Genomic DNA, 288,358 nt, shown 5'->3' with positions numbered 1-288,358 from the left:
ACTCGATGTGATGTTTCCGCTTGCTCTAAAAAGATGGAGACAAAGTAATGTGTCTGTTGCCCAGTGATTCACACAAGGAGCAATGGGTGCATTTTTAGAGAAGGGAGGGTGAAAGTGCAACAGCGAAGTAAAACAAATATTGGCCTGCTTCTCTCCCTCCCACACAACATTGGTAGCTGGGATTGAATTTAGAAGTTGGTGAGGAGAGCTGCAGAAGGAACGCAAGACAAATTGCTCCAGGTATTTAAGTTAATTTGGTGAAAAAATAATGTTTTATTAAAATATACAACTTTGCATTAGAAAAGTCATCATTATAAAATGTTTTTTCATATCATATTACAATATACCTTAATTTTTTCTGAAAGCATTTATTGAAACCAGAAGCATCTATCAATGAGACAATTTATCTAGTAGAACATGTCATTAAATCTCTTTCATCATAATTTATCACAGAATAAATGATGCATTTTATACGGTAAAGCTTTATGGGGAGCATATTGCATGATACCTTCAGGAGCACCATTGAAAATAACCACATTTTCTTGATTCAAGCTTTGATATAAAGTCATTACAAAAGTCATAATCTTGAAATATAGACACCACAAATGTTCTTAGGATTATCTAGTAGTGGCTGAAATAAATTGATTTACCATAATTTGGTTTGAATGAGACTGTTTTATTTCAATAGCAAAACTGAGATTATTTTACTTATGATTTAGAAATACTAAATAATATGCCGGGCTGAATATGCTTAGCAATGATTTACCAGATTTTACTGGACTGAGTTAAAGTAAACCTAACTGAATTTTAATTAATCTAAACTGAATTAAAATAATCTGAATTGATTAGTTTAATAAATGTGAAGTAAAATTAACTGAATTGACTTAATCTGAACTAAACTTAACTGTGTTAAATTGAACGTAACTGAGCAGCATTGAATTGAATTAAGTTGCCAGGATCTCAATTGAACTGACTAAAGAGAATTGAAGTGGATTATAATAAATTAAATAAAACTGAAGTGAATTAGCCTGAACTGAACCGAAATGAACTGATTTTAAAGGAACTATGAGTCTTACAGCTTGCTGAGTCTCTGTGAATCAAGCAGAGACTGTTTTTAAATTTTTTGTATACTGTATTTTAAAAAATACACACATACACACACACGCTGCAGTGCATTAGTATCAAAATGTTGAAACATGATTGATTATTATTTTTTCTCATGCCTGAATTAAATGAGCAGATTTGAACTGAATTGATGAAATTTTAAATAAACTGTTTCTAAAAGAACTACCCATCTTACTATGTTGATGCCTGGAAGGTTTTTATCTCAATTCACACAGAGATAACTACGGTGAGATAGAGGAAGATCTCCGTCTTTTCCATTTTGTTATGGGTTTCAACTCTGTTCCCCAAACTGTCTTTGTTGAATCTAGTCAGGATAATTGAGGCAGACAGAAAGCCATCCGGGACTCAGAACTGATATTTAGACTTAATGGCTTTCAGAGAATCTGCATCTGCTGCCATCTGCACCCTCGACACATGGCTGGCTGAAGCTACTGCTGCTGAGATAAAGGAATGCATCAGGAGGACGTCTGCCATAGAATCACCTCAGCATTTTTGATTTTTTCTCTCCTGGAAAGTCTGAACAATTTCAGTAAATATTATTTGTCAGAGGCATCAGAAGCATTTGGAGATTGAGGTTAAATTAATCAATAACTGTCCCATAAAAGTCTGCCATTTCAGATCCATGCTTAGGTTAAAGAAATATAGAAATATGGAGGCCTTTTTGCTTGGGATGGAAAGTGATGTATATAACTAAAAGGAAGGTGGGTGTAAAGCATTTACTTGGCACTGTAACTTTTTCTTAGTAGTTAACATTTAACTGATACAAGGAGTTTTGGTAGTTAAATTGAAGGAAACAGATAAATTATTTGCACCAAAGATTGCAAAAAATGGAGGCAGATTCTCTGCAACAGCTCCAGTACACCAGGCTATGTTCAGAAGGTGACGGCTGAGATGGAGGACCGGCGGCCAGTGCTTCAGTCTGTCTGTCTTGCTGCTTGCTTTTCTAACTCCTGCAGGCTGCTATTGTAGCAGCCTCATTAAGTTTTATAGAATCCCTATTATGAGTCTTCAGCTGAGGTTCCAGGGAGTTAATTTAAATTTGGTTTTCTTTCATCAAATGCTTTATGGCTTTGTACAGCTTAAGGCCTGTGGGCTTTCACAGCTAATAATTGCTGCTATAACGATGCTCTGTATGCTATCCAAACAGCCTGACAATCATTCAAACTTGTTTATAACTGGCACATAAGACATGAGTGATTCAATTTAAAAACAACACAACATAAAAGTTGCATATTCTTATATAAATGTAGTTCAGTTTTGTATTTTTAGAAGTCCTGATAGCTTCAGAGAGCACTGAAACAGCATTCAACAGTATTAAATGAGATAATTGGAGGTTAGCAGAGTTCAGTCTTTTATTGTCCCAGTGAGAACAGATACTATCGGACATAAGTTTGCATATTTATGAGAACAAATTTCTTTAGATTCATTCAGTTTTGTTTTATGACATTAAGGTACATCAATTTGTTTCAGAACTGCCTGTCAGAAGTACTTGGATGACATTTATGCACATCAGTTTTAATAGCTCTCTTTTTAAATCCAACACTCTGCTTGAAATGGTGATTATAAAATGACAGGTAGCTTTCTTTCTGGACACATTTTTGCAGTCATCTTTGGATGCCATTTATATTTGACATTTAAAGAAAAATCTTTCACTTTGTTCCCTTGAGGAGAAAGAGACACAAAGAGACGAATGTGGGTTTTTTGCTGCAGAGTAAGAACATATATTTCATATAACCTTCTTATCTAACCAAACCTTGTTGTTCAGTGTATTACATCAATAACAGATGTAATTTAGCTTACTAAATTACTGCGGCAAAATGTTAAAAGGTATTAAAGGGATTTAAATGTGTTGGAGGAAATACATAATTAGTTGCAGAGTGGCCTCAATGTTGCACTATTGACAGGTGCTTCAATCACATATAAAAGGTTTGTTGCTCTGCATGTTGTGACAAACAATACTTCATCAAAATTAAACAACATAAAATAAAGCATAATTGTATCTCCTGGCATTTTTATGCATTCCTACAAATCTCACTCTTTCTTGCCTTGTTAGTATGGTCAAAGGGTTTACTGCTTACATTTCTCTATTAGGTTAGTTCAGCATAATTGGCTAAGCAATGATCCAATCACACAGTGTATACATCAGTCCTCTAGTGAAGGTTCAGAGCTCTTCTTTCTATAGCACTGCTTCATTAAACCTGTGAAAAAATAATGTACAGAGTGACATTATATTAAGTTTTAATAGTCTTTTGTTTTATGTCAAATGAGTGCTGTTTGCTGTCTGTAATTTGTTGAATAAAAACAAATCGACATCTCCCAGGAGTTTGTAAGATTTTGTGACTTGTTTCATAGCTTCAGATTCAGGCAGAATTTAACTCTAGCACCAACATATAGTGACCCAAGTATACACAAGTAACATTTAACCCAAGTTATAAAGTAAAAAGACCACATGCTTTGACTTTTGTTTTAACTTAAATATTTTTGATCAATATAAAACAGAAACTGGATTTTTTGTACAAAAGATATAACTCTACCTTTTTTTTTTACATTGCCTCTAATGGTAATCTTGTCATTCATCTGCTTTATTTTAAAAGAAGAATACAGACGTAAATTTGTTTACTTTTCCCCCAGAGTTTATAGAACCGCTGTTTTGCATCTGGACCTTGAATGAATGGTCAAGAGTCTAATAGACTTTTAATGTTTTTATACGTCTTTGTCTCCAGTGTACTTTCTGATGTTATGTGTGCACATTTACATAATGCACAACTGTTTGTAAGGAATTTTACAGTATATGCATGTATAATGATAGGAAAGGAAGGAGAGCAGGTGTCAGCAATCTCGCCATGCTTTCCCACTTATCCCCTATTCACCCAGGCCGTTTCTATGGAAACGAATGAATGGCTTGCCACATGGATGATTGGTGCCAATTCACCAGTCATTGGTCCCATAATGGACACCCACTCAAGAAAATAATAGTAAATTAACACTAAGAAAAGCTTTTTATGAAATACATTACTGTGTGGATTCTTTCCTCAGTTTTTCTTTGTTTTTTAAAACTTTTATTCAAATACAATAATTTCCTGAATTTTGATAGGTAGTCACCGACTTTTCAAAAAGATGCCAAGTTATTAGTACATTTTTTTAATCTCAGCTCAAAAGTTCAATTATAACAAAATGTATCTTGTTAATATTGACCTTTTGGTCAGTTTATGCTATGTCAGATATTTTATATATATCTGTTCTTTGCCTCTGATAAAAAAAAAGCCACTTCTGTGTAGAGAACAGGGAATTGTAGGTCTACATTTACATTTCTGGAGAAAATCACTGTCCTTACTGTGACAACTGCAAACTGTCAACATATGTGACAATTAGAGTGAAAACTCGAGACACTCCCAGGACTGATAACCATGTAAAGATGTCCATTAGAGCAGAACATGCAATCTCGACGATCCATCAGCAGCACAAAACTTGGACTATAAACAAGTAACCAGCAAAGAAAACCACTCTTATATAAAAAAGAGGAAAACTTAGTACTTCTAAAAAAAAGAATATTAAGTAGGAAATATGAAAATCAATCTCAACAAAGCCTAACAACTATGTGGATTTCATCAGATTGGATTTTTAAATATCTTGTGGTGTGAAAGACTATTGATTTTCTGTGTGAAATATTCATTAGTTCAGAGGTCAATGCTCCTTATATAAGTTCAGAGGTTAATAGCTGCTGAGAATCTATAAACATCCCTATTTTATTGGGCATTTTAATTGAAAACTGTAAAGTGAGGACATGACAACTAAAATCTTTCCTACTTAAAATGTTGACTCTTTATTGAGTCAATAAAGAGTGACTCAATAAAGTCACTCTTTATTGAGTGACTTTATTGACTCTTTATTGAATCAATAAAGACTCAATAAAGAGTCTTTATTGAGTCTTATTGAGTCCTCAGTGACTATGAGGACTATTAACCTCATAGTCACTGGCATCTTTCAGTCTTAAAAGCCATTTCTAAGCCTTTAGGACACCAGTAAACTACGTACAGTGAGAGTCATTATCTACAAATGGAGAAACCATGGACTAGTGACCTTATCTGGGATTTCATAAAAATTAAATATCATGAGGAGGTCAGGTGGTGCACCATGTGTAGTCCTCAACTTGGTCATCCTGAGTTTGATTCTCAGTCTTGGGCCATATCTGCATGTCTTCCCTTTCCTGTCTATTCAAACTCTGAACACTGAACCAACAATTATAACAGCTGCTCCACTGTGCAGCTCGTTAGCAAATAGTTTTAGCTGAAAGGGTGAAAGTGGCATTCTTTCAATTTAGCTCTTTGAATCAGAGCATATTCATGCAGGCAAAACTGCATCCAAGTGCAGTTTGTCTGTTTATTGAGTCAGAAAAAGATTTAAGGTGAATTATTTCCTTAGATATGTTTAGAAGATAAACTATCAATGGTGCAGTTTGTTCGTTTACTTAGTAGAAAGTATTTAGATATGAAAAGAGTAAATCAGTATTGCAGGTTCTCCTAAGTAAATGTGCATGTAGGAAAATAGATGGCTCAAACTGGATTCATGTTTAAAGAAAAAAACAAACAAAAAAATTTAATAATAAATAAAGTTTAAAAAGGATTAGTTTTAAGTGAAAGAACAATCTTGGTGTTTTCCAGTAGCTTCAGTCACATGAACTGATAGGTTGATATATCCCACATAGTTACCAAACAGGAAATATAATAGCAATGTCATAAACTGAAACTGTCTATTCTTGCTTGTTTTTTCCTGAAATGACTGAGTTTCATATTATTCTTTTGATTGATTTGCTTATATATTATTATGTTGATGCAAAATAAAGTTAAACAATAATAAAGGTCTAACCGATTCCTTTCTGCTTGTCTGCATCTCTGTCAGATATTAATGGCATGAAAGTGTTTTGGTCAGACTCAATTTCCCTGCAGAGTAGCTTAGTGTGAGGAAATAAAATAAAATAAAACAGAAACTGATGTTTGGATCTTGAGGCAAAATTTTAAGATTTCCTTTTGGGTGATTCTGGTAGGCTGCTTGTATTTTTTGTTTTTTATAAATATACATCTGGATATCCAGGGTGCTTTGAACTTTTCATACTTTTGGCTTTACATCCAAATGTTTTTTGGGTTGTTTAAAATGATGACTTTTGCTGAATTTAGAAATAGTTCAAGAAACATAAATGTTCATTTGTAGTTGTCTGATTAATGGCAGCACGAATTAAGACTCATTGCAGCCCTATGGCTACGGACGCTGTCCTCATCAAGATCTCTTCCAAAACACGATCACAGATCTGCGTCAGTGGCTGTAAAATTTGTTTCCCTCCGCTGTGGTATCTTTGAGCCGTCCTGAAGAACAGGCGGGCATTTCGTCATCTCAGAGCTTCTAAAAGGACATTTAGTATGAAGAGCAGATGGATTATGACATGGCTCTGTCACGGGTATCTATTTAGCTAACTTGTGATGCAGACCAACCATGACAAGTGCAAAGGTTCCAGTGGCTGTTTTTTTTGGCTGAGCCACCCGCTGAAGGACAACAGAAATGGAGCAGGAATAACCTTGCCTTGAGAAACTACAAGCTTTTGAAGTGCTTTCAAATTATTGTAATAAAACATTTTATTAATATGGATTTGGTAACTGAGCAACTATACCTTGTTTGGGCTAATTATAAATTATATATATATATATATATATATATATATATATATATATATATATATATAACAGACAGAAAGATCATTAATGAGCATCTGAGAGTGCTAAGAAAATACACCAGAGTTTTTAGACTTTTGAAAAATAAATTTCTACAAAATCCTGAAAGATAACTAAAAGTTCAAATGACCAACACTGCTGTTCCACAAAAACAGCTGATAGAAGCAGAATGGAGTCAAAGGGGAACAAACATGTCAGGGTTGGGCATGTTGAAGAACTGGACAGTAGGGAAGTGATGAAGGAAATGAGGCATAAAAGATGAAGACAAGCTGGCTCAGAGCAGGATTAAGGTTGGGAAGGAAAGGAGCCAGTTTAAAAATCATCAAGAGCCAGGCACCGCTGCTGGCTCAACTATTACAGTCTTCATCAGTGAAAGGTTATCATGAACAGTAGTGACAGATCTGCCTACCAGCCTCAAACTGGCCTCCTCTGCACGAAGAAGGAGAAGAGAGGCACTCAAAATAAGGAATAATCTATGCAATGAAGACAAGATGAAGAGACTGAAAAGGCAAAAAAGACCATAAGTGACAGAGTGGAAAGACGCAATGGAAAGAAAGCAGGAAGACGGGAGTAGGGGATTGAAGTGGGAAGATTAGAGAAAGAAAAGAAAGTCAAAGAGTAAGAAACAGCAGAGACCTTAAATAGGCATGGAGAAATGCGTCATGCTGAATCATTGGTCCTGGAGGAAAATCTGTCTTCAAGGAAACTTTGGGGAAAGATGATGGCAGTTTGGCCATCCTACAAACACACAAGACTCATCTGCATGCAGAATCCCCCCTTTTATACTTAAAGTTTGACATTTCAGTTTGACATTGAATGTAACCTGTGGGAACAATATTTCTAGATGGCTCATTTTAATCTAAATTAGCTCCAGCCAGATTTCTGTACTTGACATTCAACCTTTTTGTTAGCAAAAATATGTTTTTTTGTGTGATAATTTTTCCATAATCCATAATCCAACAAGTACTTAGATAGATAAATAGTTTATCCAGTCTAAACACACAGGCGCACACAAAAATAATTAGAATAGTTGCTAGAGTCAATCAAGACTCCAACTGCAGTCAATGGGATTCAAAAATAGACATTATTCTTAAGTGTTATATATTTGTAGTGGTTTATTTGTAGCTAGTTTATGGAAAACGTCTGAGTCCTTTTTATGACACATTATGTTATGTTTCGGGGATTTCAAGGCTAATGGTTACCAACTTTATTCTTTGCCAACTAGCATCTTTAAATGTAGGAATGTAGGTTTACTACTTTGGGGTCTTTTTTGCTGTTTATTTTGTTTGTGTTTTACAACTCAACTTAGTCTGGTTGTGATTCAGCAGCACAAAATGCAAACACTTTTCATTTTTGCCTCAGTCTTAAAATTTTGATCAGGGGTGTGTGTGTGCGTGTGTGTAAAATGCAAGGAGAGCAAATACACTCTCAGTAGCAGCAGCTTGCATGCAAGATATGCCAGAACAACTAACTCTGACAACTGACTGAAGTGTAAGGATTTGAGTGAGATGGACAAATTGTGAAAGTTAAATAACTGGGTCAGAGCATCTCCGAACTTCAGATCTTGTGGGCTGTACCCAGATCAATTTATCAAAACTGGTTTCAGCAGAAAACAGGGTCAGTGATACATGTGGGGAGTGCAGGTTTACCTGTGTGGTCTGGTCTAGCCTATGACTTTACCTCAAATTATTGATAAAGTTCATGTTGTTTCTTAGAATAATGCCAGAATACACAGCTAATCTAAAAATGCTATTCCCAGATGGCTGAATAATGAGTTCAGGATTGGTTTGAGGGATTGACTTACCTTCCAAATTGTCCAGATCTCAGTCCAACTGAGCATGTGTGGGATTTGCAGGACAGACAACTTTGATCCAGGGATCTGCTGGTAACAACCTGATGACAGATTCCATTGCACACCTTTAAGGATCTAGTGGAGTTTTAAAAATCAATTAAAAACTTTGCAGTATTTCTGATTTAAAATCTACATCCAGATCAGTGTTCAGGAAGACATAAACTGACGTAGATTCAGATAAGACTTTATTTATGTCCAGATTCAAATTACGGTCTGTCTTTCAGACGGTCTCTGGTCTGGATGATAAAATGATTTTATAAAACAAGCATGTTTCACTGAAAAGGACTTGGAACCATTAACATATTATTATGAATATTTTGAATTACACATCTGTTCCTCTATATTGTGAATTAGGCTTCTGTTTTAATAGTTTATTTGATGATTGGGATAATATACATAGATTTGTGTCTATGTTTACAAAGTTTGTTCAACAAAATAAACCATGAAACTAAAACTGATTGAAAGGTCTAAAGATTTGGAGATTGAATAGAAACTCAACTAAGTATTTAAGTGTACTTCTGCTGAATACAAAGACTGTAGATGTGAAATAACTTAATTTGCCACTTAATATTGTGATTTGAAAACTCAGATTTGTATTCTGATATTATCTTTGTTGGCTGAGAAAAATGATGGGTGGAAATTTTTCATGCACCTAATAAATTATATTTTTCTTGTATCAACCTATTTATGATTTTTAGACATCTGTTGGTAAGGAAATTTGTGTCGTTATTAAAAAGGTGGTATAAGGTTATATCCAGCGCATAGGTTGATCAGAGGAACATCCTTTCTTCCAGTGAGATGTAATGAAAAATAATCACAGGGAAAGATATTTCCTGACCTTTTGTCACTGAAATCTTCAGCTAGATTACAATATTGGAGCTTGGAGCAATAAGATAATGAACTTTTTTCTTACTTGCTCCTGAAATTGGAGAAGGCTAAAATCACATCTTACGCTCTCTGCTTTGACAGTTTATCAATTCCTTTCTACTTATTTCTGTTGATTGAAATTGGATTGCTGATGTTTGATCTTATTATGAGGAGGGGTGTATTTTCACTTTCATTATGAATAAATCTTAAAATAATTATAGAATGTGAAACAGAAAATCAATTTTATGCATGAAAAAGCCATTTGTGATTTAATGCATTTAAAAAACAGATTATAAAACAATTTGTTCACTGATTTTATAAAAATGCATATATTTTTCCTGTAACTATGTTTTATTCTTTGGATAGCAGAAGTTGTTCATTTAGAAATGAATCAAAGTTTTTTTGTAAATTTTTTAAATTACATAGAAGGTCCATGAAATTTAGAAAAAGATGAACTTATAGTTAAAAACCCACAAAGCACAGCACACAACAGTAGGTCTGCATTCCACAGCACCAATTCTTTTGATATTCAAAAAAGCTATTAAACTGATTAAAAATACTCCATAATGTCTCAGGGTATATGTGATGCAAACTCCTTAATTTAAATGATTTTAATAACAAAAAATGTACAGATTCTCCTGCAAAATTACAAATTAAGTGATGAAATGTTATCACTAGTCTAAAATGAATAAACTGGTACTGCAGACACCTTATTTAAATAGGAATTTAACAAATTAGGATCCGACATCCCATAACACAAATAAAGGCCTAAACAGCTAATAATGTGCTCTACAATTGAGCAATCTCTTTTCTACTAGCTGGGTGAATTTGATAGAAAGTGATGCTCACACTGTGTCCACATAATCTAAAATAGCTTACCACCATATGCACTCACAATAGAGGAGAGGCACTTCATAGATACAGCACAAAGAACAAAACGAATAAGATCGCCTTGGGCGTTGAATTATCGGTCTGAATTAGCCTCCTCCTCTTCTCTCCCCTTATGTTATTTCTGTGCAGCGACTCATGGAATGGTAAACCAAATAATCCACTCGTTGTTGCACGCTGCATCATTAAAAGATAATAGCCTGTCCTTGATGACACGCCATCAGGCATAGGGAATTTGGTTAATATACTTCAAGATCGTTTGTGGATTTACAGACTTTTTTTCCCCATCTACTATGTGTACTAAAAAGTATAACGTGAGATGATAAAGACTGATGTTGGACAATATTTGTCATTCTTCTTCTTAAGAAAGGATTTGAATGTATTTTCAAAATTACCATTATGCTTCATCATTCGAGGAAAGTATAGTAGTTGGCTATAACATCCCATGACACTAATAATGAAACATGTTTGATCATAGGATTTTTTTACAGCTTCTTACAGGAATAAAACAAGGAATTAAAGAAAACACAATCAAGGAAAACAGAAAACAGCAGTATGGTTGAGAGTCTGAAGGAGGAAGACTAGAGGTGGGAAGCAAAATAAGAAAATGGGAGATCAACTCTGAGAAGGCTAGCAAAAAAGAGGAAATAAGGAAATGGACTGAAAGTAAAACGAACTTGTAGAGGAATACAAAGAAAGATGTTTGCTTTGAAGCTATCAGTCCTCTGAAGCAGACGATTAAAAGACATTTCTGGGCACTGCTGAGATTGGCGTCACCTTTGACTCTTTTCTTCAGTCTGCATAACTGCACTAAAATGTTTCTTCAGAAAATTGGTGGGGGGAATAAAATTAATCAGAATCTGCTAAAGTTGAAAAAATCAAAGCGGAGGAGATTAAAATGGATTTAAATAACATACTATATGTTTTATTCTAATTTGGCAAACACCCAACCACTTAGAAGCAGAAAGTTTTTAAATTAGCTTTTCTGATGTTTGCAAAACTAATTCCAGTTGTCCTGAATCAAAACTGAGACTTGTCTGTAACTGTAAAGTCTCTCCACATGTGTTGGCATAGATGGATGCCTCAGCTATTGGCCACTAACAGATCTTATAAAATAAATATAACTTAAACAGTCTTTAATGGGATGGCCAATCATAGCAACACTCTAGGTATGTCTTTGATCAACAACATTATAACATGATGTACAGCTCCCTTTAAGAACTGATGTCCAGCTTTCCAGAACATAAATGTGTTGGGTTTACACGGTGATGCTATCACCACCGTGTAACATCTTATTTCTTACACAAACGGTTGTACCATCACTTCTTGTTGTTTGCCTCTTCTAAAGTGGATGTACAAACCCCAACATTTTCTGCAAGACATAGGTCACCAGAAGGTCAAACATCCTAGACAAAAAGTGCATGCATTCTTTATTTCACCTTTTGTTGTCCTACTATTCCTTACTTTATTATTGTTTCCTGCCATGCAGGTAAACAAGCACTGGGTCATACAATTATGTAAAAACATTTCTATAAATATAAAATCATAAAATTTCACTATTGTTTCAAAAGCGATTGAGACTTTAACAGTGATCCTAAACATACCACCATAGCTATGTTGAGTTGTTTAGGTAAAATCAGTTCAGAGCTAAATCCAATGGACAATTATTGAAAACCAATGATTACACAAGAAATTGAATCATCATTTATTCACAAGAACACATACCAAGTACATATACCAAACCTCAGGCCAAATGTTATTGAAGGAAAAACTCAGTTATGTTTTTCATCGCTGCATCTGCACAGTGACCTTTACAGTTGATGGTGTGGAGCGTGGGGACTGAAGTGGCTCACAGGGAAGTGTTTCCGCCTGCAGCTAAACTTATCGACATGCAAGTTTTTAAGTCTCTTGACTCCAAAGGTGTCCGCTGAGTGAGAGTGACGCTTGAACTTTGTGTAACACAATCATTTCATGATATTTTTTTAACTTCTTCTGGTGAGTTTGAAGGTGTGAACAAGCCCTGATGTTACTTTAGTTCAGATGTGGTGCTGTTGGATCAGTTGTGTTTTAGGCTCCAGTTCCACTGTCCTCTGAATATTATTTGTTGTATTTTTGTGAACAAAGAAAAAACAAAGACTGAGCAGATTTATACATAAAAAATTATGGCAGGGATGATGTGGCTATTGACTGAAATTTATCTTTAAACTGATATTTTATTTGAACCCTCTGGAGATTATAAAATCATAGTTTCTCTTTGCTTCCCTAAATTCCTAGATCTCTTCCAATTCCCCTCATGACATTCATTCACTGCCGTCCTTGGTATGAATAATGTTGTGCTTAGATCTATCTAGGTTTACAGATAAGAATACTTAAGAGGAATAGTTTCTTTATTTCCACAGTTTAACAGGAAGTGTTATAAGTGAACACTGAGGATTCAAAGGTCAAATTAGACTGTTAACCTTAATTACTCCACTCTCTTCAAAATGACCAGGAGGTCATCATTGTGATTAGGAGTTTCATTTTATAATGCTAAGGGATGTTCTTTTACAGATAGCATCTCTCTCATACGTATATAATTTCTTAGGAAGCTACCTAGAGACATGACAAAGGCAGGCTGGTAAAATCATCTCTCAAATTTGGAACTAGTTTTCAAAGTAAAAGCGAGACCAATACATTTAAATGTGCTTTTGTTGCCTTTATCCTCGTTTGTTCAGCTGAACAACCTTTAATTAAATACAAAACCCACAAGATCACTCCAGTCATGTATCAACATAAATGTACTGCAAAATACAAGATGTAGTGGGGTCACAGATTAGCAAGGGCCTGAATCTTCTTCTGCTCTATTTCTTTAAGGGAACAATGATGTGTAACAACCTAATTAAAAAACAAAAACATGAAAAACCATAAAGCTGAGAGTTGATTGTGTAACACCACATCGGAAAATTCCAATTCCTGCTGAGAAAATTGCCCTAAAGCTTGGTGAATGATAACTTGTAACAGCAAAAAGTTGTTTAAATTTGTCCCTAAGCCCGCTGAACATGATTTTGGTGCTCTATATTACAAAATTTTAAATTATGTTTATAAAACCAGACACTTATTAATAAACATGTCTAGAATTTCTTTGATAAAGTGTAAATATTTTTGGCATAAAATATGATTAAAAACTGAAATTTACATATACAATGTGTTTCCTCACACATGATCACCCCTACATGCTGTAAAGTGGTAGCTGTAACTTTTCTTTAAACAAAGGCAGTTGAAATATTGTTTTAATTTATTTTGCATGTGAGAAGAAAGACAGATTGGAATAGGAACATCCTGGCCTGTGTCTGACTAACCAGACTTACAACCAAGTTTTATACAGTCATACCTGCACATACCACAGTAGATGCTGTATTTTCCACCGACACCCACTATGTTTTAGAACTAAAACAGTTCTAAGATCATTTTTTTATACCTTGTGATTGAAGCAAAAACTGATCTACTCTCTTAAACTTTTCTTTCATCTTCAACATTCATCTCAGTAAAATTCAAGGCTGCTCTCTTCACCACAAGGTTTCCACACAGACAAATGAAACTCAGAATTTCTACCATAAACACAAGATTATGTTTCTACTAATCTAGCACTTTTTACATTGTAAATAAATAATGATTAGCTTTTCAGGTAGACATGTTTGAGCAAAATATTACTGTAGCTGCACTTTGGCTGTCATTCCTAATTGCAGCAGTCATTGGTTCAACTTCTGGCCCTGGCTATTTACTGCGTGTCTTGTGCTTCACTTTTAAAAAATGAAAAAACTAACATTTGTCTACTGATGATTTGATACTGACTACTCATAATTACTCCACAGATTCTCTTTTCAAATACAAAAGACATCTTCAGAAGTCCAGGAATCTAACAGTCATAAGTTCTCTTTGGTGTTTTTTTTAATACCTCAGAGCTGATGTGCTAACCCATTGCACCACATTACTCAGTGGGGAAATTGGGAGCACTGTCTTTTTCTGGTCTTTGAATGGCGATGTGACCCAGCTCTATCTAACGCAATGTGCATGCATGTGTTTGTATGGATGGAATATGGTGTGCTGTTGATGCTGAAATGTGCGGTACAGCTTAAATGTTGGAGAAATTCCCGTGCTTTGTTCCCTGCATTGCTGTTTTCTGTGTGAATCTGTGTGTTGCGAAGCCTCCTGCGTTGAAGATTAAGATTTTTCCAAGGTCAGTAGGAAATAAGCAGAAATTACACAGCTGCCAGAATCCATTACAGTAGAATCACAGAGCACAGAGCCTGTCCAATGAGCAAACACCATCCAGTGAATCTGCTAAGTAAGTCCACATGAACGCTGCACATATTCACGAGCATGTACACAGTGTTCCTACACGAATGCACATGATTATGAGACATACAGAGTAAAGTAAAAATGTTCTCACCCGCATGTGTCACGTTGTATCTGTGTGAATGTCATCATTTGTGGTCTTCACACACCGCTGTGTGATTTAATGTAAAGCAGACATATCAAAGAACAAACAGGACCACCCTAGCAAATTACACTGATCCAACCTTGGTTCTTGATGTATGCCTTTCACTCGAAAGTAAAATTAAATTAACTTTAAGCAGGTTTTAAGCAGGTATGAAAATGCAGAGCCTTTGAGATTTGTGCCGTTGAGTCATGCTTCAGCTGAACAGCTGTGTTTGACCTTTTACTCTCTTGGCCATTTTCACACTAATTAAACAGGATAAAGGTAAGAAACCCTGCCTGGATATTTGGAGCAGAGGTTCCTATAGAATTGTTAAAATACTGACTTTAACAAGATTGCTTAACTATTGATTTCTACCATGTGTAATTAACATCTTGGTGATAATGACTGTAGATTGGAGCAATGTGCACCCTTATCAATGTTTTGGATTACTATTTATTTTCTGGCTACTGCAGAGGATGGGGAGGGTGGCAGAGAGGAGGCAGATATTCTGGAGTGTCCCCAGATGTCTCCATTTATGAACCATTAGCTTTGTACTTCTGTAACTCTCTCTTCTGTAACTTTTAAGTCAGTCTTTGATATTCAAAGTCTGCCTTAAACACATTAAAATTATTATTAGTAAATTATGGCATGATTTGTGGTGTTTATAGATATGAAACACTGAAAAGTACAAGGAATCAACTACAAAGCGTAATAGTGGCTATTATTGCTGTCAGTAAGAATCGTTTTATGGATATGGGCAGGCTGGGTTTTGTGGGAGTTACAGCTGTTTGCATGTCAAATCTAAGGTTATTATGTTTACAACATATAATAACATGAAAAAAGTCTTTAAATTATATAGTTTTATATATATTTAAATACAAAAATGTTTTACACTTGGTTTTACATGTAGTTGTTTAAAATGTCATATTTTTAAAATTCCTTTTAGTAGTGTCTCCAGTTGAATCCTGTCTGCACAGGTCTTTCTGGAGTTTGCTTGTACAGTTTTGTTCAAACATTTATATTTGATTAGTTGGTGTTTTCTAAATGAGCTTATGCCTGAGTTGGAGCATAGATGGTGTTTATCTGTGTATTGTGTCCCCACTGAATGTTTAACCAAGAAAAAAAAATCTTGTTTGCAGGAACTTCTAGTTCTAAGGGTGTTTGGTAAATGGCTTGGTAAATCTTACATTTTTTGGAAAGCTGTTAAGGAAAACCAATATCTCTATGGTTTGTCAGCTACACTTACTTTTTATTATTATTAACAATCCTGAGAAACAGACTTTCACAGACACTTCTATATAAAAGATAGGTACCTTTTGACCTAACAATTTCTTGTCCAGCTCTGACCTCTCTCCCCTCATCAGCAACAAGAAAGCTTTATATCACCAAATCAGTCAGATCCTCAACCTCCCCATTTCTATTTCTGTGCCACTCTTTTTATTTGTTGCTGATCCCAAAATCCTTTGACCTGACTTTTGATACAGAAACCCGATAGGTCATAATTCCAACGTGGCAGAAAAGGATCCACTAAAAACACATAGCGTGTATACAAGTAAAACATGTTATTTATGCTACATTGTTTTACTCTTGTTTCTATTGTTTGTTCTTGAGGAGAAATACTTCTTGCATTCAGCATTTAAACACGAGACTTGAATTAATAATTTCTCTTGCATGTCAAAATGCATTTCTGTGGTAGATCAGAGAGTAGAGACACTATTTTTACTGCTGTCTTTCACCTTTTCAGCAAAGGACAGAATGTACAATAATTTTACCTGAAGGTGAAGCCTCTTCAGGCAGGTAGTTTGGAATTTGCTGCCCCCTACTGAAAAATAACCTCATGTGTCAGATCATCTTTGAAGCTTTTTGTGAAGGTTTTTTACACCAAAGAAGCAAAAAAATTTGACTGATGAGCCAAGAAGGCATATATTAAATGTTCTTTATTACATTGTCAGCCAATGTTTGAAACCTTCATGTAAAGGATGATTAAAACATAATATTGATCTAAAATGAATAAAATTAGCATAGCACATTGTAGTGCACTGTGGATCTAATAAAGGGGTGTAATGCCACACAGGAACAGGATTATTTTTTTTTGCACATTCATTCTTCTTCCTCATTCTATTTTTAACGACTAGGGCGAAAACATGGGCTTGCTAAGATCTTTGGGCAAGAGTGACTTTTGGCCGCTGCATGTTGAATTTTTCTGTGGCAGCTTTGTCCTGAAGCGCTGCCCCAGAACACTGTGCATGACTCAACTAATCTGCTCTGCATAAGAATAATGAGAGCAAGAAAGCTCCATCTCTGCAGTCTCTAGTTATAGGCCTTTCTGTCTGATCTCTAACATCTCCAACCTTCATCTAGACTGTAAAATTGTATCTGTTATTACAGCATCATTGCTGTGGAAATGTCATGGAATGTGTCTAGCTGTCTTTCATCTTATCTGCTTTCTTCTTTCTTTCTGTTTTGCTCCCCTAGTGTCATTAAAGCACATTATTCACTCTCCTTCATGCATAAGAACATGTGTTTGTGTGTCAGTCTATCGTAATCAGCCTATTTGTGGAAGATTACAAGTTGAAACCGACCCTTTGGATTCCCTAAATATGAAGCTTTGGAGAGATACTTATTATTTTTTTCTGTTTGGTGTTTTGTTTTCAATGTCTACCTGTTTAAATTTTATTTCTGTATCTTGTAACTTAATTGAACTGTTCTCATAATGAATGCAACCGATTGCAAAGTTTTCTGTTAATTGGCAAAAGGACAATAATACTGTGAGAAAGACCCGGACTTGGAGAGAAAACTTTGACAGAGATAAAAAGTAAATGAAGAAGATTTTAAGAAATGCGCTCAACTTCACTTTCCCTCTTATTCTGCTTTCTATCAGATGTGAGCACACGTCTTAAAATTGCACAAAATCCTGATTTAATATGACAAATATCCTGTAAAATTCAAAGCAAATACATTGAGAAGTCAAAAAAAGGCTAGTTGATATTGTAATTGTTAGGTCCTCATGCACATCAGAAAGGGAAAGTGTTCTGTGTCCTAAATAAATGTCATTTTTGCTTATTAGCAACTGCAAAAAAACCTTGTGTCAAGATGCCGGTTGGAGTTTTTAAGTGAGTGTCATGGTCCAAAGTGATTTCTTCTCTGAGGTGAACTTGCTGGCATACTTTGTAAGTAAGCTACAGCTAAAGGTCACAAACATATAGACATTATCCTTCTGGATTTACAGAAGGATAATGTGATTGATGGTTCCATCAATCAAGCCAAGTCAACCAGGCCTGAAGCAGCCAAACAACTACACCATCATATGACCACAAACAAAATGATACATAGATGGGATGTTTTGTTTCTGAAATGGCATGCTAGCTTTATGCTACATGTGAGAGGATGTACACCTTCCGCTCGTGCCTCACCGGTAAGAAGAGTGTTGTCCCCAGAGTTTTCCGTTATGTTTTCTGGGGAAAATATGAAAAAACAATCAATTGTGAGGTTTTTCTTTTTTTGTCAGCAGTAATTTCTGCCTTATATTTCCCCACATTGTTTCCTTTGCTTGGCAGAAAGTTCCATTTTGGCCTCATCTGTCCCCTACATGGATTGTGGGAGACTGAATTAGGACTTCTTGTGGTTTTCTGAAAACAATGGCTTTTTTCTTGCTGCTTTTCCATTAAGACCATATGTGCAGAGTGCAAATAGTTGTCCAGTCCAAAATTACCAAAGGCTTTTTGGCTGCTTCTGTGTTTGCCAGTGTAGGTGGGTGAATTATTCTTGATAGGTCTTCATTTGTGGTGCAATCTTTCTTTTTTTGGATAATGGGTTCAACTGTGGTTTAGGGGATGTTCAAAGTGTGGAATATAATCAAATCATGCTTTAAAGCTTTCCACAGTTTTATACCCTACCTGCCTGACGTGTTCTTTGTTTTATTTAAGCTTCTTGGTTATCAATGTTTTCTAACCAAACAGTTCAATTTATTCTGAGATTAAGTTACACAGAGGTGGTCTCTGTTTACTAATTGGGCTAGTTTTGAAATGATCTGGTCGAAGTGGATTTTATTCAGGGGTGTAACATTAAAAGAAAGAAAAGTTGAATACAAGTGGACATCATTCTTTTTCAGATTTTTGTTGTAGAGAAAAACAATCAAAACAAGGCATCCATTTTGTACCATCTCATAATTGCATACAGCTTTATGTTAGTGTATGATATAAAATTCTAATTAAAGATATATTTAAGTTTTTGTTTGTAGTTGGAATCAATCCAAGATATAAATGCTTTTCCAAGGCAGTTCAGTTTTTTACTAGGCACAAAGTCTCTTAGAAGAACAATTTTAGCTTCAATGCCAATGACAGCTGATCAACACTGTAATTATTTTCTAAATCCCTACTTCCCTTCACAATTTTTGCTCAGCTTTGAACACTGTCACATTCCTAATCACTACACTAACAGGGAGGAAAATGAAGGCTACTTGTGATTTTTCTTGCAGCAGTTTCCATCACGTTTCTCAGTCTGCTTATCTTTTGGGGAGGGGATCCGTTTGAGCTCCTTATTGGACCCCGTATTTTCAGCACTTGAGAGAAACAGATTTACAGTTTAAAAAGCAATGTGGAGACATTCAAAATTATTTTTATTTAAATGCAATTTCCTTTGATGATACACCCAGAAAGGTCACAATGTGTTCGTAGAAGTTATAAAACCACAATGTGACAACAACAAAATATGTCCAACATATTGTGTGTTGGATCAGCTGCAGATGGCAACTCCAGATAAACTAAACTAATGCCTTTTTCTCAAGAGCTAAGGTGACGTGCAGGCATAACTGCAGACACTGCTTCACTTAAATACTACATACATCTTATGCACCCAAAAGAACAATGATAAATTCATGACCATATTTTGATTCCAAACTTTGCTGCTTTGGATTCCATAAAATCTTGTTTCTAGCAATAAAAAATTCCCTCAAACTGAATTGACAATGACAAATCAGTCATTGTCGGTTTTTGTCCCATCTCTCAAAAGCAAAAGTCTAAACAATAGAAATAGTCAGTAGAAGTGTTGATATGAACATTATTTTTGTAAACTCCTCTCTCATCAACAAGGTCATCTTTTTAGAAACATTAGCTTTGTAAAAGCAGTAGCATCAGATTTTATGAAAAAGTCAGGATTTGGTGTTTTGAGACCAGAAAAAAGTAATTGAGAGAAAACAATAATCTGTCAATAACATCAAAAATACTTTCTTAATCCTAAAGGGAAGTTAAATATTGTTGTGACACATATTATTCAAGGTTATTCAAAGAGTTATTGTAGATGCTAATGTCTGTGGGCAGAAAGAATCTCCTGTAGCAGTCTGTATTACTGCAGTTCTGAAGAAGCCTCTGACTGAAACCAATCTGCTGTTGTCAAGCAATCTCATGAAGAAGATGCTCAGGCTTATGTGTAATTTCATAGCTTTTATAAATAATCCTTCTTTGCATTTGATTCTGCAGATTTTCCACATTTGTACACAGAACAGAACCACAAAGAAAGAGAAGAGATATCGCAAACATTGAAGGACCGAATCTTCCACAAGAAGTACAATCAGCTCTGTCCCTTCCAGATTTTAGTTGAACTGTAAACAAAACTCATGAAGGCGAGTGGCTGACATTTTAACATACAAAAACAGTTATGAAACAAAGTCCTTTTGACAATTTTGACATTTGCAAGAGACTTTGATTTGAGCACATAATCAAAATCCAGAGAATCCTAAAAGGTAGCTGAGACTGCAGCATTTCTTGTTGCTTAATAATAAATTAATAACATCCATCTATGCACGTATAAGATAACCAACAGAGACTTACCTGAAACTACTTGTTATAAAGTTCATTAAGAACAAAAGATTAGAATGCTAGTCAGGAAGACTTCTAACTTCAAACTTTTTTCCCAAAGATAAATTCCCAAAATACCAGTGGAAACATGTAAATAGATGGTCAGCAATTATAAGAAGAGTTTTATGGCGCTAGCATCGTAGGGAAGGGTATAAATTATTTTTGATGTGCCATTTTTCTCAATAAAATGTAAAAAAAAATATTTTGTCTAAAATTGATAATCCTTTTATATTTATTTTTGAAAAATACTTAATTTGCTTAGAAAAATAAACATCTTGGTTGAATAAAAATTCATTTAAATCAAATAGTTATGGACTTAAGTCTACATGCCAAAATGGGTCTCATGTCCTACCAACACAAATGTTGACATGCTAAATGCTCCTGGAACATTTTGGCAACAAACAATAATCATGTAAATAATGACAATTTAAAACATTGAAAAACAGTTTTTGTACACTGTTCAGTAAGGCAGATGATCTGTGATGCTGTGGGCTTTTTTATCCAAAAGCCCAGGAGCCTTGCCAGAGTGCAGGACAATTATTCTCCTTGAAATATCAGAGAACATTTTAAGTAAAAATATTTCAGAATACTGAACAGTAGTCATCACGGGCTCACAGAAACAGACAAAAACTCATATTTTATTAAAGTTTTTTTTTTGATTGTTAGATTTTTTTGCCTTACAGTTATCTAAAACAGATTTTGGATAACACTGAAAAAAAGTAGTCAAAGACAAATAAAAAGCAGCAATCAGGAATCAATTTTTTTCATATTTATTTTTAAAAATGAGTAAGCAGACAGTTTGTGTGTCCAATGAATACCAAAAGGTGTAGAACAGTGCTGAACAGTATTTAACCCTTTTTTAATATATCTCTATTACAGATTCTTTTGAGCATATCAAAAGTTGAAATATTGTCTTTCTATTACAGCAATTCATTTTAAACACTTTTCAACAGACAGGAAGTAAACCAATGACTACAGCAGTGTGATCAGTGTTAAACAGCATGCTAGGATTTTGGATGCACACATCTAATACCTTACAGAAACATGAGTGAAGAGGCGATAACGTTAAAATGTACCAGCACCTAGAGGGCTGATTAGTTGCTAGGGAGAATGTGACTGCTAAGAGGAGGCGCTTCAAACATTTAACACTTCCTCTGCTTCTTTTATGTTCTTCTCGATCACAAACTTCCTCCTCTTGAAAACTCCTGAATTCTTCACCTACGTTTTTGCCTCCCCCTAAACATTATGAGAATTTGCTTTAATTTTCCTCAGATGCTCTCCTCTGGTAGCATTTTCATCAGAAAGCACAAGAAAGACAGAAAGTGAAAGAAATTTAAGTGCGTGTAGGACATTTGATTGATTTAAACAATGAGACCAGCTCATTGTCACCCACCACAGATCATTGCTTTCACCTTCACTGTGGCTCAGACAGAAACAAAAAATAAACCATGAGGTTCTCTGTTTCAAACAAAAGGTCAGAGAATTGCAACAGAATCAATAGAAATAATATTGCTGAGGCATAAATGTGTAATAAAATGCAGAGTATTATATTTCATTCATACGAGACTGGTGTAATTATTCAAGCCAGCCATGCGATGAAAGGGAGCGGAAAATAAGCAGAATAAATGAAAAAAGAAAACACTGAAAGAGGCAGAAAGGAAGAGGCAGGGGCTGAAAAGGGAGAACAGTGAAAAAAAAAGAGCAAAAAGATATGAGGAGACTGAAAATAAAGGGGACAGATGAGGTCTGAAATGCTCATGTGATGCGTGTCCATCCTCTTCTCTACAGGCAGAGCAGGAAATAAAAATGCAGGATTGAAGGCATATCTATCTGTCAGTCTCTGTTAGTCTCAGCATAATTACTGTGAAACGACAGATATCTATGACTTTAAGGACGATGGCTAGAGGAGAAAGAGGTGTGTTTCTGACTCAGCCTGCGAGTCACAAACATCTATTTGTAGCCATGTGAACAAATGTAGTGTAAACCTCAAAATAAAAGATTTTTAAACCAAGGAAATTGTTTTTGTCTTTCTGTAATACTGTAACGCTCTAAATGGATATTTATGTAGAAATTTAGTTTCTTCTTTGTTTTCATGCTGGTCTACAACACCTAAAGTTTTAAAAATATCCTCACAGTCTTAGATCTTATATTTCAATGGTAAATTACAACTTACAGGGGTATGGTGCCCCCCTCATGTAGCTTGAGCATGAATATGCATTCAGAATGCCCCTCCAGCTGCTACATCTCAGTCTCATTTGGGTGCCTTTTACCTAATAGGATCTCAGCAATTTGCCAATGATTGTAGAGAGCAAGCCTTATAGAACATGCTGTTATCGTCCTAAAGGCACAGACACAAGTGAGACCATTACTGACAAGTTACCAGGACAGGATTTCACCATTTAGCACACAAAATCAACACGTCTTTAAATATTAATGGCTAAAAGTGAGGAAACAGCTGCTTAAGCTTGAAAGTTAAGACAATAATTGTGTTATTTAAAAGCTGTGCAAAACAGAAGCAGACTACATATGAGCATCGACATTTTTAGACTCGTTTCTTTACAAAACAAAAACAGCACTCTGAGTCGTTTGTTTCCATTTTTTGTCTTGTGTGGTGGCCTGTAATGCTGTGACGGTTTTCATTTTTATTTGACTGGTCCTTTAAGACAGCTGGCAGCTCGGTCAGTCACCGGGTTAATTAGAAATGCGTCTCCTTCTCTGAGATGGTGGATATTTTGCCATCTGCTTTAAGTTTGGCATCATTGACAGCGTAAGGACTGAGGGCAGCAAGTTTGCCTCTCATTTTTAGGTCAGGGCTGGGAGTGGTCAGCTTCTTCATTCTCTGCAAAGAATCAGAAAAAAAGAATACGTAGATGTGTTAATTTTATACGCCACAATGATCACGGCATAAAGTGTTGCTCTGATGGAAGTTACAAATATATAGGAGTTCCTCTGGACTTTTAGGGTATTTTTAGGGTTTTCACACCCAGCTTAACAACATGGCAGCTTTTGAACTTTACTCCAAGAATACCCATGTTTGGCTCACAGATGCTGCAGAAGTGTGGAAGTCTACTGAGCTAATATCAACGATTACTCTCAATAGACTTGGTTTGATTACGGACCAAAATTGCAACATTTATTTACCGTAATAACATTTTTTGCTGGTGTGGTTTGCTTTCACTCTGGAATGTGTGAAACAATCCAGAGTAATTGAAAAACTTGTAATCCCCCTTCGCCTGTGGTGGCGCTGCACAAGGAACTACTGAAGAAAATGACACAAAAACCTCAGAAGAAGATGGAGTAAAATGGAGTCGTTTCAGATTTTAGAGGATGTAGGACTTCTCTTTAGTCTTTAGTAAAAGACCACAAGCCATTTCTCTCTCTTGCATTATATTCTTCCATTTGTTTTGGTTGTATTTACCCAGAATTCCCTGCATTCTAGTCCACTTCCTGCTTTTGGAAGGATCTCGGGTCTGCATGGCATCGACATGCATGTGCAACCGAACTGAGACTATAGGTTTTTAGTTGGATCAGAGTTTGCTTTTTTGGTCCATGTTGGAGTTGAATTATATATTCACCTCCCCAAGCAAACCAGACTTTCAAGGCAAACACACTAAAATTCAATTAAAGAGGACTAAATGGGACTGGTGTGAATACACCCTTAAAGTGCTTTGATTATATTAGATTACAGTACCTATTTCATTTTGAAAGAACAACAGGTTTAGCTGTTATTCCGACACAAATTTATATACTTATTAAGAAAAGCACCTTGTGAAAAAGTTTTAAATTTCTATGACATAGTCAATGTATTGGAAGCCACCTAGATAAGGCAAATATCTACAAATTTGTCTTAATAAATTAATCTTTTACTGTAGTAGCAAGATTTTCCACATAAGAAAATAAGAAAAATCCATCCCCTTTTAGAGCACATTTATTCAGGATGGAAGAATTTTACTTATTTGATTTTTTAAGTTGAACAGATCTTCCAGGGATATCTCCTACAGTGTAAATATGACATGAAACAAAAATCCACTGTAAGTCACTGACTACTAAACTAGAAGAAAATCCAAGTACGTTTTGCCTATGCTCAATGAGCAGTAGGTTAGTAGATAGGTAACAAAAAATTCACCAAAGCTCATAGTCAGAGTACAGTATCATCAAGTCTCCAAAAGAGTCATTAGACCCCATCTACATACCAACCAGCTGTTCAGAATAATCTGCCAAAAACATTTTGGAAGATTATTTTGATGCTCTAACATCAGTCTATCAAAACAATCTTAGTCCTCTGACTAATCTCCTATGAAAACCCAAATGTGTTCAAAGAGTTGAAGATTGTACTATAGAGGACATATAACAATGGACAACTCTAAAGAGATTGTTAAAAAATAAACTATCATGGATCCCTTATCTCCAGCCTTATAGTGTGAGATGTTTCAGGAAAAAGCAAAGTCCATTGGCCGTAAAAGGTTTTATGAAGTATCAACAGCATGTGTAACAACAGCAGTGCTATAAGTGATTTTATTATAAACAGTCACTGCAATAAAATATTATTTCATTTTAGGGGTTTTACACATCTCAATCAGTGGTGCCAATAAATAGGGTCAACGTGACAAATGTAATAATAATTAAGGACAACAGTGATTGTCCTTTCTTGTTAAGATTTCTTTACCTCAGAAAAGGTCCCAGGAGTTTTCCAGATCATCCAGATAATGCCCAGTGGGATACACACCATGGAGGACATAGCCATGAACCAGCCGATTCCGTAGCCCCAATCAGGATAGGTGTACACGTTGTTGTACTTCAAAGGCTTGTATTTAATCAGGAAGAACAGGAAAATTCCCTGCATCAAAAAGAAACACATTGTTTGCAAATCATGGTGAAAACATGGTTTTAAATAACAAGGAACTACCTTCTGGGTTTATATACTTTTAATGTAATAGCACACGTGGTTCTTGGTTAGTCACTGGTGGATTTGGTTATAGATTAATAGGAGACAAGCAGAAAAAAGATATCAGACTATTGATAATAATAGACAAAATGCAAACTGTTTAAATATTTTTAATCATTCTTTTGGAAGCTACTGGTGTATTTATTTTTTTTAAAATTTGATTATTATTTTTATTTTAAAAATAACTGTATGCCTTTTGAAACTAATACTCCATGCAAACCAAGCTATGAAAAAACAAATCTAAGTCATTTGAATTAGTTTGTCGCTTGCCACTTGTGTGCTCATCTATGTGTTGTCTGCTCTTATTCATGCGCTTACTCACAGCACAGATGCCCGGGGTCAGGATCATCCAGCACCATTTGATCAAGACGAAAGGTTTGTATCCAATCATGTCCTCAATATTTAGGTAGAATCTGTCGCCTCCTGCAAGAAAACAAGTTTCACTCGGGAGATTCTGCATGCATCATCAAAATAACAACATGACTGATGCCTGTTGACAGCTCAAAAGTTGTGTAAGGCTACATTTCTGACTTGATGTGAACAAAATGTTTTTTGAAAGTTAACATCAAGAGAGCCAGAGGCGTTTTGTGTAACAGCAGACTATTTAGCTGAATTTTTGTCATGAATTATACAAGCCAACAACAATGTTCATGTACCAAAGAATTTCTACATGCATACTTTCTTTTTAGTCATTACTTAATGTCTATACAGTAGTCGACACACTTTAAGAACAAGTCAAAATACAAATGTGTATTTTTCTTACATCCTAATAACCTGATTTGTAATTTTATCATAATAAATGAATGCTGCATGCGTTTCTGTGCATTCTCCAGCAGAGGGCAGAAAAACAATATTCTTCCAGTAAGGAGAGTGAAACTTGCTTTGCTCAAGTCTGTAACAACCATCAAAAACCCAAACTCGACAACATGAGTCAGTGGTAATACAAATAAAAAACTATGTATTATGTAAACTATGTATTTCAGCTTTAAAATCTCATCTTACCATACACCCAGCCGATACATATGGACTCAAATATGGCCACAAACAGCAAACACATCCCGCTGGCTGCATATGCATCAAACAGCTGGAAGACGTACATTCCTCCCTAATGGAAGGAGACAGGTGTCAGCTTTTCACATGAACATCAGCTAGGTGAAACACATAAAGGGATTCAGAGGCTTCTGAGGACATAGCTTTAGACTAAACATATTTATACTTTATACTGGTTTAACATCTGTAGGGTCAGCGTCTACAGATGTTAAAGTTAGTCCACAAAAGAAAAATTGTGATCAATTTCAAGCCTAACCTGCTTTTATTTAAAACAACAAAGCAACACTATTCATACTGCTGCTAAATTGTATAATAATTTGTATAATAATTATTATAATTTTATAAGGCCATATATAACATTTATTGATTGTTATTTTATGCTTGAAACCAAGATACTTTTACTAAATAAGAAAATAAACATTTTAAATGCAATAATCCAGCATTTCTTAAGTGAAGAATAAGTGTATATATATATATATATATATATATATATATATATATATATATATATATATATATATATATATATATATATATATATATATATATATATATATTGCAGCAGTTTTATCATAATCATTGCTTTGAATATGTTGTTTTCACTTCAGCCATAGAAAACAATGTGCTCTACCAGTATTTTCTCTGGCATCTTTTTGCAAAGCGTGTAAATCATAGCAATTGTGTGAAAACCTTCTGTGCTTTGAGACAGAAATATATTAAAACATTGATTTATGACTTATATCTACCATCACAGAGAGCTACACTCCTGGAAACCCTTTGACCTCTATCAGATTTTACACCTGGTTTCTTGTAATACTTTACTTACAGTAGGTTCATGGAAGCTGCGGAGAACGAATTGTCTAAAGAGTGGAGGTATTAATAAAAAGGTCAGACTTCTTAAACCTGCAGCTCCATAACACCAAACACAGAAAACATACTAAACTTTAACATTGTATTGAATTCCTGAGTTTCCTGGCTGAAATGGATCAACAACTAAGAAATAAGCTTATGTTGAGATTGCCTTAAATTATTTTTTAGAATATGCACTTCTATCTATCTATCTATCTATCTATCTATCTATCTATCTATCTATCTATCTATCTATCTATCTATCTATCTATCTATCTATCTATCTATCTATCTATCTATCTATCTATATTTTTCTCTCTCTCTCTATGGTAACCTGTTTTGACATGGTTTACTTGGTTGAATGAAAAGAATTTAAAATCTAAATCTGAATCAATTTGAGCTTGACTATGTAAAGATTGCACAAAGAGGTATCTTAACAAATCTTACCTGTGAATGATGATGATATTGAAGATGATGATGATAATGATGATGATGATGATGATGATGATACAGATTATGATTATAATGTTGATAGTGCACATATTTTACAATAAATATCACAACCAAAAAAAACACAGAAAAAACAACAAGATCCAAACAAAAACTTAAAATTTAGTATCAGACAAGTTCTACTGATGCACCCATCATGTGATGTAACTTTATAAAAAAGGAAATGAAACAGAAAAGAAAGGCAGGTATGTAAAACAATGGCTCACTGTAAAATAATTTTTGAGGTTAACTTTAAACTCTAGAGTTTTTAAGGTTTAAAAAGTTTAAGCTGATAACTACTCTAAAGATACCAGTAAGAAATATATTGGTGTCTTACCTCTGTACACATGATGAGTCCTATGAGGAAAGAGACTATGGACATGCAGAGAATCAGCAGCTCTCTGCGGTAACCCTTTCTGAAGGTCTCTGGGTACATGTCCACAACAGCTGTCACTAAACTCTCCACACACACAAACTGAAAAACAAGCAAATCAACAAATACAATCACAGACACAGTTGATTTAACTCACAGTTTATTTTGTGGCACAATATATATTGTGTTAAGTATATAATAATGTAAGGGCATTAATAAGTAATACCATAAAAACACGTTCTTTCATTAAATATAATTTGAATTTAAAACTGACATCAGTTAATTAAATTAAAATGGAAAAGGAGAAACAATTTGCCTCCAGGCTTTCAACGTTTATTTTCTCCAGTCAGATGGAGCCACCAGTTATTGATGCTCCTCCCTAAAAGCCTAATTATACTGAAAAAAGATTCATGATGTCAAAATTAGCCTGAAAGTTTGGCAGACGTGGCAGCATTGTTTTTCCTCAGAGTTCAAGTTTTAAACTACGTATAATAATCTCTATGATTATTATCACAGTTTAAGACAATGTCTAATAATCTCGACGATTATTATACATTGTCTTATTTGTTTAAATATTTATTCTCACCTGACTGTCCAAGCCAAGGAAGATTAGCATCATGAAGAAGAGACAAGCCCAAAGTGGAGACAGAGGCATCATAGTCACAGCTTTGGGGTACGCAATGAAAGCAAGACCAGGACCTGAAAGAAAAAAAAGATCAAAAAATAATTCACTGTTACTTGGTTTCAGGACACGATGAAAGTTTTGCTTATGTTTTGTTTCTTTTGTATTTGATTTTGTTTGTAGGTTTGACAGCCTTTCTCACTTTTGATTGAGACATTGGAGTTCGATGTCATTTACCATGACTTTACTGCATTCATTTATCCATTCTGCATCTATTTTTTACTTTAAATTTGAGTATCAATTGACTGTCAATGCTCACTGAGTGTGCCTCTGACTATTATTTAATAAATTAACCAAAAAACAAGCCATCAGCTGAAACATCTGGGAAGTTGAATCTTTATTAGTGGGATTTTGCATTAGGCACTGTTGACATTCAAATCCTATGATTGAGAGTGAAAGGGAGACACTGAAGAGAGAAGCAATTGGAGGACACGGGAGTGGGGTGGGGTGGGGGGGTGCTTATGCCACCCCCCACAAGTTGCTGCCCTGGGCTTTTGCCCATGTTGCCCATATGAGAAACCACAACTGATTCCTTCTATGACCTCAGGAAATTAAGGGTGTCTTCACATCTGAAAGTCCGGTAGACAGTTCCTTTAGTGACCAAAGTTTCAACATTAGTTACATTTTCGGCTGGTGCAGTTTGCTTTCACACTGCGCTGTGAAACGAACCAAGCCCTTTGAGCAACTTGTTTCCCCTCTCTCCTGTTGTGGCACTGCACCAAGAATGACTTAAGTTAGTGACACAAAAGCATCAGAAGATATGAAGTCAAATTCTTTTTTCCCAAAATGTAAACAAAAATTGAGTGGCATCAGATTTTAGAGGTTGTAGGATTTCTCTTTTGTGTTTAGCAAACGATCATGAGCCATTTCTCCAGCTAGCGCTAGAGTCCCACATATGCTTTGGTTGTATTTACCCAGCATGCACTGTGCAGTAGTCTGTTTGCTGTTTTTGGTGTAGTCTGTGGTCTGTTTAGTGTTCACATATGCATTCAAATCCCGTCAGCGTTCATTTCAACCAAACTGAGACAGACCAGAATTTGCTTTTTTGGCTCGCATCAGGGCTCAATTACACATTCACCCCACCTCATATGAACCAGATTTTCTAGGCACTTAAGATTAAAGTGGACAAACAGGCCTGGTGTAAATGCACCCTAAGTCAGAAGTGCATAATGTGTCTCCTTTTAAAAGCCTAATTCATTGGTTGAGTGACAGAAATAGGAGGATCAACATTATGTTGTTTGGGAATTATTTTCTGACAGTTCTGTAAATAAAGTATCTGAAGCATTAAGTTCATTCTAGATGTATTTTAAGACAAACATTTCAATTCTTCTCTGCTCTGTCACATTCTCTAAATTATTCATGATGAGTTGAATAAACCATAAAGCAGCATTTTAAACACTTAAGTGAGGAGTAGTGAGTTATATAACCATGGAAGAGTTAATCTAGTTTAGCACAATATCATATGTGGGCATCAAGACTCACTTTGAGGTTTAACCATATCTACAGATTCGCATCATTTTTCTGAAAGTTTGTTATCCTGTTGTTATTTTGAAGCATTATATTACTTTATGTTCTCTCACCAGATTCAGCCACAGCCTCGATGGGAACATTTTGTTCATAGGCCATGAAACCCAAAACAGAGAAGATGGCGAAACCTGCCACAAAGCTGGTACCGCTGTTCAGACAGCACAGCATGATGCAATCCCTGAGGAGTAGGGAAAAGACAGACAGAAGAGGTGATAAAACAATTAGCAAAATAAGTACACATTTTTTTCCATTCAGTCCCTTTTACTCTATATTATTACCTGTAGCAGTTGTTGTTATAGGAATTGTAACTTCCAAGAGCAGTGAGACAGCCCAGGCAGATGGCATAGGAGAAGAAAATTTGGGTTCCTGCGTCCACCCACACCTATTAGTAATATCAAAGGTAAAGAAACAGCATAAATGTAAAATGAACACATTGAGAAGTGTTTCACTCGGGTAAAAATATAGTCCTCTTAACACCTGATGCCTAATACAGAGAGATATAAATCCACCTGGAATTCTGCAAAAATGCTAGACATAACTGAGGAAAATAATAAATAGGAAAAATAGCTAGGTACACCTGCAGTATACAAGAAAGAATCAAATAATTTATTGCTGAGTCTAAAAATTGATTATAGAATCAACCCTCAAGCTTCTCTGATTTCAATATTGTACATTAATCTACCCAAATGACAGGTGCAATCTGAAAGACAGTGAGGATAAATTCAAGACCAATATATAATCTGCAAACACAGATTATATATTCTGCTTGGAGAGAATGAAGGGAGGAGGCTAAGAGGGTTGGATACACCTCTTTATTCACATTTTTTTGGTTCTATAACAAACATATCGTTCTATTGCTCTTAACCTATTTATATTGAAAGTCCAAGTTTTCACCATCAGAATTAAAACTTCATATGATATTCTACTTTACATTCTAGATTCTGCATCCACCTTGTACAGCAGATGCATCCTCCAGACATGCAATGAGTCAAAACATAACCATTCAAGTCCAGCACTCAAAAGAAAGAACATTACATTTATGACACTGCAAACTTTTCTCTCAGCTTTGTATATGAAAGTGTTATTGATATCATATAATGTTTGCTACAGATACCACAGATCAAGATTTTTATATAGAAGAGCTTTGATGTGAATTTAGCAACAATATAATGGAGAAGAGGAAAGAAGCAAGCACATGTAAATAAGTAGCCATAGACCAGACTGCAAATAGTACGAAATGATCAACAATATTCTCAAGTAACGTTTAATATGATTCACAGTGATTTAACAACTTATTTTAAATAACTTTTATTTACTAAAAAATTAATATGAATTTGGTTATATTGGAACAGTATATTTAGCTCAGAGCGCTGAACAATGAAGCGATTAATTCAGTTTTAATAGGTGTGACCTGCCACAATTATGTCACGTCTTGTCTGAATATAAACAGCATAACAGATTTAAACTTTCAGAATCCACTGCTTTCATTACCTGTTATTTTACTAGTCTATTGCATAGTTTAATGACAACAATATTAAAGTTCCTCAGGACACAAAGGACAACCACGTTTCTTTCTATGATCTATTTATAAATTATTAAACTACAAAATTAAAACCTTATTGTATTACTCCCTAAGAAAAGATTTTAATTAAATAGTTTCTAGAAATATTTGACAGCTCTTTTACCCTTCCTTTTTGTCGCAGCAGTGACTATACTGAAATATTTTTTTTCTTTCTTTTTAATGGACACATGAATCATGGATTAAGATTCTGAAGGAAGTCAAAATCTTTCAGTGGCTAAAAATACACAAGTCACTTAATTATAATCCTCTTCCATTGTTCTCTATGGGGAGCCTGAAGTTGAAGAGCAACAGTGAAAGCTTAATATTGTATTAAATATGTTTCATATCTGGATGAAATCTTACTATGTAAAGCTAAGTGGATGATGGAGGAATAGAATGTTTTTGTTAAGACTTTAAAATGTTATTTTGACATGTCTTTATTGCCCAATTCCATCGTAAAAGTAAAAAAGAAAAAAGAAATTAACTTTTTGATAATAAGTTTTATTTTGGCTAAAATAAAAGTAAATGTTGTCTTAATAAAATGTAACTGACCACCTGAAGTGAGCAGGAGATGAAAAATCATTTTTGGAGAATGAAAAGTCAAAATCAAAGGCTGGTTCACGCACCAACAACTAATTTTGAATTTGGTAAATTGTCCTTTTTCTAAATATTTGAAATTTAAATCGTAAGCTGATATAAACTGAGTCATACAGATCTATATATTCACATAATTGTTACACGATGTTCAAATATCAGATTCATAAAAATATTAATTGTAACCTGTCTTAAAAGCTTTAATATGATGCACATCATTTTTTCTACATTGGCACTACAGTTTGCTTTTAATGCTTGTGTGGACATTAAATTTGATCTATCAAAAACACAGAAATGTACATAAGTAAAATAGTTTGGTAAATCTAAACATTTGCGTTGGTGAAACTCATTCTCGGAGCAGCGCGGGACCCAGAACCCACAGGATAGCATGGGGTGCTAGCAAATTCAAACTTAATGCAGCATGACTCTTTGAAAACTCTCTCACATCACCATTCAGCGACTAATCTCATTTCCCCACAGAAAAACAATTAACAAACGCAAGGTCTTTGCTCCCTCCTGGGAGTAACCAGGGTAACTTCTGTGACCTCACAAACACAGGACTGTTCCTGTGGAAGAACGGGCTTTTCTCTCCTAATGTTCATTAATGTTCCCTTTAGTTCACCCTCGGCTGATGGCTGCACAGCGAAGGGAAACCTTAAAGGCCCAGGCTCAGAGCGGATCACTTGTTGATGTTGTGCCTAATTTGGCATTCTTGTGTTTGGTTATGTTGAGACTACGGCTCCAGGAAACTATTCCTGATGGTTCAATGGTGCATAGTAAAGAATGAAATATAAGAAAGATGATCAATGAATGAACTGGAGAGGTCTTAAAGTATATCTAAGAAAACACTTCTAAAGTTAAGCAAAATGTTGGTTGAGATCCTCAGTAATGCATTTTGAGATAATCCAGCTTTATGTTTGTGTAACTGGTTGAGAACAAAACATCTGGACCAATGGCGGTCAGTCCTGCTCCCCTCTGTTAAGCAAATTCACAATTCATGCTCTTCTGCATTCATTGCTTTTAAGCAGTCAGTCGCTCAGTATTACTGACCGCTGAGTAACCTCTACTATCAGGCTGTTCTTTGCAGACACAGTTCCCTTTTCCAATATTGGCATCACTGGTAAAGATTTATCAAATTCTTTCTAAATTGAGTTTCTACTTAAACAGCATTATCTAGAACTTAAACATTTCTTATTCTTTAACAGGGAGTTAAGGAGATTTTATCATCTCCACTCCCAGTATGCAAGATAAATACAACTCCAGTTTTAAACTTTCTAAGTATTACCTTGACTGTAGATATGGGTGAGTTAAGGCGAGTATTTATTTCCTTTAAACAATTTACTGATCGATAAAGCTTAGCACGCCTGCCATATTTAAACAGCATGTTTTCTTTGTTTTTCCCCAGTTTGAAGACCAGTTGATATAAATAGATCTCTGTGTCACATCACATTCATACCACGGAGAAAAAAGGAAGTTATGGTTTAATAATTCAAATTTTTTGACAATCAACTTAAACAAGTATAGTATAAATTGCTAATTTAATTCAGTTACACCATAATTTGTATGATATTTACACAATGGATATGGAAATATTACAAACCACTGCTAAAATGTCAGCTTCATTATGCATATTTATGACGACAAAACAATCAATAACCTGGTTGTAAAAGTACTTAACTCTCATGTTGATGTAAGAGAAAAAATAGATATACATTCGCAAGATCTGGCAATAGTACTAATTTTATTTTTTAACTATCCTTTGGAGACTCTAATACTTTGAAGAAACTCCTTTTGTTTTGCATTTCAGCATTGAATAAAATCTTTTGCAGAAGCCTTTCAGCATCCCACATTAGATGGTCAACATTTGCTTACTTTGAGCTCTTAAAGCTCCCCAAATCTGTTTGATTACGAGGGTGTTTCTTTTCCAACACCCTCTGTAATATTATGGCAACTAAATTCTGGCAACTAAATTTGAAAATGTTAACTTTCTTCTCATAAAGTCCTTTGTTACTTTTTAATGCAAACTTGGACTCACAGTGACAGTGCAGAGCAAAATACCCTTCAGGTTAGCTTTCTGATTTGAACTGTTCATGATTTCCTCCACTGACAAACACTGATTTTCCAACTAGAGATAATTATGCCAAAACATGATGGTACCCTAACACTAGCCTTGTCAGAGCAGTCAGGCAAAAGCTACTCCTTAATAAAAAACACTGGAGTTTGCCAAAATTCACCTGAACAACTCTCATTTTGTTGTTTTTAAGTTGAATTGTGTTGTGTATCTGCCACATTAGATGTGGAAAATTATGCAGAAGTGACTGAGACAAAAAACAAACGGTATGAAATGTGTAGAGAAGATGCTAAAGGTCTGAAAGGAAGGGACATTGGATAGAATAGATTAGAGGAAGCGACACCCATCCACACCCACATTTCAGGTTGCCTTGTAAACAGAACAGAGCACTGATTGTCCCACAGGAAGCTAATATAACTTAAGGTCAAAACTAATGTCCTCCACCCATCGCTCTTAATAGGTGTTGAATTCTCTCTTTTTTCCTCCAGCACCATTCATCTACGTATATCACTTTTTATATGTAGATATGTCCCTCAAATTGTACAAAATCTGGACATCTCTAAAAAAAGAATGACTTAGTAAGTCAAATTGATCTAAATACATTTATATCTTTACTACGTTAAATTATCTAAAGGGTTTTGTTTTTGCTTCCTTGTGTTTTGCTTTCTGTTGCATTTTATATTTTTGTTTATCCAAAGTCAATGACAGTGTTCCAATGTAAGAACTTTGGATGTTGTGCCTGTATTAGCAAAAGCACAACATAAATAAACACAAACAATATTTCAGTGTTTATAAAGTACAACAACATGGTGCAGCATAACATCCAAATCTAGAATTGCGCCTTGAAAGAAAATGTTCATAACACCTTTTCTTGGCAGGAAGTTGTGGTGGAACAGATGGGTTTATCTGATAGCACATTTTCACGTCGACTGAATACTCTGGTAATTATCAGGCAGAAACTTTTCCTCGTTATCACATAAATTTAACTCTCCACATGATGTGTCTGCCAGAGTGCAGAGTGGAAAACAAGTGCTTGGATGAAATCAAGTCTAAAACTAAAAATGAAAATTGCTAAATTAGAGCCTTGAAGTTTCCTGCTATGCTGTGATTTGTCAACTTGTTCTCACTCTCAAATCAACATAAGAGGGCTTGGTGAGGATTTTTATGAAACCGCTTTAATGCCACAGACTTTACTTAACTTCTTAAAGTTTTTTTTTTTTTTACTTTGGATAAATTAAGTAAGTATGACCTACCTAACATTTAATGCTTAATTTAATTACAACTGATGTTAGTTTTATCCCAGAAGAAATAAGATTAATGAAATATCCCCACAATGATCAGGATTTGCATGATTGTTCCAACATGCCTGGATTGTAGGAAACTGGGAAAACCTTGCTACACATGTTTTGTCATGGCACTTTCCTGGGTATCTTAGTGTTAACAGGTTAAGTTAATTTTACAGAACATATAGAAATTATTTATATTTTGTTATGTTACAGCCTTAATCCAATTTTTATTAAATTAGTCTGTTTTCTCAAAATGTTCCAAAATTTTCTCAGAGAGATCAGAAAATGACTGACAGACGTCTCCCGTCTGGAGAAGAAATGCAGAGAAGAACGGGTCAAACTACCTAAATATAGGTGACCTAGGCTTTTGGCATCATACTTTCCACAGATTTGAGGTTGTAATTGCTGCAAAAGGTTGATCAATAAAATATCAAGTAAAAGTGGTGAATATTTATATAGTTCTTTACATAGTAATTTCTTGGTTTTCTTCACTGCAAAAAAACAAAAATATTAGTATTTCTGGTCTACTTCCTAGTGCAAATATCTTTGTACACTTCAAATAAGACAAAATTAATTAACAAATAACTTTACAGTTTGTGAAGCCATACAGTGAAAACTAAAAGGACATTTTCCATTCTTAAGGTAATGGTTTTTGAAAGTTTGGCATATTAAGAGGATAGAAAACAGAAAATGGTAGAGACGCTACCATTAATTATCACTTTAATATTCATAGAACTGCTTGGGATTTGTTAATTTATTTTAAAAATGTGTTTAATTTAATTGCTAATTATTGTGGTTAGCGTGTTTTCTAGCTTTAAGTACTGCTGTTGGTTATGATTATTAGACAGGGGTTGTAAACTGGGAATGCTAAGATCTACTTCTCTAATCGACAGTTGTCAAGATTCACATCATCAGCCAGAATTAATGCAGTTTGCAATCAGACAGTAGTAGAAATGCTTCAGGGAGCTGTAATTCTCAGTTAAATGGGTCTGTAAGTTAAATTATTGCTGAGCAGCTGGCAGAATGTAGACTCCAACAAGGTGTAATCAGGTAAAACTCCTTAAAAGTACAACAATCTTATTCATCTCCCTGTACTAATGTCTTTCCACTAGAACCTACTTTGTTTTTGACGTTGTCATGACTCACTATCCTGTTCCTGAGTACTCTGTTTCTAAGGAAACAAAACTATCTGCCTTGTCAAACAAGGTCAAGGAGACTGAGACTGCGTGCATCATTCGGTGTCTCCTTGAATCATTTATTATTTATCAACACCATGAAATTTCAGACCAACATATCCCATAAAACTCTCACAGAAACTGGTAGCACAAATATCAACAAATGTTTCCTAAGATATTGGGACATTATTGTGGCTACTGCTGTCAAATCGTTTAACTAATCATCTTTGGGATAAGGTTATTAACATTTAAAAGTCAAGACAATTGATTTAAACTATCAAAGTTTAAGAGATTTTGCTTTTCCAGGCTTTTCCAGTGATGTCAATTAATCTAAAACCTTGAACACTGGTTTCTATGAGGATCAGACACTAATACTGATTGGCTGCTTTCTTCTAAACATAAGCATATATATCTGATTGACCTGAGTATCATGAGAGCTGACATTAACACAAAGTTCAATATATTAAATATGAAAAAGAATCTCTACATGTACAGTCATACTCACTAAATTTGAATATTATTGAAAATTTAATTCATTTTAGTAACTCAGTTCACTAAGTGAAATATTGTTTACTCCAAGACTGATGTCTTCAAGCCTTTATTTCTTTAAATTCTGATAATTTTCTGCTTTAAGCTAAAAAAAACAAAACATTTAAGATTAGTATATAACATCAGACCAATAAAATAATATTTTAACACATAATTGTGGGATTAATGTATAGAATGCTGATATATACTTTCAATCTCATAAAAGAGCCTCAGCAGAACACACATTCAAGCTTATTGAAAATTACTGTAGTTTAGTTATATTCTTGCAAGTTTTTGTGAGTTTAAAAATAAAACCAAAGCAAATTATCAAATTATCAAATAGGAACACACCACGCCACATTTAGTATATCTTTTCCTGTAAGATTAGCTTGGTGTAAATGTTCTAGTACAAACTTTTGCTAGGATTATTTTCTGAGAAGGCAGATGAGTGGAGAGAATCGACACCTACCTGAGGGTCAGAGAGACGTGAAATGTCCGGGTAGAGGTAGAACTTGATGCCATCAAAAGCTCCAGGCAGTGTGACTCCCCTGATCAGTAGAACCAGCAGCATGACATACGGAAACGTAGCTGTTACATACACAACCTGCAGAATCACACATGCACATCTGTTAACTGGGTATGTCAGATTACAGAGGGGAACAATAAGTACAGACCAGTGTAATAGTTTACAACAAAACTTTACATGGTTTGCACACTTTGTCATGTAGGGCTGGACAATATGTCCTATATCTCTTATTCTTTGTGGCAAATGCAACTGAGTAGAGATTTCTATAGCAACAATGGTTATCTACAACTAATTCACAATCAAAAGTGACTGAGATTTCAGTTGTAGAAGTTGGATTAATCCGCTCCAAATAAAGAATCAATGATAAGGTCTGCATGGTCTGATCATTGGTCAATGAAATTATTTTAAACATCATGATATATATACTGTGCATCTTAAAAAATCCACACCATGAATTATGTTAGGTCATATTGTCCGTAAGTGTGCCCTTACTGATACACACTTCAAATTAAACTGAAGCCAAACAAAACAATTGGCCTGCTTCATGCAAAACATCAGAATGATGTTCTGGAGATTATTGCTGTGCTGCAAGATCATAGAATAGAATAGAAGTACTTTATTCATCCCAGCAGGGAAATTACTTCGCAGTTACAGCATAGAGACAAGACACAATAACAACTACCACTGAGTAGTAGTTGTAGATAAAATAAAAAAATAAAAAATATATATAAAATGCTGTTAATATAAAAAGCAACTTAGAGCATCTTTGAAATGACAAAATGACTTTTTAGATATACCATAACAACTGCAAATGCACAATACTATAATATAATATGCATTCATCAGTAGTGAAACTTAGGTTGGATACACAGTGCTCTCATCATCACTCCTTAAACTCACTCCACTCTCTATCTGCCCGGTTTCAAAAAACAATGACACATACATCTAGTGACACCATTCATACAGTAGCAAGTCCTTGCTCACCCTAAACCCAGCTCTGTTTTTTAATCAAACCATTCAGGTTTTGCAGAACTGTGCTCAACATCTCAAGACTCTCCCCAACAAAGACTCCGGGCTCTTGGGAGGCAGAGGCAAGCAACATACATCCCCTGGCTTCCTGGCACTGAGTCAAAGTCCAATTGAGGACAGAACAGGACAGAGCAGAGCTGGGCCAGGATCCTTGAAAGAAAAGAGGGCTCCTCTGGCCCCCATCTCTTTAACAGGAGGAGCCCAGAGGAGTGATCCTGGCAGTGTGGGAAAATGTGCAGCTCTTTGAAGCTTGTGCAGAAGTGCATGAGTGCTCACACACAAATGGATATTCATTCATTTAAAAAAAAGGAAAGGAAGAAGAGTGAACATACTACAAACATGCACTAATGTGCACAGCAGCTACTGGACACTGTGGACACATCGCTCTTCTGTACTGGGTGCAGCATTTTCATGAATGACTACTCCTTTTTTTAGGCTTCAGGGAGGAGGAAATGGACTTCATTCATTGAGTAAAGCTCTTAACCAACTCCACAGAAGTTCAGTCCACTTTACCAGCATGAGGCTGTGATTTACTCACTTGTTCAGAAAGACAGGAGACAAGGCATTCTACTTCACTGAATATCCTGAACATCCTTAACTCTAAAAAATTATTTAAATCTTTTAAATAAACCTGATCAAAGCTCAGTTTGAACAGTGAGCATACTTGAGGATTAATCCAAGAGATGCCAGCAGGGAGGGTGTGGGAAAATTTGTCCCCCTTTGGAGCATTACCTTCCTTTAATTTGTCACATAAAATGATTACACATCCTAAACCTTCTCCCCCTGGTTGTCTTTATCTCTCTGGCGATGAAAAGGACAATATTCAGTCTCTCCATGAACTTTTGACGCACTGCTTGCTCTCTCCAGGCCACCACGGGTAAACATCTAAGCCACCACAAATTTCCTGGTCAAACCTCGCTGTAAATCTAACAGCAGGGCTTAAATGTGAGAATGGCTGGCAAATGCGACTAACAAAAGCAAACAGCTTGGCAGAGTGTTGAGTGAATGAGTTGGAGGGTCCGTAGAAAAGAAAGCGACTCTCTCTCTCTTTCTCTCTTGCAACAAGCGAGTTGTGGTTAATTTCTCATTGCTCGAGAGGGAGATAGAGAGAGGCTGAGGATGCACTCTACATGCTCCTCATGAACGATCCCTTCTCCTCTAGTAAATACAGGAATCAATCTTGGACCGCCTGCTAAAGCCTGGCCATGAAGAAGCATTCCCCCCTCTTACTTCACAGCCAACAAAAGACACTTTATGGAAATATAGGCATCGCAACTTAGTTGTCTTTTTTTACCCCCCATCATGTATTATGTGAACCCATTAATTTTTCTGGACACACCTCTCCTCTTTTCGTCTGGCTCTATCTTCATCCTCATTCTGGCTCATTGAATCTCTGAAGACGTATTAAGGGCCGCTAAGCTCTCATAGGAGGGTGTAGAGTCCTTACTGTCCCTCAACAAAGCTGCCAGAAGAGACTCAAAAAAATTTTAATGGAAATTACGACGGGAGGAAAAGAAGTAGGTCTAGCACACACGCCTTTTTGTCTTCCGTTTGCAGAAGTAAAACCCATCTGGCTTCCTGTTGGAGACTTGTTTTTAAGAACAAAAGAGAAAAACCCTTCTGTGCATCATACCAACACCATCAGAATAAAAATGATGAATTTATTTTAGAAGTTACGATATGAACTGTCTTTTTTTAACATTTTATGTAACAAACCAATTGGAAGGGAAATGATTAAAGCTATTTACTTTAATTCAAAAGTATAATTTCAGCACCCTTGATATTCCAAATAAAATTCATTACCACCAACTGCATTCAGAAGCCACTTAAGTAGTAAATAAAGTCCAACTCTGTGCCCAGTCTTTCCCCTGCTAGAAATAATCATCATGGATGGATGGATGGATGGATGAATGAACAAATGGACGGATGGATGGATGAATGAACAAATGGACGGATGGATGGGTAGATAACAGAATTTTGTTTAAAGCAAACAGCAAACAATCAGAGAAGCAGTCAAGAGGTCCATGGTAACTGAGAGGGAGCTGCATGGACCCACAATTCAAAGTGAGGAAATCAGTCACCATGGTAACTATTAGTCCTGCACGTTGCACATCTGGCCTCAATGGAAGAGTAGCAAGAGAGCCTTGTGACTTTTCAGAAGGACAATGATCCAAACCTACAGTCGGAGCTAATACACGAGTATGCCTCATAGTCATGTCAAAGTCTGGATCAGAATCCCACTCAGAATATGTTGTGAGACTTATAATATTCAAAAATGCTCTTCATCCACCCTGGGGGAACAAAGAAGAATAAATAATGCTCTGTGATCTGTAATTGGTCTCAGACTGGAGATAAGCGAGACTGTTTTGGAGGGAAGGACACTGAAGAAACATGATGGTCAAACTGGACCTGCCCCTCCACCACACTGGACAGACAGCAGCGCAACCTTCTCCAAAATACTTTTACAGCTCTGCTGTCAAACAGACAAATCTTTTCTCCACATGTTCTAATTATGGCTTCAAATTGCCCATCATCATGGCTCCATCTGCACAAATGTATGTATTAAAAATATAGATCTTTTGGATAACATTATTTTACCATATAGACATTTATATTTTATTATGTATTTCAGTCTTTCTTACGTTGAGTAAATTGATTGTTTCCTGCATGTCATGTTGCTGCTCAAAAATTGCCCAATTCTGTGATCAATAAATTACATCTCATCTTGTCCTAACGTTACAAAAGTCATGTGCTATGAATACTTTTGCAATGCACTGAAGGAAAGTCCTTTCCAACCAACTTCCCAATTCTCACAATAAGGCACAACAGTAAACATGCAATGCTTAATCCTACCTTGCCAGTTGACTTGGGTCCCTTCCAGATGCAGAAGTAGCAGATGAACCAGGCCAGAGCCAGACACATGGCCAGCTCCCAGCGCATCCCTCCCATGTGCTCAATACCATCTGATATCTTCAGGACTCTCCGTCTGATTTAGCCCAAATATACACAGAAAATTATTAGTTTACAACAAATATTTGTTATCATTTGTAAGGAGTGAAAATTAGTAACACACCTTTATTTAATGTAATTCAGTTTAGAAACCCACTGCATTTATTGCGTTTATAGAATGACCACTTTACACACACATTGGATTATTTGCATACAGCAATGCAAATTCTGATATTTTGTTTGTATTATGCAAAAAAAAGTGTGAGAACTGGGTTCAGTGTGAGAACTGAACCCAGAAAGAAAAGTCACCAACAACATTTCAGAGATTAGTCTTGAAGCATTTAGCTGTGCTAAATAAGTAAGAACTCCGAAGGAAGATGATGAAAAATAAATAAATGCGAGCAGCAGCAGAGTAAAAATAGCAAAACCATTTCTTCTGCTGGCCAGCCACATTCCCTGGGCACATAAGTGTGTGAATCTATAACCACGTTTGCTTTAAGGTCGACAACACCAAGGCTTGTGTTTGAAAATATGAAGGCAAATCTGGAAGGACTGACTTGTTTATCTTCAGAAAAAACAAATCTTGTACATAAAATTAAATAATGTGTGACTGTTTTAAAGATTTATACTGTTTTTTACAGTTCTTCCACTCCCACAGCTCCTTCTAAACACATCTCATCTCTGTCTGTCGCTAAGAGACAGTGCATGAAATAAACATTTCTTTGCTTGAATAAGCTTGTTAAGAATTCAGACTCCAACTCTGAAGGGATTTACCTGCAGTAAAGAAGCCCTATCTTTGCTTTGAGAACAGAAACACCAGGAAAAACATCAGTGGACTGCAATTGTACTGCTACCACTGCAATCTTGGCAATTTCAGGACAATCTAGGAACTATTTTCCTCATAATTGGTATCCTATTTCACTTGATGATAAAGATCAAGAGGTGACAAGTAGCTATTCTCCCAACAAAAAACACCTTAACCTATCTGTGGCTCCTTGGCGCAGCAAAGAGTGTTTCTAGTTTCTAGTGTTTTTATTTTTATTTTGTTTTTTACTGTTGGTAGAAAAAAAACAACACCCTGACTGTGATGCAGGAAAATCACTAAAATCTGTTGATAAACACGATATTTGCCAGAGTTTATAAAACCTACATTTCTTGATAAAAACTCCATTGTGGAGACGATGCTGATCTCAGCATCCTTTAGCACTTAGCAGAAGATTAAGAATACATAAATGGGACAAGATAAAGGGAAAAACAAAATCAACTTAGTTCAGGATTTTTAAGGTAATTCCAGCAGTATTTAATTATTAGGTCTTCATTTATTACAAATCCAGATTATTTTGACCCCTAAAGCTGAAGCTAACATATAATCAGAGAGCAGCCAAGACCAAAGTGGACTTCCACCATGTAAACAACTTTAATCCTGAGAAAAACTCACAGCATTTCATCCGAATAGTCCTTCATGAACCTTTAAACCATTGTCACATCTACATTGGCCTTTTTAAAAACCCGAAGACAACAACTATTTACATGGGAAAGGAAGTAGAAGGGGTTAACCATCGGTAGCTTTTCTCTGTGAAGCAGATTGACAGTAGATGTTATAACAAGCTTCCAATCATAGTTGTTTATATAAAAATCACTAAATAACATCCATTTAGATTTCTTTTTATTAACAACCACTCTGATGCTTGCAAATGTAGTGCATTGCGCTACTTAACCTGTTCAGTTTAACACAACTACTGATAAAAAATATGTTACATGAGCCCTTGGTTCATCTGAGGCGGGTTACTCTAATGAGATGGAAGCTAAAGGTCTAAAATCCAAGCATGTGTCACATCATCAAGATCACCGCGCCAAATAGTGGCCTGGCATGACAACTACAGCAGATTCAATGTGTCGTTGCAGTCTCCTCGAACTTGCAATTTTTCCACAATCAACATCCAAAAATACCGGCAGTTTCCAGACAATGGTCTCAGGTAAACTTCAGCTAAATTAAATGACTAAAGGGCAGCACAAATCTTTGTTGATGCAGGGCATGAAATAAGTGTAATGTCATATATCAAGAAGCCGGCACCTTTCACGCCTTCAGTAGAGAATGAAAGAAAAAATTTTAAGAGAGAAAACATAATAACTCTGTTTACAGCACCTATCTCTAGCCAGCCAGCTGCTATGGACAAGGCTATGACTCCATGAGTCTTTCACTGATGCTTCTTCATGGCATCAGTCATGAGCTGACATTTATGCTTTTCCTATCAACATCCGGCCTGCTGGGCGTCACTGATGAATTTGAACCAAACTTGATAAACTATAAAGAAAAAAAAATTAATAATTGTTGTCGAAATATGCCAAATGATGTGGGTGCAAAAGAGTGCGCATGCCATCTCCAACAACATGTTTGCGGTGGTGAGTCAAGAGTGTGTTTCCTGTTTGCTGAAGCTCAACCCGGCAACCGCACTGACGGAGGATGAGAAGCAGGAGTTTGTGCCACAAAGCCACACGTTCCTGCCAAAATCTGTGCCACCAAGTTCACCCTCAGGGCTTCTTTACCAGCCATTGATCATCCTGACATGTTCTTGGTGGAAACCCATAAAACTGATCCAACACCCTCAGCCCCCCCCCCACCACCCTCTGTTCTGGTCAGTCAACAGGATAAGATTTGTGTAAATTTGCTAAAGTGGGTGCTTGAATGTATATTAATGACTTTATAGTTTTTTATCTCAATGATGATAGCTGGCTGCTGTAGATGTTCAACAAGATAGAAAAAAAATCTAAGTAAATGTATAAACACTGCTTTCTTTAATAACAACCTAAGAAATTTCATTGGTATACTTAGAAATCTAACACTAATTTTGTATTTATGAGCACAGAGGCTACATAAATACAACAATAATGAGCTAAAACTAAACTGAAAACATTTATGCTAATAAACAAAATGCTAGTCCATTTTGACACAGTTTTAATAAAATTTGACAACTTCTATCAACATGACGGTTTACTCTGTGGGCTCTTATTTCTAGGATTAACTTAAAGCTACTAGATGTCATAATTGTTGTGAAACTCAGTTTTCTTTTGTTTGAGTGACAATCATCCAAATATGTTTTTTACATATTGATTTTTAAAAGCTTTTGTGACTTGGCATCAGAATAAATCCGACCTAGTCATGTGTACAAAGCTGCTGGCAGTGGTACAGGAAATGTGGTCAAATCTACGCACTAACAAACCATGATCTGCTGCCACACTCATGGCTCTAACTGGGAGACAGCTGGCCCACCATAGCCTGCTGACACAGAAATATGAAAAAGGCTGACTAATTATTGGGGGTGAGGTTAGGGAGGGAGGGGGTCAATGACACAACTTGGAGCTGTCAGTATCTCAGTTTTTTAACAATATGGCAGACCAAAGAAAAACATGACCTAGTGAGCATTTCTCATCCAGATAGAAGCATTTTATTCAACAAATGGTGAAAATCTCTGTGTATAATCCGTGCTGTGATGTAATTCTGTACATATAAGCAGGAGGAAAATGAAAAATAAAGTCTACTCACTCCCAAAACTCAATGACTGGAGACGTTGCATTGGGGTTGGTGATGTTGGTGGCGTTTTCCCCGTAATAATCAACACAGTTTTCTGCAGACACAGTGACATGTTTTCATTTCAATGGCATCAAGTGTACATGCACAGCAGAATTTAACACAAAGGTCTTTTCTGTTTAAAATTAGAAGAGATTTATTTGTTGTTATAAGAAAATGTTTTCCCCTAACCACCTACCTGTATTCCAGTAATGGCCACAGCCAGCCCACGGCAGCTCAGTCGTGAAACAGTTAAAGAGGTAGAAAATGGCCCAGGCTAGGATTACTATGTAGTACACGTTGAGATGGGCTTCAATCACCTGTGTTGCATAGCCGATACCTGGAAAAGCAAAAGTAATTCAATAAACTTGGTGAAACACTTTCTCTCCTACGTTATCTTTAATAATTAAATCTCAGTGTATCAACTAAAAACAAACAAATCCAGGGTTTTCTTACCCTCAAACAACGGGCAAACTTTCCTCCAGCATGTGATACCACCTTCGCTTGTGAACTGACCCAAGGCCGTCTCCAGGAAAAATACAGGAATACCGCAGCACACGAAGAAGATGACGTATGGCACAAAGAAGGCACCTTCATGCATACAAATAAATGTACCTTATGATTTCAGGAGATGCAAAAGTATTATACAACATAAGTCTAAAGGTTAATTCTCAAATCCTATACTGAATTATGTGAAGGGTTTAATGCAGGGATCTATTCCTATTCAAATAAAATGAGATGAAAGTACTCATTACGATGCCACGCTTGGAATGCATGGTGACCTTTTCAGACATGAAGTTGCAGCCTGCTGTTCAGTCTAATGAGGCAACCTGCCTCTTTTATTGATATATGTGTGCAAAAATAACTGCAGTGCCTTACAAAAGTAGTCAGACAAGCAATATGACGCTTAACATACAACGTATCAACCAAAAACTTAAATCTGTTTTATTAGAACTTTATGAAGAGCAACAAGTGCCATAACTGTGAAGTGAAGGAAATATAAGACATGGCTTTTTATGGCTTTTGTTCTACGCTTTGCTTCATACAAAGGGTCAGGACCCTCAGCTATTGACAAGTGATTGCTTGGTGAAGGCATGCACTCTAAGTTTTAATTTTACCTTTTGCCAGTGATGTATGTAATGAACCAATTCAAAGCTAAGAAGTCTGCTGGAAATTGTAAAGAACTATCCCCAAATGTGACGAGGGAAGAGTTGCTCTGAATAAGGCGACTGTTAATGTTTCTTCAATATTTTTAAGCGTGACCAACACGCCCTGAACAGCTTTGTTCACTTCCTCATGTGTTATTCCTAAAACTGCAGGCAGACTACAATTCTAAAACTGCTCAGAAAATCAATGTCATCGTTCCCACAACTTCTCATTCTATTCGCTGATCAGCCTGGTAGAAAATCTGCCGGAGACATACAGTTCAAAGGGAGAAAGTCCAGATGAAGCGCTGAGAGGAAATTACAATCGAGCCGAGTAGCACAGGAAGGCAGTATCCGGGCTAGCTATTAGTAGTACTCTTCACCAAGCTACCGTTTACGGAAGGGACAATGCATTAAATGTCCAGATTGGCATTTGCAACATGACACTCAGTAAACATGTAGAAGAAAATGCTTTTTTCAGACGACCAACTATCGTCCTAGAATATGGTGGTGGCAGTATCATGCTGTGGGGATGCTTTTCTTCAGTAGGGTTAGAGAAGCTGGTCAGAGTTAAATATATGTGAATACTGGAAGAAAACTTGTTGAAGGACACAAAACACTGCCGAATGTTAAGGAGGCTTACTCTCCAATCATAAACATTAAGCAGCAACTGGACGTAGATCAAAGAATATTGATATTTTAGAACGACACAGTCAAAGTCTAGGTCTGAAAATAACTGACAATCTATAGCAAGCCTTGACATTTGCTGTCCACAGATGAGATCTATCCAATTTGACTAAGCTGGAGCTACATTACAAAGAAGAATAGTGATACTCCACAGACTTACTGTAACTAAAGCAAAAAACAGAGTTTTAAATCAACTCAGGAGTGCTAAATATAAGGACACGCCATACTTCTTGAATTTAAAAATATCTGAAAAACTTTTTGTCCTTTTTGCAAACCACTTTTTGTGCTCAACTTTCTGTTGGTCTGTTATTTAAAATAAAGATAAAACACATTAAAGTTTAAGGTTGCAAGAGGTATGAATAGTTTTGCAAGGCATCTCACTGTATCTAACAGTTTCACCACTTTGTAGAATCAAAAGCCAGCTTTTCATTCTACAAGCTTTTCTGTAGCTCTTCATCCAAGTGTGTAGAGAGATAAAGCAATGCTTTTATCGCTTGCCTCCTCCATTCTTGTAGCAGAGGTAAGGGAACCTCCAAACGTTGCCCAACCCAATGATCTCTCCAGCCACAGACAGGATGAACTCGATCTTGTTGTTCCACATGCCCCTCTCGTTGTACTCGTCATTGTCGAGGCTAGAGCTGGACCCGTCCGGGTCTCTGCCATCCTCTGGTTTACCGTTTATAACAGGCCCACTCTTCTCAGCTGTCATGACGCTCGGGCAGCCTGCTGTGAAGTGAAACCAGCAAGGACTAAAGGTGATGTAAGAACGTTAACAGGAGTTTGAATGAGAACGGGAAATTGCTTGAAAGTGTGTATGAAGCAAAACTGTAAATATGATGCAGAGACATTTTAGTAAAAGTTTGAACCAAGTCACAGCAGCCTATTTATCATAATGCGCAAATTTAAGAATATATAAAACTCTGACTGCAGAGTCACACATAATAGAAATGTTAAAATATCAAATATAAAAAAAAAAACAACAGGATACAACCATGTACTAACCCTCTTGCTTTTATGACACTTTTTTAGTCACAAAAAATGAATAAAGTGTGTAAAACAAGCTATAGGTGTGGAGAAATCAGCTAAAAACATTTCAGTATCTCCAGACTTGCAGCCTGGAGGTGTTAAAATATTAAAACATGCAGAGAGAGAAGAAATACTCACCAATCTCCTATAGAACAGTGGCAAACCTTTTGGCTCCCTCGATGATGAGCACTAACAATCACCTTTACAAACACGCAGAATGAATAAAGCCCAATCAGGGGGGTGCAGAGTGGAGAGAGGGCACAAAAGAATAAAAAGGAAAACAATCTGCACCCGCAGCTGAATGAGATGGGTTTGTTAAGTCTCACGTCTATATAAAGGAAGATCCCAGAGGCAGCGGAGTGACGGTACACAACTTGCACAAGGCGATGGATAACCTGCGACTGCGCTCCCACTCAGCGGGCTGTGCGCTCTCAGGCGCCTCTACTTGGATAAAAGCCATTTGGTAACGAGTCCAGCTCTCACAGCGGAGTTACCACAGCGCAGGGAGAGCAGGATGCAAGGAGGCAGACAGAACGTGGAGACAAAAGTTTAGAGGCATCTTCTTTATGACAGCTACATCACAGAAAGAGCCATTAAATAATTAATGCCAACATGTATTTTACAAAATAAAAAGCATAAGATGAAGGGGTCTCAGGTTGGGAGAGGCAGACCAGCTCTCAGCCAATCAAGTGTGTGGAACAATCTGGGACCTGAGTCAAATGCTGAAATATAACCAAACTTCACAAGTATTGTGTAAAATAAGGATTTCACTTAATAAAAAGAGCAATGTTTTGTCTGAGTGTGTTGTTTGTTGTCCAATAAGCACATTACAACTGTTTAAAATGCATTCAAGCCTTAAGGGAAGGGAATTTGTTTTCCAGTAATTGTTTTTTTTAAATCTGGTAAAATAAGTTAGCACACAGTGGCCACAATGTGTTTTTTTTGGTTTCAGTGAGAAACCCTCTTTGCCCTTCTTGCCTTTAGTATCAGTAATTTTAAAAATAAATGCACGTTTTGTCTAGCAAAGTTTCATACTTAGAGAAGAGTTTTCCTCAGTTTCTTAATTTAGATATAAAGGAAATTCAGTTCCCCAATTTTATCAGGGGGAGGTGTTCTGTCCTCTGCTTACAAAATACAACCATAGAAATGAATAAATCAGCTCTGTTTGATCAGTCCTTCAGTGCTTTATGTGTACGCTCCTCCCTCCTGGGCCCAGCTGGTAGCAGTAGGTGGTTATCCTTACTAAGCCTGTTTCTCCTGACAGTTTCATACTGTTAGGAGGGAGTTGTTCCTCTTCACTGTCTCCACAGGCTTCCTCAGTAAGAGGGACTGCTGCAAAGACAAAAACCTAATGCAATGAAACAAGCTATCTTAGCTCTTTGTCAAATGATATTTAATGATTCAGTAATTTTGACTATATTGTTCTAATATTAGGATCAAGCTGGATTGTATGTAGTTGGAAAATTCTAGACACACCCCTGCACTTCCAGTCTATGCGTTTGTTATTCTCTCATAGCAATAAAAAAGACATGTAAATATTTCCTTCTGCTTGATTTTTAGCTATTTAATGCTGGAAATCTTCAGTAAAATCTGAACTGAATTAAACTGACTGCACAGTTCATAGCACTGTTGTTGCCTTGCAGCAGAAAGATCCCAGGTTTGAATCTGAGCCTTTCTGCATATCACATGCATGTTATCCATTAGAAGTTACTGTGTGTGTTGGTCCTGTGTTACAACCTGCACCCCCCAAAATCACTCACTGAGCTCCATAGATACCAGTTTGCAAGAATAAAAAATGGATGAATGCCACTTTTCTCTTGGACAATAAAAACTATTGGTAGACTTTCAATTTCAGATGAGTCTGATTTTCTTTTTTTTTACATCTTCTTCCATCTGATCAAATGACCTGTTAAGATTGTTTTGCATTATGGGTTCCATTTATTTATATTATAGTATATGACAAGGAACTATGCTGCAATCAAACCAATACCAAGCCTGCATCATGAATATGTTTGGGTTAAATTTGGATTTACATTTGCTCAGTTAAAGTTACACATGTTGCTTTCTTGGTGTAAGCGCACTACCAACAAAATAAATTTATGCTTAATAAACACCTACTGAAATTGACACATTTCATCTAATGGATGCAATTAGAATTAATTTTTTACTTCTCTGGACCACTTTGGTAACACAAGGCGGGTTTTTATGAAACATGAAATTGCAGAAACAATAAATAATACTGAAAGAATGTTCATATATAGCTTTCTTTTTAATTTGAGGTGATTGTTGGTGTAAGTCTGGTGGGAAGTCACCTCCTGATCTTCAAAGAAGCAATGACCTTGTTTGATTTATGGATTGTTGTCAACAGTCTGGTTTTCTTTGTCAGAGTGGTTGCTCCTCAGGTTTTGCTCCCAGCATACCAACTCAGGACTCTTTGTCTTCTCCTGAAGTCACTCTGCACACAAACGCTCAATTTAAAGAGAGTTCTGCAAAAACATTGTCGTCAGTCGGTAATGATGAATGATTCACCCGTCATAAAGGCCTAAAAACCCATGCTGTTGGAAATAATAACTTCCTTTTGGGCTTAAAATGGAAGGCTACAGAGTTTGTTCATACACAAGTTGACTGCTTGGTTTCCAGGCGTGATAGACGGTTGCAGTAGGAACTCCCCTGAATCTAAAAGCCTGACCTAGTCTCTAAGAATTTGTTCATGCAAGGGTCACTCGTCATTAGAAGCTTTAAAGAAGTGCCCTGCATAAGAAGTATGGCCACCCAAAGTGGCTGGCAAGTACTCACTAAGCTTTTCAACCAGACCCATGTCAAAGCTCACAACATTATCAGAAGGTGAGTTCTTAAGAATGACAGCTAACTATGTGCAGGTACACTGCTACAAGAAGTAGTGTTCTGATTTGTGAAATTATTCAAATAAAATCAACACAGAACAGCAAACTGTGACACTATAGTCCAGAACATAACGTCTGTATTTTCCTGAAATAATAATAATAATTTAATGGGACAATCAAAAGAAAAAGAAAACTGTGAATCTTCACATGTCTGGTTCATTCTTGGGTACAATTTCAAGATAAGTGGAGGTGCAATGTCATCTGTTCAAATAATTACGTGCGATAATAAGCATTATGGAAATGTCCAGTCATCATGCTCTTTAGGAGGGAGATTAGTGTTGTGTCCCAGATTAATGTATTTAGTTTTGAAATTTTAATTTTAACCCCTAAAAGGACGTTTTGTAGATTGGGGCTGAAGCTGGTAAGAATCCTGTACAAGAATGGGTCGAAAGGCCACTCAGCAAAGAATTCATCACAGCAAATCATAAAAAAAACACATTACCATTTGGAAATGGGACAAAAACCTACATTTTTGAAGACACATCTTGTCTGATGAAACTAAAATTCAAGTATTTAGTGGAAATGACCGTCATTACATCTGGAGGAAGAACAGATGAAGCTTACAAAGCGGAGAACACCATTCCAACATCATGCTGTGTGGGTGCTTTGTAGCAGGAGGGACTGGTGCACTTCACAAAATACAGTAGATGGCATCATAATGAAAGAACATCATGTGGGAATATTGTCTGGAAGTTAAAAACTGGGCACAAATGGGTCTTCTATATGGACAACTCCAAGCTTGCAGCCAAATTAGTTAAAAAGTGCCTGAAGAAAAACAAACACAGTGTTTTGTAGCGGTCATCAAAAAGCCATGGTCTTAGTGCCGCAGAAAACCTAGAACTGAAAAACGGCAGTCTGCAAACTCAACTGATCTACTGCCAGGTGGAATAAATTTATCTCCAAGCAAACTATCATGAGAGAATTGAGGAGAGCTAATTGGATAACTGGATAACAAGAATAACTGCATTAATCCTAACTGACCTCTAACAGAAAGTGTTAACTCTGATTTAATGTTTGTCAGTGAGTAAAAAAAGCTTTGTGACTTTCATGCAGAGTATGGGAATACATCCTGCACCTTTTCTAGTGAGGCACCTCCAACAGGCAGCAGCTGGCAGAACCTGAGCTCATCGTGTTGGCTACCCGACAGACTCCCTTCCCCTCCAGTAGCAGTTTCAAGCCAGTTCCCCTTGTGTACTACATTTCATCATGTTCTACTTTGTTTTTCCCAGGTAAACTGCTTCAAGTTTCTCCTTAAACTCCTGAAGAAAGAAAAATTCTCTGTGCCAAGCCAACCACATGCTTGGCACAGAGGTTAGTTACCTGGAACCTTACCCATTTTTTGGCAGTTCCTTCTTTCTGGACAAAATCCTCTACACCTGTCTGTACGCCCACCTTTGCTCCCCTGTGGTACATCTGAAACCTCTCAAATCCTTGATCTTAATCCAGCTTCTTCTCAGCCTCCGATGCCATTCTGAAACCAGAGACGAAGAACAATCAAAAAGCTATTATTTAGTTGTAAAGTTTATTAAATCATTTGCTTAGTGAAAAAAGTGATTGCAAACATAATTGTATCTTGCAAGTCCTTTGCAAAACTTGAACTACAACCACAAAACACAACATTTATTCTATTAGAATTCATCTGATAAACAAAAAGTGGAAGAACAATGAAAGGAAGATCTAACATGTGGGGTGCATATCTACTCTGATAATTCAAAATAAAATCTTGCGTTGAAAGAGAAAACGCTATTTATGACAGTGATATAAATCATGCAGCATGAATTCAGGCGATGTCGGCAATTTGATCAATACATCAGGAGGGAGGAGGCATGGGTCGGTTTCTAAGCTAGCTACTTCCAACTTTTGTAAATACTGCCATATGTGATCCCCAAACAGGTGTGTTACATTCACAGACAAATTAGCTTCACTCAAACAAGTAGAAGCCATGAAAAAACTGGCAAAAACTACTTGTGAAAATTATTTCAGTTGCTCTGTTCAATCCTCCCGACCTTCACTTCCGAAGTCTGTTATAGTGCCTCGAATTATGCAAATGGTCAATATCCGGTAATTTCGCGCATGCACACAATGCAGGAGGGCAAAAAGACTATTCTTTTACATGCCATTCATAGCCACAATTCCTTTCACTAAATGGAACCTGGAGATGGATGTAGCCACAGCAAATGCAAAAATAGCACAAAATATCATTAAAGACCAACTCAAAACCATTTTTTCTTATTCTCTGTGTGGGCTACTCCGTGGACTCGTCGCCTTAGCAACTGACAAAAACTCACATGTTATATGTTTCAGGTTTCAACACCCACACTCAAGCATTTCCCACACAAATAACAGAACATTCAGTCTGTTACTGTATTAAGTTTTAAAGCTTGATGTTTATTTTGCTGTTATCAATAAGTGATCGCTGTGGTAGATTTTCTATGGCTGCCACTACTAGCTAATATAACACAGCTGTGGTTGATTAGCATAAACACTTGATCTACTGATGATCTATCAGAGTTGGTGAGTAGGTCTGATTTTTTTATTTTGTAATTGAACCGAATTCTACATCGCATCTACATGTTATGGTTGTCAAAGTTGAGCAAGAATAACTGAACTATTTCCCTCTCCCTCACTATTTTTTTCTTAATTAAAACGTTTTAATTAAGAAAAAACCTTGCTATTTACTGTAGTTGTCACAGTGTAGCAAAGCACTGCGAGCATTTAAGATTTAGATATTTTATTGACAACCTAACAGATAAAACCAATGTCGGGGAGCGAGATGTGGGCGTGACGTCACGCTCAAGGGGTCCATATCATCCAAGTACCTTCTGAATGGTGATGTTGTGGACAGCATGGATCGCTGATAGCAGTCTTTTAAATTTGAAGAGTCCTCTGACTGAAGACTGCTGCTGTATGATAGCTTTACGACTGTCATACCATGCTAACAGCTCAATATGTCCTCGTTGATACCATTCGTTACTGAAAAGCTGTACTAATCCTCCTCATTTGCTTTAGCCGCTCCTCTTTAAATTCCTGTGTCGTCGTATGGTTAGAAAGCTGAGCAGAGAGATGGTTTGAACTTCCTGATATGTCCTGCTCTGCATCCATGAAGCCTCCATTTCAACACCTCTGGGATTTTGGGACATTGTTCAGGTATTTGAGCTTTTGAGGTGCAAATCAGCTGCTGCCAGTTGTAAAAACAATGCTTTGTTCCCTTGGTGATGCATCACAGCATCTTGGTATCTGTACATAGCATTTTATACCAGTCAATGGAGTGCACAATAACTTCAGTGCGCTCCACTATGTTTCCTTCTAACACTTGGTCAGTGATGGCTCTGAGATCATGGATTCCACTGGGGTGAAAACCACAGAAACAACAACAAGAACAAGCAGATTGACAAGACCTGGTCAGCTCTGTAGATTGGAGCAATGTAGAAAAAGGTTCAGATTCAACATGTAGATGCACTTTTCATTGAACATCATTCTATTGGACAACAATGAACCGGATAGCTTGGTAAATTTCCATTTGGTGTATTTGTTTAAAAGTGAAGTCACTTCTACAAAAAAACACAAACTGACTGATAAAAGACAAAGTCAAAAACGCAGCCATTTAACATGCTGCGACGCCAACCGTCTGCTGCCAAGTGTATGAACCTCAGTCTCAACAGAGACCCCCACATCTTCATATCAACAGCAATTTGTTTGAGCAATTCAACTGGACGCCCCCAGAACATTTCAACATGGGTCACTTCACTGAGAAGGCTTTGGACTGCATTCGTGCAAAGTTTTAGCGAACAAAAAGATTCAGTGAGGGAAAGTGAGGAGAAAAGGAACGAGGGGAAATACCAGACAAAGAGCTCACTGCAAAAGATCCCAAACACAGGTTCAACAAACTGCCTGCAGCTGCAACCATTCACCTCCCTGTCTCTTTCATCTGCACGTGACGGTGTGCAACAAAACTTATCCCACAGAAGCAGTAGAGGGACAACAGGAAGAGTTTAAAGCAATAACCGTAATTTAGCAAAAGTTATAAACATATCAGCAGACCCTCCCTGTGAGAGTCTTTGCTTGGCAACAGAAGAGTGTTGAGCGGTGACCAACCAGGCCACCCAGTAGTGAGCGAGTCTTATTAACAGAACACCTGGCCACACGCCAACAGAGTTGAGGGGGATCGTTTTACTATGCTCAATATTAAAAGTGCTGGCAATATGTGCAGTTTAATAAAGCAGCCTCATACTTTGTACAAGAACAGAATCTGACAAAGCAAAGCAAGAACTTCAGACGCCCACTGTGCCTGGCTTTAGCTGTGGAACAAGAAGTTCTAGTAACAGCCCACTGTAAGCTTGGAAGATAAGTTTTGATTCCTTAAAAGTCTTGTGCACTTCTAAGCCAAGCCTTTTTTCTGGAGCCATTTTAACCCATTTGTTGCCAGACATGGGCCAGCTTTGGGTACCAACAGGTAAACAAGTTTTAAACAGAGATTACTTTGAACTATTTTCTATCAAAACTCAGAAAATAAGAGGCTAGAGAAGCTACAATTTGCCCTTTGCATGTTGTAATGAAGAGATCTTCATTACTGGGACTATTTTACTGAAATCACTGTATTGCATTTTTAAAGTACTTTTTGCACTTTATTAACAAGCACTTTATTTAGCACTGCACTTTAAGCATAGATTTGCACATCAGTAACAATTTGCACACAAGAAGTTTTAATTGTATTTATTGAGTATTTTTAGAGATTAGCATGTAGCCTTTTGTTCTGGGCTCTGCACAGCTGCTCCTCATTGACGAGTGAGGTGGTTGCCTGTGGAGGGAGGATAATTGTTACTCAGAGCAATGAGCTACTGGTGGGTAAAACTCAGCAAATGTTTGTGCATAATCTGTTAGGTGTGGAGTGCTAATGTAGAGTGACTCACCTGTCTTTTCTGCGTCCTCTCCAAGGTGTTTGGACAAATACTGCACCAGGGGTCCAGACACCATATATAGTCTCTGGGAGAGGCCATTGAAAAGTGTGGGGGGGGGAATTGTTTATGGGTTTTGTGGTGTTTCATATGGTGTAATGATAAAACATAAAATATTTATAAAAAATAAATGGAAATGTTTGTATTTAGTAAAAGGTATTTTAATTAAATAAATGGATATTGATGAATTGAGATTGCCCTGTGAATTAAAGGTGGTTTGATCCGTCACAGCTGGGACTATTTAAGACTGCAGTTTCACCTGTGAAGTGTTGTTGATTTTGTGTGAAGAATAAACCACTGCTGTTTTCCACCCGACTGTGCCTCAAAGCTTCATCCTCACTGTAAAATCCAACCGCGAAAGGCTACCTTGTTACACATGTGACGTCACACTCTTCAGAAAGTGGCCCACATCGCTATGATGGAAGTCAAAACAACTGTATGCATCAACTTTGTAAAGCTTGTCACAAAAACATACAGTTGGTAGCCTAAAATTGCTTTTACTTAGTTGATTTCACAGGAAAAATGGTCATAAAGTGTTGTGTGATCGGCTGCACAAACAGACAACGATGCAAGAAAGTGGCCTACTATCATGTAGCCACTTAAATCTTCTCCAGCACAGGGGAAATTGCTGTTTATGCTATTGTGGTATAAATCACGTAGTGTGAATTCAGACAAAGTTGGTGATTTGAACAAATCAACAAACAGGAGGGAGAAAGTATGGGTCGGTTTCTAAGCTAGCTTATTCCAACTTTTGCAGATAGGGTCTACTTGTTTGTCACAGAAGCTTTCCTTCGAGTCCCAACCAGGTGTGCTACTTCTACAGATAAATTATCTTGACTTGAATAAGTAGAACCTGTGGCTATACTGACAAAAACAACTTGGGAAAACAATAGCAATCGCTCTATTTGATACTCCCATCTCTCACTTCAGACGGCCGTTGGATACTCTAACACTACACACCACATATTTATGGGAAAGTTTTTTTTGTAGTGCATGTTGTGCCTTATTGACACATTTGCACTAGTAAAGCTCCTCCAAAGCAGAATAAATGTGATCCCCATATTCCAAAGCCTGATCAGCATCAAGGCAATTATTTCAGTCTGATCCTGCACATTCCTGAGTGATGGATGGTAATAAACCAGATGTGCAATTATATGTTCAGCCATTCCTGTTTCTGTCTGCCTCCCCGCTCACCTGCCAGGCGACCATGTGATGCATGAAGCCGTTTGCACATCTCTGACAGCAGTGGACCATGGGTAATGAAGACAAACTGCACATATCAAATCAATAATGGCAGCTGGTGGTCTCTTTCTTTCTGTTCTGGTTTTCTCTTTCATCTATCACTCTCCTCCTCCTCTTCAACTCATTCTTACCTCAAGATGAGATGTTGATCAGTCTCCCCCGTCATTGTGTGAATTTGCCATTTCACTTATCGCCCCCTGACATCTCGGTATTGACAGAATGAACAGGAGAATGGAGCAATTGTACCAGTGAGGTTTGGAGGTGGAGCAATAATCACAGACCTGTCCAGCTGCTGTCATTGAGGAGCTGAGTAAGATTATGGGTCTGAGAGAGAGGAAGATGACATTGTCTGTCATCAGGTTGTATCAGGATTTGTGTGTTAACATCACCAGCCCAGGCATCTTGTGTCATAGACAAAAATGACCTGTAAACTTTGAAAATATAACAAAAATGATTTACAAAACATCATTAATAGTCTGTGATTGTAGCCCAGGAGGTTTATATTCCAACCAAACTCATTTGTCAGTGATTAAACTACGGTATCATGATCTGGTCAGAAGACTGAATTTGTCAGATTATGGAGCAATGTAGTAACATTATAAACACTATAAAATAAACTACTGGCATGCTAAGAGTGGTTTAGGGTAGAGTCTGCAACCTGTGGACCTTCTACAGTTTTAATAATTTTGTCAAACCCCTCCCCTCAAAAAACAAGTAATGCATTTAAATAAAGACTTAAAAACAAATGTTTTAGAAGTTCTTCAGATTTTTCAGATGGAATAATTGCTCTAAATATCCCCAAAAGAATGATTCCAAAACAACTTTCTAGTGTCATGAGGCTGGACACTATGCGTTTCTTTGGAATAAAATTTGTAGGGCAAGATCGTGTAATAAAATCAAAATTTTGATTTTTATTTCAAGTGCTCCCAGTGTACCAACATTAGGAATAAAAATATATACTTTAGCAGAAATAAAGGATTTTTTTACAGCAGATCCTGGCTTAGAGTCAGAGTAAGATGAATGCTCAGAATTCTGTTTTCAAGTTTCTTTTTAAATCTAAGCGGTTGCCTTCATGCTGACATTCATTAGGAATGTGGTAAGACCTTTCTTTAATTAGGATCAGTTTTATCTTAGTCCAAGAGTCTGCAACTCCAGCATTCAAGTGCCCCTGTCCTGCAACTTTTGGATGCATTCCTGCTGCAATACACCTTATCAATTTTTTTTTTTTAAATGATATCACCAGACTTTTGCAAAACTTGCTGACATGCCAAAGAGGTAATTCAGCCTTTGATTCAGGTGTGTTGGAGCATGGATGCATCCAAATGTTGCAGGACACTTGAGACTGGAAGGCTGGAGTTACAGATCCATTAATCTAATCTCTCTCTCACACACATACACACACACACACACACACACACACACACACGCACACACACACACACACACACACACACACACACACACACACACCACAACTGACAGCTTTGCTTAATATGTTCCTACAACTTGTTTGACACAAAAGTTTTTCAATTCACAAATACAAAAGTTGGCTCAATATTTTGCCACAGACGACCCCTACTGGCCAAGACATTTATTGCAACCCACTGCAGATTCAACTAATTACAGCGAAACTTTGTTCCCTCAAATGGTACGTTATGTTCGGTTAATATGAATCAATAATCATAAATAATATAAGTTTACAAATACAATTTACAGTTGAATTTGTTTAAATTTTTGATGGTTAAGGTTCAGTCATGCTTGGATGTTTGGAAAGATTTGAGAATATATGCAGCCCTGAGGCCTGTTTTGAAGACACCAAGTCACCACATATCACCTTTTTTGTGAATCAACCAACAACATAGCCACTGGTGCGATGAATGCAACGTGTGTGTGTTTTCCCATGTCAATCCCACAGTCCTGTTCCCTTCAACAGGAACCATAGTCTTCCCTTATCCCATTAAGACAATTGCCAGCACTGGCATTCAAACGTGCACGTGTGTGTCCTTGTGGGTGTCTGCGTGTGTGCATGAAACCACACACATATGGACCAATGCACACAACTATACCAACCCGTACACACACCAGGCAGCACACGAGTAATTTCAAAATCAGTCCTTTCGGAGAAAAACAGAGTAAAAGAGGGGGGAAAAAAAAAAGAAGAAGAAACGAGATCCTCCAAAACCTCCACCAGTGTTGGCGGATTGTAAAGGACTGTCAGTTACTGCAGCCTTCTATTAGGCCAAAGGGAAGCAGCAGGATTCAACTGGGGGCCCAACGAAGGGCTTTTCTTCCTGGAAATCGGCCCTCGCACATGGACCTGAATGCACTGTGTCGCTAATCTTCTGAGCTGTGGGAGCCCACTCTATATTCACAGACTGTGCCGCCCCAGTAGGGACTGCCACGCATGCTGATACAACTACACCTACTGTGAAGCTGATGCTCAGATGAACACAGGGTTAATGTCAGGGTACAAAAACCCTCAACGTTTTAGGAGAAAGGAAAACAGGTTTATTTAAAAATTAATTTTAAAAACACAAATTTTAATCCTAATAACTGGATACAGGTAACCGAGTGAAGTTTTGATCGGTTTCTTTAAATTATTTCTTGCAGTCAACAAGTTCAAGTGCAAGTTCAATTGAAACTTTAATGGATTCCATTGAAAAAGTTGTTTAGCTTACATTCAGACTGATGTATATCAAGCATTTATTTCTGTTCCTTTTGCAATTTCTGTTTACAGCTATTCAAAACAAAATTCAGTTTCTTTGAATTAAAAATTGTACATTAAAACAACAAGAGAAAAATGGATTCTTAGTAAAGAAATGTGCTATGGTGTAGTAACCCACAAAAGATGATTGCTAAAAGAGCTGGTTGTTCACAACAATGTATCCAATTATAATAACAGGAGGTTGAGTGGAAGAAAAAACTGTTTGAAAGGGTGCTGCAGAACAGGAAAAACTACAGTCTTTGGAAGATTATCAGCCAAAATACATTCAAGAGTTTGGGACAGAGCCACAAGATGCGAACTGCAGTTGGAGTCTGAGCTTTTAGAGTCAGCACACCCAAATGTTTCAAGCCAAGGACTAAAAGTGTCCCAATTCTTATGTCAAACCATTCCGAAACCAGAGACAATGACAGAATTGTCTACTTTGGTACACTGAGAGATGACTCGGTGGTCCAGAGTCATCCTTCAAGATTAAAGTAAATGTTGTATTTGATTTTGAATATAACTTAAACTGCTTGAGGTTCACTGTGAAGTTTCTATAATCCTTCGCTGATCAGTTTTTAGCTGATTTAATTTTTCTACAGGACTTGGCAATCTTTTTGCTAGTGTGTGTATTTTAGGAACTCAAGATACTAAAAATACATCCTGCTGTCAATGTTATAAATGCTGACTGGTCATATGCTTTTAAGGTAAACCAAACATTAAAACAGCATGGAAGCAGTTCAGTTTAAGGTTAATTCAACATCTCTGTCAGCCACAGTGGATAGGAATACACAAAGTGGAACAACTTCAAGAATCGAGATTACAAGTAATGCAAGACAGTGATAAACATGGCTGATGAAGTGCTGCCCTCCAGTGGACATATAGTGACATAGGCGTCATTAACGGATTTCAAGTATACAGGGGCTTCCTTTGGTACAATTTGTGAAACTATATTTTCTTTAGTCACATTAACACGAGGCTAAGTGAATAAGAATATAGCCAAAAGGTTAAAAAAAATTAGAAATGTTTTTTTTTTACTGAATTTGAATCTGAATAAAGAGTGACACTCATGTCATGTCCATTAATTACACAAATAAGTGGTACTTTCCAAGAGTTTTTACAGCAAATAAGAATTCACTTATAGAAATGGACTTTTAGTACAAAAAATGTCAGCCTAGTGAAAGGTTTAAAGGGATGTCCCTGAACTGAACTGTACAGTATGTAGACTCCTCTTTCACACAAAATAATTTCCTTCACTGTCCATGAACCTTATTTAATCTTCCTTTTTAAAGCTCTTATTTTTTGTCTCCACTGTCCTTTTGAAACAATTTAAGTTTTGCTTCTGTAATGAAGCACCCACATAAAGCATTTTATTAGCGGAATATCGACAAAGTAACATTTGTAATGGAAACACAGCTGGTGTTACTCTAAGTTTGTGTTTGACTAGCTGGCCAATTTCTAACATGTTCTTCCTGGAAATGGGACTGAGATGGAGTCAGTGAATAACTCTCAGGAAAGCTTTCTCACTGGATCCAGGAAAAGAGTTGATTGCACACTTTACCAGGTTCAGATGGTTTATGTACTCCATTTGTCAGCATCAGAATTTTATTCATTTATTTTTATCAACAGTTTACCTCTCAGATCATTAAACACATCCAAATGCTGTATTGATGGCTCATCTAAACATGGCTGACTTGTTGAAGAATGTGAGTGTATTAACTACATATATGCTGCTAAGCGGGAACAGTGTTTCTGCAAAAGTGCAATGAGTTGGACCTTAAGTTTTTCTCTGGATTGTGGCAGTTGTCTATTGCTGGCAAAGCTAACTGGAGACAAAAGTAATTCAAGAACTGACGACTTTCACATTCCCAACTTTTCCCCTTTGGTCAAAGTTAGGTTTCATTCTTAATCAAGGCATAAAACCCTTTCGTTGGCCTCTCAGAAAGTGATTAGATCTTGGTAATCATGTTTTTAGTTATAATTATTGCTTCAGGTGCATGTTTTATAGTTGAGTTTTTATCCATAGTGTGGATTACAATTAATATTGTTTTTATTAGTTTCTGTTAGTGTTTCTTTTATGTGTTTTTTGTTTTGTTGGTATTGAACAGATGTTTACCTGGCAATAAAAAACAAATCTTGATCTTACCGTTTTATCAAATTTGTTTCTAATGTAAAATTCAAAATGTTGAGAAACAAACAGAAATCTCCTTGTTCTCAGTAAAATGTATGCAGCTCCCAGGAAAAGAAAAGTATTCAATTTTCAGATTAAATATGATGTCATGACTGAATTTATAGGACTCCTAATATAATCTAATACAGATATAAATTCATCACACCTCTCTAATTTATGATGCACATCTGATGTACTAATTTCTAATCTTGCCCATTCTGAGCACTTAAACTACTGTATGTGTGATCTGCAAAGTAACACAAGCAGGGGAGGCGAGGAGAACAGATAAAATTTCAGACGACACTTTTTTGTTCCTTCAGATGCTGCTACGCTGCCTCATCGTGATTAGAGTTTCACAAATTATAAACTTGCAACCGTAAAACATCTGAGATGTTTTTAACTTAAATCAGTAAACAGCAAAAACAAAGTCAAAGTGAGGCACGACAAAATCAGAACAGCACATGTGACACGGGGCGAGGACACACCATGCTAGTCATGCTGCTCTGGGAAATTTATTAAATGAGTTTTCTTTTTATTACCGTTATTAGTAATACGATGATTATGTTTTCACTGGTGCTCCTGTAAGTAGAGTGATAAATGGGTCAGTCAAGCAGCAGGAGTCACAGTCCATCATCATAGTCATCACCACTATAAAATCCGTTTCACCGTATTCTAAGAATTCTCAGCATCATTTTTACTTTTTGTCAGGCTAAAAAATAATTTACATCACATTATTTTTTACTGATTTTTGAAACCACAAACATTCCAGCAACACACTCTACAACTGAGGGGATTAACAATCAGAAAAGCATGACTTTTTGCATAGTATTAAATGAACAAAGACATTGAGTTCTTTATTTACAATTATTGTATAGATAAAAAAAATATCATAAAAACAAGATGAACACTTAATTCACTTACCCATGAATGGCTAAGTATGCCAAAAAGCTATCTGTTGGCATTTCTCTTTTTCTTTGTTCCACAAACTGCATGCTGCTAAATACAGTACATCGAGGCAGGTGAGTATATTGCAAAAAAAGTATCATTGATATCATCATCATGATGGGTGTCATCATAAACATAATGGCAGGTCGTTACAACACATTATGATTTGGATGTGTCTCTGACAGGAGCGGTGATTGATTACAAACAGCCAAAGTGCCGCGTCATCAGTATGACTCATTGAGTTGCATGACGTAATCAGGAGGAGTTCATGTTTTCAACATTTCTGTCCTCAGTGGACCCATAACTCTATTTACAAGAATCAGTTTAACTTCAGTTTCTTAAAGCTGAAAGTCCTCCTCGATGTAAAAATGGTTCGAGAATGTTGGCTTAAGTCTTTTTTTATATACGGAAAATGCCATATCTATGTGTTTTTTTATTTGTTTCATTTATCGTTTTTAATTTTACAGACAAACAAAAAAGGCAAACACCAGAAAAAATAGCAAAATAAATTAAGAACTTCTAAGGTAAATATCAGAACCCAGACTGTTTTCTTTCAAATTAAATAAGACAGACTTTATTCAGATGTTTTTCGACATGCCTGAGCTGACCAGTAAAGCTTGTGCACCCTCTTCAGATAAACGGATTGGCTGAACAATGACAGAGGAGGAGGAGGAGGATGCAAAAACAAACAAAAAAGGATAAAGCTGCTCAGAGAAATGATTGTTTACATCGTCTACAGAATAGTTTTTAATTTATGTTAAAAACGAAAAAAAAAAATTCTTCAAGTTGCATAATGAGCCTACTTTATGACATCATGCTTGCCACTGACTTCGGTTAGGTAGAGTAATAATACTAGAGGCTAGTTAAGTGGCCTTGTCCTTCTGAGTGCAAAAAATGGATACATGTGCCTTCTGTATGCGACTTCTGATAATGTCTGATTGGTCAAAGTACAATAAATAGTTTACAACTAGTGAGTACAGTTGAGATGCTAAGAGTACTGTATATTCTGTGACGGCAGGAAGACAAGCTTGGTTAAAACACACAAAAGCACATCTAGAGTTACACCACAGAAGTTTTCATTCATAACCAGATAGTGCAGGAAATCGTTTATGTATATATATAGAAAAAGAGTCAAAGCAACATTCCATTTTTGTTGTTATTAGTTTTGTTTGTTTTTTTTAAATCAGTTTTTCCTTTTTCTTTAGATGTTAAAAATGCCAACAGCATTTAGGGGCTGCTTGTGTCTAGATGAAAAGAAGCTTTAAAAAAAAAAAAAAAATCAAAAATAAATTAGAAAATATCAGCACAATATATTGCAAGTTTGAAACAAATTTCTAAAAATGACTGGATTGCAGCCTTTTGATGGTCACATACATCTTTAAAACATCAAGTCCTTTGAACAAGCAGGTTTACCTAGACGACAGTTAAATAAAAAGGTCCTGATATCAACCTTTTATACAAGCACTGACTCCAGGTCAGCATTAAAGCAAAGCAAAAATAAACCATAATTAATAAAAAAAAAATCTAATCAAATCAAATATCCTCCTCTCTCATAAAAAGGAGGCCTTCGTTAGGAAAAACCAAAGGCAAGCCGCTCTTATTAGATCCCAACAATCATAAAGAGTAATACTAAGATTCCACATGTACTGTACTATGCATCCCATTATATTTTGGTTTCTTCTCGTTTATCCTCTAAAAATATCTACATTATTTGACAATATAGCAGGCAAGTTTCAGCACATGGTTTTTCCCGTAATAACACAGCAACAAAATTCTGAGCTCACCTCCTCTAAGAAACCAGGAAATTCATCTCTACGAGGTTGTAAACAATTACATTCTGTTTAAGACATAAATAAGTCAAAGTAATTTAAGCCATTGAAGCGGAAACAAGGCAACATGCCAACAAACAAAGATAAACTCTCTCTAAATAGATTTTATGAATTTATATGTATAGAATATATCCCATAAATGCTATCGTCATCATTATTATTATTAATATTTTGCATTTCTCTTTTTCCATCAGGTGCAAAACTACTGTGCAAGTTCAGCCCTACCACCTCGATACACATTTCTGCTTATGGAGTATGTCATTTTTTTAAAAATTATTTAAGAGTCCGGTACATGTTCATGCCACACAGAGGAGGGAGGGAGGACTCAGAGAAGCTTTCTTTACATGTGTAGTCCGCTGCGATGCTCAGCCCATCAGAACCAAACAACTCCAATAAAATTAAAACCCTTTTTAAATAAAACTTGGGTAATGTACATTCATGCAGGATCAATAAGAATAATAACAAGAATAATCAGACTCAGAATAATAACAATGGTTTTTAATTTAATTTAAACTATTACTGTATCTCTGTTAACAATGTTATTATTGAAGAGAAGGAGTTTAAGGAGAGTATAAAGTCTGTTTGCACTCTGCACTCCTCGGCAGTCTCCCTCCTCCTCGTCCTCCTCCAGGTGTCGCTGCGGACACAGTTCATACGCAACGTGCAGACAGCTGCACGTTTATACAGTACATGCTAACCGGTACAAGCATAGTGTCATACACACCATCAAGGCTGCCACCATACACATGCAACCACAAAAGCAGGATGGCTGTGTAGGTCGTGTAGCTTTGCGGAGCTTTTTGGATTGTGTTTTTCTTTTTATTCTTGTCATTTCACAAGGATTCGCTCGATGATGAACGGAAGCGAGAGCATTATTGGCTTTAGCTTACAAGAGGGAGATGGACGAGATCTGTGTCAGTGGTGAAACATGGTGCGCTGGGTGGAGGGGAAGGCGAGAACTGAGTGGCCATGTGTCAAGTAGTGGTAGAAGTAACAAATTACGGTATGGGAGAGCTGGACGAGGCGCTCCCGGACCATGAGGGAACAACGTGAGTGGTCACTGCGGCGTTCAGGACGGGGGTTAGAGGCTGGTCTCCAGGCTGTGGAGAGGGCTGGCGGGGCTGGAGGAGGCGGCAGATTTACTGATGTCGATGGTAAGGTTGATGCCACTATCAATGGCGTTGTTGTTCTTGTTAGGAGACGAAGGCTGGCTGGAGTACTTCGTCCTCCTCCGGGCCGAATCATCATCTGTGTCGTCGATGAGGGGGATGCTAGGCGTGGAGTCGTCTATCCTAAACTCAGGGTGTGTCATGAAGTTGTGTATGGATGTTCTGGAGTCGGGTTTTTCCAGGCCTTCATAGAGGGAGCTACGGAATGCATTCACAACTCGAATCTGTTGTGTGAGAAGATCAAAAAAAGGAAGGGGGAAAAAACCATGAGCGGTGATGCTACAGATCAAATAAAAAGAGCTGCAGGGAACCTCGTAATGGGAGAGTAGGTGAAAAAAACAGACAAAGAAGAAGAAAAAAAATATTTATTTTTAAGAATATAAGGTGGAAGAGAAAAAGTGAAAGAGAAACAAGAGAGAAGGTAACTGGAGTCTGTTTTCTGCTTGCACAAGATGACTACAGGTCACAAGTCACTTAATTTTGGCGTGCACTAAGAAAAACTGTGAGGAACATAATCATAAAGAACACAAGGAAATCAGACATTTCCAGAAAAACAAAAGCAACACAAACGCTCGTTGTAAGTATACGCTTTAGTCCAATGTGCTGTATACCTAGAAACAAGCCACATTAATAAATGGAATGCTTACAGAAAAAATTGAAGGACAATACCACATGCAGTTTTGAAGAAATCTGGTGGACGAGGTCAGTAAGAAAGAAGTTGGTTATATCAGAGAAATCCAATGAGGCGGTTTAAAAACTTCTTGAAGGGTAGGGGGTAGGGGGCACCAGACCGCTGTCTGGCTGAATATCCACACAGACTCTGAATGAGACACACAAAACACTCAAATATAGCACAGTGTAGCAGAGGCATTGTCCCAAATGGAGTCAAATCTGCATGAGGTTGGCTCAACCTAAGCATTGCAGTGAAAATAAAACTCACACCAACAAAACACATCCCAGAAATAAAATAGTGGCATTTAGACAACAAGCAAACACCGTAGGTTAAAATATTATGGACACACACAAGATGTAAACACAAAGTACATGCAACAGTGACAAACTGGACACTGGCACAAGAAAAGCCGACATCAAACGAAAGGAGGTGAATAATGAAAATAAGTTTCATTGTCAGGTGTCTGACGGTTGAAGCATGTTTCTCACTCCATGCATATCTGAGTAAACACTCAAGTATAAGCCCAGCTGTGTGTGAGTGTTTAATGAATCACATGTTCTTGTTTTCGGGAAACAACTTACAACATGGCGACCTTGAAACCATATAGAAACTGAGGTTTGAAGAATCAGAAAAGGTAACATGTCCACTTAATTAGATCAGGCTTTTTTGCATTGGTATAAAACAAACGGAATAACTGATTGTAAATTATTATTGATAAGTAAGCAATTTCTAAAATTTAAACAAGTTTCTTATGTTGAAATTTAAAATCCCCTTCAGATCAGGTGCTTTTAACCAATTCATCTTTTTGTCAATCTTAGGCTGATATGACATATAGTTGCAGGTACAGTCCCAGCAGGATTTAGAATAAAACAGAAACATGGAGGTGTTTGCTGGCAGGGCAGAAGGCCTTTCTGCTGGATTGCTAGACTCAAACTTTAAAATCATCCAACGGTGCCAAGTTGCCAGTAGGCAGAGTTGAACCTATTTGCTGCGCTTTTGCGATGAGCTCTGGAGGTGTCAAGATTTTTTTTTTTGGCATTTTCACAGTTATTTTAAGGTTTTTTAAATGTTCCTCTGAACATCATGGAGTTTACTAACGCAATTGTTTTCTTACATATTATCTGGTTACTACCTACACTGCATGTTTTATTTTAAATTTTGACTATGAGTGTCACTCAAAATTTGAGCCACAGGGCCAGGAGGATGTTGTGAATTACTAATTAAAAGTTCTTGTTCCATCTAAAAAGTGAATTATAAAAATCCTTAGCTGTACCAGTAGGTGTGACCAAAGTCATTTTGTTATCAGAGATTTTCGAAGTGAGACTTTTTCAAAGTGACAAATGAAAATGATTCTATACAACCAGGGATAACAATAAATGTAGGATCCTTCATGTGGATTTAAGCTGTGATCCAAAGGAAAAACTAACTTCACTGAGGAATTTAAAAATATTTTAACATGAAATGCAAAAGACATGATATGTAGAAGATGTGTTGCAACCTTTACATAAAAAATTGAAAAGAGAGTTCAGGTTTGTGCCATTTCTCCTTTAGCATATTAGACCTGCAAATGACCGCACAGTGATAGTAACTTCTTTCCTTGAAGTTTGAGAGTCATATGGGTTCTGGAAATTATAGCTATTACATGTAATATACAATAACACTGCTGTAATTATGGCTTAGTGGGTGCAAGAAGATGCAAAAGCTAAAATAAAAAATAATAAGAGGGATTTTTTTTTTATAAGTTTGTGACAGGGCAAGCTCTGACAAAAATGGAGGGTTGGAGGTTTATCTATTTTGATGCTTCTGCTGGGAACCTGTCTAATATGGCAACATGATAATCAACCACAGCAGCATTATTAAGCGACCGAAAGAGAAGAACAAACTGGCTTACTGACAAAATCTGCAAGCAGCTTTCTGTTTTATCTAGCAAATGAGGAATAGAAATATTGAAATATTTTCTCATTCTGGTGGTTTTACGTTAAACCTTTGTTTTATATTCTCTCTCTCTCCCTCTCTCTCTCTCTCTCTCTAGTGATATATATACTGTATATATAGGTTCACTTTAAGGTGTCGATTACGTTCAGACTCAACGCTGAAAATAGAGATGATCACAGATCTTAGTATCTTATATCTTGAGCTAAGAAGAAACATTTCTCTGAAAGCATTCGAGGTAATAAAAAGGACGTCCTTAACCACACATACAGCCGCTTCCTCAGTGTTTATTGAGTTAATAAAATATATAATACACAATAAAATTTTGATTTGTCTCAAGTCGTTATTATCTGCCACTTATGTGGCAGATAAAACAACATTGCCACTTATACTTGAATGTTCCCCCAGTCCCTTTTGAGAGTTGATTGGAATTAGTTAATATTAACATCCGTCGAGACATAAAAACGAGAGGAGTGACAGATGTGATGACGTATGGAGGATGAGCAGAGGGAGACAAACTCACAACCTGAAATGTCACGCCGTGGGTATCACTCTTAGTCCTGTGCTCCTAGCACTCTGGGGAAACAAACACACATTGACCAATGAGAGGACAGTACAGCCAACCATGGGAGGAGATATCAAGATGAATTTGAAATCCAGTGTGAACATAAAAAAGACAGAATAATAGAGAAAATGAAAAAAAGCAGCAAGAGAGAAAAGGACAAATCTTCAGAGATGCCAACGTCACAATGGAGGCATTGGTGGCATAATATCTAGTAATTTAAGTTTAAAAATAAGAGCTTGATGAGGACTGGATGGCACCCCTGAAGCAAAGAGAGCAGACAAGCAGACTGACAGAGTTCTGACTCACGGCCAGTAGTGGAAGGAGCAGTAGCAGCAGTAGTGCTTGTAGGAGAGGAAAGGGCATTGGACAAGGACACGTGACTAGGACTAGAAACATTGGTTACATCCTGGTTCTGGCTGGTGGTGGATGACTGGCGTCTCAGAGCCCCAGCCCCCTGAAAGGAGGTGCCGCTCTTGAAGGTGTTGACTACTTCAATCTGTGGAAGAAGAGCGGGACAGGAGAGGACAAATGGCTGCTCAGAGTGACACAAACTAAATGGTAACACATGCTGGCTGGTTGGGTAAAGGGAGTACAACTTCGCAGTCATGACACATAAGGGTGGGGGGAGGTAAAGGTCAGGGTGGAGTATCCCCACAACCAAGTGGTGAATAGGAATAAAAGGCCACCTTACAGATAGAACAACATGTACCTGTCATGGTGGTCATGAACATACAGGACTGTAGAAGTTGTGATTCATCCAACATCTGCTGCCAGAACCAGACTGTGTTATGACCTTTAAAATGGTCTGGATTAACAGTTCTCCAGGCTTTATGAAGACTTAAGTTGCTTTTTCACACATTTGTCAGTCTTTGTAACATTTTAATTTGTTTATTTGTTCACCTAACAGTGATCTATTAATCACCGAGGCAGAATAAGGCTCCAAAGCTATGAACATGTATTGTGTCTAGACATTTTGATCAATTTAGTAAAAATGGGATTTTAGGTGGGAAGGTAAAGGACTGTGTGAAAAGTAGTTGAACTAATGCCACACTTTGTTCCCAGTTCTTTAGCTGAATCTATGAAAGATATAAAAAATAACTCAGTTGTAAAATATAATAAAAAGTAGTTTTTTGCACCAAAAAGGTGATTTCAGAACAGCTATGAAAAAGAAACTTCGCTTAAAGTAGATGATCAATTGAAGGATTATGCATACTGTAGCTCCTGTGTCCGAATGTTTAGTTTAATTTCAGATTCAGATTTAAGATTTCAGATACTGGACATTAGCTGTAGATCCTTTTAAAAGCCTGACATGTCTTTTGTCTTTCGCTTGCCCACTTTGTAGGTTATGAACACGTACAAAGGCTGCAAACAAAATAAGTGAAAAAGCAGTCAAGTCTAAAACAACTGTGAAAGAACAACATAAAAACAGCATGAACTATTGATTTTGATTAAATAAAATTTAGACAAGTCAAGTGCAATTTGATCTATAGATTTTTGTAAAAACAAAAGTTTGCCTCAAGTGAACATGCTTTGGGATAACTTCACACAGCACCACTAGTGATACATCAGTGAGATGAAATCAAGTGCAACACAAAACCAGAATAGAGTTAACTATCACAGTGAAACCGGTGTTAGAGCGCATCACAATGACAACAGTTCCATGATTATTTTCTGTTCCTTCGATGGTCCAAAGTGCTTCCATCCACCCAGGAAAAGTTGGATCTTCATGTTCCTAAATTTGTTATCTTGAGACAAAATGACTTTAACGTTGTGCCATTTATGTCTTAAATATTATGCAAAAATATAAAAGGAACTGGATCTTTGATGCTGACCAATAAAGCATCTAGAATCATGCTGTTCTGCTATTATCCCCTTGAAAACAAAAACTATTGGCACATTTGTTTCTGAAAATAAGTGCCAAAGGGAAGGATGAATAAAGTAAACGCAAATTTATTTTGTCTTTTCAGGTATCAGTCACACGAAATCCTGAAATGAAATGAAAATCTTACCTGAGTCTGGATGCGGTTTAAACCTCTGAACCAAAGTATTTGACCTCTCCGTAATTCCCTCTCTGCATGGTCAATCTCCTCGTTCTCTTCGTTTACGTCTTCCTCTGGTAGTTCATCTTTGTGAGTCAACTGGCCCGCCCGACGCAGGAAGCGCAGGTGGCTGTTGGGTATGGTGACAATCACCTACACAACAAAATAAGAGAGCATTTTTTTTAGTTAAATTCAAAAACTGAAGCAAAAGCCAAAGAATAAGCAGTGCATGAACAATAGGCAATAATTCATTTTAGTTACCTGTCCCCAGACCAGTTCTCCCAGCCCCAGAAAAACACACCACAACCATTTTTCCAGGCTCAGAGGTTGACAGCTGAATGGCTTCCCTCCAAACTGCACAATCACAATCTGCACAAAATAGTGCACAGTACGAAAAATAAAAATGACTTCCCAGACACCTCAATATGTGAAAAATCCTTAGATGATAAATAAAACACATTCACCAATAGAATAAAAAATATATTGTAGCTGTTTACCTGTATGGCAAATGTGCCAAAAACGATGGAGCAGAAAATTGGGTTTCTGAAGATTCCGTCAAAGACATTCCTCTCTCCGTGTATTTTCCGAGCATTTATCTCATTAAACAGCTGCATCATTACAAACGTGTTGAATATGATGGTGTAGTGCTCGGATGGAGGAGAATGGAGAGGAGCGTTACGACCACTGTCGATGTCAAAGATTTTCTCACCTGGTGGAAACAGAGAAGTAAAATAACTTCTTTAATTCTGAACAGGTATTTTAGCACGCTGTATTTTAACTGTGCGTACCAGCAAACAGCAGTGTAAAGATGAGAATGAGCTGATAGACGGCATGTCCCAGGATATTCTTGGTCATTGTGCTGGAGATAAGAGGCTTATTGCGACCATACGGTTTTCTCCTCAACAGGGCCTCTGTGGGGGGCTCCGTCGCCAAGGCCAGAGATGCAAAAGTGTCCATAATCAGGTTAACCCACAACATCTGCACTGCTTTAAGTGGAGAGTCCTGTGGAAATCAAACGCAAACTCCCACTGAGAAAACAAAAACTCCAATACAACTGGAAACATACAGTGGAAACTGAACCTTTACAAACAACACAATGATGTTTTTGTGTCATCATTCTAACACAAAAACATCATTTTGCTCATTTTGTAGGACATTTGATTACTCCAGTCACCTTATTTAAAACTACAGATTAGAAAACAGTAACACAATTCTAACCCAACCAGGAGAATGCCAACACTTGCTACACTATTGCCAAAAAAGGAGATTGATACCCAATTAATGCCTCTTACCTGTGTGATGCAGGCTCCAGTGAAAGCAACAATGACAGCCACAACATTGACAGTAAGCTGGAACTGAAGAAACTTGGAAATGCTGTCATACACATTCCTGCCCCACATCACTGCCTTGACGATGCTGCTGAAGTTATCATCAGTGAGAATAATGTCTGAAGCTTCTTTAGCCACATCTGTACCAGCGATACCCTGAAAGAGCAAAAATGACCAACAATGAAGAAAACCATTTTTAATTTTTCTTTTCTTGTTCTGGGAACATGGATTGGTTTTAGGAAGAAATTTGATTAACAATATGTAAATAATAAGTAATAGGACAAAGACATCGTAATTTTTTATTTTATTTTACAAATGCTGATTAAAATAAATGTTATTTTGAAGTTTAGGATTTATTTTGTAATTAAAAGATCAAAAAGGGTAAGTAGTAAAAATCCAGAAATGCATGTGTCGTCTTTGAGCTCATTTTCTTTAAATACCAAGCGTGGCAAAATGAAAAACAGTTCTTAAGAATTATTATTAAAAGAATAAAATCTTATTAAGAAGTAATTAATGGGACTCAGGAGCCCTAAAAGTAGCAAAGTAAAAAACTAAGTACTCAGTTTAAGGGACAGCAAAAATGAACCAGAAACACGTATTTTAATAATTTTTTTTATTCTCTGTATTTCAATTAAAAAATAAACTGGCTGTTCACAGACAGCTCTAGCCAAGCATATTGATAGAAAATTGAATGGAAAGAAAAACTGTGGCAGAAGCTAAAAGTGTGGAGATTCACAGAATCCAAGTGCCATGTCATATGCTTTTGTTGGTCCACTTTGTTTCATCAAGTCATAATTTAGCACAGGAAATATTAGAGCCCTTCATGCTTCCCTCTGGTGCAAAGTTTTATGGAGATACTGATTTCATTGGCTCTGGTTCACACTGGAAAAAGTCCCAGTATTTGTTTAATGACTATAGAATCAATATCAGCCTACTAAAAGTATGTCTATGCACAGGACAGAATGTGCACATGGGTTTTTTGTTGGGGCTTGCTTTGCATAAATTACTGTATCAGAGTGACATAGCATTATAGCCAGGTGAGATTGCTGGTCAGCCATACACAGTGATTCTATAGTCATTAAACAAATACTGGGACTTTTTCCAGTCCCTTTTTGTCATTAGCTTTATGTCATATTCAAGCTTTCTAAGAAATTGAATAGAATTTTTGGTTTTTATCAACTCTAAGCCATAATTAGCATGAACAGAAACACACACTAGAAACAGATTATTCTGTGTTTAATAGTGCTACATAAATTATATTTTCTTTTTGAATTGAATTGCAGAAAAACTTTTTAATTAATTTGATGCACCTGGAGGATATGATGGAAGAAACTAACAAAATTTAAGCTGTGTGTACTGTAACCAACAGCTAGGGGGCACACTAAAGCAGCAAATATAAAGGCATACTTCTTGAGAAAATTCTAAATAATGCAGCAGTGGAAAAGACTGCAAATCAGGCTCAAATTAATATATATAATTAAAGCGAAAACACTCAAGCATGGGAGTGTTTAAAACATTCTCATGCTAGTTTTATTACCATTGCAAACCCGACATCAGCTTTCTTTAAGGCCGGTCCATCGTTGGTGCCATCTCCTGTCACAGCAACCACCTGCCTCTGATCTGCCATAGTGCTGTCAATAATTCCTGTCAAAACACGCAGAGCAGAGCATGCAGAACAGTTCATACGATACAGCCAATCAGATTATTAGTTCTTGGGTCTTATTTAGCAAAAAAAAAAAGAAAACACACACCCAACATCACAAAATGTAAGTTTGAAGTAAATTCAGACACAATTCAATTTCCTAAAAACTATGCCACAAACTTACCTTTGACAAGTGTGTGTTTATCTGTTGGGGATGATCTGGCCAGGACTCGGAGTTTAGGCCACACCTTGTCAATACGCTCCTGTTCCACCTACACAAGTTTCATGATACACACAAACATTTGAAAATGAAGATAGAAAGTGGTTGCAGTTTAGATATTTTTCCATCATTTTCTAGGCTCTCATTTTTTTCTCCCTGTTATTTTAGCGATATCCTCTGTACCTCGCCTTTCTCATTACGGATCCTCCGGTTGAACTCTTTGCCATCAATGCAGAGGAAATCCTCTCCTGGATGGATGATGCCACACTTGATGGCTATGGCTCTGGCTGTGTTTATGTTGTCACCTGTCACCATGCGTACAGTGATGCCTGCACGCTGACACTTCTGAATAGCATCGGGAACCTAAAGGGCAGAGATATGTAGCTTGTGATGCATGCACCAATTGTTAAAAATTGTCATTTTATTAAAGCATCAAAATTATTGTTTTATTTCAGTCACAAAACATTTTTGTAGTTGTGCTTCTGACAACTTATATAATTTTTGATCATGCTATAGTGTTGCTATATCCAGAAGGATATGTTGACTCTGACCCTTACAGCTTCAATCCTGAAATGAGCGCACTGCAAAATAGTAAAGCTGCAAGCTGGTGAGGAAAACATACCATGTGGACCTAAAGGAAACTACAAACTATTTTCTGAAAATTAAAATAAGAATAAAGGTATGTAAGCATACCTGATATATTCGATTATATCAGACTAGAACTATTTTCTTCAACTATTTTTTTATGAGATCTGTGTGCAGTGAAGTTTATTGTTTCCTGTAAACAGGAGTTTAAATGGTTAAATGTTATAAGATATTGTGCACACAGGGCACAGAGAAAAATCTGTGTTATCAACAGCTTGCAAAACAGTATTAATTCAGAAATACATCTTCTTCTTGGCAAAGGTCAGTGTGGGAGAGTGCTGCTCTCCAAACCCACACATAAACAAATGTGTGCACATAAAGTAATGAGAGCCCACATTGATTTTTACAAACATGGAAGACTCTATTTCTATGTTCTTTTCTGTTTTAGGCACAACTACACACATATTAAAATGTGCAACTACACATTCAAAAGATTATATGTACAGTGGAGTGAGGAAGGTTATCCACAATAAGGAGGTTGACCAAACAACAACATATTTCTGTTTTGACTAATGTGTAGCAAATAAGTAAAACGTCCTAAATAGTAAAACCTACAGGATTGGAAAATATGAAGAAGATCCTGTTGCATTCAATGATGCATTCATTGTCCATTTCGTCTTTCAGAAACAAACACAGAAGGTTAAGTGCGCCTCACTGCTTACCCATGAAAAACTTCTCTCAAGGTTGAAGGCCCTTTTTCTAATTTTTAAGCAGCTTTGGCTGTATTGAATAAATGTAGTTAAACTAAGCTACTCAAAACTAGACAAATTCCCTTAAAAGGACAAAAACATATATACAGTATATATATAATTATTTAGATTTGGTAGAAAATATAACCATTGTAGATTATAGTTTTTATTATTGCAAATAGGGAAAATATTAATTTTCTTGACATCTTAAGTGTTAATAAATGTAAAATACAAAATGGATGACAGGTACTTTTATTTTAAAATACAAATTAATTCTGTTTGTGGCAAGTACATTATTTACAAATAAAATAGCATAGGTATTCCAGTTGAATTTCTTTTTTTAATATTATGAATGTGTAGTTGCTGTCAAGGTGTTAGGCTGCCGTTTGTCATTTTATTACTCTTGAAGTTTTTTCCCTACAGCTCTATTGGACTTGGCATCTGAGAGAGGAGAGAAAGGAAAGAGTAAAACGCAGTCTGACCCGACAAAGGAGGAAGGCAGGAGTCTAGATGTTATACGGAAAAACAAGCCTCTTGAGTACCTGATATGGATCTGGTTACAGTCTCGTTCTCCTCCATTTCTCTTTACCCACCTTCCCCCACCTCCATCATTCTTACATCAATCTTATTTCTAATCTATTTATCTGTCTCAGTCTCTGTTTCTCTTTATATTCCTGTTTCTCTCAAAGTACTTCCTCCCAGGAGCACCCATATACAAAAGCCAGGGTTTATAACAACAACAATTGAAATTCAGAAGGAAGAGATTTGCTGCTAATAGAGAAATAATAATGTTTACAAAGTTGTTTTACCTTTTATTCAGGAGGATTAAATCTTGAAAAGTCTAGACAGAAAAAGTGTACTGTAGTGCAACATTTCTTTGAACTGCTTAATTTTTAAAAAATGTCATATAGTGTACAACTTCAATACTAGTAAAATTGTACAAATGTTGGGGATTTATAACTTTGATAACTTGAAAGGAAGAATACGAATAATTGTAGCCAAGCAATTCTCCTTCTTGACAAGAAATAATTGTTTTCCTTTCTGTGCAATTTTTGTTTCAATTACACAAAGATACAAATACACAAATCCCTGCAAAACAACTAGGTTGATGCATAAAGTTGTTTATTTTTCACAAAGTGTGTTTATATTTGTTTGTGTTATTACAGATTTTTTTCTCGTTGGTCCTAAATTGACTCAGATACTTACTTAAATGAAAAAGAAAGGCTAATGACAAAGAAAAAGGGCACAATCAGATGAAAAAGACCAAGAGCAATCAGAAGAATTTGAAATTCAGAAAATAATGGAAGAAAACATGGTGGGGCGAGGTTGAGTAAGAGCCGTTGCTTCTGAGTGACGAGAGGGTGGAAAAAAAGATAAAAGGAAAGGGTTTAATAATGCAGTAGTCAGCTAGTATCCTACGTTTGTACTATCACTGGAGCTCTGTAAAGGACGGCCAGCTAATCCATTACACAAAAATACAGCACTCTAATAAAACATTACACATTTTCTTTAAGAAAAGCCTATGAGAAAATATTTTAGTGATAACCATAATCTGAATTCTTTAAGAGTGATATTTTCATAGTCCCTCCACACAGTAAAAGTTGGAAAACAAAGTCCATCCACTCATGAAGTCTCGCAAGATACAAGTTAGCAGCAAAATATTCCCGAGGTACCTCTCAGTTCCATCTAGCAGTGTGGAAAGTGTCTACCATTGTAGATGAAAACCAAAACCAATCACATATTTTTCATACAGAAAAAGAATGCCCCTCACTTTTTTTAAAAATAGGCTTCACAGACAGACTTTACTGATTAAAATATAATCAGTAGCTGAACAAATAGCTTTATTTCCATATTGTGCCTATTAAAATTTATTCATTCTTTTGGATGTTTTACCTTTTTATTGCTTTTACAAATTAATCATAATGAACTAAATTAAGGTTTTTTTTGACACAACATATGGCAAAAGAAAACTTTTTTTGTATTACCAAGGGACAACTGATTTCTACAAAATAATAACAAATAAAATAACATAAGATATGTGACGCAAAAATATTTACTACCTTCAAGGCAATATTTACTAAATGCACATTTGGCTGCAATCAGCACGGAGTTTGTGTGGATGGGTCTCAATCAGACCTGCACATCTCGATGCAGACGTTTTACTCCATTCTTTCATGAAAAACACTAAAAGCTCGACTTTTGTGTGGCTCCGCTATAAATGACACTTTTCAAATTTTTTCACAAATTCTCTATGGAATTAAGGTCTGGGCTTTGACTGGGGCACTCCAGAACATACACTGTGCTGTCTTCAAACCATTTTGGTGTAGCTTTAGCTGAATGCTTCAAGTCTATCATTGGCTTTTGAACCAGCATGAAAGAAGTCAACTTATTTGTTCGAGTGATTTTATGACATAATTTATATTCCTGTGTTTATGTTTAATGCTTTTCTACAATATCGATTAAGTCCTTCAGTCAGTTGCTCTGTCTTTAGAGTGCTTAAATAAAGTAGTCCTGGCTTAGAGAAAGTATTAAAAAGTACAATGTGCACCTAAGACCTTACCTTTAACCATTATTTCATATAAACAATTTAAGCCCTCATAAAAGGTGGCACATCTGGGATCAACCTGCTAATTTCTGATGCATAGACACATTTTTTAACATCTACTTCACCAATATATGTGATATGCTCCTACCTCTGGTCTGACAGGATCCTCGATTCCCACAACGCAGATGGCTGTAAGGTCAGTGAGGATGTTGTTTTCATCATCCCATTTGGGCTCAGGATCACTGGCAAAGTCACGGTACGCCACACAGATGGTCCTCAGACCGTCACAGGCCATGGGCTCAATCACCTTCTTCACCATCTCATCCTTGTCTCTAGGCCGGAAAACTCTGGCCTCACCAACTTCATTCAGAATGTGACTGCATCTGAAACAAACCAGTAAAACCTGATAAAAGCCTGAAAAGTGTCTTTAATTTGTAAAATGATAGAACTATAGAGAAAAGATCTTCACTAAACCTCAATAAACAAGCCATCCATTCAAACATCATATCCATATAAAAAGTACTTTGATTCAGTGAAAAGCCACAAGAAAAATAACCAAACTTAACCAGCAAGCAATGCAAAATGCAGACAGATGCAGTGTAATGAAGAAATGTAGCCAATAAAGTATAAACATAGAGAGTAAAAACAACCCAAGATAGTGCCAGGATTAAACTTCGTATGGGTTACATATCATCACACATCATATCGCTATTATTTTTGATTAATATTAAGTGTAAATGAGCTATTAAGGGGGACAAATATCCTCCCTCCCCATCAAGTAATGTCATGTAGTATACTGTAAAAACACAATTTTGAAATTCCACTGAAAATTCAGCCTACATAAAAAGTCAAAAAACTTTACCTAAAGTTTTAGCAGCATGTCTTCTTTAAACTCAGTTAGTCTAAATAAACAGTACCAAACTGCACTATAACTAAAATATCAGCGGTACCTTATTATATCCAATAAATTAAGAACGTAGTTGTTCAGTCAACTATTTACTTGTTGTAACAATGCTTCTGGACAAAAAAATTTTACAAAACATATTTCCCCTTAAACTGTGACGTGGCAGTTGACCATATGAGCTGTACCCATGAAAAATAATTAACTGTCTTTACAAATGTCCACCATTTAAAGAGAAACAAACAGGCCTTTTCAACAGGCTTAATTTTTGCACCAAGTACCCAGAATACTGGACTCACTTCTTGAGAACAATTTCAGAGGCTCCCTTGCTGTACATTCGGAAGCTCCCTTCAGGAAGTTTGATTACAGTGCTCATTGATTTTCTGACAGAGTTGAAGGTGTAGACTTTATAAAGCTTCTCCTCTGGGATCTGGTTTCTTATTGGCTGGTAGTCCCGTTTCAGATCCAGGACCAATCCCAAGAGTCCGCATTCTGTCTTGTTTCCAACTTGCTTGGGTAGACCACCTTCCTTATCTGGAGGCTGAAGAAAAACAGAAGTAAAACACATGCAACTCTCTTTAAGTGAACTAAATCAAAACCCCAGACAAGGCATAAGAACCGTTTTGTTCAATTTCATTCAGTTCGTTGAGATTCTCTTTCCCTTCAGTGAAATGAGACATGCCCAATGCAACACTTGAAATAGCTGCCGGTGATAACTGACTAGCAAGCAGGTGACAGGATTAGTGTGTGGGAGAGCAAGCGATGAGATGAGAATCAAATTTGGACGTTCTTATTTCAGGCAAGCAGCTCAACCCTTCATGTAATTACATGTTTAGAAACATACAATTACTGTATAGGACTCAGTAAACATTCAAATGTATAACCAACAAAATAAAGCAGCATATTAGCCATCTTCTTCCTTTGCCTTTTCTGCTTATTGCTGTGCAACATCCTAGATTCAACACCATTCGCTTTCATAAACAACACAATGTAAACACAACATTATTTCTTCAATTACTTATTCACTCAAATACTTCTCTCATATCCATTTCTTTTTTACTTTGTTAGTCAATCACTTCCTTGACAAAAACAGAAAGCCACTGCCTTGTAGACCACCAGCAGAGTAGATAGTTTAAACTGAGCTAAACAGAAATAAAAGTGAGATCAAAAACATAAAATATTAGTATTAACAGTAACAATGTAAGTGTGTTTGCACAGAACAAGAGTCTTTTCTGACATGTTGAGACATCATCAGCTGTAAACGTTGTCACAAGCGTATGGGGCAACAATGTAAAATGCATTTTTAAATGACTGTAATTGCAATAAAGAAACACAGATCAATAACTGCTTGCAAGAAATATAGCAAATAAAGTTATTGCAGCATAAGGAGTCTAAGGTAAGCAGTTAATAATCACCTCATAAAGGGTTTTCAGTACAAGTAGAACAACTTACGTAGCTTTTTTTGTCAATACAATTATTTAATATGGTTTATTTTCCATTTTATGATATTTAAATTGTCCCATATTAGGAAGTCTAACATAAAAAATAATAATTGTTGCTATATTTCTTAATGATTTTTGGTTCTTTCAATTTGTGCCTATATAAAAAATAGAAACGTGAAGAAACTTGGTGCTATGATGTAGTGCTTTCTTTCAGCTCTAAAGCTGGAAGGGGACTTTGTCCATAGTTTTACAGTAAAAGATGCATGATGTTTCACTGACCAGTTCAAATCACGTGTGCATGTGGCCTGTGAGGTTTTACAGTACATGATGGACTGCTGTGTGCTCACTGTATGTGCAAGCGAGTGAGTGTGGTCAGCTTGTGTGAGGCGCAGCGTTCCTATGGTAACGCTGGGCAAAGAACACTTGGCAGTTGAGACTTGAGAATAGAGCGACTGAGATTTCCACCACTTGGGGATTCTTACTCGCTGGCTCCGATTCTCTTAAAACATTCTCTCTCATTTCACTTCACACATGTCCTCAAATCTTTTCTGCTTTGCTCTTTATGTTTTTCCAACTTTGCTTTATTAGTATTTCCTGAGCCTTACTCTATTTGGAAGCTATCTGGATCCAGATATCTGCTGCTGTGACAGAAAACTAAATGTATTATCAATATTTCAGACAAACTTGAGCTTTAGTGACACTGATGCCCACACGTCTGGCCTCACAAGACACACTGATGAGCATGCAATTCACTCTGTCGTTTTTCATAACACTTCTACACACAATCACACATTCTGAAGCTGATTTAAATCACAGCCTTACTGTTCCTTGTCAACACAAATAATTAGGCAAGTTTAGATGTAATTTATTTATTTGAAAATGGTTTTTATATATATTATTAACACACTATGAGGTTTCTATTTTAATTTATTTCACTGCAAAAAATATGTATTTTTTTCAGTTTCATTAATCTTTTATGATAATACTATGATTTTAAATGCTATTTAAAATCATAGGTGACACGTTTAGTGAACATTTCAAATCGCCTTGAGGCTTCTTATGTCACTAAGTGTACAGTAACACATGCTGAAAATGTGGCCAAAATCCAGCCTTCCAGAAAGGAATTGTCACTTCCTGTTTTATGGTGAAGGATTGGTGAGGACTTCCTATAGGTTTTGGAACATGTGATGTATTGATATTAACTGTGAGTGACTGCAGTTTTAATCTTAAACACAGGATGAAGCTGGAGGAGTCACCAAAAGAACATATGACCATGGACTATAAGTGTGCGGGGCTAAAGTGATGTCATCAAACTACCTCACCAGTATGTTGAGCAGTTATCATTGATGATGCACAGAAAATTTGGTGCAGATCGGATGACGTATCATGAAAACATAGCTGTTGAAATAGTCTGGAGGAATAAAACTATGTAAAAACAACAAAAAATACCCTCAGTTTCTTTAAGATGTAGGAATACTTTAGCAAGACCTCGTTGAAAACACAGTAAGTTAAACATCAGTGAGCCAGTCAGCTTTTCCATTTCTCCAGCTGAGAACCTGCATGTACAAGCGTGGAGTTAAAAAGTCCTCTGAAATCACATTAATCATTAAAACCTAAACACCAAACACATCAACAAATTTAATGTATCTGGTTATTTTTTAGCTGTGTGTCATAAACACAGACAAGAAAATAAATATGTTATACTGAGTTTGTGTTAAATAACAGAATTAATGCCTCTTCCTAATGACCAGTGATTACATCAGGAAGACACTGCCTGTCATTGGATAATGACAGGATGGAATAAATGGCCTCATGAACATTGTCTGGTGTGGTTTCGAGGAATCAGCTCTCTGCTGAAACATCCAGTTAAACAACTAAACCATAAATAACCACACAGTCTATCTTGAAGCTCTAAACAAGCAAGAGAAACATAGTTGATACAGATACAGAGAATCTAGTCATTGCTGAGTGACGACTGAGGAAAGAGAAACATATTCAAATAGCGATAATAAATATGGGACACAAACAAACATTGCTTTAGGTTTCCAAAGACCTCGTTGAGATTTTTTTCTTTATGCTAGTTTTACGCATGAGGATAGTAGCTGGCAGGAAACGCCAAGTGTTGGCATGACAGAGCTACTGCTGGCATGTCCTGGCCTGGATGTGGCTTAGGACCAGCTGCCCTCTCCCTGGTCCTCGGGTGATCGTGCAGGCAAGGACATATGCCAGAGGGAGAGCTGGCAACTTTACTTCCTATTCCACCCAGGGCTCTCCTTAATCCATACTTCATGTTCCTTCCTTCTCTCTTGTCATTTTCTTCACAGACCACCCGGCGATTTACTGCCTTCCTTGTGCCTCAATGTACATTTTGTCCTCTTTCTCAGTCTTTCACAACATCTCATTCCTCTTCTCTTGCTTTGGGTGACTTTCTCCTCAACCTTATCAATTTCCCCTGTCTTACAAGGTCCCCCAATCCCTTAGCCTCCACTTCTATCTTGGTTTTGTATTGCATGAAGGACAGAATACACTGTAGCTTTCCATACAGTTAGACCAGCCAACCAGGCTAAATCCTTGGGCATGCTGGGAGCAGAAATAAAGCCTAACAGTCTATTATAAGAATGCTTGTCATGCAGTTTCTCTCTTTTTTACTGTTTTTCTTTATCTAAATCTTGCTGTGCTTCCCAATGCATCATCACATTACTGTCTTTTTCAAGGCACTTCTATATCCATTTATTACAATTTATTTTGTCTTAACATTACTCACTCTACAACTAAAGTATAAAAGTTCCGATAAATTGTATTTAAAAACAATTTCTGGTAAGAAAAAAAAAACACATTGACACTCACTACATTAGTATTTCCAAATACTAATTTGGTGTACTCTATCACTAATAACAAAATTAAAGTTACTAAAGAAAATATTCATACTATGCTTCAGGCTGTCTGAACATCCTATGTTTCCACTGCTCTACAAAATTCACCATAGAAATTCTGCAGACGTTTAACTAAATCACCTATCAGCCTTCATACTGAAATTGGACACATTTTTTGCTATCATATTGCAAAGTCTAACACTGCATACTTACACTGCTCTGTGTTGACTAAATGGTAATAGTTACCAAGGTCAATGAATGTGGATCAATTGTAGCAAGAAAATTAAGATGTAGAAAAAGAGAGAGAAAGTCCATCAAAGTTATGCAGCTATTGAAACTGGAGCTTCATGGTGGTGCAGATGGTAGAACTGTTGCAAGAAAGTCATGCGTTTGAATCCCGACCTGCGGCATTTCTGCATGTTTTCAGTGCGAATGTTCTCTCTGGGTTCTCCAGGTTCTTCTCACAGTCAGAAACATCAAAGTTAGGTTAAATTATACTATAAATTATATCCTTAGGTATGTATGGTATTCTTGATTGTTTCTTTTGTTTTGTTTTCTTTGTCCCATGACTCCCTATGTTGCCTAGTGATGGACTGGCAATCTGTCCCCACCTCTCACCCTCGTTGGGTGAGAGGTGGCTCCCACCTCTTGTGGCTCCCACTCTATTTTATAGTCAAATTTAGGCTTTTATTATTGATCTTTAAAGTTTTACATGGCCTTGCGTCCTCATATTAATGTGGCCTACTTAGAAGTTACACTTCAGTCAGAGCACTACAGTCAACCAACCAGTTTCTATTAACTGCTCCAAGATCTGAGCTGAATTATAGAGGTGATCAAGCTTTTGCAGTGCTTGTACCAAATCTCTGACCAGGCTGCAACCCAATATTAGAATGACTGAGAGTATTGAATCTTTTATATCAATGTGTATTATTTACTTTTGTTTATGGGCTTTTAACATTTGTTTTAATGACATATGCTACAGTACTAATAGCCAAACAACAAGCTGGAGCCTATTTTAATTACAAACTTTAAATTGCTATTTGAAGAAAGACCTTATCAATTGTTTTATAATAGTTCTACTTCTATCTACATGGCACAACGTTGTTGTTTTTTTTTTACAAAACACTTAGCTATTCCTTTATAAAAAAAACACAATGGAAATGTATGGGGAGCGTTTCCACCTTTCTCTTCTGTGACCAAAAAAATGACCCGAGCAGGTGGCTAAATCTACGTGAAACTGAGCTCGGAGGACATTCACCCAGCCGTGCTAAACATACCACTGTGCTGCAGGAACACACACCTGTGGTCTGAGTGCTTACAGCAGAGATATGACAGATGTGTGGATGAGTGATTGGTTCATATCACTGCAAAATACACTCTGTTTTCCACAAACTATTTTAATGTCAATAAAGTAACCACTGGATGTGGTGTGCTACTATGTGAAATTAACTGATTCCACTGAAAGCTGTTCATCTTTGTGTACCTTGAATGAATGAAATACTGTAGGGAAATGTGTGTTCCTAGAGTGACTGTAGAGTGTGATCACCTATTCAGATTGCATAGATAAGGGTAAACTTCAAAATAAACAATATCCGTTACAAAATCTTAACGTGACTATAGAATTTTGTGCATGTGAAGCTTTTTTATGTGTACATTTTTCCCCAGACAACAAGGCCTTCTCCGCTTATTATAGCACCATGCATGTGCTGATTGAAGGGACAGTGATATAGGAGGAGCTATATTATGATACCATAGAGCACTGGAGGCATTGATATGGTATCAAAGCCTGCCTCTTTTGCCTTTGTGCCTTTATGTGGTGGCCATCAAAGGCTCCCATAGCCATTCTTGCATCCCACAGGACTGGCCTCTTATATAAGAACACACCAGCAAGCATACTGCAGAGCTGGAGTGGCACTGAGGGAGTGGAGGCGGCTGATGGAGGCAAAAAGGAACAACCTGCATATTATTCAGAAATCTCTCTTCTGAATCTTACTTTTTGTCTGTTTGCCCCCTAATTAAGCTGTCATTTCTCATCATACTTTTCTTTTGCTCCTGTGCTTCACTATACTTTAAGTAAAGTAATATGATGGATCCTAAATGACAAACTGATAGTTGCCTACTACTGTCAATTCCTGGCAGTAATTCCTTCAAAAACAAACAGACGTAGCATACTTCTGGAAATAATTATGCAGGCCAATTTTGTATTTTTATGTTGCTTTGTCAAGTCACTGTGTAAATGCAAGACTAATGGAATACAAAGAATAAAGGCAGTATTTTATGAAATTATTATTGGTACAAAATTATCTTCCTCGGCGTCAAAGGCAATTTACCAGACATTACTGTGAAAGAATTGCATAAATAAAAGCAGTTTTGGGATCCAATACCACTGACTTAAAACATTTGTCTGACTCAGATTTAACTCACAAATCATTTCTATTTGTTACTTTTGTAATTCTGTAGAGGGCAGGAAAACCCTAAAAACCCCCACTAAATGTGAAGCAGCAAAGTAACAAAACTTAACAGGCTGTTCACTTTGATTATACTAATAATGAAATACAGGTAACAAAATAGCAATAACATTCCTGTTTATTATAACTCCATGTTTCACATAACACGAGTTTTTGGTAATTCCTGCTTCACAGCATCGCTCTGCTCTGGGACATCTCCACACTTCCATGCGTAGCTGTGTAATGCTTAAGGCAGGGTAGACGGCACCAAAGACCACTTAGTGTACAGATCAGAGCTACTTCTATGATAGACATGAAATTGATTAGGCCTGACAAAGTTTAGGGATCGAACTGGAGGGCGAGGGCAAGGAAGCTAGCTAAAGAAGCTGTATATGCAGGCCAAACTGATTGATCAGCTTCTGGGCACTAACGCTAAAATCAGACTCACATAAAAGCTAGGCTTGACTGCTTATGGTTTAAGTTGGATTAATAATGTCTGTAACAAAGACTCTTCCTTGCTAACTCCATGGGTTTTAAGGTTACCCCAAGGTTGTTCTTTGCTTTGTTAAAAGTAAGCTTTTTCAAGAACGAAAAGATTAAAATAAAACTCTTTTCAATATCTAATTGTGCAGCGCTGCAATATAGCTAAAAAAGTCTGATGAAATGCTGAAAAAATACTGACAGGTTTCTCAAAGAATCATATGTGTGGTCATATGTGTTGTCTTACACAACAAGATTTAGAAGATAAAAGTCTAAGGGAACCACAATCATAAAATTATTCAGTATTTTCAACCATTCTGTACACAAAGTATTTAATTTGACTCTCATTTTCTTATTTAAAGAATATCTGTTGACAGCATCTCATCACAAATGACTCACTACAAACTGTTGTTTATCAAACTATATACAATATTTTCCATTCAATGATTCTGCACTCAAACAAGCCGTAATCTGTCAATCTGTTATTTTAAATGTGAAAGATTCTGTCATATTCTTGAAACATAATATAAAGATTATAGAATAATAGAATAAGATCACAAAATAATTCAACTGATTTTGTTTTTTTAAAACTTATGTACTTGGTGTGAATATATGTGCTTCCATGCCGTGTAACTTTGCTGCTGCTACACCTGAATTTTCTCACTGTGGGACTATAAAGAATATTTCTATTCTATTATTTTTACTCTATTTTATTTCAGCTTTGGCAGTTAAGATATTTCAGATTCTGAACAGAACAAATCCCTTAAAGCATAAACAGCCTTTCCTTAAGCTAACTATGAGAGTTGTCTCACTGTCTAATAAATCTTTGTTCACCAAGTCTTTGTTTTGAGTACTCTGTAGATATTGAACCACATAAGAGTTTTAATCATTGCCTTAATTGTTTAACATTGTTGAGATTATTTAGAGTTATTCTTTAGAGTCTGTTTCTTCTTACATGCAGGTCCAGTGAGCTTAAACAAAATCTCTGCCTACTGCTCTCACTGTAAACAAGAGACCATCTCCAGCACTTAGACAGATTGGATTCAATTACAGTCTGCTACGCTCTGAATATCAGATAAGACAAAATTACACAACTGTTCTCAAGGTGACAAGTTGAGTGAATGCCTGGTGAATCTAAAGCAGCAGCCAAGGACAATGACTGCATACTTTTCCAAGATGAGAACACTACAGACCTGGTCTCATCTTAAGGCCTCAGAACTGAGACTGAAGCACTTTTCCCAGGACATTCAATTCTTACACATCAGAACAGCAGAATATCAATTGTTTGTAACAAATATTTAAATTATGGGACAACCTGATAACTGGGTAACAGAAACTATTAATATATAAGCTTACCAGTATCTTCGTGGTATAGGCGCTGTTGATAGAAATGGCATTGATCAGTAAATCCAGGGATCTGGGTGGGATTACACCAGGGTCTGGAATTTCTTTGTAGTGCACATCTCCTATATAACACTGCACGGCTGTCATGCGGTTGGTGGTTAGCGTGCCTGTCTTGTCGGAGCAGATGGCGGTTGCATTGCCCATTGTTTCACAAGCATCCAGGTGACGCACAAGATTGTTGTCTTTCATCATTTTCTGTTGGCAGGATAAATAGACGCATCTCAAAACAGTTGAAAAGACAAACCAAACTGATGCTTAAAATAACCCATCTGGCACGTGCAATACTTGGTATTCATTGGTGACAGTTGTAAGATGATCACGTCTGTATTTTGATGAATATTCAGACATGTAATTGCACAGTAAAATAGAAAAAAAAATCCTCACATATTTAAAGTATTTTGAAGCTGTGAATTGGTGTTTTAGTATCAGAATGCAAAAAATAACATGTTGAAATTTCCGCACATAAAAATAATAATGGGACATGTATACGACTTTTAACAAGATAATTTAAATTTGTATAACTAAAAATAGAAATTTAGAAAACAAAAATTCAAACTGTCTGAACTACAAAATATTTTAATAGTCAATTGCATGCAGTACTCTGTGTTTGTTTTTCCTTACCTTGACTGAGTATGCCAAGGATATGGTCACAGCCAGTGGGAGGCCCTCTGGAACAGCCACCACCAACACAGTCACACCAATGATGAAAAACTTCACAAAATACTGGATGTAGATGGGAGTACACTCTGTCATCCAAGGACGCTTTTCCATCACAAAGTTGTTGATGGCAAAATACAGGACCAAGATGATTACAGTAATGGCTGACATGAGCAAACCTGGAAGACATGAAGAAGGGGTCCAATGAGAAAAGGCATAATAAAGACATAGAAGATTGTAAAGTCCCTTGATTAATAATCCAGGCGATGAGGCTGGTTGTTTGTTCTGTGAATTATTTGTAAGGCAAACTCTTTATAACTATGGAAGTTGATGCCTTTGTGTTTGCACTGGTTGAAACATTGGGGCATGATAACATCTGTACACATTATGCCACATTGCAGAACACATTCACCCAGCATCATAAGAAATGTGTGGCGCATTAGTAATGAGGTCTAGTACATAAACCTTTAGTGTCTGGTAACATTCAGTGATTGTTTTAATTGAATGTTAGATCTAGATGCTCAGCTCTGCTGAGATAATCCTGTTCTGCAAACACCTCTTTTTCAATCCACCTAAATAAAACACCTAAATTATTTCCTCACAATGTAATTAAGAATTAAAGAGGCCTGATATTAAACCATCCTTTCTTTCGTATTTGAACAGGGATGAACTTAAAAGCTGCAGGACAGTAACTCTCATTTGCACCAATCATTTATGGTAAACTATTTAAAAAGGAACCACTTTCTTATTGCTGGTCTGGACATGCACCAAATTACAACCATACAGTGTACAATCCCATCTGGGTGCCATCAGATTTTTACATCCTTTCTATTACAATGACCAATTAATGAGGAGAACTTTGGTAATTTCAGTAAATCTAGATCTTCTCACTGGTTTTAATATAAGAGATCCCTGCAGCCTGTTTTGATAGGAAAATAATCAGCCACTGACTTGTATAATTCTGCAGCTCAAGCCACAACACTGTGTCCCATTATTGGTGTGTGGTAACTGTAGTAATAAAGTATTCAAAGTATTTGTCCCCTTATCAATTTCCTTATGCTTTGTTTTGTTTCAATACGTAAAACCATTGTAAACAATTTCAATACCAGAAAAATACGACTCTAAGAAAAATAAAATGAGAGGGAAAAAGATATCTAAACAAGACTGGCCCTATGTGGAAAAAGTAATTGCCATCTAAAAAATAAAAACTGAGTTGTGCAACATTTGGTGGCAACAACAACCTTAGAATGTTTGCACAAATTGACATTCAGTCTTTCACATCACATTCAGTGATGTGAAAGACTTTGCACAGTTGTTTTAATTGAGCAACAGTGGAATGTTTTCAAACATGAACAGTCAGTTTAAGGTCAGGTCATGTCATCTTATTTCTACTGAAGTCTGAACTTTGAGTAGGCCACTCCAGAATCTTCATTTGTTAGCCATTTACAAGTGGACTTGCAGGTGTTTATTACCTGCTGCATAACCAGCTGTGATTGAACTGAAGGTCACGACCTGATGGTTGGACATTCATGTTTCTATCAATTATGTTGCCTAGGCCCATGAGGAAGCAAACCAGCCTAAAACCATCAATGTGACCATATACGGACAATTATGTTCCAGGAGGGTAAGATCTGTTTTCCTAACTCAAAGGTGTACAAAAGGGTTTCAATTGCAGAAACATGCTAAAATGTTGTGCTACCAAGTTGTTTGTCAAAACTTGAAAGAGTAGTGTAAATATACATGAACCAACGAGAATATGTCCCCTCTCCTAATATTGACACATTCCTCCACCTCTTGTGACAATCGTGGTTTTAGCTTGGCGATGCTCCACTAATGCAAGGTAAGCTGTAAATGACCAGTGAGCACACCAGCAGATGTTAATAATCCACTATGTTATCCTCCAAATGAACATTAGGCACGAGGAGAGGGGCAAGTTGACACAGAGCCAGAAGAAAAGCAGTGCTGCGCCAGCTATCGGCCATGTACATGAGTGAATTCTTTACTATCACTTCATTCAGTCCAAAGAAACGCTGACGGACAATAATCATTCTCAGTCTACTCCTGTATTTGTAATTAGAAAGAAAACAGTTTAAGATCCTACTTTAAATACATTGTTGACCCAGACGACTGAACTATGTTGTTTATTTACTTTAACATGTGGCAATAATACAGTGGACTAAAAAAAAAAAGTCTCTAAATATAAAGATATCAGAGAAGAAAAGTACTTCTCAACTAAATATCAACAAAATGCTCATCTCATCTCACATGACAGCAAAAATTACAGTAAATGGCAGAAGACCAATAATCAAGAGGCAGCTGCTTAATTGGCTGCTCAGTCAGCTCAGACTCACTGGCTTTGTGGCTAAAACGTCCTCATGTGCCCAGACAACAGCAACACCCTCTCAATCGCTCTTTGTCGATCTTCACAAAAATCTTTGCAGTATTCTGAAGTTTTCTTTTTGTTTTATGTTATTTTCTGGTCAAAAAACAAAAGGTTAAAATAACTTAAATATGGTGAGATAAGGCTGTTATGTCCTTATATTCAGTAGAAACCCTGTATGAGGCAAAAGCATAATTTCTATGCTAATCCATTCATGGTATTTCATTGTGCTGACACCATGTCCCCATTCTATCAGTCAGGGAAACACTAATATCACAAGATATTCTAAAAGCAAGTCCTACTTTAAGGAACTCTCTAAAAAAATTAAATAAATCATGACATTTTTTGGGACATTGTTCAGCTATAATCCTACTGCATTGCTGCTTCAAAGACGACACCAAGTCAGATACATTAGGAATACTTGCAGTTGTAAACTTTTACTTCACATCAACATCTCCACATCACTGTTAAATTACACAAAAAACAACAGATGAGAATAAAAGAAAGAAAATTAGATCTAAAACAGTCACAGTCACTGTTCAAAATTAAGTTCCTTAAGGGCAGCTCTCTCAAAAAAGTAACAAATAGGCTTTCAGAGTTCAATAATGTAGACACTTTAGTCTTCTTCTGCAAAGCCTTAATTATTTCAAGCAACTGCAAACTACACCCATTTTGTACAACATATTTTCTTGACAGACAGGATGATGGTTCTGCACCTTGTTGTGACTGAATTTCTGCCTGAATGACTGATGGATATGTCTGGGTGCAATTTGCTGTACCTGCTTTGCCGATCTGGACAGCTAGTTTGGTCAGCTTCCCCTGGAGCACAGACTTCTCTTTCTTTGGAGCTGACACCTTTTTCCGCTCCTTCTCATCGGCCTCCCCGCCTTCAGCACTCTTCAGAGGTTGCATTTCCATGGCAGCTGCTCCATCCGGCTTCTTCACTGTAAACAGCGTAAAAAAAAATAATAAAAAGAAATCCATTGTTAGTGACTGAATGAAGAAAAATGACACGATTAGAAGGATTTACACTTAAGTGTGATACTTTCTATGGAACAGTCAGTACTGACATGAAATTTGTAATTCAAACCATCAAAGAATAGAATAGTCCCAGAAAGGAGTGTGAAATCCACCCAGCATCTAGAGACTTGTTAAATAGTGAAGGAGGATCATTTAAAAGAACATATTTTACATAATTAATAATATGCACAGAAAGATGTGTTTTACACAGAAATGCCAATTAACCCAAAAAATAATAAGTTAAACAGGAATACACTCAGAAAGAAAAAAAAACAAAACAAATATGATCATGGTTTTAATTGTAACATACAGTAACTTGTATTTACTTATGTTTTCTTCTTGCTGTGTACATTTCTGCAAGTCATTATTTTATTTATTTATTTTTATTTAAGGAAAGGATTACTACTAAAACTATTCATGCCCTCAGGACTTTATCAGATTTTCTAACATTACCCCCACACACTTCAGGGATTTTTAGTCATCCATCTCATTTATGTAAAAAGCCAACATAATGTAGTGCATAACTGAGAAGTGGAAAAATACTTAAACATGATTGTCAACATTACAAATAAACCTCTCAAATGTGCGGAGTGCAATTGAATTCAACCACAACGAGTTTATAGTATTTACATCTACATTTCGGTGCAATTCCAACTTACCTAGCTGTGCAATGGCTAAATGTTTTGCCTTTTCTTCTTTACAGACTAGTTTGAGCTCAAACTGAATGGAGAGTGCCTATGAATATGAACAGGAGTTTTCAAGTCCTACCACAGGTCTAGACTTAAACTGGGTCATTTTAACACGTCATTATGCTGTGATATAAACAATTCCATTGTAGTTCTGGTTGTACATTTAGCTTGGACCTCCACCCCTACTTTTCCAGTTGTAAGTGCATAAACTAATTAGTCACTAACCAATCAAAAGGCACCATGTCATAAGCTCAAACACAATACAATTACAGACACTTATCTTTTTCAAATAACAGAGTAAATAATTTAACTCACATAAACACAAAATGACATTTTGCATTAAGCTCCGAAAATGTATAAATGGCTCCTACACCAGTCCTTTCAGAAGAAAGCATCCCCACTGCTTTTATACCATAGACATTGTGTGATGGGTGACAGGCAGTTTTACTTGTACTTTTTTACTGTGCAAAGCATATTGCATCAGGCCTAAACTGGTCTTTAGTTTAGCACCTTCTTCCATGTCTTTGCTGACTTGTGGCATCCAGCAAACAGGCTTTCTTCTTACCACTTTCTTCAGGACAGATTGTTGTAGTTTATGGCTGTAATTCTGTCAAGAGATTCTTCTACCTGAGATGTGGATCTTTACAGCTTCTCCATAGGGCTCTTGGCTGCTACTTTAATTAATGCCATCCTTTCCCAGGATGTCTGTTTAGTTGGATAGGAATACCTTATTAGTTTTGCAGCTGTCTTCTATTTTGCCTTTTTAGATAATGGACTAAATGGTGATCTGTGAGATGTCCAAAGCTTTGGATTTTCATAAACTTAACAGGCTTTAAACGTCTCCACACATTCCTTGGTGTTTGTAATGCTGTTTGTTCACCAATATTTTCTAACAACGTTAGAAAATGAGACCTTCTGAAAACCTTCAAAGAACAAATGCACTTCTTTGTATTGATCTATCACACATGTACGATACCGATACATTATTGTAACTTGACAAAATTCACATGGTCATCTTCTACACTGCTAATATGCAGTTTGTCCTGTGCACAATCACCACCGTATGGTTTGTCTCATCCACAGAACAGGAAGGTCCAGATTGCAACCAACAATTATGTCTGCAGAGAGGATCATCAGGACTGACCTATCCTCCATCCAGGACATGCACAGGTCTATGGTCAGGAAAAGGGCAGCTGACAGCTCTGCAGACCCCACATATCTCAGGCACAAACTATTTAAACTTTTACCTTCAGGTCAGTGCCACGGAGAACCAGCAATCAAGGAGACAGTTTATGTCCCCAGGTTGACTTTCTGAACACACTAAATACCTTGCAACCACAGTAGTCAGCTTTCCCGTTGTAAGCATATTGTACTATGACAAACTGCCTTTTTTAAACTTTCTATATCAAAATGCCTGTACATACTGCTCTTTTCATATATATACTGTATACTCTTACTCTGTATGTCGTAACCATATGAATTGAATACCAAAGTCAAATTGCTTGTTTGTGCACACAATCCTGGCCAATAAAGCAGATTTTGATTTGAAAAGGTTCAAGAAAAATTAATACTTTTGGAAACCATTTCAAAATCATACAAAAAATATGTCTTTGCCTTAGATCTTTGACCACGAGATACACATGTCTGAATATAACAATGGCTTTTACACACCAGGTCATTAAATCTACAGAAATGAAATCCTTTTCCACAGCACTATTATCACTGACCTATGTTCAGAATTGCATTTGTTGGTAGAGATGTTTAAAAGATTCTCTTTTCAAATTGTATAACGTCATTATAGGAATATCATCACCTGCTTTAATAAATTGAAGCTTTTTAACAAAGGGAATATGCTGGAAACCAATAGCCATACAAAAAATATCCAGATCATTTTGGCATCAAAAACCATATTCTGAAACACATGATGATACATGTACAGACCCATTCAACAAATTAGAATAATACCGAAAAGTCAATTTACTTTAGGAGCTTTATCACCAGGTGAAACCTCATATAGATTAACTACACACAGATGGATGTTTAAAAGCATTTATTAGTTAGCTTTGATGATTTTCCACTTACAGGTAATAAAAACATTACATTTAAAATTCGAATATTACATCAGACCAAAAAAAACTATTTTTAAAAACAGAAATATGAGCTTAGTGAAACATACGTATGTTTCATACCTGTTTAAAAGTTATTTTCAAAATGGTACAAATGGGCCTCATCTTAAAATCTAAAAATAGAATTGCTATTCTGATTTACTGAATATGACTGAATATGATTTACTGAATATGACTGTACATTACAAGCAGAATATATCGTCTCTGCGGTCAGCTAAGAAGCAATTGATTTTCTATCAACCTTAATCAACCATATAAAATATTTAATGGTGTGGAAAGGATGAGGTGCTCTGTGAAAAAGAAATTATGAATGACAAAAAAATATTGCTGATAGTAAAAGAAGGTGGAGACGAAGTAGCAGAATTCTGCCGTTACCCTGTTTTCATCTCCATTTCCCTCCGACACACACATCCTCTCCTTCTCTGTTAATGCAATCTATTACCAAGAATCATTACAGCTTAATTCTTCTACCACAATGAGGCATGCATTGATGGTCATAAAAACACAAATTTAATGTGGCACATTTGCCTCAGTCAGTAGTTGTGCATTTTATTTTTCTGCATACGTGATTCTCTTTATCTAACTTTGATTAGGCAAATGAGAGATTGCCTAAACCTATAAGAATGTACTATAACACGCTTGTACTTACAGGTTGAACATACTGAAGTTACTAGTACTGCTGGAGTAGTACTTTTTAAAGATGCTGTATAATTGAAACCAGATATGCACAGAGACTATGTAAAAGGATACACCACATTTTCTCCACACTGTATGATGTTAAATCAGACTAAACTTTTCGCCTTTTAGGTAAAAATTCTCAAAATTTTATGGCTACTGGAGAAGACAGATTTTTTTTGTTTTAGAAAAAACATGTACTATATTGGTTTTAAACGAATTTTTAACTAATGAGGCTTTATGGTTAGGGTAGTGGTTCCTAACCATGGGACTCAAGCCCCCTGCATGTTTTAGGTGTCTCCTGTCACACACCTGACTTAAGTAACTGGGTGAATAAGAGGCTCCAGCAGGACTCGCTGGCTAGGTCATCATTTGAATCCGGTGTGCTAGAAAAGAGACACAAACACGTAGGAATGGGGGGGCTGAGGACCAGGGTTGGGAACCAATGTATGCCCATACAGTTTAGCTTTACTTCTATAAAACCACAGGACATGTTTCTTAAAGAAAAAAAGATATTTGTATTTGAGTGCATTTCCAAACTGTAATTTTTTTTATGTTACTTTCAGAACAACTGCTTCAACTTCACTGTGCAGCATTTCAGCTTGTGTCAGTACAGGTTAGGACATATTTTCTCGGTATAATAACAGCACTTACTAGCTTCAGCCAGTATCTAGAACAAAGTAAGTCTTTTAAGTCTTTTTTGTACTAGAGTTTATGCACCAAAACAAGTTCATCTCTGAGCTACAGAACTAGTGTCCTTCCTGCACAGTATGATGGCTAGACATCGTCATTAAGTTTGTTCTTGTATAATACTATTTAATAGATGAAATACCTTGTTTAAATAGATGAAATACCTTCAGGTATATGAAAATTTTACCCAATTATAAACCGGACTGATTTATTATTACTTTTTCATGATATCACCAGGAAGCGGTGCATTTGAAATGCTGCTTTTTTACCATAATTTCTGGACTTTTGAGCATACCTGAAAATAATTTTGCCGCATTGCAGTGTTCAAAGTGTGTGAAATAGTGCAGCTTATAGTCCAAGAATTACAGTACATGCACAAGTGTGCTTCTACAAAAGAACCTTACAAAGCCACATCATCATCATGTAGGCCTTCAGAATTGTTTAAAGGCATAATAATTTTAGGCAACAACAACTTTCAATGAAGAAGAAAACAAGTAAAAAAATTCTCATTCTGGCTGACCTAAAACAGGAAAGGTTTAATCTGATTCAGACAGACAGTGAAAAGAAATGTGCTTCTACACAGTGCAAGTAACTAGTTTTAAATCTATATCCAAAGGAATGCACACAAAAAACCCAAAATCAATGTGTGTACATCTGGTTACAGGATTTAAAATAATGAGATTTTCTCTTTCAGGGAAATTATGACGTATTTTTAATTTCATCTTACATTAAAAGGAAAAAAATCTAATCCCATTACAACAAAAATGGAGGATAATTTTCTTTAATGCCAAACCAAACTATGTCAAATTATACATGAACAGATATAAAGCAGTTAAAAGAGTATTTATTCCAAAATCGATGCCAACTGAAAGTTTTTTTTTATGTTTTCGGGGTAAAATAAAGTAGTTTGAGTGAACTTGACACAGGATTGCAAGGCGACAGGCTGCTATTCTACCAGAAAGAACAAGACAAGCCGACAACAAAATGAGAACGAGGGAACATTAGACCACAGACAACACATCAGTGACAGGTAATGAGGGAGTTAAAAGAAGGGTATTTTGTAACCTAAAGTGATTGTGGGTAATAAACCTTGGTCAAATAATGTTTCTGATCTCATCTCAGAGTCTAAAACTGGGCACAATCAGTGATAGACTCCAATCTCTTCGGGTTATATACTGAATTAGAACTGCCTAAATCTATTTCTAAGAAGAACGTATATGAAAATGAACGCAGAAATGCAGAGATTTCCACCTGCTTTGACCCAGGGCTTACACCACACACCATAAACGAGGACAACAGATGAGTGGAAAGAAGTAGAAGGAAGAAGGAGAGGGTTAAACATATGATTTAGTTACCTTTAATCTGGTTGCTCTCCATATTGCCATCTTGCATTTTACCTATGATGAAGACATATAGGACAACAACAACAAAAATAACCAAGACAGACAGGTCAACAAACCGTCACCACAGAGATGAAACAGTGAGACAGGATAATGACTTTTAATAACATCTTTGTGACAGTCACATAAAAAAGCTTGTGATACATAAGTGATGCTATTTAACAGTTTGTTACAGTCTCTCAGAAGTAGGTCAGTAAGAAAAAAATATATTTATTCAGTAAGAGCTGTATTATCTATCAATACATTAGAAATGAATTAAGAACAAAAGTTTCTTTGGCTACTCAAAGGGTCAATTTGTCTAATTTGGGGAAAAATACTAGAATATTGTTAGAATACTATTGAATTTATTTTTATCTTGGTAATTCAAATAAAAAAGTGAAACTCATTATGTTAAAACCAGATATTCAGATACACTATAAGAATACATATCAAATTATTTTCTTAACATCACACCAGATTAAATTATTCCTGTTTTTCCTGTCAGTTTTATTATAAATCTTTTTCCAATGAGATAGATTTTTTTAACTCTTTCCAGAGTCAGATGTCTAAATACATTTTCTTAGTATTTTGCTTAAACATTTGCTTGGCATGTGCTTTTTGCAGTAGTTGCTGAAATTTTGACCCATTCCTCTAGAACCAGTGTAACAGAATGATGTTTATAAGCCCCTTTATAATTCATAAACCTTTTCACACTAACTTTCTATGCAACTCTAATACAATTACGTTTTGTCCTTATCCTCCTTTTTAACAATTTATGTGTATGTTTTGGGTCATTGTCCTTTAGGAAGACCTATTTGCAGGCAAGTATTAATTTCTTGACTGATGTCTTGAGGAGATGTGCCAATATTTTCATATAATTCTCTTTTCTGAACAACTACACCAACTGATGCTGCCATACACTGTACTTAACAGTCAGAATCATGTTCTTAAGCAAATTATCTCCTTTTTTATTCTTCCACCATGTCACACAATGAGCCAATGTGTTTGAGATGACACCTTCACATACATCTACAGGTGTTCCTCAAATGCTGTGAATTAAGCTATTAGGGAAAACTTTTGAAGCACAACACATCTTCCAGCAAAGAGTGGCTCAATCAGGTGCTTTACGGCTGAAATATATAAACTTACATAAAGCAGAAAAGGCTAGAGTTCACCGATCAGTTATCAGTTTCATTGTGCTGCATGGTGACTAATGTTTCAACACAGTCTGTGTCTTTACCAGAGTCACAAATGAACACAGCAACAGGGCAATTACAAACTCCAACTTGTTTACAAATACAGAGAACCGTCATCTGGGGATTGGCAAGTTGTTTAGAGGGAAAGAACTCTTGTAAATTTCCGAATTTGAAAAAAGTTAATTAAAAACCCCTCTAATTTTGGCTTTCAGCAAATAAAAATAATTCCAGAATCATAACTGATGTAAAAGCAGAAATCTGATTAAATGTCAGAAAGTTATTAAAAATTTGTAAACATCCATCTTCTTTAGCAACAAGCTAACATAGTATTACCCTGATTTTGGATCACTGCCAAATCAAGTGATGGGTGATAATAGTACATTTGTGTTTTAAAATATCTTTTTTATGCAATATTATAATTCTATAAGAACCTAAACTTTGGGGTTTAATCAGCTCCAAGTCACATTCATTTAAATTAATAGACAAAATACTAAAATTATATTACTCTGTGTGTAATGGATCTATAGAATAAGTGTTTCACTTTTTTAATTGAATTACTAAAATAATACTATTTTGTGGGATATTCTTTTTTATTGAGATGTACTTGCATATTAAAAGCAGCAAAATGGAATAGTAAAAAAAACCTGAGTTTTAATATAAATAGTTTTAAACATTATAACCCATATGAGTCAAAGTATATATTACATGATGTTTACGACAACCAGCAGAAAGAGCATTGCACTGAAGACGGTGAGGGAATGTACAGCACAAACATAAGTACACCATATACAAACAGCAGACAGCATGCAAAGGAAAGTTCAGAAAACACATGCAAATCACATTCAGTGGTAGGCAAACTGGAGATGTGAACACAAAGAGAGAAAAAGAGCCTGAAGTAAAAGCCTCCCACATGATGAAGTTATGCAACAACAACTGGGGGCATTTCAGAAGCTACATTTGGGGACACGAGTTTATTATGCCTTTGGAGTCTACTCGATAGGAGGGAATTTAATTACAGTTAAATTAAAAACCAAAGATGCAAAGATATGATAACTAATTTTAGTCTATAATGTTTACATGTTTTTATAGGAAGACAATCAGAGGTCTAACTACATCTATTTTACAATGTCTTTCAACGCAAATGTCGAAGAAGATAATGCAACTAGAACTGAGGGTTAGAATACCATGGCGAGCCCATTATGGTCAAAACTTGCACATTAAGCCAGCTTCCTAGAGTAACAATAAAGCTGAAAATAAAAAAAAATGTTGCATTTCATTCCAGGACAGAACACGGTCACCCCTCCCATCTTTACCATAAACATCTTTTAGAACCACTCCAAGAAGCCAGAAAGGAGAAACATCAACGCAACACTAAATGACAATAATGCTTCTGCATCTTATCCTGGTGAAAATAGAGGATCAGTGCTACATGACCTCCAAGTTCACCAAACAAAATGAGATGACCCTACCAAAGAACTTTGAAACTGCTTATTGCCTTGTCATACTAATATCTAAATTAATGTATTTATTTGTATCTCAGTCTTATTATGAATTGTCAGCATTAAAGGCCTAAAATGCTTTCATTACTTGTGATGGATGAGGCAATCTTTTACCGGTGTCATACATAGAAACTGAAGGCACACGGGGACAATAACAAGAACACAACACTAATTTCTACAACTAAATCAAGCATGCATGGACAGCATGGACACAAAAAGGTCCCAAATAACTAAGGGCAGAAATCAGCAGAAGGTAGGCATCCGTGATAGGAGGCAGTCGGAGAATGAAGAAGGACAGAGGACAAGTCAAAAGTCACAACAGAGAGAGGTCAGAGATCAGACATTGTGTCAACCTACCATTAATTAGGCTGGCAGTGCCAGGGGCATTAATGCCTGCAGCCCCATCCGTGGCTATAGTTGCAATGGGGTGGTTTGGGGGATGGGAGCAGTCTAGCCAGTAACAATGAAATTTCAACGTGAATGAACCAAAACACAAAGATACACACACGCCCCCACAAACACGCCCCACCATGTGCACACACAAGACAGTGAACAGAAATAACATGGTTATAGCAGAATACAGAGATTCAGCATAATATGCAGACTTAGTGATTAGTGTGAAGCATAAACATTTACTTGTAAATGCATTATTTAATCTTTTTATCCAACAGCTATGATCTTGTACAGGAATTATTTTTAGGTATCTAAACAGTAACAACAGTAAACAGACGTGAAGCATGAGATCTAAATATGTCGAAAACTATATCCACTAAGATAAAAATATATATCGCAACATTAACTGTAAAGGTTAACACTGATTTATGTAGTAAATAATATAATTATACTGAATGTGTCCAATTAGGTTTACATGATTACATAGTCATTTTTATTTAGGTTTTAGATAAAATGAGCTTTTTCAAACCATGTTATTCATGTAATGTCAATAAGCATCACAAATCATAATTCCATTTGTTGCATAACCAACAAATAACCAGATTAAAAATTAAAATCTTCAATGTAAAGTAAATAAAACAAGGAAAAATAGCATAACCAACAAATTAACAGACAATGCTTTATTTGGCAATAAAGAATGAACTAGAATTTATCCTGGTAAAAAATAAAATAAATAAATAAAAAAGAATAGAGGACATTCAGTAACTCATTTGTAACTGTGCTTTTCTAAACGCATTCTATTACTTATGTCAACACTGCACTGTAGACAGAAAAATGCTGAACTAAAATATTTTTTGGTCTGAGTTTGTTTATAATCAAAAGTAACAATTAATTAAACAATTTTAAGACTACTGGGATCTTTCAATCTAAAACAATATTTCCTGGATGAAAGCTACAAGGCTGTCTAAATTAAAATAAAATGTTGCCAATTAATTTTAATGAAACTTCAAGTGAAACAAAGACACAGAATTTGTTTGTTTTCAGATCTGAGAAAATCTCCAGAGATATTAGGTTTTAAATTTACTGACTCATTTAGTCTGAGAAAGCAAAAAAGCTTCAAAGCAGAAAGTCTTAATGGCTTGTGCTAAACAAGAATAGAGGCGATAATGTTTAAATCTGCTTCTGCTGCCGGTACATGTTCTGTACACCTGCAAGGCTGTCACACTCATGTCATTGTTCTATAACAAAGCACTGAAATGAGTCTGACAGTCTGTTCAAAGAGGACCGATGTGAGCTAGTTAGTTTGACAATTGCAAAGCTTGTTATATAGCAGCAAAGGATTATGCACTATGAAATATGTTAACTGTTAGCATTTAAAAGGATGCAGTGTTGTGATTATAAAATATCTCTTTTTAAATTGGAGGAGTGGCACTTGGCTCCAGGAAAGGAGTGAATTATCAGTGGGATTTATAGGGAATTACATGTCAGAATAACTAGGTACAACTCCCAGGGGTCAGAGAAAGGTGATACTCTACCTGTGTTCTGATGTCCATCCTCCACTGCCTCTCCTTTGAGGAAAATTTGGAACAATAAGAGAGTAAGGACAATGATGCACCTGAACCCACAGAACCTGGCTACTGCCTCAGTACCACCAATACTCATCTCATACAGCATGAGTACACATTCATCTGACTGTAATGCAGTGTATCACACAAATACCTCTGGTTATACCTTAGTGCTTAAAATGCATCATATACTTAAAAACACTTATATAACACAATGGGCTACACAGACTTTCCATACATAAGGTAATGAAATGACAAAAGCTGGTTTGAAGGATATGCTGCAGAGTAACACTGTTATAAATTAAAAACACAAACAAAGCCTCAGAATGATTAATATTTAGGAATATAATGATTTTACCTTTCTTCTCTTTCTTCTCCTCTTCCTCAACACCAGCCCCAAGAAGGGTAAATATGATTCCAGTCTGTGAGTTGACACCAACTGCAGTCACCACCATACGTCCTGACCCCTCCATAACATGGGTCCCTGAAAGAAGGACAGCATGGTAATAAAAACACAACACATACATCTATATTTCAGTGATTATCTACAGTGCTGTGGAAAATATTTGCTCCCTTACAGCCTTCTTGTATTCTTACTTTTGTCTTACTGTAGCGTTTTAAATCATCTCACAATTTTTAAACAAAGATAACCTGAATAAACAGAAAGTGAAAGTTTTTTTCTAAAAAATATTTAAATTTTTAAACTTAACCTGATATAAAGCGCTGTAAGTAATTGCATTGTTGATGTTAAATCGTAAAGTGTATTTACATTCTATCTCACCAACCACACCCAGGTCTAATTACTTCCAGAGTTGTAGGTTTAAGAAATCATTTAGATATAACCTACTTCATATAAAGCAGATGAAAAAATTACATCATGCTTTGATTGAAACATTAAATAAACAACTAGTCTGGAAAGGATTACAAGGACAGTGCTAAAGGGCAAGAAAAGCAATAAATACACACTCCTATTATTTTGTATGAAATAACTCATGTTTGTTGCTTCTGGTCGTTGTACAAATACAAGTAAACTTGGTGCAAAGTGCAGGTTTTTTTTTTTTTTTTTAAAGGACATCATATACATTAGACAGTGAAATATGGGGTGGTGGAAGTGTGATGGTCTCCGGCTGCTTTATTGCTTCAGGACACAGACAGCTGGTGTTATCATGATTACTCGTCTCTAGCAGAAAATCTTAAAAGAGAATTTCCAGCAATAAAAAAAAGAAAGATAATGAAGAATTTGGAGTGGCCTACTTAAATCTGAATGAGATACTTTTGCTTAACCTTAAACAGGGCATTCACGTTCAAAAACCCTCTGATGTCAGAGTTAAAAATAATTATGCTAAAAAGAGGGGACTGAAATTCATCCCAGCAGCATAACAACTAATTTCTAGTTACTGCAAATGATTCATGGCAGTTGTTGTGATTAAAGGTGGAACAACCAGCTATTAGGTTTAAGGGGAATTATTTTTCCCACACAGGCCAAAGTTGGTTTGGATAGGTTTTTTTCTGAAAAAAATGGGTTTTGTTCAAAATTCTAATTTGTATAATGATCTAAAACATTTAAGTTTGACAAAACATAAATAAAAATGGGAATATTTAAGGGAGGATACACTTATTCACAGTATGTTCTTAAACTTTGAATCCCTTAAGCGTTAGGATATATTTAAAATTTCAAAATAAAAAATAAAGAAAACACTCAAATCAGTAAAAGTCCTATAGTTTAAATCCAAATCTAACAGTTTTCAGCACTACCAATAATTGAACATTTAAAGGTTTTGAAATATGCCTTTTTGACATCATTACAAAGTGATTGTGTTTTAAAAGCTTCTTGGAAATAAAAAAAAAACACCTTTTAGAGATTTGTTTTTTTACAAATATTTAAATCAGTGCTGTCACAGTAAACTATTAAATTATGTGAAGCAGAAAGATATTAAATTCACAGAAAGATATGAAGCAGAAAAATGTTAAATCTCCTTATCAAAGAAGCTAATCTACATTAAATATTTTAAAGCAAGAGTGAAGAAATGTGCCAGATACAGATATGTGTCGACTGCAAACTACATTAGCTTCTGTGGAGTGGTGGCACCTTTACACACACTGTACATACACACACAAATCCATTAACCTTCGTGAGACAAAGTTGATGTGGGTGAGTCTGAGGCTAATTAAAGCAGCCAGCAAAAAGGCACACAGCTAATTAACCAAAGAAAAAAGGTTTAACGTGATATCAGATCAGCCCACATTTTTGTTGTCCGTGATATTCTTGGTTTCATATTATTTATCTAATTTTCTTATTATTTAGAATACTTATGCACCAACGAGAAAGTTACCAATGCCGCTGCACATCTTCTGTACAGTGATAATTAAGGCTAATGAACTGTAAAAAAAAACATACATCCGTAAATTATGGTGAGGGCTGCTTGAAGTATTATAATACTAAGTTAGAGGTAAAGAATAACAAAACAATATTTTGTATGATATTTCTACCATAATCTTCTATGGATTTTTATTTTAGGGTGGACAAAAAAAGAAAAAGAAAAACATTAATTACCTACTAATCCATAAAGAAACTTAATGGATCAGGCCTGACGGTGATTTAAATTAACTTTCACATTAGGAAAAAATTTGCATCATTTTAAACCCAATAAATACTTGAATAATTAAAAAAGGGAAATCATTATTTGATAATCTGATGAATTGTCAGTTCTTTCACATGAAAATAAATAAAACTGCCCCAAATGTTATAGTAGTTTAATTAAAAAGGAGAGACGCCGTACATAAACCAGAATATAACTATTTATCAAAATATGAAAAACACAAATTTGATTGCATGTCTTTGAGTGAAATAAGGCTTACAACATAGCCAGAAAATACTGATTGTATCTTTTTCTACTTCTGGCTCTGCACCATCATGAGAGAGAGCAAAGAGCTGTAAAGAGATCTTAGCAGCAAGACAGACAAATCACCACAAGAATGCAATGGTCTATTGGGTTAAGCAAGAAGATTAGTGAGACAGTGACGCCTCTTGGTAGTTTTTAAGACAGTTATATGGTTTGAAATCAGATATTATACCTTAAAATCAACTATACAAGAGGAGCTTGTCAATCATACAAAGACAGGTTGATCTAAACCTCACCAAGTACATCATTGGTAAAACACTGCAGGAGCCACATGTCCAGGTCTGTTTTAAGACTCATTTGCAGTATCTGATTGATTTAAAGTAGTGTTTTCATCAGACCAACATCAACAGAGTAAAGTATGGGGGTGGAAACATTATGATTTAAGCTGATTAGAAAATAATTTAATGTAAAATATTTTCTCTCAGAAAGCAAACTGAAGACGAGTCATATGTCTTTTTAAATAACACTGACCTAAAACACACCATCAATGCAACAAAATGAAAACTCCAGAATGAACAATAAATCAAGGTCTCTGGGTAACTTAGACAGCTTTTAGAGTTCTTTTCTACATAAATAACTTTGGATAAACATAGAGCTTTAAGCTGCCAAGCAATAGCGAGGTAACCAAAATAACTTTGGACAATTCCTTCAGAGGAGAGGACCAAAATTCTTATAAACCTAGAGAGCAACAACTAGAAACATTTTACAGTAGTACTGCACAATGACGATATCATCAAGAAATATCAGCATGGCCAATATTCATACCGCAAAGTACATCTATATTCCAAGTGTTAGACGCTTGCATTTTACACTCTAATGTAAATAGTACTGAGCCGGTTTGGCAGAGTCTCACAGCAGCAGATCTTCATGCCAGACACAAAGGCATCGCTCAAAATGCTAAAGGTCACACAGTGATGAAAGAAGAGATGAGGAAAAAGAGAAAAGAAGAATACAGGCATATTTCACACTGGATATCATCATTCCAATATAATATAGATTTCTCCACCAAGTATTAATAAATGTTTGGCTTTTGGAATAAAATTAAAATGTCATTCAATGACATGCAAACAGATGAAATATTAGTGAATGCTCACTTCCTTGAAACTAAGTAAGTCTGCAGGTGATCATATAATTATTCCTCCAATATATCTATGATGCACATATAAAAAGGGTTCCTACAAACAGAAAAAATGCTTAAACACAATCCTTATCTTTTGATTTAGTCTGGAAAGATCAAGTTTAGTTATTTGTTTTTGCTTTGTTTGAAGGTAATATTGAACCACAAACTAATTTCACAGCAGCTTGGCCTATACCTTTCATTAAGGCGTGACAGTCTTCCTGACAGGACTAGGTTTCTTGATCAGTCTATTAGATTTAGTGAAGTAACTGACTTCATATGACATCACTTTATAGACCAATTCCCCTTCAATAAACTCTTTTTGACAGCTGGAAACATGGAGGTACTGAAAAACCCCTCCAACAAAGTAAGGAGGCCCTTTTCAAAGGATCAAGATCTGTCTAATTTTTTTAGAGTGTAATTTCTCAGTGTTAGATTAGTCTATAACCCAATCTATTTTATGTGTATGTTTGGCTCCTGTGATGAGAGGCAAATTTACACAGGCCTACTGACTGAAAATTACAAAACCATTGTACATTTTTCAGAATAAATATTTGTCAAGTGTAGTGTATGTTCTGCCTGATACTATCTAGTAAAAGTTACTAACATACCAGATAACAACATGGGGTCCTTGTCTGCGGACTTCTTGACGTGATCGGATTCTCCAGTCAGCGATGACTCATCAATTTTTAAGTCATTGCCCTGGATCAACACTCCATCAGCAGGAAGCAGATCACCTGCAAAGCAAAAAATGTTTTAAAGTATTAAATATTGTTTGTATACAATGGAACTAGAGATGAAGTAATATTATTTTTGCTTTCTCTATATATCTATCTGCTATTAAGTCATTATTCAATTCAAGACTAAATCTGTAAATCTGTCGACGTGAAAAACACTTTATGGCTTTAATCCTGTTCTAGAAATGAGATAAACTCTATTTTAGTTTTTAAAACAAGAGGCAGCAGGTGGGAAAATTAGATAATTTTCAAACATATTTAAGGTGTTAAATGGCTAAAGCTGAGGACCATCTCACCGTATTTAATCTGTGCAATGTCCCCAACTACAATGTCGGCAACAGGCAGCTGTATGACCTGGCTTCCACGGACCACCTGAAACTTCTGCTCCTGCTCGATGCGGCTCTGCAGTCCACGGAACTGCTTCTCCTTCGACCAGTCGTTGAAGGCTGTCACCAGAACTACACACACTACGGACAAGAGGATGGCAGCACCCTCGATCCAGCCTGCATCTGCCTCACCCTCATCCTCCACTCCACCGGCTGCTGCACCGCATGCTGAAAAACAAAAAAGAAGCAAGACATAAATAACATATTCATCTTGGGCATTCATCAACAATCGGATTTGACCTGCTTGTTCAGATTGTTACTATAGCTGAAAGGGTTTATATTGATTATTTCTGTTACCTGTCAAAGTGTGCAAATCCTACATTTAAGAACTGTGCTACACAATAGGCAAGTATGGAATTAAAACAAACTCTGGCTTAAATAGCCCCATGAGAATCATCATCTCATTGCCTCATATGCCCTACTTCAAATGAGGCTCTGCATTCTACTGGCTGCACACTGGTAGACGAGGGGAATGAAACAAAGCCTATTCCCAGTACTCTTTGTACTTGTTCATGTAATATTCAAGGAGCCATTGTACTCTGGACCAAAAGAAACAAACAAAAAACAACAAAAAAATAAATCCCTTAAGACTCTGCTGGAATATATATTTTTTCTTTTCTTCAAACTAGATGAATTCATTCTGTCTAGCTTGATCACTGCACTATAGTCAGCAGAACAATGGGTGATCTTTATGCACAGTCCTGAATACAGTTATCAAAAGCTAGCATACTGTAGATCATAATGGACATTAGCGTTTCTGGTTAATGCTGCTCTATATGCCTTCAAATAAAATTAAACACTCAACATTAGCTTTTTTAAATATTTTGAACAGTTTAAAAAAATAGGTCAAAAGAAACACAAAGAAGCAAGAAACCATTTAGATGGAGACTAAGGATATGATTGTCCTGTGTCTTTTTGTGTTACCTTGTGATGGATTGGCAACCTGTTGGCATCAGTCCAATTTATGTAATTTGTTGATGGTTTGCTAGTTTATTGTGATGTTTTTAATTAGTTTGTTCAGCATCCTTTAGTTTTGAAAAAGAAAATGTTAATATAATTATTGTTACTAAAAAACTAATTGGTACAGATCTAGTTTTCTTTTAAGAGATTGAAAGTACCTGGTTAAGTCACAACATTTGTGTTCTATTCTACTATTATAACTATATGTAATACTTAGAAATGTAGAAATATTAGAAATGTGATGTCTTCAGCAGTTCTCTGTGGAGCAGTGAACCAATACACAATCCAATATACTAAACCAAGATATTTACTTCAGTTTTCTTTTTTTAGGTATTTTATGGGATTTAAAAATGCTATTTTTCCATCTTTTACTTGATACTCACAATTACAAAGAAACTAAACAGCATCCTCTCAAAAAATATTCAAATTACTTGAGATAATTTGAAAAAATGTGTACAAAACAAATACAGATGGAAAAACATTTGTAATAGAACATTTCCAGCAAAATATTCTGTAAATCAAGGTGTTTCCAAAGGGAGCAGGAAGAAGAAATGGCTTATCCAGTTCTGTCTTCATACAAGTTCTTAATCAAACTAGTGATTCAATAAACAGAAATGTTTGTCATGAACTTAAGACCTACCACAAAGGCTGAGGTAATAACATATCTTCTCTTTGGCATTTTCAGCTTCATCTAAGCTTGTAAATCCCTTAAAATGATGACTGAACCCCTGGGTAGGGAAATGAAGTCCATTACTGTGATAACGAAAGAGGCGATGACTGATGCAGCTGACTCAGCAACTCTTTACTGTCTCTGTCTTCATTTCCTGTTTCATGGCTCACAGAGCTGATGTATGGGTCCTGGGAGCTCAAGGTTATTTCTCCACTCAAAACTTCATTAACCTTTCCAGTACCTTTCTAACATGCATTTAATACAGTCATAATGTGCACAAATGCTCACACTTGTGGGCAGAAAAATTAGATGTGTGCTTGATGAGTCACTTGACCTCTTAAGGCAGGTGACAAACAAACTAGGACCTGCCTCGCCTGTTAAAAAGAGAGCTTACACAAATGTGGTTGAGACTGTATCAGTCATGATTACTGGTAGTGAGTCATCGGTTAAATTCCCTGCAACACTGAGAGCATCAGAACTAATGATGTGTGTTTCTCTAATTTTAAACCAACTGGGAGCAAGCCTCACAGGAGGAGATGCCACAGCAGCTGGGTAACTCACCATCTCCACCGGTCTGCCCGGGAGGGTGGTAGAAGGAGAGGCCCAGGGATATTAGAGCAGCAATCTCCAGGATGATGAGGGTGACATCCTGCAGTGCTTCCCATACCAGCTGTAGAAATGTTTTTGGCTTTTTTGGAGGTATCAGGTTTTTACCAAATAGTTCTCTTCTTTTGTCCAGGTCCGTTTGAACACCTGCAAGACCTGAAAAGGGAACACAATGGCTGTGAGCATAGGTGGGGACATTCATTTAATGAAAAAAGAAACATAATAAATATCTAAATGCTTAGCTGTAATTTAATTTCCTGACACTGTCGCTGGTAAACATGTTGATCCCAGACAAATGTACTCTCAATCATTTCTCTTGATTTTAATTTCCAGGCATTATTCTTTTGCACTCTCTTACCCCTTTCCAGCCCCTCCCCTGCCACAAACACACCAACTCTAATTACCAGATTGAGTCATGGTGGGCCACGGATTTCTGCATTCCTTATATAATTCAGCTCAAGCGATAAGGGCCTTTATGCTTTGACCTTATCCACCTCCTCATACACTGTGATCTATTGTGCATAAATATCTTTAGTACGTTAATGTGAAGCGCTTCATGCTGGCTTAAGGCACAATTTATGTCTAGAAAGCAGTTCAGGGATTTTCTTTTCATATGAGCTCAGCATTGACTTAAAAGTATAGTTTGGCAGGACCAGTGACTGGTTTTTACAGTTGAGAATTTATGGACAAGTTAATATAATCAAACACTGTTTTAATGAAAAATTGTATCTACCTTTAACATAATCTGGACAGTTATCAGTTATTTGGAGTAATTTTATAATAGTAATCTATTGGTGCACATAATTGACATTCTCATTCTGAACGTCCTTTGTTACTAGTTGAGCATGTCTTTAATTGGTTGCCATTAATCATAAAACCTTGAAGTGCAGTCTTTATATACAGTACAGTAATGGTTTTCATTTCTTTAACCTGTAAAGTCAACTGTGGTTGAATAAACTATAGTGCAAGAATTTGGTGATAGTTCTGAAAAAGGTTCCATGTGTTGGCTGTATGACTTTACTAAGCAGTTTGAGCAAAAGGAGTAGATTTGTGATGCAAATTTAACACTGGAAAAATAATCCAGAGGGTGAACATCTTTACCAACAAACTTTAACCAGTATTAACAGACTAACGAATGTCCACTGCAACAGCATTCAAGAAAGAACTCAACAGTAATCAACAGAGAAAATAAAGCTGGTTTTAGGCAAATACAAGACTGACTGCTGTGTCCTGTTTGATCAGTAGTTTTTGCCTGGGAACTTTTCTAAAGATACAATCTTTCATATTGTTGAATAATGAACTCCGGCCTTAACTGAGGCAAATGAGTTCTACGCTCCTGGTATGGAGCGTAGAACTCACACTCCAAATGGAGAAAATGTGGAACATTTTCTCCATTTGTTCCACATTGGCTCAGATGTTATCATGTGATAGCATGATATCCACATTTTCTCCACAAATGGAGAAATGGAGAAAATGTAGAACATGTAGAATGTGGAACAATGTAGAACATTTTCTCCATTTGTGGATAAAGGCTCTAATTGATGGTTCACTAGAGTCCTTTAGATAAGGGCATAGCGTATTGCTTTTGAATTTTTTTCTATTCAAATGATTTCTTGAATATATGTCAATTGTAAAAAACAATTCACATCACTTCATGCCATTAGTCTGATGGATTTATAGTTTGAAAATGGTTTTTGCACTTGGGTTGTTTAGTTTGTTTAAAATAAATTCTGGCGCATTGTCCCACTTGGTGTGATCCATTTCTGTGTGTGAACACAATAATTGCACTAGAACCCACATCAAAACAATTTTGGTTCCAAAACTCTAAAGCCAATGCAATTGTTACATTGTTACATGGTGTACATTGTTTCACTCATATTTGGGCAGATGACTACATCTGTCAACTCCTACAAACACCTCATGAAAACATTGAAGTGTTCAAATTGTTCAGTAAGCAAATAAGACAGATGGGGTTTGAGCAGATGACTGAGCAGTGCTATGTTAACGTAACAACATAAATATGGCTAAACACAGTTTGTCCTGGCATAAAGGATATATTGGTTGAGACAAAATTACCAAATGATGACAGAAAGACCCACGACTGTTCAGTTAGTTATTAAAACACATAAGAAATAATCAGATATAAGAGCTATTTTATTTAACAACTGGACATTCTGGCCTTACAGAATACAAGAAAAAATATTGAAGGACTGAAGGTTAAAACATATTGTACAGTCTATCACTGCAAACTATATTTACATCACATTTTAAGAAATCTCTGAATATTATATTAAGTTGCAATACCAAGTTGGACTCTTATCTGAAGCTAACATAATTAATGTTGTTTTTCAGTGCTAAATCATTGTCTTGCTGCTGACTCCACACAAAAGCATGGCAAGTATTCACAGGAGCTCTCTCTCTCTTTCTCCCACACAACAATGCATGTTACGGCTGCCTTATGTCATGCATAGTGCGTCACAGGGTCTCCCAGGATTGGCCCGGGATTGCACCTGATAACATCGCTGCTGCTTGACAACGTTCACATCTAAATGCATACGACAGGTGAGAAAATGACCGGTGCAGAAAATAACCGGTGCTTCAGTAAATCAAACGTGGAAAAGGATGTTGAAAAAGAACAGAAACATTAAAGAAAGAAATGTTAACATGGCTCACAGTAGACAGAAAGAAGGATATTTCCTCCTATGTTGTGCTAATTACAAATAGATCAGTCAATAAATAGGATCATTAGCTATTCACTTGTAATTATTTTTATGAGACGACCTGGCATGCTCTTCCATTGATCTCCACAGAAGCCTTCTTTACATAACATGTAAACATCTCTGTGTGAATGCATGTGCGTGTATGGCCGGGTCTGTGAGTCGTGACTAGCTACTTGAGCTGTTTTGTGTGTAAGAGAGCTGCGCCAGCATGCCTGTGGTTGCTTACACTATCACATGATAACATCTGAGCTCTTATATTTGCCAATTACCATTGGTCAGATACACACACATAGTGCATGCATACACAGTGCATGCACAGAAACGCATAGATGACAGACAAGTAATGTTTGTGAATATCCGTGCACAGGCACATATAATGATTACAGATATTAGGGTGCATTTTTTCAAAGCCCCTGCCATTTTTTAGTTCTGTCTAGAAGACATCAAATACAACTTCTAGATAGATTTCTTTCCTTTTCTGCCACATTCACAAACATTCACTCTTTAGTGGTAAAGAGTGATAGAAATATCAGTATTTAACTAAACCTTAATTGAAGGGTAACTTTGAATTAAAATACATATATACTGAAATATATAGTTGATGCTGTCGCTTTATAAAGCAATCTATGTTGTAATCATTCATCATATATTATGCTTGACTGTGTTGCAGTTTGGAGCTTCTTACCAATATTCGAACTACATACAACAAAGAAAAAAACTTTTTTGCTCTAAAACAATAGCAATAAATAATAAAATACAAGTGCTGTACTTGTGTAACTTTCTTCAATCAGCAATGCATTTCTCCATATTTGAGTACTGTACACTTGTAGGCTTGTGGATTTAAGCACATTTTAAGAAAATCAAATTCCACAAGCAATTGGATTTTGAATTCAGTTTTCTACTTTTCCTTTAATTATTACTGTGTGATGTTTGACTCTGAAATATTGTTCAGTAATGCTTAATTAAAAAAAATTATGTTTTACTGATGTCCACTAAAACTGTTAGAATAAAGAAAATACAACTACAAATACAACTATAGATGCTTAAATGCTACTAACAGTAACTACAAAACACATAAAATGCATGATTAAAATGCATGACTAATATGTAACATATTAGTCAGGGACATAGTACCCTGCTACTTTTAGAACTGCCTTCATTCTGTCTGGTATAGATTTTAAACAAGATGTCTGAAACATGCCTCAAAGATTTACATCATAAAATTGCATTTCTGAAATACTTTTTATTATTTATTTTTTTCAATAATTATTTTTGTTCATTATTGACTTTTTGTTCCAGTGTTGCATAAAATATGGCCTAACATCATGTAACGGAGAAGAGCACACTTAAATCCTTTAACTAATTTTCTTACACAACACTTATTGGTCTTTATTCTCGCCCATTTTGGTAAGATTTCTGTCTAGCTACAAAATTGTTCTTGAAAACCCAGCAGAGTATTATCTAAATCTGCTTTGACAAAGGCAGCCTCCCTAGTATCCTATTTTCAGACAAAACTTTATGCCTTCATGCTTGCATGAGGCAAAATGGGATCTTTTTTAATTCAGAGGGAATATGATGGCATATTTTAACAGTTGCCCTTTTTTTGTCAGGGGCTAAAAATAGATCTCCATGGAAACACTACGCATCCCACTCAGAGAACAGAAATACCCACGACTCTGAACCTTGGAGAATGTGTGAATATGTAAGTAAGTGCCGGTTTTGTGTGTCCATTTTTGGTGAAAGGGAATGTGTGGGCACATGTGCACATGCAGAAAAACACAGAAAAGACTGAAGTGATGTGGTGATATTTCAATTTCCATCATCAGCACGGTTATCAGGAAAAATATACAAAATATTTAATTTAGCAAATAAATAAAATAATACAAATTAGGAACTGCTCATAAATATTTCTGAAATGTCTTGTTAACTCCAAAATACACCAAAAAAATTCTCACTTCCGTGTCTCAACTAATTCTGATCTTTCAGATTTGGGAATGGTCTTAGTTTTTTTTTTTTATTGTTATTTTTTGGCCAAGTCTAGGGTCTGTTTGATTCTCTTGGTTACATAAAAATGATCAGCTCAGGCACTCTACAACAAGCCATTACATTAGTCTTGATCTTATTATACTAATTTATTGAATTTTATCCTGGCTATTTGTGTTCTTGAGTCAGCTTATTCTTGTTTTATTTCTTCCTCTAGCCATATTTTTTTGTTGTTTTTACTTAATTTCCTGGTCACATTTATATTCCCTGCAAGAAATTGGCAGTCAAAATCTCTGTTCCTTGGATTAAAATTTTATTTCTGATTTCATTACTTCATGAATATTTGTTATAAAATTATCATTTTTCACTGTAACATCATTAAGGTTTATATTTACTCTTGCCTTGTCTGTCTAGCATTTTTAAATGTATTTTTTGCATTTCCTGTATTTTGAATTTCAGGCATCCCATTTAAAAAAGCTAGTTTAGATGCGCTAGGATATTTCAAGACATAATTCAAATTGCATGGTTGACTACTATATCAAGTATGGATCCAGCAGGCCAGACTGATGTAATAGAAACATGTGCTTGTATGACCTTCACCCACTTGGATTATTTGTGAGTCGGTGCATGGGTGTGTAGGCCTGGGTGGATGAGTGTATGTGTAAAAATAAGTGTTTATTTTGTGTGGGTATATGTGAGCCAGTTTGTCACCTGGAGGTGCACAATAGTGAGAATGGTATAAAGCCTGCAAGACTCAGAACCCAAAAGCCACAAGTGACAGGTGAATCTGGCTCTAAAGGTAACAGGAGCCTCAGGCAGACAGACAAGGTATCAACCCAAGAGCAGCCACACCACTACATCCCACTGTGCAGGTCAAACTTAGGACCCAGTACCTTCAGGGGCCCAGGACCTCTGGCTACAAGGCAGCACAGCACAAAGCAGGGAAAACCCCCCACAAAGAGCCCCCAGCACATTGGTCAGGTACCAGCCCACAACAGCAGCAGGACCCCAAAAGAGCCAGATCATGGAGGGTACCTGCTTGGTGCTCCACAATCCCCACAAGGTCCTTCGTCCTACACATCAATGTGTGGTGTTACAGTTGGTGATTGTCTGAATATGTGATCACTAAAGTGCACACTGTAACTGTGTTTTCAGATGAATACTGATGCTTTAATTGAATAAACAGTGGAGGAAAATAGTCCAACTATTGACTGTGACAATGAAAAGTCTCGTCATGATAAGAAGTTTAACGCAATAAACAATATGATAAATGCCCACCCCTACATACTTCACAAGAAAAGAGACAATAGTTCCTTTACTGAAGGTGGAAAGAACAAGATCAAAGTTTTGTGTCTTGCCATAAGTTTTCGCAGTTTTCAAGAACTCCAGTGCAGAACTTTCGGGAAGTAATCCCACAATAAAATTTGTACTCGGGACCACACAGGAAAAAAGTTCTGTTTAGAATGTGTGTCAAGAAGAACCTGCAAGAACCCCCAAACAAGGAATCCTAGTAAAATGACAACCTTATGTTCTGGCAATGTATAAGAAAGAGAACAAATTTCTCTGTTTTTGAGGACTATGCATGGGTATTTATGTAAAGAATTTTCTTGCCAATTTTTGCTTTATTTTAATGATTAAGGATAAACTTCAGCACAATCCTCCACTCTGTGGCAGAAGGTCATTTCTCTTTGGGACGAGTTGATGTCAGTTGTTGTCACCACACCAACTCATGCGGTATTTGACCGCTGGGCATTGAGCGGTCACAGTCACAAAGGCCAAAGATTCAAGCAAATATACCGTATTGTATGGAAACAAACAAGTAGTTTCATGATGAGTCACTGAGTCACTTGGACACATGAACTCATATGAACACAACATACATGAATAAATCATTTCTCTGCCAGAGGGCAGTCCTTTTTGAACGTTAATGGAGAGCAAAGTGACAGTGTGGTTTGTGACACAGAGTCACATTATAAATGTACTGTGGGTGGTAACACTTAGGGTTTTGCTATAGAATGTTTAAAATATTTTTTTAAATAGAGGACAAACAGATGTGAAAGTGTAACTAACACCCCTTGGGAAACTAAACCCCGACCCCGGCAAATTAAGAAAAAAATTTCAGAAGAGAAGGCTTAGCCAAGAGACATAAACGAGAGTGGGGATGAGTGGATGAGCTGAGTGGGGCTATGATCAGGACAAAAGAAGTACTTTTGTCAACTTATCTACTTTGTTGCTATATTTATTGATTTTTTCCAGATTCCTCTAGTGACTGGTTTTCAAAACAACTAGTAATAAATCTAGCAACTCTTTTTCTGTGTTGTTGGAAACTTTTATGGCGACAACGCTCTTCAGCTCAGCTGCAAGAGCTGGCTTTAGCCTCTCCTGCTTCCTCTGTACTGCAGGCGGTCTGACACAGTCATCCGTTCAACACCATACCTTCACCAATGGTCAGAAAATATCAAGATTTGCACAGAAACATAAAAATAGAACCCTAAATAATTTCTTTAGACAATGTTGATTTGGGGGTTAGTTTCACTATAAATATGCACTGTTCTGAACCTTATAAACTAAAATCACACATTCTGACAATCACCAACTGACCTATAAGACTTTTTACATGTGGAATAATAGACCAATTAACAGCTTCATTTGAACATTTGAACCAAATACTGAACCAACTAAATAAAACTTTCCTTCTTTGCTTTTTCTGCAAGAGAACACAAATAAGGACAGTCTTCATCTGTCTTCCAAAAACCAAATTAAATGTATGTTGCAATCCAGAAAATAATGTGAGTTTGTGTATTTGAGCCTGTGGGGGCAGCTGCACAAGTGGGTGAGTTTTGCTGTCAGGTACTGTGGTCCAAGAGCCTGACTCATGTGAGACATGGTGGAGTGGACTGAAAAGAAAAAATATATGGCCATCTCACTCTCTCACACACATACACACACACACACACACACAGGTATTTCTACAAGATATACTTATTAACAGGTATAGGAGCATTATTATTGGGGGAAACCTATAGTGTGATAACTAACTGAAAATTAATATTTCACTCCATATTAATTTTAAAGTTATTAACTGATCAAAACTACATAGTTCTACAAATTATTTGTATGACAGCAACATGTGTAATTAATTCACTCTACACTGTGTAAGTCTGGGAATTTGATTGCTGATAGAAATCATTTCCACTTCTTAGGAAACCCTTTCAAGTAAATCTCAAGAGCAGCACAGAGAAAGAAAAAACTGAAACAAACTGCGTATCACTCAGACAGCATGAAGATGTCAGTGCCTATGATCCTTTTAGAAATTCATTATACATCTGCTTTACTGGGGAAAATCTAAGGGCTTTGTTTAAGGTCAGAAGATGTATAATATTCATTGTTTAAAAGGATGTAAAAGATTTCTGCACTCTCTGATTTAAAACATAAAAGGTTTAATCTGATTTACCATCAATCGGGATTACCAAACTTAGTTCAGTTCATAAAATATCACAATAATAAGGACAATATGCTTACTTCAAATCCAAAGTTTACATAATTTTTTTTAGTATTTAATAGAATTGCTCTTAAACTGTATGACTCAGGGGAAATGTTTTAATAAGATTAAATTTTGTCTATGAAAAAGAAAATTTAATTTACAATTAGTCGGATGCTTCCCATCTAACAATATCACACATTGTTATTTAAACCATTTAAACAATAATGGGCGTACTTCCACAGGCTTCTCAGTTTGTTACCATTTTGGCCCACTTCTCCAGACAGAACAGGTGTGACTTTATTCAGGTTAGCAGGCCTCCTTGCTCACACACACATTTTCATCTCTGCCTGCAAAAATTATAGGACTGAAATCAGGGCTTGTGAAGGCCATTTAAAAACACTGAACTTGTTGTCTTTAAGTCACTTTGTAAGTAATTTTGTGTTATGCTTAGGGTCACTGTCCTTTAAAAAGACCCATCTGTGCCAAGGATTAAACTTTATGGCTGATGTCTGAAGATGTTACTTTAATATTTCCATAATGGTCTTTCTTTATGATGGTATCTATTTTGTGCATTATGGTATTGTCAGGCTTGTAGGTGCCCCCTTTTCCTCTATTCATCTATTACCAGGTTGACCCTTACATATCACCACCAAAATGGATACAAGAAAGACACCAGTGTCCTTATGACACCCCCCTTTTTGTACCAAAATACCAAGATTTACAAAGGTGCATAAGGGTGTTCCTGATAACTTGTGTGATTTCTTTTAAATTTTCCAATATATAAGAAAGGAAGCAGTTTGAGAGATGTTGCTTCCAAATATCTCAGATTTTGTGAAGTAACCAATGAGAATCATGTAAGGGCATGACAACATCATTGCAGCTCCTCCTGATAGTTTAAAGGAAGTATAAAAAAAAGAAAATCTTTGGGAACAAAAAGTCTGTTAATTGTTCAGGTATTTAGCAGAAATAATTTTGGTTACCTTTACTAACCTAAAATAAGTTCAGTTTATCCTGATTTCATGTCCATCACACAAAAAAGGTGATGTGTTTTTTATACAGTTTGTGTTTATTTGCAAGTATCAACTGTAAATGTTTTTACTCAAGCCTCTGTGATCAAAATACAAAGAGTAATAAAATCCTTCTTACTGCCTGCTTATTGACTTTAATAGTCATTTGTTTCTTTTTTTCCCCATCTGAGCTTCAAACACTGTTACTCTAACCAGACTGACTGCCCTACATGTGGACAAAACTTTAATGAGACATCTGTTTACTGGCAGTCTGAGGGCACCAGAGGTGTGTTTGTGCGTGGTAAAGAAAAGAAAAAAGATAGTCAGGGTTTGTTTGGACACGACTGCTTGGTGATAAAGACAAAGTGTAATGGGGTCAGTAACATCATCCTGTAATTCCAGACTGGTCAACCATGTAGTCAGCATAGGCTATTCAAGGACTCCTTAGTTTTCACCCAGCCATTATCACCATCTTTCGTTCATTTATTCATCCATGTTATCCAGCTAAATTCTCAATCCGAGTAGAAAAAGTCTCCAGGCATTGAACCTGACCTGCCCTCTCCTAAGTGAACAGCAGATGCGCAGGGGGGCCCAATCTAATTTTTTGTCAGGGGGCCCAAGATTCCTGGCGGTGCCCCTGTCTGCACACAAATAAATTTCATACAAACACAGGCACATATCAGCAAGCCTTCCCCCAGGGAGTGAAAAGAGAGAGCATCCGAGGCCAAGAGGCTGAAAGGGAGAGTGACAGTGGTCTATCTGCGGTCTCCCATCTGGGTGTCAGTCTCTGGTTTCGCCCAGGGGCTCAGATAAGCACAACACAATAGGGACAGCTATTAAAATTCAAACTACCAGAGAGAGTAATGAAATAGTCATGACAGGTAAGGGAAATCAACACACTCTGAGATGCACACCTTATATGTGTGGCCAGTAGTGTAGCAGAAGTAGTAAAAATAAAATGTTTCTGTTTGTCCTCAGAACAAGGAAAACAAAAGGAAATCTAAAAAAAAAAAGAAAATAAAGTAAAATGGACGACAACAATAATAATATATCCTTGGGTGATAATTAATAGACAATTGAAAATTGCAAATACTCTCACTACTATTGGCTCAGAACTATATTACATTCTCAGGGTAATACATTTTCCAAACTAAAAAAAAAGAAAGAAAAAAATCCTAATTTCACCAGACTCAGATTAGGCACATCTGCCTTTGGGTGTTTTTCACTTCTTTTCTCTGCAGCTCATCTAAGCTGGTTCGGCAACATTGGTACAGATTCATTTCGAGTCTTTCCAGGAATAATTGGATTGAAGTCTGAACTCTAGCTGGGCAATTCAGGGACATTCATAGACTGTCCTGAAACAACTCTGGTTACCGTCATGCTGAAGCATAAATTGTTTACATAGTCTCAGGTTCAGAGGACTCTGACGCAAGAATTCATCAAAACTTTCTCCATGTTCGGCTGCTTTCATCTTCCCCAGAAAGTGGGACTAGCACCCCCTTTCTGTCATAAAATAAATGTCCACAACATGATGCTGCCACCACCAAGCTTGAGAGTAGGTGATGAGCAGAGCATGCTTTTTTTAGACATGACACTTGGATTTCAAACCAAAGAGTTACATTTGGTTTCATCAGATCAGAGAATATGGGTTCTCTTGATCTGACAATCACTAAGGAGAGTTTTGATTCAACTCAAGCTGACTGCCATGTCTGTCCGACTCCAATCCATCCGTCTGATGGATTGGGCAATAAATCCATTGCATATAAAAAATGTAATTTTTGGAAAACCTTGCTTTTCTTTCACCTATGCACTCCTTGGGATTTTGTAGTTTAGCGTGATGTCAGCTTTCCCACGGCCAACCACATTGTTTTTAAAACATGTTTTACAGCTTGTATTTAGTTGGACTTTGACTTCAGGCCAACTTTCAGGAGGGATAATTGACATAAGAACTGAACAACTTATTGAGGTTGTCTCAGTCGGTTTTCAAACAAACTCAGGTCTGTGTTCTGGAATCTCTGCCTTAACTCAAACCAACTAAAGGAAATTTAGGTTGTAACGTCAAAAAAAAAAAAAAAAAGCTGACCAAGGGACTTTTGCAGTGAGAATAAATTTTTAAGTAGAACTTTGTTTTTTTCTTTCCAAATATTTTTGACTAATGGGCTTTGACTAACAGCAAACAAAACAGTTCTTCCTTCATAAACTGAACTGATATTTAATGCCAACAGACAGTATAAGAAATTATTATAAAGTAAAATGACTTTTTATGAACTGCAAGCATTAGAAAAGGAGTTAACCTTCTTTTAAATTACCCTTTTAAGACTGCCTGGATTTCCAAACTGTATTTAATTGAGAGAATAGATTATGACAAAAGTCAAAATTATGTGTTTTTGTACATCAGACAGGTTTTGATTTTTGCTCTTTGATTCTGTGCCTTTGGCTAAGTGTGGTTATCACTGTAGCAATAACCCTTTTCTCCCAGGAAAGAATGAAAATGCTTAGTTTTAGATGCCATTATGCCAATCGTCACGGCACAACACAAACAACACAAAGCATACTTGATTGTTCTTTTGACTGATTTTTTTTTTTCCCAACAAACTCAAAGTAGTATTTGCTATGCTTAAGCAAATGAGCACCACATCTGGTGTAACAGTTTCTGTTTAAGAAATAGTGACGATTTGTTTAGGATAAAACTGTATCTTGGTTGTTCTGTACCACAAGTGGAAAAAAATGTTTTGTTAAAAAAAACAGAGTAAGAAAAGAACAAAATATAGTCTTTACTCTCAAATCTGCAGATCCAGCTGAAATGTGAGCAATGCTACTAATTTCTAATTCCTTTGTTTTGCACAGTCTCAGATCAGATTGAGGATGGCAAAAAGTGGAATCTATCTAGGCAACAAGTAATTTCAACAATTTGTGTTATATTTAATAAATTCAGTAATAAACTGTGCAGCCACAAATACTATACAATCAGACTGTTGTAATTCAGAGACCAGGCACTATAAGTACAGGCTAGTGAAGTCTGGCTTTACCCCCGTCAATGATCTATGGGGCAGCTGACTTCACTGATGGCCGACATCGCAGTGTGACTGTTTATACTCCTCTGTCCCTAAAAATATGTCTGTCTGCATATTCTGCCTTGATTTAGACCAGACATGATGCTTAATAGATATCTGCGGGTAATAAATGTCTTTGTCTAACACTATGCTTAATCACTGTCAGCTAAACTAGCCCCCAATGTAGCTCTCAAGAGACAATCATCAAACCCTTATATGGAAATCCAGATTTATTGCACATCATAACACATCTCAGAGGAAACATTCTGAAAGTCATTATTTCTTTTTAACTGGGTGTATTCAGCATTTGGGGAAAAATATTTGCCGCTGTTAAATAAGGCATGACAATATAGTCAACTGTCAGCAACAACTTTATTAATATATTCTTGCACCCACTGATTCCACTGACTAGACTTTAGACAACAAATGTAATTTGTAAATATACTTCTCCTATTTGCTATAAGCTATGAAGTAACTTATTCACTATTAAAGTGATCATTTTTACTAAAGTGAAACCTTGCTGGAATCTGTTTTAAATTTTACTGAAATGTATCACAATGAATACACAACAAAATAAATATCAAATAAACTGCAAGCAATGTGATTCATATTTGAATCTATTTAATCTTCAGAAGGCTAAGTGTGACCTACCTAACAGATAAGGACAGATATGCAGTTGCAAGTGATTCTCTGCTTCATTCAACTTTTTCCATTATCAGACCATTGAAAAATTAAGTTAATTTGTTCAAACTGGATTAGAAGTTTCTTTTTAGTCACATCTGGGAAATGAGCAAAAGGAATATTTACAAAAGAAAGTCTTAAATACTTTATTTTAATCCAGTGTTTATGTATGAATTCATACCTAAACCCTTTGGCACGGGCCTTTCAGTTATCATTAAATGAAACCAACTTTATGCAGAAAGTTGCATATAAAAAGTGCAGAACCCAGTCTCCTGGCTGTCTTTTTAAAGTGGCACCAAAACAAAGCAGAGTTCAAGGGCTCCTAGTCGTCAGTGAAGTCCGCATCGGAGAACATCATCGCTTCTCCGATGACTACATAGAGGATGGAGAAAAAAAGATGGAGTGAGCGAAGGTTTCATGTCAATAATCTTTAACAGAGAATGAAAGAGCTGAACTTCATTCCTCACTTGAAATGACAAGTCGAATGTCAACATCACTGGCCCCAAGGAAATAAAAGTGAAGGGCCAATCCAGCTGGCCCTACCACATTTAGTCACCAAATACAATTTGAGTTTTTTTTGCAGACGTTATAGCCGACATATGAATATAGTCTGTCAAAAACACAAGTATGTGTTTATTAATTTATCGAGAACTAACTCCCAGCTAGGTGTGTCGTGCATTTTAACTTCATGCTGTGCAAGTACAACCTCTACACATCAAAGTGTTTATCAAAATTATTTACGATTTTTTTAAACCAACTGACAACATAATATTGTGTACTAACAATTAAGCTATTTTATTGGTATGTAATAAATGTATTAACTGATCAAATAGTTCTAAAACTCATCCATATTTGCAATGAGCATTGTTTAATATGATGAAACATATTAAATAAAACATTTCAGAAAACCTTGACTTATTTGTTCCATGTAATTAAAAAAATCCCATAAAAACCAAAATATTTGTTTCTCTTGACTTAAGCTAGAGCTTGGGCTTTCACACATTAATTTTTATAATTACAGAAATAAAGCTTAAATTAACAGTGAGTAGTGCTCACCTACACACTGATGGTAATTGCAATTTAATTCCCACCATAAAATACTACTGGATGATGGGAATAAGAGTATGTTGAACACTACTTTTGCAAGTAAATTTCACATATCCTAACTGTGATTCTATTTTACACAGTAATCATGTCAAAATTACATGTAATTGAATAAAAAATTACTTTAAAACTAGTTGCTATAATTTACTTCTGAATTAACATAGGCAAAACACTCGGACAAAATGTATTTAATTTCTTTGCTGTGTATTTATAAATTGTCTGCTGTGCTTGTGAAATGTTTGGAAAACTGAGCAAATTAATTGTTCTTGTTCTTTAAAATCTACATTTTATTTAGGGATATCATGATAAACTCAAAATTGTGATATTGCCACATAATGTTTGGAGTTTTGGAAGACATTGAAATTCAGTTCGACTTTAAAGGGTCTTTAAGACATCTCATCTCATTTCTTACATTGATACATTTTGTATTGCAGTGTTGACTGCTGTGCCAAAATACTACAAATCTCCCTCAAGGTCATTGCTTTTACACTGCAGAGATCACCTGTGTGATGTATTTATATGTGTACGCACACTCTGTGCCGACTGTGGTTTGGCTCAGAGGAAAATGGCTGTGTATCATTTATAATTGTCCTCTGAGAGCCATTTCTTTCTTCTTTTCTCACTGCATCCTATTTCACTCTACAGGGTTTTTTTTCTACTTCCTCCAGCCCCTTTACAGAGTCACAAGGGGAAAGAAGGAAAGGGAAGGGCAGACACCAGAGAGGAGAGAAGAGGAAAGGAGAAGCATAGGAGTTGAAGAGCGGGAGAAATTGTCCTTATTAAGGAGACTGCAGTTCCATGTCAGAGATCCCTTGTGGGACAGAGATTAAATAGACTGCGTCAGAGGGGAACATGCGTGAGGTGCCACAACTGGAGGACGCGATTAGTATGATCATTGGGAAAGGATAGATGAGGATGGATGAGAGGGGATAAAAAGAGGTAAAGACAGAAAGGTGGGATAAAAATGGATAAGAATGGACAAGGACAAAAAACAGAATATAATAAAGAATAGCTAAATGTGTGTGAAACATTGACAGGAAGGAGGAGTGTGAAGATAAAAAGGAAGGACAGAAGGTGGCAAAGGAAAGGGACAAAGTTTTCTGAGCTGTGTACATAATTCAGATGCAAAACATGAAGTAAAAAAAAACACCATTTAACCACTGTGTAGTGAAGTCTGTGTCATCACAGCAACACGGCACTAGCACGATAATACAAAAGGAAACAATAACAGAAAGCATGTCCAATCTTCTGAATTATTAAATATCCTTTGATCCAACTCTGCAAGAAAACCCTTTTTTATTCTTTGATATCCAATTTATTTGTAAATGCTCAAACTGACCTGCACATGCTTCTAGTCTATGGGAATGACATTGGAAAAATACAACCAATTGAAAACAAGTGTAAAACCCCAATCACTGTCTTTTGTGTAACACTTCAGACTTAGCATCTTTATCAAGAACGTGACCAAAATAATACATTTTAATCCCATAGCAAAAATGAAGCCAGGGAAAATAAAGTTTTATAAAGATAAAAACAACACGACCACATGGCGTAGGAATCAGTCGCACAGAAAGCTACGAAGCATTTGTAAATCAGACATTGATTGATACATTCTGAACTAACATATACCTGACCTTGTTAAAATAAGTTGATGAGGCCAAGATCTCTCACTTCACCAACAACTGAAACTAAATCTTACTTAGCAATCAGCCATTTCTCTGATACATTTAAAAAGCCAATTTAACCCTCTGATGCATAAGTGGGTCCTTTTTGACCCGGTAAGGTCATCTTTTTGCAATATCTTTGTAATGAAAAATGTTCATCACTTCATATTCCAGGTATTCCTCAAAAATATGTTTCTGATATCATGCAATTAAAATTTTTAATTTACCTTTTATACATTTTAAGACATATCATGTTTTATATTACTACCCCATTCTTCCATGAGTGGGTCCAAAATGACCCACATTCATTTCCTATGGAATTTAATGGGAATCTTTGTTTCTTACCAACTGTGGCTGTCAGGAAAAAAAAAATTCTGAACCATACACACTGAGTCCTAAGTGTTACCCCTGAATAATAATATTTTACACAGCAAGAACTTTTACAAATAATTATTTAATTTTTTTACCTCACAAATGACTGTGTGTGTCAATCATGAGTACTGTGACAGCATTATTGTCACGAATAAACATATTAGCCTTCTTCAAAGTTAGCCAACACTAGTTATCTAACCAACTAACTATCATTACTGCCTATACTTTATTGTGCATGTGTATTATTTGTGTGTGTGTGTTTCTGTGTGTGTCTGACACCCTGGATAAGAAAACCAAGAGTGAGAGAGTGTGTTGAATGACATGCAAAACCTGATGATCCTTTCTTTTATCATCTCAATAAATAAATAAAAAAAATCATATCTATATAAATAAATGCATAAATAAATGAGCTGGAAAAGGGTAGTGTGCCTTCTCCAGGTCAGGGAGAATGTCCTGCCCCAATTGGAAGAGTTCAAGTATCTCTGGATCTTGTTCACCAATGAGAGAAAAATGGAGCGGGAGATCGACAGGCGGATTGGTGCAGCGTCTGCAGTGAACCGGTCTGTCGTGGTGAAGAGAGATCGAAGTTAAAAAGCGAAGCTCTTGATTAACCAGTTGATCTAAGTTCTTACCCTCATCTATGGTCATGAGCTTTGAGTCATGTCCGAAAGAACAAGGTCACGGATACAAGTGGCCGAAATGAGTTTTCCCCGTAGGGTGTCTGGGCTCTCCCTTAGAGATAGGGTGAGAAGCTCAGATATCCAGGAGGGACTCAGAGTAAAGCCACTGCTCCTTCATGTCGAGAGGAGTCAGTTGAGGTGGCTCGGGCAACCGGTTTGGATGCCTCCCTGGTGAGGTGTTCCGGGCATGACCCACCGAGAGGAGGCCCCAGGGAAGACCCAGAGACTATATTTCTCAGCTGGCCTGGGAACGCCTTGGGATTCCCAAGGAGGAGCTGGAACAAGTGGCTGGGGAGAGAGAAGTCTGGGCCTCCTTACTTAGGCTGCTATCCCCATTACCTGACCCCGGATAAACAGAAGAAGATGGATGGATAAATAAATGAACACACATACACACCCCCACATTCGTGACACATATAGCATAATAGAATACAGACAGTAGGGTTAGCTAGCTTCGTTAGCTAGCTAGTTTCAAGAAACATGCTCTTTTGCACCCCCACCCCCATGCCCACACACACACCCACACACACATAATGGATGTTGACATTGTCCATTATTGACATTTCATCATTGCTGTTGTAACATTGCTGTTGTCATTTTGTTTTAAAAATGTTCTGCAAATTGTCACAAATGTTCATCAAATTGTTCTAAAAACGTATAAAAAAGTGAAAAATTAAAATATTTCAAACATGAAATAATTCTTGTGTGAAATAAAACACAGTAGAAAGTATTATACAAAACATTATTTTGAATCAAAATGACAAATGTAGCATAAAAACACATTGATTGTAACCCGGGTCAAAAAAGATCCACTCACGGAAGACTGTATAGTCAGTCACTCACACATCAGAGGGTTAAATGTTTGTCTTTCGCTGGCCTCGTTTAGCAAAACCATGCATCAGAAAATTTAGTTAGGATGACGTACAAAAACTCTGTGGCACGTATCACAAGTTAGAGTTACCTAACCTCAAATTAAAAAAAAAAAAGAGTCTTGATGGTCACAGATCCTTTGCAAAAAATTATGTTATGAACTTTGTAATTAGCTTTGCCCTCTGAGTTATAGAGACCTTTGCTCAATGGTGCTCAGTTTACAGTGGAGTTTTAGATAAGCCATTTTAATTTGGCCTCCAGATGGAATCATTAAATATTGCTCCTCATGCTTGTTTTAATATGTTTTTCCTCAAGTTTTACAGAGGATCCTATTCAAGTCATTTTTGCTTTGATGCAAAGGATAACTTTTTATGATCACCAAATGCCACACTTATCCCAAGTTTTGTTTTTGTTTTTGCTCTTCTTGAAATTAGGTCATAAATCCCTATTATGAAAATCAAGTTTTGACATCTGTTGATAAAATCCAATTCATCCATGTCAATGTCTCAAAGCATCAGAAAAAAAATGTGTACAAAAATAATTATGCAGAATCATAATTCATGTTCCATGTCAATTACATAAAAGTCCGATAAAATGCAACACGACTTAGACTGTAAACTCTTTGAAAACTATTGGATATCTATACAAATTAGCAGGACACATGGAATTGGCACAAACGGCATTTGTTGGTTTTTTTGTTGGAAAAAAAAAATGAATAAGGACATTCAAACTCTCATGAAAAAGTCGGATTTAGGTCAGATATGGACGAAAAACAAAATATTTGAGTTGTATTTGCCTGTTGTGAATGTAGCCTAGGAATCCTAACATCTCTAAATGGGGCCTGTGCCATCCATGTGTCACAAAATACCCCCAGTAGCAACTTTAAAATTCTGTCATTACATTCTGAAGTCTGTTGTGAATCTCTCTACATCATCTAAGCACTCTGCATGCTTATTTAACAACTATATAACATAATACTAAAACAGACATAAACAATCTGAAGTGTACCATTTAACTGGTTTTATTTGAGGGTGTGTGCACAAAATTGGTCAGAGTGGTTTATTCATATTAGCTTATAAAATACCATAGCAAAAATCAGCAGAAAATATAATAATGCTCTAGATTTAAACATATTCATATGGTCCAGCATGGAGAAGGAACTCAATATCCAAGGAACCTAAAAACCCTGGGTAAAATCATCTCTGGTGAGTTAAATTAAGTGTTGCCAAACAAGATTTCTGAAGCGTTATTGCAGGAATCATAAAAAGTCTGTTTTTTTAAAAAAGAGGTATTGAGTATTATGCTAGTCACACCACGTTTATTTGCATTGCACATTTCAGCAACAAGGCAATTCAAAGTACTTTACATCATAAAGCATCAAATAGTCACTGTGTAAAACAAGAAAATAGTACATTTTTGTCAAATGCCATTATCAAAATCAAACAAATACACATCAAATACGTTGATAAATGTTCAACTTCCTACTAATCAAAGGCAATTCTAATGCCTCAATTTATTAAAGGAACTCAGTGTTTCAGCTGTTTTGTAGTTTTCTGGAAGTTTGTTACAGATTTGTGTTGGATAAAAGCTGAATGCCGTTTCTCCATGTTTGGTTCTGGCTCCAGGGACGTAAAGCAGACTAGAAACAGAAGACCACAGTGGTTTGGAAGGTAGACATAACAACAGGGGTTTAATGTAGCCATTCAGTGATTTATAAACTAACAGAAGTGTTCTAGGGATCAATGATTACTGTCATTACTAACACACAATGCAGGGCATTAGCAATTCCATTCTTATCACTTGCTAGATAAATGACAAAGGAATACTTCAGATTCAATCTAAATTTAGTGCAGTCTTTATTTCACTAAACACAGATTAACATCAGTCAACAGTCAAGGTCACATGAAAACAATGTGCTACTTTTTCAGCTCGATGTGCTACTTTCCCAGCATTTCTTCACATTACAACTAACTCTGTGAAAGATGTGAGAGTAGAAGGGAGACATGATGAAGGTTATTGATGTAGAGCAGGTCTATTTAGGCTACACTGCACACTGGCCCATTGGGATACCAGCGACCGACCAGCTCACGGAAATAGAAATGGGAGCGAAGGAGAAAAGGAAAGGAAAGAGACGTAAGGTGTTGCAAGTTTAGAGTTATGGGAGGTAGAAGCATATAAAGGGCAAGTCAAAAGGTTGATGGGGAGAAGGCCTGGGGGAACCAAAGGGAGAGGTTGGGAAGTACAGAGGATTTAGGTAAGTAGATATGAATACTAAAATATTCTAATGAAGAGAAAAATTTGTTGCTTTTCTAAACCAGACATACTGTGACTTATTTTTCACTTCTCTAACCAGTAATCACTGTCCATGGTAGAACATTGACACAACTCATCAGATCAAATGGTTCATGGCCTTAGTCTGTGTATTACATACATATGTGACAGACCAGGTTTTAGTTAATTTAAAAGCCAGTGCTGGTTGGCCTGTCTAAAATCTGACATGATCAATTGTGACTGTTAGCACTGATAAATTCCTGTTTGGAGTGAAAACAATAGATTTGTCAAATCATTTTCTGTCAAATCCAGAAAAGAAAATCTAGGTCGTAATCTGACACCAAAACATATTGCCACCAGGGGACAGTGGTAGATTATATTTCACATATCTTCAGTATGTGAAATGGATAAACTCATTTATCCATTCCAATAATTAACAAGTTCTTTCTAAGCAACTAAATCCCAAAAAAGTAAAACTTTATATGTCCCTAAGAAAAATTAGTTGTCAGATATTTTGTTAAAGAATTTTGTCATTTTGACAGATTACATCACAAAAGTTAAAATAGCATATTGAAATAAACAACACCGTCAGTACCCACGCAGGGAGTACTTGTGTTCAGAATGGCTATTGTTCAGACAAGCCTTTAAATGCCTGTTCAGTACTTCAGTAACTACTATGCTTTAGCCACTGCATTGTGAGGAGGAACCTATTTTAACCACAACAAAATGTCACAGAAGCTCAGTGTCCAAATCGGCTGCCATTATTATGGGACTGACTGGCTGAAAGATGCAAAAGGACAGTGTAAGACAAGCCTTCTGAAGCAGAGAAAAGGAAATGGATAAATATGGCAAAATCTACAGTAAGATAATGTAAGCACAGCAATGTAAATATTAATCTCTGCTTTGGATGAGCAGTGTACATGGATGAGCAGTGTACAAAAATATTCACATCACTTAAACTTGTTTGAAATTTGTCACAATAAAACAACAAACTTCAGTATATTTTATTTCTTCAAACCAGGGATTGGAATTGACAACTACAAAATTCCCACATAATCTATGCCAAACAACTGCTTCTCCATGGTCAAGTCTCACTCTAACTGGTTAATGTCTGGTTCGGTTCTACCCCAGTTTGCAGCATCTCCGTTATGGTCTGTTCCTCATGATCATGGACGTGAATATGGGCGGTAATGTGGGTGGGCCATGAGCAGGAGTTGTGGTTAGCTCTCCTATGATGTTAGCAACGACACTCAGCAATAGAGAACCTTGAGGTTGTGGTTTTAATCGATTCAAATAAACCCAGATATTTCAATTTGTCTTCTGGAAATCCCTTGCTGGCCCAAACATAATTAAACGCTTCAAATTAGCTGATTGTTTTGCCATTTGTAAAAATAACTATATTGTAGAATTTTATTTTTTAAACATATGCCTTAAACATATACACATCATGTCAAACTAATATTATGTAGTTATGGATTTTTATACCGGGCAGCACAAAGCCATTGTTCCAACAGAACGTTGACCAGAGCTGCACCGTTTCTCACTTCTTCATTGCGTGCCTGTTCTTCAGAGAACTATGCTGCTTGCAAGCCTGCAAATTCACTGCCATTCCGCTCCAAAAGTCGACACGTGTTCCTGGTGCGGCTCATTATTAAACTCACAATTACGTTCCTCGACACTGTGTCTCTCTCTGACAGACATTATGTCTGCATTTGTTGATTGCAGTGACGTAAATCACAGGAAAACATTTCAACCACCACAGTGTTCACAATTAGAACCTCTGTTTTAAGACTTTAAGATTATTTCACTTACAAAGTCTTGTTATAAGTGAAATAATATGCCCATAGAACTTTTATTTTTCTCCACTAGGAACTAGACCAGAAATACTTTTGTGTTTTGCAGTGTAAGAAGGGCTATATAAAATATTGAAAGATAATAGGTTAAGGTACAGATCTTAATTTGTTGCATATCTTGTGATTGGAATAAAACAGTTTTTATCCAGATGGGGAAAAAAAACATCTGGAAGTGTTTGATCCAAACCTTATTCTGTTCACAAAACAGAGTAAGGTTCGCAAACAGAACGAAAATTACAAAGCTATACATAGAAGTATTTGACACAAACTTATAAAAATATTTGGTGAGTTATGTGACAAAGGTGTTTTTGTCTTGTATGCAGATTTTTGTTTGTTTGAAGAAAAGATTTTTGCATAATCACATATTCCTTCTATTCCTTTTTGGCAAAGATCTTGATGAGTATGTTCTTAGTCTCTACCACAACATCAAATAGTATTGATGACTTAAGTGCTTTTTCTTCATCCTGGTTCAGCAAAAATAGAAGTACTTTAATATCTATTATAAATTTAATGTGCCCTACCCAAATCTGCCCTTCCAATGTATTACTGCGTTAAATATTTGCTGGTGAAATAGTTGTACTGTTGGTACCAAGCAGTTCACTCTTATCAAAGCATCAGGTCACATTCACAACACGTTCTAGGAAACTAAAATCTAAGTCGGCAGCTTAGCTTCCAACCTAAGGCAGAATCATGTCATTAACCTGTTGGCTGTCTGACAGCAAAGCCAAGACATCACCTCACCATTACCTACAAGGTGACATGTGCGTAACTACATCCTGCCTGCAGGTATAGGGTACAAGGAAGGGGAATACTAAGAAGCGCAAAGAAACACAGCCAGAGAAACCATTGTCCATTCCACATTTTCCCTGAATTGTGGTTCTTGAATGTCTGTTTTTTTCATAACAGTCAAGCATAACATGTACAAGAGATATTTAAGTATTCTCTTCAGCAGCTCGAGATACATTTAACCTCTTGTTGTGACAAAGATATGGTAGGTTTATCATTTTTGTCAGTTCAGATGCTTTATGTTTTCATGCCTCATAGTATAATAAATTAACCTCAGTGAGTTCATTTTATATAGGGTCAACTGCAGAATCCTGAGACACAAATTACAAATACATGATGACAGCAAGCATGATCATGATCAGATTTCAGGTCATAGCATATGTTCTGCAGAGTAAGTATAAAGCGGTATAGAGGACAGTTTTGAATTGGAAATCAGTTTTCAGACAAAAATCAAACATGGCACAGATGCATCCCATCTTGATAATGTATGATCTCAGAAAGAGACATTAAGAAGGTACCACAGAAGAGAAAGTCTGTGTGTCCATTAAATACATCACAGAATATGAATGGAGAAGTTCTGCCATTTCCGTCATGGTCTTCTTTGCTTCTTTTGCTCATTCAATGGGGGGTCTTATACTGCTCGTACATGTGCCCACATGTTCAACTTTTGTCACTGTTTGCGTTTCGTGTGCTGTGTTCACCCAGAGTGGCAGAAAACGTTCGCTTGTTGCTGTTGCTTGTCTCTTCCCTTGTGTCGAGATCAACAGGAAGCTTCCTGAAGACTGACTAAAATTTGTTGTCTTTGTTTTGGTCTACGCACAACACATTGAGTTGGAGATCTCAAAAAACTGATCAGGAAGTTGAAAATGCATCATGAAGAGAAGAAAACATATCTAAGTCGCCTGATCACAAGTCCTAGAACCACCAAAACTACGAAAAATAGTGTGACTTATAGTCCAGAAAATACAGTGGGGGTAATTTGGGTTTGAAATTGTGATTGGGAGAATAATTTTTGATCAAAGCAAAACATTTTTGTGTTGATTTGGTCACATGTGTTGTATCATTACCTTGTTGTAAAAGCTATACTAAAAATCTCCAAGGTATTTCAAAGAACTTCAATACCATGCACTTTATCAAGCATCACAGATTCCCCACCTTACTTAATATTGGGTATTAGGCTCTTCAGCAAATACTCATCCTTTCACTTCACAGCAGACCAATCTGAAGTGTTTGTGTTACAGATATCTCAATCTTACTTCATCTGATCAAAGCACATGGTTCCAATTAAAGTTCTAGTAAAGAATGGTGAATGTCACACATTTACATGTGTGACTGTAATTGAAAACTATTCTTCTGGCATCACTTCTGGTTGGCATCTATATCTGTCAAATGATCATTATGGAGACTCACACAAGAAACATCACAGTCTGTGCTGCAGATTTCCAACACTGTGTTTTGGAGATTTTTCACTTCTCTAACCAGTAATCACTGTCCATGGTAGAACATTGACACGACTCATCAGATCAAATGGTTCATGGCCTTAGTCTGTGTATTACATACATATTTATGTTCCAGGTAAACAAAAGGTCAAAACAAAAGGATAATTTGTTCCTAGTTCATATGGCCTAAATAGAATTTCTTATGCACTCTATTTTTGTAAAATTACTTTAATTAAATTGTTGTTAATAGCTTTTGGTTACCAATGATTGTGTCCTCAGAGATTGTGATGAAAAATACTTTGGTTCTTTGCTTTTTACAATTTTTGCAAAGATGACCCCGAACTTCTCTGCATTTTTTTTATCCTTAAGCTTAATTGAATCCCAAGCTTTGTTTCCTTTTAGAACAGCTCAGAACAACTTTTTCACCAGTCTCTAAAAAGAAGCAGATTTCTAACCAAGGATCCCGATGTCTCCATTCTTAGAAAACTGAGCAGTAGCCCGACAACCCATCCAGCCCCTAAATGATTAAAAGGAATCACCAGATGGCCTTGTGCCGTTATCAGCATTACCTTCAAAGAAACCCATCAATAAATATATTCTGGGTATCCGTTACAAGAAACCGGACTGCTGTGTAAGTTCAAGATTAAGAATTGATCATTTACTTGAGTCAAAGTTCAAAGCCATTTTTTCCTTTTCAGTTAAATGTTGGTTATTTATGTAATGAATCCTTTGTAACTAGAACAGTTTTTTGACATTTCATAGCAGCATATTTCAAAAACTAAATGGATGTGCAAAAATGCTAATAAAACAAAAAGTAGTATTAATTAAAATGGAGACCTGACTAGGGAATAACTGTTCAACCCGTAATATTTTAATTAGTTAATAATTTCTGAATATATTTGTTCTCCTCTGTTGTGTCTATATAATGATGTTGCATGACTGGAGTTAGAAAGTCAGATTTCAAAGTAAGATGAGTAGTTCAACTATCACACAGTTATGGCGATTACATAAGAAAATGAATAGTAAAGAGAATTTGGCTAGAGGTAACCAAACATATGGGATTATAACCTCAATATGCCAAAATACATTTATACATCACATAAAATAATATATTTTTTTGCAGAACATTAAATAAAAAAGAAAAATTATGTTTCTTGCTCTTTTGATTCCAAACACATTCAGTTCAGATTGGCAAACCCTCCAGTCCACCCCACGTGGAGCAGTACCTTTACTTTAATAAATCTGCACCTGATTGGCTGAAAAGGAAGATGACAAGAGATGGTGGGATGTTTCTGGTGGGGAGGGGAGCAATGTGGGCTAAACTGTCCAGAGATATTTCTGTGCATACTAAACAGATTTCTCACTCACTGCACAGTGCAAATTTTTTATATGCACCTAAAATGGGATCCCCCAACCTCATGTGTTATTCTGATGCTGTGCTTACGTATTCTCCAAATGCTTCATGAACATTTCTGTAGTTATGTACCTCTATCACAGGTTGCATTTTTAAAAACAAGTGTATACTAATGTAAGGAATTAATTTGCATAACCACATACTACACAGTAATGCACGAACAGTATTCTCTCTAAATTAAACATAAGATGTTTAATTTAACACACCACCACCACACCACCACACCACCACTACTCATTTCATGTGCATGAGTAGAAAATATAGATTTACCTTCAGTGGGTGAGGTTTTCAATCGCTTGCACAGTCCTTCCACTGCCCCATAGTCCTCTTGGAGCTTGACCACTGCCTCTGTGCCACGAAGCTCCATCAACGATCGCAGCTCCATAACAGAGCAGCCAAAGCCAGCCGCATGGTTGTCCTCATTTCTTTGGTTCTTGGCATAAAAATCGCTATTGGACATGTCCCCCATTGTGTCAGCTTTCAAGTCAGTTGGATTAGTGTTTGTTATTGCTTATTGAAGAAAAATTGCACAACAGAGCTCAGTCTGATTTAAAAAAAAAATCTAAAAATAATTTCAAGAAGGCAATGATGACTAAAAAAAGAAGAAAATGCAAGTAATTCTTGGGGATAAAGATTATTACAAAAAGAAAAAAAAAATCCAAGTATGAGACGCCTCTGTTTTTTATTTTAACAGACCAAAAATGACACTAAAAAAAAGAAAACTAAAGTCCAGGAAAGAGAGCAACGGTACAGGGGAAGGAAAGGGGGTGGCAAATCACAAATGGGGAGCATCCAGGTGCTGGACAGCCCAAGTGGTTAGGTCCTGAGGAGGGCAATGATGATGGTCTCAGGTCCTGTAGCTCTCAGGCTCACCACGGCTGCAGTCCAGACCCGCTCCATGTGTGGCTTCCCATTACTGCTCTTCTGCTTTTGCCTTTGTTGCCTCTCGGTCTCTACGTGGTGGTCCTCCCCATCACTGCTACAGAGAAAGAGGAAGAAAAGAGAGGGTGTCGAATTCCAGAAATGAATTCAGAGAGGTGAGAGAAGGAGCAGGAAGAAACAGAGAGAGAGAGCAGAGGAATGAGCGTTGTGTTCTCAGGGCAGGGGTGAATGCAGCAGTAGATGGTGCACAGCTGAAGGACAGCCTCTCCTGGCTGCTGCAGTAACTGTGCCTCTGCTGTCTCTATCTACTGCTGCTGCTGGTGCTGCTAACCTCATTCTGAGTACACACACTAACTGACAGAGAGTGAGCGAGGACATAAAAGACAAGGAGAGATGAGATTGCTCCTTTCTGGTGCAGAGAGGAGAGGAGTTGTGCGCGGGTGGGAGGCTGGGGCTTCTCTGACGACAGAGCAGAGATGCAGAACGTAACGCTGCGCTGTCACAGGGAGGATGGGCTGAGCCATGAACCCGCTGCTGCTGTCTCACCAGTAAGTAAACTGCTACTGCACTCTGCAGTGACTGACCTCTTCTGTGCAGTCACTCTCAATGACACATTCCCCAACATTGTCGTCTAGTAGTTATTGGCAATAATCAATCTAGACCAGTTATCCTGTCTTGCAACTACAATGCTATTAGAAAAGCTAAGGAGGCAGCATGTACTTAACTGAAAAGGTTAGCTCAAAGCCATAAGCAGTTTAGATACATTTATAGAACAAGCTATAGATAGATCTATAAGATAGATCCATCTCAAATACCAGAATAATTTTAAATATTTGTAGATTAAACTTAAGTCTACCTTTTCACAATAAAGCTACAATACTCTAATACTAGAGATTCAACAAGATGTTATCTTGTGACCATAATTGTAGGATTTTAAGCTTCTCTTACTCATGTTGTGATCAGCTATGTAACTAAATATCTGATCTTTTTTGGATTCAAAGCTAGCTATGTTTAGTATCACTGGAGTTTTAAAAAAAGAACCCAAAAAGGTCATAGAAGCTACTAGAAAAGAAATTAAGGGACCTATCAAGTCATTTCAAGGAGTTTGTCACAACTGGAATTAGACAAAAGATTCAGGAAGTTAATTGAATAACAGAAAAGTTGGTTTATTTTATCTTTCAGAAGAATTTAAGAGGGTGTATTATGTAACATCAACTACATATCAATGTGACTTTAATAATGTCACTGTCTCATCAAAAACATACCTGGAGAAGTGGTTTTGATTCATTCATGCATGTGAGAAATCCTTGAATCTCATGGCATTTTGAATTTATGAGTTTTTAAGTATCACGATCAAAAACTTTTATGTTAACAGAAAAATTACAACATATTTAGAGCAACATGTTAAACTAGTTGTTGATAGTTACTAAAGGTATTATTAAAAATAACAGAACTGAGTATTGCAAGTCAGTGCTTAAAATTTGTGATCAGCCACAAAACCTCTGATCAGTGTGTTTTTATGTAGTTTGTAAGAATGGCATCAGTGACTCAGCATTTGCCACACTAATCAAGTCTTCACCAGATTATTTAAAGGTTCATCATTAGTAATATTATTCAAAGTGAACCTTTACCTCACCGGTGCCCTTTATCACCACCCACCCACACAGAGGGGGGCCTGGAATCAAAGCTTCCAGTTTTGTACTCTGCAGAACCCTGCAGTGACTGGAGTGTCTCTCCATCATCTGTAAATAACTTTGCTTTGAGGTTCTCTAGAAGCCACAATGTTGCAACACCAACATACACTTGACCTTTTTAGATAACAGATCCGACAAAAGAGCAGAGAAACCAAACACAGGCTGACTAGTGTGAGCTCGCAAATATGAAATATCACAATCAATGGAAACAAAAGTGACCACTCTAGAACATACTGCAGATTTGGTTTAATTTTACTTTTTATTATTAAAGGATGAGTAGATACAGATACAGCCACTATCTGAATGGAAGGACGGATTATACAACCTTTAAAAACTACAAATGGTTAATCTGGAGTCTAATATGTTTTCAATAAAACTGTGCTGATATTTGAGAATAAAAAAAACGCAATATTTTCATACTTAGTCTATTGAGGCATTTTTACATGAATACACCATAAAAGCACAGCTATTGGGAAAACCCCTCTGGATGTTTACATTCAGCTTGACTTTGTTTCAGGTTGAGTATTCAGCAACATCCAGAGTGAGCTATGTATCACACAGCTGTTGAAAAACTCATAAAAAGCTCCGATAAAGCTTTGATTTAGTCCATCTTCCATTCTCCACTGTAGCTGCATGAGAAATCTTAATGTTTACCAGTTTTTTATGTATTGGTGCTGTTTTTTTTCCCCATTGTGGGACAATAAAGGACACCTCTATTTCTATTTAAAGTTGCTCAAGTTTAAACTCCAGTCTCAACCAAGTACTCACTAGTTTATGTTATAACAATTAACATAATATTCAAAACCTTTACACTTTTCTGTTTTATGTTGAATACACATTCCTTTAAAAGCAACAAAACACTACAGATCTCAGGGTAATCTGATGACAGTGAAACCATCTTCAACTTTTGACAGAGGCTCAAAGACCTCCAGGTTATGTTATAAAACAGATAGACCAAACTGCAGCAATTTATGACCTTGACACAGTAGGACGGTCAGAGTTTGCCATCATGTGGATAAACATCTGTGGAACGAAGGCACAGATCCACAAAGATGCATTATTGCCCATTAATGTCTGACCCATTTTAAAGTCAAAATGTCAGAGAAGATTGACGATAATAAGCCAAATCAGCATTTTGTAAAGACGAAAGCTAATGTTTTGCACACGTCCTCATTACTTTTTCATCATATTATAATTTTAGTTATATATTCTAACTCCAAGCTAGATAAAGCAGAATGTTTTGTGGATTTAAGCATAGCATGTGTCTACATGTATAATGAGGGGCGGTGTGGCCTAAGCAGGTCAAGACCTATATCGAGATGTGGATAATTAGTAAGTAGCTTCTTTGGCCCATCTTAGGCAAGATGGGCCAAAAAAGATTTTGCTGATTCTGATGGTTTTGTGGTCATGCCCTAATATCTTAGCAAGTTCAAGAGTGCTGAATCAGTAGTTTTTGACTTTTCAAATATTTTGTTGCAAAAACATCAACAGGATCACAAGAGACTTTTTTAGAGAAAAATATGTTAATTATCTGTAAAGGATTCGAGAAGAATCAAGCGTGAAGCTACCAGTCATCTTCCATTTCTGTTATATTCAATTCTTCCAACTTACCTGGAGTATCTAAAAGCACAATATGTTCAGGGTTCAGAGACATTGGTCCTTACCACCAAGGTAAGGACGGTTGAAACACGACCTCCAACAAACAAGATACATAAGCTGAAGTGCCAAGACTGGGCTAAGAAATATCTGAAAACAGATTTTTTTTAAAGGTTTAATGGACTGATGAAATGAGAGTGACTTAACGGACCAGATGGATAGACCCGTGGGTGGATCAGTAATAGCCACAGAACTCCACTTGGAGTCAGACGCCAGCAAGGGGAGGTGAGGTACTGGTATGGACTGGCATGATCAAAGAGATGCTGGATGGATTTCTTTGGGTTGAAAATGGGTTTAAAATCAAACCAACTGCCAGTTTTTTGAAGGTGTTTTCTTCAAGCACTGATACAGGATGTCTGCATCTTTCATAAAAACAATTGTTTTATGCAGGACAATGCTCCATTACGTGCATCCAACTACTCCTCTGCCTGGCTAACCAGTAAAAATGTCTTTCCTCAGCTGACCTGAACCGAACTGAGAACTTGTGTGCATCTTAAATGGAAGATTTACAGTGACGGAAAACAGTCTACCTTTGAAATAACAAGTACAATTCCCATAAATAAAATAATAATTGCAAATAATAATGTATCATATGTGCATGAGCAAAATGGTTACTAATTACTCATTCATTTATTTTTGGAGAAGTAAGACAGTACAGAACTGTACTGCTCAGATTTTTCTTGAATTTTTAGTGTTGTATCTAAACAGCCTCAGACAAGGTAGAGGGTCATTCTGGATAACAAGTCTGACCCTTATGCCAAACAAGCATGTGATCTCCAACAGGTGATTAGTGACAATTGACAATTATATCATTCCAGGCCATTAGAAAAACTGACTCAACAACAAGTACAGTGCCATGTTTTCTGTAGATGCAGGATATGTTCACATATGTGCAGTTGCTAAAAATATGCTTCCATTGACAGATTACCTGAAAACAGACAAGGTTTAAATCACAAAAAATAAAGGAGAGAAGGATGACAAGAGCCTTTACTTTAGTATTAATCTCCAGAAATCTGGAGATTAGTATTAATCTGGAATGAGTTATTTTCAGATTGAATATAAGAAAAATGTGGAAGAAGGTTTAAAAGAACTGTGCAGGTTATGCCACGACATCTGCTCAGTAAAATATAAGTATGGTTGTTTACAGTAGAGCTTTGCTTTATCAAAATGAAAATAGATAAATAGTGATGATACCTGCATTTGTTTGACTTACAATGATTTGTAGAGGTAAGATTGCAAAAATTGTACAAAAAGAGAAATGGTTGACTGTGGGGACATTTAAAGAAAAGGTGGCAAAAGTTTAAAAGCAGAGAAGAATGATTTAAAATTTTCACATTTTACAAGTTAAAATCCATCAGTGTTCTGTGGTTATTCACCAGATCAAAAAACGCTTGTACAGGGATGGATTAGCCTGTAGAAAGGAGTCCAAGATATCATATCCTTAAGACTGTCACTAAAGAATGTTCTGAGTCAGCGGACTCTAGAATTTAACTTTCTCATAACATTTTTGCTCTATAACCAATATTGTACATCGGGTTGAAACCACAATTTCTAGCTAGCTTTGATAACTAGCTCACCTAGTAACTAGCGCACATGACTAACAATATCATTCTAAGCCCAGTCAATTCAATCACTAAAGATTTGCCTTGTGACACAGTGAATTTCTCTTGACAATGCAGCTCCTACAACTGTTTCTGTAATTCAACCCCATCCACCATGACAAATAATAATGTGACTACAAATATGCCAGTCACAAAATATTGAAAAAGTGATATAGAATTATAAAAGAAAGGAACTCAAAGAACAGGCCAAAGCAGAGGCTAGGTGCAGTGTTAGTTCCTGAATGTAGGTCCTGTCTAAAGAAAGACAGTATATTTTCTATAAATGATTAAAAAATGTTGTCCACACCACAGAAAATAATGTACTTGGTATGCCGGGCCACTTGGTTGCACTGTGTTTCTTATCTGTAAAAGTGAGGTATATGCGGGTTTGAGACAGACAGAGCTTTAATATCATTGTTTAAAAAACAAAAAACTTTGCTGATATGTACACACCAAAACATGAAACTGGCGTTCTGATCCACTCTAGAATGGTTTAAAAATGTATTATTTTTAGCCTCCTAAGACAACAAATTCATGGGGATGTACAGCCTAAACGACAAAAAACATATATGGATACACCTAAAATCGTCTCCGAGTGGAGAAAGACAGAGATATTGCTTTGTATGTCTTTGGAGTGAAGATATCATCATGAACGTTTACACACACACACACAGTTTAGGTATTTGTAAGTAAAGCTATTGGTGATGTTTTGTGTGCTTCGTCTGATGACACAGACGTAAATATGATGTCTATTATCTATATCTAATTATATATTCAGAGACTGATATAAATTGATTTATGTAGCAACAAACGGTCACCTTAGAAAAACAGGGTGCTAAAGTATATTATGATAATTTTATAAATCGAAATAGGATACAACAGAAACCTACTGTTTTGGTGTTCATATAAATTCATCCTTTGATCTTGTACATGATATTGTTAACATGATGCCAAACCATTCTCTGTACCATCTTTCTTGTCAGTATCTAACAAAAATTTCACATGCTGTGCTATCCTTCTGTCTGCCTACCTGCATATATGCCAGTTCATCTCCATAATTGTTGGCATCATCCCCATCATTTGACAGTGAGTAATAAGCAACACCTGAGCAAACATTCAAGGACAAAGTACACATTTTGAAATAATTAACAGCTTTTCATCCAACAAGCAATACATACTGTATTTATTAGGACTTGTCAAACTAAACAACAAATGGGATACCCATTAAGTAAAGAGCTCTGTGGCCAGACGTTGACACCATATGACTGCAACACATAATATGTATGCTTTTTTAAATGTTAAAAGAATGACCTTGATAATTGAAGGAAAAATAAGTTTACTATTCTGCCCAAAGAATTTATTTACACCGGAAGTTTTTGAGGTAAACTTTATAATGTTAACTAGATAAGCAAATAAACTAATTTCTATACATAAAACTAATTAAAAATCTGGTTCTTTGTAGAAATAACTGCTGTCCTAGAAAGCATTTTTGTTTTGGTTGAAAATGTATCTAATTAATACAGACATCTCAACTAAAATCGGTACATTCGATTTAAGTTTTTATTTTAGAGGTGTTTAAATGAATATTTCAAGTCTAAATGTGTATCTGTTTTAGCCAAGTTTGACAAGCATAAAAGGAAAGTAGTGGAATAAACTGATCTCAACCTCTCTGTTGTTTACCCTGCCTTCAACTAGGTGAGCCATGTGTCATTACTTGTACGTACATGGAAGTAATATCGAAGACGGAGATTTTTATAAGTACCAATCCTGGTTTTACCTTTGTTGCTTATGAATTAATAAACTTCCTGGATTATTACAAACAATACTTCATTCCTCATCATTTCTGCAATATTCTGTGTAAGGCTGTAACTGAAAATTTCAATTTATGCTAAAGAAACTTTTTTTTTTTAACAGAAAAACTTTGGCAGGTTTGGAAGTGTGGGCAGGTTCAAAGGCCTGTCAGTATATCTGAAAAGATTGTCAGCAGAAGAAAGCATAAAATGCACTAAAATGTTCTGGCAGATGGTTGTGTTGACTGTGGACATCAGAAAACACAGTGGACCAACACCGGTAGATAACTAGAGTTTTCACACTGGACTTCAAGCAACATCGATTCTGTTCCTTCCCACTCTTACTCCAAACTCTGGCACTTGGTTTCCAAATGAAATGCAAACTTTAGCAACAGGTCAGTTCTTTCACTCTTACGCCCAAATAAGTCACATTTGACTTCATCTCTACTTCTGGAGTGCTCTGACAATCTGACCTTTGTAGCCCATGTGCTGTTTCCTACTCTACCACACTTTTTCCTTCCACTCAACTTTCTATGAATATGACTAGACAACACAAAATGAACAACCTGCTTTTTTTTTTCTTTAGCACTGACCCTATGTGGCTCACTTGCCTTTTGAAGGGTGTCAATGATAATCTTCTGGACATTTGTCCAGTCAGCAGTCTTCCCCATGATTTTGTAGCCTACTTACTCAGACTGAGAAACCGTTTAAATGCTCAGGAAACCTTTTGTATGCGTTTCAACTCAATTACCTGATTAGGGTGTGACACCACGAGTTTCCAGGGTTTAACTCAAAATTCTACTTTTCTGAGACAATGAATTTGGAGTTTTTATTATTTATAAGCCATAATCAACAAAATTACAAGATACACTTGGAATATTTCACTCTGCCTGATGAATCAATATGGGTTTTACTTTCTGAAATGACTAATCAAAATATTATACTTAACTACAATATTCTCTCTTTTTTTTTAGAGATGTACCTGTACGCCAAACCTAGACATATGATGTAGTCACAACACTGTCACTGCATTGCTTCCCTTGTGTTTTATGTACAGTCCAAGTTTGCTGTTCTAAATAAGCCTTATGTAGTCTTTAACAGTCTCACTGTACCTGTCTCTTAATGTCCTTGAACACAGTGAGAGGGGGCTCAGGAATAAACTGTGCCAACACTACCACAGCATACAGGCACACAGCTCCCTCTGCTTGTGACAATGAACAGTGCAGATTTGTCTGCACAGCTGCATGCTTATCTCACCTTTTTTATATGGTTTTGATTTCACAGTGCGACATTTGAGGGTACAACATGACAGATTTGATTTCAATGTGAATCTAGAAGCAGTGAACATCTTTTAAAGTAGGCACAATTTATGATGCTATAATTCTGATTCCATATAAATACTAAGTCAACATCTTAAGCGTTCAGTGTCTAATATGCTGCAAAGCTTTTTAATGAGACTGTAATATATATTAAAACATGCTAGCATTACTGCGAGGGTGACTCCTTGTGTACTACTTCAAAGTCAGTTATTTCTTCATGGCCATGATTTGTACATGTTTAAAGAATGTAATAATTTTAATTTTAACTAAGTGAAGAAGAAATTTAAAAAAAAATGCCCATGACCTCTGGAAATGTTACATAAGAATTTTACAATCAGGGTTATACATGCAGTATCAACAGGAAAATATTAAAATATGTTAAGAAATAAAACAGTGGAAGGGAAAAAAACACTTATACCATATTAAGGGAATTCCCTGATACGTAGTAGGTTAGATAGCAGCTGCAATGCAGTACAGTACTGAAAAAAAGAGAACGATGTTAACTGAGGTAAGCTGTTACATAACAACCACATGGAGAATCTTCTCTCAGCCACCATCGCTGCTATCTATTTGGGTTTAAACAAGCTGTCATGTTAACTAAGAGTAGCATGGACACTGGTGAGGAGAAGGTTTATTTTACACCACAGCTCTGCAAAACAGAAAGGTGGAGAAGTCGGTCAGATAAATGTTCATACAAACATTTATCCCTCTGCTTGTGTTTTGAAAGGCTTCTGATAAATTGGATAAAGCAGCCTGCCCACTTTCAAGGCTCGTTTTGTGTCAGAGGAAAGAGAGAACTGAGAAGCTTAAGTGAGATCTGATAAAGATTTGCCATAGGTGACTGATTGGCTTTTAATATTTAGTAGCACTTTGGTGCTCTGATCCAGCTTACATGTTCTGACTTGTAAAGTTTTTGACTTCTGTATTCTAATTTTAAATTTTTTTTTCACAGAAAAGTACAATGGTCACCCTTTGATTTTTGTACAGTACTATATAACTAAATGTTTAATGATTGCTTGATTGCTTGATGGATTGATTGGGGGACAGATACTAGGGTACAAATAGGTCTTTTCTACCAAAGATCTTGGGTTCTTAACCCAGAGTCATGCTAGAGCCTTTATTTAACTGGATCTGTGAAAGAAATGGGATACGTTGTTCGATAATCTCAACATCTCATTCATCTATAGTTTGAGGCTTCCCCTGTTGTATTCTGTTTTTGAGAAAGATTATAGTGCATGGATTCAGTTTAAATAAAAACACAATATATACCCCTGTGTCCCTTCAGTAGATATATCAGTCCTACATTGCTTTATTACTGCTGTTTTAATCAGTGGTGCTTGTGAACCAGTCAGTTGAACTGTCATCTGCACCAGCAGAAGGAAACGGTTGTAAAACACAGCAATATTTATTAAAACCATCTGAGTGTTAAAGAACTATGTTTGAAATATTGTTTTTGGATTCACTGAAAAATAAGTGCCTGTGAGAGTAGCCGCAAGAGGTGAAATGATTAGCCAAAACATTGGAAGATGTTTTGGCTGATCATTTCACCTCTTGCTCACAGACAGTCACCTTGTTGTGGTAGAATGAGTGTTTTTTTTTCTATGGAAACACAAAGAACTGATGTTTACCAAGTACCAGCACCAGTTAAGCACAAGATCCAGGTTGGTTGACATCTCTGAGTGACATAAAGCAGGTATTGTTCAACAGATGCAACTCTTAGTTTTGAATAAATAAGATCCATCTGATAACATGAAGTAAATAAAAAAGCTCAAAAAGCCAAATATGATGCCATAAACTAAAAGAAAATCAAGAATAGGCTGAAAAGGATTACAAAGGCATTTCTAAAGCTTAGGAAATTCAACTTTAGATAACTTCCCAGGAATGGCTGACCTACTAAACTTATTTAAATAGAGTACACAGACACCCCTTCAGGAGGACACAAAAGAAACCAGAAAATAATCTAAAAACTGAGGACACACCCAATTTTACCCCCTATCCAGTTAGGGAAAGTCTGTACCAGTTTGCCCTACTTGCAGTCAAACTGCAGGTTGAGTTGCATCAAAACTATGTTAATGTGAAATGCAGTGATATCTCGAGTATTAGTAGGTGTGTGAACCCCAGTCTTTTAGTCATGAAACAGAATCCAATCTGGTAGTTTGAACTCGTAGTCTTAAAAATCTGTCAAGACTGTGAAAGTTGGGAAGTGTGTCCTCAACTTAAAGGTCTGCAGACCTCACTTGCATAAGTTGGGTTAGTGTCTATGATTCACAAATAAAAGACTAAATAAAATTGGATCCACGGCCAAAGCCAAAAGGACAGCTTACCAAACAGAACACAAAGGGCCCATCATTTACCATTTGTTAAACCAAATTATTATTTTATGGAGTGGAAAGGCACAACTGGAACTTTTTGAAAAGTGGATGTCTGGCAAAATCTGGCATAAACACATACAACGATTCAGAAAATCAAGACTCTTTGTGTATATATATATATATATATATATATATATATATATATATACATATATATATATATATATATATATATATATATATATATTCCAACAGTGGTCTTATCATAATTGAAGGAAACTATAAATTCTGCTGTCCGACATAAAATTATGAAGGAGAAGGCCCCACCATCAGCTTGTGACCTTAATCTCAAGTGCCCTTGGGTTATGCAGCAAGACAATGATCTAAAGCATTCCACTAAGTTCACCTCTCAATGGCTTATAAATAAAATGTGAAGGGGTCTAAGCAAAGTCTGGACCTAAATCACCATTTGCACTTTACAAACGATTAATATGGCTGATTTAAAACAAATTTGCAAATAAGGCGCCCTACATTTCACTACAGTGAGGTACAAGACTCAAATTATTATGAGCGCTAGATGAAAGCTTCTGCGAGGGATATTAGTTTATGGGGCAAATATTTTTCTGCACATGGTCAAGTTTGCTAGCATTTAACCCTCTGATGTGTGAGTGAAGTGAGTGGGTCTTTTTTGACCCAGGTTACAATCAATGTGTCTTTATGCTACTTTTGTCATTTTGATTCAAAATAATGTATTGTATAATACTTTCTACTGTGTTTTATTTCACAGAAAATTATTTCATGTTTGAAATATTTTAATTTTCACTTTTTTAAATGTTTTTAGAACAATTTGTAGAACATTTGTGACAATTTGTAGAAAATTTTTAAAACAAAATGAAAACAGCAATGATAAAATATCAATAATTGACAATGTCAACATCCATTATGTGTGTGTGTGGGATTGGGGGCCGAGTGTGAAAGAGCATGTTTCTTGAAACTAGCTAGCTAGCTAACGAAGCTAGCTAACACTACTATCTGTATTCTATTATGCTATATGTGTCACACATGTGAGTGTATGTATGTGTGTGCATTTATTCATCCATCCATCCATCCATCCATCCACCTTCTTCCGTTTATCCGGGGTCAGGTCGTGGGGGTAGCAGCCTAAGTAAGGTGGCCCAGACTTCTCTCTCCCCAGCCATTTGTTCCATCTCCTCCAGGGAAATCCCAGGGCATTCCCAGGCCAGTCATTTCTGCTGGGTCTTACCCAGGGTCTCGTCCCGGTGGGACATGTCCAGAACACCTCACAAGAGAGGCATCTAGGAGGCATTTTAACCAGATGTTCCTCTCAGCGTGAAGGAGCAGCGGCTCCACTCTGAGTCCCTCCTGGATATCTGAGCTTCTCACAATATCTCTAAGGGAGAGCCCAGATACCCTACGGGGAAAACTAATTTTGGCCACTTGTATCCGTGATCTCGTTCTTTTGGACATGACCCAAAGCTTATGACCACAGATGAGGGTAGGAACTTAGATCGACCGGTAAATCAAGAGCTTCGCTTTTTGGCTCAGCTCTCTCTTCACAATGGATGGGTACAGCAGCCGCTTCACTACAGATGCTGCAGATGCACCAATCCGCCTTTCGATCTCCCGCTCCATTTTTCCCTCATTCGTGAACAAGATCCTGAGATATTTGAACTACTTCACTTGGGGTAGGACATCCACCCCGACCCGGGGAAGGCACTCTATTCTTTTCTGGCTCATTTATTTATGCATATATTTATATAAATATGAATTTATCTATTTTTATTGAGAAGATAAAAGAAAGAACCTTGAACACATTGATCAACAGGTTTTGCATGTCATTCAACACATTCTCGCTTTCTTTTGATTTTCTCATCCAGGGTGTCAAGACACACACAGACACACACACACACACACACACAAATAATACACATGCACAATAAAGTATAGGTGGTAATGTTAGCTAGTTGGTTAGATAACTAGTGTTAGCTAACTTTGAAGAAGGTTAATAGATTGATTTGTGACAACACTGCCACAGTACTCATGATTGACACACACACCCCTGCACACGCCCATTTGTGAGGTAAAAATAAAGATAATACTTGTATGTAAGAGTTCTTCCTGTGTAAAATATTATTATTCAGGTGTGACATTTAGGACTCAGTGTGTGGTTCACAAAAAAAATGTTTTCCTGACAGTCACAGTTGGTAAGAAACAAAGATTCCCATTAAATTCCATAGGAAATGAATGCGGGTTATTTTTTACCCACTCACGGAAGAATGGGGTAGTAATATAAAACATGCCATTTCTTAAAATGTATAAAAGGTCAATTAAAATTTTTAATTCCATGATATCAGTAACATATTTTTGAGGAATACCTGGAATATGAAGTGATGAAAATTTTCATTACAAAGATATTGCAAAAAGATGACCTTTTTGACCTTGACCTTTTTGACCCGGTCAAGTCCTAACCCTCTCACTTATGCATGAGAGGGTTAAACAAAATGCTATTTCACTTTAATAATAGGAAACATTTAATTATGACAACAAACTAAAAACAAACAAATCTGTAAGAGGTCAAATACTTTTTTATGACTTTGTATGTACATAACATTTCTCTGACTTTGCTCAACGTTAAGGGTCTGCTGCCTTTTTTTCCACAAAAATATATAAATAAAAACAAAAAAAGGATGTCTTAAATTTTGATGACTTTGATCACAATAGATCAAAAACGCATTTTGAAATGCGTATTAAGCTGCATGGTAAAAATTCTCATCCTTGCTGGAAAATGAGGGGAAACAAAACGTAGGTTACAACTATAATGAGATCTATGCTGGGGTTAGGATTTTTCACTAAATTATACTATTTCTAGTTTGCTTGCTTGTTTTGTTGCGCTGCTGGAATTTTGTCAGAACATTAAAGAATTGTATGAATATACATCAACTAACACCAAATCAGCAACCATCTGCTTACCATGTCGAGTCTGGTTTTGGTACAGAGTTGCCCCATGAATCCAAGTTGGGCAGAACAGCATGGTGCAAACACATTTCTAGATGCAAATACTCCATCATGTCATCTTTGAAATGAACATTAGGCAGGAAGGGACAAAGGGGCGTGTGACATGGAGCCACTTTAACAAGAATAAAAGCAGTGCTGTGTTCTGACCTGGCTTTGCTAACAGCTGTGTTTGAGTAAATTTGTTTATAGTCACTTTGTTTAATCTCGTTAAGTGGTAACAGACAATCGATTTTATCCCATTGCAGTTAGGGTTGTACTAGGAAAGCAAAGAGTTTTGAATCATGTCATAAAGGCCACTGATGCTCTGAGTTTCTATGTTGTATGTTTACATTAGCATACAATGGTCAGACTGTCCAGGTAAAATATCTCTACACATAAAATAACTTATATGCCAAACACCTGCCCCATGTTTGTGAAATGTTTTAGATTAAAATAAAGAGAAAAGTTTTAAATACATGTTGTTGTTTTTTTGTTTAGTCCTGACAGAGCAAGTGTGCATAGGATGCTTGGAATCAAATACAGACTACACAAAAGCTCTAGGTTTATGGATATCAACAAAGGCAGTTGCTATGCAAAGACTCTTTGTAGAAAGTGAATTTAATTCAGCAGCACAAAAAAAGGCCAGAAGAACAAATAGAGGCATATAGCGTCCTTCCAGCAGTTCAACAAAACACATCTGACTGCTGATGTAATATCAACACCAGCATGACAGTAAATAAAAAAAGCTGCTAATCTGGCTGCAGATTCTGGGTGTTAATAATTCATTGGTTAATTTAAAATGCCTTAACATTAGAATCAGGACAATGAGACATACATTGCTGCTCAATAAAATAAAGATTTGGCATCTTTTGCAAAAGTTTACTACTTTCCAAAGAGGTTACCAACAGTATGAACTTATCAAAGAGAAAACTTGAGGAAAGCAAATGTCACAGAAAAGAAAAACTGCATATTCACACAAGCCACAGTTCAAGTCACAGAAATGCAGTCTGAGTTTCCATCAATGTTCTAAAAATGTACACGTTTTTGTAACACAAACGTAAAGTTTTCAGAATTATCCACAAACTATTTAATTTTGAATTCTCTGAAAAATTTTCTTTCCCACCAGTTAACATCCTCCCAACTTTAAATTATGTCAGGGAGAAGTGCTCTGACATACATTTCAAGATCTTTTTGACTTTTTTACTAATAAAACATGATACCCTCTTTAGGCATCCAGCCAGTAAAGATAAATGAGAACACCTATTCCAAGAAGACCAGAGCAACCTTTGCAGGAAACATTGGATGGCATTCTTGGATTTCACGAGTTGGACAGCATTGACAGCACACAGACATACTGAGTACTTCATTAAAAATGTGATGTAGAGAGTCTTTAGGTAATAATAGGAAATAAAAATTTACAATAGTTGAATTATTACCCTTTAAGTATGGAATAAATATAAAATACTTCTGGTTGAAAGGTAATGAGTAAGCTTTTTGTCTTCGTTAGCACACAGTCAGCTGTCTCTTAGAGGTTCGATTTTAAAAATGCTCCTTGTAAAAATGAGTACACTATAATAGTTTTCACAAAAAAAAAAACTTGGGGAAAAAAAAGCCTTTGAAGTTGAAAAGGACAATATGCAAAGACAGCAGAATTCATCTGATTAAAACACTAAGCAAAAGTGCTGCTAAGCATAACAGCATAGAAGTCAACTATCAAAGTCAACATGAGTCCATTAATTATAAGGCAGGGAAGAAAGCAAGTGTCAGGACAAATACATCAAAATAATTTGGCAACAAACAAAAGAAGAAAGGTCAAATGAATATTTACAGCTCCAATATGTAACTTTTAACAAAGCTGTTTTTTACATATTTGTTAAAATTATCATGATGTGATAAGATAGATAACATGTGAATAAAAATCAACCTCCTCTGCCTTCCTCCTAGGTCCAGCTGTCATATGAACAAATTAACTGCTCTGTCTGATTCAACCAATTAGAGCCAGGTGGAGGGTCTTAGTGTTTTAAATCACCCTCTAACACCGCAATATGTAATAATGTAATAAAATTGAGCTTCATAAATGTAATAAAACAGTATTAAAACCACATTACGTAATAATTGACACAAAATGTAATAAAATCCTGCAACACATTTTGTAATATGTTCACACTTTATGTAACATTACATAATGTGCCAATTATTACAAAATGCTGAGGTAGCTTTTCTTTAGAAAGAATTCCAGTGTGCTTTTTAAAAACATACCGTATATTTAAGAAATAAAATTCTGCTATATTAAAGTGATCATCAACACTATCAATAACATTGAACCAATTTCTCTATTATGATGACAAATATGAACTTGCCCACAATAAGAATGCTACACAAGGTCAATAAATGATGAACAGCAGGGGGCATTTCTTTAATGAAGAGTGGCATTAGAGAAAGGTATGTCTCTTGCACCCCAAAATATCCATTACTATATGGATATTGTAATGGATACTCTGTCATACTATGACATGACATTAACATTACAGTTAATGTCATGTCAGAGGCGTGAGCTGCAGCCTCACCTGTACGTTTCACATGTTTCATAAAAATAAGACTTGTAGATGTTTTCTGTGAGTGAGCTATAAAGAGGAATAATTGGTCATATATGACAGGGATATGGAGAGTGAAGCTGGCATTTATTGTCCAAAAATTTCAAAGATTTAAATGTGTATAGGATCGACAACCTGAGTTATTAAAGGTATAATAAATAATATGTACACAAACAGTGGTTTGTGATTGATTATTACATAATGTGCCACATTATTACATTGTCATTTCTAAAAAAAATGACAATGTAATTTCATCCAAATTGTATAACAACCGGCACAAAATGTAATAATAATGCAGCCGAAAGTATTACAAATTGTGTTCAAATATTTTATTATATTTTGCATTGATTACATAATGTGGTCTCAATGGTGTTTTACTACATTTTGAAGCCCAACTTTATTACATTATCACATATTGTGGCATTACAACATAACGCGACATTACTAAGGCTTTCCAAGCCGCCCTTTGCTATCTGCTACACTATAGCTCCTTCCCAACAGGTAGCCTGCCATGAATGCTCAGGGTAGCCAAGAAAGCCATTGATGATGGCAGATAAATGGTTATCCCGCAACGGAAAGTTGTTTCTCTTCCATTAGCACATTGAGTGACAAGGAGACAAGCATGGTTGACAGTACTGAGTCACTCCTCCATGCTCTGACTGGTTTTTTTGAGCGGGAGGAGCTTGGTCTTTTCAAACTGTCTCATTACATACTGTCCCGAAAAATACACTTTTGTAAAAATTGCATACTGCAGCTTTAAGAACTGGCGACAAATTAAGAACAAGTAAGAGGTGACTGGAAGTACTGTGAAAAACGGACAGACAAAAGAAAGGACAAAAAAAAGAAATAGAAAAAAAAGGAACTAGAAAGATCCTTTTATGTGTCCCTCTAGGCGGGCAAGGGTCTCATACTGCATTCTTCGAGGGCCACAGTCCTGCAACTTTTAGATCTCTATGTGCTTCAATGCACCTGGCTCCAATATTAGCTAATTAACAGAATTCTGTAGAGCTTGACTCCATGGTACTGAGGCAGATTTATTTAATTTATTTCAAGAGATTCATCTAAAAGTTGCAGTACTCTCGCCCTTGAGGAATGCAATTTGAGACCATTGCTCTGGTGTCTAGTGAGCCACATTAACAGCTATGGTGGGATGGAATTGGCCCCCCAAGCCCAACACATGTGTGCTCACATGTGTAGAGCACACAACATGTGCTCTACATGGTTGTGAAAGTGGAATTCAGAAATGGTAAGAACCACTTTTTACTCTTTAAGTATCCAATCTGGGCCACTATCTTTATTCTGGGTTGATGAGAGTCGAGGTCACAAAGTCAGCTTTATGTTTGAAGATCAAACATGCATTTAGTTGTGAAACATAAAAGCTGCCATGCGTAGCTGAAATTTTATACTTCAGAGGGCAGTTTATTGTCTCGACCATAAATACAATGCAGCAGAGTTCCATGTGAGCACAGGGGACCACTTTACCCTTTGTAAAAATACTAGGACAGCTTCCAGTGCTGTAGAAGAATTCTTTTGAAAGAATTCACATTTTTTGTAAGCTTTAAAGAGAACAAGGTGGTCTTTAATTTAAGAACATGAACTGAGTGCTGCTTAATCTTGGAACATTGAGCAAAGCTCTTTTCAAAAATGAATGACTGCCATGAACAGAGACTGTTGAAAGTGGTTTCTACAAGAGAGAGTCAACAATGTATCCCCTCAAGGAAGGTATACATTTTTTTCCTTGCTTTATATTAAACAATAAAAATGGGAAGCTGCTGTTAAAAGTCATCATAACTGACAACTTATGAGGATTTTCTCATAAGTTGTAAGATTCAGCAAGCACCCTGAGCGAGTGAGTGTGTTCAAGTCTCAGGTGTAACTACGCCCTTTGAGGTTTGCCTTGGATGTAATGTGAAATCAATTAAAGTTCATGATTTTTTCCAAAACTGCAAGACAGACAATATTCTAAGATGACCTGAAGAGGATTTTTGTAGGAAAATCCCCTTTGGGATCTCATTTATGCACTAAACAGAAACATCTTTCACCTACAGCAGGTAAAATAAGAACCAAACTCACAGACGTTTTTCTTTGTTTAAATATTTTGAATGGGGTCACTGATATTAAATTTGCCACAAATGTAGGCAACAGCTCAAGTAATCCAAAACATTTCTCCTGGCTCTGATCAGTTGTTTCCGACAGGGAGAAGTATATTTCTGCACATGGCGGTAGGACCACAAGAAGGAGGCAGAGAAGCTTGATTTTTTTCACAGATTATCTCTCACAATCTTAGGACACGTTTAAATTTTTGACAAATATACAAAAAAAATTATAAAAGTTACCTGCTTAATAAGAAGTTTATATGGATATTAAATTGAGAAATGTGCTCAGTGCCTATTTTACTTGCTCACAGCTCAAAACAAATTGACAAACGGAAAAAAAAAGGTGTTTAGAAATGTTAACATGAAAGCAAAAGATATTTTATTGTATGTAGCAAACTAGAATCATTCTAATCTCAGTCTTGTGATGCAGAAAGGTGAATGTATCAATGGATTTATAGATTTGATTAATGACTGACTGATTGATAAATTAGATGAATGATGTGAAAGTCCTAAGCCATACACACACACACACCATACTGCAAGGTCAGTGAAAGGTGGAAAAAAAAGTACTGTGGCCCTCTCCCTGCTCCAGATTAGCCCAGAGAAATCATGAGGGAGTTATTGCTCTAATTAAATTTAAAAGTCAAGTCAAGTGTTCAAGAGGGAGACCACAGACAAGAAATACAAAAAAAAGGGTTTTAGAATGTCTTAGTGTACCAGAAGATGCTAACAGAGTCATACATGTGATGACTTCTAGCCAAGTTTAAATTAATTTACATGTAACAGATATAAATTAAAAGAGACGGTTTCCTACTACTTGGATGTGAAGTAGATTTGGATCATAAACTGGAATTCAATCAAAAATACGTCAGAATTCTCCATAATATCACTGAACTGTGATCCAGAACCGCAGAGCATTCTGGGGAATGTAGGCAGAGGAAAGGCTTTGGTTGATCAATTTTTCACAGCCAACCAAACAAGGTTGGTGGCATCAACTCACTCACTCATTGGCTAGCTAAGCAACAACTAAAAAACATGTGCAGGTTTCAGATTTTGGTACCATGCCTCATAACCGCTTAAAAAAAACAAAAAAAACAATGACATCGATTGAAAGGAGTCACTGCAGAATTTTGTTTACAATTATGCAGTCCTAGATCCAGAACCTGTGGTGCTTATCTTAGCCAAACCCCTACAGCATTAACATAAGTTGTTGTGACTGATGCCACCACCACCTAGTAGCCGATGGTTATCTTGAACACTTTGGATGTATGCTGTTGAGGAGACATATGTGATCAAAGAGTCACTGATTGCTAAGGAAACTCTCCTTACTCCTTGTACATCAAAAGATGTGCTAGGTGGTATTCCTATTCCAAATGCTATTTAATGCCCTACATTAAACCAGTCTAGACAAGGGAAACACAATTTTATTTTATTATGCATCTTATTATTATTATGCATATGACGGGACAAATACTGGTTACTTCATCAATCAAGGGTTAGACAAGTCACAGTTTGTCATTCAACTATTTTTGAAAAGGTGGTCATGGTGAAGCAGATTTCTCTGTCAAGCAGACATTCACAAATCACTAAACCAATCTCTGACATTTATGCAGCTTAGTACCTTAGACACCCTGACCTGTCGACTGAAAATATAAGAGATCAACTAACAAGTTTCAAATTTATAGATGACCTGCACTCCTTCTTGAGTCACTACCTCGCAAAAGTAAAATAGTAAATGTCACCAATCATCCTCCATCAATCTGTGTGCACTTCAAACTAGAAGAAAAGGAGCAGACAAAGGCAGTCAGTGATTGTCCTTGACATATGTAGCCTCATAAAGAGTTCTTCATGATAAAAGTCTTCTTTGTCTGTCAATATGCCGCACAGAGGCAGTGATGACACAGCAAAAATTTATGCTGTGCACCACTCTTCACAAAGATATAAGGGAGCAGAGAACGGCAGATTTTCTCTTCAAGTAATATCTGTTAGCAAATATCAGATTATCTTAACACCTAAATAATGTATAATATGATAACTAATACAATAAAACATTTAAATGAAAGCTTTCATTTAAAATAAAAGAAAAGCTCAGTTAAGGATAAAGTTAATTGCACTTTATGTCAATATATAAGGTTTATTCTTATTGAACAAGAATTTCATATAATGGAATAACTTTGTTCTCACAAGGACAGTCACAGAACAGTCAAATCTTTAGACGGCTATCTTATCTTAGTTCTGAAAAAATATATGTATATTTTTTTTATTCAATTCCCCCAAGAAATGACACTACTTCTGAGCCATCCCACCATTGTGGTGCAGAGGAGCTGATGTTGGAGGTCACACGTCTCTATTCCCAATAGGCAATACATTTCTTCTGACAGTTTGTCTAAAGTGTGGCAGGATGACTGACCACTTCACTGTCTGAATGAGGGCACAACTTGGAGGGGATCTAGAAGACCGAATAGTTGTCTGACAAACAAACTTTACTGCATTCTAAATGTCTTTTTGCTTCAGTAGACTGCACAAATATCAATAAGACAATTAGCAAAATGCTTAGCTAAGTACTATGACCATGTGTAAATCCATCAGTCGAGCGCAAAAACAGCTAACCAGTCAAGGACATGACCAGTTCATTAGCCACAGATAAGGGGAGCCAGACAAGAAAATCAGACAGCAAGCACATCAGGAAGGAGAGGTGATAATGTTCCCAATTGATTCAGTCACCATGCCAGATTAATGCAGAGGAGACAATGAACATACATGATAAGCTACGGCAGTGAAACCTGCTGCTGTGCCAGAACCAGTCAGTAAGTGTGACACAGAGCAGAGACTGCACCCTTCATGCTGCCAACAGATGGCCTGAATAAAACATCTCCATCTAGAGGAATGAAGAGTCAAGGGCATTTGATCTTTTTACAATGAAAACAAAAATTAGGTTTGTCCTCAAGAGAGAATGTAAGGAAGAGGTGTTATCTGCTCCTGCTCTGTACTGCCATGCATAAGCAGACAGGTCATGCACACAGATCAAACATGTTGCCCAACAGGATTTCTCATCCCTCCACTGTGTTGGCTACGTATCACCTGCTCCTCTACCATATAAGGTGCATTTACCCAACTACGCTGTTATCCGTGTTTTACCTACCATCACACAAACAGAGGGAACAATCTGTACAATTCAGATTCTTCCGACAGCCAGGTGATTTATGCCAGCAGAATCAACAGCAACAAATGACACCAGCAGACGCACGCAAGCTGCTGATTGAGATTTTACACAAAGAATAGGCATACTCACACAGCTGAAAGGTTACCGCCACCAGCACTGTGATGTGAAAATCCTCCCACCTTAAAATGATGTTGCAATGGCACATGCGGTGGGGCACTGGCCACCACAACAGCGTGCTTTATGTGTATGAGTGTGTGTGTGTGAATGGGTGTAGGGGTGCATGTGTGTGGGGAGACAAGCTAAGCTGCACTCTCACTGCTTCTGCCTCAGCTGGGGCTGTCTCAATGCACAGCCTGTACCATGTCGGCAGCCAGCAGGGGTGGGCATGAGTATCAGTAGAGGTGCGTGTGCGTGTGTGTGTGTGTGAATAAGACTGCATAGAGAGAGGCTGTTTATTACGTGACAAAGCTTTTTACTGACTGGATAAAGGAATAAAGATTGACAGATGGAAGGATAAATTGATTGATACATTGGTTAGTATGGAAGAAAGGAGCATCAACAGCACAGAGAAGCAAAGACAGGAAAACAATCACAAATCCGATTCTCCAGAGTTTAAAACTACTATTTACATACACTGTAGAAAAAGACACAAGACCTTTTATTTTGCTGTCTGATATTAAATCAGACTGAACTTTTCCCGTTTTAGAATAACAAGCAATTTTTGTTTGCCAAATGCCATAAACATTCATTGTTTTTATTTATTCACTTCATTCCTCTTTTGGGCATCCTTCCACATGGTTCTTTGAAGAGTTTGTTGGAATTTTGACCCATTCCTGGTGGAGGTGGTACATGGAACTAATATGGTTGAACTTGTAAACCTTTATTTTACAGTGCCCTAATTATAATTTTAACTACCTGGTTAAAGTCTTTAGATGTTAATTTATTATTTTCACATGATGCTCTTTCCTCATGATGTCATCTATTTTATGAAGTCCACCAGTCCCTCCTGAGGCAAGAAAACTTCATAGTTAAAATTGTAGGATGGTCTGATGTGCCCATGCTCCTTATATACCATTTGTTTGAAAAGATGAGTACAGTTCTGTCAGGCATCTGGAAATTGTCCAACGGTGAACCAGATTTGCAGAGGTCACATTTCTCTTACAGATGTCTTGCCTGATTTCTTTCTATTTACTTTTGATGCTAATTAAGGGGCAGGTGGGTCGAGTTGTTGTCTTGAACTAAATTCAGAACTTAGTCCCCAATTAACTGGAATTTTGAAAAAAATAAAATATCCTAGATTTTAAAAAAATAAAAACATAACCCCTCCTTCCGTACAGAGTGCCTATGTGTTGGTGTCATGTCACTATAACACGTGGCATTGCATCACTTACAGGAAAAGAAGGATAGGAGGAGAGGAGCGAGATTCTCACTGTCTCAAAATGTTCCCTTTCTAAACTGTGCCTACATTTTTCTAATTATTCATTTATCCTCCCTTCCCCTCTCCCACGTCTATTCTTCTCTCCTTTGGTATCACATATGTATTATGCAAATATCAAATGCTGGACATCACCAGAATCACAAACACCTTCTTGCCATGTCAGGGTGTTCCCACTAGAATATATACACGTTAAACAGGGCTTAGCTTGGCATACAGCGGCTTGTGCTACAGAGGACAGGACAGAGCAATGCAGAGCTCTCAGATTTGTTTGTCAGTCATGCACTTGCACAATCTTTGCTGTTAAAAAGAATTGCCTGTCTGGTTACATGACAGGTTTTGAATAAAAATAAATAAATAAAAGGAAAGTACTGTTCAGCATAATATTTTCACTAGAGAATGGTGGAAAAGCAGATGCTTTCTCAAAGAAATAACAGATTATGCTATGATGGCTGTCACGATGCTTGATTTGGAAGCCTAAACATTTGCAAATATTCTGAATAATACAAATTTACCTAATCTTGTGTCAGGCCTTTTTCGAGATAGAAACAATTTAAGAAAATTAAATATTAGCTTAATAATTAAAACTGTGAATTATCTTATGATGTGTAAAATCTAATTTACTGATGGGATTTGCTGAATGTAGGTTGATTCTTCAATATCTACTGAACTTATTACCAGCCACTTATTTAGACACATTTGTTTAACTGTTGCTATGAATTGCAAAGCAGAGAATCATATGGCAGAAACTCGGTGCTATTAATCTTCTACATGTGGTGAAGTATCCTAGTAAAAACCAGCCTACACTTTGCTTCATACAGAGGGTCTGGAACCATGGCTACCGAAAAAAAGATTGCTTGCTGGGGATGTGGACTATGTTGGAAGGTTTAAATTTTACTCAATCGCAGGAATTCACACATGTTCAAAGAGAGTCAATAACAGATTGAGAAAACCTTCATTCGGATGTGACATTCAGATGGTAGGGTGAGTAATCTATTATAAACAACATGGAAGCACACATCCATGCCTTCTATATTCCAGGCTGCTGGTGCTGCAAAAGTACTGGAGGTATCTTCTTGGCATATTACGGCCCACTTTTGATGGCTAGAGCCTCCTTACAGCAGGCATACAGCCCATCACCCTTCTCTCCCCTGTGGGGGATCAGATCACAACCTGGTTTATCTCCAGCCTCTATCTAAACCCTCAGTAAGCAGAGAACTAGCTGTGATGGTCTGAGGAACTGTTTCAGCTCCACTGAGTGGCTCCTCTTTGGCAAGACATTGGCAGCATCACAAACTACATCAACGTCTGTGTAAACAACATTGTGCCCATTATGAAGGTATAGTGCTTCTCCAAAAACAAGCTTTGGATAAACCCTGAAGCCCTCATCAAGGAAAAGAAGAGAGCCTTAATATTAGAAAGCAAGTCTGATCTGACAGCTGTAAAGAAAGAACTGTGAAGGACGCTTAGAAATTGAAATAACATCTACAGAAATATGATGGAGGATCAGCAGAATGCTATGAGAATGTATTGGAAGAGTCTGAAGACAACGTCAGGTCACAAATCAAATTCCCAGGCATTATGGGGACTTAGCATTTGCACACATTGAACCGCTCTTAAGTGAAACCTCTGCATGTGTGAAAGTGAACATGTGCAGAATCCACGGCTACAAGATTTGTTATGTGCAGGCACGGACAGATTAAAAACAACGGTGGATAGCATCATCTTGCTGGTGGTGGTCAAAAAGGCCGATGGCATGATGCGAGAACCTTGCTTCTGTTGGACTGCCCCAGGGCAGCTGTGGCTACAATCCAGTAGCTTGCCATCATCAGAGTGTGAATTTGTGAAAGGGTGGGAATGACAGCACCATACAGTGGCATGACAACTACAACGGAGTCAAGGCATCTTTGGAGTCTTAACGTGGAACTTTGCCTCAATTAACATACTAAAATACTTGCAGTTTACAGACAGTTGCATGGTCTAAACGTAGCCTTGAGATAGATGAGCAACCTGAACCAGTTCTATACCTGGTTTGACCCATCCCTCTCTCAGTCCAGCCTCCCCTGCTGTTGCCCCCCCTTCCACCTACATCTTTAACAATTGCTTGCTTTTTTTTCCCCAGGACTTGACAGACCTCTCAGCCATCACCCACCCCTTTTTTGTCTGGGACTCCATAGCAGAGCATCCCTTCACCATCACCATCCTCTCCCTTTCAACACTTCAGCTGAGAAATGAACTACAGAAAATCAAGTTGGGAAAAGCAAGGTACATTTTTCTGCCATTTATATGATTTTTAGGAAAGCATACCTAAAAGAGTACTTTTTCTTTGTCTCTGTGTGGACATTTGTTTGGTGACAAGCATATTGTGGGTTTAAATCATTGAGTGTACAGTATAGTTTAATATTGCCTAATTTTTGTATTAATTAATCAGGTTGAAAAATTAGATTTTTCTAATCAATTGCAACAGTAGTTTCACTGAATGCAGCAAAAGAGACACAGAATAGGCTAGAATAAAAATATAATAGAATGGAATACTTGCAAGACATTATTGCAGTGCCTCAGTAACTCACTGTTGAGTTCGGTTGAGGTCTTGGTTCCTCTATAGTAATTTAGCTTAGTCAAGAAGCATATGGTGGAGTAAGGAGAGAGAGGAGAAGAGAAACTGGAAGCAGTGATGGGGATCAGAAACAGTCCCTGAATATCAATGCACCATGTCTAAGAGAATTCAGGGCTGCAGTGCACCAAAAACAGGGAACCTGGGAAACAGAGCAGAGTAGGATCACAGGCAGCTGGAACTCAAGTACCAGTTTTACATACATCTCCAGGATGACCTGTGACTAATTTTCAGAAATCACAGTACACCATACATAGTCACTTCTCTGGATTTCCTGTTTGAATTTATTTGTCAAATTGTTTACTTGTTATTAAATATGAAAAGAAAAGGTTTGTAAGTAAGAAATCATGTAACAATGAACTTGTCCCACACACCTTTTAATTATAATTTGCGCATGCCTCATTAACATGACGGACGTGTTGCTTCCCAATCAAGTACCTCAGGGGGATGACTTTCAAGGAAGCACTGCAGGGGTGCCTTTACACTAAAATAAGCACACATTTATTTATATTGAGAGGAAAAAATATGTAATTCAGCTTAATTAAAATAAAACTATTAAATAAAGACACATAACCTCAACAATACCACCATTTCCTTTCAAAGAGAATCTGATAACCAACACAATTCCATGGTTACCTCAGGTCAATCCCATAAACTCATTAGTAGCCACCAGCCAACAACCATTAGCCTCATTAATTGCGGAAGCCTCCTAGTGCCTGAGTGCGGTGGTAAAATGAGGCTGCAACGTACTTGTGTGTGGGCATGTACAGAAGCATGCAGATAATGAGCTCACTCCCAAAGGTATGTAACCTTTCTCTTTATGAGGTCAACATCACTAGTTGCTGTTACACTATCAGGCCAAAAGTGGGCGAGTGAGAGTTTGCCAAGGCCTAAAGCGCTTGATGTTAAAATGGGGCTCCCTAGGTACTGGGCTTGTGACCACACAAATATGATTGAGCCATTGACGGATAACTGTATAATGAGGTGATATTATATAAATAGATTTGTGTCATTTTCATAGTTGACTTTTGTAGTAAGTGTTGTAATAGCATATCTGGAGCTGTATGGGTGGATGAATCACTGGATGGATTGGAAGCAAAGCAACAACATTCCAGTTTCCACTGTATCAAGCTAGATGTGCGCCATCATAATGTCAAAAATATCTGTTTCTTCAGTCATTAATCAACATTTTCTCAAATTATCACATTTATTATTAGATAATAAATGTATTATTAGGTAAGAAATATGATCAAGATAATTATCGGAATTTGTTTTAGGGAAGATAAGCTCAACTGTTGAGATATGTTAACTCCATTTCCCTAAAATCCATGGATGAGCCAAGTAACAGCCCCTAGTTGGACAAGCATACTGTGACTCATACAGTCATAACCAGCATTACAAGCAATGATATGAGGGACCATCATTCTGTTCTATTTTCCTCTCTTGTACCTCTCTCTCCAACACTGTTTCCTTTGCTCTCTTCTCAGTCCTTGTTCTGAGAATGATGGAGAGCTTCATACCTCTCCCCAAGGACAGCCATGAGCAAAAGACTAATGGGAACACACACACACACACCCACAAGCCTGATAGCTGCGCAAAAGCCCAAGACACCTCCACATACACACATACTTCCAGAAAGCCAGGAGAAACTCTCTGACATTTGGGGTGAACTGTAGTGCAGCTCATTGCATACCAAACCCACAGAGGCAAGGGTACACACTGGAGAGTGGGACATTATATAATGACATTGACAGGACATAAAACAGCTGCAAATAGCTACTGTGCTTTTTTATTTTATGAAACTAAGAATGCATATATAGAGAATTACAAAAGGTTGCCCAATTTTGCTGTGACTATATTGCAGAAAAACTAGTAACTTCAACTACAGTTGAAGTTACATGTTACAAACATGTATAAACATACACACACAGTGGTCTGGAAAAGGGTTTGTTCCCTTTCTGATTTCCTAAGTTTGTCACACTTTAGTGTTTCAAAACATCATTAAATATTATCCAAAGACAACAATAGTAAACATAAAAAGTACTTTTTAATATTAAGAATTTTTTTTAAAAGGAAAAAAAAACCATCCACGACTAAGTGGCAAAAGTAACTGTTAATTTTGATGATTTAAATCATTCAATAAACGTAAGTCTAAAATTATAATGATAATAATTTAGTTTTTATCCCCCAGCTTAATGCATCCCATCAGCTTAATTATTCTGAATGAAGTATGACATATGCATGAGACTCAGAAAATATTAAATGTAGTCCACATAAATGCAAGAAAATACCTTGTAATTATACAAGAACAAAAGAAAAAAAAAAACACACACACACACAATTACATGCTAATGGTGGTGGGTTCAAGCGCGACACCTAGACTCAGCACCCCATCTTGCGCATGCAGCCAGTCTACAAGATGCCTCTTAATTAGCCTGAGTTATAAAGGTCCACTCTAATACTGGTCACCACAGGAGATCTTTCCTGCTCACATCCATCCCATCAACAACTCTTTAATGAAACTTATATAAATTACAAAAACATGTCAATTTCCTCTGAGACTAATAAAGAATTTTATAGCTGAACTGAATTGTTCTGTACAGAGTTAATTACTTTGAGTTGTTTTCATTATTTTCTGGAAATGAGGCATCTCTTGGAATATCACAAAACCATACGATTTGGATTATGTATTTAAAAAACATGGGATAATGTGATCTTACCAACAATTTTTACAATTGCTTGAGAAGAAAAATTATCAAAAATACTCGGCAGAGGATGAATTTCAAAATCAAATTCATCATTTTCCCTTTCCATTGGCTGCATTATAAATTCCTATCAAAATATTAAAGAATGAGAGCACAAACAAGTCTTTGAGATGTTGTCAAGCCAACATAAAAGCAGATGAGACAAGCATTTATGTACAAACCCAAAGTTTTTTACAAATGAGATAAACCTATGTCCCTTTAATTAATTGGTTAGTGAACAAAAGCCAAAGAAAACCCACACAGGGAAAGATAGAACATGGAAGTTAAAGCAGAAAGGCAAAACAGAATTTAAGCCAGGATCAAGGGATACTGATTGACAAAAAATATTGCAGAAAAAATACCAAGGAACAATCAGTGTTTACCCCCGACCACACCAAAAAAAAAAAAAAAACGTACATACTTTACCATGCCTAATTTGAAAAGTATGACCTTATTTGCTTATTTAAACCTTTAAACAACCTTTAATATTTGCCACATAACAAGCAACCAAAAAAACTAACAAAAAAACACATTGTGATATCACATAATATCTTCTATTTTTCACACCCTGTAAGCAAACACAGTAACATGGAGATGGGTTTTTCAAAACCATCACTTACTTTAAATATGATTTTTAGTCCTTTAAGCCTGATTTCAGTTCACTTTTTTTCCCCTACGGAATCTACAGTATATGCCTTGTTTATTTGTATTCCTTTGCCAGACACAGAATTGTATCTGGAACTTGTTCAGCCTGAAAGAAATTTGTTGACAAAATCAACCAAGCTAGATGTCCGTCATTAATCTAGCAAAGACGCTTGTCTTTTTTAACAGCCCTCTCTTCTTTCGTCACCCTCCAGAGACACAATCCCTGCTAAATAGCTATATATCCTGCCTGCATGATTTTTTTTTTGTTAGAAAGAATTAATCTCTTGTTTAGATGATTGGGCCTTATCAAAAACTATAATCAGTCTTTTATGCTTACTAGTTACCAAAATATGCTCAGAAGCAAATACAGTTAAAGTTATTGAAAATACTATTGTGTATCTAAAAAAATACACAGACTTTAGTTTAACAGAGCGCTAGAGAACACTAATGCTGCAGTTTCCACAGCTTAAGTGTAATAATTTTACAGGAATAATATGGAGTAAGAGTATGGCATAAAAGTCTTTGGAAAAACTACTGTTCATTTTATTAAAAATGATCAACTAAATCTTGCTAAATAGAGTTCACAACTGTCAAACACTTGTATTCACTGATTTTTGTCTGATTTTTATTAGAAGGAAGAATATGTGTACGTTAAGCACCAATCATCAGTTAGTGTGGCAACAGATGACTGACACTTTAAACAGAGGACTCTCTTCCACATGTAAAATAAATAATCTGCAATGGTAATATGCATAAAACATAAAACTGCATGAAAGAATCTTGTTTAAAAGCCATGTAAAAAAAAAAGACTATAATAAAAACACAAACACCTAAATTCTACTTTTTGGTTTAAAGAGATTCCATTTGACATTAAAACTGTGAAGCATGACAGAATCAAAAACAATACAATTCAACATGCATAGAAGCTGTGAACCTCAGCCACAAATGTCTGTTTTTACAGTACAATGTCCTTTTTGCCCAAAGGTTGATGTCTGTGACCAAGACCGGTCTTGAACCCTTCATCCCTGCAGTTCAGTCCCATTTTCCTACACACATTGACATGTTTCACAGAGTACAGTCACTGCAGTCACATAACATATTCCTGTTTTCGTCGACTGTGGTGGTAAATGATTAAAGGCAATCGAAGAAAAGCCTAAAATTCCATAGGTGCATCAATCAAACAAACAAACAAAAAAGCAAAGACACCACAGTAAACTCAGCTTGGCAAAATCTCAACAATAAGCTTTACAGATGAGTCTCTCTCCTGGAACTGTATTACCAGCAGACACAATTCATCTTCATCATTAAAGCAACACACAGATGCAGCATTCTAAAATATGACGAACAAACTAGAAGGGACTAATAAAAATGATCAGACGGGACTCTAATAATGCACCAGACAAATTAAAAAGTCAGGTGGATCTGAGTTGCTTTACATACAAATTTTCAACATTGTCAGAGGCAAAGTTGTCCCATTTTATCAGCACGTTCTTACTGTATAGAAGGAAACAAGGCGAATCTCTATATGTCCATATTGGAATATCTATGAGAGCTTCGGTCGAAAACTGATAAATATTTTATAAAGAACAGACAGAACATTTAGATTGCCAATGGCATACTGCTGCAGGAGGCAGGACAAACTAGTTTTAGGCTATTCTTTCTCTTCTAATTTAAAGTCATATTTAGACCACTTTAGTTTTTCAAAGAACTATATAATTTGATAGTTTATGTTACATGTAGTATAAAAGTCCATCCAATTTCCCTTCAGAGCTCTTGAAGGAGGTGGAGAGATGAGTGACCTCATTGTGGCCAAACAACACAACCCTCCATGCAGTGGAGACACCACCACCTGCTGCTTCATTTTCCCAAATGCACAACCACCAACATAATAAAAATGTTTTAGAATTTGACATGTTGTAGTGTATCATGTCTTTGTTCTTTTTTATGTCTAACTGGCAATGAGTCTGATGAATAAATCAACATCACAACGAGTGATTTACAAAGCATAGAGAAGCAACTGAACCACTGCAAAAATGCCAGGCTCCAGTAACAGTACAGTGTTTTGTTTAAGATATTGTTTAAGATGCCAACGAATTGGGATAGTTGTGTATGTAGCTATTAATCATATTGCATTTCCTATCCTATCAGCATTTCAGTGAAAGACGATGTTGTCGTTATTTTCTTCTTCAGAACTTCCTGTCCGAGCAGCAGATTCTCACTCTGTGTGACCAGTTCAAATGGGTATGGCGAGACGGTTGTTATATTTAGTTCTGTAGCAAAATCTGATTCACTGTCAGAGACGGATACGCTAGCAGTCAGATAGTTTGTTCACAATAACATCACATAGCCATATGTCTTTTTTGGCAATGCTTCATAGCTACGTCTAGCAGATGAAAAGTCGTAGCTTTTAATATTTTTTCATTAAAGTTGTGAATAACTCAAATCAGCATTTTAAAACATTGCATAAATCCAAAATACAATTTATCACTTTATTTGACCTTTACTGTAAACTTCAACTCTTGAGGATGAAGAAAACCTTTTAAGCTCATGCTACAAATCTTGATGACTAATCTCTAGACATAGGCAAGAACAACAATGTAACACTAACAATTTAAATTCATGATAAGTGTAAGAGAGTGAAACCGATCAATACTGATTTAGAAAAAGGGGATGGGCACAAAGCTGTTAGAGGAAAATGATTGGGAGTGGGAAGCATAACAGATCAATACCCTGCACTGTACTATTCTGTGAATTAGTTGATACATCTCTAATTATGCCAATATGTTTTCTGTCATGTTATGATAAAAATTTCCATGGTTTCCCTGTATTAATGAATTATTTAGACATTTAAAACTGAAATGTTGCGCCCTTTAGTTTCTACTACATAACTTCCCAATGAATGGTCTATATTTTTATCTGCGGTGAGAAATAAGTGACAGCTGCAGAAGGGCATCAATATAGGAAAGGAGGACTCAATCACATATTCTGCCTATTCCAGGACTTTAAGGCATTTTGCTAAAGGGACTTTAAATCTCAGGTATGATGGAAAATTGGAAAGTTTTAACATTTAGACTTTGAGTCCTGAAACTAACCCATGCCTAATTTGAACTATTCAAAGATGAAGAAGTGTAGGAATACCCAAAGATTACATCATTAACAAAGTTTCTTTAAGACAGTATGGTGGATCACATTTTAGTATTCATTTGCAATGTCTGGTTGGGCTTTCAATAACAGTTGCGCAAGTGGCCCTTTGGGAAAAGAATTGCCCACCACTGATCTATAGTAATGTATTAGCTTTCAGGGTGCAGTGTGGTGGAGTAAATACCATTAGCTACTGTATGTGTTCACATAAATAAAAAGGTCTTCTCTAGTAAATGTATGGGGAAAAAAATGCCAAGTTTTAATTTCCTAATCTATTCATTTATTTCAAATATCTTCATCTTAAATATGGTTGAGGATTAATTACACATACATGATACATTACAGATATTAGATTATAATACAGATTGTCAGTTCTACTAATAACTAATAATCATCAGAAATGAGCAGAAGAAAGATGGTGATGAGCATGTAAGCACTTAGCAAGGTTGTTTAACATGATTTGACTTTAACCTCTGGCATCATTCAGCACACACACACACACACGCACACACACGCACACGCACACACACACACACACACACACACACACAAACACACAAACACCCCTCCTTACTTCTGCTGAGTAAGGGTTTTCTCTGGTCATTAATACCACTTCCTACTGCAGCCACTTTGGCAACTGTACTATAAAACATTACTTTAGAGCAACCCCTTAGTGGATAATCATGTAATCATCTACATTTTTCATCATCAATTTGATGTCTTGCAATGTTCATCGTTCAAATACATTGCTGTGGACATGGCAATTAAAGATAAACAGTGATGAAGAGAAATTTATAATATAAGACAAGAACAACATTATAGGGAACAGTTGAGTTGTACATTGATAAATCCCACTTTTGGATTTAATTTGAATGAAGGCTGCTTCATAAAACTTATCATTGGTAAAAAGATAAATCTGTGTCTAACAATAGTATAAATGCATCTCAATGCCTGTGTACATTATCAAATGCACACAGGCATTTGATAATTCAGATTTGAGACTTTAACTACAACAAAAGTTTTGCTAAAACAAAACCCTCTTATTTCACAGGCCTTCTCAAGTGTCAGATATCTTTAATAAATGTGTTTCAACCCTGGTTTATTCTGTTAATTCCTTTTGTGTTTTGTAATAATCTAAATATTTAATAAGAATTTTAGGGAAAGAACTGTGTGTGTTGCTCTCTTTTCATTTTTTTTGTTATTGTGCTAGAAGCATTCCACTGGTAAAAGATTTCCTGCCCTCAAAAAGTTCTTGTTGCTATGCAACTGATCTGCTTTGCACAGAGAGTAATGCTAGCTCACATGGTCTACAAAGAGCTCAAACACAAACAGACATACACAGACAAAGTAGCTCTTAGCCTACATTCTGTATTTTTCTTTTTTTCTTCTTCTTTTAAAGAAAGTTTGTGCTATTGTTAGTAAGGAAACATATCTGCTTTTGTGCATTAAATTGGCACATTTTAGTAATGCTTCACTGAACACAAAATTAGTGAGAACAGTGAAGACAAAATTAAGTGTTATCATTTCCAAATGAGAATGAGCATTTAAACATGTCTCATTTGAATATACTATGTATTGGGAAAAAAATTCAGAAACACAGTCCCCGTTGTTTTTTTAGAGCAATTTGAGTTTAAATAACCCACAGGTACACAAGTATTAACTACATCTGAGCACAAACCACTCCTCACCACAACTCAAACTCTGACAAAACGTGACAGAATGAGAGGTGAATGACAGGTGTGTGTTTTATAATAGACACAACTCTTTCTTCAAATTAACACAATAAAACAATTGCCAGGTATTTAGAAACATGAAAATATATTTTTCCTCTTAATCAGACTCACTTATATTTTTCACCCTCTTGATGCCCAAACAGGCACAAGTTGAATTATTTTAACATTAAATTAATGTGGACTTAAGTGTGAACTCTTTCACACAGAAGTAAGTCTGCCACTGGTAAAAATGAAAATGATGGCGCACAAGTTTAAATTATTGGAAATGGACACTAAAGATTAAGCTTTCTTGCCTTCTCTCTTATCTGTTACAATCTCAGAAATATTTTATAACAATCTGTTTCTCACAGTCTCAATGTTATTGGAAAAATATACATTTGAATGAAATGATAAAATACCTTATTTTTTGCCTCAATTTAAATAGTTTCAGATAAACTTATTGGATGACCCTTTCATTGCTGGTAAGAAAGAAAGTTTCTCTAAATGTTTCAACTCCCTTGTTGTCAGGTTAAATGCACTTTGTGGATGGAGTCCATAGTACAGATATGCTGTTGTGTGTAGAGAGTCTAATTTTCTCAGGCAAAATAAGTTAAAATAAAGCAAAGTTGCCCGATAGTGCTATGCTGCACTTTCCGACTGGAAAAGGTTTTCTGCAATATGTAGGCGCAGATTTATACAGGTGTATGCATTCACCAAAGCTGGTGCTAGTGTGTAGTAATATTTAGTTTAGTTCAAAGACAGCAAGGTGGCAAAGAGCCCTTCTAACCTCAGAGACTTGGAGTTCATCTTGAAATATAGATCAAACAAACAAAAAAAAGATCAGTGGCAACATGCAAAAAGATTGGGCAGAAGTTCAATGAAGGGTTCGACTGTTGTTGTGCCATTGTTATGACTATTCCATTGATTAATGACAAAAGGTGTATAATACTGACATTTGATAACTTAAAAAAAACTTTAAGACAAAACTTTTATATTATATTATTTTATTAAAGCTCGTCTTAAAACCCATCTATTTTATTTGGCTTTCAACTCTAGCGGGATCTAGTTTTAAATTGTATGTTTTTGTTTTTAAACTGTAAGTTTTTATTTTATGTTTTTTTTATTGTTATGTTGTGTTTTGATGTACAGCACTTTGTATCAGCTGTGGTTGTTTTAAAGTGCTTTATAAATAAAGTTGGTATGGTATGGTATGGTATTATCTTTTGAGAGATGCATGTCTCCTGTCGTATCAGAAACAAACTTTGGTTAAATTTTATTTTAAATGAAAAAATAAAAATCAGCCAATGGAATGAATAATTCTTATTTAATTATGGGATAATTGGTTGCCAAATTGTGCTATGTTGGCTAACTGGCTAATTATGTTTGTTTCAATTAGGCAGGCATTTAAGCAGCAAGTCTCCTGCCATACAAGATTTTGATGAGCATCTGGCCGGTTACTGAGAAGCCAGCAGGAAGTTACCCAGGAGCAACGAGGCTTATTTCTAAATTTGGGACACAGGAGACTGAGATTGGTTGGGAAACCAATCATAATTTTCCTAGTAAAAATAAATAATACTAATACTAACAACTGATTCTGAGAGCAAATGCATATCCAGGAGTTTACCGAGTAAGATTACCTCTTACAGTACCCTCCACACACAAAAAGCCACAGATACAGAAACTTGTTAGCGCTCACTGGCTTGCTACTGCAGAGTTTTTGCCCATCTCCCTCACGGTCACATCAAGGGCATCCACTCTTGAAACGCTACAGTACAGCTTGTCACAGAGGAGAGGAGAGAGAAGGAAAGGAGAGAAGAAGAGAGGACCCATTAAATGACGATGATCACAGTCACAGAAAAAAAAAACCCTTCAAAAGAGATGTTGGGAACTTATATGTAAAGTAAGCAGGGAAAGTATGAAAAAGTGTGATATTGTTGAAAACAGAATACAGGAATGGATGATACAAATGGCAATAAAAGGTTAAAAAAAGAGCATAGAACCCAGAGTGTTGCTGGGTAATGGAGATGAGATGTTAATGTGTTTGCCAGTGATGCACTGCAGCAAAATGAAGGAAGATGGAGAAAATGAAGTAACAGGAAGGGAGGTGGAAGGGGACACGAGAAGACAGGCTGATGAGAGTAAAATGACAAGGAAAAGAGGAGAATGATTGGAATAAGGAAGAGGAAAAGATGGCAAAAAGGACTAAAAAGAAGAGGATGGTTTACGAGACTTAAGCTTTGATGAAGCTGATGATACAGCAACATGGCACTTAATTAAAGTGACACTAAAGTCTCTGAGGAATCCTTAAAAATGCAAACAGGTACATCTTAAAGTTAAATATTTTTTGTTGCTCATTTCAGAAAGTAAAACAGATTTGTATACAGTTGAATATTTCGAGCCTTTATTTCTTGTAATTTTTAATTTTCCTTTGGTATAGTGCCATTTTATAACACAATCAAGTAACTGTAACCTTCACTTGTGGTAAAAAAATACTTTACATATCAAACATAACTTAAAAGTGAAATAAAAACTACTTCAAGGCATCAAAATGAAAAGCCAAATGTTTTAACATTATCACAATAGCACCATAAACTAGCATGATAATACTTTGTCCATGTTGACCACTCATAATGCACAGAAATGGGTATCTTTCAATTTCCTTATGTTTTAGTAAGGATGCACAATGTATTGGCACTAACAATGATACTGGGAAGCTAATAACAACTTACATTAATCTTTTTTATCTTTTTTCCATTCGTTTCTGAAGATGAGGGGATTGGTCATTCACTATTTGGTCATGTGACAGAGACAGTGATGCAGAACAAGATTGTGGAGAGATTACATAAAGCATAGAAGCAGTTGAGTAGTGAGTGGTGTGGTGGTATCTTTTTCAAGGTGTCAAAAGAGTAGTGAAATATACATAAGTACATAAGATTGGTTTTTAGCCATAACAGCAATATTTATATTGGATATTAGGCATTTTCTTTTTACATTGATGCATCCCTATTTTTTAGCATTTACAATGAATGTGTTAAAGCTTAAGATGTTGTTCAACATCTTACAAAGAGTTAAACTAGGAAAACATAAAATCACTTGGTGGTGTAAAAGCATTTAATTGTACAACAATGTTTTTGCCAAAGGAAAGCCAATCATTTGAAAGAAAACACTGATGTTTAAATTTGTGCATTGAATCATGTGTCAGTCAAATTAATTTATGTATGCTGCTTTGTGTCTGATACTAAATCTCTACCTTTAGAAATAAAACCCTAAGACAATAAACAATAAAATGTATGTATGCCCTCAAGGACATTAAAGTTTGCTAAGAAGAAAAAAACAAAAAAACAAAAGAAAACAACCAAGCTTCAGAAAGCTTTGAGAGCTCGTGCTCAAACTAGACAAGTTGGAAGCAGTACATATAAATGTTTGGACCAAAAGGCATAATGCAGTGCAGTTCATTAGAATTTGTTTCTCTTTCTGTTTTTACAGAAATGCATGGAAATCATGTAGAATGGCAGTCAGCTATCCGTCATTGAAATCGTGGAATAAAGGTGCAGGAAAGCACAAGCTAACCACAACTGGTTGGCATTTTGAGGTAATATGATGTCACAGTGATGCACTGAAGAAGTCCCATTCCATAAATCCTCTCTAGATTTAGATATCACTAAATTTAGAAGCAAATTAAAGCATGAAACATACTCAGAAAAAAAATGAATAAAAATATCCTAATATTGATTTGTTTTAATGTCAATATAAAATTTTCTTTGCTGGAGAAGAAAACGTCCACAGGAGTCCTGCACAATAAATTCAGGTTCAATATTCAAAACATGTCAGGTTCCAATTAATTGCAGGAGACTTGTGGGAATATGGACTCAGGTTCTCTAAAAGGCCTTTGGCTGCACACACAAAACAGTACTGTACTGAATCAGCTGCACTTCCAAAAACAGTGTTTTCAAAAGGCCTCCCTCTTGCTACCACCCCAACACCATCTGCAGCCATTATTTCAAAGCTTTTAAAAGTTGTTTGAGACTGAAAAGACTAACAGATTTGTATCATTACCGTGGCAGGAGAGAAAACACACCAAACACATATTTTTAAATTGAAAAATACATCAAATCTCTGCCTTCGTCACAATGTTAATATGTGGACAATTGCTATCATAAAGGGCAGCTCAGATCCAAAATGTGGTATTTTATTTCACGTCAACCATCCCCACCCATACATTAGTTGAAAATATATTTGGCAGTTGGGGGCAATAACTGCTTTTAAGGCCCACACCTGATGTGTATTTATTAGAGGCTGAGATACAAAATCTTGCACACAGTGGTGAAGAGATTTTATAGTACAGAATTTTTTTTTATTAATTTCATTGACTTTTTTAAGGATTACTACTCAATTACATATTTTCCTGATATTGTGTAAATTATTATTACATGTTCAAGTAATAATTCGTACACCAGACTAGCACAACGTTACTGCTGGGATGAAATCATAGCATGAAGTAAACATGGCCAAGGCGGAAGATCCACTTGGAGGAAGAGCTCCGAGTAAAAAGCCGCGTTCGATGTGACTACGTGTTTCCACACCCAGAATGTCGGCCAGGGGAGATTAAAGGATTTCTTAAACATGGGTGAAAGAATCAAAGCAACACTCCAGGAATAACATAACATGATGTAAAGTTCAAAAAGGTCAATTTTACATAACACTGTCCTTAGGAAAATTTTTATTTGTAATTCATTAGGACAGTTTCTAGCAGGTTTTCAGGAAGATACTTTACTCCTCCGGACTAGTTTGGTATTAACACTTTCAAGAGTCCCAAATTCATTTTCTATTTTGGGAGCATTGCACCTCACCTTCACCCCCTGCATGTCTGCTAAGACATGCAGGGGGTGAAAGTGAAGGTAACAGTATACAGCAGTAACTGTACTGTTTGTTTTTCTCTCCATCTCTCTATCTCTATAGAAACTGACTCTGAACACTAAAGCTGAACAGTGAACACATTTAGACAATAGAGGTGTTCGATCATTCCATCTCTACATCCATCTCATTTAGAAGTATGAGGAAAACCTTTAAATCACATCTGATTTGACTTACTTGGATTGCTGCCTGTTGTAAGACAAGACAAAAGAATTTCAGTTGATTAATAGCTTGAGTGGGAAAAGATGGGTCTCAAAGCAGACTTTGCTAGATTGAAGATGACATCTTCAAAGAAATAGGAAAGTAGTTTTATGTGTTCTACTGTGGCATTTATTTACTACTGTTTTTGATATCTTAATTGGACACTTAATTGGAGTTGCTAGCAACATTGATATTTAGGTATTTAGAAAGGGTTTTGAAAAAGAGCTTACTAATGTCAAGGCCTCTTATTGACAAGATGTTTTCTGCAGTTTAAACCAAAATTTTGTTTTGGAAACAGATCTTGAGCTTTTTCTTCACCAGCTCAACTTTGTACCATGTCATCTGTGGAACCTACGTTCTAACTGTACCTGCAATCACTAAAAAAAATAAAAACGGGCAGAAACTGTTAGATGACATAAGAAAATTAATTCAAATATGTTTTTCAGAAAGGTTTCTGCCAGTGTATGATAACCATGGTGGGCTGCCAGGCTTTATTTGCCATCCCCACCAGAGTAACCATCGCTTGTTTATTTATTTCAAATTGGGTTTTTTTGTTTGTTTTGTTATGCACGAGTAACAGCAAAAACAAGTTTATAGTTGATGCATTGAACTGGGCAGGATTCAACTATAAAGGCTGAGTCATACTCGCGATATAACAGGTTCACGATTAAGACTGATGTGATCACATATATTGTTGTGAATAAAGAATAATGTTTGCATTCCACAAACACTCTTTTTCACCCAGTGTTCCTTGCAAGTACATTTGCTTGGATGAATACCGACTGATCACAAAAACACGAGAAGAGAAAAAATATGCAATATAGTAGATGTGTGTAGTGAACAGCACACATCATGAATATCAGGCTCCACAAATATCACAGACAGGGTGTGTGTGTGTGTGTGTGTGTGTAACACCTGAACCACACCAGTGCCCACATAGATAGACAGTAGACACAAAGATCTCGTCTACGAGTGTAAATCTTGCAGCTCTTTTCTGTCAAGTACAAAAAGTACCAACGTTTGCCCCCACTAAAAAGAAAAAAATACAAAAAATAGAATTTAGTCTCAAAAATGTGAATGCTACTGAAGAACACACAACACATAACTAAGTGCATTTGATTAGCACCAATTGGCTGCTATTTACAATCCTAAATGCTATGGAAGCAATGCAGATTTTCGTTTTCTGCACCCAGCTTATACATTTTGTCTTAGTTTTTTTGTTCATCAAATAATTGCCATTTAAATGTCAATGTTGAATTCACCCCATGTTAGTGATTTCTGTTTTGTCCAAATGAAGTAAAACATAAGAACAAAAAAAAGCTAAATTTTAATGTCACTGCATATGCAGCAGCTCTGTGTGAGCACCTGCACTTAGGTAGCTCCTCACTAGGCTGTCCAGCAGTAGTGCACTCAGTGCGTGGGTTCATTGATTGTATCTCTCCTCTGGCACTTTAATGGTTGAGGTACACTTGTAGCTGAACTCGACATTAGCATTGTCAAGTTATTTCCTCTCAGGGGCTATTTCCACTAACCAATAAGGGATTTTTCCGTTCACTACTTCAAACTTGTGTAAGAAAGTGGCAAGTGGGTTTTTCCACTATTCACTTTGTAGTGATGCAGGGATCGAGACGTTGCTTTAACTGTACCTTAAAAGAACTATTTTAGGAGCAGTTTTTAACGGTTTTCTGTCACGGGATACAGATAGATATTTCTGTCTTGTAACCTTATCAGAACTGAAGAACAACATGCCTTCTCAACATACCTTCTCAAATGTGTTGTTAGCATTCTAGCTAACATTAAAACACAGAACATGTCCCCTGCACATCAGAAATCACATCAAATATAATCTAAAAATGTAATAAAACAAAATTAAATCAAGCAGCTATGTTCAAGAAAAAACACATTGTTTGTGACTTCTTTTTTTGCCACAATACAATCATATTTACACAATGTTCACATCTATTTTCAAGAACACAGAATTGTTAGCTCAGGAAGGGCAAAGCAAAAGAATTCTGAGATGAGGAGAACTTGTTGTTAAAGAGGGAATTGAGAGAAAAAGGCAAAGAAAATTCATGAGAGGGAGAGAAAGCTCAATCAGGGACTGTTTTCACCAGCACTAAGGGACAACATTTACCTACTCATTGTGAAGTCAATCCATATACACCAACTCCACTGCAAATAATTGGTGTCAAAAAACTTGCCTGTCAGTCCACAAGTAGGTAGCAGTGCTCCTTTACTCCAAGACCCCATACTTCACCCACTCTCGACCCTCCACCCACTTTCTCCAAGAAGTACTCCGTGTTGCACTCAGAACCTCCTGATGTCTTATGCAATTTTCACTTTCAGCAACCAGCAGGAAATTTAAGCAGGATCAGAAACATTTCTGTGTCAAACTACACGATTTCACTGAATTGCCAAGTTTATACACAAAATCCATGATTCATCCTTAAAGGTCACAGTACAACAAGTAAGAATGTGTTGACTGGCACCACCCTCTAAATAACATCCATCCATGAAAAGAAAGTATTTCAATACAAACTATTTGTGTGTCCAATCAGTTCAAATAAACTGTGTCAAGATGTTTGATGTCATTAAAATAATTATTTCTACTACTAAATCCTGTGATGATTTCTAATCGAGGACAACTGTCATTTAAATTTTTCTCCAAACTCTTACTCATCCTCACACTTAACTAAGGAATATTTCGAATGTTATTCCACAAAAAATATATGTTAATAACTTCAACATTTTTCTACTTAAAGAAGTTGCCTTTTTTTTTCCAAGAATACTTAAAGGCAAAAGTGCCACTGAATTCCAACCTAGCTGAGTTCCCCCCGAAAACAGAGCACATTAATTGTGTTGACATTTGTTTTTCAACTTAAAACAAATTGTCACACAGAGAAAAGGGGTTCCAAAAATTGTTCCACATATATTGTCACATATTCTCTTAGGAGGCATTCTGTTTTCAGCGCAACAGCAGCAGAAAACACAAATTCACAAATCAACCACTCCTTTTACCTCCGAGTAGTGTCTTTCTGTGGTGAGAGCAGACTTCTAAGCCTGTTTCACTGACATACACTGAGATATAAATTCAACTTTAACATCTCAAAAGCAAAGTAAACTCGTGTCAAGTGAAGTCTTTCCTTTGTATTCTCCCTACAATGGCAAAATCCATCATCAAAATTGAAAAGCAACAGCAGTATTTTAAAATGATTTACTTACAGTGAAGGAGAAAACGAAGAAAAATAAGTTAGTGGCACTTGTGATTTTCCAAAGTATCCCTTTTGGTGCTGATGGCAGTTGTAGCAGAATGTTTATCTGTCCAACACTAAATATAATCAAGGGAGCTTGCAGCAGACGTACATAGCAGGCTGAACCAGGTTTTTCCATGTGGCATGGGCATTGTAATTGCTATAAACAAACTCATTCTGAAAGGCTAAAAAGTTGTAAAGCCCATTAAAGTACAAAATAGATTTGAGCTCTGTCTCGAAATCAAATGAAGGGAGGGAGGGAGAGCTGTAGAGTAGGAGAGATGGAGGAAGAGAGAGAGGGGAGCAGGGAGGAAGACATGGGCGTTGTGCATTTACGACTCACTTGTAACTATAACCAGGACCTAGGTAAAAAAAAATATAACAAATCTAAAAAAATAATAATAATGATAAAAAAAAATAGAAAAACATTCTGTGTATCTAAAAAGGATTATTTTTCTCACAAAGCAAATCAAGTTCTTGCACACAACATTGGATCAAAGCTTCTTTAAGATGTTATAAATACTGAAAATGGTTAATACTGAGTCACTGGGACAAAGCCATCACTAAATAAAGTCCTTTTAGATTTAGCATTTTGTCACGCATACTAAACAAAAATCAAACAGTGATAACATGAGTAAATAGAAAAGGCAGTTTTCAAATGATGTCACCATCATTTGCCCTGAGTGAAACACTAATCCTCAAATCATGAATCAAATGAATGACCATTTTTTTATTTTTTAAAGTGAGATCAAATTCATGGGACACATTGAGGTCTAGTTATTGACACACCTGTAGACTCAATATATCACTTAAACAGAGTCTGTCTGACAATATGAAGTTTAAAAAGCAATACATCATGTCCCAGAAAAGATGGGTGACAAAATCAATATCAATCAGGCTAAAGATTTTTGAAGCTGTTTTGACTCCAGTGAACCTCAGCAGTATCTAAATGCTTAAGATGTAGAAAACAGTGGTAAACCTTCTGAGGGATAGCTGGCCTGATGGGCCTATTCCATCAGACAAATTATCTGAGAGGTGTAAAAAATAAAGAGACCCGCCAAAATTGGCAGCTATGGGGAACTACCAAGGCCAAAACCCCGCCTGAATAAAAGCGGAATAAAAACACTCCTTACAAGTCTCATGATCCGCAAGACTTTTGGTGAAATATTTTAACTGTTGCTCAAAACACACACAAAAAAATTTATGCAAAGCTTGATATGTTGTTTGAAAGGCCTATCTATGCTAATACTTATAATTCAGCCTCAGACAGTCATTACTTGAAAACAATACTAAACTGTACTTGCTCAATAAAAAAAAATAGCACAGAAAATTCCACAAACAGCAAGCTGTCAAGATTTAAACCTTGGATCTCTGGACTGAAAGGAACAGCGCTAGGAGAAATTATTATCCTCTACTGAATTTAATATCACATGAAAACTTGGGTAAATGCAGTTTCCAAATGATAATTTTGTTTTTAAGGAAAAAGCAGTGCAAAGCAACTAGTCGCTACATAAAAAATTATTTTTGCCATGAAATAATATTTCAGATATTATATTCAACTTTGCAGAGTTGTTTTAATCCAGCCACAATTGACTGTTTTTATGCATAACAGCCTTGTTAAGCCAAGGTCACTGCATCTCAATCAGATTTGAATCTTGACTATGACTAGGCTACTACAAAACCCCCATTTGAGCCACCGATAAGTGGACATGTTTGTGTGCTTTACATAAATATTTGACTTTAGTTTAAAAAATCTGAATAATCACAATTACATCATGATTTAATGAGAGACACTTTTTAAAAAGAGCCTGGTTAGTTTGGAGATTTTTTCTTTAATAAATAAAGTTAGTCAGGAAGAACAGAAAAATCTGTTGGGAGGCAAATACTTTTTCCACACTGACATTCCTTAGCACACACGGCAGCGCACTTTCATACTTTCTCAGTTATTCTTCAGTAAAAGTAAAAAAAGAATAAAAGTTTGTGTCTTAGCCATTTCTTCTCTTGTCCTTTGCCGTCCCTGACAACCATGAGTCACCATGAGATGAAGAAAAAGTATTTGGCCTTGTAAACAAGCAGGAACTACAAGGAAAATTCAAGTCTTGTTAAACAAATTCCCCAGATCTAAGTATGCCTACGCACTCATGAGTTTCGTATTATTTTACTTCTGCACTGAGACTATTCTTAAAAACCTTGACACAACACAGCATGTGTGCACTAATGAATACACAATGTGCACAGACACACAGTGCTTAAAGTCTTAACAGAATAGGATGACACATGAGACAGAGTGGAGGTCTTCCCATGCCCCCCTGCCCTTTCTGTTGGACTTGGACGTCTCCCACAGGCTGAGCTGTAAATAGACAATACCCCCAAAATCTACAAACACACACAAGCAACCACACAACATAAGTAAACATAAGTGCACACACAAAACTATACTTAGATGCCTACTCCAGCCTGCCACAATGTCCTCAAATTGTTTCCTCCCACAGTGAAATGGGGCACATCAGTTTGACTCTTTCAATAAAGAAACAAAAAAACACACTTCTTCCCTTTGGCTTTCAAAGCCTAACAGAACAGACACTCATATGCTACGCTTTATTAGATATTATATAGCTCAACATCGCCATCAAAAATCTAAAAAAAGACTGTGACCATTAAGATAGCTTGGAAAGATGCGTACACCCATGCATATAGAAAATGGGAATCTTTGACATATGATTGAATCCCTGTAGCCATATAGCATGCTAAAATACATACTTCATTATTTATGCAGAAATGAGCAACGGAAATAAGGCAGAAGCATGTTTAGGAGATCTAGTGCCCTATTGAAATGCTTTATTCTTACATTTTTATCTGGCACTTTATAACTAATTGTCCCCTTTATCCCCCTTATTTTTCTTAACAGTTGTCCCATAGCACCTTTGAAGGAAAACCTTTTAGAAGAATATTATTAGCTTGCAATTGAAATAATACAGATAACATAATTTAAAGATGTTTAATAAATTAAGTAATTGCAATCAGAGAAAATTCAAGACATAATCTTTGAGGTGGCTACAATTTAATCCAAATGTTTCCATTACTAATTAGCTTTAGGAGCCAAAAATGTGCAGCTTTTATGATCTAAATTTGCAGTATGATGGCTCTACACTTCCTGCTCATAACAGTCTCTTTGCACTTCCACACACTTAGTTTAATACAGCATTATTGTGACTCCCTAGCAAGTCACTGACCTAACTATTACCATGTACTGTAGATTATCATTACCTACAAAAATTTGTCAATGCCACCTTAGATTCTCATCTCCTAGATAATACCCATGCTCATCTTCAGCTTAAAGGTATTTTACAGACAGATCCAAACCAGCTTCACATTTCAAATACTACACAAAATGATACAACAGATGATAGTAGAAAAAGTCTAGATAATTCGTAAAGAGATTTTAGAATGGTGATAAGACCTTGAAAAGCATTTATATTCTAAACTAAATCCTTGTAGGGTTTTGTGTAATATTAAACACAATATGAAAGAGTTTAATAGTATAAGTGGCTTCCTATTGCATAAACATATTTCCCTTCAAACTTGTTCTATGTCTATGTATTACTCTTTGATGATACATGCATCTAGATGCTAATTAGTAGCATTCCTATTCTGTTATATGCTAAGCTTTAAAGTTTTATTAAGCACAACTATCCTAGGAAGAAAAATGTACTCCCACAGAAATCATTAATTACTCTAAACAAAACAAACATGAGTCAATCTCACTCCTTCTCAAAATAAATCAGTGACTAATAGAAATGACCTGTCTTTCCATTACAGCTATAAAGAAATGATTTTGATCTATTTTAGTTTTGATTGATCATTTATTCAGAATCAAACATTTTAGTTGATAATCATTTTTTAAGAAAAATTACATTATGTAAAGATTTGCATGATTAAATTTGTTTGTCACAAAACTGTCAAAACCATGACAGCCCTTTCCACTATGAAACCTTACAAAAACACCCACTCTTCTGACACCCAAAAGAGAAACAACAAATTCTTAGAAAAAGTAAAAACAGCATGCCAGCAGGAGAGAACTAAGTACCTGCTGTGTCTCACACATGGCAGGAATTTTAAGCCTAAAGCTATGAAAGTAAATCCAACCAACATACAAAAGATAACATTCATTAAATAAACATTCATAGGAAAGTGCAAAACAAAACAAAAAGGTTTGTCACTTACATTACTGCTGGATATAATTCCTCTAAAATATAACGTTCAGAGCTCCTTTGGTTCTACCAAGGGTTTTGTTGAGAGCAAGGTTTGACCTGGATACTCCAAATACAAACAGCTCTCTGTAAGCCCATTAATGTGTGTTTATCCTACAAGAGTAAAGAGTCCACTTTCAGTAAAATTCACAAATCAGCAAAGTTAACACAGCATTGCTAAAGGCAGCAGGGGAATGTTAAATATGTAAAAAAAAAAAGTCTACATGTTTAAAATTACCACAGCAGGTGTGTACGTAAACAATATAGCGGACATAAACTAGTACGACCTGAGAGTTTTCATAAAAGAAACTTTTATTATAGTCTTATATTCTATTTTTCCATTTTCTTGAAAATTCAGATCAGATCAAATTAAAAACATTTAAAAATAGGTTTAGACAGAGGTAGTCTTTTTTTTTATAATTATGCCACCATAGACCTATGATGCTTTTATTCAAGCAGCTGAGTGAAATAAAACAAGAAAGAGAAAGCACACAAGAAGTAATTACTGCATGATTTTTCATCCATCTGGCAAGGGAATCTGTAAGGAGCATAATGCATGTGGTGTCGCTTCTGATTGTTGCAGTGAGAATTGGTCATATGAAATTAACTCCGACACTGCCACAATATGAGAATGACAGAGGAAGCATTAAGGGTGTAGTGGTAATTAATGGTTCTGAATTGCTCACAATTGCATAAACTATTTTATACAACAATCCTAAGGTAATTAGGTTTCTCTAGAGTCTACCTGAATAAAATGATTGGTTACCAGTTGTTTTCAGTTCTTAGTGTTATAAACCTGGCACATAACACTTTCAACATTTACTGACAGAAATTACGCTTACTGAGATATGTTGTGGTGGCCCAGGGGTTAACTGCCACTTTCCTGTCAATTAACTATCAAATAAAGGCCACTAGAGCCAATAAAAAAAAGAAATTATGCTTACTATGTGACACTTAAGGTTATTTTGGCCACATTTAACTAAAATAATAGAAAATATAACCCTCAAGGTTTACGAAGTAACCAAAATATAAGGCATTACAAATTATTTCTATTTAAGAGAATTTTTCTATTGGATTAGCAGATCCCTAATGGAAAACTTGCACCTTTCGCTGTCGATCATTGTTCCTTGTGTGTCGCGTCCATAACGTGCTGCTGTGAACCAAGTAACCCTATGTGGGAAAGGTTTCTACGTCAAAAAGGTAATTTGATTAATCTGCAGTATGTAGTAATGCACTACATTTTTCAGATTGATTGCATCAGTTAATCCCTTATCACTGACAGTCCTTTGTTATAGCTCAACAGAATAGCCCACAGGGGAAGTAGATACAATAGAACTAACAGAACCCCTCAAACACAACCTGGGGGTACACCAAAATTTACTGAATAAAGAGGATGTACTTAATCAGAAGTGACTAGAAAAAACTTAGCATACATAGATATGTATGACCAGAACAACTTCAAGCCACATCCTAAGCAATTTGATTAAGCAAAAAATAATGCATGATAAAAGTAAGCTTCCACCTAACTCAAGAGAAACTTAAGAATATTTTCCACAAGGAGCATCTGTAAAGAAATGTGTTGCAATATGAATTTAAAACTATTTAAAGTTTTTAAATCCATAAGTATTTCCTCATTTTATGCCACATTTATATACTGCTCAAAAAAATAAAGGGAACACTTTAAGTGTTAAACACCTGTTTAAGTGTTCCCTTTATTTTTTTGAGCAGTGTATATATATAGTTGTTTCCTCCCATTATTAACAGTGAGGAGAGCAACTCGTCTCCCTTTTAGTAATGATTTCTTTGACCAGTATTCATAAGATAATGAGATCCTTATTTATTTTCTCTATAATTTAAGTCAATTTTATCTTCTTTTTGAATACAAGGTCAAGAATAAGGATCATGACTACACAAAATGTGTGTGTAAATGGGAAACTAATAAGTCGAATTCATCTCCTCTGCTCCACTGCATACCTGCAGCAAATTACACGTATCTGTGGCAACCGTAGCAGACAGAAAGGGTATAGCAACAGCGTGTCACTCCCGCATCTCACTACCAATCTCCAAATATGTCCAAGCTCTCTTACCAACCCCGCCATGTATATGCAAAAAATGAGCATTTATATTTGAGAGACGATCTGCAAATCTTAAGCGTTTCATACCTTTCTGTTGTGGGCACCGGAAGAGAAGCAGGTGGATCATGATGAATGCATTTGGAGGATCGGGGGATGAATCGTAGCAGAAATCGAGACGGAGCGCTGAATTGGAGCTCCCCTGTGAAGTCACGACGCGCGTTGCCGAGCTGTCTGCCACTTTACAGCTCCTTTTAATGTACAGATGTTCTCTACGTCTACATGTGGAATACGAGCACAGTATCATTAGAGCCTATCTGAAAAACTTACTGGACCATGTGCGCTATGTCTTTACTAAGTTTAACCGAGAGAAAAAAAACTGAGGGAACATTTCCTAAAATCTTGTGCGAAAAAACTCAAAAGCTCAAATAACTGACACAGTTGACTAGTAGTTTAAAGACACGAAAGATATGCACATCTGCAAATGAATACATAAATGCTTAAGTTTGAGCAGATAAGAACTGTCAAGTTTTTCCTTTATTTATGGCTGTTTGATTTTTAAACAGTGCTGCATTTTTGCTGATTTGGCCAGGTTTAAGGAAAGACATATTCTTTTTGCCATGTGAAACGCTCTGTAAAATGTTTTACTTATCAGTTAATTTATTGTAGTTTTGAAACTGACCTGGATATAGAGTAAAATTATTCTGATAGTGGTTTTTGTAACCTGTCCAAAGCCACATGTGTGTCCCTCTTAAAAATGGCCACCTGATGTCGTCACAACGATCACCGCGACGCACACTGTTGTGAAACACCATTCTAAGTTATGTGAACAACATTTTAAACTAAATACTCAAAAGCGGTCAAACAATAGCAGCTCGGATGTACTCTTCTCCTTTACCGTGCTGTTTATTTAATTCTGAGTTTGGTTTAACAACACTGCTGTCTCTTAACGGATTTGGTCGTTTTAAACAAGGCATAAATTTAATAGCGTTAATGTCATGCGAAAACATTTGACTCCTTACCTTGGCAGTTTTTACACCTACTTGGCCTGTATGGAGTGAATTTGGGTCGTTAGCGGTAACTTTCCGTCAACTGTTCATAGTTTTACGTCATTCTACGGAGTTTGTTTTCTGTTTTTTTCGAATGAAATTGAACCCCAACTACTAAGTTCCAAAAATAAATTGTCGTTCGTTCTTCTTTACTTAATATTGCGTTTGTTTGCTTTTATAAACCCTGCCGCCTCCAACTTGATCTAGCTAACAAAATTATTGGACCGCCTTATATGAACAAACATGGTACTATTGTTTATAAGTTGACCTGAGTTTTGAGGAGAAACAGCTTGAAAATATTCCTCAAAAGCTGCCCAGTGTTACTGACAGGGCTACCCGGCAATCCAAACACACAAATTACTTCACAGGTGGCTCACATTTTTAAAGATGGCTGCCAACAGTGTTGAAACGAACTACCACCTAACAGTCATGGGCGTAGGTTTGGGTATGGACGGTCGTGACATGTCACGACCAATATTCAAGGGATATAAAATAGTCCCGACCAATTTTTGCCATATTAATTAAAAAAAATGTATTTTTTAACAAAAATAAATAAACGAAAATCTAAACTGATTAGTTTAATATTTCAATATACTACGCAGTGGTAGCATTCATTTTAAAATTCGCTGTTATGAACTATGACGACCCGCTATTGGCTCACAGAACGTGGATCTACGTTCTTTGATTAGCTGCAACAGGCGGCGGCCAGCTGGCCACACGCGGAACGGAAGCTTGGTCCATGGTGCTGAAAGTGAACGCGTCTCCTTCTGAGTTTGACATTTATTGTGAGTCTCCGAGACCATGTCGCCACCAAAAAAGAAAAGGACGACAGACATTAGAAGTTATTTCGCTACCTCGGCTGTAAGTACAGTGAGTGGACCCATAAGTTAGATATCTATCACGCAACGCATTTGTTGTAAAGTCCGGTGTTTAGTAAGGTCAGCACTGAATGTGAGGTAGAATAGGTCTGTTAATTATGTAATACTTTTTCACATAGGATGCTCAGACAGCAGAGCAAGGGGCAGAGCAGAACGATGGAGAGGTGGCTGGAGCTTCAGGGCTCCAGGTGAGGTGTTAGTTATACTGTGAAATTATCTCAGTAAATATGGCATTTGAGGTGTTAGTCTTAAATTAAGTTAAGCTAGTGTAAATACAAACCAGGTTACGCTGCTGAATTTTGAAAAGGAAAAAGTAAAGTGTTCTTGAACTGATCTGCTGAGTTTACACAAGATGTATGTATGATCAAGTTATGGTTATGGTTGTGGGGAGGGGTTATTAAGCCGATGTGGTGTCCATTCCCCCCCAGTGGTCAAAAATGGTCGGTGCGCGCGGGGGGGCGGGGGGGGGGGGGGGGTCAGTAAGTTGTAAGGTCCCACCAAAACTTAGACTAAACCTACGCCCTTGCTAACAGTTATATGTTAGAGTAGACAAAAAAAAATTTGCCATGCTAAATATTATATGAAAACATTTTATTTATCGCTTCCTGAGCTCTATTTGGAGGAACAACGTGAATATGACACTTCACCAGCTGTAAGTGTCCCTGCATGATATGGAGAGTGAAGAATGCCAAATTACATTAAACTTAGGAAATTTAAGTGTCATTACTTCAGTGTTTTCTTTACAACTGAAAATAAAAAATTAGTAAAGAATTAAATGTTCCTCAATTAAATGATTTCATTTTTAAAAGTGCATACAGTTATTTCATAAATAATAATATATTCCTGTGCTGAAGCACATCATGAATTATTTAAATTGTCAACTTGACCCATTAAACTCAACCTCCCAATGGCTAAGGAGTTCAAACAGCAAATCAACAGCAAGAGACATAACAACTTTCACGTTTGTTATGTCTCCAAGGTCAATATCTTTGCTGAAAAGTGCAGAAATAACTGGTTTTTATTTGAAGTTTAGTTTATAAACTTCAAATATTCACAAATTTTATAAAAATAAAATGTGTGGAAAAAATCATTTTATTTTTTAGAAAAATTACATTATTGAATCACACTAAACTTCTGTTTTAAGTCAATTAGAAAAACCAAAATACTTTTTATTTGTTAAATTACAAGATTTTTAAGCAAATTTGCATTACTTTTAATAAATTTTTAAGTTTATGTAAGATTACTATGCCTTTTAATAATTTTAGAAAATTCAGATAACGAGGACGTAATGTTTTGTAAGTTTCTGATAGGCAACATTTGAGTTAAATGAAAGAACAAGTGATCGTATTTTAATGCAACAGCTCAAATATACTTTTTCTTTGTGTGACATCTAACAGAATCAAGCAACATTTTATGGAGGGACTTGTGAAGCTCAGCACAACTTACTTATACTGGGTTAATTTCCTGATGGCTGAATGCGCCACAATCATCTGTTCCAACATACACATATAAAAATCATAAAAATGTTAAGGCGTCATAACATTTAGGAAAGAAACAAGTTCTATGTGCCAGAAATCAACATAGGAAATCTGTGTAAACCATGGAATACAAGCCAAAAAATATTAAGATGCTGACTGGGTTTAACCCATTAAATAGTTTTTCTGTTGGTTTTTTTTCATTTTTCAATGATCCAGCAAGCCTGTTGCTTGTAACTTAAATAAGTTTTGCATTCTTTTATTAACCCTGAGGTCACACTATTTGCATCTGAAATTACTACTGCTATACGTCTACTTTGATCCGCTTATCCACCTATTTTAGGGTACATTTTCAGCTGTCATATTGTAGTAGGCAACATGCAGGGAGTTGAAAATTGATTTAGTTTTCCATTACGCAGCACATATTTCTTCAACACAGATTAGCCGCAAACATGCCTTACTGGCCTACATCTTTAAGAAAACACCGCTGCTTTTGTGAGCTCCAGCTAAACTTTGTTTTTTGGCAGTCACTGTTCACTGAAGTTTAGCAAAGGGATGCTTAAGGGATGCTGATTGTACTAAAGAGTCAGAAAGAGATGGCAAACAAAAAATGCATGTTTCTGCTGTCCAACTGTGGATGCTGTGATACATCATAAACTGCATCAGTTTATGATACAATGCTGGTGGTGATGCAGGCTGCAGGAGATGAATGGCTATGAGATTTAGCAGAATAGACGATTAATACTGTACTGAGTTTTAATTTGGATGTAAATTATCAATTTGTAGTCGGCTATTGCACAGATAATTACAAGCAGCAGAGCAGCAGTGCCCTCAGCAGTTACCTCCACCTCTACTCTGTTAATCAAAATCAAAGATGCTGGATCTCTACATATGCAAAATATCAGTAAGACACTGACTGGTCTTACTGTGGTAGCTATTACCACTTTAGCATTTTGTGAAAAAAAAAATATGGATATCAAAGTATTTGTTTGTTTTTTTTAATTACTGGTCATATATATATATATATTTTTTTTGCAGAACCATTTAGTAGAACATAATGATGTCTTAAATGAACAATCCTTTTTTTGATAAGGTGGAAGTGAACTAAAGAAAAAAAGTCAGGGTATCAAACAGAACCTGCAGGATGACCTAGTGGAACAAGTATACATCAAAATTACCATCCCACGCAGAAAAGCTATACAGCTTTCTAAAATTTTAATTGATTATATTAAATGTAAAATTTTACTAGGAAAATTACAATAGATTCAATGGTTGGTGCAAAGGGTGCTTTGTCTAAACCAGTGAAAATATGCTGTACAATTATTTGACTCATTGAAAGCACATATTAAGTGCATATACATTTCATATTGTGATACATGGTAGTGGCAGCATCATGCCATAGGTATGCATCTTTTTAAGTGCAGGGAAGATGGACTGAGGTGTTGAAAGATTTGAGACGAGGGTGGAGGAAAATTGGGCAAAAATGTCATCCTCTAGATCTGTAAGGAGGATAGAGAGAGATACACTGAAAAAACAGTTTCACCAAATATTGAATCAGGCAAACTTTTCAGATTCTGTGGGGGTAGAATGTTAAACCATGAATTATTTGCCTTCCATTCCTAATTGTGCACTACTCTGTATTTGTCTACTGCAGGGTTGATCCAGTCAAGGCCTATCTTACAATTTTTAGATGCATCCTCTTTCCCAACTACCTGGATGAAAGGAATGGCTTGCTACCATGCCTCTGCACAGCTGAAGGCTATGCTGATAATTCAGTCCCTTATTTCAGGTGTTGGAAAAGAGATGCAACTGAAAGTTGCAGGTCAGCAGAACTCGAGGGATGGATTTGGGCACCCTTGGTATGTTAGAAAAAGTCTGAATAAAATACAAAAAAATGAAAAGTTTTTAACTTGCTACTCTAAGAAGTTGTCTTACAAATGTTAACATTAGATATGCTGTGATGGTTGGAAAGTCTTGGTATATTTATACAGCACCAGGTTAGAAGCATTCTTCACTTTAAGCAATGTGGTTGCAAGCTGTAGTTTCATTACTGGGGAATAAATGTGAGCATTTTCCCATTTAATTCAAGTCAAGAAAGCAAAGTACTTCCCCAAATCTCATATTCATATTTGTCTGTACTGCTGTGAGCTTCTATAATCTACTTTATTGTATTTGTTCTCTGACCTTGCTGCTAAAATAAATCGAAGTTGGTCAAAACATCTCAGCCTAAATAATAAAAGTGAGGCCCATTTTTATAATACTGCAATGAAGTCAGACTGCATAGTCCCACACACATTGTGTCTCCCTCTGCCATTGGAAAGTCTGAGAACAGAAAGAAAAGAACATGTAGATTCTTAGTCACCTTTGATTTATTCTTCTTGTCGCTTAAAATATTACATTATCCATTCGTTGCTTTTTTTTTTTTAAATGACAGAACCCTTTGTGTCCTTGAAGTACAGCAGCCCCCAAAATCCATTTCACCCTTTAAATACCTCCTCCATTGTCTGAGAACTCCCTCTGTAACGAGCACAATAGGTTTATCTGTTAAATTCACAATGGCCCAAATTCCTTTTGCAATTATGTGCCAAAATATAATTACTGTGGACTAAGCACACTGCAAATAAGCCATGAAGCAAAGTAACCTGCATCATTACCATAATAAAGAAAATCAGCCATCGGTAACAGTGACAGTTAATCGAGTTAGACCATTTCCTGGAACCTTTCCTCAAATGAGTTACTGGGAAAAAAAAATAGTCTAATATGCCATGAATGAACCTTTGACATTAATTTCAGAGTTTCTCACTTTGCTCCAAACTGTTTCCAGTCTGGAGTTGGTGATGACAGCTTCTGTCAGCAGCAGAGGATCTATCCAAGGTTTATTCCCCTGTAAGTAGGAACAGTCATGCAGACGTGGTGGGTAGATCCTCAAGTGAAGCGTGTAAACTGTTAGCCCACCAGAAGCAGATCCAGCATCTGTGAGTCACTCAGCTGACGGATGAATGTGAGAGTCTACTAAGATGTAGTCAGGGACAAAAATCTACACCCGAATGGTTCATTAACACATATATATGGGACGCCGTTTAACACATTTAATTTAAACATCTTTTAAAACATGGACGTGTTTTTGAAGTCAAGCTGTTGAGTGAATTTGACAGATAAACCTCGTTTGAATCAAGTTTTTCAAAGCAATAAAAAAATGATTTACACATTTTAAACTGTAATTTACTTCTTTTGCATCATTGGCGGGGGAGGGTGAGGGGGGTAGAAAACTCAGCTAAAGGGATCGCTTCAAAGACAAATGTTCTTTAAGTGGCTTGGGTTGATCTAAGCTTCAGCGGTGGTTGGAAAAACTCTCACATACAGAGTTTTGGTGTGGAGAGATTTTACCGATGATTCAGCTGGCAGTTCTGAAAAAAAAGACCAAATATTCATAAATTACATTCATACTTGGAAACATTGTTGTTTTTGTAGGACTTGGCGATATGGATCAAAAATAAAATCTCAGATCTTTCTTCCATACAAAATCCAATTTTTAATATTAATATTTCTAAAAAAAAAAATTTACAAATGAAATATTTCAGTCATTCCTTCTGGCAAATGACCTGAATTCAAAGTTTGAATAAATGAGAAAAAAAATAATAAAAAATTCAGATTTTCAAAAATAATTTTAAAAAAAGGTAAACTCTTTACAAACAGAAAATTAGATTAATTGATTAAAACTGATTTATCACTCAGCCCTATTTTCAAGACAATGTAAGTAAACATGATGCATCTCTTAAAAATGCTTTACAATTTCCAAAGCTTAAATTGAAAAATAGCTCAAGATCATGCATTAGCGAGTACTGCTGCACAATACGTTTGGAAAATATGAGCAGCATTTGTTGAAAGTAAGCCTTAAATTTGTTGGCCATTATGTTCCAAGTATCATGAAAACACACTTTACTTGGCAATGTAACATTCAGCTTTATGGGTAGAGTTTCTCCTGACAGGTAAAAATCTAAAAAGTCACATTTAGCGACTGAAGTGAGGTAAATGTTGATTATAAAAAGGTGATTGCCTTCAATCTTTACTTAGTACAAATGTGCAGCTCCTGCTAAGATGTTTTAAATAAATGTATTCAACTAACTTTAATAATGCAGAAGAAGATGTTGGAACTTTAGTCCACTAGACATAATTCAGACTCCGTGGTCCTGGATGGCCGCAGGTCCTTTTCTTTTGCTGATTTTAATTTGGAAGTGAAGTTTAAGCTCACAGACAAAAAAGTTGTTGCAGCCTAAAATAATGCAGCATAATCAGAATATGAGCAAAACTTAAAGTTTAAAAGTACAGGCTGTTGAAAATGGCTGTGCCCACTGGACTGTGAGCATTATGCTGCTCAACTGAGATATTTTAGAGCTAAGAAAAACAAAATGCATGATATGCATTTCAGTATTTTGTGCAAGACCATTACAAGTTGTGTTGCTCTTCTACTGAGGAATATTTACAATCTAGAAAATGCACCAAAAAACTGCTGCTATAGCTAACTCCACATAAAACAGCTGCAGTCACCATTGAATATTGTTGACTTGGTTTCCCTAAAATAGTAGAGTTTTGTTTTATGGTTATTGTTAATTTTGCTTTGAACAGGATCTTACCACTGGTAAAATCCTGGTCCAGGTAGAGTTTGAGGCGTCTGCTGCGGAGGCCGAAAACCTTGGCAGCCTCAGAGAGCAGACCGGAGTGGTCGAGCTCATTCTGACCAACTGGGTTCACCAGCAAGAGGGTGCCAACATCTCCAGCCTGGCACTCTAAACCAGAGAGAATGAGAGATGTGAGTAACATAGATCACAGACACAAATTTGCCACCAAATGTCATTTTGACACATAATGAATGGTAAAGAAATACCAAGAGAAACAATGACAGGGACTAAACCTGGAGAAAAGAATGAAAACTTGCATATTTACATTCAAAGATTGTGCTTTATTAGCTGAAAAGTAACTGGACACATTTCTTTGACAGCTATACCTTTTGTAAAAACCTGTCCATAGGTACAGTTTATTAATAAACTGAAATGAATAACTGGAGGATTTTGGGGTGATAAATCAAAACATGATTGATGCCACTGATGTATTTACACAGTTTTAGCTTTCTAACGTTACTTTGCCAACAGCTCTGACAGAACTGTGCAGGGATAAAAATATAGATTTGTTTTAGCTGCTTCTCCAACTGAAATCAAAGAGGATCAATCTTCCAAAGTTCCTGAGATCCAGAGCAAGTCAGAAGACCAAAAACTGTCAAAGTATCATTTTAAAGTCAGGAGTCGTTTAAAATATGAATGTGGTACCTTTAATAAAACATGTCAACTTTGCCAAAGCTTTCCCAAGAAGAAGAGCTTACATTAAAGTGTTGAGTCACTGGGAAAATGAATCAGGTAGAAACTATCAGCTCTTATTCAGCCGTAAGTTATGTAATATAATAAATAAATAAAAGCTCTAATGGCTTCTGATTATAATAACACATTTAGCAAATAATCGCACAGATTTGTTGATTATAATTACAAAACGCATGCCTTATTCATCAACAAAAGCAAACCCAACGTGTTTCTCACCAGCCGGCTGTGCGTTGCACAGTAACAGGTTTACATAGGGACACAGCAGGGTGTCGGCGGTGGGCACAGCGCCGGGAGAGGAGGGGCCTGAAGTCACTAACAAAGTTTTGCCACTGTGAGCCTGGAGGTCCGCTCTGCTGGTCAATTCTGCAAAATACAGAAAAGGAAATATCAGCAAACACCAATACACAGGAATATCCCAGTGGGACTGATTTTATCTGAATTGGAAAAGACGAATCGATCTACAGCTTTTATATGCATCCTTGTTTACTTATATACATATAAATATAAATTTAGTTGGTGAATATTAGCTGTACTTATACACCACCTAGTACACCTGCTTTACTAATACTAAGTTAAAAATACAATTGGTTGCACTTCCTTTTATTTTGCCATACAAGAATAACTTAAAATTGTGTTCAATAAGTAGGAAACATTTTCTGTTGGTCTAACACATAAAATCTCAAAAAACACACGTTTGCAGGGTTTTTTTAAAAAAAAAAAAAAAAGGTTTTGTGGGCTCTAGTGGCCTCTATTTGACAGTTATAATACATGAAAATGGGTTGTGAGAAAGGGGGGAGACATGTAGCAAAGCCAGGATGGGACTCAAACCTCCAGCAGGCACATCGAGGGCTGAGTAAATGTCTGATTTTCTCAGTGGTTTAATTTGGATTATATGATCACCTAACCTAACCCAGCCTTATTTCTAATCTGAAATGTGTCATTTTCTCGACATTCATTGTACCATTGTGTTCATTAGGCATTTTCTGAAATTTTTTGTATAATTTTTTACGGTATTTTAAGTTATACAGGGCAACAATTCCTGGGTTTAAATGTATTTATAAATTTATTTGGACTTTGATCACTATAGATTCCGATGGTTAATGAATAAAGATAAATGACGGGAGTGTTAAAAGGAGATGGTAATGGAAGAAAGGCTGTTCATAACCCTAGTGGTTTGAATTTATAATGTTTTTATTCTTTGTTATAGTTGTATTTCTTGTTTTTACTATTTTTTTTAACCAAGGTTTGAAACTTGTGTTTGTATACTTTTTATTCTCTGGCCAGTGTTTATTTCACATTAAATTTTATTGTACAGCACTGTGGCCAGCCCTGTTATTTTTCAAAGTGCTTTTTAAATAAAGAGGTATGGTATGGGAAATACAGGTAGGATATATAATGTGTTTGAGTATCTGAAACATTTCTCACCACTTTGATCGCTGAAGAATCTGAGCTGGGTGTTATTGATTCCAAAGATGCTGCTGCACACTTTCCTCAGTTTGTCCAAGTCTAGTCTGTTATCCCCTTTGGGATTCTCCAGCAACACTACGCCCTCTGAAGAACAAAAGCACAGCCACGCTGGATTATCAAACACAGGCACTATACTGAAATTGTGCCATACATGCAAGGCCGCTGAAAATCAGAGGAATGTTAAATATTCAAAAGCGAAGAGAAGCTTGTTTGGAATCATCAGCCGTTTTGTTTGCTTTATGCTACCTTGTTCTGTGTTGTTGACTTTCACTCTGAGGTTAACGTACGCACAAGCTGGTCCGTTTGGTGGCGTTTGTGAGAGCGAAGATCCTTTTACTATTGTGAACGCCAAGTCTGAGCCCTTCAGCTGCAAAATCCAAATAAAATAGTTTAATTAAAGCAACAAAAACGACATAATGTTTTCAACTATAATTCATCACCAATATAAAAATTGCAATAAAATGTTGAGAGATGTGTAACATAATAAAAGGTTTTATTTATTCAAGATTAAATGAATGATTTGATTCCTAAATCAAAGGAATCAAATCAGTCACTTAAAAAAACAGCAATTAAACAGGAAAATGTTGCCATACTTAAGGATTTTCAGCACAGGTCCTGTTTAAAGTATGAATCCATACCTGAGTCTTCTCCTCAATGATGACACTGGCAGTTTTTGGGACAGGGAAGGGCAGGAGAGGAGCCTTGGTGGTAGCCAGAATGAAGTCAGTGTGAGCCTCAATCACAGATCCCAAGTACTCCCCCTCTGGCTGGCAGCGGTAGTACACCGATATCTCATCTGATGGCACCAAATGTGCCTAATGCAGGACAGTGAGGAAAATTACAAAGTGTTTAAGTAAGAACACACTTAAACACTGTGTGATTAAGTTTTTAAATTGTTACCACCGAGCTTAGAAACATGAGAGAAGGCAATTATAAGGACATATGTCTGCTAAAAGCACCATCTGAACAGCACTTCAACTAACCGTACTAAAAACAAATCCATTTTTTATGCAGAAAACATTTTCCTGAAAGGAAAGGAGGCCAGGGTAAACAAAATGGATGGCCAACAAGATAAATACACGAAGGTTTGGGAATACAAAGGAGAAAACAATGCAGGAACAAATCAAGACAGAAAGGAACACCGGGGCATTTTGCTGGATGAAAGCCCATCTGCTTTGGCATCACTTGCTGCCAGCTCCCGCTAACCTTGACATATTCAAACACATTGATCCCATTCTAATCTACAGTATGCAGCTGTGCACATCTGCACGCCAGCGTACACACTGACTGACGGAAGCGAATGCACGCGCTTGGAAACACACCTCTGCTGTAGTGTGCAGCTCAAGGGCAGGAGAAGCAAGATACAAAGCAGCAGTCAATCAATGGGGGAAAAGTTTTATAGGTTTTCCCCGGACAAGGTCCTCCATCTGATTAAGTTCGTACTCGGAGTGCATCAGATCAAGGAAACGTTGACCCCTGTTTCACCGTCCAATCGCACCAACAAACTACAACATGTACCAGAACTGCTAAAAAATTAATTCCCATCCACAGGGTGGAAAATTCCTGACAGGTCTCTGTTTGAAATAACTAGAGGAATTTAGGCTGGCCGGGCGCCAGCGCACAACGCTACTATAGTGGGACGGAAAAAACTGCTCGTTTCTTGTAGCGCTGTTGGCTAATCCGTCTTTACTCCCCACACCACTTCAAAAGCCCCAATGTGAGAATCTGAAAGGGGCCAGACTGTAATTAAGCTTCTATTAAGCCTGCCTTATGATGGAGAAACCTCTAACTGTGACGCTGTAGTGGAAAGATTTCCAAACCGCCCTGACAATAGAGTGGGACATAAAGAGGAAGGGAGGGGTGATTAAAGGTGGAGAAAAACTTAGATAAAGTGTTTCAGCGATGTTATTACAGTATAGCTGCAGGCGTAACCTCTAAATAAAATGAAGTAGTAAGGATTAGAATGGCAAGTTCTTTGGAAAAACAAGATGTCATGTTCTGAATAAATATTTTTATTTAAAGACCTAATGAAAAAAAAAAAACCAAAACCTCCAGAGTCCTATGATTTACTCAGCCTCCAAAGAAACACAGTGACCCTTCCAACTGTGACCCCAGCTAACAAACACTGGATCGCAGAATTCAGTACTAGTTTGTTATGTGTCAGCCCGGTTCGAGGAGCTGGTGGTGCTCCTGAAATAAACGCCCCACCTTTTTGCGTAGCTTCTGAATGCGGTTGATGACCTCTCTGGCAACGCCCTCGTCCACCATGGACTGGTCTGGGGTCACGTCCAACAGCACAAGCACCTAAAAGGGAGGAAGAGAAACACACGATCACAACCAATCACAAACTTTAAAGCAAACCCAACTGATGACAGAGAGATGCTGGAAACAAAAAGCACTATTCATGATTTTTTTTTCCCACTTTCACTCTTTTTCTATAAGAAACTTTAATTAAATTGATAATTAGCAAAAAAAATACATTCTAAAAACAGAATTTATTGCTAAGTCAATCAATTTAAATTTCTAAAAGTTTCATTTTACAATGGAAAGTGAAATGAAAAACAAAAAAAATCAACATATTAACTATGTATATAGACATTACTATGATGGTTCCTAGTAGATACCTGAAAATGAACCGTTGTGTTCCTGACAGACATAACAATACAAAAAGAGTGCAGCATTCGTACAGCAGCTGTGATCAAATGCAAGTGTTTTTGGAGCAAATCTGGTTGTATCAGTCTGTAAAGCTATGAATCAACACCTTCTGCTGCCATTTCTGCTGTGGAGTTATTTTATTTTCCAACATACTGGCTTTAACTGTTTGGGAAGATAACTGCTGCTTCTGCACCAAAATAAACTGAAAGGTTTTTATAATTTTCACCGGGAGAGTACAGTTTATTTCCCTGCGATCTAGTCGACAAATACCGACTACAACGTCAAGTAAAAGAATTCAAAGACACAATTAAATATTCAGTTACTTATAAATACATATTTAAGCACAAATTATCTTGTTTCACTCAAAAGTAAATTACTCAGTCTGCCCAAACAATATTAAAACCAACCAGCCTTCTTCGACCTCATCTCTGGCTAACTTCCAGGTCTCCATCTTCACATTTTCCATAAAGTAAAAAATGATTTAAAATTTGTTTGAGACTTCTCTGAAACCTGACTACTTCTATAGAGGGGAAACCATTCCCTTTAAGATGCTGAGTAGTGATTTTCTAATTGTGTGTACCTGACTTGTTGATATGAGCCAAGCATTCTTTTGCCGCATCATCCCAAATTATCTTATAACAAATCATTTTCTGTTGTATTTGGTTGATAAATATATAGATTCAATTTAAATTGTGGTGAATGCCTTTAAAGTGTCAGATCCTTGGCCGTGGATCAAGATAAATATTGAATTGTCATAAACCAGGGATACTCAACACTAGCTGCTAGAGTATGATGATTGGAAACATTTAGTTTCTGCATTCAGAATGTTTTAATTTTTATGCAAATGACATATCAATTAAACTATTTTTTAATGTGTTGCAATCTGTAATTTCTCCTAAAGATTCAAGAAAGGATGAGAAGGTTATTTAACACTGACACAAAACCTATTGTGCTGACCTTTAAATGCTGACTTTAAGAGTTATGAATTTTTGCTCTTTCTGTAACAAGCAGAAATTGGTGCAGAGGCGGAATTTAAATTTTAGTTTCTGAATTAATTATATTCATGCACAAACTGCAGGAACTCACAGTTTTAGTCGGAAAAGTGGCAAAAACTTATTATTCACCTTGTGATTTGAGTTTATTTTAGTAACAGCTCCCCAGGCTGCTTTTTATTCAGCGATTGAAAGGTTTTCATGTCAGGAGGTTAGAAAGGAGACACAACAAGAGGAAGCTTTAATCTATACGAGACTTGAGACTTGAAGCAGTCTCAATATGGAAACTAAATTAAAGCAAAGAAAGCAAATGTTGGAGCTTATATGGTTCAATGAGTCATGTCGACTCCTTATCATAGGAAGGAAGGAGAAATATAGGAGAGAAAAAGACACACAGATGAGAGCGGGATAGTTTGTGTGAATGAGTGAATAAAGAGGAGAATTAAAAAGTCAGTTCAGCACACTGGTGTTAAGGTGCATCTGTGTGCTGTGTATACGGCTGGAGGAGCACTGATTAGAAAGGCCCTGTGGAAAAAGGCGCACTGCATGTCTCCATTTAGCCATGAAATGATTTCATACGTCGCAAGCGGCAAAGAGACTTGAAGCCGTTTACAGAAACGGCAGATGGGTGCAACAGCAGAGAAGCAGCATCGCCTTTTAGATGAGTTACATTATGAGTCACAATACAAGACGACACTTCAGGAGTGCAAGAGTATAAAGATGACACTCTGATCAACTCTGAAAATGAATACCGTGTTTTAATCAGAAGCCTACCTGAGCATCAGAGTGAGCTTCATACTGTGCAGCAGAGCCAGAAGTCTGATCAAAAGTGTACATCAGCCGCAGGTCTTCCTCATGGAGCTCATGGCCGTCCACCACAATGGACCCTTCAAATTCAACCAGACAAAATAAACGCTGAGCAAAAGCCAATAATATACACAACACCATCCTGAATCCATTATGTTTGAAAGAAATCTTTAGTTAGATGCAGAATGAAATGTGCATGAAGTGTTGTAAGATGCATTTCCCCCTTTTTGAGATTCATTCAGTCTTTTGCATGTTTTGGTTTTTTTTTTTTTTTGCCACATTGGTAAAATGATTAAATTAACTCTAGTTAATCACACAAAACCAACTCGAGTAAATACAGTATGCATTTTTTTTTTTAAAGAGAGAAAACCATAAAACCTAAAGTAATCCTACATGAAAATATAATTGTCTCTTACAACCTTAAGTTTTGTTTATGCTTGACTAATCTGTGAGATCTGCACAGTGCCACGCAGCCAAATTACGTAATTTGAGCAAATACGCCTCTGTGAACGGCCCAGAGACTCGTTGGCAGTGATCACAAATGCAGATGTTGGTGAAATTCCTGCCATAGAGGCACTTGTTCCCCAATGCCTTTCCAATAAAAAATATTATCTTAAAATTTTAGATCTGCTCATTAATTTCAGTAAGTACATTAATTATTTTCATTTGCACTAGATTATGAATTCACAGTGTTTTTAGTTTGAAACTGAAAAGCAGTAGGATTCTTTTCACTTACGAGTCTGGGATTTAAAACAATGCAGAAAACTGTCTACCTGTAACACATCTCCATTTTGCCCATGGCAGCAATTGGCCATGTCTGTGTTCTCCCTTTAAAGCGTGACCACGATTCTCTGTCCTTTTTACTTGTTAACCCCTGGAGGCTGGATGAAACAGTCTCCCAGTTTCTCTCTAATCGGAGATTTCCACACTTTGGTTTCCTGTGTCGCTTGCTGCTTCTTTGCCTTTTCAATCTTCTGCACTGACCCCTTTTCTTCTATCTTATCAGACATAATGGGATCAAAAGTACAGGTAAGGCAATAATAGCTACCAAGCGACCGTTATTCCTGTGAAACTGCTTCCTAAATCTAAACTGGAACAAGTTTTAGAGTCATGAAACGTGAAATTAATGTTCTTTAAAAAGTTGAATGCAGGTTACCTTCAACAGTTTTATTATTCAGTTTTTCTACATGAACTGTAAAGCTAAAAAAAAAAATCTTTCTTGAGCTTTGACTTGGTGGAACTACAAATATTTCCATCTTTAGGTTTCCTCCTGCCAACATTTTCTTCCATGCCGTATGAGGTCCATCTCTTCCTTTTTTTCCCTCCAATTGGCCTGACTTCAAACATGCAAGTGATTGGAAATCTGAAGTTCCCACAGCCCAGCTGACCTCTGCTGTTTCGCTCCCCAGAGACTCTGGGGGCTCTCCTCGTCTTTCTATAATTGGAGAGACAAGATACCTTGACCTGCTTTGATCCCAACTCGGGTTCTGATTGCATTCTAGGGATAAACCGGCTGTGTGTGTCTGCGTGTGTGCAGGTTGCAGACATTTACTGCAAGAATCTATTGTTTACACTGACTGCTTTGTTGCTATTAAAACACTCGTTATTTGATAAGCAACTGATTAAGAAGAAAATTTGGCATCTGCCCATCTGTTTTTGGTCTGAAAATATCAACAAGAAAAATCCTTTTCGAATGTAAAAGTGAGGAATGTTATCCCTGGAAACCACAAAATGGCCATAAGCCCCCCTCCCCACCCCTCCCATTAGCAACTATCTCTATCAAAACGCTTTAACTCATTATCTGTATTAATAAAAATAATAAACAGGCTTTACTACTGAGGTACCTGACATGTAATACGACTAACAGCCCTCATTTGTTTTTGTTTTTTTATCTCCATTCATTTTATTAATGGATGACAACATGATGTAGACTAAAGTTTTCACTGCAATGTTTATATTTAAAAATATATATACATAACATAGCACTAGTTTGGGAAAAGATGGTAAACTCTACTGGGTCCCTGGACATTTTCTTTTGTTTCATTATTTTAGCTATGTTATTTTATTTTATTTTAGCCAAGATATGTATTTTGGGGACTTAGTTTTTTGTTTCTTTATTTTTGTTGTTGCTTTGAGTCCGATGTGAACAGACAATCTTTTCACATAAGTCAGATCTGAAAAAACTGGGGAAGCTTGAGCTTAAAACAATCAAATCTTCATCACGCTGCTTGGGAAAGAGAAGTGTGAAAGGATTACAAAACTGAGAAGCATTCAAACTGTTTAAATATTTATGGCGTTAAAAGTCAGTGGCGTTTCTGCCCAGTTGTACCTGTTTTCTGGAAGGCCTCTAGCTGTTCGCTGGTGAGCTCCTTGATAGAAGCAGTCACAGCTTTGAAGGCCCCCTTTAATCTCTTGCCCAACACCATGTGGTCAGGCTCGGCTCGCAGACGGATCCCGTACTTGTTCTTGTCTGTTGAAAGTGTCAACTGTCGCACATTAAGTTCCTGCAGGAATAAGAGAAAGGCTATGTCTTCCCAAAATGTACAGTCGGTGTGTCCTGGATGCCAGCAGAGATAACTAAAACTAAATAGGAAACTGGGGGAGAAAAAAGGTTTTCTATCAAATAAAAGCAACTAAATTTAACAGAAAACATGAGAAAACTGAACTGAAGATGAAAATCTCAATAATCTATCTTGCCCTGGGCCTAAAAGTAAAACTTGAGCCAAAATTGATCAAGACAGGCCATTAAGTCAAACAGTAAATAAGCCATAAAACTCCAATAAGCCAATCCTCTTCAGTCAATATTTTATCTTTTAGCCAAAAGGAAGCGAAATCTGTGATCCAATTGTATCCAGGGGCGCAGCAGAGATACTAAATATAACCAGACTGACAGGCCTTCATCCCCTCCTCCTTTCAGTCAATCACCCTGTTCGGGTTGAGCCTGAGCTCTGGCATTGTTAACTTTCTGACAGTGAGCACAGAGAGTACTGCAGTTGTCTGAGTGGAAACATTAAAGGCAGTGTGGGTTTAAAAACCTGGGCAGGATTCAGTCTATGCACCCATTTCACAAAAATAACACATTTTTATTTAGGGGATAAATATGGATTTGTGTGTGTGATGGTGACGGTGGCAGTTTACAGTATACTGGTGCATCACAATGAGCCGAGGCTCCTGTCAGCACAAATGGTGACTCGTCTGATATTCGAAAGAGCATCTCCAGCTCACTAGAGACTGGAGCCATCAGTGGAGACACCAACAGGCATGTCAGAGAAGGAAAGCTGAGTCAAGCTAAAATTCAGATGCAAGAACAGCAAGTGCCATTTTGTGCCTGACCTCTTCCTTCACAAAGCTGGCACACTGCAACAAATGTGTTTTTGGACAGAGGATAAAACGAAAATGCAATAATTGCCATGGAGAATTTCAAAGAGCAACATTATGTCTTGCCTTTTGCAGCCAACGAAATGTGCAAAGTTTCAAAACAAAATGTATCTACTGAGTGCAAGGTCAAAAACCTATAAAATATGGCAGGAAGAGGCATCAAGACATCAAATGGAGTCGCTGAAAACAACACTCTTCAATATGGACACTGATAACGAGTGAAGATGATTAAAATACTACTTTTCCTAATAGCTACTTTCAGCATCCATGAATGGTTTGAAAATTAAATAGGAAATTACCTTTTGCAATGTAATTTACATTGCATTATTTAAAAAGAAAAATTGTTTGAAGGCATTTGCATTTTTTGGGACATCTACAGTTCATTAAGGCTGTTAAAAAGCAAGAGTTTCATCAGATAAACCTAGAGGCAGAACTTTGATCAGCAAAGTTGCTCTGTTGCACTTTTTTAATGTTTCTGCCTCTGTCTGTCATGGGACATACAGGTAAGGATCTAAGCTTAGAGCAAAAAGCACAAAAACACTGATTCACTTTGTTGCAGCAATGCTTTTTTGCAATCAATTTTAAAATTTAAACCACTGGAAACTTACAGTCAACATAGCTTCTTTATTTGTCTTCAAAGAGAACAAAGCAATTTAAAAAGCTCTGACCCAAACTATTAAAAATCTGCACTATTTTCTCACAAACAACTTAGTTTGCTTGTAGATGACAGGTGCGAACAAGTTAGAGTAGACGGGCCTAATAAACAAACACAACCAACATAATGGTCATGGACGCTGTTGCTGCCCTTGTGTCTTTTTGTTAAAGGTCTTAATTATCAGGATTTTTAAAGTTTAACCAGAAATATTTGGCATTAAAAGTGTCTTCCGCAGTTATTTTGAAGGGTGATGCAGATGTGCAGGTTTGGAAAATCCTGATAAAACAGATGAGTATCAGTTCTTAGAGTCAGCTTATCTGACATCTAAATAAAAAGCCTTTTAATTAAATTCAGTTTACTCCAGAGTCTACACATAGTGACTCTACAACCAGCATGTGTGACAAGCACTAAAGATGAGACAGTTAGCGATGCTGCTGAATACAGTGAACACATTAACAGTCACATTACCTCAAATGTTTTAATAAAAAACTGCTTAGTGTGTGTGTCAGCACTAAGTATTTAAATAACTATTTTCCAAGACATCTCCTTTGTCCTCCCTTCTCCACTCAACACACTACAAATTTCAGTGATGGCAGAGTGCAGACACAGCATGTAAAGTTACGCTCCCTCTGATGTTCATCATTACTGCACCGCTTCTGGAAAGTGAACATGGTTCTCAGGATGTTTTCTTCAAACTGTATGTTTAAGAGTGCTGATGAAAGAGATGTAATTCATTGAGGTGCTCAAAGTTTACAGTGTTTACTCACTTCGAGGATGTATTTCTCCAAAGACTGGATGTCTTTTAGAGCCTCTGGGTCCTGGTGGATAACTACCACCTCCTTCAATGGGTACTGAAACGCACAAAGGAAAAGCAGATAAAGTATGTATATCAATGGCTGATGAACCAGCTTAACCAAATATATTTTACTAGGATTTAATGCAATAAAGTAATGTAAAGTGGTGATTAATTATAAAGTGGAAGCAGAATTATACATACATTTAATCTATACTTAGATAAATATCTGACTGTGACATTTATTTGTATTCATTCCCCATAAACAATGAACCAAGATGGTTCTTTTATCTTTAACCGCTTGATTACAGGAGTTTGACTACATCTCCATTAGTGGTGTGTAAAATGCAAGTGAATGGTGCTGTACCTTGACAGGAAGGGTCTTTCTATCTCTAATCACTCTTCCCAGCTCAATCACAGACTGCATCTGAGAGACGGCGCTCTCAATGCGCTTGTCAATTAAATTATCCCTGAAAACAGAGGCATAAGTAAAGAAAATCCTGATTATCATCATATTACAAACAACAATATAATATCTACCCAATCTTAGCAATAACGACGAGTGACTGCATTAAAAAACCTAAATCATTTCACAAAATGTAATGCCTTTTTTTAGAGCAAACCAGCGGTAAAGTAAAAATGCCTTATTTACCCCCAAAGGGAAATGAATTATAATTATAATTGATGTCATTCAAGTATTTTCAAAGAGTTGTTGAGGATGGTGATGCTGTGGACAGAAAGGATATTCAGCAGAAGTCAGTCTTGCAACGTCTCTGGTCTATACCTCTGACTCAAGGTTGTTGTTGGATGACAGTTTCATAACTGTCAAGCTTATGATATTTTACAGTAAAATGTCCTGGATTAAACCATCAGTAGTTGGTAAGTACTGCTAATCCATCCCATTTACTTTTGTCTTTAAATGTCTGCCATGCTGAATGGGTAGAGATGAAGAAATGGCTTAAACTTCCTCATTTTCTCTCTGTTTTTCGGTTCTGCTCTGGACCCAGGAAACCTTTTCAATTCCTCTGGGATTTTTGGGTTGGAGTTCAGGTATTTTTTTGAGCTTTTGAGAGGCTAATCAGCTGTAAAACCAAAACCTTGTTGCAACTGTCACCCATCACAGCAACTGTATGAAAGTAAAAAAGAGCAAAAATCCTTCGATCTGCACAGCATCCAAAACCAGAGGTAATAATTGTTCAAAGGTGAAAATGCCTCAACTGACAAAAAAAAAAAAAAAAAGATGAACAAAAGACTACAAAAAAAAATCAGAATGGATGTAACAGAGGTACTTCAACATGCTACTACAATGAGTGGTCCTTATAACAGAAATACCAACTAATTAGGCCCTCTTGTAGTGCATCTTAGCTCCAATTAAAGCAAACAGTAACTAATAAGCATAATAACACAATATTAAAATATAACCTAGTCATATAATCTTTCACAAGCAAGGACAAGAAAGTATTAAAGAAAAAACAGATTGACTAAAAATAGCCAATCATTTAATGAGATGACTAAGGAGTCATAGTTTCCCAACACCTGATTGGTAGCTGGGCCTTTAGAGGCGGGTCAAAATGTACCCATTTAGTACAACCAAGGACAAGAGGCTTTAATAGAGCTGCAGCATTAGAGGCTGTCCAAGTGACAGACGAGATTATATGAACCATTACACAAACTACTTTCCTTATGCAAAATCAAATAGATTTTTAATCATGCCAGAACTTTTTCTTTATAGTTCCAGATGATGTAATTAAATTTGGGTGATTAGAAATTCCTCCCAGGCATTTCAGAAAGGATCTGCCGCCAAGACATGCACTTCACTAAAGTAAATGAAGTAAAGGGAACAAAATCATATTTCATCAGTAAGATCCATTCTGTAGAGCAAACAGTCAGGACAACGTCAGTGTGGGATAGTGCGGGTGTTCCTTGGTCTTTGCTGTGGGTGAACACAGAAGACCTGACTGATGGCAGCAGTGAAGGACCACTGAGATCAAAGAACTTGCAAAAATCAATTTACAGAAAAAAAAATGAAAGTTATTTTCACTGATTCAGACCTTAAACCTTGAAATAAGGTAGGTAACAGCATCATAAGGTTCAAAAGCTCATAATTCAGCAAATTTAATGGTTATTTAGTGGCAGAAAAGCAAGGCTGGTGGCTCTGGCAGAACCTGATTAGGCTGTAAATAAGCAGAGGATATGTCCTCTGAGAACAGGGTCACACACAGGATAAAGGTGGTGTTTCCTGCACAGGGTTGTGTGGTGGAGGACTTCTTATTTATGTATTTTCCAGGCTCATAGAGCCTTTTTGTAGCACATTGAAGTGACTATGTTAGATTCAGTCATTCAAAAAATGCTGCATATATCAAACATAACTTATAAGACATTTGACTTTGCCCCAGCTTGTAATTGGGCACCCATCTCTTTAAGAAGCTTCTCTGTACAACAGTTCACTTTCAGTGCTTCTCATTATGCCATTTACAATCATTTTAGGAGCATTACACTGAGAAGTAATTTGTATGATAAGCTCAGCAAACACACAGTTCCACCAGGTGTTTGCTAATTGCTGCTGGCTAGTCTGAAGGAGCTGAGTGGAAGGGTTGAGGGGGAGAGATGCTCTGAAGCTCAAAGGAGGAGCTTTGTGGGAGCCAGCGTTTAGCCACCCCGAATGGCTGGCAACTAAACGACTGCGTCTGGTAAACTATTTCTGAATTGTGTCATGTTTTGGATCATCATCTTTTTGAGAGACCCACTGTCGACCCATTTCCATATTTCCTGCTTTTCAAAATGTTCTGGAATTTCAATTAGGTCATGAAGTAATACATTCCAACAAGTTTCCCAAGGCCTGTGTAAGAGAAATGAGCCCACAGCATCACAGATCCTACAACATACTTAACAGTGGGCATGAGAAACCAGATCCAGCTGTAGTTTTTATTGCTGAAAAAGCTCATCAAATCAAGTCAAATCACATTATTCCAGGTAAAGCAAAAGTAAACTCTACACGTTTAAATTTGTGATGGCGAGACATAAATGACCTCTTTTTGCTACAGTTCTCTAACAGTGAGTTTCTTTGTTATTTATTTTTTTTACATTCTATGATCCTGCTCGCTGTAGGTGGAAGAAAAATAAATTGATTCTTGTCCAGTTTTGTGGAAAGGAGGATAAAAAAAATTTGACTCAGTGATATTTTATGTTTATAATACAAAGTACAAAAAGTCATAGAGTAGAAAGTAATGTTTCTTAGAAACTCTGTTTCATTTACATTTTTGTCCAGCTATTATTGCTTAAAGCAAGAAACTATCTTTTTTTCTAATTATTACAATGAAATAATACTGATTGTCCTCCTTAATAGATTCAAAGTAGGAGTTTAATGATGCATTCCTTTCATGAGAAGTTACCCAGTACTGGGCTAAGAAGAATGAAACATCAGCTCAAGATCAACTTCTTTTCTTACAACAATATCCTGTTTCACCAATAGTTCTAAGAAAAGCTTGCCTGCAGGGAAAACTCTGGCCTGATGCTTTACTAAATGAATTTGGCTGACCTGACTTGTGGCAGCATGAGATAGTGGATGCTGTTTGAGTCCTTTTCTTCAACAGCGGCAGGGTCAATGAGGTGACGCAGATTTTGGTACATCATTTCTGTGATGAAGGGTGTGAAGGGGGCCTGAGGAAGAAGAGGGATGAAAGCAAGCAGACACGAGCATGAGGAGGAATAGATGAAGAAATGATTAAATTGTCTGAACTGTGGTTAATTTACACTCGCTGAGACAAAAGGTCTGAAAGTCTGAACCAAGTTCTTTCTGCAGTCCGTTTTTTTTTTCAATCCTTTGGAGCAAATGTTCAAACAGAACTGAGCTATTGTGAGCAATCCTCTAATGTGATTCTCCTACATTTAAACCACGGCTAATTAATTTGTAAGCTCTGAGCTGATCTGTATTGATTTGAGTTAGGCTGACTGGCTTTTAGCTTGCCTCATAGCCCACATGCAAACGCTTTGTGTGTTAAAAAAAAACTATTCATCCATTTTGCATAACCATACAAAAATCACACATACACTTTATTCATTGCAGATTTTCCTTTTGGTTTCCAGCAAACATAAAAGAAAACCCTTCAAACATTAAAAGTTCTCCCTGCAATCACCTTTCTTTCTTTCTTGGTCTGAGTTGCTTTTATATAGAAACCAAATGACTCACCATCAACCTGCACATGGAGAACAGAACACTGAAGAGTGTTTCCAGCGCCCACAGGCAGTCCTCAGTGCCACTCTCGCCCTACAAAGTTCACAAACACATCAATGATTTTTTTTTTCTCCCCCTTAGAGAAGCAGAAATATGATGATCATCACACAAGAATCAACATTATCCCCCCAATCACAACCAAGATTAGATATTTGAATCACAGGTTTAAGTTTACTTTCTTCCAGTGGCCAAATGTATCTTACTGTAGCCCTGCGGAACATGTTAATATTGATGTCCTTAAATTACAGAATCATCAGGTACAAAGAATTTCAAACACATTAGTTTTTGAGTTGAGATGTTTTAACTTCAGAGCTGGATTCTCACCTTCAGGCGGCGCCTGTTAGTCCTGACGTACCAGTTGGTGAGCATGTCCACAAACTTGACCAGGCGAGGGACCACCGTGTACAACCGGTACGCTGCAACCAGAGGCAGCCGCTTACTTATTTATACTTCAGAGGAATGCCACGAGTTGTCAACTCCCCAAAAATTATGTTTTTATTCAAGAATAAAGTGATATAAAGATGGAAAATCTGACTCACCGTCCATCTCAGCTTTAAAGAATTGGATGAGAGACTGTGTGAACGACTGGATCCATTTGTCCATGATGTTGTCACTCTGCTTCACTGTGTTTTCATTGTACAGGAACTGAATCTCCTCCTCCTAATGCATGAATACAAACAGTTTCAGTTTCAGTTTGGACCTGCAATAACCAATGCAAGTTGGACTGAAGTTTGTACTCTGAAAGATGTACTCATCAGCCACAGTGACAAGGTCAAAAAACTCTCATTTTTCTGTTGTGCCACCAACTGGCACTGTATCTGCACTGAAAGAGATTTCTTTTATTCTCAGCTTAAAGTTTATGCAACACGTGAAGAAAGAGGTATGCAAATTTGACAAGAAAACAAGTAAAGATGGACACATGGTTTTGTAAATATTTCCTTTACGTGTTGTATTCAGTCTACAGTGGACAGGGTTTGCTGTTTAATGAAAGACATTCATGTTTGTAATTTGGAAATTCCTTAGCACTCTTGATATAATTTGGACGGTGCAGCCTAACTGAAGATCATGTTTCAGCTACATTTTTTGTGATGTTATAACAGGGCTGCAGCATGTTTCATGTCAAAAAATGTTCCAGTCCTGCATGAGCTCAATTTAAATTACAAAGAGATGGATTCCCAAAATGTATATGTGACAGATATTTCTGCAGTTGCCACAAGTTTGAAAATGGATAGAAATAAAGCAAAGAGATGGAAGGAAGAATAGACCAATGAACAATAAACAGATGGATGGATGATTGGGAAACAGGTGCAAGATTGGGAAAAGAATGGATGAAAAATTGGAAAACTGAGGGATGTAAAGAGGGATGAAACTTTTAGGCAACAGAAAAGGAAATTAAGTCTGAGAATAAAAATCAGAGAGTCATAATATTTTTACATCTCAACCTAGAAAACACCCAAATCAAATTCTTTACTTTTGCTGAATTTTCCAGCCGATAGGAACCAAAACAACAGATACAAAGATTTTAATCTATTGAACCAAGTTACAAAAAGTTACAACCATGCTGATCATGTGTTAATAAACCCATTCTATCTCAAATTTTCATTAAAAATCAACTGACTCAGTGCATTATTGGGTACTTATAGTGGAATATTAGTGCATTTACAGAGAAGGCTTATTTGATTCCTGACAGCATGATGTAAGCCTTTCAAAACCACCTGTTGACTCTGGAAAGTCGATTTATTTAACCATTACTGGTGACGTCTTGTTGATATAGTTAATAAGCAGCAGCTGTTAATATTCACTGTGGGATCACACTGATTGATTTCTCGCAGCTTGGTGATTCTCAATACAATTTCAATTAATATTTTAATAGCAAATTAACACAATTAAATTGTGCAAAATGTTTTTTTTTAATGTATGCATCAACGCAATCAGAGACAATTAATCAAAAACATTGCGAGAAGGAAAAATAAGAAAAAAAAATAACATACCTTTTGTAATCTTTGTACGTTTTGCACCAGGAAGCGATAGGCGTTGTACCACGGCAAGAAGACATCCTTCAGCACGTCTCGCACGCCGTCCTCTTTGAATCGCAGGTTCTCCGCTCTCACCACAGGGGAGTTGATGAGGTACAGCCTGCACACAGATAGAACATAAGTGATTCTGCGGGCTCAGACTGATGGAGCAAGCAGGGAAAAAAATGCATACTGGATATTATTCTGAAACATAACCAGTGATATCTTAGAGTTGTTCAAATAAAGCAGGAAAATGCTAATGACCCACCACCACCAATAGTATAGTGGTGTCTCCAAGTCCTTTACTTTTGCTCAGTAACTTTGAACGTGCTGCGCAAAAAATTACAATCCATGAAATACATACAAGTGATTTGGAAAGAAATGTTTCAGAGCTGAAGCCGATTTAACAAACAGAAATCATTCTAGGGAATACAGCATGTTTTATCCTGAAAATAAAACCTGCAGTAAAGATATAATTATGCATTTCACTGACAATGTAATTGTAACAAACAGCAAACACAGGCCTTGGTTTATTAGCTTGCCTAGTAGCCAAAGCAGATGTAGGGGAGGTGGAGTACTACTTTGAGCAAATTAGCTCAAACTGTGTCATTTATTGTTATGAAACACGAATAATTAGAATGCAAAAAACATAAGCAATGTAAAATAGGAAACAATGAAATTAATACATCTGAGGAAGTAAGGGGTAAGAAAATGAAAGGAGGAGATAAAACGCATATACAAAAAAATACATGTAAACAACTGAAAGAATAACTAAAAAGGAACATATAAACAAAAAATAAATGACAAATAAATATTTTAATATAATTCAATGAGATAAGAACGGTGAATATATTTAATGTTAAACCATCTTCAAGTGTAACGGTTCGTAGTACTTTAAGTAGTTTTTCATCAAAAGTAAAAAGAACGTGAAGCCTGGAATAGAACCAGACTGCTGGTTTCTTCTCTTTAATTTAGTAGTTTGCTAATTTATGGTCTATATGTGAGCATATGGTGCAACTGCAGAGTGGTTTATTCATAACACCATATGGCCGTAGCACTCTTACTGCTCAGGGCAAATGAGACGATGTACAAAGGGGGACAAGTGTTTGAATTCGCATCTACAGCATGCATGAGTGTGCAAATATTCCACCCGGACATGCAGACATCCAACTAAGAGTTTTAAACAGAGTGTTTCTAGTGATTTTAACATTCTGAAGTCATTATTGCAAACAACACACAGTAGCCTCAGACCTTGCATGTGCTCATATTCAAACACCAAGCTGACCTGAGGGCATCGGCTCCATAGTTTTGCACAATCAGTCCTGGATCTGGGTAGTTCTTCTTGCGCTTGCTCATCTTCTGCCCATCGCTGCAGGAAGAAAACAGGCAGGCATTAATGCACATACACACGTGTATGCGTGCACAGCAGAGCATGTTGGAAACCATGAAGTTGGTATTCAAATTAATCAAGTTCTTCCAGGTCAGCGGGCCTGTGTGCACACAGCTACATATAAACCTCAAGACTGAGACGAAGCACCCAGGATGCAGAGAAGCTTCGAGCCTAGATGCTGCAGCTCCAACATTATAAATAAACAAACTCTAAAAAGTGACAGAAACAAAATAAAGTGGCAATAAAGACGCTTTTGGTTGGTTTAATGTGAAGATGAGGCTGTGATCACTAGCAGAAAAGGCAGCAGTTCAAAACAGCACAGAACAACCAGAAACAACCATTTTACTGTCACATCAGCCTCTTCCACAACATTAAGCTGTAATGTTAACATTAAGTGCTCATAAAACCATATTCAATTTTTAACAATAAAATTTAGCCAAGCAAATATTCCAAATTATATGATGACATGTAGTCATTATATAACACATAGAGGCAATGATTCTTAACAGGTTAATGCTGAATGCCTTCCTAGTTTGACATGTTAATTTATGGAATTATTCTTAAAGAACCTTCATTCTCTTGAAATACTGTGAATGTTTTTACACACAACATCTAATAGTAGTAATAAATCTTACTACTTTGGGAGAGATTCCCTTTTGCCAAGTTGTGCCAATTAGTGCTGCTGCATGAGTCATTTCAGTTATACTGTTTTTTTCATTTTTGATGTTTGAAATTTAATTTGCACCCTCAGAATTAGGGCTCACTGATTTCTGCGTTGTAAAAAATTAGGGCAGAATCATAAAAAACTTGACGAGCACAAGGAATACGCTGTAAAACACAGAATATTGTGGAATTAGTGACTCTGCTTTTAATGTTTTTAGATAATTTGACAGATAATTGGCCGGCTGTTTCATGTGTTGTGAGTCAGTGGACTGACCTAGCGAGTACGAGCCCATTAACAATGACGTTCTTGAAGGGTGGTTTCCCAAACAGCGCTGTGGAGAGCACCAGTAGGGTGTAGAACCTAAAGAGACAGAAAACAAGGTCAGTATGACTGAGATCTTTGGTTCTCATCTTCTCCTCTGTCAATCATTCACTCTCCTCCTATCCTCAGTCTCTCCTCTGTCTCTCCGTCTCAATCTAACCCAACTGAACAGCTCCATTCATTCTCAGCATACCATCCTCTGGTCTGGTCAATGCCCTCGGCGATGAAGTCTGCTGGAAAGGTGTCCTCAAACTCCTTCCTGTTCTCGAACGGGTAGTGAACCTGGGCATACGGCATGCTGCCACTCTCAAACCAGCAGTCAAACACCTCTGTAACCCTTCGCAGGACGCCTTTACCGCACCGTGACGGGATTGTCAGGCTGTCAATGCTGGACAGAGAAAGTTAAGAAAGAAGGAAGGAAAAAATGATGAAGTTCAGTAGCTTGAAGCTCCAAAAGTTTGACTTCTGTTTTTATTCAGAGTCTTAAAAACACCAGAACTTTAAAACTATTCACTAGGATATGTTTTTATTAGGCTTACCATAAAGAATTGGATGAACATTAAAAGATGGTTTGTTATTTTAAAGTAAATGAAAAAAAAAGGCTGATTAGTTTTAGGCCACAGGATATTACAATTGAATCATCCTGAATTCACATTAAGAAGAAATATGATTCTTCAATTTACTCTTGTTGCTCCAGATAAGCATTACATTGAGATGATTTATCAGTGTCTTATGTTTTTTAGCATTTTTAACAGACATTTAAACTGATATCACAGTGATCTGCAACTCCAATCCTTCAACGCACTTGAGTCGAAGGGTTGAATTACCTCCTTGGCAAATCAGTAAGTTTTTCAAATGCCAAGTCATTAACAATTTATTTGACTCAGGTGTGTTGGAGAAGGGAAGTAACCTATAGTTACAAGCCAGCAGCACTGGAGGACAGGAGTTGCAGACTCCTGTCTTAATGGATTATCTATGAGTTGTAGATGCCACTTACTTTTCCCGATGCAAATCTGTAACTTTGACTCCAGTCAGCTCCTCCAGTTCAGCCATGGACCCTACACAGACCACCTGATAAATCCATAAAAACACTAAATAAATTTATGCATGTGCAAAACCATTCAAAACTAACCAGAACTTAATTATAATGTGCTGTTCATTCATAATTCACCTTAGTAGTTTATTGCAACTCCAACAATTTGAAGTAGATTCCATTTATTAGTGATTTAATAATTTAGCAGCAATAAGGGGTTTTGAATTGAAAATGTTGCATATTTTGAAGGTATGTAGTTTTTGATTAAAATGCAATTTATTCTGAGTAATTAATTACAGATCCTGCAATTAAATATAAAATTTTTTAATTGAGTTCCACCACTAAATTAGAGTTACTGCTACTCAAACCTCAGCACAAATTTTGGTTACCCTATCAACTTCTGGTCCAGTCACTGAGTAAGGAAATGAAGGAAGAAATACAGAAACTATGAACTCTTCCTCAACTTCTTTTCTTCATCCTCTAGACTCTGATTCTTGTATTGTACAGTGAGACACAGGTTGTACTATCAAGCGCACACAATTGGACTTGTAGAAAACCTTCTTGATTTCTGAAAGCAGACAGTGTGTGCTGGTGTTTAGACACAGAAGTTTAAAGTAGGCCTTCTCCTGAGTAACTTCACCTTACGCAGTAAGACAAAGTGTGTTATCTGGTCTCTCCAGAGAGGTAACCTGTAGGCTCTGCTCTAGTTTTACCACAGCACCAGGTAACGTGGCCCACATACAGCCTGGTGCCCCACCATATAAAAATTAGACACAGTTAAAAAAAAAAGAAAATACCCGGAAACCAAGAGCTCAGAGAGAAATCCGACAAAAAGGAAGATGCTGAGAGGAGGAAACATTCAACAGCAATCAGAAAACGCAGACATGCAGATCCTTGTAGGTTGGGATGAAAGTGAGTGGTTTGCTGCTGAGGAGTGTGTGAGGGTGGCACCAGGGAGTGTGAATGTTCTGGAAACAGTCAGAAAGCTATTTCCAGCAAGCAGGTCGCTTGCTGTCCCTCTTTCAGCCAGGGGACCGCCGCTTCATTTTTCAAATGCTCAAATAACCCAGTTCTGACATCTCTATTCAGTTCAGTCTAATTCACACAGTCAGCCAAGTTTAGCAGCAAATATTCACGACAGAAGCAACAATTAAAGTTTGGCATCCTTCTCATTTTACATTTCTCTCCACATGCATTACTTTTCCTCATTTTCTAAACCAGTTAATTTATTCTGCCCCCTCCTCCTCTTCCTTCTTCTCGCCATTAAAACCCCCAACAGCTGTTTGTCTTGGACACCTTTGAAGCTGCATTAACTCAAGTGAAACCAAACACATTTGATTCATATTTATTTCCTGTTTACATTAATGAATCATTCATGCGTTTAGTTTATGGAGGTACTGCATGTTGGTGCCTGAAGGGAGGAGTCTGACTGCAGCAGAGTCAAGCTTCATGTTTCTGTTTCAACACCGTGGTCACCCTCATTCTGCCATGCCAGAAAGTTTCTCCTACATCAGCATCCACAAGCAGAAAGGAGCCAGAACTGGTCAAATCATTAAAAAAGGGTTAGAAGGATCAATTTTTACATTGCAGATTTATGAAAACAACTGGGTTCTTGTGCTTTTTTCCCCCCACAAAAATCATTCTTGATGATAAATAAAACTCAGAGTAGCAAAGTTCAACTTTTCAATTGAGCCCTCTCAAGCTGAACCTTGATTGAACTTGGAGTGCCACAAACACTACAATCAGCCTCCTTTGAAAAGAAAAGCTATCTTGGTATTTAGTGAAGACAGACAAATTGCACCAAGAAACATTAGAAGCAATAAAGACTCTACTAAAGCACAAAAAGTGCATTTTCTGTGGGTGTTTTTTGTTTTCCTGACCTCCTCGAAGTCATCGCTGACCCACAGAGGGATCGGCGTGCCCCAGTAGCGGTTTCTCGAAATTGCCCAGTCGCGTGCATCTCTGAGCCAGTTCCCAAAACGCTTCTCACGCACAAACTCTGGGACCCTGCAGAAACACAAAGATCATAATGTATTCAGTTGAAGACGAATAAAAATAAATATATATATTTTATTCAGAATCCAATCAACCCTGCACAAGACTAAAGGAAAAGAAATGCTTAATTAGCATTCAGTAGCTAACCTACAACACACAAAAATTCATCAGCATCCTACGTCTAAACACAATGAACTGTTCTTTGACCTAGAAATAAACATTTGCTTTCTTTGCAAACTTTAACAGTAAAGGTGGACATTCCTCCAAGGCATCCTCCTCTTTATGTATTGCTCTTTTTTTCCTTTTCCTGTTTACTTGAGCTGATTTCTGGCTTTAATCTACCATCTTCCCGTCACCTCCTCCTTTTCTGCCGCCCTTTCCTTTCTTGCTGTGCCAGGCTCACGAGAACAGTGCAGTGGGGAGTATAAATTGTCGCCAGGATCCACGCGCTAAGCAAAGAGTTCATCAATTCCCATTTGTACAAGGCATTTCTATTTAGGCCCATAATATATCAATTTAATGATTTTTTTTTCCTGCCAGTGCTGCTCAGCACCGTGCCTCCGTCCTTTACCCTCCTTCTCCCAGTTTGAGCTAAATCAAGAACTTAAAACATGCAGGCCCGTGCTTGAGACACGAGGAGGGTTATTGAGGACCTAGAGGCTTCTATCATTCAAAAAGACTGAAAGTGATTTGTTGGAAAAAATTACGATGACTAAATTTTTTAAAAAGGAGCAAGGTGAATCTGTCTCCAGTCATGAATATTTATCACAGCAGGGAGGCAGAGCTGGTCGGTAAAGATTTGATTCATGATTGTTGAGCAAGACCAGACTGGTGGTTTCAAGTTCCAAAAAACATTAAACTGCAGAAGATATAGGGATGTAAGATATTATCAGCACGGTATCGGTATCAGCCAATATTATCTGTAAAATTTAATATTGGACATCAGCCATTCCGTCAAAATAACTCTTCAATATAAAAGGCGTTTTTATATGAAAGTGACAATGATGCCTGCAGCACAGCACAATGGCAAATTTGAACTGATTGAGTGCTGTTATTGTCTTAGAGCGCAAATGTCATGAAAACATTTTACATTAGTTTTAGTATATTGGCATATCGGACATCAACCAAAAATCCAATATTGTGCATCTCTAGCAGAAACAGCTGTTTTTAAAGTCAGTTTATTGCTTGGTCCATTAAAATCAGTTTAATTAACTGCCAATTAAACTAGTTAAAAGATAAGCTGCAACTAAATACTAATCTTTTAACCAACAGAGGTACTATAAATGTAGTTGAAGATAAATTATACTAAAAGTATACCAAGAAACCCAAGCAATGCTTAGAAATACTGAAACTGAGCAAGTTATCACACCTTGTCTGAATGACATTAATATCTGGAAGAGAACCTAACTTGTAAATAAGTGTAATAAATAACGGTTTTGGTTACTGTGAAAAAGGAGAAAATTTTTAAATGTAAAATGTCTAAAACTGCTTAACATTTAAATTTTCTTCCTGCTTTAGTTACAACTCCAATTAAAAAATAATTTTCCAACATGTAATGGAAACTATGACTCCATGTTGAAGGTTTATGCCTATTTTTTACAACAAATATGTGGGGACATAAAACAAAAATAATGAAAACAAATCAAATCTGTTCAACAGGGGGGGATACATTTACTGAATTTCAAGATTAGGTTTTCTTAATTCTTGACCAAAAACACAAACATGTAAATGATGGTGGGGAAAAAATAACAAAACAATAAAAGCAGAGCAAAAATAAAAAATAACATGCTAAACAAATTTATAAATTGCAAAAACAGTGCTCAGTTAAAAATGTTAAAATAAACTGGTTTCTTAGGTTTAGATGAAGGTCATTAGGACCTGAGAAACCTTATCAGCTGTGGAATAAAGGTGCTGTACTTGCGGGCTGTTCTTGGTTTAATGGAATAACTTTTTCTACCACAAAAAATATATTTAAAAATAAGTTTTATTCTTTTAGAGTCTGTGTTTCCTACCTGGGTTCATTAAGTTTTCTTTTTCCTGAAATAATGATAAAATATTAATTTTCTGGATAAACATTTTTATTCAGAAAAAAAAAAGCAAAAATCTGGGTTGAAACTGTATCTGAAAAAGAGATCATGGTTTAATTGAGTTATATAAAATCAATAAGAATCATGTACAAAATTAGTCCAGACAGACACTTTCTCAACAGTATTTTTTATGCTTACTTAACTATCACCTTTATGTATTTTGTTAACTTTATGTATTATAAATGTGGAGAAATCACTTTAAAGACGAGATGTTCAATTCACCTTCTGGCTCAGAAAATGTCGTCTCCCTTTAGGCGCTCAATAATTCAGTCATTAATTTATTCTGACAGGCAGGTACCTGGAGAGAATCAGCCCGAGTATTGAATGAAACTTCTGAGTAAACGGATAAAAGGAACAAATCCCTTTAAGAGCATTCCAACTAGTCTTTTGTAATAAATTTTCTGAAGTGGTTCAGAGGTTTTTCATGAGCTAATGTAGGCTACATTTAGCTGCACTGAGGATTTATGTTTGTGGAACTGTAAAAAGAAAATTAAATATATATTAAAAGATAACTTTTTTTATTGCATGTTTTATTACATCAAATAACATGCTTTGCATTTTACATCAACATTCATTCAAAGCAATTCAAGGCACAAAAATATGTCCAAAGAGAGAGTAAAACATTCCTAATCATTAACTATTTCTTTCATAGCTTATTTGTAATAGTAAGTTCAAACATTTTGCCAACACTAATTATTTAGCAAACAAAATGACTTCTGGTTGTCTGCTGGTATAGCTAAAAAAATAGAATACTGTACAAAAGTGCAACATTTCTTGCCAATCATTTTAGTTTATTACACAGAGTAAAATATTTCTTTTTTCTTTTTTTGCAGGTACGGGTAAAGGAAATTCAGTGTCTCACACTATTAGAATATCACATCAGACCAATCAAAAATCAATGTTTTAAGCGCAATGTTGAGTTCATTAGCTGATTAGGGTTTGACACCATGAGTTTCCAAAAATGACCTTTTTCAGAGTATTCTAATTCTCTGAAGTGGTGAATTTTAGGTTTTCTTTATTCGTAAGACACAGGGATCAAAATTACATGAAACAAATGCTTGGAATATATGACTATGTGAGATGATTATATAATATTTGGGTTTCGCTTTATTCTATTTTTCTGACATGTACCTGTATGATTTAGTAAGAGTTACTTAATAATTCGGCAGCTTGGTGTATGCAGTACCAACACCCTTTAGATAAGAACCACAGACTTGAATGTGTGTGTGCTTGGCTCCGTCTCTGCATGTGTGCGTCTTCACCTTCCTTGTGGTAAGTCATTCATCTTGGTTTGACAGTCCCATTACCAGAGGCAGCTACTGTGGCTCAGAAAAGAGCGCTGGGAGCACCATGGGTAATACCACTTAGAAAAGCCATCACGCTGAAGCTTATCCTGCTTCAGATTTAGCCACATGCTAATTTTCTCTACATAAAGAAAAAACGCCTTGAGGAGGAATTTTATTCTCATATCAGAAAATTCAGAAAAGTCACTGCAAAGACTTGGATTTTAAATCCATCATGGATGCTTTAAAGACCTCTGCAGCCAGAGAGATGGACCAACAGCTAGCACAGCTGAGCGGCAGATGTAATTGTTTTGAGACTGCATCTGCCGTTTGCTCTGGCTCAAAGCATTTAAGATCAATTGTTTGGTGAAATGCCCATAGTTGACACTTCACGGTCACTTAACTCCAAGATAGATATCGGTTTGTCGCAGCTTACCAGTAGCATTTCCCGTTGCAGTCCAGCAGTTTGTCCACCATGTGCTCCACTCGCACAAACCAGCTGGGGACAGCTTTGTAGATCAGGGGGGTGTCAGACCTGAAAAACGCAAGTCATTTCATAAAGTATAGTACTACTATATTTTACTACTCACTTAAAAACTTGAGGCACCTTTAAAATTCAGTTACGGATTTTACCCTTGGGCCCAAAATGGCCCTGCTCATAAAAGTTTAATGAAATTGTTAGCTTTCAATTTTTCTTCCACTCTCCACACACATTTCTAGCTACCCCAGCTTGATAAACTTTTTTTGTTACAATTTGTTACAATTCAAACACACAATAAAATGTGTGCTTGATTCTGCATGTGGGTAGTTTTCACACTGTGGTTGGTTGTTGACAAAAGATTTTAGGTTTTAATGACATCTGAAGATATTATTTTGAAGCACAGACAAGTTTTAAGTTACTTAAATATGCAACTGAAACAATTTCAAACATCAAGATGGAAATGATGCTACATTAAACAAAGTTATAATCAGGACTCGTCACTGACGTAAGGAAAAAGATGTTAAAATGCTCTTGATAAAATCCCTGTGATTTCTAAAGTTATAACTTTACATTTGGGTAAAGGGGCAAAAGTTTAACACTTAAGAATGTGATGAATGATGAGTAATTTACTGAGAAGGCATAAATGGTGAGCCCATAAAACTAGCAACAAAAATAGCAACTGTCAATTTATCCAGCTGTCATCACTGCCAAGCTTTCTTGTGCAAAATAATTAAGATACAGCTTAATGTCTTCAAACAGAGAATATTTCTATAGGTATTGGAGGAGTAATCATTTGTGACCTTTTCTAGAATGGTGGATTCAGCTGCATGAAGAAAAATAAACTTTTATTTTCAATGGGTGATGAGCACAAAGAACAGTAGGGAAGTTTACAGTAAACATGTCTCACCTCCAGCAGAAAGGGTAGTTATGTTTGAATGTGCTGGCATTGACCAGGCGTCCCTTTTCCTTCAGAAATTTAATGATGTTCTTGTCAGCATCCTACAACAGAACAAAACACAACAATACCTTTAAGGTAAGAGACTCCACTGTGTTGGATGCTGCCACGCATCTGCGGTGTAGCAAGAACAAAGGTCTGAATGGTGGACGCATGAACACATCTTTGCTGAGAGTTAAAACTCACACAAGCCACCAAAAGATTTTGATTTCATGTTAAGTATAATTCAGTCTATTGGCTGTATGGATATATCAAGAAAAATACACAGGGTTTTGCACAGATATGTATTCATATATAAGTAGCAAGCAATTTACTTCAGTAAAAGTTTCAAATGTAAAGATCAAAATAAAATCCCACATACTTTACAAATTGCAGTCATCTAGAATGTCACTGAAACGTTATGGTGCATTCACACCAGCCCTGTTTAGTCCACTTTAATTCAACTCTAGTTTGTTTGTTTAGAAAGTCTGATTTGACTCTCACTGTAGCAATTTTAAATAAGCTTGTTTTTTGGAATTACATTTCTGATGTAAATCAACTTGTTCACAGAGATACAGCTGATGTGCAGTTCACCGAGACACAGCTGTGATTCAATTAATGATTTTAATTTTCTCAATTGTTCAGTGAGAGCGTATGCTATTGCAATTAAAGGTTCATTTTACAGCTTGATACACATAGTTATATTCAATCTGTTACAATATGGGTTTTGATGAGGTTCATTTATCAGCTTAAAACTACCTTTTGAAAAATCACCTTTAAGCATTAAATATACTTTTCATTAAGCCCACGTTTATGTCCTAAAATGTTTTTTATTGGTCTGATGTAATACTTTAACCATAATTGTTCTGTTTTCATTTGCTGCATGCATAAAAACATTATAATTAACATAACTAAAGGCTAAAAACATAACTGTGTGTAAGTGATCCATATGATGTGTTGATTTCGGCTAAAGAAATAAATTAATTTTTCTATAATTTCCTGATTTATTGAATGGGTCTATTTTGACAAGGGGTGCAATAAAAATCTGGATATCAGACATTTGAAATGACCTGCTTTGTAATAAAGTATTTAAAAGAAAGAAAGAATCTTGTTTACTGTAAATAACATTTCAATAAAGTTCTAATTAAATAACATACATAACCCAAAGCAAGACTATTTCAGGTTTATATTTTGAGCTTTCTTCTTTTTTGCATTTTTAAGTGGGTGAACTTAACTAAATGTAAATGAGATGTAACCTTACATATAAAAATGACTAAAATGACATGCAGCCTTAACATATCAGTAAAAATAAGAAGTGTGTATTTTGTTATGCAATTCAGTTTCTGGTCATGTATCCAATCAGCTAAGAAGCTCATCTCACACTCTGCTTCCTGTAACCACGACCACAGTTCAATTCACAGGAAGCTCATAAATACATCTCAAAGTGGTTAATACACTGCTTTTCATCAAAATACTTTCATTTTTTCTTTCTATAAATCCCCACCATAATCCATCAGTTTGAATCCCTAATGAAAAGATTTTGTGGAAACCAACCCTGAGTGAGGGTGAAACTAACTCAACAATATGTCAAATTAATGAACAAACAATGTGGAATAAGGTATTTAAACAACGTTAAAACAGTATTAGTTACACTGAAAGGCCTGATATTCTAAGAAGCCTGATATTCTAAGAAATGTTTTTTCCAAAGAGTTAAGAGGGAAGCTAGAGGAAAGAGACAACAGCATGGTTTTGTATGCACTCAGTTCAGTCTTTATTTAGTAAAAGCTGGTAAACATTACTGTGAAAGGTTAACAGTTGCTCCTTGTCCATTCAGAATTAATAAGGGTGGCCTTCTTCATTTGCTTCGAGTCGAGAGTTTTACTGTGAAGGAAAGTTGGACAGGAGGCAGTAGACTGATGACACAGAGCGAGAGACAGTAGCATAGGGAAGTGACAGAGGTACGACAAGCAGGGCTGACATGGCAGGAAAAAAGGGGGAGGTAAATTTAGCAGGAGCTGGAGTAAAGGAGAGGGGGGACAAGCAGGGAGAGATGAAGCCTGCCAAACCCAGATATTAAATGAGACAAGGAGAGACAGTGAAAATGAGTTTTGAAAATAATGTGAAAATGTTCAGGAAAGACGGAGGACAGCACCGATGGCAGCGAACTAAAGCATAATGGAGTCAAACATGAATTATACAGGAGAAAAAGAGCTTTGTCTTAACACAGACATACATCCAAAACTATGCATAGATGCACGTCACTGCTACATTTGTATTTTTTTTCAGTTACTGAATTTCCACCAGGAACAGTAAGTTAGACTTTTATGTGTTCAGTTAAATAATGAAAGCCGTCTACCACTGTTATTAAAATGTTAAACAATATCAAGTCCTTTGCTTAAGACCTTTGAAGTCTCTAAAACAAGGTGATCTCTGCTCATGTTGTGCACTAACTCTTCACAGCTCCCCATCTGGATTAGGCATCCTTAGCAATTCCCAGCCTCTGCTCTTCTCCTTCCAGTAGCTTCCTGTAGGTGGCGATCTCTGCATCCAGCTTGAGCTTGATGTGCAGCAGTTCCTGGTAGTCTTGAAGGTACTTGGTCATCTCCAGTTTGGTCTCACAGAGCTGCGCCTCCATCTGGGCGATGATGCTCTCCAGACCTTCCACCTTGTCCATGTGGGAGACCTCCATCTCCTCCAGCTGCTGCTCCAGGGCGGCATTGCGAGCTCGCAGGCTGTCAATCTGGTTCTGCAGGTCTGATACCTGGTTGTGGTAGGTTGTGATCTCTTCTTTCATGACTTTCATTTGCTCTTCGTGTTTGCCCGCGTGCTCCTTCAGGGTATCGAATTTGCTCTTGTACCACTTCTCGGCTTCTTGGACATTTCGGGCCGCGACGGATTCTATTTCTGCGCGCATGTTGCGCAGGTAAGCAGCGAGGTCAGGACGGTCGCCGTCCATCTCAGCTGTAACCTTTGAGTCTTCGATCTGCTTCATGAGGTCGGCCACCTCTTCGTCATGGAGCTTCTTGAGAAACTCGATCTCTGCCACTAGTTGTTCTATACGCTTCTCCAGCTCAGCCTTCTGCAGCGTGGCACTGTCAACATCCTGACGAAACTCTGTCAGAATCATCTCTGCTTCTTCTTTGAGCGCGAGCTCCTCCTCCAGCTTTAGTCGCCATACTTCCACCTCCTCCTCAATGTAGCCTCGCTCAATGTCAACTGCTCCCTTCTCGTTGGTAAGGGCTTCAATCAGATCCCGCACCTCTTTGAACTTGAGCTCGTATTCTTCGCTGATGCCACTCGGGCTTCCCTTGTAGCGGTCCTGCAGAGTGGCCAGCTCCGCCTGCAGAGCGGCGTTTCTCTGCTCCAGGGCCTGAACCTTTGAGATGTATCCTGCAAACTTGACGTTGAGCTCCTGCATTTCCTCCTTCTCGTTGGCATGGTGCTGGTGTATCTCTGTCCCGACCTCGACCGCAGTGCCACGGTAACCAGAGCGCCCACGGCTGTCGTACGACGATCCGCGGCACCGGGATGGAGACGGGCTCTGAACTCTTACTCTGCCAGCAGAGCTGCTGACCTGCAAGCTCTTCTGGGTATAAGATGAAGCCCGCATGATGTGAAAGATACCAGATTTCCTTCTGAAATTGGAAAACGAACTACAGTCTGGCTTTCTTGTGTCGCTCAGGATGAGACTGAAGCTTCCCCGGATCACCTCTTCATTTTTATGCAGCGGTAAAGAATGTCTCAGACAGCCATGAAACTACGCTAGGTTTTAACACATCTCAAAAGTGGATTATGACAGACTTTCAGAGAGCTGTTGCTCCATGCTCCTTATTAGCTGTCGCTGTACTGTTAGTGACGATGTCCACTCCCTGAGCTTTGCACCAACTTGTAAAATAGTGACCACATCATTTACAGATGCTATTTTTAACTCATTATCAATTCAGGACGCAAACAATGTTGGGTGTGACCAAATGCAAAGACGTATCTATGTGTTGATGTGCTGGTAGACAAAGCGCCTTAAGCATCTTCTTCAAGAATGTATCAATCTGTTTTCATAAAGATTTCTTTTACTCTCAGTTGCAGAGTTGAAATATAGAGTCATCCCTTGTTTTTATTAGGGCTGTTAACATCTGTCCTGCAACTTCTGGATGCACCCGTTCCAACACAACTTAATAAAATACATACGCACTGTCCTGTATCCAAAAGTTGCAGGACAGAGGCACTTGATTTTGGTTGCAGATCCTAATTCTGAAAAAAGAACAAACAAACAAAAATAAAAAATCACATGTGGGCAAATCACATGTTATTAGACGTCGTTCTTTAGTATTTTGGAGGAGGCTTGCTCTGTTAGATTCTGAGGTATTCCAAACAACAATTGCAGAATTTTATCAGCCAGGAAAAAAGTCAACAAGTAGATGACATTCGCTTGGCCGTCCCAAGCAAGTTTGACCGACGGCAGATCACAAGATGCTAAAAGAAATCTTAAAAATCCCAAAGCATCTTCACTGGAACTCATGTGAGCTGCTGCCGCCTGTTGTATTTTATATTATAGAAAATACATAAAATACATGCTCAGATCTTAATCTCACTGAGATGACTCAGGACTATGTCAGAAACTGGTGGATGATTTCCAGGTAAAACAGAGCTAGTTATTGGTGTCTATCTGAAATCAAGTCAGTTTTTCTTCCAGCTAAATAATGAAAAGATTAGATGTTGATTTGGGAACTGAATAATTCATAAGGTGTTCAAGACCGTAAACCCCACCATGAAGATATTCAAGGTGAGCTGCAATGATGCAAAATATTAATCTTACACAAAAGCTGAAAGAGATTTAATCGTATCTAAAAGGCCTTGCATCTAATAAGAAAATGTTCAAAGAAAATTATTTGGGAGTATCATAGGGATACCAGGCCTCGGAATAAAAGATCAAAATTTTATCAAAGACGCTTTGATAAAAAGAAGCATGTTCAGATAGTCAGGCAATTGAAAATAAATCTATCTTGGAGCCTGAACACTACACCAAGCACACACCTGCAGGTCAATCAAAGCTTAGCTGAGGAAAAAGGATCCTAGAAGATGATTCACAATCAGATGTCACAGGACATTATTCAGATATTGTTCATAAAGTTGTTTTTTTTCTCAGGCTTAATAATTCTTTTATCACTTAAATATTCTTCATTTATTTAATAACTTTCTGATACATCTAAAAACTTGGAAAACAACTGATCAACATCAGTTTAAATAAAATTAAATGTAAGTCTGGCTCCTTACAGTACATCAAGTTCTGAAGTCACCAACTTTAAATCATGTGAATGCTATCTTATATTTCAGCTACAATGCAACTGCAGCATGCACCTTAAGGAACAAATGGCCCTGTGAGGCTCAGAATAAAAATCACATAAGAACCCTGCACAGCTGCAATTAGCTTTACCAGTTAAAGCTAATGTTAACACCATTATGTAAAACATTACATTAGCTGCTCCTAGAGCAGAAAATGTGAAACTTCCCTGAATTTAATCTGCATGTAAATGCATGACGTGCCACTCACTTTGACATACTGTCCTGCAAAGTCAGTGACCTCTGAAGTGAAGCAGCCCGAGGCATCCACAGGGCAGATAGGAGCCTGGTCCCGCTGGATGATGTTGTATTCAGTGCACACCCTGTAATCATCCTGCAGAAACAGTAACATCACTTACAGCTTTTCTTATTACATTTAGACTTTTTTATATTTCCAACTTCAAACTTAACACAAAATGTCAAGGTTAATCATAATTATTTTGTTTTTAAAACAGATATTTCTGGTTTAACCATGTGAATGCACATTAAATTCCTTGTTGAGGCGAACAGCTTTTACAGCAGTGAAACAAGCTCTGCTGGCATGTAGCAGCTTTGCACGAAAGATATGAGCGCTGCCCAGCTCTAGATGTAATTTCTATTCAAACACCCTGTCAGGATCCAAGATGGATGACTCACTGGGTCATTTCACATCTAGTCATAACAAAATAAATTTTGAAAAACGCATTTGGGCAGTGCCTACTTCCCAACCATATATCTTCAGAATAAATGCACTCATATTTCAGATTTGACTCATCAAATAAGTCCAAGCGAATCTCACCACTGAATATAAGGTCCAAATGAAAAGCATAAAAACATGTCAAGTGTCATTCAAATCGTAGATTTTATGTGGTAAATCGACACAAAGTAGTCAAAATACGTGGAAGTAAAAAAGATGATTCTAAGGTCAATTACTTACAGGAGTCTTTCTGTGTAATTTAATCTCAGTATCAATTCAGTTGCTCTGTGACGGCTACAAAGGGTCGCTAGAGAGCTTTAGTTAAGAAACATTTTGATCCAACAGTCATGCTCTGATTTGTTGTCTTTGAACATCTCCAGTTGTTAAAGAAATTCAGAGCCTAATAGCTGTCATAGATGGCAATCCTCCCACACCCACTTAATGACACATCAATCACTAACTCGCTTAGTTTCAGTTTTATCCTTTGTTCCCTCAAGCAGAGGAATGAGACCCAAATCTGTGATGCCTACTTTACAAATGGATGGTGGACATTGGAACACAAGCAGTGTTCTCATTTAATATTTGCCTAAATGCTCATAGGAGTCAGTCAAAGCATGAAAGTTTCCTCACATTTCATAATATGTATACTTTTATTAATTTCTCTCCTTCAGAGAACAGAAGCTATGAGCACTTAGCCACACACTGCTTCTGTTTGACAACTGGATATAAATGTAAGAGTGTTACTCACAGCTCCAAAGTAAGGGGCCTGGTGGACAACTCCTGTGCCCTCTTCCTCTTTGACGTAGTTATCCATCACCACCTGGAATGCTCCCTTCTCCGCACACTTGAGTCAAACAGAAAAAAATTCACACAATGGAAAAGAAACAGAGGTGAAGAAGCAGAAGAAAAACAATCATGATCAACAGAGGCATTTAGCATTTTTGCATACGTTGAGAGTTTATGTAAGCATTTGCATGTTTAATCATATTATATTTTATTAAAATGCTGTTGCAAAGTATCTAATACACAGATTTTCTGTCAAGCACAGCGATGTGTATACCCGCTGGCACCCATGCAGTTTTTCAGCTCTGTATCACCTTTTTCAGGGCGCCACAGTGCAAATCAAGCTGCTCACACATGTGACTAACAACTTGCAACCATGTTTTTTATGTGTTGTATTAGTGTTCCTTAGGTTCACACATTATTACTCTCTGCAAGCACAATGTGCTGTAACACTGAAAGATGGATGCTGCCAGACCATTTGACTTGTTGCAAAATCCCATAGTAACAATGAGTGCGCAGCAAGTTATGGGTGTTAATGCACTATAATGAGTACAAATGTTACAGTGCTTCTCCTACGTGTACTTTTGTGTTAGCCAGCTTAGTTTAGATGTATTTTTGGTTGCTTTATTTCTTTATTTTCAATAGTTAGACTAGCCCTCTTTACTAAGAAAGATTGTTTTTTTTTGTTTTTATTTTTTTTAGAATTTCAGCTGCGCTTCCTGTCCTCATTTTCAGTTGTTTCATATAACAAACCTGTTCACTTCGACCTTACCACCTTGACACACGTTTTATATTACCTCTCCTCAATTCCAGCCAAGCTTGGTCACAACACAGTTGCATCGTAATTGCATGAGCTCAAATTTTGAAGTTCACCAAAGTGCATTTACTCTATTTACAAACAGTCATTTACTCATAAATAGCCATGCTAACTATGAGTAATTAGCACATCACTTCAGCCTGTTATATTAGAACTGAATGTCCCATGCAGTTACATGGTTCCTACACTAGCACAAAGATTTTTGATGTATGCTGTCAGCAGCAAAGATTCCCATGAGATATTTGTGTCCTGGTACAGATAACATTTTTGTCACACTGACTTTGTGGTCACACTGATATAAAAAGTGCTAATTTCCCTCAGGAGACATTTCAATTTAATTTAATTGGGACTCTATTCTGAAATAAGAAACTAAAGTTAAAAGTTGTTCTCTTTATTTTATAGAAAGATTACGTAAAACTGCGAGAAAATTTGATTGAAATGAAATAGAAAACCCTACCTACCTTACTGAAGTAGAGAAAAAGTGGTTTGTACTTTTTTCCTTTGAGGACCTTGCCTGGAAATCTAGAAAGAAGAACAAAGGATGTTTATAAAAATTTAAAAAAACACTACTCAAAATCCTCAAAAACCAGAAAGCTTATCAAGAGGTGATTTAATACGACATTCTAAACTATTTTGAAGGGTGTAGGATTTAGGGGAGAAACCAAGCTTAACAGTAGACTTCCCTCAAAGAAGAGCGAAGATTATACATCCATATTACTTATTTGAACTTGTAAAAACTTAATATAGTTTTTACTGACTTGTTCAAAATTGTGTATTCGCTCTCAGACTTGAAAAGAGCTCCCAGTCTGGCTTCCATCATGATGTAGGTCCTATCTGTGGTATTATCTGAAAGAATAATGGGAAAATGTCATTTGCAACTTATGGGTTTCCACTTTTTATAGCAAGTTTTATACGAAGAACAATTTTTACACAATAATCTCTAGTAATTCGTTTATCAATCTTAAGTGAACATTAAACACAGACATATATTTCAGACCAGAAACAGTAAAAACTAGAAGTCAATAGTGAATATTTAATGGACATGATGTCATTAATAATTTAGAGCCAAGGAAAACCGATATTCAAATACAGACTGATGCAGAGCAGCAGATCCCAATTAAAAGTGCCAGACTTTAACAAACAACCCTTCAAATAACGATCAGACGTCGTGAAATACTTCATCCAGGGATTTATACAGACACATTTCATATCTGGTGAATTTCTACAGAAGAAATTATAAATGGCAAATTGGGTTGTGGTAGGTATTTTAACAGTGAACAGAGTTTAACCTGCAAAGAACACAGACAATAAGGCAATAAATGAGGCAGATATAAGGATGGATATGTTTTTTAGTTAATAATAATGAAAACGTCAGTCATCTCAGTAATGATAAACTCAACACTTAATGTGTTATATAAAGAAATGTGCCTAACCTACTTCTTCAATTTAGGTTTTTTAAGCATACAGAAAATGAATAAATGACATAATGTATAGAAATGCGGGTATATATTTTTTAATCTCATTTAGCTTTTCCCACATTTATCCAGATGAGGAAATGCATAAATCTAATTCCCACTTTATCTGAACATCTCTGTGGTGGACATATACTAACACAATATTCCTAGCATCCAATAAGTCTTTCCATCTATCAAAGAGGAATATCTGCTCATTCATCTAACAGCTCTGGTCATTTTTCATCCCCTGTCAACATAACGCCCTCTTCAGAGTGATTAATGCTTTTTAACATCAACTTAATTTATGATAAACAACAACTCATCAAATATTCTTCAGATCTCTTCAGCAGTAGTGTAGCATTGCATGAAACTAGTCCCAAGGCTGAAAAAGAAACAAGTTTTTTTTTTGCACACAATGCACCTACCATCGTGTGGGTTGGCAGTAGAAATGAGACAGCAGTAAAACAAACATTGTCCAGCCAACTAGCAATAAATGTGCAATTACCCATGATAGAAACAAAAAAAAGCTAGCTTGTTAGAATACCAAAGCTATGGTGGCAGCTAGTTACCAGCAGCCTCAACTGTAAAGTTGAGCACCACTCAAGCTTTTGCCAGACAGAAAGGTCCCGCAAGAATAAAAAAAGCTACACATACAAGAATAAATAGTCGTGCAAACAACAAAATGTAAGTCCTGCGATTAACATATTTATTTATTAATTTAATTATTTTTAACTAATTTAAGATATTTGAAGGACTTAATTTACTTATTTGAATTTAAGACTTCTTTAAGTTTGCATGGACACCTTGAATGAAGACCTATGCCTATTTATGAAGCTTCAGCAAGACCTGGAAACCGTTTCATCCAATCTGGCTGAGACTGAGCTCTGTTGTAAAGAACAATGGTCACATATTTCAGTCTTTAGAAAGTTTAGATGTTCAAAGCTGGTGGAGACGAAGCCCAAAAGAGTTGAAGATGTAATGTCAGCAAAACATGCTTCTACATAGTATTGACATAAGGGGGTGATTATACATGCACACCATCCGTTTCAGGTAAAAAAAAAAAATAATAATAATAATTAGGTCATGTATCATCTTCTTTCTACTTCACAGTAGTGTATGCCTTTGATTTGACCTATTACATAAAATTCAAACACATTACACTGAAGTTTGCAGTATGGATACTTTTGCAAGGCACAGTATAAGAGACAGACATGTTAAGAAACTAAAGCTTATTGAAAAAAAATGGCAGAGAGGAAATGTAAAAGAGGAGGCAGTGAGAACAGCAAGTGCGGCAGCTGTGTGGTGGGCAAAACCAAACTGTCTGAGCCAGAGGGACAAGAAAGGGGGACAATACGTAGCAGAATCAATAAAAAAATGTTTCTTCAGTGGCGTGAAAAATTACGGCGCAGCTCAGACCTGCCGCAGCTGGCAACCCTCGAATCAATCGGAAACATTTGCGGCAAAGCAAGGAGCCAATAACAAGAGACAATAACAGGTGGATGTGAGGGAAGAGCGATCAGTGAAAATTTGGAAAAATGTTGGGATGAAGATGGAAAAGGAGTAAAGAGAAGCAACTGTGCCGATGCCAAACGAGAACAGTCATTGGTATTCCAAAGCAGTCTCTCATGCAGCACAGCCAGTGGAGAGAGAATTAAACACTGCATGTCAACAGTGCCCCCTGCAGTATCTGCCAGGTTATAGCAAGATGACAGAAATCTAGGTCATCCATTTAAAAACCTACCGGTTATCTCACAGAAAACTGAAAAAACAAATACAGCAGAAGGGTAACAGAAAACAGTAGCTACATCTCTAGGGTTTTTTTCTGTATCTGAACAAGGACAATGCTTTTTTTAAGTGGCCTCATTTGAGGTTCATCCACATTTTCAGGTAATAGGTACACAAACCTGGACCCAGACCCTAAAAATCAGTCCAAGGAGTAAAGGTCTGGCAATTCTGTCTCATATCAGGAAGCAAGGCAAGAAGTTGTTTTTTTGCATAAATAAATAAATAAATAAATGATATGATGTACAAGATGTTCCATTTAAAAAATGTTTCTTCCAGTGAGAGAAATTATGTAACATCTCGGCAATGGGAGGATGAGAACACATTCTATCCTCTCTAGTGTGTTAAAGTTTTATATTTTTATAAGAGGTCTTGCTTTACATGATCACACCTACGTAAAAAACATCACATGATGTATACTAAGTGGCCACATCGACACTCCATTAATAATAAAAAAAAATACATAAACAGCCTGCACTCTGCCATTTTAGACCAATAAGATATCCAATCAGAGAAGAGTGGTATTTCTGCAGGAGGCTTAAAGGAACAGGAGCCAATTCAGAAGCGGTGAGTGAACAAGCTGCAGCACTACTAAATATAGAAAAAAAAAAATCTGAATTTTATATATAAATTACTAAGAATAATATTACCAAAGTATTTGGACCAAGGAACATTTAAATAAATTAAGTTGTGAAATCAAAATTTAAGAACATACAGCAGCACATTCAAGAATTATTCACAGCTGTTGAATATTTTTACATTTTGTCATGAAGCAACCACTGACTTTAACACATTTTACTTACATTTTGTCTTATGGAGCAAAACAAACTAGTGTCTAATTGTGAAGGGGAGAGAAAATTGTTAAGCTGATTTACTTCTGGACTTTGGAATGTCCAAAAAAATCTCAAACAGTGAAGAATTTGTGAATATGCCTTAACTTAAACTGTTCCCTTGTATATATACTCTGGCTGTATATTTAAGCTCGTTGTTCAAAAGAATAGGCAAACAGTAGCAGACCAGCTAATTCAAGAAATCTACAACCTCAGTTTGTTTATTAGCAAAAAGCCATTAGTTCCTGCAGTTATTACAATACTACAAAAGAAAATACAGATAAAAAAATATGAAATTATGTAGCTCTTTATTCTTTAACACAATCTCTCACCTTTGACCTGGACATACAAGAACTCTGGGTTGACACAGAGCGCCAGGTTACTTGGCAGGGTCCAAGGTGTGGTTGTCCAAGCGATCAAAGAAACGTTTTCGCTCTCAACCAGAGGAAAACTCACAATCACAGAGGGATCCTGGACATCCTGCAGACAGAAACAGAAGAGGATGAGTAGGTTCTGTTCTTTATTCTCGTTTCCAGTTTGGGACCGTGCATAATCTGTTACGCCAGACATATTTTTCATAAAATCTAGAGTATAATTTTATAATATTACGATAATGTAAGAATCTATCTAGAATAAACAGACACTTACTTAAAAATTATTCATTTATTTCATTTCAAGTTTATTTTGCAATTGAGAGTTTCTGCAGCTGCATCCTGCAGATGTAAACATTTACTACAAACTAATAAATATGGACTTGAATGAATGAATGAATTTATTGTCATTATACCTTTGTACTGTGAGATTTTAGTCAGAGACCCAGCTCCAAAGACAGTGCAAACAGCGTAAGAAATACAATACCATATAAAAACAAAATAAACAAATATGGTGATATTTACAACATATGTGCAAACACAAATATAAAACACCACAAAATCAGTGCATATTTGAGTTCAGGCGTGACCATCTTCTGCTTTGACAACGAAATTATAGAAAACCTCATAAATTCATGTGTAAACGCAGAAAAACTATAAAATGGGCTCGTGAGCTAAAGTCTATAAAATGGTGATACATTTCAAAGCATTTTTAATCTAGTTATTGTTTTCCCAAGGTAAACAGACTGCATCTTTAACTGAGATAAAGAATTATACAATTCTGCTTGCAAGACAACATTTGATTCAGAGCAAGACAGAAAATTAGTGCGTTTTTATTGTCCATGCAAATCTTTTCTATAGCCAAATAGACCACATCCCAAAACAAATATCCCTTTCAGAAAAGACACGTTGAAGGAACCTGAAAGAGTTTCTGACTTGAGCTAACCTTGTAGTTCTGATGAGACTCAAAGTTGGAGAGGGGTGTGTTGCAGGCAGTGGAGAAAGGCATGACTTTAACTCCCTGATACACCAGACCCTTATCATAGAGCTGCTTAAACACCCACCTGAAGGGAAAAAAAACAAAATAAAAATGATTTCAAAAACATTTTTAAACATGAAATGACAAGCAAAAGTTGTAACATAACATATGCAGCATTTGGTTTTGTTATAGATTAAAATACATTTTCACACTTCATAATATACATCTATAAAATGCTTAGTTGATGCAAATATATTTGCTTTTATGTTTTATACCAGGTCAAATATAAAAGAATAAAATGTCTAATCCAGATAAAAAACATAAAATACAAATTAGCCACATACTGTATATTATAACAGACTTTTACAACTTTTCCTTTGCTTATTTACTCACATGGTCAAATTTTTCAAGATATTCATATATATGTATTGCATGGAATATCCAAATAATTTTCAAGTAGAAAAACATATTCTATGTTTTGTGAGTTTAGACTTTGCTTGACAATAACATATTCATACATTTTTATGGAGTCTCGCTGATAATGTTGCATTATTATTAATGTAACATTGCCATTACAACTGCATTATTTTCTAGCAGCATGCAGCTACAATTTGCAGATGACAGGATATTTAAGTTAAAGTCAAGCTGGTAATTAGACAATTAGCTTCCAATGTTTAAATGTAAGTGGAGTGAGCTCTGAGAGGAGAAATGTTTTCTAGCTTTTCACAGCACAGATCAGTGGGTTATAATGTGAATGTTAACAATGTTGCCTTTAAGATCAAGCTCAAATCAAGTAATACATGCTAATAAAGTCCTGAAATACAGTATATCTTTATTTTTAAGTGGTAAAATACTTAAGAAGATAAAATAAGAAATTCAATATAACCATAATTGAAGATTTTATGTCCTTTTCATTAAATTCACACCATCTACAGAAATAAATGCAACAGTTTGAGATATCCATACCAGACTGACTCCATGAACCACGGGTAAAGAGTCTTGTAGTCATTCTTGAAATCGATCCACCGGCCCATTCTTCTCACTGAGCTCTGGTGGAAAAAATGTAAATAAATTGCCATTTAACAGATATAAGCATATTGATTATAGACTGGACTAAATGTAAATATTTATTGCACACACCTCCCATTCATGAGAGTATCTCATGACAATACTTCGACACTGCTTGTTGTACTCAGCAATGCCCATCTTGGCCACATCTTCAGGTCCTTTGATCCCCAAAGTTTTATCAATTTCATACTCCTATAATGACGAATGACAAATAAGAACAAGTAAATCACATAGAATATTACTTTTGTAACATTCTGAGAAATTGGAGGGCAAAATCTCACCACAGGCAGACCGTGACAGTCCCAACCAAAGCGCCGGTCCACATGGAAGCCACTCTGGTGGGCAAAGCGGGTAACTATGTCCTTGATGGTGCCCGCCAGGATGTGACCGTAATGCGGCAGACCCGTGGCAAAGGGGGGGCCATCGTAAAAGGTGTACCTGGTGAGGTATTAGTAATATCATGGATTTCACTTCGCAATAAAACAAAGAAATTAAAAAATGAGGTCCTACATAGTAATATGAAGAGTGCTGATAAGAAAAACTTAGTTGAAAATGTTTTCAATGTTTTTTTCAAATTACAAAAAGCAACATTTTCACACAAATACTAATACATTTTTGAATTTTAATATACTTTATAACCATGGGTTTAAAAAAATTATGTTTTTATCAATGAGTCACTATGGTTTCATCTGTATCATCTATGAGTCACGTAGTCTCCCTAAAACCTGGAATAATTTGTCACTGAGTAATTGCAACCATAACTAAGTTAAATTAAAATTTTACCTTTGTCACTGAAAGAACAATCTCTTTAATGTTGGGTCAATGTTTAACTTGCTTTCTCACTTTCAAAAGCACAAACCATCCTTTCATGCAATGGATTTTTATAGAGAAAGACTGATGTACAGTATGTTCAGACATATATAAAAACTGAAATATATAAAGAATATTTTAGCTTACTGTAAATCCTAAATCTGGAATCTTTGGACAAAATAAGTCAAATGATTCTGAATTAAATGACCCATGCCATCATAAGGAGTCCCACCTGGGTCGGTTCTTGGACTGTTTGAGGCATTCCTGGAAACAGTCCCTTTCTTGCCAAAACTGCATAATCTTCTCCTCCTCAGAGGGAAAACTGATGGATTCAGGAACTGGCTCCACCATGGTGTCTGTTCACACACAAACAGAAAAACAGTTCATTAATATATTAGAAATATATAGTGTTTACTTTTACTTTACAGCTAACTTCAGTTAATACAGCCACGTGTGTTTCAGGTCTTTCTCTTGACAAGCAAGGATCAGTAGAGTCTTTGGTGTAAAAATCACTCAAAACCATTTTCACAAATGTTCAAATGGCTCAGAGTTGGAGCCATTTGAAAATGTATCCGCCTTAGCAGCTGCTGCTAGGTAACTACTTTTGCATAGTAGCCGACTGTTGAAAATAGAACACTGAAATTTGCTACAAAAAATATAAAGACTTTAAACAAAAAGTAATTGTAAGTGAAATTGATATTCACAATTCATAGATAACTAATACATTTAGCAAAGAAATCACTCAAGTGGTGTTTGTACACCAATTGCTCATTTTCAGAGAAAATGGAAGAAGGAAGAATATTTATTTTTTTCAGTGACTGCGTTGTTTATTGTGGGATGAACTATTTTAATTGCAGTTTACTTTGAAAGCACCATCAGCCATTGCTGTCAACATTTGCAAGTAGCTCCTTCCAGCGGCACTGTGTCACCATTATATTTTCATTGGAAATTCATCCAACCTTTGCCGTCTATTTTGTCATCAAGTTAGGTTTTTTTAGACAATAAGTCTTAGCACCGAAGACTTAAAAACTTCGGTACTGAAAGCCTAACTTATATCAAATAATAATTTGCCTCTTTTAATCTTGTATGCATGTTGTTGGTGGTGAACTGATAGAAATGGTAATGGAAATTCACTGGACAAAATGTCTTTTGTGTATGTTTGACACAAAGGAATTTATCATTCATCTGATGAGCTTGTTGTGTTGCCAATGAAAACAGAAGTCTCATGCTTAAACCATGGAGATAACAATGAAGCCACCTTTCTCAAACAAAATGCAAAATGGCGTTAAGTCCCACAATCATAAGTTAAAAACAACAAAACTCCACTGTGACAAAGAAGGAATGAGGAAGCGTGCTGACAAGGACAAATGAAGTTCTGTATCTCGTTGTAATCTGTTGATGACTATGACAAATAAATCTTATTTATCTTACTTTATCTCTTAGGTTGCTTCTTCATAAGTAAAAATGCTATGTTTTTATAATTTTCTTTATCTCTACCAATAAAATTGCTAGGTACCCTATGAAGAACTTTTGTGCAACGTTTAATGCCTGTATCACCTTCTGAGCAATTCGAGCCATATTTTACACCAATCGCCCAGACAAACTTTGATTTACACCGTTGATTCCCTTAGTAAATATCAAGCTAAAAGGCTTTTAAATAGAACTCAAATTCAAAGTCCTAACAAGAAGACCAACATTTATGTCTATAAATAAATCACAAAACCACTTTCCAAACAGGCTAGACTAGCTGGTTCACACGAATGACACATCCTTGTTGTCAGCTAGCAGGCTAATCTAGCAAGTAGACGCTCAGTTGCTCAGTTTGTTGTTAAAGAAACAGTACACTTTGTTAAATGTTGCTCATAAGTGCTCAGATTTCCCTTAAAAGTATGATTAAATACAGCGTTCTTGAAAACTTTACTCTATGAGAGGCACTCACATGCACTGCAACCGGCTGCCGAGACACGAGAAATGATGCAAGCTGGAGTCAGAGCATGGACGGAAGTGACGACACGAGATCCGATTTGCTGCTTCAAAATAAAAGGTCCGTTTATGTTTGTTGGCTTGTCCATCAAACTAAATGCAGTACAGCTTAAAGAGATGGGGAAATATGTTCCTCAGTTAGGAAAGAAAAAAACTGACATTGATAGTATACTGATAGAAATATTTATAATAGGACTGTTAGAATAACACACGGATATTTAGTGAAATTTAAGTTATAATGTTGCTGACTATGTAAAGATGATCGTTTCATCTTTTCTTTGGTTTTCAAATTCAAGTTTACCCAATGCTTTATAGAACTCCAGGTCTGCTGTACATAGATCCCAGTGTTTGTGAAACTGTAAGATCAAGTGAGCTTTCTCCATTGGGTAGCTCAATTATGTTTTAGAGAGATTGTGTGACAAAACTCCATCATGCAGGGGAAGCTTTAAGTGAAGCTCCTCCACATCCAAGGGTGTCACAGTGAAGGTGGTTTGAGCATCTGATGAGGATCTCTTCTGAGACTGACACCATTGGGTCCTCTACATTGTACTGGAGGGTGTCACTGTGGGGGATAATTTGGTTTCACCTGAATCGTTTGCGTCCTTGAACCAATATTTAAGCAGGAGAAATAATAGGTATTCTGAAAGTAAAATGGTGTCAAAAAAAATCATTGCTGAATTCACTGAATGTAGATTTTTTTTAGTACAAGAGTATTTAAGTCATTTTTATTATATAATCTTGATTAGAAAGACTATAGCATAACAAAAACCTGCATTAAATGTACCGAGTTCAACCTAAAGATCATTCTGCAAGAATTGAGCTTTTATTTATATTTACTGTTGCAATCTGCTTAAAACCAGTATTGCAGAACATGATACAGAAAGTAATGTCTTCTTAGGTATAAGTCTAACTTTTACTATTTAAGATTTATCCTCTTTATATTAAAAGCTACCATATTTCAACTGCTTTCAATGTTTATTTGGGCGTCTCCAGGTTGTACAACATATTCCATTACGGCTACATTATTGGATAAATGCCATAATGTCTTTATACTTTTTAATAAATAATTTATCTGAGAACTGAACTGAGACACTTACAGATTCATTTGCATAATTTAAGCAACTTTTTTCACAAGATCCTCAATTCTGACTTGTCTTTCATTAAGTGAAAATAGCTGCGACCATCATGAATTTAGTATAGAGGTTCCCAATTCAAACAGCTTTTTGTCAAACCTTCAATAAATTAAATCAGGACACATTTAAGTTTTCATAAAAAAAAACAAAAAATCTTATATGTACATTTAGAACAATTCAGCTGAGATGTGCGTTTTTAGGTCACTGAGGAACGATGCAATTTAACAGATGGTGTTTTTTTAATGTAATCCCAATAGGAAGCCTTTTCCAATGAAGAATGCTACAGGGTGCGACGAGGTGTTTCAGTCAGTCTCAGTCTCCTTTTCCGCTGCAGCTCAGAACCATTATTTACTAACTGGTTCAAAGAAAACAGTGCAGTGGACAAAAAAATTACCCATGTATGAACACTTCCAGAACAGAAAGATCATTTTGATTTATTCTAACTTCCAAACTTTTTCAAAATTTTGTGTGGAAGCAAAAAGCCACAATGCTGGTTTAAAATAAATCCTTTTCTGGACAATCAGCACATACAAAGTATAAAACAAAACTGTTTTGTTAATAAAGCATTACTTTATTATGTTGGTGTATGTGGAACAATGACGGACATGGAAGTTAAGCAAACAGCTTATTTCTGAGCTACTGCTTTCCGTGCCGCCTTCAAGCCCTTCTTGTTATGCTTCTTGGCAAAGCGCATATTCCTCAGGAATTTGGGATCCACCTGCAAAAAGGAAGGTTAGCAGAATGAGTGAGCTGTTGCACTAAACAGTCTAGCATAAACCATTAAAACATCCAGGGGAAACACATTTTGCTCATCAAAGTAAATCCTGTAAAGCAGTTTAGATTAAAGTAAAAATATGGTGCAAAAGTTCTGAGCACAAGTACAGAATACTACACCAGCTTCACCAGAAATGCACAAAACAAACATGCAATACAATAAGTTTATTAATCTAAAAGCATCTTTTGCGTTTTAACATCCTTACACCTTTGAAAACAGAGCTGTAAGTGTTTGAAGCTCATTTTCCTAAAGTACAGTTTTTCAAAGCTCCACTGGCAGCTGCAAGTAATCCATTTTATTTTCAACCGAATGAGAAAACATTTTTATCCAACATTTGTGCAAATATCTAGTTACAAGCATCTAGACCAGCATGATACTAGAAAATGTATTGCGATATAACTGCGTCTTACAAAATAAACAATGTCATAAACAAGAAGTCAACTTTATCATTTAGAGGTTCTCGGTTAAAAAAATTTGAATAGTTGTAGGCATCAGATGAAATAGTAATAAACTCAACAAAAACAATCCTGTAAACAGCATTCTTTAATCTTTCAAGATTTTAAATGAAAAAAACGGTCTTTTATCACAACATGCTTGTTCAAGAGGGAATGCTGCATCAGTGCAATATGGTGGGTTTACTTATAAAATTGGAACCAATTCGAACCATTTCTCCTTCTAGACGATGCACTTGACCATGTCTCTCTCTGTGTCCTGGATAAAGCTGTTGGCTGAGATTTTCGCTGCAACTTTTTCATCCTGTAGCTGTTTAAACCAGCTCAGAGTTTATCTGTTATGTTTCTCCCTCCTAGATGAAGCCACAGAAGTACTAACAGACAGCATACTAAAATCCCTAGTCAGTCAAGGTAGACGGCTGCTTGTAATGAACCAGGTTCTGCTTAAGGTTTCTTTTTGTTAGGAGTTTTCCTCTCCATTGTCACTATATGCATGTTCAATGTGAGGGATTGCTACAAAATCAACAACACAATGCAAGTGATTCTCAACTATCACTACATGCTCATCCAGGAGGACTGAATGCTGCAAGTCAGTGACTCAACGTGATCTGCTTAGAAATGTTTTCTACCAATTAGAATAATAAATTGAACTTGACTGTAATGTTCAAAAACTGGAATAAATCTGGTATGTATGTAGCAAATTGAATTGTTTGTCTATGAATAAATGTCAATTCAGAGACACTAATTTGGTATCATTAAGCAACTTCCAAACCGAAGGGATAATGCACAAAGACTGACAGTACAATTATTTAGCTATTTAAGGTTTGTGTCAGAACACTGCATTTCTCAAAGCACCACTGTAACACAGAGCAGAGCTGGTGAACATACATACCCCCTTCAAGGACTCGTAGCGATTAGATCTGGGCTTCTTGATGCCATTTCTGTGCCATTTGCGAGCTGTTGAAACAAGAAAGTCATTCGTTTTAACGCCGCTCTTTGCATATAGCTAGATAAATATACACGAGTAAATTCAGATGCAATCACTTACACTGGTTGTGAGTTGTGTGGTTCTTAGACTTTGCCATTTCAACGCTGGTAAATCTGTAGAACGGACAAGAGAAAAACAGAACCAGCGCATCATTAGCTACGAAAAGCGATGCTAGCGTCTGTTGCTATTAAACTTTCATTTAGCTTGTTAGCCACCCACAAAATTGTTTTATTCTGAAAAAATAGACAAAACTGCATAAACAGACTGAACGAAGGAGGAAAATATAGTCAACTAAATCACGAACTATTTATTATGTAGGTAGCTGTCGAGAATAGCTACGCAGAAGTTAGCACTATTCAGATGTTTTATTTGTCTCTTTTTAAGGGTCGAATCCTATCCATACTATGAAGGCTACATTGTTAACTAGAAGCTTTATCAATGTCCGCGGATGTTTGGTCAACAGGACATAAAACAAAAGCAGATGGATGAAGATTATAATAAGCTCAAAGGACCGGGATAAATAAATACCTGCCACACTAACAGACGACAACCGGAAGAGAAAGAAAGTTCGCTGCGGCAAAGAGAAGAAGCCTTGATTCAAGAGCGGAGGTGTGTGGGAAAGAGCGGCATGTTTTTGCACACTGCCACCTGTTGGTGGGTTGAAATATAACAAAGAGCTCACACAGGACCGCCTGGTGTCGCTCCAAACCACAATAAAAAAATAGAGCCACACGTTAAGTAAAGCGTGGCTCCGTTTGCCTGAAAGATCACAATGTTCTTTTCCTCTTTATTTGTTACTTAGATGTAATTAATGTGCGATTCGTGAGGAAAATCTGACTAAGCTATTTCTCTACATACCCCTTTCGTTTCATAATTAGAATAATAACTGAAAAATTCAATTGCTTTAAATTACAGTATTTGACATTAGCGTTGGTCCACTGATCAACATAGTCATTGTTTTTAACCATTTCTTTCAGATCACATCCGCATTTTTAATTAAAAATAAAGATAATTATTCAATATTATTAGCAGATTGTGCTTGTGCACTTTTATTTACTTAGAGATGAGATGTTGGCCTTCAGACCAAATATATTTATTGTAATTTAACTGTTTAGCCAAAAGCAAACAGAGAACTCATTTTGATGTAAATAATTATATTTAATTTACCAAATGTCAACTAGACCTGTACAGTAGAGCGATAGTTAGCACTGTTGCCTTGTAGTAAAGAGCTATTGTGTTTGAATCCTGGCCTGAGGTCTTTCTGCATGTTCTCCCTAAGCATGCTGTGAAGCTAACATGACTACATATTGGCTTAATGAGTTTTCAAATTGTCCATGTGTAGTTGTTTGTTCTGTGTGTCTCTGTGTTGCCCTGTTATAAACCAGCCTCTCATCCAATGACTGCTGGAGACAGACACCAGTGAAGATAAGCAGGTATGGACAATCAATGGCTGAATAGACAAATAAAAAAAAAACAGAATATAATTGCAATCATAGAGAGTGCACAATCTTCGCAGTAGTTCAACATTTAATATCTTGAGGCAGGAAGGTGTGTAGCTGCCTCTTGGTTCTGCTTTTGATGTTGTGATGTCATTTGCATAATGGAAGCAGTTCAAAAGTTCATGGAGAGAATGCAAGGAATCTGCTTATGTTTCAGAGCCTGCTCCTGCAGGAACTGTGATGGAGATTCAGTAAATTGTAGAGACACTTCAACGACCCTTTTCTTCCAGCTTCCTTCAACATCCTCTGCCCTGCTGTAGTTAACTGATGGCACTGAGATGCAGAAAGCCGACACCCTCCTAACTAAAGCTCTCCCATGTTCTGAGGATACTGGTAGGGAGTGATGTTTGTTTCACTTCCTCAGAAAGCGCGGTCTCTGCGGGGCCCATTTCACACCCTCTTTCTTGTTTCTGATTCATGTGAGGTAATCAGCGATCTGCACAGAGGAACATAAAGCTAACCACTCCATCAACCGCACTGTTGCTGATGCTGAGAGGGGCGTCTCTGGTCATGGTTTCTAAACATTGGTGTTTTTCTCTCTTTGTTCTCTTTAAGGCTCTGACAGTTGTCTGTGCATCACTAGTGTTCTGATAAGATGAGATCAAATTGGAACTTTGTGGGCTACAAACAAAATGCTTGTAAGTGGAAAAAAATAAGTATGCATCTCTCTGAACATCCCATTCATTCCTATGTTGATATATTCTGGTGGCAGCATCAGACTGTGGTGATGCTTTCCTGAGTAGAGATGTGGAAGCTGACCTGAGTTGGAAGATGGATAGAGGGAAAACTTGAAAAAAAAAACATGACTCAGGATGACAAGCTGAAACACACAGTCAGCTAGAAATGGTTACACACATGAGCTTTCACCTTTATTTGGTTATCAAGAGATTATACAAAGTTGTTCATATTATATGCATTTTGCATAACTTACATAACTTCTCTGACTTTTGTTAAACATGTAAAACACAATAGAGAACAGAAAGAGAGAAATAACAATAATAATAATAAAAAATATATTTTTCTGGGGACACAGATTGTGTTTGCCTATTTATAACAGATTAAAAAGATATGTTTTACTCCCTTGAATGCTGATTTATTCTCCTATCTCCAGCAGTTGTTTCACAACTTTAAGGCTTTAACTATATTTTTCCGCCGAGCCACTCAGTGTATAGCAACTCTTCACTGGGAGCTTATAGATAATGACTTGAAGGCATTGTTTTTGACAGAAGCTTGAATGAAACAAGGTTGAGATTCTGTGGGACTTTGATTTCACAGATCTGCTGAGAATATCTTTAGCGACGGCACACAGCGAGGTGAGATGATGGACAGATTAGAAAGCAGCCAGACAGATCCACAGAGACTGCTGTGCTGTTGTTCCTCCTCTGTGTGATGAAGGGTGTGAATGGATGCAGAGCCATGTGAATGAGCTTACATCTTGTTCTCCCTTACAAACACACACACACACACCAAGGATCCACCAAGGGACTGTTCTATACTCACTTTTCCTTTCCTTTCCTTTTCTTTACTCTTCTTTTCTTTTCTTTTCTTTTCTTTTCTTTTCTTTTCTTTTCTTTTCTTTTCTTTTCTTTTCTTTTCTTTTCTTTTCTTTTCTTTTCTTTCCTCTCCTTTTCTTTCCCAGACTGGGTGAATCCCTGCTCAAGCAGAAGAAATCGTGCCGCAGGATCCTATATTTAGCCCCTGGTTTGATCAGAAGAGTCTCTCTGCTCCACTCTGCAGCTCTCAGCTCTGCTCAGTCAATTACAGATTTGGATACATGTGTTGTTTCTTGTTTTTTCCCTCATCTGACAGTGGCGGAGAGCGTACTGGCTTCCAATTTCTCTGATATCTTTCACACATGGTGATTTTGGTTTTGTGGTGAGTTTTGAACAACAAGATGAACATGCTCGAGTGAGCTTCTTTTTTTTTCCTTCACTAGTTTATATCTGATCGTCCTGCAATCATTGGCCGAGATGGTTTCAGCTGCATCGCTGAAACTCTAAATTATCAAACCTCAAAGCATAACAGTACAATACTTTAAAAATACTTCCAACCACATTGCTTGGAATAGAGTTTGGCTAGTTTTCATTGTGCTCCTTTAAAAAGATTTATAGTAGTAACATTTTTTGTCTGAGTCTGCAGGTCTTTGCCCGTTCAGTATGTTGAGCTACACATTAGTCATTCACACAATGTCAGGTAAAAATGAAGCAAAATGCACAATTAAGAAATGAAAACAAGTTACTTTTTGCTTGCTGGGAAGTAAACTGAATATAAAACAACAAACCCCACGATGCCAAGACAAGAGTCAGTAATTTATAAGGAATATCTACGGTAAGGCAAAGTGAAACACACTGCAAAGGCAAGTAAGAATAAATCTGAACGAGCAGACCAATCACAACATCATTCAAGGTGCTGCTTACAGTCATACCCACTGCCTCAAAACAGAAAAGAAAGTAAATAAAGACAATCTTTTGAAACATAAAAAAGATGTGCCATCTGATTATATCTGACATTACAATGTTGGCAGAGATCCTGATCTGAAGGAATTGTTGGAGATGTAACTAAAACAGCTAATTTGGGCTTTGATTAGTCAGTTTGAGTTTTAAAACTGCTGTGGTTCAAAAAGTTATGCAAAGGTCTGGGAGTAAAATACACCAACTGTGATACTAATCATGTCATTTTCAATTAGCAGATCTGAAAAAGGTGAACAACCTCTTATAAAATCAATGTCGTGAATCAGTGCCTTGCAGCTGTATTTACATTTTTGTGAAAGTTAAAACATGTTTTATTGCAATTTTAAGCAATAGACTGGCACAAAATAGTGAATAATTATATGACTTTTTAAAAATGTGTTTTTATTCAGCTCACCTTTGTCTATCTTTTGTAGAGTCAAGTTTTTTTTTCCAAGTCTCTACAAAGCTTTGCACATCTTGATGCTGGAACTTTTGGCTATTCTTTTTTGGACAGTAGCTCAAGCTGAGTAATACTGGACTGAGAGCCTCTGTGAACATCAAGTCTTACCACGAACACTCAATTACATTTGAGTCTAAACTTTTGGTTGGGCCATCTTAACACACAAATATGCTTTGAACTTGTGGTTCTGGCGGTACGCTTTAGTTATCTTGATAGATTTTTGCTTGAAAAGATTGTCTTCCAGGGTTACCCTGCATCATCCCCGACCAGCTGTCCTGTTCATGCTCAAGACAAAGCACCCCGTCATATCCAGATATGGAGGACTAGTTTTCCATCACTAACGGTACTTTGCATATAGGCCAGAAAGAATGATTTTGGTTCGTCTTCCAAATGTTTGCTTAGTCCGCTACAAAGTTTGTAGCAAACAGCGACTTTAAACAATGTTTTTCTTCTTGCCACTCATCCAGACAGGTCAGATTTATGGGATGCATCGCTAATATTTGTCCTTTTTAACATGTATTCCAGATAACCTGTTAATCTCTGCAGTTGACTGTGGCATGACAAAATATGTAAAAGTTCAGGTGATAAAGTTACACAACCTTCATTTGACATATTTAGAATCTAGAAATATTTATCTGAATACATTTTATGACTGTCATTTCTGCTTTTTGCCTGGGATTGCTTTGCAGTGTACAGCTGTTGCCAACAATGCTGAGTTTGCAGTCTTTCCTGCACAGTATTAGCCCTTTGAATCAGGCTTTAGACCATCTGGAAGGAAGTACATGTGCATCTGCTTTTATAGAACAGCCAAGGGGAACATCCTCTCACTGAAGAGACTTGTCATGGGCCAAGGACTCCCATTGCAGACTGGAAAAGCAAGCCAAGAAGCTTTGAGATGTGTGCTTCCAACACACATTTTTATGGAAAAAATAACACATAAAAGAGATACAATTGTTGTATTTGACGATCCTAATATGTACTTGTCTTCCTCATACGTGTAAATTAATCTATGTATATCTGTGCATTTTTCTGTTTTGTACAAGTGCACCCCAACATGCACACGCATGCACACACACACAGAATAAACATTAAACATTACAGGATGTGAAAGTCTCATCTGTTGACTGGAATTATATCACATATTAAATCTCATCTGAATCTTTAGATGAGAAGGAAAAAAATCTCCAAACTTGCACGTCTAAAAGTGTTGATTGTTTTTAATATGAATTACTGATTTTAGTCCCAGAGGGATAAAAAGGACTAATTATCTTTCCTTCAGAAATCAGTTTATTAAGAAAAAAATTCCAATTCTTCAACATATGCATCTTTGCATATCTAATAATAGAGTGCATATCATTCACCATGACCTACTAATAGTAATTATACCATGAAGATGTATAGTATAGAGACAATATCTTCTGAGGGGCTTTAATTCCCACCAACAATAAGCTGTGGTATTTAATTGCTTCCCTGTGAGACATTTAAACTGAACACATGCAGCTTCCCCCGCTGCTGAACTCGTTTCATCTCTGTAATATCCAATTTCATCTTTATTGTGACTCTTTGTCATTCTGTTCTTTTATTTCTTCTCCATAATTATTTGAGAGCATCACTTAAAAGTTACTTGCAGTTGCTGTTATGTTGAATACGTTAGCAATATTTTGTAGATTTTCTGGCATTTATATATCTGGTGTGTTGGTAACTTTGAAATTGCTCATGCTAAATTTTCCCCTAATCAGGACAGACTTCAGGGTTATAGCTTTATGTTCTCAGTAACAACCTTCCTCTTTTTTCTCCACATGTACTCTGGACGTGTCTCCAAAAATTAAAGTTTTGTTCCTGAGTGAAGTCAAAATCTTGCTAATTCTTTATTTTGTTGAGGTAACAGCTTATTCCTCACTAAGTGGCAACTAACAGAGACCTCGTTCTACTGAAGTTAACATCTTTTACTCTTGCGTAGGAGTTCATACACACAGTTTGCACAAAAACATGTTCATCTCATAGAACACGTCTGCTTGTAAAATAAAGAAATGTTTATTGGGGCTTTCCAAGACATAGTAATCTGAGTTTGTGTTACGCAGAGTAAAGAGCTGCTGCCTGAAGTTGTATACCAGCAAACTATTTATTCTGCAGCTTTCTGATCAAATGACAGATAATTGTAAGTCAAATGTGTTTATCTCATAGATATCATATTCTGAAAATGTTTGATGAAGATGTTCTGAAGATGTTCATCTGAAGATGAAGATGAAGTAAAAAAAAAATCATGAAATAAAATGAATTTAAATAGATCTCAGCAGCAGAAAATATCAGCATCAGAAAAACAGTGACATCACTTTTCATAAATCTGAATGACATGTTTTTGTTTATTTAAAATTTGCATTTTGTCATAAAAACAAAATACATAAATAAAATAACTTATAAATTAATTTACTCAACAAAAAACTGTAAGATTACAGAGTCAGCTCCACTTCTCTTGTCATCCAAATTTATGGTCAGATTAAATCCTGTTTTTATTTATAGTGAATAATGTCTTAGTATATGTGGTTATGGATAGAAAGAAAATGAGGAAATAGAGCTCAGTTTTAGGAATCTGAGTAAATTGTGAAAGATGAAGTTCTCTGTTAAGCAGTCAGGGAAAAACTTTCATTGTTCCAGCTAATCTCTCCTTATCCTTTTATGTACTTCTCGTTCATTCTTTTTTCATCCATTGCTTCTCTAAAAAAATGTAGATTTTAATTTTTGTCTCTTCCGGTCTCTGTTTCTCAGTTTCACCTCTGACCTCCTGTCTCCCTTTTGCAATGATTCACACCCACTTTCATTTCCTTTTCATCTGCAAGAGGAAGTCTCGTCTTTGAGCTGCACAAAGTGAATCCCCCAGGGAGTTACTTCCCGTCAGTACATGAAAGATCCGGCTCATAATGTCTCTGGAAGCTGAAGGAACCAAAGGCAGAATGGTTTGGATCTCAGAAGAGGTGTGATGAATTGTTATGTGCGAATAAGCAACCTGTGATAAATATTTTTGGTTTAGATTAGAAGTGATCTTCTAGGAGCATATCTGAAGGAAAGAAAAAAAGGCTTATTCAGCTTGAAGTAATGTGTTTAAACTCAGTCGTCCACAGCTATGAACAGGTTAGTACTTTATGTCTAAACCTGGCTGGTACTGCCAATTAGAGTCAGTCATGCTTGTTCTCTCCAACGTCTTTTACCCTCTTTTTCCAGCTCTCTTCTTGATTAACAAACCATCACCCGCTGTGAGCCGTCAGCCTTCAGCTGCAGTTAATCTCCTACCTTTTCCATAAATACCTGAATGCTGCAGCCATTTAATATCACACAGTAAAACTGTTAAAGACGGTCACTTACTGTAAGCTTTTGCTTTAATTCTCCTTTTGCTTTGGAAGGTGTTTGTAGTTCTCTTCTTTTCGGGCCTGAACCCATTAATGTTGCTACAGCTGGCCTTTAAACCACATGTACAGCTTCAATTCAAATTGAAGCAACTTCATCATGAAAGCCAAAACCTGCAAAAACCCAAAGATCATGCACTCAGAAATCTCTGACCTTCTTGCTGTAAGGCAACAGTGCTAACAACTATCTCACTGTGCAGCCCACCCTGCTAATCTAGATGTGGAAATGCTTCCCCATTGCCCCATCTTGCCTCCATAGAGTCTAATAAGAGGTGGAGAGATGGGGGCCATTTGTCTAGTTTTGAGTACAAATATCTTAGTACTTGAAATAAGACAAAACTAACTTACATGTAGCTTTTCAGCAAGGTACAAGGGCTTATTTTAAGTAAATAATTCCTTAATATTCATGAAAAAGTGCTAGTTCCATTGATAGATTATTTCACTTATGAAATTGAAAACATGTCTTGTTTTAAGTGAAATAATCTCCCAGTGGAACTAATATTTTTTAAATTCAATATTGAGGAATTATTTACTTAAAACATGCTGAACAGGTACTTACAAATGAGATTTTTCTTATTTCATATGCATTAAGATTTTTGTACTGGAAACTAAACCAGAAAAAAATAAAAACATAAAATAAAAACTCAACATCCTTAGGATTTTGCTTAATCTTATCATCTTCAGGCTCATGAACCATTGGTGTCTGAACAGTTACTGAACAGTAATCCGACAACCTACATTTATTTATTTAATTTTTATTTGATTAAAAATAAGCTACACTAAGAACACTATTCAGTAGTCAGTCTGATTTTTGAAGACTATATATATATATATATATATATATATATATATATATATATATATATATATATATATATATATATATATATATATATATATAGACCACAGTGGTGCCTGTGGTCATCGGGGCCCTCGGGGCAGTCACCCCCAAACTGGACCAATGGCTACAACAGATCCCAGGAACAACATCAGACATCTCAGTCCAAAAATGTGCAGTCCTGGGCACAGCCAAGATACTGCGCAGAACCCTCAAGCTCCCAGGCCTCTGGTAGAGGACCCGAGCTCAGAGGATAAGAACCACCCGCGGTGGGTGAGAAGGGAATTTTTTATATATATATATATAAAACTTCAAATATATATATGAAACTGGATGAATTTGAAAATTAATACATTTTACCAAGGACCATAATCTAGATGGAGACACTGACTGCAGGTTATAGATTTGAGCTCAGTGGGCCACCAGAACATCTCAGTCTACAATTAACTCAATCAGTAAAGTTCCTGCTGGTTAATTGAGCTGATATTGCAGAAAATCCAGAAAATCCAGTCACATGGTTAGAATAGAAAGAAAGTTCTTCCTTTTCAAATGTTGGGCAGGAAATGTTGCTTCCTGCCCAGCATTGTATTTATTTTATTAGGGGACAGAAAATATTAGAGTAATAAATTAGATGTTTGCAGCACAGAGAGATACAGCTCAAATTAACCTAACACCCATTGAGGTCAGAGTACCTGGAGAGAATCCACACATTCATGAAGAAAACATGCAAACTTGATGCATTTAAACTTCAGGCCAGGATTCAAACCCAAGACCTTCCTACTGCAAGGCAACAGTGCTACCAACTGCACCACTATGCAGTCCACGTTGGAATCTCTATAGCGTATTTTCTCAAAAGTCAGAACATTAGTGCCTTCAGAAAAAAAAGTTCTCCTTTTATTTCAATCTATGTTCTGATATTAAGATATCCTCTTATAACATCATCCAGAACCTTTTCATTCTTAAGGCATGTGTGAGTTGTTTTCTGATATGTGTGTTTATATAAATGTCTTCATGATGTATCTAGAACAGATGTTCTAGATACATCTGGAACATCTGAGATGTTGTCATTTCGATTTCTGACCTTGTGACCTTTGTTGCATCTCTCTCTGCCTATTTCCTGTCAATAAAGATCAATAGTGCCAAAAACATCTTTAAAAATAATTACAATATTTTAACCTAAATTTTCTGAATTAATAGAAATGAGGACATAATCATATGAATTATATTCCCTCCTGAAAACAGAATAACTCTGATATGTAAAAAACAAAAAAAAAAAAACAGTCAAATGTGGATTTAACTTTAGATTTGAAAGAAATAACCTGCATTTTTTAAATGGCACATCTGTTTAAAGTAGCAGTAGTATTTTTTCTCTAATTACTCAAGACATCTTGCTCAATAAGAGCAGTTTTGCGTAATTGTTCCCCCTCCACAGATATGACTCAGGTCTTCCACTCTGCTTAAAAGAAAAGTGAGCTTCATCATTTTGGCATATTTGCGGTAAACTTCTGTCTTGCTTCAGAGAAATATTCCAGTTTTGTTCTTACTAGTCATTCTAATTTGTTTATCCCAAATTAGCAGCGAGGCCGAGCATTTACTTTAAAGCCGTCTCTGTGTATGTGTGTCTTTTAACTCTCTCTGTGTTGGCTTCAGGAATAAAAACAGATGTCTTTGAATATTAATAAAAACATGAAGCAGAATTTGAATAACAGGAGCGCTTTCTGTCCGTCTGTCCTGTTCTCTGACTTTGATCCAACATACTTGACTTTGTGCAGCCATTTACTTCTGGTTCACATAAAAAACATCAACACTGTGCAGTAAACAGTGAGTCACGACATCATACTGATTCGTTTGTCCGTCAGAGCAGAAGATGTTCCATATAATATCAACGCACCGTGAGAAACCGTATTACAGCAGACAAGATGTAACCAGGGAAAAATGACAATAACATCCAAAAATAAATGCAGTTTTGGTCAAACATTAAGCAACAATGGATGTTTTCTTCTTTGTTTTGGTATCCTGGCTGTGCTCATTTACTTGCAAAATAACATTGCAACTTGATTTGCTTGTTTCAAATGCACATATTGATTAAGATGCAGAGCCTCTAATCGAAGAATCACGACACACAAATCTGGCACTAGCAGCAGGCTCCAGGGATTTCTGTTCATCATTGTTTTTAAAGGAGAGTCTCCTCCAACTGCATTTTTCTGACAATAAAAACAGACAGTGGGTCATTATTGGAAACTCAATGGTTACAACAGCTTTTTATTTTTGGTTTTATCAGGATTCTCTGCTCACTATCAGCACTTTTTTCCTTCTGTTGTCACTTTCATCCAGGTGCACAGGAGGGAAATAAGATTCAAACTCATCTGGAAAGGAGAATTTTGTTCAGTTTTTCTAAGCAATGCTCTGCTTTATGAAAGATGTATACGTTTCTATTAAACTGATGGCTGGAGCATCAATCCCATATGAGGAGGAAATAGTTCTCGTCGCAGCCAGTTCGATTTCTGACCTTGTGACCTTAGCTGCATCTCTCTCCCAAAAACATCTTTAAAAATAACTACAAATTGATGTTTTACTACATTTTGCATACAAGTAAATGAAAATGTCTTAGTGACATTCATTTCAACACGTCAGATCTCAAATCCTTGTTTTCTTCATACTAAAATAAATTTGGACAGTTTTGTGCCACTAATGTAAACAGTGAGATGAATCAAAACAAAAATCCTTGCTGTAAAGTGATAAAGCATTTCTCTCAAACTAGATTCAGTGAAAAAAATAATGTCTCTACAATTTTTTATAGTTTGTCCTCCTTGAGGAGTGAGCAGGTGACTGTCTGCTAGATGACTGTCAACAATTTGTAATTTTATTATTTTTCTGAAATATTAAGCTTATCTAACAAACATGAATTTTGTGGTTTCATCACCTGTAAAAGACAATCATTAATTTTAAAGGAAAACACTGTAAGTGCATTAGTGTGTGTTTAATTAATCTTTTGTGAAACTAATGTTAACTTTTCAATTATACCCAAATGTATAAGGTTTTATATTGTAGTGGATATGATGGTAAGAATGTTAAGCTACAACTTTGTGTCCAGTGGGGTTCTTCAAATGCTTTTCAATTAAATGTGCTTACAAGTAGCAGGTGTGTCGATTTAGGATTGTAATGTGGTTAAACTGTATAATACTTATTAGTTTGGAAAAGCTTTTCATTTTACAGTGATTAATTAGCTTAGTTTTTTAGTTTGGTATCTATTTTTTCATCTTGATACCACTGAATGGGGACTAAGGTTGAAGGTTTGTCAACAATAAGCCATTTCAATTGTTTTTCAATGTAGATACAAAAAAAAATTCTTTCAACTAAGAACAAAAAGTTTTTAATGTATATTCCTCCTTATTACAGACTTATTTAGATGATCCTTCTTTAAATAATGCAACATAAAAAGAGGGACGAGCAAACTATACCAATCATATTCTGATGACTCACTGGTATCACCGCCACACTCGTCTTTATTCACACGCTGCGCTTGCATTTTCTGCACACATGTTTTTTTTTTCCACAACACGCCTACGCACAGAAACACACACTCTGAAGCTGGGCTACGGGTGTTTCTGCACACAGTGTTGGTGGGTAGCCTCTTAACAGTCGGTCTCATTCTGACATGTTTTCTGTCTCAGTGAGTACAGGCAGGACAGCAAAAGCAGATAGGACTCACTCACTTCTGCTCTTCCTGACAGCAATGATGATCACTGGGAATCTGCATTATATATTGTAGTGTGTGTTTTTTTTTTTTTTAGGTGGATCTTATGATTTTTTTGCCTGTAAGCAAAACAAGATAACAGATGGCTGGGAAAGCTCAAACTGAAATTAGAATCTCACTCACATTTTAATCAAAGGGATGTTTCTGTGATTATTTAGGGATATAAAAATGTGTTAATTATCTTAAATTCAAAATTGTACACATTTAAATATAAATCTTCACTGGTTAGACCACTGGTTCCCAACATTTTCAGCTTTTAAATCACAAAAATACAATTACACAAAAATTTTCAGCATCCAAGATTTCCTATTAAGTAGTTTCTATTTGTCAGAATTGGGTTTTTTTGTCTCAGTATCCGCTAATTCATTCTAATGGATTGTTTTCTTACATTTAATTTTGAAGAGGATCTCAATACCTCATTAATATTAATCAAAAACACACAAAAAAAGTGAATTCAACACTTTCTCTGACCTACCTCAGTTAACCAATATAAGACCATAATAAGCAGAGGGTCATATCTGGTCTGAATTATTTTACACTTATTATAGGCTTTTGATGCAAAACAGCACACAATCTAATTAGATACCACAATCTAATTAGATTGTGTGCTGAGGCCTGAATGATGGTGGGATTAAATCTGATTCTGTTTATGATTCCTGATATGGAGTCACTTCATGCATATTTTACTTCTCTTTTCTGTCAGATTAACATTTATTAAAGTTCTCTAATGCCAAAACAATAAAAAAAAGAATGGAGGTAGAATGGGAGTTCTCATCAAGCTCATTTCAAGTATCAAAGCTTTTTCCTGGTTGTAAAGGTGATAAAAAAGGGAAAAAGCTGAAATGAGATCCCATTGGTGGTGGTTGAGTTTATGAACAACTTGATGCACTATACAAGAACTGTGAAAGCAATTATACTCAGCAGGCCTCAGAAGTTTGTTATGTTAGAAAAGTGTTCTGATTAAGTTAAGACAATAATGAAAAACATATGGCTTATTTTTGGACAATTTCTCACATTTTTGGTTGGGGAGTTGGAGATTTGCTCCTCCAAATGATGCAAACGAGGCTTGAAAAGGTTTTGGAGTGAAAAATGCAAAGAGTGCAAGAAAATGTCTCAGGCAGCTGGTAGGACAGTTTTCAAATCTGATCTAAAGGTGTGCTGGATTTACCTGATTTACCTGCAAACAGCTGCTAATATGGATTATTATAACCAGGACTCCATACATCAGCTACTTTGCTCATTAACCTATAAAGGGGAATTTTTTAACTGTAAAATGAGACAATTTTTTTATACACGTGTTGACGTAATCAATGTTTCAATGCAGAGAAACTTTATGTACAGTATTTTAGTTCGTATATAATTTAATAATAATGACCTGCTGTAGATTATCCCCAGGAGTGCATGGCTCAGTTTTAATTACTTAATTCATCTTCAGTTAACTTAAGTTTGATACAATTATTCATAAAACCATATGAATGTTTATTTTATTTTATGTTTTATTTATTCAATATAAGATTAATTTTAAGGTTTCTTCTGTTTCTGTGTTTTTTAAAATATAGTTTAATAAAATTAAATGAAACGTTGCTTCTAAGTTTGCCCCTCTTTCACAGGGGCAACTTTCAAGTTGCATTGAAACAGTCAGCAGCATAATGAAAAGCTGATTAATCGTTTTAGGAACTATATTTTTGGCGGAGTGATACCCAGAGACGAGGGAATTTCCCCGTCTCCTTTTCAGTGTACAGTGTTACTATAGTGACCAGATGCCAGTCCTATTTGAAATAAAGCTCCTTGGCAACCATGGAAAAACAAACGACTCTTAAGTTTTGCGGGCACTACGTTTTTATCGGAACAACGTCACCTTTTTTCAACAGTTTTATCTTTTCAGCTCAGCTGAGGAAGGAGCTGTGACATGTCAAAAACCAAGAATGAATTGAAAGCTGACGGTTTCACCGTTAAGGCCTTCATGAAGAACTCCGTGGTTGGAGCACCTCCACCTACAGGGGTGTTTCAGAAGCGTCCGCCCAAACCCACCACCTTCCGGGTTTACTACGAGCGCAGGGAGCTCCCGATCTCCGTGGACCATAACAACAAAGGCAATGCCATAGCATGGAAGGTGGACATCGAGAAACTGGACTACCAATACTACCTGCCGCTGCTCTTTCACGGACTTTGTGAGACTGTGTACCCATACCAGTTCCTCGCCCGAGAGGGGATCCGAGACATGCTGAACCGGGGAGGCCCCAGGATCCTCCCGGTGCTGCCCAAGCTCATCATCCCCATCAGGAACGCCATGAACACCAAAAACCATGACGTGATGTGCACCACCTTGAGAGTCATACAGCATCTGGTGATGTCCGCAGAGGGGATCGGTGTAGCTCTGGTGCCGTACTTAAAACAGATTTTACCCGTTTTCAACCTCTTCAAGAACAACAAGAGAAACCTCGGAGATGCCATCGAGAGCCGGAGGGAAAAAGAGAGCATCGGTGATCTGATTGAGGAGACCCTGCAGATACTGGAACATTACGGTGGCAAGGATGCCTATAAGCAGATTAAATCAATGGTACCCACGTATAGTCCCGTGTAAAGACTTGCCAGAGTGAGAGCTCTTGGACAGTTGACTGTATTTCATTTATTTTGTTCCTTAAGAAGTTTGTTCCAAAGCTCTTGTTTTAAATATACCAGCTTGTCTGAAAAGTACATCATGTTAGTGTTGTATCCATTTATTCATTTAATTTACTCATATCTGTAAGGAAATTATTGGTATAGTGAGCTTGCTTTACATAGTTTTACAATTTTTAGATAATTTTAAGTCTGAACCCCATATAGTTGGGTTATCCTTACCAGAGGCGGATTCAAGAGAATGTGAGCACGTGGGCTCCAGCTAGTTTTGGTACCCATATCTGCACCATCTCCTCAAAAATATTTTTTTATTTGCTGTTGCAGGATGCAGTTTCCTGAATCTATATAAAATAAATATATCCAGAATAACTTTCATTCATTTTTAGATTTGTTGCTAAAATTTTGTTATGACAAAGCCGTGTTTAAATCACCTGAAGAAGAGTAGCATTTGCTCTTATTGCGAAGAAACCAGCAATTGCCAGGATTTTTGTTCTGAGGTGGAATGTTTTGTATGTTTGTGTGTAATAATAATAATAATAATAATAATAATAATAATAATAATAATAATAATAATAATAATAATAATAATGATGATAATAATAATAACAATAGTAATAACTTGATGAAATTTTATAATGAAATAATTGTATTATGCAAACAAATATTACAAACATATCATAAACAATAAATAAATAAATAAATTTTTCCCCATCATCACAATCTAGCAGTTACATGTGGAGTGGATTTTTTTTTACATCAATCAAACAGCCTTATATTTATTGTTTTCGATATATTTATGATCACCTGATCTAATACATGAACACATGATTAATCACCTTGCACAAGATCTGAATTCTTGTGCAAGAATTCAGATCTTGTGATCTGAATCACAAGATTCAGATCATGTGAATCTTGATCTGAATCTTGAATCATTCCAAGGGAATGTTTTAAATATTTTAAATTAAATATTTAAAACAATTTTACAGAAAAAATGATGTATACTTTTCTTCTTGCATAAGTTAAGTCTGCTCTCAGTACAGCCCATCAATGCTTCAACTATTATGTAAATGATGTTTTCATATTTTCAGACATTTAGATGTAAGAATTAAATGAAGATATGATGTCTTAGTGTATTTCTTAGACATTATATATTTGTTTATCTGTGCAGCATAGTGAGAAATGATTGATTATATAATGCTATAAATAATGTGTGAAAAGGTACAAGAATCCAGAGAGAATAAAACGCTCTTGATGCTCTCATGCTGTTGAACCTTCTGCTCCACACTTTGGAAATCTTAATTAAAACCAGACTATTAGCATAATTGTGTCCTAAAATTATATCAGTGGAAATGTTGTTTTGTTTATTTAGAAACAAAAAGTTGTGTTTTCTGAGACAACCCAAAACAATTATGTATTCTTGTTTATAAACAGCAGCTTAAATAGATAAAATGAATACATCTTAAATGAAGAAAATATGTATTTTAAACATGCAACTGCATTAAAGTGTCCCCACTACTGCAGCTTTAAGTGTTCATTTTAAAAATCAGAATGAAGGCATCTTTACATTGGTCCTGACTGAGTGATTTTGACCTTCAGCATAATTTCTGAGGATCTGTGACGAGAAACAACCCTTTCTCTATCAAGGACAGGCGCTGAGTCATGCTTATTGATGGGGCTGTTTAGCTCCAGATTTAATGTGATTATTCAACTTCTTTTCTTTTGAGACAAACCCACTCTCCGTTCTGTATTAGAGGTTTGTTCTTTATGTATCATTTTCAGACCCAGATACAGAATCATTATCTAATTAGTTTCTTCAGGCTACCACAAATAATTACTTTGGCTTCAGGGGTGAAGATAAATGTTGCTTCACACAGGGGTTTTCATTACCAAGTTCAGCAAAACATTGTGGGTGCAGTAATTCATATTCTTAAGGTAAATTCATTTAGTAGTGACAGGATTTATGCCAAAGAGCAGCAGGCAAAAATGGCCAAAAAAGTGTTATGCTAAAGCACATTAATGCAAAAAACATTATTTCTTTCAATAAAGGATTTCTTCTAGCAACCCTTCCACTGAGGGCAGATTTGTTGTTTGGTTTACAGATTTTGACCCTTTATCTTAACATTGTTGCTCTTCCAGAGTTACTTTCTTCCTCTTGGATGTTTCTTTAAATATTGCCCCTGTCAAGGAGGCACACAACCCAGCTGTACCATTACAATGATTTACTTAGAATATGTAATTTTTCCTTTTCAGATTTTTATACCAAAAACGATGGGTGCATCTTCAGGGAGGACTTATGTCAAAATAATAAACAAAAGGAAACTATCTGAAATATCAACCAAACTTATGTACTCAAAATAAAATAAAATAGGTAGAATTGAAAAAAAAACTAACACAAAAATACATACATTTAAGGAGAGAATATGTAACTGTAGGTGTTGATTTTGCCATGCTGGTATCCATCATACAATAATATCAACCTGAATAGTTACTATAGTGATAGTAACTACCACTATCAGAATAGTGATAATTACTATCACTATTTTGGAACAACCTCTAGTTTCTGTATATGTTTCTCAATCATAATCATCTTGAAGTGGTTTGTGTGTCTATATGCATGTTTTCCACCTAATGTTTAGCAAATAATTGGTGCAAGAGCCTCTCAATACTTATTTGGATTTTGCATCACAACCACAAAGATACAGAAACGTTTTATTATAGGTACTGGTTCTGCAGCTTTATGCTTCATAAATTTGGAAGGAAATTACACCCAACAGCGTATGAAACACAGTAAATCTGAAACAATCACAGCCCAAATTGTCAGAAAAAAAACTTGACTAAAAGTTTAGTTCACAGACACTTACATTTCCCTCTTTTGTGATTTTGCTTGGAGCTGATCTTGCTGAGAACAATCACACAGTGACTCATGCCTTGAGTGGGCCTATGTTTGATTAATGAAACAGCAAGCTGCAAAGGTAGAGTTAAAATCATGTTACGGTCCCCTGTTGCAAACTCTCCGTGAACTCTGGTCTTTAGTTCTCTGTTGGTTTTTCAGTTTTTAGAAGCTAAAGTAGGAAACATTTGGATATTTGCGTTGCTTTTCACCAACATCTTTATTATGCTACTGGCAAGGAGGCTGCTTATGAAGTGGCAAATGTCAAGTTAGAGCTGCCAACTTCTGAGAGAGATAAAAAATAAAAACAGTGTCATAAAAAATACTTATGGTAGCTTTACATGATCTGAAGTTGTATTAATAAAAAAAAAAAAAATCTTGTTCCTGGAGTTTCATCCTGTTGTCCTAATTTCCTCCACTTTCTCCTCAATTCTCTCTCCTGACTATTTTGGCAGAGGAATTAATCTGCCGTCGGTGTGCGCCTCTGTAATTACAGTGGAAGTCCGTTGCTGGTTGGCCTGTGCGTGCCGATGCTTACAGCTGGCACCCCAGTGCCGTCAGCGTGATGATGAAAATCTAGGTCCCTCATCTTCTTAATCACACATATGCAGTTAACAGTGATTTGAAGGTGTTGATTAAACACATTGTTGAAGGGTGGAAAAAAAGTCCTGAATTTAACTGAGGATTTTAACTCAGAGGTGCTTTTCAGGTTTGCTTCTGGCTATGAGATTTTAAATTAAAATGTTAATTTAAGCTTTAATAGGAGAAAAGAAAGCAAGATGGGTGGATATCTCAGTTCTTCTAAACATGGTCCTGCATGGTTGAAGTGATGCACAATTGGGATCAACTACGAAAGTGGAAGCTGCAAAAAGGACAGCAGAGTTTGCCTGAAACAAAAGAACACAATTTAAGATTAAATCAAATATATAACATATTCCGGTTATAAAAGAGCTCAAATCTGGGGACAGCACCAAAAAGACTACTGAAACCACTTTATTATAGAGAGAGACAGAAGGTAAACTGTTTGATATTGTTTCATACAGGTAATGAGAGAAAATGACTCAAACCCCCAAATTAACATTAATAAGGCACAAACAGATTCACAACAGTGTCCTGACCAGATATTCAGACCTTCATTTTTATGGAAGCATTTTATTTGCTTCTAGAAGTTTGAACTACTCTAATCAGACACAACAAGCACAACAAGCATAGAGAGTTCGGGTGAGTGTGTCTTCAGTTAGCAGGGTTTATGTGCTTTAAATGAAAGTAAACAATAATGATGAAATGATGTGGAAAAAAGTCTGCTATGCATTATCTAAACCTGATCTGTAAACAGTAACACTATCAGTGATTCTCGGAAATTGCGCATTCCAGCATCTGGTTTGTATCTGCTGCTAAGGGAAACAACACAGACTGTTGGAGAAACAGGGGCCTGATCCATAACATCTTAAGTTTTTTTTTTCTTTTTTTGCATATTTAGGTCCCACAGCAGCATGAACAATCCATTACAGATGAAGGTCTCTATTTTTTTTTAGGAAAAAGAATGTCAGTGATGCAGAGAGTAGAGGTGGGACAATGCATCGGAAAAAAATAGTTCTTTTAGGTTTCTATGAGGTTAGAAATGAATTTCAATGGTAAAAATTCCTTTAAAGAAAATAATTTGGATCCAGAGATGTTGAATATTATGTTATGGCTTATTGTTTTTTAGAAGGTTAGGGGAAAACGCTAGACAGAGAAGATGTGATCATTTTCCTATACAGGGTGGTTATCCAAGCAGTGACTATGTGACAGCAGATTTGAACAACAATGCATGGAGTACAGTTCATGCATCTCTAATAGATCCCTCTGTACATGAGAGCAAACCAACTTTCTTTGTGTAAACAGTATTTGCAGGAAGCAGAAAGATGCATTTGCATTCATTGTAATCATGTCTGTGTACATTAGTGTCCATGAAGACGACCCAACTCACTCCTCTCCAATAGGAGAAACTGACGTACGCTGAATGAATGAAATTCTCTAAGTGTGTGTGTTTCCAGAACAGTGGAATTAGTTCTCCGTTTGATCCCGTTTGATTGTAGATTACTCAGTGTTATATGGTAGTGCTTGTGAGATGGAGCTCAGAGGAGAGGGGGTGTTAGCAAATCCCTCTCATTCAGAAGCTGCCTCTTGATCTGTCATTCAACTGAAACAGAGTTTGACAGAGAGGGTGGAGCGATGGGGAGAGGTCCTGGAAATAAGAAGAGAAGTTGCAAAAGGAGAGCAATATTTAGATATAGTAATGAGAGAGGTCAAAACTGTGATAGCAAAATATTGTCGTGGGAAAAAATTGCCTGCTTGCAGATTTCTTCTGTTTTCTCAAACTTGCATGTCTTAAAGCATCAAAACATCCATGGATAGGTTTCAGTAAGGAAAAACGTATCCAGCCAACCTGGCCCTACAAATGAAAAAGTAATTACTCCCTTGAAAAATTCGGAGTCAACTGTGATCAATCACATTTTTTGAGATAGCATTTTCGATTTCACCAGTTACAATAATGCCTGATTACCGCCAGATTTGTAGAATGAAGTAATAATCATAAGTTGAGCAGATCAGAAAACATGAAGTAAATCTCAAAGAGCAACCCATCAGCTAATTCAAGGTAATTTAGAAACAGATAAGAAACAAATCTATCAGACTGAAAAGGTTTACCAAAACATTTCCAAGTCTTTGACACAACAGTAGACCACAGTGAGAGATATTAGCCACTAATGGAGAAAACATGAAAAAGTGGTGTACTGTCCTGAGAGTGTCAGGCTTTCAAAAGTTACTCCAACAGCGCATTGAGAACTCAACCAAAACATCACAAAATAGCCCAGAAGAACTTCTAAAGTACTGCTCAACAATAAGAAAGAGACTGGGTAAAATAGCTAGCATCACAGAAGGGCTAATTTTTTACCATGATGCCCTAACGGTGACTCACTGGTTTGTTTGTGGAGGTGTGAATGTGTATTCGACCTGTGATGAGGACCAAAAATGAGAACTCTAGTCCGCCTAAAAACATAGGTCTCAGTTTGGTTGAATTAAACTCTGGCACAGTTCGAATGCACCAGCGACAAGTGGACGAGTGGACGAGTGGACAGATCCGGGGTCACTCCAAAAGCAGGAAGTGGACAACAGCGCAGGACATTCTGGGTAAATACAACCCAAAAGATGGTACGGGGAGAAATGGCTTGTTAAAATTTGACAGCACTCTATTTTTGTTTACATTGAAGAAGGAAGTTGTGTTGAGTGTCTTCTTCAGCAATTTTCGTGTTGTTTCCTTCAAAGGTTCTTGGTGCAGCACCATCACAGGCAATGGAGGGGTCAAGTTTCTCAAAGCGAACGATACCAGCTGAAAGAGTAACAAGTGTTGCAATTTTGTTCCCCGATCGGACCAAGTCTATTGGATTATCAGGTGTTACACCCAAGCAAATACTAACTTGATTTCTTCAGAAATCACAGAAACCACAGACGAAGATCCATAATACAGGGATCCAAGTATTATGGATCCCTGTTGACATTCATTTGTAGGTAAGTTCTGTACATTCATTATCATCTTACAATTAAATGTTGGTCATTATAAAAGTTTCAGAAAACAAATCCTTCAGTTTCAAGAAAATATCTTCTACTGTCCCCCATTTGGTCAGATCTGGGGGGGGGTTGTATTTTTTGTAGGTGTATGCAATTCATCCAACATTTCTGCTGCCTTTCACATTGATGAGGTTAATGCTTTTCGAAAGTGAAACACAATCTGTTGTTTGTGTCTTGTAGAGCAGGCCTGAGCTCTGGTGATCCCATGAGAGACCGGTCCATAACTGACTGTATGCCAGGGCTTCCACAAACTATCGATTCTCTGGTGCACTTTAGCTGTAACCCAACTCCCTGCCTCCTCATCAATCATTTCTTTCCCCTCCTCTCCCTATCTGCATCCCACTGCAGCATCCAAACTGGCCTTCCAGGGTACTGGGTCTAACTGGAAAGTATTGATCTTGATCTTGGCACAGCCCATCTGATTACATTGTGTTTTATGAGTTGGTGGATGGAGGCTTTATTGTTTTAGTTGACCACATCTGGTTTTCTGGTGATGGTCTTGATGAGGTCAGTGCAGGGGGAGAGGAGCAGGGAAGAGGAGGCGAGAGGGAGGCAGAAAGAAAAAAAAAAAAACAAGGGAACAATGAGAGAAGGAGAAAGAGGCAGTGATGTGTTAGACCGGAGAGTTTAATCGATACACTAAAGCATGACATCATCGTTTAGCCGGTCAGGAGGGACACCAGGCACTCTGCCAGTAACCGACAACTACCAGACCTCCATCATGAATCATTAATGTTATCCGCTCATCCATCCCTCTACGCTGCCTGAGTCCGGTCTGAAGTTACAGGCTGGGGCACCTTCAGGCTGAGCTGTGTGTTTGTCAACAACAACAAAGGATCCTAATTCTGCTACGCTAAAGAGCTATAATGCATACACTGCAGGTCACAGGTAAATGCTTAATGCTCATATTGAAGTGAGTTGTTGTACATTAGGAGGGAACTGAATTGAATAGAAATAGATTTTATTGTCCCACAGAGGGGAAAGTCAGAACCTTTATGCAGCATCAGACATATAGGTTCACAAAAAAGTTGCAAAAGGGTTGAAAACACATATAAAAAACAAGATTAACAATAATAGTAATACTAACAAGATTATAACATAAAACACTGTTTTATTAGGATGGAAATATTGCACTCACTATCCAAATAATATTCTACTGAGTAGGAAGGAAAAAATAGGAAGGTGTGACGAAGATAAGAAAAAAATTCAATATTTTGACCCTTTTTTAGCAGTTGACTTCAGATTTATATTATATTATTCCAGTAATTCAAATACCAAAATTTTACAACATTTTTCAAAACTCTGAATTTAGAATTATTTTTCTTTAAACAAATTGTACTAGAAAATGTTTTATTAATTGTGTTGGAAATGTACAAAATGCAATTTATTTATTTGGTTTAATTTACTTATTATTTTTGCTGTTGCATATATTTTTATATTTCAGTTGCTTTCCCTTTATTGCCTCTATTTGTAGCTTTAAAATGATTGATTAACAAAATGAGTTAAACAATGTTAAGTGTTTCAGATGTCAAATAAATTTCATAGACCTGATTATAAAAGAAAGAGAGAACAGTTTTCTGACGTAACTGTCAGAGGGGATATTTTCTGTTAAGTACTTTTGGTCCCTGTTCGTCAAATGAAGACTTCAAAGATTTGGGAGGTGTTTTTGTGGGAGGGATGACAAAAACACTCAAACAAAAACTTTTTTAAATGTCAATTTGAGCTCTATTTTCCATCCACACTGGGCCATTTCTTGTATGTTGTTGAGAGTTTATTTCTCTTGGTAGTTGCAAATTTTAATGAGTTAATAACGTTTTTATTCCTCATCACTACTTTGTTTTTAAAAATCCTAGATATCTGAAATCATTCGACACATGCACACACACTCATACCACAAAAGATCACACATTAACTTAACAAAGCTATTAGATGACAAACTGTAGACATCTCTCAGCTCCTGCAGCTGACCTCCAGACGAAACATCCAATCTCGTCTAGAGGTCATTTATTTAAAAACAATCTCACGTATGCGCAGACTCTCAGGTGCTGCAGGTAGACGACGCGTACGCGCTCAGCCGACACCAGCAGACAGACAAGCTGAAAGTGAGAGTCTGGATGGATAAAAGGAAGACATATGAAGTTAGTTAGTACTCCTGTCTGGCAGTGAATTGGTCTTAATTAAGTATTAATGAAGCAGGAAGAGCCCCTTGTAATCCAGCACTGACTGCAGCTTTGGCTTTGATGAACCAAACATGTCCAAATAGATCCACATTCTCTCTGCCGCAGACGATGGGAAGGTCAAAGATGGTCAAAGCATGGCGGACACAAACACATTTTGTGATGTGAAAAAATATTTGCTCCCTTATACAGATTTGTCCGTAGTGAAATTCAAGTGCTTTCAACTTTTTCACACTGTGGAGAAAAAACAATATAAATGAACTTAAGAAGACAGTTTAAATTCACTTTCATAAGATATTGTTTATTGCTGTTATTAATAATGACTCGTAATAGTATTCTACATAGCAGGAACAAAGTAAACTAAAATATGAAAAAATATATTTTTTAAAAATATATCTCTCGCACACCCTATACATCTGATTAGTCTAAGAACAAAATACTAATTTAATAAAAAAATTAGTAATAATCCAAGGTTTCAGTAACTGTAACGTATAAAAATATAAGACCTCCTTGATTTCAGTTACACAGATCAATAACTCAATGAGCCATTAGGAATAATAAATATTTATTACACTGGGCAAATCGGTTTGTGTGAAGGTGAATGATCTTTCTCTGCAGATGAAATGCTTAAACACAATGAAAATAACAACTTGACTTTGTGTAAAGAATCTTTTCTTCAAAAAGTTGATTAAAAGTTGATTTGCTTGAGTCAAGCAAATCAATATTTCTACCAAAATGCATGCTTCGTTACCTAAAATATTAATTGCAAAGTTATCTGAAGCCTGCTTTGTGATGGTAGGTAGCGCTTACATCTGCAGTCTGCAACATTTAATCAGTTCAACAGCAAAAACGACCTAATTTCAAATTGTCACATTTGCAAAGAACAGAAAAATGTATGTCCAGAATACCAAATACACTAAAGAGCACTGAGGTGATAACCAGCTAATGATGCTTCAAGAGTTAGATTATAATTCTGTGGAGAGCACTTACTATAAGGTTAGTGAGAGCACTCAAAAAAATAAGAGATGCTCTAATAAAGGACATTTTCATTGAAGGTATTAAAGTTTTAATAAAATTTAATAAAACATCAATTCGATGAAGGAATATTTTATTTAAAATCCCACTCCTCTAGTCCAGTCAAAACAGTATCTATTAAAAAGTGCCTTTTTGTTATCATTCATTAATGTAATTGGCCATATGAAATAAATTTTGACATTTTAACAACAACCCACTTGTTGACAAATTACTGCAATACTCTTGCATTTGTTAGAGGTCACGAGAGAAACAAGGTGAATTTTCTCTGACTTGATTTAAAGTCTGTGACGCATCCATCTGGCAGTTGGCTGATGGGAACGTTGGGAGCTCTGGTGACCTCTGTCAGCATGGTTCTGACCCAACCAGTTCAACACGTTGATTCTAGATATTGGATCAGGGTTTTTGAGCACTTTTGACAAGTTACAACAGGCACTGCTGAGCAGGAACTGAATATGGCTGGGTTTTCAGCACTGCTCTGCAACATACATTTTCTCTTATACTTTAAGGTGACCTATTGTGCTTCCTTGTTCAGGTTAGGGCTATGTGCAATACAGAACATGTTAATTACATGTTTTGCACAAAATCCATCTTAGATAATGAGATTTTAGTCAGTTCTGCCTATTTTGAGCTGCTTTAGGGCATCTTGTCACTTTAAATCTAAATAAGCTGCTGCTGGTCATGCTCCCCAACTCAACCTTTACACTCAAATGTGAAACAGCTGCAAACAGATACTCAGTTATACGACCATGCATTTTTGAAAAGCATAAGTACACAAAAATGTAGCAAGTGGTTTCTGGATAGTAAGTCAAAAACAAAACAATTGGGTTTTGCAGCAGCCTGTGTACGGCTTATACAGCAGTAAAACCAGCTGACCAAAGGTGCTGGAGCCCCACTTTGGTTGCTAGGTGAGGGGCTGGGCTTTGCTAGGGTTGCTAGGTAACAGTGCAGAGTGATTCCACAGTAGGGAGGTTTTGGAAATGACTCGTTTTCCAGATACCAAAAAGCATAAACTTATTGCCAAAATGTCTGGGTGTTTTTTTTAAGCGATTGGACTGTTTTTAAAAGCAGTTGAGACCCAAATGGAAATACGAAAATGTGTAAAATATGAATTTAGTATAGTAGGTCCCATTTAAACCATGAAACATGTCTGATAGGCTTGTGTAGACACAGAATGCTGGTCCTCAACACCGCCTCAGCTTGGTTGGCTGTTAAAGAAGTTTCTACTTGTGAAGAATAGCAAGTCCTGTGAATTCTTATTTTTTGTCTGAGTTTTAATAAGGAATGAAACATTTCCTTCAAGAGAACACCTTCTCACCGTGAAGGAGTGAAGGTTAGTCACACATTTATACTGACAGTAATTTAATTACATGCTTATGTACACAGGCATGTATGTGGAGAGATCCTTACATTTTCACATATAAGCGGTCTTCCACTTGAGGAGACTGGTGATTTCTGGGGAGCAGTTGCCATCGTGACAGGGCCACAGAATATCAGACCCTCCATTTGTGTGTGCGTCCTGTCACACCCCAGTCTGAGCCAGTGTTGATTTGTGAGGGTTTCATGAGTGCTTTGGCACAGCACTGCATGTGTCGGGGTGTGCGTGTGTGTCTGGGTCAGTCTGTGAGTGTGTGTTACCGGTGACAAAGCAGAGGAAACACTTGAGCATGGCTGTCGGCACTCCAACCAGGAATAGGCCTGAAGAACACCTACTCACCAGATAAGAGTCTCTTTTCCACTGAGCCCCAGACTGAAACTGCTTCTGACAGCTTTGACTCAAAGATGAATCATTTTCTCCCCCAGCACTGACTGGTGGTGAGGGGACTTCTACAGGCTTTATATGTTATCTCCCAACTTTTATTTGAAAACTAAAATACAGTAGAGGTGGAAGGATAAGAGGGCATTCAAAGTTTACTTGAAGAGAGTAACCTGTGAGAGTGAAGCAGTTATGTAATTACATTTAGATTCAGAAAAAATGAGGACACCCCGCATTAGCATTTATTTATATGCTTCAAACATATTTTCTTCTGTAGATGTTAAAAATACATTTTAGCAAGATGAAATTGGAATTGAATAATTGATCAATAAAAACTGATGCAAAGACCATTTTACAAGATTTTGGTAACAAGGTTTGACTTGTGTCCAGGTCTCACCTTTCAAGCTCAATCCTGAAAGCAGACTGCAAGATGCTAAAATAAGTCTTAATTAACCATGTGAGGCCCAAAGAAAGGCAACTCATACATTGTTTGAGGATTGGGTATGACATTTTTAGTACCAGACTTTTGATATTTCACAGAGAAAGAGATGCTGAACGTTTCCTAATGGTACAAACTAAATGTTTGCTGAAGAACCCTGCATGGTCGAGCTGACGCTGCCTTGATGCAGTAATTACTGGAAAAGGAGTCTTTGACTAATATTTAAAATGGTTTGATGTTCTGTAGCTGTTAAGCCTGACAAACTTGCAAAAAAGAGGAATCAGGAAGGGAGCTAACACCTTTTCACACCGCTGTAAATGTTTTGAGATATAGCTGTCTGTACAGAGCAACATCACAATAAGAGTTTGAAAGACAAAATTATGTTGTGACAGTATAGAATGAGACATAATCTGTGACAAATATCAAGCACCACTGCCTAGTTAGTGCTCCAAGTGCTAACTAGAAACAACCAATCAGAGCCAGGAGGCAGGTCTTAGTGCTGTCAATCATGCCTCTGTGCATGCCGCTCACCCTCTCTTGCTCACCCCTTGCTCTGTGTGATGATACAGCTCGTCTCCATCAGCAGAGTCTGTTGTGAAAGCTAAGGCTAGTTACCATGGCCAGTGATGACGGCGGATAAATGGTTTTCCTAAGGTTGACTGACAGCACTAAGAGGCACCTTCTGGCTCTGATTGGTTGTTTTTAACCACAAACAGTGTATTTCTTACAAAGACCTTCACAGATTATCTGTTTCATAATATACTGTCACAACATGTATATTATGTTGTGACATAATATTCATGATAGTTGTAGCAATTATGTAAAAATCATATTTTTTTTATAAAAGTTACTTACTGCAGCATTAACATAGAACATTTAAAATGTGTGTAAAACCCAGTTTACTTCAGGTGAACCATCTGTATCTCCTCATTGCTTTAACAGGAAGCTCTATGGATCACGTTATGTTGGATATTAATGGCTTACGGGTCTATTTTCAGGTTGAGTGCTGCAACCTGAGACGACTGGCAGCTGTGTGGACCTGGGCTGTGCTGCGGATCGCACGCACTCAGACAGGAAGACAGATTGGACGCCAGGGTTTAGGTGTCCATTGGTGTGTTGGAGCGCGCTCGTGGCGTGTGCCCCAGAGGGCAGGAAGTGGACATGGACACCAGAGTCGTCTGATATGCGGAGAATCTGTCACATGGTGGAATCTGTTGCGTTGGGCCAAGGACAGGCCAAGACTTTCCCACAGTGAGAATTAGTCAGAGTGAAGCAGACAGGCACACTCAGACCTGCATGTTCAGCAAACAATCTCTGATAAAATCCACATTTAGATATGAAAACCAGGTTGCCTGACTAAATTAAACTATTCTCAGAATAAAGGCTCAAGGTAGAAAGACAAACATGGGAAAAGGATAAAGCCCAGTTGATAGTATGCTGATAATCTGAAGTGCAATCGAATTATTGTACCTTTGTAACAAACTACATCAATGGGAATATTCACAAAAATGATAACAGATTAGATTCACACCGCCATCAAGATATTTTTATTTATTTCATAAATTCAAAGACTTGAGTCCTTGAGTGGTCATATTGGACTGAAAATGAAAACAAGTAGAAATAATGACTCTGCTGTTTCTATATTGAGACTCAAGGCAACAAAAATAACCTCTAAAAACTGATATGTGTTCCTGAAGAAAAACGTTGAGGACAACAGATGAAAATGCTTCAAAATTCTATATTGTAATCCTTCGTTAAATTCAGAAGGTCACAATGCGGCATATGTTTATTTTCCAAAGAAATAACGCATATTTTTAAATTACAACTGGCTGGTAGATTTAACATGTTTTATTTGGTGCAGTCCTCTATTCCCTCATTTTGTGCTCAACCTGTGTCTCTTGGATACTTTGATAAAAATACAAAATTTTTCAAATATTTTTACTAATGAAGGTCATTATTAACGCCAGTTCTCAGCATGCTGAACAAATATTCCTGGCAGAGACATTTGCAACAATTCTGATTCTGATCAGTTTTTATTTTTTGTGCAAAATTGATTAAAGTTAACTAAAAATTATATTATGTACTGCTGACCACTTGTATTTGCAGGGATTTAGGACCATAGCCACCAGAGAACACCAAACATTACTGAATATTTGATAAAAATGCTGCTTATTTAGTCCAACTCCATTAATTTTGAGAAACTTATAATTCGACTTCCTTCTTGATTGCATTATCTAACACTGTTGTGTTAATCTGCCCTGTTGGCAAACACCTTTTCCCTGTAAATAGAAAAAAGAACAAAGTCTGCAGACAACAGCTGCAGAGTAGTGGATAACCATCACGAAACACAAAAAGTCAAAACAACATATCAATAAATAATCACAGATCAGAGACAAAGGAGCGTAAGCAAACAGGAAAGGCACCTCTCCTCTGTCACACTGCAGTGGAAAATCTTTCTTCGATGCTGAGGGTCTTTTTCGCCATGCATGGGTGTCTGCTGCCTGTAATTAATTTGACTTGACCCGATCATACACTGCTACTCATCACAGTTATTAGCTTGAACTCAACTTAGAGGCAACTCTGAATTTGATTCAATCGTACTCCTGCAGCTTAACAGAAACTGCCCCCTCCTAAAAGACAACCTGAACAAAAAAAGTCATAAAATGTTCAAAAACAAATGAAGTGAGTGTTAAATGCTTGACAAATCCCTGGATCTCAAGTCTTTCCATGTGGTTCAGACATTTTCTTGTATTGTTTGTGTTGGTCTTGCTTTCTGCATTGAAATGACTCCTGATCCTGATTTCTGCATCTATTTGTCACCGAAATTTAATTTCAGGAAATTAAATTTTCATGTTCTGTTGAATTTTCCTGCTTTTCCTGTTCAGTCTTTTGTTTTAGATTGTTTTTAACATATCCCTGTTAAAGAGGTTCACAAAGCCTCCAAATGAATCGTGTCTTATGAAGACTTGGTGAAGATGTCACTCTTTGCTGTGGTTCTTGAAGAGTTTTCAATACACAAATTCATATTTAGTCTTTTTTAATCATGCATGTTGACAAGATAAAATTAGCGGATTGGCCTTTAGTAAGATAGTTTTTTTTTTTTTTTCATTTTTACCTTCATCACACATTTACACACTAGAGAATAAGGACGTGTGGGTTTATGAATTTAAATGTTTCTAAATCCTGGTTAATTAAAAAAAGTAACATTTCATTTTCAATTTCAATTATAATAATAATAATGATTATTATTATAACTTGGAGGTCAAAAAACAAAAATGTTCTCAAATTAAAGGATGAATTTCTCAGTTTCTTTTTCCACAGTACCGCACTAAAAGAGGAATTTATTTAAATCTGTACTTATTAACACATTTTTACCAGGTGTGCCAATAAGTGTTGAAGACACTTATTTTTAATAACATTTCAACTATATAAAAATCAGACCTTGTTATGGGGCTCTTCTCTTAACAGACTATATTTAGCACTTTTTTTACTGGCACTGCAGGAATCTCTCCCCCACTTAAAGGGATTCCTCTCAGAATGATAGAAACTAATTTGTGCGAGCCAGCATGCTCATTCGCACAGTAGCAGATGTCTCAGCTGCTGCATCGTAAAGCTCATATTCACCAATAAGCAGCTCTGACATGAAGCTTGGACCACAACATGACCAGGGCATTTGTAGCTCATTATTTCCCTCCACACAACACTTACACACACAGAGTCTCGTACCTCCCGCAGGAAATGACTTGTTGACATCCTCATTCTCAACGCCGCATCTACAGCTCTCCCCACAGATAACTGACACTAATTAGGTGAGACACACATGCATGGGGTTTCAGAGTTGAGACAAGGGTTTAATGGATGAGTGGAGGGAGGCAGAATGCAGCGGGATGTGTTAGCTACAGATAGTTTGAATAAAACCAGAACACCCTGTGAGTCCGTAATGAGATTAGAATGTGGAAAGAACATTTATGATTATTTTGAATCCGCCAGGGAGCTTTGATTCCTAAATCGTGTGTACTCCTCAATAATAAAGCACTTGACATGCAGCCTGCACACGTTAGCTCCGCCTGAGCCTGACAAGACAGAAAAGGAATTTAAAATGATATCTACCCACTCTACAACTTGTTCCCGCCGAACAGTTTAGGTTTACACGAGAATTTAAGAAGGCTGAATAACTGAGCAGAAAGCGTACAAATGTCTTAAGGACCAAAGGTTTCTAAACTCTGGGCTTGGAGCACTATGATGCAAATTGTTTACACTGATGTTTGGATCATATTAGCTTATGCTGGAGGGATTATGTTCACTTTAATGGGTTTTTTTGGTTTCAGTTTCTGCTTAGACTAAACAAATACCCACTTTCCCATGATATGAAGAGCTGAGCTAGTTTATACAATGTGGTAAATGCAAAACAACTCAGCTGAGCTGAAAAATTGCATGTTGATCTGACTTACATTAGCAACTATTCAGGTTAGATGGTCACTCACACAAAGGCAGTGTCTCAGTGTGCTTTGTGTAAAATCCTATCAATAAATGAGATTGCTCATTTGATAAGATTCTCCAAGGACTCGCCAAAGATTTTAAAGGGGATCTTTTATGCAAAATTTATAAATTTATATTTCCATTACATTTTATGTCAACTACTTCTAAAAACTTAACATAACATAAAAAACTTATTTTTTTGGCAATAAGTTAATGTTTTTTGGTTATGCCGTTTCAAAAACCTCTTGATTGTTAAGTTACATTCCACTGTGTCGTTACTTAGCAACCCCAAGTCAATAATCGCTACCCAAGAAAGTTAAATAGTTTTACCGCTGCATGCGATGTATAAAGGCTAGTGATACTATTTAGAAACTACTTGCTGCATTCTTGTTGGTTGTTACCAGAGACTCTTCTTCTGCTCTTCAAAAATGTACTGTTGCATAATTGCACATGTTTTTGAACCATTTTCATGTGCAAGTGTGAACTTTGAGCAAGGGGGCGTGGCCAGCAGCATTTTATTTAGATTTAAAGTGACAAAAGGCCTAAAATAGCTGATTCTGAAAAGTAGCTCAAAATAGGCAAAACTGAGCATACTAAAATGTTATCTAAGAATTATTTTGTGCTAAAAAATGTAATGAACATCTTTTGTATAGCCCATTGATCTATCCTAATGTCTTCAACGAAGTATAATAGGCCGCCTTTAGTGCTGCATTTAAGGAAAAGGGAAATGAAAGACATGGAAATTGTGAATTATGTAAAGCCGATTTCCTCCTGTATCTCAAGTATACTTCAGAGGGAATCCTACTGCATTTTTTAAAGAAACTCAACGTAACACAAGGCCTCATTCACTGTGCTGAACAAGCTTTCTGAAATGTAGGCCAGGAAATGCTTTAACTTCACCAGAAAGAAGGGTTTATCAGTGAAATACACAAATTCATTGATGTTTTATTCACGCCCATAAAATATGCTGGACAATGCAGTCAAAGTGAAGGATGTTTGGGTTTTCCTCCTTTACCCAATCTTGTATTAGTAGAGGATGAAGGGATTTAGATTTTTCTCTAAAAACCTCAAGTTTAATTGTTTAATATTTGGCGGTGAATATTTTTCACAATAATCTCACCACTATTGAAGTCCTGTCAGAAATCTGTCCCTTTGTCTTGTATTGGTGTTATTGTGAAGTGTAAAAAAAAGAGGACTTTTAATTATTTATGATGGTTTTTCTTAAACATCAAGTTTAAATCACACCACTTGTATGGATCAGTATGGGCAGGTTTTGTTTGCTTTTAAATAATTAAGAAATTAACCACTTATTGTGTGATTATCATCATAATTTTGCTACTTTTTCTTTGGAAAAGCTTTTTTTTTTTTTGGTAATACAGTTATCAAAATATCGATTCCTTAGTCCAGTGCAAAGTCAGGTCAAAGTACAGCATGAGATCCTGACTTGCTTCACCAAAGGAACAAGTGGATGCTCATTTTCTCGCTGAATCAAGCAGGGATTATTTATCTGCACAGAGGGCTGAATTACTCGGCCTCCCTGCTGCTGGCTACTTTAATAATCAAGGCACAGTCTGGTCTGCTGTGCCTCTCTTCATTTGATCCGGGTTTAGTTCACTGCAGTTCTGGTCAGTGGCAGTTTGCAGGGTTTGGTTGTGCAAGCATACAAATAATCTAATGGGGTCAGATAAGATTCTGGCTAGAGTCCAGAGCTCAGTGAACCAACCAGAGAAACACACGAGTCATATTTAAGTATTTCCCCCCATGCCTACATATACATACTGTATCTGCATTTTGTTGAATCTTTGCAAGGACTGCTCTAAGTTGCTTTTTATATTGACAGCATGTTATATTTAATTTAATTTTTATTTTGTCTACAATTGCTACTCAGTGGTGGTTGTTGTGTGTCTTGTCTCTATGCTGCTGTAACTGCGAAATAATTTCCCTGCTGGGATGAATAAAGAAATTCTATTCTATTCTATCCCTGGTGGTTAATACTTCTTCAGGAAGCTGAAACATCATCATCATTTCTCAGTTTCACGAAGAGACAGGAGATCAACATGCTCAAATCTGGTACATATGAGGGCTGAGAAGATTAAACCTTCATCCCACAGCATACTAGACACAATTAGAACGGTTGCTTTACTCTCCGGCTGCAGCCCAAAACAGATTGGGACATCTTTGTGTAAATGTGCAGTACAATGGATGAAATCTGGCAAACAAGTCAGAAACAGAATTACCAGGTTCTAGTAGAAGCCTTGACTGCTTGCCGCTCTCTACAGTCATCCTTAACATGAATGCCGTCGCAATTATGGGCTTTTATTAACACATTTCAACCATTTATAGTGCAGTTTAATGTCATAAGCATTGGGTCACTTGAAGTCATAAACACATTTACTTTCATATCCTGAAAAGGAGTTTTTTTGAATCAGCCAAAAATATCTATAGCTAATTTTGTTAGCTTTTCTCAATGATGATGCAATGGTGACATTGCATCATCATGTGGACATAAATGCCTTTCACAAAGTATCTTTGTAGATTGAAACAAGTCTTTATGAAGGTCCATAATTCAGGAATAAAGGTTGGTTGGCAACTTGCTTTTTGGCCAATAGAGATGAAGCTCATCTTTGCTGTAAAAATGCATTTAATGTAATTTGTCTTGTTGTTGGCTGGAAATAATTTAATTCTATTATATTAATGAGTTTTTTCCTATGAAGATATTTTACAGCTTTTGTCTATAGAACAAACAGATCCAGTCTATATACAGAAATATAAAATCAATGTAACATAATCATAAAGACAGATGCAAATCAATTACCTACTGTACATCCCATAGTGATGCTCCTTATATGAAAGTGCAGTTAAGCTCAGTTGAAAAAGTTTTCGAAGGATTTCCCAGAGGATTGCATCGAGTTGCTGACTTTGCAGCAATACGTCTTCCTGAACAAACGTGTGGCAATAATTCACAAATAACTGCATTCAGTCAACTTTGCAGCAATCCTTCATAATGAGCATGTTTGAAAAGTCTTGTACAAAATGGTATAAAATAAACCTTTTTGCACATATTCTGTTAATCCAGAATACCTGAGGCTTCAGATACTATTTCTCCCTTTATTTCCAAACTGTTTACTACAAATTCTGTCTACTACAGGTAATATGTTGCCTCATAATGACTACTTGATTGAATGCCACTGAAAAACATTTTAAACTATTCCTTTAACAGGTCCAAATGGACAAATTTGCCCCGTGAAGGCAGTGATCCTGGTATTGTTGGGCCCGCTCAGTTCTGCAACAGTTCAACTTCCCTTTTTTTTTTTTTTTTTGGTTCGCAGTTACCATGGCAACAGCCAGGGAGAACTCTGTTATCATCAGACGGATCAGCCTGCAAAAATTATTTTTATCTCCACTTCCTCATTTCTATGCCTCACGCAGCCAGAGGACTGAGTGTCCTCGTGGGTTTCACGCTACAGCTTGAGTGTGCGGCAAATTTTTCAAGAGTGTGAGAGGAGCTGAAATAAAGGAAGGAAAAAGGACAATCGGTGGATTGTTACTCGCAAAAAACGTCTGAGTGTCCATTCGGGCCTTCATCTGCAAGAACAGATAGAAATGAACACAGTGGAAAAGTGGTGACTGTAACAGAGCGTGCATATGGGAAGGAAGTGAGCACAGAACATATATTTAGATGAATGGCTTCGCTCTTCAATTGCTTCACTAATGAGTAATCCTATGGTTCATTCTACAATAAAGAGCTAACGGAACATTTACCACAAGTTCTGCTGGTTTTTAAGAACATATCCTGAAGCATCAAAACCATTTTTAATTGATCTGAATTTAATATTCAGTTAATTAGAACAAAAAATATGTGTAAATGTATATTGTGGTAAAGACGATTCTTCACCACATCAAAACAACTCTGCATCTCATTTCGATTCAGACCCACATGCAGAAAAAGTGATGCATGCGAACATCCTGCACAGGGTTTTCTAGGTCAGGTGCAGGACAGGAGAGCTAAAGTGGTGCAGAGTTGTTTTTTTTCTGTAAAAAGGTAGGCAGATTTAAACGGTACCTCTGTCTGTCAGGTTCTCTAGAACTATGACAGGCTGGGATTCAGACCAGAGAGCACAAAACCTTTTTCCTTTAATTTTACACACACATAATTCTGTGATCAAGATCACTGACATTCATCAAATTGATGCTGAAAAGAGTTTTTAGTTGTTTTCCTGAAGGAGCATTTATTGCTAAGCATATAATCACTGATGTAAGTCATTTTTGAAACCTTAACTTCTTTAAAAAACTGCTGCTAAATATATTTAACACATTCTCTATAAAAATGCAAAAGGCCTGGAAAAATATTTATGTTATGATGACTATATGAGATTGAAAACACCAGGAAAAATTTCAGAAACAACTTTTTGCTAAAAACATCCAATAAACACATACGTTATAGAAAAATCAACAATTATTTCTTCATCAAACTGCAGTGCAGCTGTTTCTGACTCTTTAATGTTGAGGATTAAAAAGCAGCGTCTCAGTGCTGTTCAAGTTTCAAGATTATCCAGCTGTAGAGTCGTGTGTGACTGCATGGTGACTGTCTCACATCTGGCCGTCGTTTCTACTTCAATTTGTTTCCAAGGGGCAACAGAGGTGAAATATGAGGACTTAGATGCTCTGGCCTTGACAGGATGGGGCAGTTCAAAGGAGTCTATGTGCTAATGGGCTGCAAATCTGACTCTAGGGGATATAACAGATGTTTCATTCATCAGTCATTAATACCAGATAGGAGAATGAGTCTAGTAGCTGCTTCTTATGGGGGGAGATGGATGGATCTTTATGCAGACAGACTTAAAGTGGGATTCATAGATGACAATTTCTATTTCTCTGAATAGTGTAGCTGGAAATGTTAAAAATGCATTTAAGGAGATGTGAGACATTTATAAAGTTAAACTGAAGAGCACAAAAAACATGCAATTCCAAGCATTTAATCTACTCTTCCTAAAATGATTTTTTTCAACTAATTTGTGAAAAAAAACGACAGTAATAAATCTTATTTCAATTCTGAATCAGTTAGGATAAGGTCTGAAGTTTGATTTGTGTAATGCAGGTTTTGAAATTAGTTTTACTGGCATTGATTTAGACAAGTTTCAGCTGTGGAACTTACCTCTTCCAAGGCCTATTTATCACCCATCATTTGCTTCAGGTGAGATGAATCAGGGCAACTTCTAAAACATGAAGGACGATCTTGAACGCTGACCTGTGGTAACTAAAGTGAACCTAAATACTATCTTCCAAATCCATTCTTAATTTAAAACAAAAAACAAAACAAAAATTGTATTGATCCCAAAGGGAAATTAAATGACAAATCCAATTTGGTTTTCACCAAACATGCATCATGAAAAACCTCTCTGGAGTCTTGAGTTTAGATTTTACTTACCAAAGCCAAGCCATGTTGTGATATTTGTTTTAAAAATAAGTTGCCCAAAGAACTAAATTCATTCAGTGATTTTTTAAAAAACAAATTAGATTAGGTTGATTTCAGACAACAAAGCAGAATCTGCAAAATAAATAACATAAATTAACAAATCTTCAATCTCCTCTGCCTGTTATTCATCAGTTCATTCTCTAAAAAGGAGCAAATAGTAGTAAACTCTCATATAACTCCACTTTCCCTTATTAACTTCTTTCCTCTACTCAAACAAAATGTAAATGCCAAATTTCTAAAACTAACTAAAGCATGTCAAAGCTGATTTATAGCTATTTAGTTGTTGTTTTTTTTATTTTTGCAGTTTCCAGAGTTAAAGTTTCTTCAGGTCTTGTCAAAGATTTTGATACTTTTAATTGATGTCACTCTGATATCTATGAAAGCAAAAGGACTTGTAAACTCAACTCTCTGTGACATCAGTTGGTCACATTTGCCAATTAAAAGCCTGAATGACCTTAAGATACAATCAGTTTGAAAGGGGAGACCAGAGCTCTGTGGTAGAAGTGCTATAAGTTGACTAAATAGTCATATAATGAAATATGATCTTATTCTTATTCTATATCTGTTGATTTTCTTTTCCCTTATTCTAAAAAGAAGACAGAGAATGATATCATGTTTTGATTGTATCATCTCTTCTTTATTGGAAAAAAAGGTACAGTTTTGTTTATTTTTATTTTTTTCAAGATTAAATAGTGTCTCTTTCTGGAGTGTTTTTACCAAAATGTTATAATTTCTGTCACTAAAAACCAATTTATTGGACTTTATTATCACTCTCCAGAGATATACCCGCATGTTTGCGAGTCGATGGTCACGTAGAGCGGTAATCAGTCGCTGCTGTTAACCTTTAACTTCTGAGCGGATGTGTGACGCACTTTCTTGGGCTGGTAAGCACCTGACCCTCGCCCTGTCCAACTCAACTTACAGCAGAGAGGAGGAAGAGGAAGGAGAGGAAGAGGTGATATCGGGATTAAGTGAAAGAGACACCAAAGCAGAAATGAATTAAAGAAAACGGAGGAGGTTTCAGAGACGGTTTAGAAAGATTAATGCTGAGAGAAGAAAACTAATATATTTAAAATCATTTTGCCTTGTTAGACACCTGAATTCTAGCATTAGGATCATTAGTCTAAATCTATTAACAAGAAAAGCAACAAAAAAGAATTCCCACTGGCCTCTGCTGATTTAGGGGACAAACAAATAGAAAACCTGAATTTGTTTGCTGTTCAAGAACAAGGTCAAAGTAAAAAAAACTCTCACATGGCTGCTCTTGCGTACATAAAGACATCCGGTGCCCACAGTCACACACATCCTTCAGTACACATTAGCAGCTGAGATCAGAGTCTGAAAGAAAACTGATCTTCCTTCCAATTTGATTACGTCTAACCTCAGAAAAGCTGCTCTGCACAACCAAGACATGCATTTACTCCTGAAATGAGATTTCACGGCACTTTTACTCTTTCGGCAGCTGGCGCTGCGTGCCGATGAGATGTCAGTGATTTCTTTTCCTCAATGTTTCTTTCTAGACAACTCACTGTGGCTCAGCAGCTGACAGGTAGCACGACACGAGGTTTGCTCTTTACAGCTGCTTCAAACAGAGCCATTTGAGTCTCGAAACAGCTTAAGAAATGCCATCAAGTTTTCATAAATCTAGTATCTTAGCTTATTTTCCCCATTAGTGACATTCCTTTACATAAAATATTACTTTAAAAGACTTAAACTGAGGTTTTTAGAAGTTAAAAATAGCAACAAAGTAATTGTTAGACTGTTCTGGTTTAAAGATTTTATAGTGACGTTCTAGAGAAGTTGTCTGGAGTTTTCTCATGGATATCAGAACAGTGAGCTACACCCTCCCCCACATGTTGCTTAACCCTGCTCGTTAGTAACTGGCTGGAGGAAGACGGCTACTCTTTTCCCATGGTTACAACACAGAGAAAATGTCAGTTTGGAAATATTTCCAGTCGTTGCAAACATGCACAGACATGGCGTTAAAACTAGAGGAACATCACTCATCAGTCCTATTAATGGGAGGGTGTTTTAAATCTTTATTAGACAAGTTTTAATATTTTGTGCAATCAGTATTTCAAAATTGCCACTAACTTGAGTGGATGTTTTTTTTCTCCCCAAAGTCTGTTTATATATATATATAAAAAAAACTTTAAGTTATATCTTTGAACTTTTTCAAATTTATCAAACTTTAATGAAAGTTAACTTTTTTTTTTTTTTTTTTGCAATGCCAGCACTAAGAAGTACATAACATGCATTGAAAAGGTATTAAAAATTGACTTTTAGTTTTTTTTTCAGGTGCTTTGGTGCATCTGTCACATCAGTCTTAACATTAACACAACAGCTGGTGCATTTCTCTATCTGATTAGTACAAACTAAAAAACATGTTTCAGCTGCAAATAAATGTCAGTGGCTCTTAAAGTAAGTCATTCTTGCACATCCAAAATGAAATGGTGCACAATATGTCACTTGAGTACAGCTCCAGAAGATATTAAGAAACCACATAAAATGATCACGTTCTCTGATTTTACGTTTCGTAGGTAAATGTTTGAGTAAAATGAACATTGTTCTTTCATTCTATGAACTATTGACAGCATGTCTCTGAAATTTCAAGCAAAAATTTTGTATTTATTTGCAGAAAATGAGAAATGGTCAAAATAACAAAAAGGATGCAGTGGTTTCAGACCTCAAATAATACAAACAAAACTAGTTGATACTCATTCAGAAACAGCAATACTAATGTTTTAACTGAGGAAGAGTTCAGGAATCAATATTTGGTGGAATAACCAGGAGGTTTTCAATGGGGTTCACTGCAGTGGGCTCTTAATTTTTGTCGGAGCTGAATATCATGAGATTCAGTTCTAAGTGGTTCTAACTAATGCTTCACACACTCCTGATCATCAGTGAATGCCAAGGTTCACCTGAGAAAAATTGCTCAATTTGGGAGACATTTTCAGAAAGAAATGTGTTGACAGATTGTAAATGGAGAGTGACCATCACAAAGTGGTGAGAGGGAAACGTTTAATGAGATTGAGGCGAGTTATTATAAATCCGACTAGGTTTCATCTGTTTTGTCACTACTGTGAAAAGATGTGGAAGAAAACCCAAAACATTTGATCAAAATTATATAGATTAAAAGCAATTCTACTATACAAAGGAAATGCATGCAAATATCTTGATAAAAACAAAAAGTCTGAAACATAATTTTATTTATTGTCTTGACAGCAAACAAAATCATTTTGGTCATCATAAACAATAGAAGTTTAGTTGTATTTTCTGACACAGCTAGAAAAAGAGTATTTACTTTTTAATACAGTTAATATTTGGTTTTAACTTTACGCACTCCCAGTTGTCTACAACCTTTAAAGTTTCACTTATAAACAGATTGTCCCCACAAGTCTCTAAAGGTGCTCTGAGGTGATTAGATCCAATTATTTTTATAATAAAGCCCTTTAAGCTCAATAGGTCTTGACATGCGGTCTTTTTGTGTAGAAGTTGGATAATTACACTCTTTAAATCGACTACATACCAACCTGAGTTGCATCTGAAGTGCAATTATCCACAACTAGATTACCTTGTAGATCAGGAAATCCATCGTAAATCATGCATCTTTCTTTGTCAACCAGCCTGAAATCTGTTTATGAGCCATCGGATTTATTGTTACTATGAAAATAAGTGTCATAGGAAACCGCACTCAAACTATTTCAGATTACGCAATGCTGATAAGCGTGTGGGTTACATTGTGCTACCAGGAGGCCCGATCCTTCAGCTTTTAGTGTCATTTCTGTTCAAACAGGGTGGGGTTTTAATTTCCTTTATATCACCTCCGCTGTCAGTGTAATATCCGCTCTCATTTACTATGAATTAAACGGCTCACTTGGTTGTGCAACAGCTGAAATCTTTGCCAAGGCGAAGCCGAGCAATTGTAGTGGGAAGAAGAAGCGAGAGGGCATCGCTGGAAGAGACGAGGAGGGAAGAGCAGAGATATTTATAGCCAGCTCATCTCACGATGGCGTCTTTGGAAGCTTTTTTTCCTCTCCTTTCTTCTTCACTGCCATCATTTACTGTTCACATACACCAGGGGTGTCAAACTAATTTTCATTTTGGGCCATATCAAGATCATTAATGTCCTTAAATGGCCATTTGTGCCCAAATGTATTGATAAAACCCATTAACACACCGCTAAGATATGAATAAATAGCTCTTTCTGCATTTGATGAATACTTTTTAACATTAAATTATCCTGAATCTCTTCATATTGATCTAATTTGGCAGCATGCAGATAAAAACTGCTTTGATTGGTAAAATAATATTTAAGCACAAAATTGTTATCATACAGGCTCTTTTTATGTGTTCTTCTAGAGTTTGGAAGGTATTATAAAAACTTATGAGTGATTAAATATTTTAACATAAACCTGGTGGTCAGAAATAACAGGAACACGCGTTAAAGAAAAAAATATTTCAAGATTTATTTGCTGTATAAACATGTCTTGAGTTGCTTCCATACACTGTACAATACGTAAGGTCAATCACTTTTCTCTCAGTAGACAGAAAGGTGACACTGCCCTGGTTAACATGCCCGTCCTTTTTATACAGAGACAGATTGCATCTTTTTTTTTATCATTATTTTAAAAAAACGCTTACAGCACAAAATAAAACAGCTATTCAACGTGACTTTTAAGCTGTAACACGATGCAAGATGCATTGTCAAAAAAGAAAAGAAAACAAAAAAAAAAAAACAATATCCCTGAAGAATTCCTCACTGAGGTAACATTTATCAAGTCATTCACTCCCCCTTTCATTTTGTTTTATCGTGGCACCGCCTCCTCCCGCTCCTCTATCTGCTCTCGATTTTTTACACAACCTTCCTCTCTCAAGCGCATGTACTGTAGCTACAAGTTTAAGGACACGGAAACGTCCGTTCCCGTGATCTGGGAAATTTACAAACAGAGAAAATGACTCTATTTCTCTTTTGATGTTAGAAAGACACCAACACACACACACACACAAAAAACCATACAACAAAAAAACACTATTCAGAAGAAAGCAGCTCAAAATAAACCGTGTTCTCTTTAAATAGAAAAGCTGCGCCTTGAAATATTCCTGTCCTCCGGTGCAAATGATCAAGTTCTCGCTGCTCACCGTTTTATTGTAAATGGGATACGAATCCAAACAAGGAACCTCGATCGTATTGTTTTCGTAATATGAGATCAACTTTGCATATAAATTCAAAATGTATACATATACTGAGATTATACAGTATATTAATATTGAAAGGCCACAGGAATAGCATATTATATCAAAATATGAGGAAAAAGAAAACATTTGTAATTATTTAAGCTGGGTGTTGAGACAAATACTGGCATGCTGAAGCACAGCTCTGGCTGTGTAAAGCTTTGGGTGTGTAGGCGTGTGGAGGGGTGTGTGTGTGTGTTTGCAATGGCCTCTGATGATGGACACATTTGCACCAGGTGAAATGGTGCTTCAGTCCAAAAGCTCATGACCCCGAAGGATCCTGAACAGTTACACAGAGCAGATATCATACAAAAGGAGAGGAATTTAAAAACGTTGAGGTCTTAGATGTACAAAATTCTGCAAAACAAGGTGTTCTGATATACTGCAGAGTAACAAAGAGGACCTCGTGTGACCCGTTACGGTAAGAAGGCAGCGTGCCTCTCTGCTATTACCGTATTCCTATTTAAAAAAAACAAAAAAAAACAGAGAAATATTTTTTAATAAGTGCGATTACAAGAGTATTGAACAGTCAGCGTTAGAAAGGTTATATAAGGCCAGCTTTAAACCAACGAGGCGATCCAAATGCTGCTTCCCACAGAGACCCAGGAGCTTTGTTTCTGTTTAGACCCCGTCCACATCTGCTCTTTAACAATCAGTTACTGATAGACGCTGGGCTTCATGGAAAAATGTTCCTGATTTACGAGAGAATCACTTTGGATTTAAACATCCTGTACTATATTTTTTGAAAAATTGCTTTAAATCATCAGCTAAATGAAAAGAGATGCACCAATTGGTCAGGCCAGAGTTGAAGAGGGTAAATTTTCCTTTGAATGGCTCTGCTCAGCAATTTGAAACCTCATTTTTGGTAGTGATTCATTTTCCGCAAAGGAATATAAAAGCCCAGATGAAAGAAAGGAAAGAGTAAAAGAAAAAACTGAAGAATTATGCCCAATAGACTATTGTTTTTTAAATGTGTCCACATAATACAGCCTGTTATCATTTTCTAAATGTTGCATTCAGTTGCAAGCTTTGAAGTTACAAGACAGCTAAAATGAAAATGTCAACTCTAAATGGTCATGTGGTTTTAAAAGACTTAGAATCTGTAAGATAGACTATAAATTAATCAGGAAAAATCACTTAATTTTGTGTTTTTACAATCTTATCTAATCTAATCATATCTTATTTGGTATGTAAATGTTTGCATTTTGTGAAACCGGGTGGTGGCAGAATCATGCTGTGGGGATGAACTGGAAAGCTGGTTACAGTTTATATGAGAAGCTGGATGTTCTTTTTAATCCCAATTCCTGAAAGAAAGGAAGAAAGAAAGAAAATCTTCATTGGTCACAATTGGCACTAAAGTTTGAGAAGAAGTCAGAAAAACTTGATTGGTGCATCTCCAGAAATAAAGGAAGTATTAGTCAATCAAACATTTCCTGTCTACTTTTAGCTTTTAAAATCTGACGACTGCCTTGTTTTAGCTCTGATTATTTGGCTTCCCTTTGAATTCCCTTTTCACTATTAATATATCTCTCTGGTGATACAGCCAAGGCTTAAAACTATCTTAAATGAAATGGGTGATTCTTACTAAGAGCCTTCTCCTTTGCTGTCCCTTAATGCAGTGAAGGGACAGTCAGTGCAGTCTGTCTCTGAGGCCGGTCCCAGTCCACAACACAAACACCAGATTACGCCCCTGCTGTCCCTTTTCCTGGTGTCCTTTTTGGCAAAAGCGAGACCGCTCAGATAAGGTGCCCAAAAAAGTTGCTCTGAACCGTTAATCACTTCCTCCTTTTGCTCTCAGGGAAGTTTCCACAAAGAAAAACATGAGAGTCTGAGCGGGCAGAGACCAGTTTTGGCAAAACAAGCTTGTGATGCAATAACGGAAATAAGTTCAAAAGAGTTTGGTTTCTCGCTGAAACGACTAAGCTGGTGGACACAACCCCGTGGCTCCTCACCGGCAGCTGAGCGAGCAGTGCTATGGGGAGGGAAGCCAACTTCCAACCTTCATCCAGACCCCCGACCTCAGTCCGGGACTCCAGGTCCCCGTTCCCTCCCCACTGCACTGCGCAGCTGTCCGGACTAGTCGCAGCCTGGGTCTGGCCTCTCCTCTGTCTGCTCTTCCTCTTCTCTGAATGTCTCTTTATCAAGTGCCAGCACATCTATGTCGGCTACACCACTGTGCAAACTGCATTGTGTCACAAAAAATTAAAAACGAGTCTGGGGGGGAAAAAAAAAACAAACTCCAACAACTCTTCCCTTTCTTTAGTTTTACAATCTCTTAAGCCATTTTCAGATTGAATCACTTTGTTTTTGGACAAAGATAAAGAGTATATCATTATATAAACATACAGATCTGTGCGTAAATGTACATAAAAATATACAAAAATGCATATAGACATATTGAATTTGTTAAGGACTTCTCATACATGTTCTGCGTTGTACGTTACATACAGTACAAACTTACATACTTTTTTAAGTGTGTGTGTGTGTTAAATTCCTTGGTTTTAAAAAAACTCTACATTTAGTAGAGAAAGTAAATCCCAGATTCTCCACAAGACGACAACAAGCTCAGCATGACAGTGCCAATGCCGTCGTCTCTGTGGATCCTCCATTTTCCTTTCTTTGTATTAAGCTGTCAGTTCTGCTGCGGTCGTTCAGTCAACTTAGTCGAGCCTTGACAGCTCAGATGTAAACCCACAGTCCACTGCTCTGGGTTAAAGAAACTCCTCTCACATCTTCTTAAACTTGGCTTCAGTGACCCCTCCGGTCGCTCCAGAGCAGCTCTGTGGCCAGGCTCTCGGAGCAGGAGCCTCAGGAGGCGAAAACTTTCAATAAAACCGGCTGCTTTCCTCCCACTGCAGCCGCTCGTTACCTCCTACCTCTTAAAAAAAGAGAGGGGGTTGAGACAGTCTCAAGTCAAACTCTCAAGTGGACTCCAGTGTGTCCAGCTGAAACACGTTGTGATTGGTCGGGGTGGTGAAGAAGAGCTGGTCGTGCTGCGGGGAAGTGGCGCGGTTGTCGCAGGGGCTGTTGAGGCCCAGCGTCCGCTCAAAGTCCAGGAGCTGGCCCATGAAGTTGAAGTTGGGGGAAATGTTGGACTTTTTCCGCTTGACAAAGTCGTAGGCGTCGTTGAGCGACAGGTTGAGCTTCTGCATCAGGTAGGCCACGGTGACAGTGACTGAACGGCTGATCCCGGCCAAGCAGTGGACCAGGATGCCGCACTTTTTGGAACGAGCCTCGTCTGGAGAGGGAGAGAGAATAAAGGAGAATAGAAAGAAATTAGAAGATTACCTTGAAACTCGAGATTTACTTTGATACATTAAAATGCAAACAATCAGGGCGGGAACGATGAATCAAATTAATCATGATTAATCGATAATTAAAATATTCACCGAGTAATTTAGTGATTAATTAATTGTTAACTGGAGTATGCAGACTCAAATGACATATTAAGAGCAGTAAAAAAGTACAAATAATATAAACACTTGGAAAAAGTTTTAGCTTAACTTGGTTTAAATTCTGCAAACAAAAATTTCCTACTAAGCACTTTTTGATATCCAATCAATCAGTTAACCAACAGATTAGGCCTACACTGTATTGATGATGAGTCCAGCAAAAGGGCTTAACTTTTTCACATGTTGATGTTAGAAGCATTTTTTTTTCTGCAGATGTGACAAATGATCAAGTGCACAATCATATAAAGCTGGTTTTGCATTTTAGACAATAAGCTGTTTTCTGATAAGAAAAACATTTATTTACATAATTTTAATGTATTTTTTGACATTGTATAAGAAGGCTTTAAGTGGTTAAATTAAAATATTTGTAGAATCTGCTTTCAGATTAGCTTTCAGGAAGCTAATAATTTTTGGATTGCGACATTAATCATTTCTATAAGGCTTATTACTTAATAATCTGGAGGTAGTTCTAAAATGAGCTAAAATAAACCAAAAAGTTAATTTATCAATCAATAATGACAAATATTCATAAATATAAACAACATTATTATCCATTCTACTCCTAATTTATTTTGGCAATCTTATAGATGACTTTTGACTTTAAAATGACTATTTTATTACTTTAAAACATCCTCTTTACCAGCATTCATTAGATCAAATACATTTTGCTACAGACTGACTCTAATGTTTTTCTGTCCGCAGTTTGTGGATTTTTGGTAAATATTTAGTTTTGGGGTAAATGTACGACTGTTACGTCTCCTTATTAGAAACATCTTTGTTACGATGCATTAGAGGAAACACTGAGAACAAAAATATATGTCATTTTTAAAATTTGCATAATAATTATTATTTAAATGTTACGTCTAAATGATACGGCTCACAACTGGTTTTCTCAATGACACCGTAGAACACGAGTTCCCTTCCACCTCTCTGTCTGAAGCAAACTGTGAATAAAAAAGCGTCCTACATTATTAAGCGGCTGCACCCATGCACCTATCAGTTTCGAGCCCTAGCACTCACATCCAGAGGCCATTAGAGCGAGAGTTAAGTGCTTCTTTCCTTCCTTTCTTTCAGCCTCTTCTCGCTCTCTCTGACTGCTTCCCTTGTTGGAGGATTGAGGTCAGTTGGCTCGCGAACTGAGGCAGCCGCGCTGATGCCAAATTAAATTTATATGTGATGTATGCTCACATTCCACAACGACGAAAAAAAAAAAAAGTAGGGAGATGGGTGTAAAAATCATCGTCAGGAGAATCTATCCAAGCTCCAGACGGCTCAGAAGTGGAATAAATAACCAGTGGTTAATCTCCTGGAACTGATCTGAGAGCTGAGCTGCATTACTGCTGCTTTGGAACCACAACAATGCCAAAATCCCCCGTTTATCAAGATGCTTAACTACCAGAATAACAAACTCCTTTCTCTTCCTACGTCGTTGCATAAACATCCAACAACATGTTTTAGTTCTTCAAGGAATTTTCAGCTTTCCGGCAGTAGATTGTTGACACATCCGTGTCTCCTTAATTACCCTACTACAACCAGGAGGATCTGATGTAATCTCTGCACATTACAGCTGGGCAGACAGCTCCATCAAACATCAGCATGACCCAAATCTGCCATGACCTCCTGGTCAGGCGTATGTCACACTCACTCCCACCTAAGGAGATTTATTAGTATAAAAATCCTGGCCTGCACAGGGAATTCATTCATTCAGAATAAAGTCAAAGAAAATGAAGGGAAATGCAGAAAACCGAACCAGATGAGCGGAAAAGTCACGATTATGACTCTGTTCTCAAAGAATCAATGTTTTATTTACAACCTCATGGATGACAAAGCTTTTCATGGAAAGTAATTTAATAACAAAAACAACAAAACGTTTTTTTTCTACACTCACCACA

At 36.6% G+C, this 288,358-nt stretch overlaps 6 protein-coding genes and 1 pseudogene across 17 annotated transcripts in view; 1 reads left to right on the top strand and 6 right to left on the bottom strand.

The window, feature by feature from the left end:
* Positions 1 to 21,523: 21,523 nt before the first annotated feature.
* slc6a11 (solute carrier family 6 member 11) lies at positions 21,524 to 49,254 on the bottom strand. 3 transcript variants are annotated; one of them, XM_023324499.1, is made up of 16 exons: positions 49,121 to 49,254; positions 48,968 to 49,029; positions 48,302 to 48,529; positions 46,428 to 46,562; positions 46,171 to 46,311; positions 45,948 to 46,029; positions 42,308 to 42,440; positions 38,369 to 38,503; positions 30,963 to 31,066; positions 30,738 to 30,862; positions 29,062 to 29,174; positions 28,440 to 28,577; positions 26,717 to 26,819; positions 26,037 to 26,137; positions 25,436 to 25,606; positions 21,524 to 23,608 (listed from the first exon to the last, which is right to left on the bottom strand). In XM_023324499.1, the coding sequence occupies exons 3-16, from the start codon at positions 48,510 to 48,512 to the stop codon at positions 23,465 to 23,467; spliced, it is 1,836 nt and encodes a 611-aa protein (XP_023180267.1). In that variant the 5' UTR covers positions 48,513 to 48,529; positions 48,968 to 49,029; positions 49,121 to 49,254; the 3' UTR covers positions 21,524 to 23,464. The 3 variants fall into 3 exon arrangements, with proteins under 3 accessions (XP_023180267.1, XP_023180268.1, XP_014331431.1); XM_023324500.1 differs by having other exon boundaries at positions 48,302 to 48,526; positions 49,156 to 49,241; XM_014475945.2 differs by having other exon boundaries at positions 49,156 to 49,240.
* A 12,978-nt stretch (positions 49,255 to 62,232) lies between these two features.
* On the bottom strand, positions 62,233 to 184,931 carry atp2b2 (ATPase plasma membrane Ca2+ transporting 2). Of its 10 annotated transcripts, XM_014475954.2 has the most exons (24): positions 135,871 to 136,944; positions 110,175 to 110,375; positions 107,894 to 108,151; positions 107,472 to 107,597; positions 103,199 to 103,324; positions 102,811 to 102,843; positions 101,240 to 101,332; positions 98,164 to 98,205; positions 92,388 to 92,552; positions 89,193 to 89,407; positions 88,524 to 88,766; positions 80,225 to 80,466; positions 79,173 to 79,407; positions 75,329 to 75,508; positions 75,110 to 75,197; positions 74,821 to 74,927; positions 73,248 to 73,439; positions 72,744 to 72,957; positions 72,453 to 72,664; positions 72,217 to 72,324; positions 71,926 to 72,108; positions 70,223 to 70,412; positions 69,878 to 69,927; positions 66,884 to 66,970 (listed from the first exon to the last, which is right to left on the bottom strand). In XM_014475954.2, exons 1-23 carry the CDS (start codon positions 136,067 to 136,069, stop codon positions 69,920 to 69,922), a joined length of 3,660 nt encoding a protein of 1,219 aa, XP_014331440.1. In that variant the 5' UTR covers positions 136,070 to 136,944; the 3' UTR covers positions 66,884 to 66,970; positions 69,878 to 69,919. The 10 variants fall into 10 exon arrangements, with proteins under 10 accessions (XP_014331437.1, XP_023209273.1, XP_014331436.1 ...); XM_014475951.2 differs by lacking the exons at positions 69,878 to 69,927; positions 70,223 to 70,412 and adding an exon at positions 184,792 to 184,931 and having other exon boundaries at positions 62,233 to 66,970; positions 135,871 to 136,579; XM_023353505.1 differs by lacking the exons at positions 69,878 to 69,927; positions 70,223 to 70,412 and adding an exon at positions 184,792 to 184,931 and having other exon boundaries at positions 62,233 to 66,970; positions 135,871 to 136,576.
* Positions 184,932 to 190,454: 5,523 nt separating this feature from the next.
* iars (isoleucyl-tRNA synthetase) lies at positions 190,455 to 237,570 on the bottom strand. The gene is made up of 34 exons (XM_005796965.3): positions 237,506 to 237,570; positions 235,799 to 235,922; positions 235,038 to 235,194; positions 234,829 to 234,948; positions 234,655 to 234,737; positions 233,656 to 233,773; positions 232,671 to 232,818; positions 229,031 to 229,118; positions 228,734 to 228,794; positions 227,421 to 227,516; positions 226,208 to 226,330; positions 220,633 to 220,724; positions 219,681 to 219,779; positions 215,760 to 215,886; positions 213,844 to 213,917; positions 213,040 to 213,234; positions 212,799 to 212,885; positions 211,757 to 211,840; positions 210,448 to 210,592; positions 208,996 to 209,116; positions 208,781 to 208,872; positions 208,412 to 208,489; positions 207,761 to 207,882; positions 204,590 to 204,692; positions 204,197 to 204,280; positions 201,726 to 201,900; positions 199,364 to 199,476; positions 197,151 to 197,246; positions 195,581 to 195,757; positions 195,189 to 195,309; positions 194,901 to 195,026; positions 193,692 to 193,838; positions 192,738 to 192,890; positions 190,455 to 191,510 (listed from the first exon to the last, which is right to left on the bottom strand). The coding sequence occupies exons 2-34, from the start codon at positions 235,915 to 235,917 to the stop codon at positions 191,428 to 191,430; spliced, it is 3,807 nt and encodes a 1,268-aa protein (XP_005797022.1). The 5' UTR covers positions 235,918 to 235,922; positions 237,506 to 237,570; the 3' UTR covers positions 190,455 to 191,427.
* LOC102217152 lies at positions 222,358 to 224,400 on the bottom strand (annotated as a pseudogene).
* A 1,660-nt stretch (positions 237,571 to 239,230) lies between the features above and the next one.
* rpl29 (ribosomal protein L29) lies at positions 239,231 to 241,492 on the bottom strand. The gene is made up of 4 exons (XM_014475916.2): positions 241,426 to 241,492; positions 240,958 to 241,010; positions 240,802 to 240,866; positions 239,231 to 239,400 (listed from the first exon to the last, which is right to left on the bottom strand). Exons 2-4 carry the CDS (start codon positions 240,992 to 240,994, stop codon positions 239,308 to 239,310), a joined length of 195 nt encoding a protein of 64 aa, XP_014331402.1. The 5' UTR covers positions 240,995 to 241,010; positions 241,426 to 241,492; the 3' UTR covers positions 239,231 to 239,307.
* Positions 241,493 to 255,048: 13,556 nt separating this feature from the next.
* On the top strand, positions 255,049 to 255,997 carry pacrg (parkin coregulated). The gene has a single exon (XM_005797038.2). It carries the CDS (start codon positions 255,212 to 255,214, stop codon positions 255,884 to 255,886), a length of 675 nt encoding a protein of 224 aa, XP_005797095.1. The 5' UTR covers positions 255,049 to 255,211; the 3' UTR covers positions 255,887 to 255,997.
* A 26,226-nt stretch (positions 255,998 to 282,223) lies between these two features.
* The window catches only part of dusp7 (dual specificity phosphatase 7), an 11,647-nt gene continuing 5,512 nt past the window's right edge, over positions 282,224 to 288,358 (bottom strand). The window contains exon 3 of the mRNA XM_005796966.3: positions 282,224 to 286,252. Within this exon, the coding sequence (XP_005797023.1) occupies positions 285,936 to 286,252 (317 nt within the window). The 3' untranslated portion in view covers positions 282,224 to 285,935. The remainder of the gene's footprint in view (positions 286,253 to 288,358) is intronic.

Source organism: Xiphophorus maculatus, chromosome 20 (genome assembly GCF_002775205.1).
Source record: "Xiphophorus maculatus strain JP 163 A chromosome 20, X_maculatus-5.0-male, whole genome shotgun sequence".
NCBI lineage: Eukaryota > Metazoa > Chordata > Actinopteri > Cyprinodontiformes > Poeciliidae > Xiphophorus > Xiphophorus maculatus.
The sequence above is the reverse complement of the archived record's forward strand: the minus strand, read 5'-3'. Positions and strand labels throughout refer to the sequence as shown.

Excerpts from the sequence above, each read along its gene's own strand:
- rpl29 (XM_014475916.2), bottom strand. The coding sequence starts at position 240,994 with ATGGCAAAGTCTAAGAACCACACAACTCACAACCAGT. Across the intron at positions 240,867-240,957 it reads CCACACAACTCACAACCAGT|CTCGCAAATGGCACAGAAAT; the intron begins GTAAGTGATTGC and ends TTGTTTCAACAG. Across the intron at positions 239,401-240,801 it reads GCTACGAGTCCTTGAAGGGG|GTGGATCCCAAATTCCTGAG; the intron begins GTATGTATGTTC and ends TCCTTTTTGCAG.
- atp2b2 (XM_014475951.2), bottom strand. The coding sequence starts at position 136,069 with ATGGGGGACATGTCCAATAGCGATTTTTATGCCAAGAACCAAAGAAAT. Across the intron at positions 101,333-102,810 it reads GGATGGACATCAGAACACAG|ACTGCTCCCATCCCCCAAAC; the intron begins GTAGAGTATCAC and ends GTTACTGGCTAG. Across the intron at positions 73,440-74,820 it reads CTGATGTCGGGTTTGCAATG|GGTATCGCTGGTACAGATGT; the intron begins GTAATAAAACTA and ends TTGCTCTTTCAG.
- pacrg (XM_005797038.2), top strand. The coding sequence starts at position 255,212 with ATGTCAAAAACCAAGAATGAATTGAAAGCTGACGGTTTCACCGTTAAG.
- slc6a11 (XM_023324499.1), bottom strand. The coding sequence starts at position 48,512 with ATGACAGCTGAGAAGAGTGGGCCTGTTATAAACGGTAAACCAGAGGAT. Across the intron at positions 31,067-38,368 it reads CACGTCTCTCTGACCCTCAG|GTGTGGGTGGACGCAGGAAC; the intron begins GTAGGTGTCGAT and ends TATTACTAATAG. Across the intron at positions 26,138-26,716 it reads ATGTATCGGCTGGGTGTATG|GAGGCGACAGATTCTACCTA; the intron begins GTAAGATGAGAT and ends GTTTTCTTGCAG.
- iars (XM_005796965.3), bottom strand. The coding sequence starts at position 235,917 with ATGGTGGAGCCAGTTCCTGAATCCATCAGTTTTCCCTCTGAGGAGGAG. Across the intron at positions 219,780-220,632 it reads AACTACCCTTTCTGCTGGAG|GTCTGACACCCCCCTGATCT; the intron begins GTGAGACATGTT and ends TGCGTTTTTCAG. Across the intron at positions 213,235-213,843 it reads ACAGATTTGCATCGGGAAAA|CATTGACAGCCTGACAATCC; the intron begins GTAAGTGGCATC and ends TTCTCTGTCCAG.